The sequence below is a fragment of the Mus caroli genome, unplaced genomic scaffold (genome assembly GCF_978045245.1).
Source record: "Mus caroli unplaced genomic scaffold, Mus_caroli_1 scaffold_11, whole genome shotgun sequence".
Classification (NCBI taxonomy): domain Eukaryota; kingdom Metazoa; phylum Chordata; class Mammalia; order Rodentia; family Muridae; genus Mus; species Mus caroli.
In genome coordinates, this window is record NW_028227266.1 from 82,656,646 (window position 1) to 82,945,003 (window position 288,358).

At 40.9% G+C, this 288,358-nt stretch overlaps 1 protein-coding gene and 1 non-coding gene across 4 annotated transcripts; both read left to right on the forward strand.

The window, feature by feature from the left end:
- Positions 1-37,079: 37,079 nt before the first annotated feature.
- Positions 37,080-227,995, forward strand: Bckdhb (branched chain keto acid dehydrogenase E1 subunit beta). Of its 3 annotated transcripts, none has more exons than XM_085827787.1 (11): positions 37,080-37,303; positions 53,804-53,881; positions 54,907-54,975; positions 92,014-92,147; positions 92,383-92,538; positions 94,943-95,051; positions 106,525-106,622; positions 108,774-108,884; positions 166,380-166,466; positions 221,867-222,015; positions 227,756-227,995. In XM_085827787.1, the coding sequence occupies exons 1-10, from the start codon at positions 37,114-37,116 to the stop codon at positions 222,005-222,007; spliced, it is 1,173 nt and encodes a 390-aa protein (XP_085683913.1). In that variant the 5' UTR covers positions 37,080-37,113; the 3' UTR covers positions 222,008-222,015; positions 227,756-227,995. The 3 variants fall into 3 exon arrangements, with proteins under 3 accessions (XP_085683913.1, XP_085683912.1, XP_085683914.1); XM_085827786.1 differs by lacking the exon at positions 227,756-227,995 and adding an exon at positions 223,608-223,879; XM_085827788.1 differs by lacking the exons at positions 166,380-166,466; positions 227,756-227,995 and adding an exon at positions 223,608-223,879.
- A 51,199-nt stretch (positions 227,996-279,194) lies between these two features.
- LOC115032062 (U1 spliceosomal RNA) lies at positions 279,195-279,364 on the forward strand. Its single transcript, XR_003837706.2, has one exon. It is a non-coding gene; the product is annotated as a U1 spliceosomal RNA (small nuclear RNA).
- The last annotated feature ends 8,994 nt before the right edge of the window (positions 279,365-288,358 follow it).

The following is a 288,358-nucleotide window of genomic DNA, read 5'->3' on the forward strand; positions in this document are numbered from 1 at the left end:
ATTCAATGTGCTCTTCTGTCCTCCCCAGACACCTACACATTCATGGTACATATGCACACACACACACACACACACACACACACACACACACACACACACACACACATTAAAAAATTCAATGCAAAGCCGGACGTGGTGGCGCACGCCTTTAATCCCAGCACTCGGGAGGCAGAGGCAGAGGCAGAGGCAGAGGCAGATGGATTTCTGAGTTCAAGGCCAACGTGGTCTACAAAGTGAGTTCCAGGTCAGCCAGGGATACACAGAGAAACTCTGTCTTGAAACTGCCCCCCCCCCAAAAAAAATTCAATGCAGCCAAAATAGTATACATACTTCTAGACCTCCCCACCCTCACGCCAACCCAGGAATCACGAGAAGAGTGAAATGCACAAAGCAGGCAACAGAGAGAAAAATTCCTCAGCCTAGAAATTCAAGAATGTCCTGACAAAAAGACAAAGGGGCCTGTTTGAGGGACTCCCTTTGGCTCATCTGGGAAGGCTGAAAGAGCAAAATTAATGATAATGAGTGAGCAGGCATAGGTTTGTAATTGTACATAAATCATTGAAGGAGTAAATATTAGACGTGTTCACACAATACAATTTTATCTGAACATATTAGAGAGAATAATTAAAATAGAAAGGTCATTATTTGCAAGCACTAATCATTTCAAAACCAAGGATTGTCAGTGGATGTTAAAGTGAGTCATGGGTGCATTTTGAATTTATCTTCTGACAATTTCATCCGCGTATATAGTGAAGATTAGTCATTTTCAAGCTGATTACGCTCCCTTCACCCCCTTTCCTCTTCTGCTGAAACCGTTTCTCCCCAGAAAGTCCCCCTCCTATTTTCATGTCATTTTCCACACACACACACAACTGAGAATAATTAGGTTTGTTTGCATGAGCGTGGTTGGGAGGCTACTTACCAGGCATGAGCTCTTTTTCAGTGGCTACACCACCAAAGAAAAATGAAGCCTTTCCCAGCATTTATTAACTGCCACTAGTCCCTTGGGGAACACGGGAACCTCATGAACGCCTCTCCCATTCACTATGGAATCTTGACCAGCCCAGTCTTGTGCAGATGAAAGTACTTTCAGTCTTGAAGTATCTTCCTACTTCATTTTGATACTCAGTGGTTACAAAAAGAAAGACAGTAACTATAGTGAAGAAACCTGGCACACAAGATCCCCAAGGACACAGTTACCCTGAGCAGTGAGAAACAAATTGAAACAGTGTGCTTCCCCATGAGGACTAGGGAGCCAGCACAACTTATTTCCTAGGCTAGCCTTCCCACATATATGTAATTTGAATTTAATCATGGACATGCATCAAACCAGGATGGAGGGATATGTTACAAGGCAACAGCCCTGCACAGCTCCAAGGTCTTGGAAACCAGGGCAACTCAGAAGTTTCTAGATCTGTGCATCAGAGACATTGAACAGCTTGTCATAAACACAGATTTTTTTCACTCCTTCAGTTTCTGGACTCAGGCTCAAAACTCTGCACGTGACACATGACCCTAGATGTTAAACATCCCACTGTCTAGGTCCACATGTCAGAAACTGATGGTCCAGAATAGGCAAGCTGAGACCCATCAGTCAAATTCAACTGGCAGCTTGCTTTCCCAGCCCTTATATTTCTATTTCTTTGTATTATTTAAGCCTGTCCCCCTCCATAGGTGATGTGTTCAAGATCCCTTGTAGATTCCTGGAAACTTGCCTAGCACCCAATTTTATCCTTACATACCTGTGACAAATTTATAAAGCATGCACAGTAAGAGACCAATAATAGCTATTAATGAAGTAAATAATTATAAAGGTATACTATAAGTTACACAAGCCCTCCCCCTCCCCAATAGATTATTCTAGCATGCTTACCCTTCTTCCTGTGGTGATGGAAGATACCACTTAACACCGAGTGCTGTGCTCTGTGGCTTCTTTGGCCTTTCCCAAGTTGGTAGCATCACACTGCACTTGCTCTTCTGGACCTTTGTTAAGTAAAATTCAAGAGTTGAACGGGAGTACCGTAGGACTGTACCAGGTGGTGTGGTAGCCAGGCTGGCTCCCAGGTAACGAAAGGGAGAGAGTGTGCAGAGTTGATGCTCTGGACTGGAATGATTCACATGGAGTGAGGCACTGCAAGATGACCTCGTGCTACCTACAATGAGCCGTCATTTAAAACTAGTGAGTTATTTATTTCTGGGACCTTCCATTTGATATTATTGGACAACAGATGACCATGGTAACCAAACACACAAAGAGTGGACCAAAGGACAAAGTGGGTGTTCATGGAGAGTTTTACTGGAGTATAGTACCAGTTCTGTTTATGTACCTGTGGCTGCTTTTGGCTGAGTTGAATGGTTCCCTTAGAGATACTCATGACCCATGGAATGTAAATATTTACTACCCAGGCCTTGAAAAAAACAAGTTTGTCATATCTGACCTGGAATTTAGATTAGCTGTGCAGCACAACAAAGAAGTAGGATTGAGCCCACCATGAACTGGACTCCAGCTAACAAAGGTGGCCATCATGGAACAATTAGTAAAATGTGAATGTCTGTAGACTAAATAATATAAGTTTATCAATTTTTATCATCTGGTTTTGTCATTATATTGTGAAGATATACGATATACCCAGTTCAAGAACCTGGGTGTAGAGTGTATGAAAATTCTTCCTAGGGTTTGAGAAGCAACTCTGTGTGCATGTCTAGTGACTTTTAAATTGAAAAAAAAATGAATTAAGAGATAGAGAGAAAAAGCAAGTCTTGTCTTCAAAAACTTAACACTGTGCACATCTAAAGTTGTATTAGCAGAGATTACTGACAATGAACAGTTAGAGAGGTCGCCTCAGGAGGAACGGCTCTCTCAGTGTGAGGTAGGTTTTGTCAATACCCCAAATTACAGAATGATCTTCATTGCTTTAGATATCTTAATAGAATCTAGAATGAAAATCTGAGTTCAGAAGAAAACAATATCCATACTCAACTGGCCTTGCCAACACAACCCTTTGTCAGAAAATGTTTCTTTTCAGCCACTTTTATAGGCAACTCTGCAGTTAATTCACTCTGATAATATCCTGAATGATCATTAATCATTATTACTATATTTGTATCAGTACAATATTGCACATCAGATCTAGTGTCTTGCACATGCCAGGGACGTTCTCTACCACTGACCTTACATCAGCTGCCCCCTTGTTACTCTTTACTGTAAGACAGAGTCTGACCAAGTTTCCCAAGTTGGCTTTGAACTGGAGATGCTGCTGACTTAGCCTGTAAAGTACTTGGGATTTCAGGTCCATCCTGTTACTGATGCTGTTACTGCATTAGATTTTGCTGTGGTGAAGTGCCCAGATTGCCACCTGGTATCCTGTTCTACAGAATAAAGAAGCCATTCAGAGGCACATCAAGCTGTGCCTAACTCAAGGTTACTGAGGTGAGGGCAAGGCTTCCAACTTTAAGCACTCCTGTTCCCTTTCCTGTTCTTTCAACCAGTTTACCTGTAGACAGAAAAGGGAAATACTCGACTTCCTTTTTTCTCCTACCTTCTGTTGCTCTCGAGAATCAATTGGCATAGATTCTGGAAATGAAATCATCCTGCAATTTGTCCTTATTGTGGTGGTCAATTGTCTTTGCCAATTTAAAAGGATTTAAAATCACCTTGGGGAAAGAAATCTCTGGCAGTGGCTGTGAACGATGTTCTAGATTAGGTAGACTGAAGCAGGAAGACCCATCGGAAGTGGGGATGGCATCTTTCCATAGGCTGGGCTTTCAGACTAATCACCAGGAGAAAGTTGCTGAGTAAGTAGTATTTATGTGCCTCTCCCTCCAGAGTCTCCACACAGTGTGATCAGCTGCTTCATACTCCCCCCACCATGGTGTACTCTGTAACTTGAGTTACAAAGAACCTTTCTTTAGGTTGCTTTTGTCCCAACAATGAAACAAAGAAGTAATACAGAAAATGGGTACTGAGCAGGACCACTGCTCTGTTGACACTGGACACTGACCATGTGGTCCATATGCCTTTGGACCTGGCTTACAGGAGCAATGTGGAGGAATATGGAAGGTTAATCTTGAGGCAGAGGTTAAAGGGCTATTCTAGCTGGAGTTCAGAAGACAGGAATCCTCAGAGAAACGTGGGCACTGAAGGAGTGTCTCATGAGGTTTCAAAGAACGACGACCCTACCAGGAAGTAGATTAGAGGCTATTTGTGAGGCATTCTGAAGAACCAGGCTGCTTCCATCATAGGCTTAAACCCCATCCTAGAGGAAAGACAAACTAGGTTTGTGATTAAACCTCTGTTTCTCAAGGATCAAGCTATGTCCCACCTGTAACCTTAACTAAAAATTGTTCCATGAACTACTGCGGTTCCTGCACTGGAATCATGTCTCTGTTTCAAAAAGTTAATAACCATCCTGCAACCCTTTATTTTCAAAGGGTTGCTACGAGATACCTGTTGCTATGACCACCTTGCAACCATGGCTTTGTTTCAGGAGGTCATTATGACTAACTTGTTATACTTATATCCTCAAACCGTGCCTGTTTTACCTGCAGAATTCCCCATTGGGACCCCCCCCCCCACACACACATATTCCATCTCTGAGCTATAAAAGCCTTGTCTTTCTCACATCCAATCCTGGGCTCTCACACTCCACCTTAGTGGGAGGAAGTCTGTGTACATAAATAAAAAAGAAGCTTGCTTTCGTTACTTGCGTTAATTATTTTGTTCACAATAACTCGGGTGGGTGGTCTTTCTCCTCCCATCTTTGGAACTAATACTACCAGCAAACAATCTGCCCTCATTCTGCCTCTGTCCTCTGAGAATTGTAAGATTTAAGGCTGTTCATTGTCAAGCTGATGAAGGGTGGAGTTGAGATGCTTAAACTTGATTATAAATTCAACAGGATTTAGAATCACCAGGGAAACAAATCTCTGCTTATGTTTGTAGGGCACTTTCTAGATTAGGTTAATTAAGGTGAGAAGAAAGACCTACCTCAAATATAGGTGGACCATTCCCTGGGCTGAGGTCTCAGACTAAAAGGAAGGGGGGTGGGTTGTTGAGCAGCAGCCTTCATCATGCCCTGCTTCCCGCCTGTAGATGGACTGCCTCAGAGTCTAGCTGCTGGGATGCACTCTACCCTGAACTGTGAGCCAAGACAAAGCCTTCGCTCCTTAAGTTACATCTGTTAGGTATTTGGCTACAGCAACATAACGAGTTAACTACTACACATGTCAAGCAAATAATGTCACCAATTTCTAATCCCACACAATTGTAAATGGCCTTAAAAGATTTTCTTGGCGTATGTGTTGCCTGTGTGAATGAATACCATCTACATGTGGGTGACTAATGAAGCCAGGAAATGGCATTGGATCTCTTGAGGCTGAGATTAGTGGCACTTGTAACCTACCAGACATGGATGTTGGGGACTGAACCCAGGGCTTCTGGAAGAGCAGCAAGGGCTCTCAGCTGCTGTCTTTGCAGGCTCTTTCTAACTTGCAGCCCAGGCTGGCTTTGAACTCATCAAGTAGCCTATGCCGTAGCCATAGCTCCAACCTGTGATCTTCCTTCCTTCCTTCCTTCCTTCCTTCCTTCCTTCCTTCCTTCCTTCCTTCCTTCCTTCCTTCCTTCCTTCCTCCCTCCCTCCCTCCCTCCCTCCCTCCCTCCCTCCTTCCTTCCCTCCTTCCCTCCCCCTTCCCTTCCTTCTTTCCTGCCACCCTTCCCTCTTCAGTTTCCCGAATGCTGGAATTACAAGTGTGTGCTACCATGTCCTAGGACAAGGCTTAAACTTCAGTTTCTTGAGTTAAGACCAAAGGCCAGGTGTATGTTTCCTCCCATCTGTCAGCCAGTTTGCCATCTCGGCTCTAATACTTATATACTTAACTCTTGATGCAAGGACCGAATGCGCCTACCTACTGACCAGGCTTATTGGCAGCCTGGGGCTAGGTCTGTTATTGTCATATGTGTGTTTTGGTTATATGTTTTTGTTCTTGTAGAAAAGAGTGATAGGAAATAGCAAGGGATTTGAGCCTATATGACGTTAGAACTGTACTTGGGCCCAAACAAAACCCTGTCACATGACAAGCTGCAGGTAGTTCATCAAAAGGCTTGAGATCAGACTAACTTGGCATTCAGATTTTGAAGTATTTGTGTATACCTAATGAGTGTAGAGCAAAGCAGAGCCCTAAACCCTAGCATTGGGAACACAAAGTTAATTGATATTTTTTACACGTCCTAGACACAAAAAATCTATATATATATTTCATATGACTTTTTAAAAATGCCTTATGCATGAAATAAAATTTTGGTGTGTGGTATTTTTACTTGCAGAAATCATACTGGCAGTCAAAAAGTTTCAGACTTTGGACCACCTGTGATTCTGAAGATCAGATTTGGGAATCCTAGCTCTACTATAGAACTTTAAGTAGGTTACCGAGGCTCTCAGAACTCTGATTTTTAAGCCCTTTAAGTCATTAGAAAGTGATAAAAATGACAGGAAATTCAACAAATAGTGAGGAGCAGGAGGGCAGCTTGCAGTGGTCTGTTGTGAGTCCTGAGGCTTGATCACAACAGTCCTTAGCTGCATAGTCTAAATCAGTGGTTCTCAGCCTTCTTGATGCTGCGTGCGACCCTTTAATACAGCTCCTCATATTATGATGACCCCCCCAACTATAAAGTCATTCTGTTGCTACTTCAAAACTGTATTTTTGCTACTGTTATGAACCATAATGTGACTCCCAAAAGGGGCCTCAACCCACAGGATGAGAACCACAGGAAAAACCATTAAATCCAAACCTGAGTATTGTTTTAGCAAAATAAAATACAATAAAAATAAAATAAAATAAAAATCCAGGGCTAGAGAGATGGCTCAGCACCTAAGAACACTGACTGCTCTTCCAGAGGTCCTGAGTTCAATTCCCAGCAACCACATGGCGACTCACAACCATCTGGGATCCGATACCCTCTTCTGGTGTGTGTGACAGCTACAGTGTACTCATATAAAGAAAATAAATAAATCTTCTAAAAAAAAAATCCAAAAACGGGCAGAAAAAATACATTGATATTTACTAAAAATCTTATAATACATAATGACATCTATAAGATAATACAATATGTAGCAGTAAATTAAACTACCTTAACCATTTTATATATAATTATTTTATATATGTATATATGTATATGATATATACACACATGTATATGTAAGTGTATATGTATATGTATGTGTATGTGCATATGTATGTGTGTGTGTGTGTATGTGTATGTGTATATGTATATGATAGATACTGGTCCTCCAGTACCTTGCTTCTATCCACGTCTCTGTGAACAGGTGAGACAATAGCAATTGGCCATGTGACCTCAGCCTTCTTTCCGCAGGTCAGTCAGCCCAGGCTAGGCTGTGCTGTGGAAACAAACCTCATTTGCTCAATCAGGCCATCCTCTATGTCTTTCATCTCACTGATGTTGCAAAACCGACCTGTAGGCACATAGCTGTTAAGTTGCTACAACAGAGTTGGGACAAACCGGAAGGAGGCTTGGCCCGGAAATGAAGTGCATCCCTTTTATACTTTTGCCCATTCTCTGGAATTTGTTTAAAACAACAACAAAACAAAACAAAACACACCCTCCTAGGAGAGTGAGAAGGGCCACATTTCGTCAGTGGGCAATGCACAGCTGTAGCTCAGGTGAAACTGTGACAAATAGGTCTCTTACTTACACCTGAATGTGCTGTAACTTCTCTCTGGAAAATTCCAGAAGACTTCAAAGAGATGTGCTATATCTGATGGATCTCCTAGAGGAAGCAGCAGCTAGAAAAGCCCTGTTGGGAATGGAGATACCTTGCAGATAAAGTAACAAAGAGAGTGCTAAATGGGCTAGGGGGTCTGTTCTGCATAGGAAGCTGCGGAGAATGAGGTCTTCGGTGGTCATCCAGCCCCGGTTGCACACCAAGGGGTTCAGACAGCAGTTCAATTGTGTGAAACTATGTCCCACACAGTGGCAAAAGATGAGACACCCCCCCCCCCCAGCCTCCATTCATGGAGGTAAAGGAGGAGCCCTAGATGTCAGGTTTCCTGAGTCACAGTTCAGATTCTGTGCAGTGGTCCCTAAGAGAGCACACATGATCTTTCTGGAAATGCACAAAATAGATAATATGGTGCTTTACATCTTAAAGGATGTATATAGAACATTTTACACAATTTTTTTTCTACATGAAAGGGACAAACCTTTTAACGAGGGCAGTTCCTGAGAGGAACGGAGAATTTTATGATCAGAGACTAGCCCTTTGTTCTGGAGTCTGTTTGAAACACTTAGGCTAAAGGGACAAGGTTGCTGCCTCAGTCTTGGGGGCTTTGTTACCCTCCTTTGCTGTGCTGTGCTGTGCTGTGCTGTGCTGTGCTGTGCTGTGCTGTGCTGTGCTGTGCTGTGCTGTGCTGTGCGGGAGAGACGATAGTGCAGGCCTGCTTTGATTGGATGAGAACCCTCAGCTCTGTGTTGAGAGGGGCAAGGTTTCCATGCTCCTGTGGCTATACTTGACATCAGGAAAACCAGAACAAAACCCCACATGGCTCTGGGTAATATTTAATCTGTCTTGTCTGTCTCATAATCTATTTGATCTAACTCAGGAGAAGAGAGGGTGGTTATTAATTACTTCATCTAACTATATCATTGAAGGGGGAGAGACTATAAAAGCAGAGTCCTGGAAGTTTGGACCCTAAACCATTCAGGTCACCTCCTTTTAGTGATGAGAACATGAACCGAGCTCTCAACAGTTTGAAATGTCTCAGGTCACAGTTGCACCTGAGTTATGTAGGTGCAATTTCATGGATCTTTCTCCTACTTGATTATGGGTTAGATAGTGCTGGGAAAACATCAGCTGATAGAGCAGGAATAAGAAGCCAGCTGGCAAGGCTTCTCATAGATGCCTTTAATCTCTGCACTCCTGAGGATGAAGCATGAGGTCTGTGTGTTCAAAGCCAGCCTGGGTTATATAGTAACACCATGTCTTATTAAAACAAAACAAAACAAAACAAAACAAAACAAAACAAAACAAAACAAAACAAAACAAAGCAACAACAATGAAAAAGTGCCTGCAGTATGAGTAATTGGAAGTGGAAATTTAGGTCGAGACTATATCGAACCTAGGACATAGGAAAACAACCCTAACTGACCACAAACCTCCCTACTGTTGACTAGCTTTTTAACTGTTGGAAGGGGCCATGCAGGCTGACAGGGGAACAAAGACATCTACGGTTTTAACTAACATCAAACCCTGTATGGTATAATACGAACATGACAGTCAAGATGTGTTTACTGATGCAAGAGTACACGATTGTTTAGGATGTTATTCAACTGTTCTCTTGATTGGATTTGAGGCCTACACCACAGGAAAGAATTCATGCCTACTGCTACAAAAACATGGCCAAAGAATCCTCTGGGGAAATCACAGGTTCAAGGGAAGAGCTTTGGATGTCTATTAGATGGTCAAGTTGTCAAGTGTCAAGCTGCCTTGTAAATACCTATGGTTTTTTTCATCTGTAGATGAGTGTAACTCTCAACCTTGGCCAGAGAAGTTTTCTTAAATTAGTGGGTGGTGGGTGGTGCAGAGATTTAGCACTGTTCAAAGAGCTGGAAGTAAATTACTGTGAGTGTTCAGCCATAGATGGGATGGCTATATTGACTCTCCCACCTCAAGGCTCAGGGAACATCTCAGAAGAGGAGGTAGAGATAATGTAAGAGGCAGAGAATGGGGAGGGGGAGAGGAGGAGTGGTGGGTGTGTGGTGGGAGGGGTAGGGGGAGTGATGGGAAGGATAGTGGGGAAATGGGTAGGGAGGGGAGGGGAGAGGAATGGTGGGAGGGGATAGGAAGGGAGGTGGGGAGAGGGGATGGGTGGTGGGAGAGTGGTGGGAGGGGTGGGTGGGGCACAGTGGGAGGGGGTGGGGTGGGTGGAGGGGTGGTGGGAGTGTGTAGGAGAGGAGTGGTGTGAAATGCTGTTCTCTGGACTTTGGCCTTTGCACAAATGAACACACAGAAACCATGATTATCTGCACAAGACTGGCACAAGTTCAAGCTAGTGAAAAATTACAGAATGGAGCTAGGAAAGATTCCCGAGGCTCCACCCCTAATTCAAGATCTGTTGTTCTGATGGCTGGCCCAGGAGGGAAGCTCACTTTTCTTTGAGGGATGGTCTATAGTAGCTTGGTCATGTACCTGTAGACAATCCCTTAATAACTATAGACTCAGTGGATTGTTAAAGGCAGGGGTAAGAGAGACTTAAAGTGAGGGAGGGAGATACAGTGGGGGGGGAGCTAGACAGAGATTAAGAGAGGAATTGGGGGCCTCTACTTAAGATGCATACTTCTATGAGAGTAACAAGAAAATGTGGGTAAAGACACAGAGTACATATAGAAATATTGGTAAATATTATTTTCTTATTTAAAATAAAAAGTTTGGACCAATTGGAGTTTGGCATGTGGTGTGAGATAAGCTTAATTAGGAAAGTTAATTAGGAAGACCACCCATCACTCATCCCCCCCGATTTGAGAGGCCACCCATGTACCACTAAGAGCTGTTTCTAAAACTTCTTTCTATGTCCTGTCTGAGTATGCATTAGTCCACTCTACTCTGTTGTGGATAGAAAAGCAACATGGACAAAACGTCAGACATTGAATTTTTTTTTCAAACTACCTGGGTTTGAATCCAGTCAAGATGTGCTTACTGGTACATCTAGCAGTAAGGCTATGTCTTGCGGATATATGCCCCTAAGGAAGACACCACACACACACACACACACACACACACACAGAGTCCTGGATTTGATCATCAGCTTTAGTTTTCTCACCCATTACCTGGTGTTAATAACTACTTTGCTGGGAGCACAAAATAAAACAGCCGGTACAGTGTGGGCCTTGGCTTGTTTTTGCTTGATGGGGACAATGGTAGATACACCATATGGAGTTGATGCTGAGCTGGAAACTAATGGGGAAAAAAAAAACATTTGAAATTTGTACATTGACTTAGAAAATTTAAATGTCAACATTTCATAAATATATGTACTTTGCAATATATAATGTAATCGCCTCCTGGGGAGGATTACAAAGTGCTAATAATTTTTATTATCTGATGCCACCTGGCGTCTTTTGCAAGTTACTACAATTTATATTTGAGAAGGTTTGCTTTTTGTTTTGTTTTGGTTTTGAATTTGCTTTTGAGATAGGCTGTGCCACCGGAGCCTAGGATTCTCCTGCCTCAGCCTTCCGAATGCGAAAATTCCACACATGCGCCACCATGCCTGCCTTATTCTTCTGAAGTTTTAGTAAAAATTAAAGATATAACTAATATTTTGGAGGCTTTTTTTTTCCTGGGCCAGGCATATGTAAAATTTTGCTATATTTGTTTGTGTGTTAAACTAATTGAATAAATACTTACTGAGGAGCGTCTGTCTTCATAAGTACATGATCTTATCATCACAGCATGTGTCTCGATGGGTTTTTTTGTTATTGTTTGTTTATTTGTTTTGTTTTTTGTTTTGTTTTGTTTTGTTTTGTTTTTGAGACAGGGTTTCTCTGTATAGCTCTGATTGTCCTGGAACTCACTCTGTAGACCAGGCTGGCTTGAACTCAGAAATCTGCTTGCCTCTGCCTCCCAAGTGCTGGGATTTAAGGCGTGTGCCACCACCACCCGGCTCAATGAGTTTTAATGTTTAATGGAACTCACTCTGTAGACCAGGCTGGCCTTGAACTCAGAAATCCACCTGTCTCTGCCTCCCAAATGCTGGGATTAAAGGCGTGCGTCACCACGCCTGCGTGCGTCACTACACCCTGTGTAGCAATCTTGTCAATATTCTTTTAGTGTTTTCTCTGGGGCTAGTGAAATATTCCATTTTAATTTCTCTCCTGCCTTTGTATCTGTGCCTCTTTGGAAGGCTCTGGGGATAGCAATCTTCATGCTCACACACTACCACACACGACTTTCGTGTCCCATTGCTCCACAGAAACAAGGAGAGCCTTAAACACTATAAACTCCATTTAGACACTACCTGTTATAACTTGTCAGATCTATATTTAAAACCCCTACACCACAATGTTATAACACATTTTACCTAAAACAGCCATTTGTCTTTCACTATTAAGAAAGGAATATATGCCGGGCGTGGTGGTGCACGCCTTTAGTCCCAGCACTCGGGAGGCAGAGGCAGGCGGATTTCTGAGTTCAAGGCCAGCCTGGTCTACAAAGTGAGCTCCAGGACAGCCAGGACTACACAGAGAAACCCTGTCTCGAAAAACACAAAAAAAAAAAAAAAAAAAAAAAGAAAGGAATATATGACGATAGTGTCTACATTTATCACCAATTGGTTGCTTTTGATCCTTCTGTTTCCTTGTATTATTTATTAATTGTGTGTGTGTGTGTGTGTGTGTGTGTCTGTATGTCTGTATGTCTGTATGTCTGTCTGTCCCTGAGTGCATCAGGGAGGTATAGGACAACTTAGTGGAGTTAAGCCTTCTTTCTACCATGTGGGTAGACTGCAGAGATCAGACTCAGATTTTCATGCGTGCATACCAAGTACCTTTACTGCCAAGCCCTCTTGCCAGACCTGTTATCTTGTATTTGACATAATTTTCTTTCTTTCATTTATGGTTCTAGTAATTTGATATGTCCCTCTGTCTCTTGTTCCCTCCCTCCTCCCTCCCTACTTACCCCCTTCTCCCCACCTCTCTCTCTCTTTCTCTCGCTCCTCCCATCTCCCACGTCTAGTGAAAGTTTTCTTTCTAAAATATATTTTCAAGGACGTTCCCCTTTGGCTTTATTGACTCTTCTCTATCTTCTTTCACCAATTTCCACTGTAATCTTTACTCCTTCCTTCTGTCTGCTCGAACTTCATTTTCTCTTCTTTCCCTAGTTTTAAAGCAGAAATTTGGGAGGTTGCTTTGAGATTCTCTTTATTTCTAAGTGGACATTTTCAGTCATAAATCCCCTTCTTGATACTATTGCTGCGTCTGAACTCCCTAAGTTTAAATACACCGTGTAGTCACTTAGCTTCATCTGAAAATATTCTCTAGTTTCCATTTTGATTTCTTCTTTTCAGCCACTCATTATTTACGAGTGTGTTGCTGCATTTCACACACCCCTGAGTTTCCGAGAGTTTTCTGTTATTAATTTTTACTGTCATTCCATTGTGTTCAGAATGCATGCATTATATTTTTCATTATTTTGAATGTGGTAAGGCTTGGTTTTGGACTCGCCCACAATATATCATAGAGATCATTCCTTGTATATACGCTGTTGTTATTGAGAGGAGCGCTTTGTAGCTCTGTAAAGGAGCTAGGTGATGTGTAGCTGTCTTCAAGTCTTCAATTTCCATGCTGATCTTTTGCCTAACGGTTCTGTTATTGAGAGGAGAGTATTAGAATGTTTAATGTTGCTGCTAAATAATCCATATATACCTCATTTCTGGAAATATTTGCTCCATGCATCTCAGTTTTCTCTTGATAGGTACATGAATGTTTATGGTTATTATATTCTCAGATGGATTGACCCTTCTACCACTTAAAAAATAACCATATTTGTGTGTTGTAACATCTAGTTATGCAACTTACTGTTTCTGATAATGATACAGCCATCCTATCTTTCTTTTTTTCAATTTTTAATATTTTTTATTACATATTTTCCTCAATTACATTTCCAATGCTATCCCAAAAGTCCCCCATACCGCCCCCCACTTCCCTACCCACCCATTCCCATTCTTTTGGCCCTGGCATTCCCCTATATTGGGACATATAAAGTTTGCAAGTCCAATGGGCCTCTCTTTCCAGTGATGGCCAACTAGGCCATCTTTCGATACATATGCAGCTAGAGACAAGAGCTCCGGGGTACTGGTTAGTTCATCATGTTGTTCCAACTATAGGGTTGCAGATCCCTTTAGCTCCTTGGGTACTTTCTCTAGCTTCTCCATTGGGAGCCCTGTGATACAACCAATAGCTGACTGTGAGCATCCACTCCTGTGTTTGCTAGGCCCCTGCATAGTCTCACAAGAGACAGCTATATTTGGGTCCTTTCAGCAAAATCTTGCTAGTGTATGTAATGGTGTCAGAGTTTAGAAGCTGATTATGGGATGGATCCCTGGATACCGCAGTCTCTAGATAGTCCATCCTTTCATCACAGCTCAAAACTTTGTCTCTGTAACTCCTTCCATGGGTGTTTTGTTCCCAATTCTAAGAAGGGGCATATTGTCCACATTTTGGTCTTCATTCTTCTTGAGTTTCATGCGTTTAGCAAATTGTATCTTATATCTTGGGTATCCTAAGTTTTGGGCTAATATCCACTTATCAGTGAATACATATTGTGTGAGTTCCTTTGTGATTGTGTTACCTCACTCAAGATTATGCCCTCCAGGTCCATCCATTTGGCTAGGAATTTCATAAATTCATTCTTTTTAATAGCTAAATACTACTCCATTGTGTACCATAATGTACCACATTTTTTTTTTTTGTATCCATTCCTCTGTTGAGGGGCATCTGGGTTCTTTCCAGCTTCTGGCTATTATAAATAGGGCTGCTATGAACATAGTGGAGCATGTGTCCTTCTTACCGGTTGGGACATCTTCTGGATATATGCCCAGGAGAGGTATTGCTGGATCCTCTGGAAGTACTATGTCCAATTTTCTGAGGAACCGCCAGACTGATTTCCAGAGTGGTTGTACAAGCTTGCAATCCCACCAACAATGGAGGAGTGTTCCTCTTTCTCCACATCCTCGCCAGCATCTGCTGTCAGCTGAATTTTTGATCTTAGCCATTCTGACTGGTGTGAGGTGGAATCTCAGGGTTGTTTTGATTTGCATTTCCCTGATGATTAAGGATGTTGAACATTTTTTCAGGTGCTTCTCTGCCATTCGGTATTCCTCAGGTGAGAATTCTTTGTTCAGTTCTGAGCCCCATTTTTTAATGGGGTTATTTGACTTTCTGGAGTCCACCTTCTTGAGTTCTTTATATATATTGGATATTAGTCCCTTATCTGATTTAGGATAGGTAAAGATCCTTTCCCAATCTGTTGGTGGTTTTCTTGTCTTATTGATGGTGTCTTTTGCCTTGCAGAAGCTTTGCAGTTTCATGAGGTCCCACTTGTCAATTTTCGATCTTACAGCACAAGCCATTGCTGTTCTATTCAAGAATTTTTCCCCTGTGCCCATATCTTCAGGCTTTTCCCCACTTTCTCCTCTATAAGTTTCAGTGTCTCTGGTTTTATGTGAAGTTCCTTGATCCACTTAGACTTGACCTTAGTACAAGGAGATAGGAATGGATCGATTCGCATTCTTCTACATGTTAACAACCAGTTGTGCCAGCACCATTTGTTGAAAATGCTGTCTTTCTTCCACTGGATGTTTTTAGCTCCCTTGTCGAAGATCAAGTGACCGTAGGTGTGTGGGTTCATTTCTGGGTCTTCAATTCTATTCCATTGGTCTATTTGTCTGTCACTATATCAGTACCATGCAGTTTTTAATCACAATTGCTCTGTAGTAAAGCTTTAGGTCCGGCATGGTGATTCCACCAGAGGTTCTTTTATCCTTGAGAAGAGTTTTTGCTATCCTAGGTTTTTTGTTATTCCAGATGAATTTGCAGATTGCACTTTCTAATTCGTTGAAGAATTGAGTTGGAATTTTGATGGGGATTTCATTGAATCTGTAGATTGCTTTTGGCAAGATAGCCATTTTTACAATGTTGATCCTGCCAATCCATGAGCATGGGAGATCTTTCCATCTTCTGAGATCTTCTAGAATTTCTTTCTTCAGAGACTTGAAGTTTTTATTATACAGATCTTTCACTTCCTTAGTTAGAGTCACGCCAAGATATTTTATATTATTTGTGACTATTGAGAAGGGTGTTGTTTTCCTAATTTCTTTCTCAGCCTGTTTATTCTTTGTGTAGAGAAAGGCCATTGATTTGTTTGAGTTAATTTTATATCCAACTACTTCACCAAAGCTGTTTATCAGGTTTAGGAGTTCGCTGGTGGAATTTTTAGGGTCACTTATATATACTATCATATCATCTGCAAAGAGTGATATTTTGACTTCATCTTTTCCAATTTGTATCCCTTTGATCTCCTTTTGTTGTGAAATTGTTCTGGCTAGGACTTCAAGTACAATGTTGAATAGGTATGGAGAAAGTGGACAGCCTTGTCTAGAACCTGATTTTAGAGGGATTGCTTCAAGCTTCTCACCATTTACTTTGATGTTGGCTACTGGTTTGCTGTAGATTGCTTTTATCATGTTTAGGTATGGGCCTTGAATTCCTGATCTTTCCAAGACTTTTATCATGAATGGGTGTTGGATCTTGTCAAATGCTTTTTCCGCATCTAAGGAGATGACCATGTGGTTTTTGTCTTTGAGTTTGTTTATATACTGGATTACGTTGATGGATTTCCGTATATTGAACCATCCCTGCATCCCTGGGATGAAACCTACTTGGTCAGGATGGATGATTGTTTTGATGTGTTCTTGGATTCGGTTAGCAAGAACTTTATTGAGGATTTTTGCCTCAATATTCATAAGGGATATTGGTCTGAAGTTTTCTATCTTTGTTGGGTCTTTTTTTGGTTTAGGTATCAGAGTAATTGTGGCTTCATAGAATGAGTTGGGTAGAGTACCTTCTGTTTCTATTTTGTGGAATAGTTTGTGAAGAACTGGGATTAGATCTTCTTTGAAGGTCTGATAGAACTCTGCACTAAACCCATCTGGTCCTGGGCTTTTTTTGGTTGGGAGACTATTAATGACTGCTTCCATTTCTTTGGGGGATATAGGGCTGTTTAGATCATTAACCTGATCTTGATTCAACTTTGGTACCTGGTATCTGTCTAGGAACTTCTCCATTTCATCCAGGTTCTCCAGTTTTGTTGAGTATAGCCTTTGGTAGAAGGATCTGATGGTGTTTTGGATGTCTTCAGGATCTGTTGTTATGTCTCCTTTTTCATTTCTGATTTTGTTAATTAGAATGCTTTCCCTGTGCCCTCAAGTGAGTCTGGCTAAGGGTTTATCTATCTTGTTGATTTTCTCAAAGAACCAGCTCCTTGATTGGTTGATTCTTTGAATAGTTCTTGTTGTTTCCACTTCGTTGATTTCGCCCCTGAGTTTGATTATTTCCTGCCGTCTACTCCTCTTGGGTGAATTTGCTTCCTTTTGCTCTAGTGCTTTTAGGTGTGTTGTCAAGCTGCTAATGTGTGCTCTCTCTAGTTTCTTTTTGGAGGCACTCAGAGCTATGAGTTTTCCTCTTAGAAATGCTTTCATTGTGTCCCATAAGTTTGGGTATGTTGTGGCTTCATTTTCATTGAACTCTAAAAGTCCTTAATTTCTTTCTTTATTCCTTCCTTGACCAAAGTATCATTGAGAAGAGTGTTGTTCAGTTTCCACGTGAATGTTGGCTTTCTATTATTTATTTTGTTATTGAAGATCAGCCTTAGTCCATGGTGATCTGATAGGATGCATGGGACAATTTCAATATTTTTGTATCTGTTGAGGCCTGTTTTGTGACCAATTATGTGGTCAATTTTGGAGAAGGTACCATGAGGTGCTGAGAAGAAATTATATCCTTTTGTTTTAGGATAGAATGTTCTGTAGATATCTGCCAGATCCATTTGATTCATAACTGCTGTTAGTTTCACTGTGTCCCTGTTTAGTTTCTGTTTCCATGATCTGTCCATTGGTGAAAGTCGTTTGTTGAAGTCTCCCACTATTATTGTATGAGGTGCAATGTGTGCTTTGAGATTTACTAAATTTTCTTTAATGAATGTGGCTGCCTTTGTATTTGGAGCATAGATATTCAGGATTGATAGTTCCTCTTGGAGGATTTTACCTTTGATGAGTATGAAGTGCCCCTCCCTGTCTTTTTTAATGACTTTGGGTTGGAAGTCAATCTTATCAGATATTAGAATGGCTACTCCAGCTTGTTTCTTCATACCATTTGCTTGGAAAATTGTTTTCCAGCCTTTCATTCTGAGGTAGTGTCTATCTTTTTCTCTGAGATGAGTTTCCTGTAAGCAGCAAAATGTTGGGTCTTGTTTGTGTAGCCAGTTGGTCTATGTCTTTTTATCGGGGAGTTGAGTCCATTGATATTAAGAGATATTAAGGAAAAGTAATTGTTGTTTCCTGTTATTTTTGTTGTTAAATTTGGCATTCTGTTCTTGTGGCTGTCTTCTTTTAGGTTTGTTGAAGGATTACCTTCTTGTTGTTTCTAGGGCGTGGTTCCCGTCCTTGTATTGTTTTTTTTTTCTGTTATTATCCTTTGAAGGGCTGGATTCGTGGAGAGATAATGTGTGAATTTGGTTTTTTCGTGGAATATTTTGGTTTCTCCATCTATGTTAATTGAGAGTTTGGCTGGGTATAGTAGCCTGGGCTGGAATTTGTGTTCTTTTAGTGTCTGTATAACATCTGTCCAGGATCTTCTGGCTTTCATAGTCTCTGGTGAAAAATCTGGTGTAATTCTGATAGGCTTACCTTTATATGTTACTTGGCCTTTTTCTCTTACTGCTTTTAGTATTCTATCTTTATTTAGTGCATTTGTTGTTCTGATTATTATGTGTCGGGAGGTATTTCTTTTCTGGTCCAGTCTATTTGGAGTTCTGTAGGCTTCTTGTATGTTCATGGGCATCTCTTTCTTTAGATTTGGGAAGTTTTCTTCTATAATTTTGTTGAAGATGTTTGCTGGTCCTTTGAGTTGAAAATCTTCATTCTCATCCACTCCTATTATCCGTAGGTTTGGTCTTCTCATTGTGTCCTGTATTTCTTGGATGTTTTGAGTTAGGATCTTTTTGCATTTTACATTTTCCTTGATTGTTGTGCCGATGTTCTCTATGGAATTTTCTGCACCTGAGATTCTCTCTTCCATCTCTTGTATTCTGTTGCTGATGCTTGTATCTATGGTTCCAGATTTCTTTCCTAGGGTTTCTATCTCCAGTGTTGCCTCATTTTGGGTTTTCTTTATTGTGTCTACTTCCCTTTTTAGGTCTAGTATGGTTTTGTTCATTTCCATCATCTGTTTGGATGTGTTTTCCTGTTTTTCTTTAAGGACTTCTACCTGTTTGATTGTGTTATCCTGTTTTTCTTTAAGGACTTGTAACTCTTTAGCCATGTTCTCTTGTAATTCTTTAAGTGAGTTATTAAAGTCCTTCTTGATGTCCTCTACCATTATCATGAGATATGCTTTTAGATCCGGGTCTAGCTTTTCCGGTGTGTTGGGGTGCCCTGGACTGGGCAAAGTGGGAGTGCTGGGTTCTGATGATGGTGAGTGGTCTTGGTTTCTGTTAGTAAGATTATTACGTTTACCTTTCGCCATCTGGTAATCTCTGGGGTTAGTTGTTATCGTTGTCACTGTTTAAATCTTGGAGCAGACTCTGTGTTCCACTCACCAGAAGTCTCAAAATCCTGTGGCAGGTGTCATGGGTAGCTGGCGGGTGTCAGCCGACCCTGCGCTCTAGCTATCCCGGTGCTGGTCAGACCAGAAGAGGCTTGTGGCCCTACTCAGGCCGGTTTTCTGCTTCCCTAACTAATGCAGTCTCAGGCCCCGCGTGCAATTGGATTGGAGCAGAAGCTGTGTTCCACTCACCAGAAGTCTTAAGATCCTGTGGCCCATCCTATCTTTCTTAAGGTTATTATCTGCACAATACAGTTTCATCTTATTTAATGACTGGGATACATCTGAAGAATTTTATCACCAGAGGGTTCCTACATTGTGTGAACAGCATGTATGGAATAAAAACCTAGATGGTGTATGTCAGTAACTTGGTGTGGCCTCAGGGCAATGAAGATGTATGCAGCTGGCACTGCACTGAGTTCTGTTTTACAGGAGTATAGTCCACAATGATAAAGACTACAGTATTCTAAGTGTACAGGTGTGTATTATCACTATAAAGCATTTTGTGCTGTGTATAATTGTATGTGTAATAGTTTTATCTATAGCAGGCAACACAGTAGGTTTGTTTACATAACACCACCACAAACATTTGAATAAGGTGTTATGTTACAATGTTCCAGAGACCAAGACATCATTAAGCAATAGAAAATTCTCACCTCCATTATAATCCTATAGGACCACTGATGTTTCAATCCCTGAAACTTCATGTGTAGCACATGCCTGTATGTTTTTCTTTTTAACTTTATTTTATTGTTGTTTTATGTATACATTTTTTTTTTGTCTTTGCCTGTTTATGTGCACACGTGGGTGCTCTGAAAGAGCAGCCTGCACTCAAACTCAGAGCCATCTCTCCAGCCCCTCCTCCTGCTGCTTTTTCAGGAAGGTTTTGCTTGATAGCCCAGGCTAGCTACAAATTCTCCTCCTGTGGTTTTTGTTTTTCTACTTTCTTATCTTTGAATCTAAAGTTGGTCTGCTATAGATGCATAGCATTTAATGATTGTTTTGAAAATGAATCTAGCTTTACATTTCTACTTGAGTCATTTAATCTCTTCCTGCTCCTATTGAAACTATTATGGTTTGATCTTTCATTATGCTAATATAAATAACAACTTTGACTAATTTAAAATACTAAAGAAACTTCACATTTTCAGGATTGACCCTTCTAGGTTGTACATTCATATTTACATGTTGCTTGATTATATTCCTTAGAGTATCTTTACTTATGAGAAAATTTCTTATTTTTTCTTTCTATAACATGTTACATGATTTTAATATCTCAGTAATTCTATCATTATAAAATGAGTCAGCAAATGTTATTGTATGTTTAACATCTTAGTTTTTAGCAGTGTCTTGCTAGGACGTCTGGGCAAGCCTTGAACTCATCACATAGCCCACACCACCTTTCACCTCATGCCTCACCTGCTTTTCTACCTGGAGACCTGGGATCCCAGGTATGGACCACCGTTTGCTGGACTGTTTGAATTTTTGGAAATCTAATTGGTACCATTTCTTCCCTAAGTTTCTGTCAGGATTTACTCATGAAGCTACCTGAGCTTTGGGGGTTTAAAAAAAAAAACCCATTGTGACATTTGAAGGCATGGCTTTAGTTCATTCAGTAGATACATGGCTGTTCACTTCACCTTCTTTCTCGGATCAAATCTCCTTCCAGATGCTCTTTGTTTCTGTGAGCTTACTGCCATGTTTGTTTACCTTTTAGGCATATATGAATTTGTAGTTTGTATACCACAGTCAGTCTTAAGCTAGGACATGTATGCAAATCACGTGTGTTTAACTGCTCCTCTCTATGATATATGTGTGTGTGTATATATGTATATATATATATGTATATGTATATATATACATATACATATATATATATATACATATATATGTGTGTGTGTGTGTATACATATATATACACACCTATACAGTATAGGGCTGGAAGGACAGCTTGGCTGTTGATCATGAGTACTACTCCTGCACAGGACCCAAGGACCCAAGTTTGGTTCCCACTACATACATCAGGTGGTTCACAACTGCTTATTACTTCAGCTTCAGGTGATCTAATATCCTCTCTCAGCTTCTTGGCCATCTGTGCCCTCATCTGTACACCCTTACACACAGACACAGATATACACATAATTATAAACTTAAAATTTCCCCAGTGTAGGGGAATGTGAGTGGGTGGGTGGGTGGGTGGGTAACACTCTCATAGAAGTAGGGGGAGGGGGAATGGGATGAGGGTTTCCAGAGAAAACCAGGAAAGGGGATAACGTTTGAAATGTAAATAAAGAAAATATCCAATAAAAATTATATTTAAATAGAAGATATAGACCATTTGAATTTGTGAGGCCACCATCTCTAGATGGAAGGATATAAATATAGCGTGTTAGCGGCTAGGTTGCAGGTCCGTGTTCAAGTGTCAAAAGGAAGGACTTTCATGGTGAGTTGTACAGGTGCCTCTTGTGGGGTGACTACATGGCCACTCTGTCTTTAAGTTTCCATCCACCAGTTTCCTCTCAGGTGGGAAGCAGTTCCCTGACTTAGTGTTTTTGCTTTATAGACTTGCTAATAAGACATCTTATTTTCCCCCAGTGAAGGCACAGCAACCAGGTTTTCTCCCAGGAACTGAATCTTCAGTGGAATCACTCAAAGATCGATTAGGTACTAGTTCATGGCACGGGCTTTTCTATTGATTCTCTAACACCATCCCCTGCACTGTCCGCTGGGTCCCTGGAGGTGGTCGCTCTTCTTTATGATTCATTTCATTTCTTTAAGTTGTTCACCCCATATTTTCAGAAGTCATTAACTCAGTGAAAGATTATTTCAATAGCTATTAAAAGTTAAAAATTAATGTTAAACAGACTAATGTTAATAAATTGATGTTAAATAGTAAATTAATGTCTTAATAAATGTTAAAAGTCTGAGTCAGGAAGGTCAAGTCCATTCTTTTCTGTATGGAGAGTGCATTGCAGTGCATGTAAAGGCTTAAAAGGTTTATAGGTTTGTGTATGACATGTAGACCAGATAAAGGACAGAGGCTGGGGGAGCTTGTTAAAAGTACGCTTTGCTTCTCTACTCTGGGCCACGAAGTAACAATTCTCAGCAGGAGACCATCTAACATTTGAACAAAGTTCTCAAGGATTACCTTGCAAGTTTATCTTGGGAAAGCAGTCCAGGTTTTAGAAGCTGAAAACCATCTACTACAAAGCTTTATCCGGCCTAAGCTGAGATTAGAGGATGGGTTTCACTGATCCTCTTTTCTCATGGGCACAGTAAGAGCCTGCTCCATCATTCAGATGATGTATGAAGACCAAAGGTGTTTTCCTGTTGGCAGTTACATCAGTGTCAGGATTCTGAAATGTAAGTTTAAGGTAACGATTGTGAGTAACCAAAACATAGCTCTGGACCGTTTAATTCTACAGCAATGTGTGGTCATTCATATGTACCATGTAGAGGGAGCTCACTGTCATTAAGCATATCGCTGAGAACTGTCTTCAAAGATCAACATAGATTAGGCCAGTTGAACAACAGGTAAAGGGCTTGCACTGAGAAATGATGTTGGATGTAAACTAAACCCCAAACGAAGCACAATCCCACGACACATCCGAAGGGTGCTCGCTCATGGTCTATACCATCAAAGGAGATGCCTTAAAGCATCAGATCAGAACCATGCCAATGGATGCCTTTGAGATATTAATGATTCAACAGAGGAAGAAAAAATTGACCCCTACTTCTTATATATTTTCATCTAGGAGTAGCTGCTTTCCCTTATGTTCACATCCATTGGCAAACTAAATGTCACGGCCATGGCTGATATCAGGTGGATGAAGAAAGACAATCTACTGAAGTTCTTTAAAAATAGGAGAAATAGAGGCTGGTGATGCATGAGGTGGTAGAACACTTGTTGAGCATACACAAGGGCCTTGGTTCAATTACCAAAGGGGCAAAGAGCAAAAAAAAAAAAAAAAAAAAAAAAAAAAAAAAAAAAAAAAACTGGAGAGGATGGAACTCTTGTATTGTTAATGCTTATACCACATGGGGTATGGGTATTGTGTGGCATCTAATGTGAAGAAAAGGTTAGGAACCACCGTTCACTCTCGTGTTGGAGTGTCTTTACATACTATGGAAAAGTTGTCAGGGATCACTGTTACTTGGCCCCATGCTCTTCCCTCCTTTGCCACACTGGTCCCCCACAAGGTCTTCCTACACCTGTCACAAGAACTGTAGTTCTTGTCAATGAGGTCAATGGCAGGAGGTACAAAAAGGAAAAAGTAAGACATTGATTTTTAAAGGTGACCTTGCTGGATGTAATAATCTTGGTTGGCAGTTATTAAAAAAAAAGTCATTCAATTTCAATAATAACAATTGTATAAGTATTAATTTTAATTAAGATTTTATACATGTTGGGGCTGGAGAGATGGCTCAGCAGCTAAGAGCATTGATTGGTCTTCCAGAGGTCCTGAGTTCAATTCCCAGCAACCACATGGTGGCTCATAACTATCTGTAATGAAATACGATGCCCTCTTCTGATGCATCTGAAGATAGCAACAGTGTACTCACATACAATAAATAAACCTTTAAAAAGCAAAACAAACAAACAAACAAAACCCAAATAATGTCAGGAGGGAGTAGGCCTCCCAGGAGTGTAGACAGGCCTGTGAGTGCAGGTGGGACCACCACTGCTGCTCAGAGGAGCCCACTCAGAGCCCTCAGGACACAGGAACAGAGGACTGCCTGGGACAGGCATCCTCTGGTCTCCATCTACACCCAGAGCTGATCCTGTATCACAGAACTACATACACAAATACAGCCAGGAGAGAGCTGGTCTTCCAGGAGTGCCTACACACCTGTGAGCACAGGATGGATAAGTCACAGTCAGAGACAGCAAGATCAGCTAATACCAGAGATAGCCAGATGTCAAAAGGCAAGCGCAAAAGCATAAGCAACAGAAACCAAGACTACTTGTCATCATCAGAAGCCAGTTCTCCCACCACAGTGAACCCTGGTTACCCCAACACATCACAAAAGCAAGACTCTGATTTAAAATCACATCTCATGATGATGATAGAGGAATTTAAGAAAGACATAAATAGCTGGGTCTGGGAGCACTTGGAAGGCAGAGGCAGGTGGATTTCTGAGTTTGAGGCCAGCCTGGTCTACAGAGTGAGTTCCAGGACAGCCAGGGCTACACAGAGAAACCCTGTCTTGAAAAACAAAACAAAACAAAACAAAACAAAACAAAACAAAACAAAACAAAACAAAAGACATAAATTACTCCCTTAAAGTAATACAGGAGAACAGAGGTAGACAGGTAGAAGTCCTTAAAGAGGAAACACAAAAATCCCTTAAAGAATTACAGGAAAACACAACCAAACAGGTAAAGGAAAGGAACAAAACCATCCAGGATCTAAAAATGGAAATAGAAACAATAAAGAAATCACAAAGGGACACAACCCTGGAGTTAGAAAACCTAGGAAAGAGATCAGGAGTCATAGATGCAAGCATCACTAACAGAATATGTATCACTAACAGAATACAAGAGATAGAAGAGAGAATCTCAGGTGCAGAAGATACCATAGAAAACATTGACACAATAGTAAAAGAAAATGCAAAATGCAAACAGCTCCTAACCCAACACATCCAGGAAATCTAGGACACAATGAGAAGACCAAACCTAAGGATAATAGGTATAGAAGAGAGTGAAAAGTCCCAACTTAAAGGGCCAGTAAATATCTTCAACAAAATTATAGAAGAAAACCTTCCTAACCTAAAGAAAGAGATGCTAATGAACATACAAGAAGCCTACAGAACTCCAAATAGACTGGACCAGAAAAGAAATTCTTCCCATAACATAATAGTCAAAACACCAAATGCACTAAACAAAGAAAGAATATTAAAAGCAGTACGGGAAAAAGGTCAAGTAACATATAAAGGGGGACCTATCAGAATTACACCAGACTTCTCATCAGAGACTATGAAAGCTAGGAGATCCTGGGCAGATGTCACACAGACCCTAAGAGAACACAAATGCCAACCCAGATTACTATACCCAGTAAAACTCTCAATTACCATAGATGGAGGAGCCAAGATATTCCATGACAAAACCAAATGTACACAATATCTTTCCTCAAATGCAGCCCTACAAAGGATAATTGATGGAAAACGCCAACACAAGGAGGGAAAATACACCTTAGAAAAAGTAAGAAAGTAATCTTTCAACAAACCCAAGAGAAGATAGCCACACAAACATAAAAATAACATCAATAATAACAGGGAGCAATAATCAAAATTCCTTAATATCACTTAACATCAATGGACTCAATTCCCCAATAAAAAGATGTAGACTAACAGACTGGATATGTAAAAAGGACCCAGCATTTACCTGCATACAGGAAACACACCTCAGTGTCAAAGACAAACACTACCTCAGAGTAAAAGGCTGGAAAACATTTTTTCAAGCAAACGGTCCCAAGAAACAAGTGGAAGTAGCCATTCTAATATCAGATAAAATCAACTTTTAACAAAAAGTCATCAAAAAAGATAAGCACATTTCATACTCATCAAAGGAAAAAAATCTACCAAGAAGAACTCTCAATTCTGAACATCTATGCTCCAAATGCAAGGGCACACACATTCATACAAGAAACTTTACTAAAGCTAAAAGCACACATTGCACCCCACACAATAATTGTAGGGGACTTCAACATCCCACTTTCATCAATGGACAGATCATGGAAACACCAACTAAACAGAGACACAGTGAAACTAACAGAAGTTTTGGACCAAATGGATTTTAAAGATATCTATAGAACATTTCATCCTAAATCAAAGAGTGTACCTTCTTCTCAGCACCTCATGGTACCTTCTCCAAAGTTGCCCATATAATTGGTCACAAATCAGACCTCAACAGATATAAGAAGGTTGAAATATACCAGACATGTAAATAGCTTTGATCGAGAGAGTCTTAAAATTTGTCACAGGTAGACAACATGGAAAATGGTTTTGTTTTGGTTGGTTGGTTTTTTTTCTATCTTGCAATATGTTTTATGTAAGTAAATGTGAATTTAATGTCTTTACTGGTATAGGAAATTCAAGTGGATGTAATTATTCTTAATGATATAAGGCAAAATATCTATATATGAATGCAAGATGTCTGATAGCATTAAATTCTCAGAACCTGTTTCTACGTAATCAATGTAATGTTAATCCTCTGTCAGATCCAATGTAATTGAGAGAAACTGGATGCTTTTTTTCTGGAAATTTATTACGCATAGAATGTAACTTGAAATTATTTGTACAATATCATTCTTAATGGCTGCATCACATATTCTAGTCACTGTATCATTGCTAATTTAATGATGTAGAACATTAATTTAATGTATAGTTTGTGCTTAATAAAATAAACTTTCAATCTTCCCAATGCTGTGGCCCTTTAGTTCAGATCCTCAGGTTGTGATGACTTCAACTATAAAATTATTTTCATTGCTACTCTGTAACTGTTTTTTAAGAATTGTAATGTAATACCTGGCTTTTTCTGATAGTCTTAGCTAACCCCTTAGACAATGGCTTCAACCCATGGGTTGAGAATTACTGCTCTGAGACAATGATTGTAGATACGTAGGCAGAAACTATTTGGATACGAGCCACCACTCCTTCCACCCCGACCTTACCTCCAAACTATTCTTGACAGGATAAGCACCAACTGCAGAAAATGCCACTTTGAAGGATGCTGATTCTGCTCTATGGTTTCTGTCTGAGCAGGATGAGTCGGGTGCTTGGAAGGCTGACCACCATCCATTCTGAAGCCCTGTAGGATGTATGTATTTCTGCTATGTGTGGGAAGCTGAACTCATATATATGGGGTGGGATAGGTAGCTCAGATGCATGGGTTGCCTTAAAGTTATGTTGACAAAAACAAAGTACCTGGCACAAATAGGACTCTCAGTGTACATACTGAAGTGAAGGCTCAGCTTACTAAAATGATATGGACCAAAAAAAAAAAAAAAAAAAAAAAAAAAAAAAAAAGGCAAACAGCAGCTGCAAATCTTAGCAGGACTTACATAAATTCCCCTAACAGGCTTCCCTGATATTGATCATCTATCCTCTACTTTATTTATTTAACCTCTGGGGAGCCACTGTGTATCTCAGGCTGGCTTTAAACTTGTGTCCCTTTCAATTTGGCTTTGGCCTCTGAAACAGCTGCAGTTGTAGGTGCGGTGCATGCCGTAGTACCAGGATTAGCTTGGATGTTGTTTATTGGTGGATAACTTATTCCTTCTCAACATAGAACACTTAGTAAGACACAATTTACACTGTGTGAGAATTTGACTTTTCCTGTTTATTCTGTTAAAGTTGACAGTGCTGGATCTTGGTTGGCAGTTGTTCAGTTTCAGTGTCTGAAATATATCATCCCATGCTTTCATGACTTTTAGGAATGCTGATCAGAGCGCTGCTCTGCTGCCCGTGGAGTGAGTTGGTATCTTTCTCTGTTTAAGCTAACCTAGTTATTTTGTGGTTTCAGCATCTTGACTGTGATGTGTCATGGAGACATTCCTCTCTTGCCATGTCTCTCTGGGATAACAAATATTTCTTGTGTTTGCATGTCTGTTTCTTTCCCTAGAGTTTTGGGAATTTTCTGCTATAATTTCATTGAATACATTTTCTGTGTCTTTAGTGTTTATTTCTGCTCTGTTTTTTTTCTATCCTGTGGATTCTTAGGTTTGATTGTTTGGTCATACCCTAGAGTGTTTAGACTGTGTGGCCATACTGGTTTAATTTTTTTGCCTTGATGTTTGGATGCCGAGTTTCTTCAGACTCGCCTTTCATCCTTGGCTTCCTTCTGCTGCTTTCTCTAGTCTACTGGTGGTGCTTTCCATTCCTTTTATTAGTTGACCAAGTTTTTTATTTCCAACATTGCTGTCCTTCCATCCGACCCTCTTGCTGAATTTCTTAGCCCCGTTACTAATTTCTCTTCTTCCTTGATGTCTTTCTTTCACATCACCCCTCTGATAGTTTCACCCTTGAAATCAGTGATTCGTTTAGATGCAGATATTAAATTCTTAGGGCTCAATAATCTTAGCATCCTTGGATTCAAGAATGGAGAGGTCATGACCTCTTTGGACCTTATGCTGCCTTGCTGTTTTTCATTTTCTTGTATTGACATTGATGGTCTCTAAAGGTTTGATTTAGGATCTTCTTAGTAACTAGTCTCCTTGAGAGCCCAATTCCCAGTAACACCGAGAGGAGAAAACAATCTGCTGTGGCAGGAAAATACCTCAGTAAACTCAATGTAGAAGCATACTTAAAATTGACTCAAGCCAGTTAACACATGGCCAGTGATGCCCCGGACAGAAAATGGCAAAAGTAAGTGTGCTGTCATGATAAAAATTGCTTCAGATAAAAATAAAACTAGCTAGGGAGTCTACAGAGTGAGCTCTAGGACAGCCATGGGTACACAGAGAAACCTTTCCTCAAAACAAGAACAAACAAAAGGAAAAAAAAACCAACTAGGACAACAACAACAACAACAAAACAAAAAAAAAAGGAAAACAACCTCCCCCTGCAAACAAAACTAGTAAACCTAGTAAAATTTATTTAGCAAGTGAATGAAAAATGAGAAGGAAGCAGGGATAGGGGAAAAGAATGGAGAATGGAAGCAACCGGAAGTAAACTGAGAATTAGAGATGGGGTTGGTGTTGTGGAAAAGGAAAACGTGCAGCAGATGCAAAACCATCTGGATGCCAAATAAAGAAAGGATGGAGGAGCAGAGTTAGAGAAATACAAGAAGAATAACAAGTAAAATGATAAATGTCTTTAAGAATAAAGCATTATCAAAGGATAATGGGAGAAATGTAAAAGAAAAACAAAGGAATGTTGGAGAAGCTTCTTTCTGAGTCATTAAGATTAGAGCCTGCAAGGTTAGTCCAGGGTCAGGTGTCCCCAAGAGTGCTCTTCTTGCTAGAACCGTCTGTCCTTGTGTGCCAGAATTATATGCTGAGCACACTCATTCCTGCAGTCTGTGCACTGGTTGGTCTTTTATGCCTCCCGTCCATACTTACCTACTGAGGTGCCAGATGATCTCCCTGAGGGCGTTGTCTGATGAGTGCACTAGGAGTGGAGTGTGTAAACGCAGCACTGAACTCTGTAGGAGGACCACTCTCCATGTTTGCAGGCTGTGGAACATCTCCATAGAAGCCCCCGAATTGTCAGGCCAGTCAGCAGATAAGGTGAGCGGCTCCAGAAACTGATTTACTGCTGACCACAGGCTCAGGATTCTCAGGTTCCATGTTCTTTTTGTTTGTTTGTTTTGTTTTGTGTGTGTGTGTCTCACACATAGCCTAGGTTGGCCTCCACTTAAGGTGTTTCTGCCCTCAGAGCCTGCATTATTCCAACCAAGTTCCAGGTCTCCTTAACCCTCACACTCTGGCATGCCAGCAACTGTCCCCCTACCTTCCCACAGCTGCCTTGCATGGCTTTAATCCACTCTGGACATGTAGAAGGTTGTTTCCAGTCTCCCAGACTTATATTTGTTCCTCATTATCAGGGCAGCTTAGTCTTAAACAATAACAAAAATCTCAACATGGCACTTTGCTACCTCCAAGACTTGGAGGTAAGAGAGGAACTCCTCCCTTCTTGTTCTGTGGGTCCAAGAGCCCTGTACTAGCATCTACTTAGCTTCTTGTAAAGGGCTCATGTTGCTCCCATCACAGTGGGAGAATCACAGGACAAGTGCGAAGGAAAGAATTTGCCTGGTAAGAGATGAGGCAAAAGAAAACCAAGGACACTGACTCCTCATATAACATCCCCCCCCACCCCCCAGTAACTAATCCATTCCTCTGAGTAAGTGTTTTCTCTCTACAGTGACATCAATCTTATTATGATGGCTCTGACATGACCTGATTACCTCTCAAAGGCCTGGCTGTTAGTATTGCTGTGTTCATGTATTATATTTTCGTATGAGCTTTATTGGAGAGAAACTGAGCTTAATCTATACAGATGTCGCAGATCCTTGCTTTCTTTTTTTTTTTTGTATATTCTCAAGGTTTTACAACCATCACCATTATTTGATCTTAGAACATTTCTGTGGTGGTGTGAATAAGAATGTCTCCTATCAGCTCACATATTTGAATGCTTGGTGCTCAGTTGGTGGAACTGTTTGGGAAGGATTAGGAGGTGTGGCCCTGTTGGAGGAGGTGTGTCACTGGGGGGGTTAGCTTTGAGGTTTCAAAAGTTTATGCCTTTCTTAGTTAACGCTCTCTTTTCTTCTCCTGTCCCTCTCTGCTTTGTATTTGCAGATAAAGATGTGAACTTTTAGTTACTGTTCTAGCGCTATGTCTGCCAAGCTCCTGGCTATGATAGTTATGGGCTAATACTTTAAAACCACAAGCAGACCCCCAATAAATGCTTTCTTCTATAAGTTGCATAATTATGGTGTCTCTTCATAGCAATAAAAAAAGTTACCAAGGCAACTCCCATCACCACAAAGAAATTCCACGCTCATTTACAGCCCTTCCCTTCTCCCCACCCCTGTAAACCATTTGTCTGCATTATGTAATGTTTCATAATAAATGGAATGGTTTACAATTTTTATCTCTGGCTTATTTCTCTTGGCATGCTTTCAGGATTCATCCATGTAACCGTACTTCTTTTTATTGCCATGTTATTAATATTCTATTTCTGATTACACCACATTTCATTTACCCATGCTTGATTTGATGGACAGTCAGATGGCTTCCATTCTTTACCATTACAAATAGTCTTGTTATGAAAATCTTTGCAGATTGTGAATGTGCTTTTTATTTCTCTTGGTCACATAATATTTAGAGGTGGTGAAAGACTCTGAGAGGAGCCCCTCGCTCAGGCCTCAGGACAATAGCGGACACCCAAGAACTCACAATAGACCGAGCTTGTTGCAAACCACATGAGGCTTTATTCTGGGAAAGCTAGAGCTCTGGGGACGACTCATATCCCACGCAGGGGTAGAGGAGTTGACTTTGAGAGGAAAGAGGCCCCAGTTTTTATAGGCCCTCAGGGGAGAAAGGAGAAGGGGGGGGAGTAGGGGATTTCCAGATCTAAACAATGTCTATTCTCAAGAAATGGGTATGGGAGGGGTACAAAGAAAGAGTCTGGTGCAGGTGTAGCAACTCAGGATTGGCCGGGCTGTGGTTGCTGGGGAGATTTTTCTGACTCTTTCTCAGCAACCAATATCACAAACACCTGGCAATGGGCTTCATCAGTGGGCACACACGTGGGTCAAGGAACGGTCAAATCATTGGCAGACACACAGGTTCAAGGAGTGGCCAGAGCATTGTGCACCTCTATTTTTCTAAATCAGTGAAGCTAGTTCTGCTAACACTGACATCTATCTTGCCAATTTCAGGGCTTCTGTGTCCTTTTACATTCTTTCAGGATCTTTCAGTGGAACTGATGGATTGTATAATTATTTTAACATTTCTGGGTGGCTGATACACTGTTCCCTTACCAAACTCCACTAGGGTTCATTTTAAATTTAGATTTCTTAAGTGATATTAAATGGCATCCCATTTTGGTTATGTTTTGAACTTCCATAATGGTTAATGATATTGAATATTTTAAGTGTTTAATGACAACTGGAATGCCTTTTTAAAAACTCTATAAAAGAAAGCTTTTAATTGGGTCTGACTTACATTTTCAGAGGTTTGGTCTGCTTTCAGCATGGCAGGAACCATGACGGCGTGCAGGCAGACATGGTGCTGGACAAGGAGCTTGAGAGCTCTACATCTGGATCTACAGGCAGCAGGAAGAGAGAGACTGACCCTGGCTTGAGCATTTGAAACCTCTAAGCCCACCTCCAGTGACACAGTTTCCCTAACAAGGTCACATCCATCCCAACAAAAGCACACCTCATAGTAGTGCCAGTCCTTAAGGACCATGCGTTCAAATCTATGGGACTATGGGGAGCTTTTCTATTCAAACTACCACAGCACCTGAAAAACAACATGTGAGATTGTCCTCTGACCTCTACCCCTACATACAACATACATGCACCTCTGCACTCACACATACATGAACATAAACAGTACATTCAGCGTTGGGTGGAGAGCAGCTCAGTGGAAGATAGGTGTCCTAGGATACACCGGGTCCTGAAACTGTGTTCCATTATACAATAGAGATTTCGATATTTGATCACAAGATCCCTTATGCCCCTTTTGCCAGCACCCATTCTTTGCTTAGCCTGGTGGCACTATGTGGGGTCAGGGATCCATGGAGCAGGAGTAGGGTCAATTTGTGTCCAACCCTGGACATCTAGTCTCGAGAAAGAGTGGTAGGAGGGAGTGGGACTACTCCCCTGCCCCAGGCCTGTGTCCTCCACCTTTGCATACACCAGAGAAGTCCTGTAGCAGCAGGCAGGATAAACTTCCTCTTCTCCTACAAGGTCATGTCCAGCAGCATCTGGAATTTCTCCTCATGCAAATGAGGCATCTGCAGTGCCCTGACTCCAGCCAATGACAATACCCCCCCCACACACACACACCCTCTGCTCACCCTCCCAAAGGTTTTAATAGCCTTTGTTTCCTCCTCTCCCCCCAATTAGATGAGCTGTCTCATTAAAGCTGACTCTCCTTGTGCTCTCTTGCTGCCTGAGGTCTCCATCGCCTGGTTGTTTTGGTTTCCTGTCTCTGGATCTGCCAGTTGTGGTTGCAGGGATAACACTGTTAAGGGATGGGGAGGGGGTGTGAATGACAGCACTGATCTCTTTATTTCTGTGGTTTCATTTTAAGAAAGACAAAGGGAATGATACAAATGTAACCTGTTGTGACTGGCATCTTCCTCCCTCCCTCCCTCCCTCCCTCCCTCCCTCCCTCCCTCCCTCCCTCCCTCCCTCCCTCCCTCCCTTCCTTCCTTCCTTCCTTCCTTCCTTCCTTCCTTCCTTCCTACTTTTTCTACTCCATTTAAGTCCTTTAGGATCTATCCAAATGTGGCTCCCACCAATAGCTTATTTCTAGCTGGGTGTGGCAGTGCTCACTTGCTATTTTACCACTTTGGACTCTGAGACCAGCCTCATCTACATAGTGTGCACAGTGTCTAAAAGTCTAACACCCATGTATGTTACAGCTGGCGGGAGAGATGGCTCAGTGGTTACAAGTGCTTGCTGCTCTTTCAGAGTACAGGAGTTTAGGTTCCTGCCGTCTCCTCCTCTTGGGTGTATTTGCTTCCTTTTGTTCTAGAGCTTTTAGGTGTGTTGTCAAGCTGCTAGTGTATGCTCTCTCTAGTTTCTTTTTGGAGACACTCAGAGCTATGAGTTTTCCTCTTAGCACTGCTTTCATTGTGTCCCATAAGTTTGGGTATGTTGTACCTTCATTTTCATTAAATTCTAAATAGTTTTTAATTTCTTTCCTTATTTCTTCCTTGACCAAGTTGTCACTGAGTAGAGTGTTGTTCAGCTTCCAGGCGTATGTGGGCTTTTTGTTGTTTTTGTTGCTATTGAAGACCAGCCTTAATCAGCAGTGATCTGATAGGAGGCATGGGATTATTTCTTTCCATTTTCAGTGAGGTTTTACTTGTTTGTTTGTTTTGCTTTTTCTTTTTTCCCTGAGGCAGGGTTTTTCTGTGTGTCCTTGGTTGTCCTGGGAACTTGCTCTGTTGACCAGGTTGTCCTCAAACTCACTTAAGCAGAAATCTCTCAAAGGTAAGCCCAGTCACTTTTGGTTTTTCATTAATTCCAGATATAGCTAAGTTGACAAATAAAGTAGCCACCACAGCTTGTCTTATGTTTTTGTCTGTGCTTAACTTGCTTTTGCTGCTGAGATGTATTCTATTGCCCAAAGGAACCAGTTTACGTATATACTCACCAACTGATGTTCAGTTTGTTTGCTTCTGAGCTTGGCAAGCATGAACAAAGCTGAGATAATATTTTGTGCAAAGCCTGACATAGTGCCCATGTCTATAACCCCAGTACTTCGTAGGCAAAGGCTGGGAGAACTTGAGTTCAATGTTATCTTTGGCTACCTGCTGAATTCCAGGCCAGGCTGGGCAACAGGAGTTCCTGTCTACAAAAGAAAAATAAAGAGCCACAATGCTGGCTTGAGTTTCTAAGTTACTTGAGAAGATATCAAGAGGTGTGACTCATAGATTATGTTGTAAAAGCAATGTAATTTTGTAAGAAAGTACCAAACTGTCTTTCAATGTGACTTTGCTACTTTGCTTTTTTTATGAGCCATATCTCTGTCTTAGTTTGGTTTCCATTGCTGTAACAAAATACCATCACCAAAGGCATCTTGTGGAAGAAAGGCTTTATTTTAGTGTATAGCTTGTATCCCATCATCCAGGGAAGCCAGGATGAGGACTCAAGGCAGGAACTGAAGCAGAAGCCATAGAGGAATGCTACTTACTGGCTTGCTCCTCCTGGCTTTCTTAGCCTGCCTTCTTACACCGAGCAGGATCACTTGCCCAAGGGTAGCACAGCCCACAGTGTTTTGTGCCCAGTCACAGCAATCATTAATCAAGAAAATAATCCACAGAGTAGCGTATAATCTAATTTAACAGAAACATTTTCTCAGTTGAAGTTCTCTTCCCACATAACCCTGCTTGCTTGTGTCAAATTTACAAAAAAGTCTAACCAGGACAAGCAATTCTCTGCCCATTAAAGTTTTCTTTTTCTTACACTTTGTGTGTGTGTGTGTGTGTGTGTGTGTGTTTGTGTACATATCATGGCATCTTGTGGTGGTCATAGGGCAACTTTCAGGAGTCATTTCTTGTCTAACATGTCATCTTTAGGTATTAAACCCACATTATCAGGATTAGCAGCAAGCTCCTTTACCCTCTCAGCCATACCCTACTCCTTTCAACTCAGTTTTCATTGACTAACTTGTCTTTTTAAAGCATTGAGTTAAAGAATGCATATGCATAAAACAATAAATTCTGTTACAAACCCATTATTACCTGCCAAATGTCTCCAAGTTTCTCCCTTCTGAAGGCCACATTTGCATACTTCCTAGCCACCCGGGAGCAACATTTTACTGTTCTGTATGGCGCGCTAGCTTGAGGGTAGTGATATTCCTCTGGATCCATCTGCAAAGAAAGTGTTACCTTTTTACATATAATCACTGAATCAAAAGAGGGACGAGTTTCAGCAGAAGTAGACTGAAGTGAAGTTCTGTGAGAGAAAACGAACCAAGAATCATTCAGAAGAAAGAAGAGCAACTGTGATGTCCACTGGCTCCATCTTCACAGGCTCTCCGTGTCCCCAGGGATTAGTCAGAAACCCAAGTGGAAATGGCTCAAAGAGGAGAGCACATTTGCAGCATATTAAGGTGTCATGAGGAACCCAGCCATCAGAAATTCCAAATGTAGTCAGTTTCATCTTTTTTTTTTTTTTGGATTATCAAATTACCGAAAACTTCCAATTTTTACACTTCCCAGAGGCATTTAAAGATAGCCTGACTCCCTGAAAAGAATCTTCAGTTTCCCAAACGAAGTTCAATGCAACCGGGGATGGGGGCAGGCAGAGGCTCTCAGCATAGGAACAAGAAGTGCCCTGGAAGGCACTTCATTCTTTCACACCAATGAGCCTTTGCACCACCTCACCTGTTGTGGAAGACTATGGTTCTCTGTGCTCTGCTTTGGTGACCTCTGATCCTCTGGGTGTAGGTCAGCCTTACCTCTGGAAGCATTTTGATCTTCAAGAGCTTGTTTCTCTTCATGCTGTTCTAAGTCTCTTACCACATTTGAATGCCATTGTCTAAGCTGCCTCCTTTGTGTGCATTTTTGAATACGAAGAATTCCATTTCTACTCTTTTCCTGTGCTTCTTAGCTAAACCTAACATCTGTTAAGAGGTCACAAATACTACAGGAGGAATGTTTCTTCCTGGCTCCTTCCTCTCTGTTCTCTCTGTCTGTCATAATACTTCCTCTACTCTGGAATCCTTCCTCTACAGCTGGACACACTTTCTTGTCTCTGTTGTATTCTATTTTGATGGCTATCTTCCAACTCATGGCTAAGGAAGATACACACACACACACACTCATATATATGATATATATGCGATATATATGATATATATATTAAACACTTAAATATTTTAAGGTAAAATTTATAAAGTTGATTATTTTGACTTTAAATAAGTCATTCAACTTGTATATTTCTAAGTTACACAGAGTAAGACCATCAGGTGATTTTTGCTGCACCTCGACTTTAAATTCCTAGTGGATTTGAAGGCCGAAATCTCTACTTACTATTTTTTCGATATGATCTAAATCAGGATAAACAAAATCAAATTAAAAAATATAAATATATTTATTATTTCAAAATAAGAGTGAAGGCCTTTCCAGAATTCTAGGGTTTTTCGTAAACTTGAAACCAATGCCTATCCTTGCAATGACCATACTGCACTCACAGACTATGAAAAACACAGTCTAAAACGAAAACGCTACTGAAAATGGCACCGCAAAAATGACACTGGGTAAGAACACAGCCAGTCGCGCTGTGACACCGCAAGTCCTACAGCTGATTTTGGGGAGGGTTCACATACAGGGACCACATCTCAGGCTGCAGGGGCCTTGGTATGGCTTCCGTCTGGGCGGGCCGCCAGGTCACAGCGTCTGCATCCCCGCCCCCGAACTTCTGTCCCCGATTGGTCTCTTTCACAGACCCGCCCCTCGAGGCCACCCAATGAGGAAGCCTGCGTCCCAGCTCCGCCCTCCCTGCCGGCAGCGTGGGCTGCGGTGCCTGAGAACTGGGGATGGCGGCGGTGGCTGCGCGCGCGGGTGGGCTGCTGCGGCTCGGGGCTGCGGGAGCGGAGCGGCGGCGGTGCGGACTGCGCTGCGCTGCGCTGGTGCAAGGCTTCCTGCAACCCGGGGGCGAGGACGCGGCCCAGAAGCGGCGGGTGGCCCACTTCACTTTCCAGCCGGACCCAGAGTCCCTGCAGTATGGTGAGATTTGGGGATCTTGCTGCATCCCGGCTCTATCCTTGCCTTGCCCTAGACTCTAGACTCTACTCTAGAGCCTCCTTGGTTCGAGTCAGTTTGCGTTCCTGTTACTCGTCCTTGGTGACTCTTCCCTTCAGATGCAGTCCCTGGAAGATAGGTGAGAGGGCACTCTGCCTTCTGCTAGGGCCTGAGGGTGTAGAGGAGTTGTCCAAAGAGCGCTCCCCCGATCCCCCTCCCCTTTCCCTGAGTTCTATCCATGCTTTCCCCATATCAGGTCTTAGGTGTTAGCTTGTCCTAGACTGAGTCACTAACTTGAGGCAACTGTCTGTAAAACACTTGCCTTTTAATTTTCATTTGAAAGTGTAAACCTAGGGAGTAAATACTGGAATTTGATTTTCTCAAGGTCACGGAACAGGTTCTGCCTAAAGATGGGAAAGAATCCAGACTTCTATTTCAGCCTTATACAGAGCTCCTGCTGGGCCCCGCTGTCACCTGGCCAAGCAGTATTCCATAGCGATGGTGGGAAAGAGCGAACGGAAGGGCATGGGGCAGGCTCCTGTCCTGCCACCTTTGCCTCACTCTGACTGTTTCTCCTGCAAGTTTTATGCAGTCGCCCTCCATCCTAGGTCTAACTGCAGAGCACCAGGAGAAAGTAAGGAAAACCTACCCTGTTTTCTTGTCTAATAACTTCTCCCGTGCCGGGGCTGGAAGCCCGTCTTTACTTGTGAACAATAATGGAATATTTAACCCAAAGCTTGCTATTGGTGAAATTTATATTCCTCATCTCATTTAGTTCATAGGACAAGATTTAATTTCATGTGAGGTAGGTCATGTTTTCATGTTTGCTTTGCAGTTAGATAACGGATGCCTTGAAGCAGATTATTCAACAGTACAGAGGACATAAGTTCATGACACATAGCTCCAAGGGTTAGAATCTAGTAAGCAGGATTCCAGACTTGCCACTCCATGGAAGGCAGTAAGAAGCCTTTAGAAATAATTTCAATGACGGGGTTTCCCAGTTTTGTGAAATAGTAGGATTAGAAAGGTGAACAGCAGTTCGTTTTTCCCTCTCAGCCTTCAGTACAGTTTTCACAGCAAAGAAACTTTGGCCTGGTAATGGAGAAATAGAGCATAGGTCTTCTGAATTCTCCTTTCCACAATTGTGAAATTACTAAAATCCGAGTGATGTCATTGCTCTAGGTTGTTACTATAGAAACAGTACAAACATCTTACAGATAAAAGGCAGAGTTTAGAAAAAAGTGAAAACATGATTGCACCTCTCATGGTGAATACTGCTAAACCTTTTGAGGTGCGCTCTTCCAGATCTCTGTCTTTTCCACAATTGTAGTTTTAATACAAGTCCAATTTGCATCAGCTAGAAAAATAACTTACTGTAATGCTGTAGAGTTTTGATGATCTGTAGAATTCAGTAGTGAGAGTCAGGGTCCTGAGTTTGGTCTTGTTCCCATCCCCTGAGACTTTGAAGTCCTCACCTCGGCAAGCCTCACATCTCTGTAATTAAGGGATTAATGATAATAGCGATTTCAAAAGGAGAGGAGAGCTGAGGGCTGAATAAAATTCATATATATATATATATATATATATATATATATATATGAATGAATGACACAGTGTCTGCCATCTTTGAAGTAATAACGCAGTAAAGGGAAACTTTCAATAGACAATACCATGCATTTGTCATAGTTTCACAGTATTAGAAAAATCACACACATTTCATGCATGTGGCTCTCCTGCCCCCAATGATAGCGCCCTAGAGATTAGAGTTCTCACTCAAAGATATGAATGGTTTAATGGAGTTTTTAAATGCCCACTTTGAATCCCCAGTTTACCCCCAGTGTGTATAAGAGTGTTCAGTGCAGTAAGTGTGAGAGTGTGTAAGAATGTGTAAGAGAGCCGGGCGTGGTGGCGCACGCCTTTAAGCCCAGCACTCGGGAGGCAGAGGCAGGCGGATTTCTGAGTTCGAGACCAGCCTGGTCTACAGAGTGAGTTCCAGGACAGCCAGGGCTATACAGAGAAACCCTGTCTCGAAAAACCAAAAAAAAAAAAAAAAAAAAAAAAAGAATGTGTAAGAGGAACGTGTAAGAGTGTGCTAGGGGCTAATGATGCTGAAAAGCCCAGGCACACAGCCTTGGGATTTTGTTGTGCTAACCTCTGCACTTGTGTTTGCAGCTCTTTCACTCTTGCTGAGGAACGCTCTCCCATGTATTAGCTCACTGGTTCATGTTCTTTTGTGACTTGAATTTGCCCTTCCTTCCTTCCTTCCTTCCTTCCTTCCTTCCTTCCTTCCTTCCTTCCTTCCTTCCTTCCTCTCTCTCTCTCTCTCTCTCTTTCTTTCTTTCTTTCTTTCTCCTGTCCATGTCAACACTGTTCTATGTTGTTGAGCAATTGCTTTTTATTCAGCTGGTGTAGGCATGAAGTCTCTTAGCTTGACAACCATCATGTGAGTTAGATGGTGTTGTGTTCACTGTACAGATGTGGCAGTGGAGGCACAGAGAGACTTGTGGTCTTCCCAAGTGTGGTGAAGGGCAGAGTCAGCTTTCCAGTCCCATTGTGTCTGTCCGACTCTTAAAGTCTTTTTTTTTTTTTTTTTTTTTTTTTGGTTTTTCTTTTTTTTTGGTTTTTCGAGACAGGGTTTCTCTGTATAGCCCTGGCTGTCCTGGCACTCACTTTGTAGACCAGGCTGGCCTCGAACTCAGAAATCCGCCTGCCTCTGCCTCCCAAGTGCTGGGCTTAAAGGCGTGCGCCACCACGCCCGGCTTGACTCTTAAAGTCTTACAAATGGGTTTAGGTGTTAAAACTTTGCCTCTTACGGCCGTTACTGAAAGTTCGGACTCTCTGTGCTTCATGGGTGCTGCAAATGCTTTCCGTCCATCCATACTGTTTGATTTCACACAGAAAAGGTCCTGCTTCAGTTGGTGACTGGGGCCAACTTTTTTAAGGTGCACAGTGGCCTGGGACAAGGACTTATCTTTGCAAAGACCCTGGGAGCATTGTTTTTCAGGCAGGAAAAGACCCTTCGTAGGCTCTTTCTATGTTGTATTGACAGAAAACCTCTGCGATTGAGATGTTTCTAGTAGTGGGATAGGCAGGTCCCATGATGATCAGGGGTAGACGAAGGCCTTTTGTTGATGGGGCTCCCCTTTTTTTATGGGATAGGAATAGCATGAATAAGCGTGATGTTTCTTTGTGCACTGGGAAGTGAGTTTATTTGGAGTGAAAAAGGAAGACATATGAAAGATGGAGGCTTTAAAATTCAGGACAAAACTTGGGGAGAGAAAGTAGCACATACCTACGGTGCACCTCACAGTGTGATGAATGCACTGACTTTGGTTCAAATTCTGTTGGGCTCTGGGAGACCATCGTGTATTTCTAGGAAGCAGGTGATTTGCAATGTTTTTGTCAGTGGACGGTATCGCTAGATGTATAGCAAGGAGCTGAGAGAAGAGCTTTGAGTATTATCATTGCCCGGGTGAGTACCAGTGGGTAGTAGTAATACGGGAGATGTTGACCCTGTTTTACCTGTGGGTGCTGGGGAAGGGAGCTGACGATGATGTAATTGTTTGTAGCAAGAGAGACTAAAGGATGTTGTGGTATTTTTCATTTTACCCAGACAAAAGTCAATGTAAGGGAGGATGTATTTTGGCTTACAGCCCATTGTGTAGGGCAAGGTGTGGTGGTGGCAGCAGCTTGAGGAAGCTGGTCACAGTACATCTGCAGTCAGGAAGCAGGATGGGATGTAGACTGATGCTCAACCTTTTTTCCTTTTCATGCAGTCCAAACCCAGCAAATACATTCATATTGTTGGCACTAAGAGACGGTCTTCCCTCCTCCACTAACCTCCTCTTGGTGACCCTTCACAGGTGTGTTTTGAGGCTTGTTTCCTAAGTGATTCTAGATCTTGTCAGGTTGACAGTTGGTACTAGTAAGGGGAAGGAGCCAGGACCACTGATACAAGTAGGGAATTCTGGGGTAGATCTCCATTTTGGAAAATGGGAGGGCACCTGATGGAGATTTAAATTTTACCGTGATTTGAAGTATTTATTGGTGGATGTAGTACTGTGAGGCAGGCTGTCTGAATGTTAGTCTGCTATTGAGACAACTTGATGGCAAAGTTGGGAACCCTGGAGGCCAGATAATTCTTTGACCCTTTGGATTTGGCATAACTCCAAAACATGACCCTATGAGAAAGGGCTTTGAAGAGGTCATGTTATCATCCACACTTTAAGAATGAAGATATTGAGACACAAAGACATTAAATTATCAGTAAATGTTGCTTTTATCTCCTCAGATGATGGGATGAGATGAGAGCTTTACCCAAGCTGTGTGAATACACAGCCGGGGCTGAACCCAGAGCATATCTTTCTCTGTTCTAACTATCCCTAGGTCTAGGCCTGGAAGCTTCTAGCCTTCTTACAATCAAATCTTCCAAGATTACTAATTCAGTTCTGCATCTCTCTGTTTCTCACTAAAGTGCGTTGGCCACATACTAACTTTGGCAGTATATTCTAGTCTTCTGGCTCCTTTACATTCTCTGGCTCATTCTGTCTTGACCTGTGTCTAGTTAGTTTTCTTTGCAGTCTGTCTCTGTAAAACTGTCCTAGTAAAACTCACATGGGCACACACACCACCTCTACCACCTGTGTCTACCTGTTGTCTCTCCCTGTGTTGCTCTTAAGTCGTCTCATTCCTGTGCTGTTCCTGCGAGAATTGGGCATATCATAACTCCCACTCATTTTATAAAATCTTTCTCTGATTCGTCACCTTGTCTACCTCTCAATTAGATGTTCCTTTCAAACATGGCTGTTTCCTTTTACAAACTAACCGTGCCTTCGTTCTTAGGGGCTGTGATGGTTTGTATATGCTTGGCCCAGGGAGAGGCATTGTTAGGAGGTGTGGCCTTGTTGGAGTAGGTGTGTCACTGGAGTAGGTGTGTCACTGTGGGTGTGAGCTTTAATCCTAGCTGCTTGGAAGCTAGTATTCTGCTAGCACTCTTCAGGAGAACACTCAGCTCCTCCTGCACCATGCCTGCCTGGATGCTGCCATGTTCCCACCTTGATAATGGACTGAACCTCTGAACCTGTAAGCCAGCCCCAATTAAATGCTGTCCTTTTAAGACTTGCCTTGATTATGGTATCTGTTCACACAGCAGTAAAATACTAAGACCTGAAGTTGGTACCAGGGCCTGGGGTACTGCTGTGGTAAACCTGACCATGCTTTAGTTTGACAGAATGTGATTTGGATTTTGAAAGCAGTGCAGCTCTTTAAGTGAGGCTTAATGAACTACTCTAGTAGGGATATGGAAGACTTTGACCCTTTGGATTTGGTATAACCCCAAAACATGACCCTATGAGACAGGGCTTTGAGGAGGTCATGTTATCATTCACACTTTAAGAATGAAGATACTGAGACATAAAGACATTAAGGCATAATAAATAAGACATAATAGGCAGCTAGGATGAGGTTATTAAAGCCCACGCCCAAGCCCACAGAGACACACCTGCTCCAACAAGGCTGCACCTCCAAATAGTGCCACTCCCTGGGACAAGCATATGCAAACCATCACAGGGACTAAAGGTGTGTACTAAGGGCATGAGTGTATTCCAGTTGTATCATATTATAATCCAGAGCATGTCTGCATTCTAGCAGGACCACATAGACCTAAAGTCTTTGGATATGATCTTTTGCCAAAGCAGCCATGTTGCTGGATCAAAATTCCTCTACATCTCCCCCTTTCTGTTACAGCAAACAATTATCAGTCCCATAAACTTAACAGTCTGAATATTCTTATGAAGACCAGTTAATGCGACGATCCATCATAACTGCAGTTCTGATCATCTGTCCTTCAGCAAATGTTTATTTTGGCATCAAGGCTTTCCAGTCTGCCAGTCTAATGAACATCTGCCCCTTTTCAGCCAGTTTGTTGAGCTGTCCCCATAATGAGGGGGAGGGGATTGTTAGCTTTCTGTATCATTTGCATTGCTGTCTTTCTGCATCTCTTCCTTCCTTGAGTCCTGTCTTTCATGTAGAAGTTTCTTTTACTCAGGTGGAACCTTTGTCAATTTTGATGGAATCCATAGTCTCTCATCACATGTGGAAATATAGACAAGACTTCTTTCCCAATACAGCACATTTCCTGAATGCTGTTCTGATGTCAGAACATCTTTAAAGTATACAGGTTGTTCTGATTCAGCAGTTCTATAATCAGCAGATGTAGTTACTGCCTCAGTAGCATTCAAAAAAATTTAAAGTTAATAAAGCATTATTCAGTTTATTTCTGGGAGTTCTTACTCCCCCTTTCTGTTTATTAAGTATCTCCTTTATGGTATGATTAGATCTTTCTATAACTGCTTGACCTATTGGATTGTATGCTGTACCTGTAATATGTTTTATGCTATAATATGTAAAAAAATCATTTCATATTAATGGAGGTATATGTGAGGGCTTTTCAGTCTTAGTTTGTAAGGGTATCTGCATGAAATCCATGAACAATCACACAATCAGCCTTTTCACAGCTCAAAGCAGAAGCCCATTGAAATCCTGAATATGTATCAGTGGTGTAATGTACAAATTTTAGTTTCCCAAATTCTACAAAGTGAAACACATCTATCTACCAAATGTAATTTCTTTGGGTATACTTAGGGTTACTTCCAGCAGGTAGTGGAACTTGATTGTGCAAAGAACAGGTAGGAATTTTTCTTTCTTTCTTTCTTTTTTTTTTTTTTTTTAATAAAGAATTTCTTTGGCTTCTTACAAAGTAATACAAACATTTCTCTTTAAACCATTGTTGTTAACATGATGTTTTTCTATGAGATTCTGAGGCTTCTAGCACAATTTTTTTTTTTATTAACAATTGGTCAATCTCTTTATTTCTTTGTGCCAATGGACCAGGCAATCCATATGAGCTTGAATATGGGAGAAAGCTAATAGATAATTTCTGTTTCAAATTGTCTATTGCAGTTGTATGAATAATGATGTTAATTCTGAATTATTAGTTCAGCAGTTTCTGTATGTAACACAACTCTCTATGCATATTGTGAGGCAGTAATTATATTGATAGGTTCAGAAAAATCTAATAATGCCCTGAGAATTGTGTATAGCTCTGATTTTTAAACCAGAGTATATGGGCTTTGAATTACTTTACTTATTCCTGACTCACAGCCTGTTATTTTTGTTTTATTTCCATCAGTATAAAATGTAGGAGTTTCAGAAATTGGTGTCTCTTTTATATAAGGGGAAGAATACAATTAGTTCTTTATATGAACTGGAGTTGCTTGCTTTTTGGATATTTGTTGTTAATTTCTTCCAAATAATTGCTACAAACTCTTTGCCAATCTTCATTAACTACCCATAATGAGGTAATTTCAGCATTAGTATAATGTACTATTATTTATCGTGGGTCTGTTCCAGATACTTGGCAAAACCTTATTCTAACTTTTACAATTAGAACAGAAACCTTTTCAACATGTTTTTAGTTTTTTACTCTGTTTATGTGCTAAGAAGATCTATTCTAAAATATTGTCTCCTCTCTGCATAATGAGTGCATAATGAGCAGAAGGCAAGTATTCTCAATAATCCAGTCAATGTTGGGGTCTAGGCAGTCCACATGTGTGTCCTGTAATTTTTACTCTGCCTGAGTCAACTCTGCTTCTGGTGTTAATTGTCTAGGACTGTTAAAGTTTGAATCAGACTTGTAAAGTTTGAGACAAATTACTCAACTCTTGAGTAGTTAGCCCAATAGTAGGCTGTAACCAGTTAATATCTCCCAGTAGATTTTGCAAGTCATTAATTAGTTTGTAGCATCTGTATCTTTTGTGGTTGAATCTTTCGTTGACTTAATTTAAATCCTAGATAGTTGATTGAATCTCCTCTCTGTATTTTTTTTCAGGAGCAATCTGTAAAATCCAAATAGATAAAAATATTTTTTGCTTCATTAAACATTCCAGAGAGAACTTATTTGCATCAGAATTGGCCAATAGGATATCATTTATATAATGGTAAATCATGGATTGAGGAAATTGTTTATGAATTATTTCTAGTGTACAATGTTGACATAGAGTTGGATTATTCAACATTCCTCAAAGAAGAACTTTCCATTGGTTTGTTTTTACAGGTTGAGAATTTTTTTTTTTCTTTTTTTGAGACAGGGTTTCTCTGTATAGCCCTGGCTGTCCTGGCACTCACTCTGTAGACCAGGCTGGCCTTGGACTCAGAAATCCACCTGCCTCTGCCTCCCGAGTGCTGGGATTACAGGCGTGCACCACCACTGCCTGGGAGAGTTGTTTTAAGTTGGTAGTATAAAAACAAATTTTTCTCTATCTTGATCTTGTAAGGGAATGAAGCAGTCTTTAAAATGGATTATTACAGGTCATGGTTTTGGTAATAGAGAAGGTAAAGGGATTCCACTCTGGAATGGACTCATAAGTTTGGCCACTTTATTTCCAGCCCTTAGATCAGTCTACATATTCTAATTTCCAGATTTCTTTTAAATGACAAATACAGAAGATTCCAAGGACTTATAGGCTGTTTCATATGTGGAGCGTCCAGCAGCTCTTGTGCCTGCAGCTCAAGTGCCTGTAATTTTTTTTTTCCCATTCAAAGTCCATTGCTCTAACTGACTTATTCTTGTCAGTTAACCATTTATTTTAAAAAGTAGGACTATTAATTTTCAAGTACTTCCAGAATTTCTTGTCCTATCAAGTGAAGCTGCTCTGCCCTTGTGAGTGACTTGTGGTTATTGCCAGAACAGTGTTGCCTTCTGTAGCATGTATTAGATATTCAGTACCTAGTTTAGTTTTCTCTAGTTGCTCTGTGAATTGCTGACAGGAATTATTTAGCTCATGTTGTGTGTTGCCTGGGTTATGAGTAAACCTCCCTGGGAGTTTCCTATATTTAAAGGATTATCTTCTAGGGAGTTTCCCATTGTTGAGGAATTGTCTCACAAATATTTTACTGATTTGCATTAATTAGACCAATTAGATCCAATTAGACCCTTACCACACTTTCTACAAATCCTGAAAGACTGAGGACTTCTAGAGCAATCTCTAGGAGTGCCTTGTTCACAGTTCATTTTCAAATGACCTTATCCCACCTATAATCAGAAAATAATACATTTTGAAATTTAGGATTATTGGCCATTGCTTTTTCAAATACATCGACAATAGGGTCAATATCAGGAAGAGTTCAAATGCATTCATCCATGGGTACTTGTCAAGCTTTTAAAGGTCTAAGAACTTTTTTACAGTCTGCATTTGCATTTCAAAAGTTAAAGTTTCAGTTCATACCCATCTTGCATCTGGATCTGATATTGCCCTGTTTTATAGCAGACATTAATCTATGTAAGAAATCAGTAAAAGTCTCTCCAGGGCTTTGCCTAGTCTTTGTGAACGACATAGACTTTTCTCCTGTTCCTCCATCTTATCCCAGCCAATTAAAGCTACTAAAAGTACACTGTATAATAGCAGAATCATCAGATTGCATCGCCTTTGTAAATCAGCATATTGATATTCACCTAACAATTGATCTTTCATGATATTAACACCTTTAGAGCAATTATGACTTTCCATAATTGCAGCTTCTTTGTGCCACCATGTCAGCCATTGTAATTGAGAACTAGCTTCTAGTACAGCCATTGCTAAATCTTTCCAGACTAGTTGTTAATCTTGTGAATTTTCAGCATTTGTTCCTGGGTAACTGGGAAAGCTAGTGAGGGTGCTCGCCTTTCCTAAATTTCATTAGGAGATGGCAGTGTAGGTTCAGTGGGATATCTGTCTTTTTTTTTTTTTTTTTTTTTAAGAATTATTTATTTTATGTATAGGAGTACACTGTAGCTGCCTTCAGAAGAGAGTATCAGATCCCATTACAGATGGTTGTGAGCCACCATGTGGTTGCTGGGAATTGAACTCAGGACCTCTGGAAGATCAGTCAGTGCTCTTAACCACTGAGCCATCCCTCCAGCCCAGGTTGTCTGTCTTGATCCTCAATTTCATTAGGTACACAATAAGCACTTGCTGTTTTCCACTTCCCCTGACCTTTTTCTCTCTAGCCTCTGTTGTATCATAACTAAAATTTCTTACTGTACACCTATTTTTCTTGTTGTACATTTATTCTTGTAATCTTTTTAAAGGAGGAAATATGTAAAGATAGCAGTTGAAAATAGGGAAGGGTTTACTCAGGTGGACAGAGTTGCAGTAACTGCCTAGATGGCTTTTTTAAATAATGCTTATATCTCCTCATGTTCTATCCTTGCTCTCAAGGGATCTGAGATCTTCCCATTTTTTTTTAATGCAGGAGGAGTCTGTCTATATAATAAAATTGTCTTTTGGGGTTCCTTACTGTGATTCATTGTCTCAGAGATTTTTCCATATCTGGAGTCTCCCCCAAGTATCTTACAGTGTCCAGCCAAACTCAAAGAACTGATGCTTTCTTTGGAGATGATCTGGGGCAAATTTTTCTCTGTGGCTTTCTGTCAGATGTCCCCCGTCTTCTGCCATGTTTCTGTCAGATGTCCTCTGCTTTCTGCAATGTTGGTGGGTTTTCTCCTTCTCTGATCATGTTGGGTTTTTCTTCTAAGTATGTTGGGTGCTAGATGTTGCTTTATCTCCTCAGACGATGGGATAAGATGAGAGTTGTACTGAAGCTGTGTAAATACACAGCTAGGGCTGAACCCAGAGTGTTTCTTTGTCCTAACAATCCCTAGGTCCAGGCCTGGAAGCTCCTAGTCTCTGTCCAATCTAATCTTCCAAGCTGACTGATTCAGTCAGCTTCTCTAGGTTTCTTACTAAATTGTTTTACTTGGCCTTATACTAACTCTGGCTGTATGCTCCAATCTTTTGGCTCCTTCTCATTCTCTGGCTTATTCTGTCTTCACTTGTATCTAGCGTGTTCTCTCTGCAACCTGTTTCTGTAAAAATGACCTGGTAAAACTGCTACACACACATACACACACACACACACACACACACACTACCTCCAACACCTTGTCTTCTCTCCCTATGCTGCTCTTAAATACCCCCTCTTTCCTGTGCTGTTGTTGTGAGAGTTGGGTGTATCCTATATCTGACCCATTCTGTAAAATCTTTCTCTGATTTGTCACCTTGTCTGCCTTTCAATTAGATGTCGCTTTCAAACATGGCTACTTCCTTCTATAAACTAACCTGACCTTCCTTGTTGGGGATTAAAGGTGTGTACTCATGGTGTCTGTATTCTAGCCAGCTCATATTGTAATCCAGAGCATGACTGCATTCTAGCCACATCACATAGACCTAGAAGGTCTTTGGGTGTGGTTCCTTGCCAAAGCAGCCAGGTTGCTGGATTACAATTCCTCTATAAATTCTGTTTTCAGGTGTTTAAATGTAAGAGGTGAGGCCACATGTCCTTCAGAAGGTCACTGGCTCAGCCTGGCTGCCAGGTGTATTTCCACTGAGTTCTCTTTTAATGTTATTCCTGTTACGGGCAGGTGCTTTAATGCAAGCTCTCACACCTCTTGGCTCTGTTCAGCTTACATCAGGCCTTTGCTGAAGACACTGCTTCTTGTGTATCTCAGCGAGGACTGACCCTTTCCTCTAACATCACTTACCACCTTCAAGTTTCTTTTGACCATTCAGGAACTTCATTAATTATTTTCCTCTTCATCTCACTTTTGACTTTGTCATCCCAGAGGCAATATCACCTAACCACTAGATGCTGTGGGTTTGTGCTTCTTCCTTGCTTTCCCCAATCCTTTGCTTCTTCTTCCTCCCTTTCTCCCTCTTTTCCTCTCTCTTCCTCTTCCTTCCTCTCATTTAAAGAAAAGTTTTCAAACTAGTCCAGGCTGGCTAAGAAATCACTGCAAAGCTCCAGCTGGTCTCAGTCTCCTGGTGATCCTCTGGCCTCAGCCACCCGAGTGCTGCTCTTGTATGAATGAGCCAGTATCTGCCCGAATTTATTTCTCCCTTGACAACACAGCATTGTGACATTGTCCGAGCTCATTAAATCTTGGTATATTTTACTGCTTTCACCTGTAGTGTGGGAACCTAGTAAGATGATCCACGTAGTGCTTGGTACTCAACAGCTGGGGTGATAGAATAAGTCTCTGTAGGTAGGTGAAAGAGATGATATATACCAACATGGAGTGGAGACTGACTATCGGCTCCTTGATAGACATCACCTCAAGGTTTTCCACAGTGGTCCTGTATTCTGATATCATTGCTTTTGTTTATATAGAGGAGGAAACTGGATATCAGCAGCTTTCACTAAGTCACGCAGAGAATAAATAACTTAGCAGACTTCAGACGATGCCTGTTTTAGGCTTATGTGGGCACTCCCTGCATAACAGAGAGTTAGTTACACGTTATATCCTGGCCTCTCTTTGTTACAGGGTCCTGCAATTGTGTGCATGTGTGAGCTTGATAACTAATCCATTCCACACGGTCTTATTTCTTTCTGGATGGCAAACTGCTGGATGCTCTGGATACCGGCATGACCCTGTCCTCCTGGGATTTGAAGTCTGGACAGAAAATAGCAACCACGAGTATAATTAAGCCAGTGCCTACTGCAGTAAATGACCCTTGAGTGATGTTCCAGTGCTAAGAAAGGAGAAGACAGATCAGTCATGGCTCCTAAGATGTTTATTAGCCAAGGTTTTAGAAAGGTACCCAGAGGTGTGAGAGGGGGCTTCTGGCTGCAGGGGGTCATGTGTGTAGGTTCTGCTTTCGTAATGGAACTGAGAGACGTCTCAGTGGTGAACTTTTGGGCCAGTGATGCTAAATGGGACAGTTCAGGTGGGCAGGGATGGGACTCAATAGGGCCATGTGGATGTGCATGGCGTGGGGATTATTCCAGTGTGGTCTTTGTAGGGCTTTCATAATGTGGTTTGCTTTGTAGGACTCTGGCTTTTCTGGAAGTAACTCTGTTGACCAGGCTGACAGTGAACTCAGAGATCTGCCTGCTTCTGTCTCCCCAGTGCTGGAATTAAAAGGCTGGCTGTGGCAGGGGATTGCCTGTACTCGCACATCTGGAGGCTGGGACAGGAAGAATTTAGCTAGCTCTCTAGCTAGTCAGTCTAGCCAATAAACTCTCAGTTCAATGAGGGACAGTAAAAAATAAGGTGGATTTGGATGTGTTTGCACATGCTTTTATTTCCAGCACATGGAGGCTGAGTAAGGTGGATCTCTGTGAGTTAGAGGACAGCCGATTTATGTGGTGAATTCCAGACCAGCCAGGGCCACAAGGTGTCAATAAAACAAATTAAAACAAAGTAAAACAAAAACAAAAACAAACAAACAAACAAAACAATAAAGGAAGACATCAGATGTTGACCCCTGGCTTTCATAGATACCACACAGGCACAGTTGGATTTATAGAATCTTTTACTTTATTCTGTTCTTGTTCGTTTATGTTGCTGGTGATTGAAGCCAAGCAGGCACGCTGGGCAAGCCTTCTGTCATTGAGCTCTAACCAAGCCCTTTCATTTACATTTAGAGTACAGCCTGTGTGTGTATACATGTGTGCTTGCATGCTAGTGTGCCACCCCCACCCCCCACAGACTGTGTGTGTGTTTGTATGTCCAGTTTTGGGTTCTGTCAAATATTAAGTTGTGGGTAGATCTTTGGGATGCTTTAATGGGAACTAGAGAAGAATCAGAGTAGAGGGATAATCCAGAAAAGCAGTGTCTGGAGACTGAGGCAGGGCCGTCTTAAGTTCTAGGCCAGCTACGCACTGAGACTATAAAATAAAGCTGTACCTGTGAATGAAATGGCTTCTTCTACACCATCTGTGCTTCAGCTTTAAGAAGAGTTGGAAGTAGATGTTACTGTATCGGAATTGTCATTTAGAACTTGGGACAGTACTAAAGAATATGCCAACCCTAACCTTTGCAGCATTTGGCAAACATATCCACTAGTGAAAATGTAATTTGTGTGCTGACACGGAAACATAAATAACTTGTAAATTATTTCCCATAAGGCGAGGCCATTTTTTTATAGTGACAAGAATATATTCTAGGGGGGCTCCTTATATAGCCTAGGATGACCTTGAACTCACAATCCTCCTGCCTCAGGCCGTACGATTTTATTGGTTTTCTAGTAAAAATTTGCTGAGCAGCAGTGTGATATGAATCAAGAGAGCTGAGGGTGGAGCTCAGAGGTGGCGCACTTGGGCAACATGTGGGTTTGGTCCCTAGCTCTGGGAAGAGAAAAGGTCTTGTGGTGGCATTTGCTATTAAATGGTCAGCAAAATTAAAATAAAAACGAGATCAGCTCTTAAGGGGTCCCTATTCTCCCTAGGTTCTTAACTATGAAAATCCTAATAAGCAAAAATATTATTTCATTCCATGTATGCAGTCGGGGAGAGTGGATATGTTATTGCTATTAGGAAGAAGTTCATCCTAAACTGTTATGTTTTGTATCACCCAAAACTTTTAGCAGCATAGATAGGCCTTTTAGTTAATGTCAGCTGTCAACTTGACATAGCCTAGAGCGATTGCTTCCCTCAGATTGGCCTCAGGGCAGTTTGAGGGAATATTTTCTTGATAGCCAATTGTTGTGGAAGGCTGAGTTGGTGGTCCTGGCTTGTGTAAGGAAGCCAAGGAGCAAGCTAGCGAGCAGCATCTCTCTGTGCTGCCTGCCCCAGCTTCAGTCCCTGCCCCGACCTCCCTCAGTGGGGGACTCCATAGAACATGTGCGATTAAATAAACATTTTCTTCCCTAAGTTGCTTTTGGCCACTGTGTTTATGACAGCAACAGTAAAGCAAACTAGAACAGTCGGGTAGAGAAAGATTTAAGGAAAGTAACTATTGAATGAAACAGCCGTAGCCTGAAGAAAAACACTTTATGAAGCAATTCTGGACATTTGGTGCACTGTGGTCTTTGACATGGCTGATATAATGATGCTTTCTGGATGAGTTCTTCTTTTTTAAAAAAAATTAATTTATCTATTTTTATGCGCATTGATGGCTTTTCTGAACATGTGTCTGTGTGAGGGTGTAAGATGCCCTGGAATAGGCGTTCCAGGCAGTTGTGAGCCACCATGTGGGTGCTGGGCACCTGAGTCCTCTGGAAGAGCAGCCAGTGCTCTTAACCACTGAGCCATCTCTCCAGCCCCTGAATGAATTTTTATTGTCTCCAGAAACAAGAGATGAACAGGGCATTATTCTGGGTACAGAGGGAAGGCAGTGTATTCTGATGGGGCTACTCAGGCCTGAAGCTTGGGCATGCACAGCGTTGAAGCTATCAGAGAGACACCTGAGGTCAGGCAGAAGGATGCCAGTGGTCAGGCTGAGTGAACAGTGGAAGGCTTAAAGATGGCGGAGGTAAGAGCTCACTGGGGAGTCTGGTGGGCTAAGGAAGAGGAGGAAGGGCCAGGTTTGAAGGCCACAGCAAGAGCTGTTATGACCCATGCTGGCTATTAGACCTTGAGTGTGCCTCACATTAGGTGACTTTAACGAGCATGGAGGTTAGAGGAATAGTGGCCAGAGTGGGGCAGGAGTTGGAGGTAGATAAAGTGCTAAGGTAAGGACTGGACTGTTTATCAGAAGTTTCACGTGAAGCCTGTGTGTGCTCTGAATGCTGTAGGAGAGGAGATGGTCTGAAGCTCCTCGGCCAGCACTTAGTTTGTTTAAAGCTTCAAAGTCATGCATAGTCTTAATTTGCAACATTAGGAATTCTGTCCGAGAAAGCTTTTGATGACCTTGAGAGGGTCATGAACAAACCTGAATCTAACGATTGACATCTTGCTTTCCCTCTGCATTTAGGGATTAAAATATATTCTTTGAACATCATTTTTCAGTAATATTTGGTAAAGATGCTGCCTTTGGCAGAGTCTTCCAGTGTACCGTTGGTTTTTGAGACACTATTTTAAGTTCCTTCCCTGTATTGCTTCATATATTCCTTCCCAAAGACTTTATGGAGACAGGCACTGGCCTGCATACATTTTAAGCAGTAGGACAATAGGAAGGACTGAGTCTGATATGTTTACAGAAAATACTGTAGTATTGTCCCAGCACCAACAGTTGGTTCTGCACTCCAGAGTTTATCTTTAGCCTTCCTTACTGTTTCATGGGCTATGGCCATTTGCCGTTGTCATCAGATTAAACACAGGCCACTGACCATGCGCGTTCTTTATACCTTTGTTTCATAACACCTGGCTAGGGTGCTCTCTTCCAGCACTGTCTGGGTCCCTCTTGCTCCTTTTCTACCGAAAGTTGTAGCTTTTGTGTACAGACACTTCACCATTGGGTCATTTCTCTCCATTTGCTTACTTTTCTAGACATTGTTTAACAACTTAGGGTTTACCTCATCCACCCACCTCTGGATGCTTACTGCATGTGCCACTTTTAGAGATCTGGGATCTCTGCAGACCATTAGGTAAATTGCTGTGATAGATTCTGGACCTTTCTTCCTACCTTGCCCTTTTATTTTGTTCTTAAGACCATGTTATAACAACTGTTAAGAAACTGGTCATTTTTTCCGTATAAGTTTTGATACAATATGACTTTACTTTTCACAGGGCAAACTCAGAAGATGAACCTCTTCCAGTCAATAACAAGTGCCCTGGATAACTCATTAGCCAAAGACCCCACTGCAGGTAAACTTAGTGCATGTGTTTCCTTCCCCTCACCTGCTTCCCTACCCTTAGGCTGTCCCCATTCTGCTTTCAATGTCAAATTTATTCCTCTCTTCCTCTTCCTTCCCTTAAGATCTGTTTTAGTCCTCTCATGATAACCTCACTGGTCACACACACACACACACACACACACACACACACACACATGCATGCACGCACAAACGCATGCAAGCACAAGCACTCTTACACACGCCTAGGTTCAATATGAGAGAAAACAGGCAAAACAGGTGGTATTTATTTTATCTCTCTGAGTCTGGTTTATTTTAATCAAGGTAATGATTTCTGGTTCCCCCCATTTTCCTGCCAGTGTCATGATTTCGTTTTTCCTTGTGGTTGAAAAAAAAGTTTGCTAGTGTATGTGTTGCACATCTTTGAAAGAATTTTACAATTAATTTAATTTTTAAAATTTATCTTATTTTTAGTTATGTGTATGTTATCTATATGTGGGTATATACATGTGAGTGCAAGTGCCCATGGAGGCTAGAGATGCTAGAGGTGTCAGATTGACCTGGAGCTGGAGTCCAGGAAGTTGTTAGCCACCTAACAACTGTGGGTGCTGGCAATCCAACTTGATTCCTATGCACAAGGTCAGGGTTCACTCTTAACTGCTGAGCCTCTTGATCTTGCCGAGTTCTTAAAGTTTGGTTGATTTTGTATATACATACGTAATTACATGCGAGTGTTTGTATATACATGTGTGTGTATATGTATGTATACACATATATGTATTATACATACAAGGATTATATGTACATATTTACACATATGTATGATATATGCAAACAGATATTATATATGTGTATATATATATATATATACACACATATATATATGTATGTGTGTGTATGCATACCACTTTTGTATTACACAGATATGAGTATGTATGTATATGCATAATTTCAAATCTAAATATTTAAGTTTCTTATTTTTCATAACTCAAAATTTGGGGCATACTAAATATATCCTTTCAACAATCTTTTTTTCAGTAATATTTGGTGAAGATGTTGCCTTTGGTGGAGTCTTCCGATGCACCGTTGGTTTACGAGACAAATACGGTAAATTACTAGCTATGTAAACAGCATTCAGTAGAATACTTAAGGATCTTGAAAATATAAGACATGTCTGAAACGGTGCTGTATTATTGTTTGGTTGGGTTCCTTTTATTTTGGCAACACCCTGCGGAGTTCTATGGGCTGGGTTTCTCCAAATCTGACCTAGCTGGAATCTCCTAATGTAGTTCATACTACACGTATCACAAATTGCCAAACAGTTCACAACATGGATTGTTGCATCATTCATCTATCCAAGGACCCCTTCCTCTTGCCATCACTGTCGTCAAGCTCAGCCCTGTTGTCTCTAACTCAAGATTCTTCCCGTTTGTCTGTGTTGGTAAGAGTGGGTATTTTGTTGATGTTGGTGGTTCTGGTGGTCTGAATATGCTTGGCCCAGGGAGTGGCACTATTAGGAGGTGTGGCCTTGTTGGAGGGAATGTGCCACTATAGCGGTGGCTCTGAGACCCTCCTCCCAACTGCCTGGGAGACAGTCAGCCCTCTCCTGGCTGCAGTCGGATCAAGATGTAAAACGCGTAGCTTCTCCAGCACCCTGTTTGCCTGCACGCTGCCGTGCTTGATGATAATGGACTGAAACTGTGAACCTATTAAGGCAGCCCTCATTAAATGCTGCCCTTTATAAGAGTTGCCTTGGTCATGGTATCTCTTCACGATGATGGAGACTCTAACTAAGACACTGGTGGAGATTTAATTTGTATTGCAGCATTGGTGTACATGGTTGTGGAGATCTGGCCAGTCTGTAGGGAAGCTCAGGCAGGATTCCTACAGTTGAGTCTTGAAGCCAAATTTAGTTTCCTTTGGGAAACCTCACACTTCAAATCTGGGAAAGACCAGAAAAAGCCCATTCTGTCCTGTGAAGTGTTCTCTGCTTAGAGGACTTAAAAGTTCTTCATAGCTAAAGAGCATCTCTGCTGCAGTGTCTAGAGCTGTGTTTGAGTAAATGTAACTGCACTGTGGCCTGGCCAAGGTGACACTGAAGTCCACCAGCTGCGGCCCCTTCTCTGAGCCTTTGCTCACAGCCAATCTGTGTCTCTTGCATGGCACACATTTCCTTTCTACAGGCCGATTTCATTGTCTTTTCACTCGGAGGTAGAGCCGTCCGAGCTTGCCTTGATTCTAAGGATGCTCAGCCCTCTGACTCGCTAATGAATGCGTTTCTTCTTTTACTGTTAATGATGAGTCTTAGGTGCCCCGTGCTTTATTTCTTCATTCACTCTTGCCTAATCTCAAAGCAGGCACATTCAGGCTTAGAAGTTGATGTCAGTCATCTATCTGCCCGTGGCTTCTGCCCCGGAGTGCTCAGGTATGTTCTGAATGGGCAGTGAGGGTGGTTAAAAGCTTTAACAAAAGTATTGTGTTTCCCCATTGCACCATTCTTGAGGTCCGGGGTATTGAGTTCCATGTGGTGTACTGAGAACAGTCAGCATGTTCTTTTTTCTGCCACTGATAATGGGGTTCCAATCCTCTGCTTCCTCCTGGCTGTGTGTTCTGTGAGCCTTTGAGAGCGGAAGAAGTTGGTTAGAAGGCTGTCTTCTGTACTGCAGACTCTTAGCAACTTTTAAATCTTTAGAGAGAAAAAAGAGAAACTTTTATCCATTTGATTTCAGAGAGATGAGTGTACATTGTATACTGTTTCAGGACGTATAGAGGAGAGGGTAAACATCCTTCAGGTATTTCCAGAGACGATCACTGGGTACATCGGAATATTTTTACCTCTGGAGCATGTCTGAATAGGTTTGTATATATTAATATTCAAAAGGCAGAATTATGCTTTTTTTTTTTTGGTTTTTCGAGACAGGGTTTCTCTGTGTAGCCCTGGCTGTCCTGGAACTCACTTTGTAGACCAGGCTGGCCTCGAACTCAGAAATCCACCTGCCTCTGCCTCCCGACTGCTGGGATTAAAGGCGTGCGCCACCACGCCTGGCTGAATTATGCTTTTTTACAACGTGGTGTTTTCTCTGTGTGGTGCAGCTGCGTGCTTCTGAGGGCAGTCCCTCTTCAGCTGACGCAGTGTGATGTAGGGGAGAAGAGAGTTTTCCTGACTCTCCCCATAGGTCACATGTATGATTCTTTACCGAATCCATTCTGTGTGGGGCATTTCATCCATGTTTCCTCTTGTTGTCCTACGAGCAACTTGTGACTTTCTTCCTGTAATTTATACCTCTACTCTGAGCTTGAGAGTCATAGATTCGCTATTCTACCCCAAATCTTCACCTTAGAGTCCCACAGTATGCTGATTGTCAGCTTTCACTGAACTCTGCAGATCTGTCTGCGAGACCTGGGATTTGAGAACCTTAAAGGATGGGGCAGACCACAGTCTAATGCTGTAGACAATTTTAGTTCAGTTTCAGTGAACTTTGATACACGAATGTAACAAAGACAGCAATGATCTAAGGAAGGTTGTTTGAGGTCAGAAATTCATGATCAGAAAAACACGTAAATAAACACCAGTAAGCACACAAGACAGACAGATTTAAACACAGTTGCCTGGTGTACGCTAGAGATTCTATCTGGGAAAGCGTGAAAGTGAGGAGAAGGCCAGATCCAGAGTCAGGGTCTTTCATGTGGACATCTTTAGCTTTAGCATTGTGTCAGAGTCACTCATAGCGCCAGTGTGCAAAGGTGCTGTGGGTTGTGAGTTCAAATCTCAGTCTGTACCTGATGGGGACGGACAGTTAAGTTACTGCTCTGTGACTAAGTTCTGTTTTCAGAACTAAAAGGTAATGTGGATGTTGGAGAGCTCACAGAAATATTTCTGATTCATGGCATGAAAAAGAAGAAAAAAAAAAGAAAGAAAAAAGGAAAGGAACAAACATCCAAAAATCAAATAAATACTTTAAAAAATAATCTCTGCTCTTTTGAGTGTACTCCAGGAAATTTTCAGTTTCACATAGACATGTCTGCTTACCATTATTTTGTGGAGTTTAAGTAATTTATACAAACAAAAAAAAATTGTAAAAGTATAGTTGAAGATACTTTTTTTTTTTTTATATGATGAACTGACTCTGTTGGTTCTCAACAGCTCAACACAAGCTAGAGTCATCTGAGAAGCGGTAACCTTGACCGAGAAGATGCCCCCATCAGACTGGCCTGTGGACACACCTGTGGGGCAATTTTCTGGATTAATGATCTGTGTGGGAGGGCGAAGCCCACTGTGGGCAGTGCCATCCCTGGGCCTGTGGTCCTGGGTTGTGTAAGAAAGCAAGTGGAGCAAGTGTTGGGAGAGCAAGCCACTTAGTCAGCTTTCTCTCATGGTCTGTGGCTCAGTTCCTGCATCTCGGTTCTAGCCTTGAGTCCCTGCCCTGCCTTCCTTTCATGCAGACAAGAAGCCGTAAGGTGAACTCCCTTCCTTTCCCAGTTACTTTTGGTCACAGTGTTTTTTTTCCCCCAGCAATAGAAAGCAGACCGAGATATCCAAGCTTTCTATTCTGAGAAGCCTTGTGTGTATAGTGCAGGGAGGCTCATGACCAGTAGGTGGCAGTCTGTGCTTTTCAATGAGAGCTGAGCATTGTGCTGGTGTAGAACCATGGCTAAGTCTTTTGCATACATCAGGAGGTAAAGATTGAAGTTTTGCAGGTTTATTGATGTAGTATTGGAAAGCTGGACACTGCTTCGTATTACCGTGAAAGGGCTGCATGATTAGAGCCCACACTAAACAGAGAGCTACTGGCTTGTTTTGTACTCAGATGGCCAGGATGAATGGGAAATAAAAAGCTTCAAACCGTTTCTCTTTTCCTTCCCTGTCCTTTGATAGAACAAACTGACTGTCTTGGAAATTAAGAGCAATAGAATGATATGTCCCCAGCAATTCATTGTGTACCAAATGGCAGCTTTAAATGCGTTGGGCGCTGAGATCTGTCTCAGAGCAGCATCGGACGGAGCTGGCAGACTTCCAGGGAAGCAAAGATGGAGAGAATAGTTTATATTCTTTAGTTTGTGGGGAGAAGGTACTCTTCTGTTGAAGGTCACGTGCATATGCAACAGTCGTCTTTGACCCTGTGTGCGAGGTGTATGTCTTCTATGAAACTGCTGTATGCATTTATAATTTTTTCCTTTAAAAATATATTTAAGTTAGCACACAAAATAACAGGTTTCTTAATGGCAGCGTTTTCATCCGTACCTAGCTTTGGATGATTCTGTGCATCTTCCCCACATTTTCGGGCCTCCCCATTTCCCTTCCCTTGTTCCTGCTTGAACCCTCCCCTCACCAGAATCCTCACTTCCACTTTTATACCCCATGTCTTCTATTTCCCTCCCCACCCCTCCCAAGCCATCCCCCACCCCTATACCTCATGGCCCACTTTTCAGTTTTCTGGCCTCTACCCAAAGCCCCTTCACATAAACACAAATAACTCCTAAAGCTACAATCTGCACCGTGCCATTCTGCACTGCTATAAATATTGCTGGGCTGCGTTTCTTAGACTCTCATTGGCCCACTGACTGCAGGAAACTTAGGTGAGAAAGAGAACTTGAAGGAGCCGGCATCTGCCTTTTCTCAGGCGCTGGGGATTTTCCATTACTGCATCCATTCGTTCATACGTGTGGCTGCTGTAGCAGCTTGGAGAGCGAATATAACCGCTTAGCTCTTCTCTTCTCTAACACCAATGGAGTTTTATAACCAGATACCTTAGGATGCTGAAGTTGGGAGGGAGAAGAAGGATAATCCTGAGGCAAGAGAGAAGATGCATCTTACGACGTGCCCGTGTTTGGCAGTTGGCTTTTGGCGTCTGTCCTCACTGGTAGGGTGGAGACGGAAGGCCAGGAGACCCCATGGACTCTTCTCCACACTTTCAGGCGATCTTTTGTGCTTTCTTCTGGTCCCCCCCATGTATTGCTCTCTGAATACCTTAAGCACTGTTGAATATTATTTTAAGAAGTGTCTTTTCCAGATTAGTTTCAAACCTGAGGGGCATAGGCATAGCTTTTTGACAGGTCCCAAACTTTTCTCTGAATAATGATATTAATATCGTCAGCATAGCGAATGGCCTTCTGCTATACATTCCTCCTGCTGAAAGGCTCATCTGACTGATGGCCTTGCTCTTGGACTCAGTGACAAGCCTGCACTGAAGGACAGGGGTTGGTGAGATGAGGGTTTTGGTGCTAAAGAAAACCCTTATGAAACACCTTATAAAAACATGAATTCTTTGGAGAGATGGAATATATGATTTGTTTGTCCTATTGAACTGTGTGTGTGTGTTGTCAGTTTCTTATGTTTTTGTTCAATTGGTGGAATTACCCTCAGAAACGAGATGGAATACTGTTAATTTATACTTCATTTGTATTGACCTATTTATTTGCTTTGTTGATTTTTTTTAATCATTTTTTTTTGTTACAAATGACCACTTTGGAATCTATTAAAATTCAAGTTGACAGAAGTGGCTACCACTGTCTCTTGTGAGACAGTGCCAGGGCCTAGCAAACACAGAAGTGGATGATCATAGTCAGCTATTGGATGGATCACAGGGCCCCCAATGGAGGAGCTAGAGAAATTACCCAAGGAGCTAAAGGGATCTGCAATCCTATGGGTGGAACAATAATATGAACTAACCAGTACCCCGGAGCTCTTGTCTCTAGCTGCATATGTATCAAAAGATGGCTTAGTCCGCCATCACTGCAAAGAGAGGCCCATTGGACTTGCAAACTTTATATGCCCCAGTACAGGGGAACCCCAGGGCCTAAAAGGGGGAGTGGGTGGGTAGGGGATTGGGGGGTGGGTATGGGGGACTTTTGGGATAGCATTGAAAATGTAAACGAGGAAAATACCTAATAAAAAAATAAATTAAAAAAAAAAAAGAAGTGGCTACCATATTTTAATTTCTCAAAAATGAAGTGAGCATTCCCTTAAAGGTACTTCTGAACAATGAATGGTTGGTTCAACAAACAGCGTTTAAGAGGATGAGCTATTTAATGCTTTATAGGATATCAGAGTTGGAGAGAAAGGAAGGCTGTGTGTAGCCCAGAGATTCTTGGCTCAGTAGTACTGAGGCCGAGAAGCCTTGGTCTAGACAGATCATCTATCACAAAAAGCCACAGAAATGGAAGTTCTGAGAGGTTAGCCATCGGAGTGACCAGTTGCAAGTAGACCATACAGTTCCTTTTTATAAAGAAGTTAGAATTGTAAAGAGTTTTTAGCCCAGGGTGATGTCACACGCCTTTAATCCCAGAAGGCAGAGTCAAGGCAGGCAGATCATTATGAGTTTGAGGCCAGCCTGGTATACATCATAAGTTTGAGGCCAGCCAAGGCTATACAGTGGGACACCCCCCCCCCCCACACACACACAGGGGTAAGAGAGAAAAAAAATATAAAGAGTTCTAGAGCTAGAGAACTTATATGTATGTATGTCAGCTTAGTTGACAGAGTGCTTGCCTAACTGCAGGAAGCCCTGAATTCAGACACCATAACTTGACAAACCCATCCCAGCTGGGAGACAGAGGCAGGAGGATCAAGTGTTTAAAGCCACTTGATGAGTTTGAGGCCAGCCTGGTACATGAGCTCATAAGCGCCTGTCTCAAAACAAACCCACACAAAACTGAAAGAAAGGAAGAAAGAAGGAAGGAAGGAAGGAAGGAAGGAAGGGAAGAGTAAGAAAGAAAGAGGAACTCTAATTTAGCAAAGCTGGAAGGTTCCGAGTTATCTGTGGAGTGAGGAACAGCGGACAGAAGTCCATCTGAGATGAACGTTTGAGAATCCTGTGCTCTTTCTTTTCTCCCAGACAGGTTCTCCTAGTGCATGAAGTCATTCTGCTGGCAGCTGGTATTTTCGCCATTTCTTCCCCCTCCTTAATTGATTAAACACTAAATGTTAGAGCTGCAGACAGGTGTTCTTTTTGACATTTTAAGCATCACCACGCAGAATAGGATGCCCTTAAGCCAGTTTTTCTCAGCCTTCTTTGACGGTGGCACAGTTTTATTTTAAACTTTTCAGATGTGAGTGTGAACAGGCGCTGGGGAGCTAGACTGAGATCAGCATGACCAGTGCTGATCAGCATGACTGTCCATAGCACAACACTGGCTCTTGGGTCTTTTTTAAACTTGGCCATTTAGAAGTAGAGCAGCGAGGCTTTGTATTTTATGAAAAGCCATATGTTAATCGGTAAAAGGTCTTTTATATTTCCAAGTATGAAAGTATGCCTGTGATGAACTCATGTGTCCCTTGGGGGATGGATTTGCTATGGTAACCTCCCAGGCCTGGATCCCCGAGCCTCTGCATGTCTTTCTTCATGCCGATCGATGTTTTTTTAATAGATGGAAGTATTGTTTGTTACTTTGTAGTATAGTATGCTAGAAATATTTTTGATTATTTCACTTTTTAAAAAACTTTTTATGTGTTCCTAGTTGTTTGCCTCAAGTCTAGTCTTTGGTGTAAAGCCTTTCCAGTTTATTGTCCGAGTTAGCCATAGATCACTGGGGAACATGTGATGTGTTTCCTTTAATGGAGAATAAATATAAGGCTCTACACATTAGATAAAGCTGGGGATTGAGCTTAGTGTTCGACATTTACCTAGGAAGAGTGGGGCCCTAGGATGAATTATCAGCACCACAGACAAACAAGGCCAAATGAATAAAAACCAGCACAAACACATTTCTTTCTTTCTTTTTCTTTTTTGTTTTAAAACCAAGGCTTTACTCTGTAGTCCTGATTGGCCTGGAATACCCTATGTAGACCGGGCTGGCCTCACACTCATGGAGACCCTCCTGCCTCTGCCTCATGAGTGCTGGGATTAAAGATTTACCCCACCATACCTGGCAATATTTTAAGAGAGATTTGCCATAAAATAACACTCACCAAAAAGACAAATTCTATTCATCTTAAGAGTTTAGAATTCACCAGGTTGAATGCACATGGCTGCCTGCCATTCCTGGGTCTGGCTGATCTGTATGCGAAGGCTAGAAAGTGGTGGTCTTAGCTACCCTTTGGTAGTTTGCATTTTTTTCAGCTGTAGTAATTATATATCTACAGCCACATGAGCCCCTCTAGAAGGGATTCCCATTTAGAGATTTAGGGTTCCCATTTTGAGACACTTGTAGTTTGTGAATTTAACACATTGTAAAGAAACAGTGAGGTAAGAGAGATGGCCCACTGGGTAAGAGCACCTGCTGCTCTCTCAGAGGACCCAGGTTCGGTTGCCAGCACCGACATAGGATGGTTCACAACGGCTTGGAACTCAAGCTCAAGCTCCAGGGAATCTGATGTCCTCTTCTGGCCTGCGAGGATACGCATGCACATCTGGAAAACACACACTTACATTTTTTTTTAAAGTACATTTTTGGTTTTTTTTTTTTTTTTTAAAGTACATTTTTGGTTTATTTTTCACCCTTTTGATGTTCACGCCATGATCTTGGCTGTGCTTGGGAGAGTTCAACACTTAGTTTTCTGTGCCGCCTCTATTTAACTGTTCATGGTTGTTTGTGTATCTTGTCATCATCATCTTCCTCCTTTTCAAAGAAAAACCATGGGTGTTGAAGAATTAAAAACAGACGTGTGGTCGCTGCTGACTTGGAGAGTCAAAGATCAGCTTAGGTGTGGTCAGGCTAGTTACAAAATAGACTCCCCCTCCTCCAAATAGCATTGTGGGTCTCTCAGTTTAATTGCTCAGGTTTCTTTGGGGATTATCATTTTAATGATTTATTAGATTTCTGAAAATGAAAAACCATCAGGCAATAAAGGAGTGTGATTAACAGTAGCTCATTTAGATTTCTGGATTATGAGGGTGAAGAGGTGGATACGAAGACTTTTGTATGTGTGTGTGTGTGTGTGTGTGTGTGTGTGTGTGTGTGTAATGGTTCAGATTAGCCTCCAGCAACCATGAATGCCTGGATTCTCCCATCATCCTCTTTTGTTCAACCTGAAACAAATCACATCACCCGCTGAGTTCTTTCGAAGACTTTTTTTTTTTTTTTTTTTTGGTCTGTAGAAGCTGTATGCATGACAACTGTAGCCACTTCAGGGCGGCTTGACACAAAGCTAATATTGTCACTTGCCAAGTCACTTCAGGAATCTTAATGTACAGGCTATTATAGTATACAGGGAGGCACATTCCCTCCCTCTCATCCTGGCTTGGAATTTCATTGCTTAGTGCGTGTAATACAGCTCTAAGATCACATAGTAATAATTATTAAATTCACTAGGAAAAAGTCATTTTCTACTCAGACGAGGCGTAGCCAGTAAAAACAAGCCTTGCATGGAGGGGACAGACAGCATGAATGTCATTTTCCAGGTATTTGCTGAGTGAGACTCCTTTGTGAGAGCCACAGAAGTTTGGAGAACATTGGCTTTGTTTTCTGTTCCCATTTAAATAGATGGGGTTTCTCCCTTGCTTTGATTGGCAGGGTTGATGAAGATCAGTTAGGTAAAGGTTGGCAAATGTCATGAGCTGAGAAGTCACTTGGGAAGCTTGCTGGACCGAAAGTTTTCAGTTTCCTGGTGAGCAGCTACACCCAAAGGCAGCATTAGCCATGCAGTGCGTGACCTTCTCTGTGGCACCCTGCCACCCCTTCCCACAGGTCCTCTGGCCCCCAGCCAGAAGCAGTGGCGTCTGGCCAGCCATAAATTAGCCAAGGATTCTTATTCTGTAGTTCTGGCTCCTGGAAGCACAAGTGTCTTTAGTAATAAGGAATTTCTGTTCATTTTTCTGGGCAGGCTGCTCACTTAACCCATCTTTTTCTTCCCTGGTCTTTGTTAGTGGGGAGTCCAGTGGACACAAAGGAGAAACTTGTTTCTGAGCCAGAAGGGAAGACACCCCCGCACCCCTAGCACCAGACTCTAAATTAGACAAGGTCTCTTCTGTGGTGAATTTGAGCTTTTGTTTTAGAAAAAGTGGGGGTTCATCAAGTTTAGGAGGAAACTTTAAATCACTGTAGCAACATCTTAATTAATCTCTAATTAAATCAAGAAATGGAACCAATCTGTTGTGCTTATTTAAATTAAAATTAAACAATAGCGTGCTATGTCTGTTTCTCTCTTCCTCTTTTCTCTGTTTCTGTCTCCCTCCCTTTCTTCCTCCTCCTTTTTTCCTCCATCCTTTCATTGGGTCGCAGGTGGCCGCAATCTTGTGATCCTCCTGCCTCAGTCTCCTCAGTGCTGGGATTACAGGTGAGCACATTGTATTGGTACACTTTCCTTGTGTTAAATAAATATTCAGTGGAGTTTCTGCCTAAGGTATACTTTTAGTCATTGTGTCCATGTATACCAATGAATATCATAGACCTTTGCTTCCTTGGCTATGGAGTGTGTTTACAGGGTGTGACGACGTAAAAAAAGAAAGACTTGCTATTAATGTCTTAGCTGTGTTCTCCTTAATGGCTTCCTTCACCACACAGGATGCTGAAGGTAAATTCAGAGGGATCCGATCTGTTGGGAGGTTCTGACCTACACGTCCTGTCCTGATTGCTCCCAGAGACTCCTAAGCAAATGTAGAACTGAATAATTTCAATGCTTGGTTGTTCTTCCGTTCTCGCCGGTTATCTTGATTGGCTGTGTGGGTAGCAGATGTTTTTTTCTGAGCGTGTGGAGTCGAAGAAGAAGGCAGCTCACTACTCAGCGTTAGCTCCCCTTGTAGTTAAAGAGGTTAACAAAGTAAAATGTGTTCCCGGTTCTTCCAGCCTCAGGATGCTTACTCCCGAGGAAGAAACAGCTAAGCCAAGCTTCAGGGCTCACTCTTTGAATTGCCTTCAGAGGACAGTGCCACTACTCTGGTTATGGTGTCCCTCTCCCATTGTCCCTGGAAGGGTCCAGGGAAGCATGGATCATAGGATAGAATTATTGGTACTGGGGTCTGTTTCGTGTGTGACTTCCATAGGGGAAGTGGTTCAATGCAGCATGATTTGCCTGCTCAGCTTTATTTGCAGGTCTCCTTCTGGTATTAGTGATGTCTGTTTAGGTAGTTAATGTCTGCTGAATTTCGGAGGGATGAGGCGCAATAGTTAGGGTGTGATGTAATCTCTTCTTTCCAGACCACAGGGAGTCCACCTTTCTCTGTTGAGTCTGTCTTATGGAAGCCTTAGCAGTTGCTTGGTATCTTGCCTTGCCTGACTCTTCTTGCTTTTCACCAGACTACTGCCCATCATTTAGGAAGAAGGGAGATGAGGAGGTGTTTTTGATAGGGCAATGATGCAGGCATCTAAGGTTTGTTAAAATTAAATTCTCTGGAATGCTTGTTGTGACTTCTGTAACTCTCCTGTATCACCTTTTGAGTAGTCAGATCTCAGGGAAAACAACAGGCCTGCTATGGACATGCAAGTTCAACACACTCCCTCTGGCTTTCGTTTCTGGCAGGAGCAAGTTTCCTGAACTTCTGCTATATAGCTATTTTGGAACCCTTGCTGCCTGGCAACTCTTGCCTGTTTTGTTTATTCGGGTCTGTTTTACAGTATCTGAAGAACTGGAAGGTTGCCACTCAAAATATCTCTGGTTTCTTTCACGCATGTGATATGAGTGTTGGACTGTTGACCACAAGTTATGAGGAACTAACAAGGCAGAGATGTGCAGTAGACACCGTAGAGAAAGGCTGTTCTGGATTGGTCCCATTGGTACCATGACTAGTGGTCATGGGACGTAGACAGTTAAATGTGCAGAGTTTTCTGACAGGTAGGAAATATATGACTAAACTTGGTCGAGGCCAATGTACTTCAGTGGAGTTACCTTCCTGGTTTAAGGGTTAGTTTATCAGGATCAAGGGTTTGTTGGTGGTGCCATCCAAGGAATGTAGATGCCTTATGGTTGCTTGTGTTCATAAGTGGGGTAAATATCCAGAACAGGTGTACAGACAGCTCCAGTCCTGCTGAGTGCTGCTTCCTGGGTTTGCCCACATTCAGTATCACTGATGCCTCGCATCACCCCAGAGATGCTAAGTTCCTTGAAGGAGCAGGATATGGTATTACAGACAGTCTTAAGAGGTCCTTAGGGTAATTCACATATGTAGCCAAGACTGAGAACTGATACCCTAGAAGGTACCAAAATTTTAAGATGTTGTTTCTGCATTTAAGCAAATCACAGTGTACCGGATAAATCAACACTACATTAGATATGGAATAAAGCAGTTATGTCTAAAATAACAATATAAAACCACATAAGAAATACCAAGAAGCTTAGTTTCTCTTCTTTAGGACAGAATTTAAATGAAAGAAGGTGAGTTGAATTATGTGACGTTTAAACTATACACCAAGAGTTCGGATAGCAAGTGGCAGTGGAGACCTCTACAGAAAGACACTACAAATATAGGGATCTATTTTTTTTTTCTCTTTCTCTAAATGCCAATGAAATGTAAGGGTCTTCCATTGCAAAGGAGTTATTGTGGATGTGACTGGTGAGACTAGAGATATATATAGCCTTGGCAAAACTGTTAGAAGTTCCAAAGTAAGAGGCATGGGAAAATGGGATCTACGGTGGCTAGCCAAGAATTAGCTTAGTTCATTAGTTCATGTTGTAAACTTGCCCAAATGCTCAGGACATGGCCATACCAGAGACGTCTGAAAGTAGGGTATGGGGGAGGCAATGGAATAAGGTGAGTGGGTAGAAAGTCTTCTAAGGAAGCGCTCAGACCAGCAGCTTTCCTGCACCACCTAGCAGAGTCTTTTTCAGGTGCAGTGACCTTTATTGATGGTATTCAAGAGAGTAGGGAGGGCTCCCTAGGGGAGTCTGAGGTGGAAACTGTCTTATGGGGGTCTGAGGTGGGAACTGTGAGGGAGATGCTCAGTGTTGGGGGCCGAGTTGAGATAGGGACTCCTCAGCAACTGAGGGCCTCTCTTTTCTCTCAGTGTCCTTGCTGGGTGGGTGGTCCAGGGTTTCTTACTTCTTGGAGGCCATGTAGGCCATGAAGTCCACCACCCTGTTTCTGTAGCCATATTCATTGTCATACCAGGAAATGAGCTTTACAAAGTTGTCATTGAGAGCAATGTCAGCCCTAGCATCAAAGGTGGAAGAGTGAGAGTTGCTGTTGAAGTCACAGGAGACAACCTGGTCCTCAGTGTAGTCCAGGATGTCCTTCAGTGGGCCCTCGGATGCCTGCTTCACCACCTTTTTGATGTCATCATACTTGGCAGGTTTCTCCAGGCGGCATGTCAGATCCACAACAGATACATTGGGGTAGAAACACAGAAGGCCAGGCCAGTGGAATTCCCGTTCAGCTCTGGTATGACCTTGCCCACAGCCTTGGCAGCACCAGTGGATGCAGGGATGATGTTTAGGGCAGCCCCATCATGCCACAGCTTTCCAGAGGGGCCATCCACAGTCTTCTGAGTGGCAGAGATGGCATGGATCATGGTCATATGAGCCCTTCGAGGATGCCAAAGTTGTCATGGATGACCTTGGCCGGGGGGTGGGGAGGTGGGTGGGGCTAAGCAGTTGGTGGTGCAGGATGCATTGCTGACAATCTTGAGTGAGTTGTCATATTTCTCATGGTTCACACCCATCACAAACATGGGGGCATCGGCAGAATGGGTGGAGATGATGACCCTTTTGGCCTCACCCTTCAAGTGGGCCCCAGCCTTCTCCATGGTGGTGAGGACACCAGTAGACTCCACAACATACTCAGTACCAGGATCACCCTATTTGATGTTAGAGGGATCTCACTCCTAGAAGATGGTGATGGGCTTCCTGATGATGACAAGCTTCCCATTCTCAGCCTTGACTGTGCTGTTGACTTTGCCATGGGTGGAGTCATACTGGAACATGTAGACCATGCAGTTGAGGTCAATGAAGGGGTTGTTGATGGAAACAATCACCACTTTGTCAAGTGCAAAGCAGAAGGCAGCCCTGGTAACCAGGTACCCAATACGACCAAATCCATTTACACTGACCTTGACCATTTTGTCTACGGGATGAGGCTGGCACTGCACAAGAAGATGTGGCTGTCTGGAACAGGGAGGAGCAGATAGCCCACCTGGCAGAATCTTACACTTGGTTCACATGGAAAGGGTAACATGTACAGAGACAATGGGTTGACTATGGAAGATCTCCTGTGTGTTTGGTGGTAAGATGGGCAGCCAGAGTTCTGGCATGCAGAGGTCCAGGAGAATGGATATTGGTAGCAGCTAGGCATGATGCTTCCATGCTTGGGTTCTTGCTACCTTAATATGAGAATATGGACACTTTGGGACAAATAAGGACATGCTTAAACAATAGCCTTCCTCAGGGAAGAGCATACCAATTGGTTATCCAATACCAAAAGGTCAGCCCTGGAAACATGCATACAAGTTTAAGTTACTATCTGACTTTGGCTACAGCATGAGGGAGCTGAGAAGAGAGACATGGCAGCCAGGGGTGAGACAGGGGTGAGGTGACTGCTGGGCCAGAGATTTGAACTTGGAAGGTTTTCGAGGACACAGATTATGGGAACTTACTCCCCAGGATACCTAACTTGTAGATCTGAGGTCATATCTGAGAAAGTGCAGCTGTTATGACTCGTGTTTGAGAAGTGTGAGGATTAGTCATTGGCCTTGCTGGGGAGACAGCACAAAGAAGGACAAAGATAGAGTCAGTCAGGGTAAATTGATGGGCATTATGAGGGTTGGGAAGTTCAGGAAAATGGGGAAGGACGAGGCGAGGGAATAGTGAGGGGTGAAATAATGAATGGAGGGCAGGCGGAGGCATTTCCATTGAGCCCACTGATGACCGGCTGACTGAAATGAAGGCAATTTTTCATAGAAAAGCGGTCAGAAATAGGTTAGATGACTAAGCCTTCAAGACACTATGACTAAATCCTCTCATGTCATGGAAGATGAATGGAGGTTTCTTTAATCTTAGAACACTGGGTTAGAGTCTGTATTCTGGTTCGCTTTAGCTGCATGGGTGTCTGATTTGGAACTGATTGGGCCCATGATTAAACATCAGTCTTCCTCAGAGATGAGCCAGTCAGTTGGTCATCCAATAGCAGGTGGCTGGCCCTGAGAACATACATGCAAAGAACCTGCTGCAGACTGTGAGAGTTGTATATGTATTTAGGGGGAAAACACACATGCACACACATATACATGTGCCACATTTCACAAAGGAAGAGGCCATGACTTTAAAAGAGATCAAGGAAGGGCACATGGGAGGGTTTGAGGAGAAGAAAGGGAAGGGGTTTATGTGATCAAATTATATTATTATCTCAAAAAGAAAAAAACCTAAATGCCAGGCGTGGTGGCGCACGCCTTTAATCCCAGCACTTGGGAAGCAGAGGCAGGCGGATTTCTGAGTTCTAGGCCAGGCAGGTCTACAAAGTGAGTTCCAGGACAGCCAGAGCTATACAGAGAAACCCTGTCTCAAAAAACCAAAAACCAAAAACAACAACAACAACAACAAAAACAAAAACAAAACTAAAATCCCCCCAGATGTCTCTGATATTGAAAGAAATGTCTGTATTCTCTTCAAGTGACACTCCTTCAATTATTGCTAGCTGGTTGGGGACCAGCATGGAAGCCCTTCTGCTGTGTTTAATTCTAGATAGTGACCTCTAAGATCTACCTGACTTTCGGAGCCTGCATAGATCTTCAGAATGCCTTCAGACATGCAAAGTTCTGTGGTTTTACTTTGAGGCTTGTAGATAGCTGTGAGCTTCCATGTGGCTGCTGGAGGTGAACCTGGGTCCTCTGGAAGGGGATCCAGTGCTCTTAACCTTTGAGCCATCTCTCCAGCCCTTGTTGATGCTTTGCTGGTTCTTTAGTTACCTGCTCATTGGCGTATGAAACATAAAAGTGCTCTCTGCAAGCAATTAGGCTGTAGGAAGGGGCTGTAGGATTTGTTGGCTGTAATTGATTTTAGGGGAAAAAATATCTGGAGCTAGCTTAGGAAATGATGATGTGATAAGCTATAAAAATTAGAAAACACTTCAGATTTGGAGAAGAATAATTTATATTGTTCAAAACTATTTTTTCCCTCTTTGGCCAAACATCAGTTCTTTGGGGACATTTTTACACTGTGCTGCCTTGGGGCTATATTAAAGATCATAATTATGGAATAAGTTGTGTTTAGTTTTGCTCGTGTTTGCTTTGAGTTTGTTCCTAGCTGTGAAACTGACAGATCTTTTTTTTTTTTTTTTAATGGCTGATGATATTTGAAGAACATTGTTTGTTTTCAGTTTAAAATGGATTCTTCATTTTCTTGTGCTTTATTTTATTAATAGCTCTTCAGTTGGGATGTAGAATTGGTTTGCTGTCAGCCTTCTCCTGTTTACAAAGGGGGAAAAGCTCATTTATTTTTTATACTTCCGTGTCCTGTTCCCTTCGCTTCGGAGAAAAGGGCAGCATCCTATTTAGATAGGGAAGTTTAGGCTATTTTTAAAGCAAGGCAGGTTAATGGAAATTGACAGCTTGGTAATGTCCTTCTTGGTGAATGACGCACACGGGTTTCAGATGCTGCTGCCTGGCTGTTTTCCCTTACAGTCAAAAATCAGCTGGAGGAATTTGTGTGCTTGGAGCTTTGCTGTTGACGTAGGTACTGGGTACAGATACATTTTCGGAAACATCTCATTTCCATATAAATGAAGGGAGAGTAAAAAGAAAAATGGAGTTGGCTTGCCCTTAAATTCCAGCTGGTATCACAAGGATGATGCAATGATGCAAGTCTGTCTTTGGTGTTTATGGAAAGATGGGCTTTGGTTATAGTCAGCCACCGTGAAATAGCCACTGGTTCGTTCAGAAATGCCCTCTGCTTGTTTCCTGGAACCTGTTTATCAGAATCAGCTATATGCACATTTATTTGAAAAATCACATTTCCAGTGTGAATTTCCCTAATTTCCAATGTTAACCCACACCTCCACCCCCCTCATGCTAGGGATAGCGCCCAGGGCCTGTGTAATGGATGGGCGGTTAGAACATTACCGCTGAGCTACATCCCAAGGCCTTCTTAATACATTTTAGTTAAGCAAGTGCTCTGGGGATGTTTACATATCCCACCAATAAACGCATCCATTTGGTCTTAGTGAAAGGTATAAGAGCCAGGGTTTGAAGTGTATCTTGGAGGTAGAGTGTATGTTGTGTGTTTAGTAGGCATTAGGCCTGTCTCCACCGGCAACAAAAAGACAAAAGAGCTCTCTCATATTTCCTCCCCCTGTCTCTCTCCATTGGTTTGACTGAAACAAGTCATCTTGACTGAAATGAAATTTTGTATTTTTCTTTTCAAGTTTCTGAGGCTTAAATAGTTGTAAAAGTCTGAATTCTCTAAAGCCTAGGCCGTTAGGCTGTGGTTTTCTTCCTCCAAGTCATTCACAATGCTACGATTTTCATCTCCTTCAGTAACATCGATCAGTTCATGCCTAGAGGTAAAGTCCTAGCCTACAGTGCAGTATCAGAGCGAGCCCGAGCAGTTGATTGACTACTAGTTAATATCACACCCTCTGTGAGATCAAAGGATGTTTCAAAACCATTGCTGGAAAAGTCCTGAAGTTCAGGGTTTCCGTCATGCCAGCTTCACTTTCATGCTCTTCCCATGTGGACCGTCTTGGCATAATGTTTTTACTTAAGTGTATGGCAGGCAGAATGTTGCTCAGCCATTAGACATTGGGTTGTGCAGGTACCTTGAGGCAAAGGAGTGCCCCCAAGCCTAATGGGGCCTGCCTGTCTGCCAGGATTCCTGCTCTTTCTCCCATGCTCTGTGGGCTCTGCACCCCTCTTTCAGCTCTTAGCCTGTGTGGTGCCCAGTTTTTGTAGACACAGTAGCGACATCAGTTGCTGCTCTTTCAGATTGGTTAATCCTGAGTTGCCTTTGACTCCTAATGGTTGTCTTCCATCTTGCTTTTACACACATTCATCCATGGCTGAGCCTCTTGCATACAGCCTCACTCTGTCCAGTGCTTACTCCCGTGGTATCTGGATGAAGACGACAGCCTCTTTATTGCCCAACCGTTGTCTTATCAATGGAACAATGTTAGATTTCTACTGCTTGATTCAGCCTTTGGGAAATTAGCTTGAAAGGAAGGAAGGCTCATTTTGGCTTTGTTTTTGGTGCCTTGGACCTATGGTGGTATCGGGAGCATGTAGCCAAGGAGAAATAGTCACCTCACGGTGTCTGCCCAGTGCGTCTCAACCTTCCTAATGCTGTGACCCTTTAATACTGTTCCTCATGTTGTGCTGACCCCCACGTCTAAATTTACTTTTGTTGCTACTTTACAACTGTAATTATGTGATTTGCATTATCTAATAGAAATATCTGTGCTTTCCCCGAAACAGGCTTGTTTGACCTTCAAGGGGGTTGTGACCCACGGGTTGAGGAACCCAGGGCTAGAGTCTTAAGGTTTCCCCCACTTGCAGGGTATACTCGTAGTCACCTAACTTCCTTTCACAGGCCCCACCTCCTAAGGATTCTAGCCCCTCCAAATATGCACTAATGCTAGTGTCAAAGCCTCCCATAGTGGGCTTCTAGGCTAAGCAGGATTTGAGGCTCTAGGTTTAGGGGCTCTGAATTTCCTTCGAGTGCTTCTTAGTGATGGCTCCGGTGTCACAGACATTGGGTTGAACTTTATCCCAGCTGGGGACAGGCAGCAGGTAGTCAGTGCTGATTGGCCTTTTCCAGCTGATGGGCCTTCTAAGGCATTTCTCAAGCTTCCTCTCTGTGGGGAGCCGCCCTTGCAATCGCCATTACAAGATGGCGCTGATATCCGGTGTTCTGACTGGTAAACAAGTAGTCTGCGCATGTGCTGGGGTATTTTTCCATTCCTTGTGTCTTGCCTGTCCCGTGGCGTCAACTGGGCTGATAGTGAGCAACCAGTCAGGGTAAAATACATATCCAACTGCTCTTGTGGTCTATAAAAGGGACGGGTTTCCTGTGTTCTGGGTCTCCTCCTCCCCTGAAGCTGATCATCTATCTCTCGAGATGTATTAAAGCTTATTTGCTACAGAAGGATTCGAGTGTGTCCTGTGTGTGAGTTTTCGCTGGCGAGGCTCCTTATCTCAGGATACACCTCTCGCCATTGTCTAGATGATAGTGCTGCATTTGCATTTGCTGTAACTTGCTTTTTTCCCTTAGATCCTTAATAGGTTAATTCTTTTTATTCTAACTTATGGATGGGAAAATTGAAGCACGATGGCTGAGAAGTTGTTAAAGCCATATTTAAACCCTGGCATTCTGACTCTGAAGGTCCCTGTAACTGTATGGGCTTTTTCTGTGCCCATCAGGGTTCCTGAATAATGACATGGGCGCTTAATTTTATTTACAATGGTTTTGGTCTTAGCTTTGGCTTGTTCCTAACTGGCTCAAAACTCATTTATCCTGTTTATACTAATCTAAGTTCTACTACATGGCTGGTTACCTCTCCTCAGTTTCACATGTTCATGTCTGACTTCCTTCCTGCCTGACTCTTTCCCAGAGTTCCTCTCTCTTCCAGATGTCTCACCTTACCATCCTGCCTTTTGCTATAGGCCAAAGGCTCTTTATTTTTAACCAATCAGAAGAGAGACACATCTTCACACAGTGTATGAAACACCACTCAGCAGGTTCTACTTTGAACTGCTGTACTAAACTTGATTTCGAGCAGGGAATGTTGAATGTAACTCAACTTTGTCTGGGTACCAGCACATTATAATTGTGTTTATTTGCTAAACTCTACATGTGATAGGGTGGGTGGAGATTTCAGAGACTCTGAACTTACAGGAGGATTTACCTGAAGTTGTTTTTGTACCAGTCTGTCTTCTCCCCAACCCCTTTGTTTTCTGACTTTGAGAAAGGAAGCTACGGCCTTCCAAGTGTTGGACATGAACTGCAGTGTTAAGCTGTATCTCCAGCCCTACCATTTTGTGGTTTGAGTTAGGGTCCTAGGTTGGCCTTGAACTTCCTCAGTGGCTTAGGCAGGCTCTCTATCCCCTGCCTTAGCCCAAGGTCTTAGATGTGATCTACTATACCCAGCCCACCTTTGCCCCCCCTCCCCCGAAAGTAGGTTGTATAGAAAGATTCTGATACTTTATAACCTACAGCATCTTAATTCTGGCCAAAGAAGAGGTAGGTATGTGTCCTTGTCTGTAACACAGCTGCTAACATTTCTGCAGGGTTATTAGTACTACGTACAATCCTTGTGCAGTTTATTATTCAGTCAATATCAAATCAAGCCTTTTTGGAAAGGCTGTTTAAAACATGTTCTCATTAAGAGTTTTCTTGACCACTTTAAACATTGTTTGGTGTTTAAAGAATCTCCTTATTTTATTTTATTGTTGGTAACTAGGTCACATACTGAAAAAGTTTAAATGAACTGTCTATTTGTTTTAACTTTTTGGAGAAACATCTGAGAGAGTTTTAGGACATTGCTCACAGAGACCTATGACATTTGAAGTCAGTGTTTAGAACTATTTTGTATCTGTATCTGTGGCCAGATAATTATGATCTAATTTGATATGTTTTAAGCACTTATGAGTTGAGTAGCTTGCAATAGAAAATTTAGGGACAGCATATTTGTCGTTGAGGGGACCAGGCACTGGTCAGACCTCTGCCAGTAGACTTTGGACATGTGATGTAACAATGACTTTTGTTTGTACCTGAAGAACCTGGGGCTGGGAGGAAGGCCTTACTTAGAGCTAGGATTTTGTAACTTGTTCTTTTGCTCTGTTTGCACTCCCAGTTGTAACATTTATAGCTCATTACATTATTTCACTGCCTCTACCTGCCTTCTTTCTTGTGACTTAACACATTTGAATATTCTGGAATGCTTGTAAGTGTAGTCATGAATTTTTAATCTTTTTCCCCCTCCCTTTTTGTGATTAAATTAAAGAGACAAAACCTCAAACAAACCAGAGAGATTAACTATAGAATAAGCCCTGGATATACATTGTTGTCAAGTGTAATTTGTATAACATAGTGAAGCTGATTGAGTATGTGGCATATAAGCAAGCACTTTGTGGGCATCTAAGTATCCTCTCTTCAGATAAACAGTTCCTATCTCTACTATTTGCTTTTGAAGTTCCATATGTCCTAAGCACATTGTGGGCATTTAAGAATCCTCTCTTCAGATAAACAGTTCCTATCTCTAGTATTTGCTTTTGCAGTTCCATATGTCCTAAATACTGTTCTGTGAACTAGAGAAAGGTTGGATATGTTTGTAACTATATGCCTCAGTGACTCTGTGGTCTTTGTTGTTGTTGGAATGTTTTGTTTTTCCAGGCAGGTTCCTCTGTGCAGGCTTGGCTGTTACTGGAATTCATTTTGTAGACCAGGCTGACCTTGAACTCATCTGAGTTTCTCCTGCCTCTGCCTCCCGAATATTGAGAGTAATGGCAAGGTGAGTGCCACCAATACCTAGCAACTATGGCCTTTTTATTGTCACATTTCCCATTATATAAATTAAATATTTCATGTGTGTATTACTCCCTCAATTTCCCACTTAGGTACTCAGCTCAACTCCTGTCTGCCTTGCTACCATATCTATTTGTCTTAGTACTTGATGGGATATGGGCCATATATCTATATGAGTTCAACAGACATGGTTGTCTTTATTCTTCAGTACCTGGTGTGTATAAGTCTGTTCATTTACCCAATATCAGATAACTGCTAAGCTTAAGGCACCATACTCATTCATTGGAATTGATTTAGGCTTTTCTGGTTTACAGTGCTCTTGTGTGCACAACCAGAATTACAGACTCCTTTATCTCAAAGGGACATTTGTGTTTTGTACATGTCATTCAACAAATGTTTTCTGAGGATATATATTTGCTTCTATTTGACTTTGATTTTTTTCCCCCTTACTCATTACCATATACTGGCATGCTCGTCGGAGTGTTGTGGATAAGATGTAGAATCATAGGACGAGGTTCATAGTCATTTGCAATGATTGCTTCCTGGAAGTTTGTGTTTTAAAGACTTGTGACATTAGTATAAATACAAGTGAACTTCCTATGTTTTGAGCCTTGAACCTTGGCACATTCTAGGATGATAAAAAACATTATTGTTGACTGTTAAAAGCAGAGTCGGGTGGTGGGAGATGGCCAGGCATGATGTAGGACCCCTGGCGCCCACAGCCAGTTCTGTGAGATGTGCAGTCAGAGTGACATCTGAGTTGAATTCAACCGGGCTGAGGTGACCAGGCCTTTGTCATCTGATAAGATTCAGCAGTGCATGTGGGCTGCGGAGCATGGCCTCAGGCTGGGTGCATCACTGTTGCTCAAACAGAGGAGGGCCTGACAATTGATGCCTCCCACCCATCAGCATCCTTAGTAGCCAAATAAACACAGTGGGACAGCTCCATCTGGGAGTCCTAGTGAACATCCTGGTAGTGACTGGGGCACTACCTCCATGACTGGTTGCCTGTTCCTCTTCTTTTCTTCATTTCTAGGACCAGACAATGAGCAGCACGCCGAGAAAGACAACATCTCATTTTCCCTTATTAGTTTTCATGGCTGTTGCTATCACTGACATTTAATAATAAGGAGACTGAGAGTCTTTGTTACCTGGAGCTGTGTCTAGAGCCCCTTTTGAAGATAATTAACATCTATTTTTAAAAAAATAATACTTACAGTTGAAGAAGTATGGGTAATATTTCCTTTTTATTTTTTTCCTGACCCAGTTAAAGATGGTGGGTGCTGGGGCTATTTCAGGGGAGGTGTGGTTTTCCTTCATCTAAAGGGAAAGTAACTAATTATATCCGTGACAGTGTGGTATATAGGACTGCCTGCCATGTGAAGCTCCCTGAGCCTCAGGGGCTTGGAAAGATAAGGATTTCAACTGATCCCACATTGTAGCCATCCCTTCGATGAATGGGTTCCATATTTCAGAGAGTAGCCGTTTTGGTACTTGCTAAGCTACAGAGAGGACAGCTGTGTGAGACTTTTATGTTACCACATGCATACTGCCTAGGAGTACTGAACTCAAAAGAAATAACTTGGTTCTAGGTTTCAAAAGGCTGAGTTCAGTCATCCCAGAACCTAGGATGGGCTCACGAGGTGGCTCAGCAGTTAACACTTCTGCTATTCAGAAGACCAGGGTTTGGTTCCTAGCACCCACATTGGGCACTCAAAATTGACTGTAACTCCTGTTCCAGAGGGCCCTATGCCCTCTTCAGATCTCGGAGGGCACCTGCACTCATGTGTGCAGATACACACAGACACACACAAACACACATGCAAAAAAAGTGGTAAATCTTAAAAAGTAGGTCAAGCTAATAAAGTGTACTACCAAAGGTAAATGTGCTCTCGTTACCTAACTTATCTTTTTAAAACCAAACATCTATCAACTGGTTGCAGTGTGTGTTGGTCGGTAAGCATGTGCTGCTATTCTTTGTCATTTGCTGTTCCTATCCAGTCCTTGCTGAGGGCAACTGGCTACTTCATTCTCCATTGTCTCTCTGGGCCTTCACAGATGGTCTCCCCAGCATCCCAGTCATTCCATTCCTTCTTTGCTTTCTTTGCGGTTTTCTTGCCCATCACACTCAGACGCTCATTCTTCTTACAGTCAATAACAGTATATTCCCTCTAAAATCTCATTTTGAAGCATCCTCAGATCTTGATCTCAGCCTTGAACTTCTCCAGCCCCTTGATCCTAGGATTGCCACTCCGCCAATCTTTTGGTTGTTGTTGTTGTTTTTTAAATTATTATTCCTTTTAAAATAAGTAATACTTTCTTCATCCTTTCAGATCTTCATGCACTATATTTTGATCCTATTCTTTCCCCTCCCCTCATCCCCTCTCCATTCACTCAACTTTGTATTTTCATTCTTTTTTTTTTTTTTTAAATGTCCACTGAGCCTGATATCTGCTCCCCAAATACCCTTGAGTATGGAGCCAGGCTTTGATCATGGTTGCCCTCTTAGGGGCCACACCTTAAAGAAACAGACTCACCCTTCCACAGTAGCTGTCAGTGGCCAGCAGCTCCTTCCTCTGCTAGGAGTGGGACTTTATTGCCCTCCCCATGCTGAGACTTCATTGGTTCTTTTATATTAGATTGTAAAAATTTTATGCTACAGGCTGGAAAGATGGCTCAGTGGTTAAGAGGACTGACTGCTTTTCCAGAGATCAAAGATTCGATTTTCAATTCCCCCAAGGCAGATTATAATCATTGTGCCTCTAGTTCCAGATGATCTGATACCCTCTTCTGGCCTTTGAAAGCACCAGGCATGCACATAGTACACACACACACACACACACACACACACACACACACACACACACACAGAGAGAGAGAGAGAGAGAGAGAGAGAGAGAGAGAGAGAGAGAGAGAGAGGGAGAGAGAGAGGGAGAGAGAGAGAGAGAAAGAGAGAGAGAGAGGGGGAGAGAGAGGGAGAGAGAGAGAGAGAGAGAGAGAGAGAGGGAGAGAGAGAGGGAGAGAGAGAGGGAGAGAGAGAGGGAGAGAGAGAGGGAGAGAGAATATCCATACATATTAAATAAAAGTAAATATTTAAAAATTATGTTGTGTGCATGGGATTTCACAAGCATTTGTGTACATGATGTGAGCCTGGTGTTAGGGGAACCAGAAGAGGGGATGGGTTTACCTAGAATTAGTGTTATAGACAGTTGTGAGCCACCATGTGGGTGCTGGGAATTGAACTTGGGTAGTCTGGGATAGCTCTTACCAAGGCCCACATTACTGGTCTTAAAGCCTCAAAAATTTTTTTTTCCACAAAATGCTTTTTTATTCCTCTAATTGCTAGTTCTTATAAATAACTTTGGCAACATCAAAATAACTTTCATTTGGTAAATCAAGCAGCCAACTTCACAGAGTAACAAAATAGTAATCTTGACAAATATTTAATACACGTGTAAACAGAACAAAGTGACACTGCTTTCAAAATAGATAGAGCTGTTGGTATAAAACAGAAAGCTTCCAGAGACTCAGCTCGCTCTACGTCTTTGTGTTAAGAGGCACAAAAATGCACTTAAGCTAGCTCACTTCTAAGACAGAGCCAAAGCTCTTGTTAACGATTTCTTCCTCAAGGTCTGTGACTAGGAAATGTAGCTAGACTGCAGAGGCGGGGTAAGTCGGGGAGAGGTAAGTCGCCTTCCAAGAGAAGGAGTAAACAGGGCTTCAGAAGCAGGGGACATTTCTAGTCACTCTAAAAATCTTAGTAAGCTTCATAACCACGAGTGAGGTAGCAGCCATGCAGGCTTAGAGAAAGCGCTGTGACGGCAGCCCAGGCAGCCTCTGCACCAGGGGGAAGTGGGAATTTACTGAGGAATGGCAAGGTCGGTGGGGGGGGGGGGTGTCAAAACAGTGCAGCAGCAGGGGAGTCAGGTCAGGTCGGGCAGCACAGGGGACAGAAGCGGTAGGCAGGAGCCAGAGCCCTGGGGCCTCCCTTAGCCAACAACAAACAACAAACAACAGTCTGTCCTCCTCAGGAGCATGCTTTAGTGACACAGAAAACTACTGCCACAGGAAGGGCTGGAGACACTGGACACAGGTCTAAGACAGTTCTTAAGTTTACCATAGACAGTAATGTTTATATGAGTCTGCAGACTTATTTCATAAACGGGATTTTCCACCAGAACAAGTGGGACAAATATGCTTTCCACACCTAAAGGAACAGTACAGGGTAAAAAGTATGATGTGGCCAAAAAAAAAAAAAATCACTTAAAAGACCCATCAAAATAGTAAAAAGGCAGATCACAGTCAATCAATGGTCAAGCACGGAGCAAACAAAAGATACTCACAACCTCTGTCCCTCCCTCAGTCTTGAGAGGCCAAGGCCTGGGGATAACCTCTTCCCATTTTTTCATGGAATCTAGGGAAATTTCACTAAACTGAGGAAGGAAAAAATGGAACAGGGACATCTATCTAAGGAACTTACCCACACTGCCTCTTTTGTTTCCTGTGTAATTTGGAACTCACTGAAGAGCCCAGGCTGACTTTGAACTCTAGATCTTCCTGCCCCAGCCTCCCAAGAGCTCTTATTTTCCCTTCTTGTTTTTGTCTTCTCGGATGTTCTTTCTTCTCTTTAGTTCCATCTTGAATACTATACAATATTTGCTTGTTGGGATCCAGTTCTAGCTAAATCTCCCTTGCTGTCTAAATCCTAAGGTTCACTGAGCTGAATGTCACTGGTACAAAACAAGTCAAGACATCCAGCGCTCTCAGTTTGGGCTTAAGGGCTGATGGTGACCTTCAAGGACCACCCTTGCTGTCTGACTCTGAGTATGTAGCATACTATTCCATTCTTGCTTCTCCTCAGTACTGCCTTCCTCCTTTTCCCTCTGCTGACAATCTGTTTTGTGGGTGTGAGAACTCTTAGTGTAGTACACAAGAGGCCCTTAGTTTGATCCTTAATACCACAAAAAGAAAGCTGGGTCTATTTTAGGATTTTACTAAAAACATAAGTAGATGCCCCCAAGAACTTGGGCAGACCCTTTTTACTTGCTGCTTGCGTCCATCTGTCCGTCTGTCCATGTGTGGGCCTCAGTGCTGTGTGCTTGCTTCCTTTCCTTCTGGATCTTAAGGGATGCCAAGGTGCCATTGACTTTCCCTGTCACCGTGACATAGTCCTAGTTATTCTCTCTATGTATTTCATGAATTTTTCTTGGACCAGTTTCCCTTTCTCTTCTGATCATTTCTATTAGTCTGAAATTTTGTTCTTCCTTCCACCTTAATTTTTTTTGGGGCAGGTCTCATGTAGCTCTGGCTGGCCTGGAACTCCCTATGTAGACTAGGCTGGGTGGTGTAAGACAGCAGACTGAGCGAGCCATAAAAGAGTAAGTCTGCAAGTAGTGTCTCTGCTTCAGCTCCTGTCCTGAGTGCCCACAGGAAGGACTGGAATCTGTAAGAGGAAATAAGCCCTTTCCACCCCAAGGCTTTGATCTTGGTGATGCTTTTGGTTCTCTTGTTTCATCAGCAGTAATACAAACTACCAATGACCACTTCTGTTCATTTCTTTACTTACTTTGCTCCCTTAATTCACTCAGTAATTATGTCTCACCTTATGTCATTAATACGTAAGGTTACTTATGCCAAAACCTTCTAACTCATATTTCACAGTCCTATGATACTCTACCTAAATGTCCGAGGCATGGCACACGTTTTCAAAACAAAACTTTGGAGTCTCACCCCAGGAAGCTTTTATATAGCATTGTATCTGTTTTTCCTTTCTCAGACTCACTTATTGGCTGTGGTGTCTTTAAAGTTCTCAGATCCAAAGGGTCTGAGTATCCTTTGCATGTCTTTGACTCAGACTGCAGGATCCATTCATCAGTGAATCCTTTGACTCAGGTGTTAGAATTCATCCAGTCTTGCCCATCCTTTCCATCTCCTCTGCTGTTCCAAGTCTTCGTCTTTCACTTCAGTGTTATGGTGTCCTGCAGTCCCGGCTTTCGGTGACTTCCTTTGCTATTTACTTCATAGAATGCCAACCAGAAAGAGAGTGATGAAATGACACTCAGGGTGGCCTGGCTTTACTCTGCCATTTCCTGTTTATCCCACTCACCTGCCTCCTGACTCATCCTCAGGAAGTGTGTACAAGGGCATTCTGGGTGGTTAGTGCTGAGAACCAGAACTGTACTCACCATGGAGTTGGGCCTGGGACTTGCCTGTGGGGGATTATCTTGATTGTGTTCATGAGTTAATGTGGGCAAATGGTGTTAATTTTGGATAATACACTGCAGTCCTCGGAACCCTGGCCTCTGGAAGCTGAAAGTGAGCCAAGTGTTACCATGTAGTTCCCACTTAGTGCTTCTGAGCCCTGAGCACACTGTGACCTGTTCCTTCAGGTTCCTTCTGCTGTGACTTCCTGCTGTGATGGACTGTGAGCTATAATAAACCTTATCTCTCTTACTTTGCTTTTGTTAGAGTATTTGACTACAACAATAGAGAAATAGCCTACTTGATCCACACTGCTCCTCTATAGCCTCTTTCTTATGCTTTGGCTTATTTCTGCCACAATTTTACGTTCAGATTCCAGGGTCTCCTCTGTACCCTTTCTCAGATAAGCTGAAGCGATTTCTTCAAGGTCTTTCCACTCTCCGGCCTGTTTTAGTTCATCTTGCAGTGTTGTGACCAAAGCACCTGGCATGACCACGTGGGCAGAGAGATGCACTGTGGTTCATGGTTTCAGGGGGCTTGGACCCTGATTGCTTGGGCTTAGGGGAGTCAGCGCAAGATTGTGAAGTATGCCTCCTTTCTACTAGATGCTGGTAATGCAGTCGGGTTGACAATGAAGGTTAACTATGACTGTCCCTGTGCCCAGACATCTCTGTGGATGTATGATGTGTGGCTCACCGTTGGTTCTCTCTCTCTCTCTCTCTCCCCCTCCCTTCCTTTATTTCTTTTTTAAAGAATTATTTATTTTATGTATATGAGTACACTGTAGCTGTCTTTAGACACACCAGTAGAGGGCATCAGATTCCATTTCAGATGGTTGTGAGCCACCATGTGGTTGCTGGGAATTGAACTCAGGACCTCTGGAAGATCAGTCATACTCTTAATCGCTGAGCCATCTCTCCAGCACCCACAGTTTGTTTGTTTGTTTGTTTTTTCTTAAATGTTACCTCTCCATGGTGACTTTCCAGTTTGTGAACTCCCTGTTTGAAGCCGCATTAGTTCCAACTCCATGTCACCTACTCCCTTCACTGCTGTCCTGAACAGTCCTAGTGTTATAATCACAGTGCATATCTACTCAGTAGTTTCCATGGTCTAGAGTGTAAGCCTCACCCATGAGGCGGGGGTGGGGTGGGGGGGTAGGGGTGGGGTGGGGGGTGGGGGGGGTGATGAGTTTTTTGTTTACCTAGTACTAGTTAGGTTTGGTCACCTTGACATAATCATACATGTACCTGGGAAGGGGGAACTTCAATTGAGGAAATGCCGAGAAGGCCTGAAGGTAATTTTTTTTTTTGGTGGGGTGTGTATGTGTGTGTCCTTGAGGAATGACATAGGAGAATCTGGGCAAGTGCTGTTAAGTTGCCTAAAAAAGCAGGCCGAGCAAGCCAGAGAGAGGAACCCAGTAAACAGTGCTCCTCATTGGCCTTTGCTTCAGTTCCTGCCTTGAGCTCCCATCTTGACTTCCCTTCAAGATAGACTGTGTGATCTGGGCATGTAAACCAAATAAATCCTTTCCTCCCCAAGATGCTTTTGGTCATGGTGCTTTTAATTACAGCATGAAAACCAAGTTATGACAACCGTAATGTATAGAAAAGTGTTACTGCAATGTTCGGTGCTTTGTGATCCCTAGTGAAATAAACGTGTGAATGAATTGAATCTGTTTTGCATCGTGATTCTTGTGTTGCAGAGAAGAATAGAGCCTTAGGTAATTTAGTAGTTTATGAAGATAGGTATCCTGGTCTGTCTTGCTTCATAGCGCCATTGTTGTTTGCAGTATCTCATCTCTCAGGATATTACATATGTGAGCTTTACATTGGGTTAACTGCATTGGAGGCAAGAGGAAGTCATCAACATTGTGTATCTTATTAGTGCCTACATCACCAGTCCGGATTAGGCAGAAGACAGAAAGATTTTTAACCTTGTGATTGTGTGGGAGCTCTTTCTTCTGGAGCATTTAAAAATGTTCTTTGTTAAGCTGTTTCCTCTAAATAATGCTGTTCTTTGTTTACCAAGATGAAAAACACTTACCTGTATCCTAGGAACTTGAAGCTGCAAGGAGCAAATTAGTGACTGCTGCTTGTTTGGTTAAGTAGGCTTAGACTTGCTGGGTTTGGCCTCCACTCAGGCAGCTGGGATGTTGTGTTCATTTGCTACCACTCAAGCAATAGAATCTTTTTTTTTTTTTTTCTTTCAAAAATTATCCACGTACTTCCAGTGGAGTAGGGCATTGATAAGATGTCGAGGTTACATGCTCAGAAGACAGTCACAGATTAGGATGAGTGTGAGTCACACTTTTAAATTTCTGCAGCTGCTTTTAAGAGTTACAAAGTACAGGATGTGTTTAGTCTGCATCTCCAGCACCTGCCTTATTTGTGGCTCGTATTCAAAGGGAATGATTGAGCTGAAAGTGAATTCTGCATACCAAGATGAACTGATATCCTGGGTTATATGGAAACAGAGTTTGAATACCAACCAGGTCTGTCCCTGGATGTTTGGGTTCTAGATCAGATTTCTGAAATTAGATTTTTTGGTCGTAAAATGTTGTCAGTAGCTGAGAAGCAGTGAAATTTTAACTGAAATCTGAGTAGTGTGCTAATGAAGTGTACACTGTGGTTTGAAGGCAAAGCCTGCATGAGGGGTTTATCAAGCTCCTCCTGCCCCAACACTCCCATTTCTGGCCCTTCCATTTTTGTCCACAGCCTTGACAGAATTTTTCATTGTCTTGTTTGTTTGGTTTACAAATACTTTATTAGGAATTTTTGCACCTAAGTTTATTCATTGAGGATAATGGACTATAATTTTATCTTCTTTCTCTTTTTTCTTTTTTGGTACCTTTATCTGAGAGTGGCATCAAGGTAATACTGGTTTTATACAGAGTTTTCTAGCATTCCTTTCTTTTCTATTTTATGTAGTCATTTAAGAAGGACTGCTGTTAATTCTTCTTTAAAGATGTGGTAGAATTGTGCAGTGAATCCATTGGCCCTTGGACCAGTTTTAGTTGGGAAGATTGTATGGCTGCACATGTGTGTTTGTGGGTGTATGTGTGTGGAGGCCAGAGGACAACCTTGGGTGTCAGTTCTTAGGTGTTCTTCACCTTGCTTTTTGAGACAAGGTCTCTCAGTGGTCTGGAGCTTGCCAAGTAAGCCAGGTGAGCTATAAAGTGAGTCTTGGGGAGCTTCCTACTTCTGCCTCCTGATTCTTGGGATTATACAAATATGCTTGCCTTCCCTTCCCCAGCTTCTCCCAGCTCCTCCCTACCTCTCACCCACCCAACTTCTTGTTCTCTAAAAAACCAAAACCCTCCAAATCAAAACAAAAAAATAAATAGTGCAACAAGATGGGGAGGGGGCGGACAAACAAAAAAGCACACAAAATCATGAGTCCATTGTGTGTTGCTAACTAATCCTGGGCATGGGGCCTGCTTTGGAGTATGATTGATATCCAGTGACACTCTGTTGGAGAAAACAGATTTCTCTTTCCCAGCAAGCATCAGTAACAAATGGCTTCTTGGTTGAAGGTGGGACTCTGTACACTTTCTGCTCTCTGTGTTGGGAATTTTGTGTGGCTTGAACTTGTGTAGGCTTTGTGCATGCTGTCACAGTTTCTGTGAGTTTATATATGATCAATCATGTTTTATCTGGAAGACACTTTCTGAGGAGTCATCCCCTACCTCTGGCTTTTCTTTCCACCTTTTCTTCTGCATAGATCTGTGAGTATTGGGGCAGAGGTCAGGGGTTGATAAAGGTCCCTTTTATGACCAAGTGCTCTAAAGTCTTTGACTCACTGCACATTGTCCAGTTGTGGGTCTCTGTGTCAATTGCCATGCCCTGCAAAAAGAAACATTTTCTGGTGAGGGTTGAGTAATACAATGATAATTTCCCATCCTTTTACCCCAAGGTGATGTCTCTTCTTGGTGGTGAAGTGTGTTACTTGGATACAGCAGAAAGATGAAGCCTGTTTTCTAATTTAGTCTTTTAGTCAGTATCTTTTTATTGAGGAATTAAGACCATTAACAGAATTATTGAGCAGTGTTTATTAATTCCTTTTTTTGTGATTTTATTTTATTTTTAAAAATTCTTTTATTTATTTACATTTCAAATGTTATCTCCCTTCCTGGTTTCCCATCCACAGCCCCCCTATCCCCTCACCTCCCCTACTTCTATGAGGGTGCTCCCCTACCCACCCACACACTGATTGTTCTTCTAGAGGTCCTGAGTTCAATTCCCAGCAACCACATGGTGCTCACAAGCATCTGTAATGGGATCTAATGCCCTCTTCTGGTGTGTCTGAAGACAGAGTACTCACATACATAAAACGAATAAATCTTTAAAAAAGAACTAATAACTCCTTTAATATGTTGTGTATTTTCCTTTGTTTTGGTTAATATTAATTGTTCTGGATTATTTATTCTTTGTATCCTCTTGTGTGTTTTTCAAGTTTTTTCCTTCTAATGTTTTCTGTAGAGCCAGATTGGTGGACAGACATTGTTTAAATTTGTTTTTATTTCTTCAATTGCAATTGATAGTTTTGTGGGGTATAGTAGTTCTGGCTGGCATCTGTGTTTTTTCATGCTTGTGGAATATCTGGAGCCTCCAATAAAAAGTCAGGTTTTAGTGTGATGGGCTTGCCTTTATATGTAACTTGGTCTTTTTCTCTTGCAGCTTGTAATACCCCCCCCCCCTACACACACATTTATTTCTGGTTCTGTTTATTTGGTGTTGTGTATGTCTCTTGTACCCTGATAGGTATTTCTTTAGATTGGGAAAATGTCCTTTTGTGATTTTTGTTAACAATACTTTCTATTGCCTTTATCTGGGTTTCTTCTTCTTCCTGTGTACCAGCAGTCTTCAAACTGTGGGTCATGATCCCTTTGGAGGTTGAATGCTCTTTCACAGGGGCTGTCTAAGACCATTGAAAAACACAGATATTTACATTACAATTCCTAACAGTACAAAATTGCAGTTATGAAGTAGTAACAGAAATGATTTTATGGTTGTGGAGTCACCACAGCATGAGGGACTGTTAAAGGGTGGCTGTATTACAAAGACTGAGAACCATTCTCCTAGACTTATTTTTTGTAGGTTTAGTCTTTTCATAGTATTCCAGATTTCCTTGATGTTTTGTGCCTACTCCCCACCCCCCTTTTTTTAACCCTGCACCTATATTAATAGGTCAGTGGCCCAAGTTGGAAGCTGATCATCATCCTTATTCATGAGGGTATTAGGAGTTTTATTTAGTTTACCTTTGGCTGTATCTCCTTGCTATATCCACTCCAGTTGTGACAAGTGCCACAGGCCCCGAAAACCTGGGCGCTGTCCCGAGACGAAAAGTTCACGGAAACTTAGTCTCCTGGAATCGTGGCATCCTGTATAAAGAATGCTCCAATGTCCTTGCTTTAGTTGGTAAACAGATCTGTGTGCTTTCCGTTAATATTGCTTTATTACAAGTGCTCCTAAGGATTGATTTTTTGACATATAACTAAGTTAGATTCTAGGCAGTCCTTGATCCAACCTTGGTCATGGATAGCTAAGTCACTGCCCTACACAGGAATGTACCATTATCTAGGAAGAAGGAAGTTTGTGATCTAAGAACGAACCAGAGTAGATACTTAGAACTATAGATAGCTGAGTTATACCCATACACAAGTATTTACAATGGCCGATTTGACAAATTGCATTCAGATTCTACACAATCTCATGTGTTGCTTCTGTTTGTCATTTGCGGACTCCTTGTCCACCTTGCAACCAGAGACCCATTCCACGCAGATAAGAGACCCAAAAAGGGGATAGTCTGCGGCATCTCCTGAATTTTAATTTTTACTCGTTTCTTATTAAGGTTTCATTGATTGTCTCAACAGCTCTGTTTTATAAAGCAAAATAATGTATTACTCAGTCTTTCACCTTCTGTATGTTTATTTTAGCCCTCAAATCCTGCTTTGATAATGCCTTCTTTACTAGGTGGCCTTGACTATGTTGGATGGGTATCCAATTCTTTGGTTGTTATTGCCCCAGTCTGGTTCCTGGCCCAGTGTGGCAGCTGTGGGCTCTTGGTAGAGAACAGTTCCATGAGTTGGTATAGAGGTGGGTTAAAAGGAATGACTGTACCCTAGTTAAGTGTGGTGGCTGTGGGTTCCCTGAATCTCATAGCAAAAGTATACAGCTATGAGTCCCTAGTAGAGACCTTGATGGAGAGTCACAAATGACTGGAGATGGCCAGGAAGGAATGACCGAAAAGGATGGCAGTCAAAAGCTAGGGAAACCCTAATTCTGCAGCAAGAGTGTAAGTCTCGGGGGGATGGGGGTATTCTGGGAAGAGTGGAAGGAGGGCACATGTAGCATACCTGAGCCCCATCTTAGTGTGGCAGCTGTGGGGTTCCTGGTAGAGAACTATTTTGTAGATCAGAAGAAGTCATAAGGAAATGGAGGTAGGCTAGAAGAAATGGTTGAAAAGGGGTGGCATGCCCCATTTTCATAGGTCCATACCAAGAGGACAACTTGCAAAGGGATGGAGGTCCATGGTTGCATTTTATTAAAATGTAGGTTTTAGGGATTGGACTTAGGTTCACACATTAATTTCAGTCTCTCTGCTTGTCATAGATGTATTTTTTTTTTTAATGGTTTTTCGAGACAGGGTTTCTCTGTGTAGCTCTGGCTCTCCTGGAACTCACTTTGTAGACCAGGCTGGCCTCGAACTCAGAAATCTGCCTGCCTCTGCCTCCCGAGTGCTGGGATTAAAGGCGTGTGCCAAAAAATGCCCTCTTTTAGATTATTTTGGTAGGTTATATGCATTTAGACATTGATTCATTTCTTTTATATTTTTTCAATTTAAGGGGATATAATATATATTTTTTTGATTTGTTTTGTTTCAGACAGGGTCTCAATTTATAGCTCTAGCTGGCCTGAAACCTGCTGTGTAGATGTTATTGGCCTTGAGCTCACAAAGATCCATCTGCTTCTGCCTCCTGCATGCTGGTATTACAGGTTTCTGTGACCATGCCTAGCTAATGGACTATGTTAAGGTTTGTCATAATTTTCTGAATTTCCTTGGCATCTGTCATAATGTCTACCTTTTGGGGGGTTAGTTTGTTTAAGGATATGACAACTTTATTTACATTTTATAAGAACCAACTCTTGGTTCTCTGGTTCTTTCTTTTTCTTTTTCTCATTTTATTAATTTCTATTTTCCTGTCTATGGATTTTTTGGGGTTTGCCTTGTTTTTGGTTTCTCAGGTAGAACATTTAGTTATCTGAGATTTCTCTGATTTGATTTTTTTTTTTTTTTTTGGTAGACATTTATAGCTAGAAGCTTCTACCCTTGGAACTGATCTCATGATTTAAGTCTTCCCCATATGTTTTGATCGGTTGTGTTTTCCCTTTCATTAACTTCTTGGGAGTTTTAGATTTCCCTCTTACTTCCTTTGGTGACCTATTCATCATGCAATAGTGTTTCTTAAACTCCACGGAGTTCTCTAACTTAAGGGAGACTAGGATTCCATACTCTTGAGTTCTCTTTCTTGGGTATAGGAGAAATCTGTGCTCAGCTCCTTTCACTCCCAGGGGTTATGTTCTAATGAGTTCTTTGTAGAGGGCTGGACAGATCCAGGTGTCAGCGTGTGCATGCTGGTTTGTGCAACAATGGGACATTCTTTCTTGGTTTTCAGTTAATGGCCACATCCACCTCAGATTCTGCTCTTTGACACCTATTAATATAGTCTGTCTGTCTGGATTCTAGTGGTCTCCGAATCAGAGTACAGAGTCCCTTTGGGTAAGCCCCATAACTGTGATCATTTGCTGCATGTCTCTTCTTTCAAGGTTCAAGGGTTCAGTTTATGTCTGCTTTTAGCTTTCCAATGCCTCTACAAATAGATCACTTTTTGCCTGGAATTTTAAATAAATAAGAGGAGGGTTAGTTTGACAGAAGCAACTCTGCACTTAACTTCAGTAGTTCAGTAAGTTATTCAATTCAAACACTTTTTCTCAAATTTCCACTTATTTTCATTTTTTTTTTTTGAGCTATGGATTATAGAGATGCATTTAGTAAGTCATCTAACACACACTTTACTGCATCTCCCTAGCTCCTTTTTCTCCTCTCCTCCTTTCTTTTCTTTTCCTTTTCTTCTGTTGCTGGGATAGAATGATGTGATAGAAGCAGCCTAAGGCAGAAAGGCTTTGTCTTGGCTCACAGCTCAGTCTGTGAGAGTGGGGAAAACATGGCAGTAGGCAGGGAAGGAAGGCATGGTGCCAGGAGCTGGGGTGTGGGTGGGAGGAGGAAGTGGCTGGCCACATTGCAGCCAAACACAAGTAGAGAGGAACTAGGAAGTGGGGATGGGCTTTACAGCTGCACAGCCTTAAAGCTTGTCATCAGTAACCTATTCCCTGCAGAAAGGCTCCGCCTCCTAAAGGTTTCACGTACTTCCCAAACAGAGCTACTAGCTTGGGGGTGGCGGTGGGAATGGGAGTGGGTTTGGGTTATGGTGTTTAAACACATGAGCCTATATGGGATATTTACAATAACCAACAACAAAATAGTCAGCTAGCTTTCTTGGTCCCTCCCTTCTTCCCTCCCCTCCCTCCCTTGCCCTTCTTCCTATTTTACCATTTTTTTGAACATTGGAACTTGAGGCTAAGATGGTCACTGAACTACCACTGAGCTCTCCAGCCCCACATACAGATTTTCTTATTGTTACTGATTCCTAGTATAATCCCACCACGGCCAGAGAACACACTCAGTATGGTTCTTATAAATATTTCCTAATGAATTTGTCATTTGACATATTCATATATCTGTGCAAAGTGCATTCTGCTTACTCCCCCCTCACCTTTCTCTCGGCTGCCTCCCACCTGCCACCCCCACTTCTCCCAACAAGTCTCTTTCCCACATTCAAGTCTTCTCTTTTGAGATATGCTGCATTTGATTTTACTCTTTACAAAGTTGCTGAGATAGGTTGATAGCCCAGCATATGGTTGGCCCTGTCTTAAAGTTCCTGGTGGAGATGACATCCTGCTTATGTCAGTTAAGTCATATAATTTATTGTGTTATATCAATATTTCTAATGCCCCTTTCATTTCATGGGGTGGGTAGGGATTTTTTTTTTCCTGTATTGACCAGATGGTGTCTCAGAATCTCATGCTGACTTACGTACTTGCTTTTATGTTCCATTTACTTGAGGCAGTTTTTCCATCCTGCTTGGTGCTCACGGTTGCATGTCTGAAGTCTTTGTGATTCTGACCCTTTAACAGTATAAATTTTGCCATACTATCTTTGGCAGTGTCTTCCTCTCAATGTCCGCTGTTGATAATGTGATGTCAGCGTCTTCTGATTAGGGTTTGCACTGTGTAGTTTTCTCTTTACGCTTTTCCCTTGAGATACCTGGGATTTGCCTTTTAGACCGTCTCTGTGTGGCCGTGATCCTTTAGTTGGTATGCTTAGGTTTCTTAAGTTTCATACAGTATGTACTGAAGTCAGCCGTTTTGCTGTTTACTGTTGCTTCCTTTGACCCACTTTTCTTCATCACCCTCATTTTCAGATGCGTATTGAATTGCTTTAATTTGCGGCATTTCTTTTGTTTGCTATTTATGTTCCTATTAACTTTAATCATTTTTTTTTTAAAGGAAAAGACAGAGTGTTTAACACCCCGTTGTGTGAACAAGGAATAGTTGGATTTGGCATTGGAATCGCGGTCACTGGTGCTACAGCTATTGCGGAGATCCAGTTTGCAGACTATATTTTCCCTGCCTTTGATCAGGTAGGTTGCCTGCTCCTTTGCTGGGAAGGATATCTCTGAGGGTCAGTCTCCAGCTTTCCGAGGACACTGGCTGGCTCCTCCCACTCAGCTCCGCACTGCCTTCAGCAATTGTTGTCCACTTGTGCTCTGCAGTTTGCATTTTGTTGAGGGGATGCATTTGAAGATACAGCGTCATGCTTTTAAGTCATGCATTGGGCAGGAAGGAGTCACTGTAGCATGTCTCTTCTCTCTGCAGATTGTCAACGAAGCTGCCAAGTATCGCTACCGCTCAGGTGATCTTTTCAACTGTGGGAGCCTCACCATCCGGGCCCCGTGGGGTTGTGTGGGCCATGGGGCTCTCTACCATTCTCAGAGTCCTGAAGCCTTTTTTGCCCATTGCCCAGGGATCAAGGTATCCTTGTTTATTTCATTTATTTGATCATTATCGGTTGTTTCCCTCTCGTCCCCTTTGCTCATGCTGTAACTATTAGCCAACAGCGTTCTTACCTGAAGGAAGACAAGTGGGACTTTGGAATTGATACCAACTTAACTATATTTGAGATAGGGGAGGTTAGCATTTCTTTTTAAATTAACTTGCCAATGTCCAGTTTTCTAGAATGTTCCGCCTGAAGCAGCACTGGCATGATGCTGGCATCAGTTAATTGCATAGGTTCTAAAGAGTCTGGCAGTCTCCCAAAGTTCTAGTTTCTTCTTTCGAGTGGGATTTCTCATTTAGCTGATCTTGAGGTGCTTTTAATAAAACCTACTGTTTAGTTAATATTTACCTCAAAGTCGTGTTTGCTCTTAGCTCAGTCTTCAGGTTTTGAGCAGATGGAGAGAGGGTTGTCATCTAGATGTGAATTTTTTCTGTTCTAGGATAAAGTAGCTCTGCTCAGTCCACTTGGAAGGATCTCCTATTTGTAACTGGAGCTTGTAATAGCTTTTAAGTCTTTTTGATGTCACAAATATTTTGTCACCAAACACATTCCTTTCCAGGGAATCACAGAAACTCACAGATATTTTGCAGAGAGGCATATTTGTTTTTGACAGCACAAATCAGTTGTAAAAATGTTTACATTTTTTTCCTTATTTATTTATTTATTTTTTCTGCTGGATCATAAGAATAAGGTTTGTCTCAGTTGAATGGAGTCTGTATGCTTTTCTTACACAAGCCAGCAGTGGCAGTTTGGGACAAGAGCCACTTTGGGGCAACTCTTGTTTTTGAGTTTGAGCTGATGATCCTATTTAATGCTTATACCATATCCTAGGGTTTTAAACAACAGAGCGTTTAATCTTCTGCTGTGTTTTCTATTTGTTATTTTTAAATTTGAAATACACACACACTAAAAGGTTAGTAAAGATAATTATATGAAGACAGCAAGGTCTGGAGAGATGGCTTAGTGGTTAAGAGCAGTAATTATTCTTGAAGAGGATCAGAGTTCCATCACCAGCACCCACAGGGTGACTTACAACCGTCTGTGTAATTCAGGTTCTAGGGCATCTGATACCTTCTGGCCTCTGTAGGCACTGCACACTTGTGGTGTATACACATATATACAAACAAAATACTCATACACATAAAATAAAAATAAATAAATTTTATGGCGGCGCAGTGGTAGTGCACACCTTTAATCCCAGGGCTTGGGAGGCAGTGGCAGGCGGATCTCTTATGAGTTTAGACCAGCCTGACCTACAGAGACAGTTCCAAGTTCTAGGACAGCCAAGGCAACATAGAGAAACCCTATTTGGAAAAACAAAACCACCATCAACAAAACAAAAACAAACAGACAAAGAAAGACTAAAGGCTAGAAGCATAAAGGCATTGTATGATATGGTTAGTAGAGAGATTTATGCTATTTTATTAAAAAAAAAACATTCTTTTCATAAAAATAACACAATTCTTTCAAGGCACTAAGATTAAAAGTGTGAGGTCAGCCTGGTCTACCTAGTATGGCTTTCTCTGAACCAGATTAAGGGCTGGGGGGTGTCGCACAGTGTAGAACACTTACCTAGTGTGTGCAAGTTAAGGACTTGACTTCCAGATCTACAAACCAAACCAAACAAACCAAAAACCACAATAATGTGTTTGAAACCCAAAGGTGGTTTGCTTCAAGGAGTCTTCTTTGATCTTTGTAGGAGGTTCAGGCTTATTCTAATAATCCTTCCAAACTAGAGTTTGTTCTTATTTATTTTACAATCATGAGAATTTAGATGCAAGTTTGTGATTTGATGGTCAAGAGCGTGGTCTCTAGTTTGTATGGGAGAGAGTAAGAATCTCTGTTCTAGCAAGCTGTGCAACCTTGGGCAGTGTCTTTACCACTCTGTGTGCGCCAGTCTCTGTTTCTAAGTGGCGGAAAGAGTAGTAGCTGTTTCCTAAGGTCACTGTGAAGGAGAGACAAAGTGACCCACGCAGAGTGCTCTGCCAAGTTATGTCGAGCACTGCCTCCTCACTCCTAAAGGTCTTGGAGCCCTTCCCTGTGCACTGGAGATAGCCATGGAGTAGCCATGCTTTCCTCTTCCCTGTGTAATGGGATGCTATACTCTGCAGCCCACAGAGTCCAGTGAGTCACTTTTCCACTTAGGAAATGCAGGTTTGCCATTTGCCCATTAGAACGAAGGGGATTGTGGCGCTTTACATCGGTGAGTGGCAGCGGGGTGTCATTTTAGAAATGCTTATCTGAGGGGCAAAGCGTAAATGTTATAGTAAATACAAATACCCATTCCCCGGCTGAATTACTTACACTTGATTGGTTAAGTATCAACCTTAGGAGTGGACTTAGTGGGATAAATTTCATTAAAATTGTTTGTTTTTACAGGTGGTAATACCCAGAAGCCCTTTCCAGGCCAAGGGACTTCTGTTGTCATGCATAGAAGATAAAAATCCATGTATATTTTTTGAACCTAAAATACTTTACCGAGCAGCAGGTAAGGATTTCTTATATTTTATGTTTATGACTCTCCTTACATTCTCTTACAGAGTTAATTTAAAAAAAAAAAAAACCTTTCCGCCCCTAACCTTGATTTCCACTTTCCTTATAGATTGAGTTCTATGATACTTAATTTTGTCCTCAGAAGTAAACTTTAGAGAAAACCCATCTATTTAGATTTTGATTTCGGGTTGTAAAATGTTAACAAGCATAAAGGATCCAGCTTAGTTCTGTTTGCTCGGTGTGGGTTAGAGGAGAAAGAGAAGGTACTTGTTATGATTCATGACATTGAAGGTCTGATTTAAATAAGTTACCCCAAGCTCCTCTACGTCAGGGGACTCTGGGACAAGGCAGGTCCTGTTAACAATGTACTGTGAAATCAGGCTTCCCTGGGGGTCTTGTCTGCATTAGACCAAGATGCCTGGCTACCCTTCCTGTAGCTCACAATCACAAATCTATAAACACACATCTGTGACTGCTTATTTCTCAGCTGTCATGGAAAATTTAAATATCAAATGATTTATTCTATCTAAGATGTATCCCCTCACACTCCGAATTCAAGAGCATTACTTTGGCAAATCACTTTTGAACAGTTAAATTTGAAGCCACATGTTTTTGCTATGATGTAATTTATGTACAAGAAAACACACAGCTATTGTGTTTGGTTTGGGTTTTTTTTTGACAGCTGCATACATCCCCGTAGCCACTGTACCAAACAAGATGCAGGCCACTTGATCACTCCTGCAAGCCCTTTCCTCTTCTTTTCTTTCTGCCTGTCAATTCTCTCAGCTCGAAGCCTAGTTGCTTTCTGATTGCGATTAGCTTAGCTGTTCATGTTTATGATAGATTAGCGGGGCTTTGTGGGAATGGAATCTCTCATCTATTATGTTTGTCTTCTTTTCCAAACTGGTGTCACAGAGGTCAGTCCATGTTGTTGCCTGAGTCTAGTTTATCTGGATTGCCGTGTCACAGCCTATTGTGCGACTAGTCATTGTTCATTATTATTACAATTGTGGTAATTCTGCACAGTTGTGTATGGTATTAGGGCATTTTTCAGAGAATGAACATGTCTTTCAGTTGTATAGATAGTTTTGTTCATCACTGTTTTTACGGTTGTTGTTATTGTAAGAAAAATTGTTTCTCCTAAGGAAAGCAGGTTACTTTTTTTCTCTTCAGCAAGCTACTGACCTTTAAATATTATTAATATATCGAACATCTACTTCTGGCACCTGACTGCTAATGAGTTAATTGGGAAATGAATCTTGGTTATGAAGAAAAAAGGACTTGAAAATCTAAAGCATATACAATTCTGTTGCATAAGTATTATTTTGAGTTCATATCCATTGTATGGGCCCACTATTATTTATTGAAGGCTCATGCACTGGGCTTCTATTTTACTTTATCCACTTAATTTTTAAAACTGCCTTGTATTGTTAGCAGAGAGAGATTTCCCCAAATGTGAAGTATTGTTGTCTCCATAGCTCTTGAAATAAATTATTTTAAGGATTCTAAACATTTATTTCCTTAGGAACCTAAAATGTCAGTCATCAAAAATAATTTCCTGTTATCCCTTGAAATATATTACATGTGTGTGTGTTTGTTTGTATAATCAGAATATATACTTTCAATCTATATGTGTAGTGTCTACACTCTGTCATCTGACTCTGTGTCTCTGTGCATCACTTCGGAAGCATGTGTTTCCTGACAGTGGTTTACTTTGTCTGTCTCTGTTCTCTTATGCATTGTTCACAGAGATCTGTTTCTGTCTTAGCCATGTAGGAAAACTTTTGTTGTATCTAAAACAAGTGGATCCACAGTTAACAGGACATAATTTCATTACTGCAGAGAGTGCTTTGATAAAATGTTGAGAACAGAGGAGAATTAAAGGTTTTCAGTGAACTTGAAGTGCAGAGTTGCCTTTGAATTTGTTGATGTGTTTTCTGTGATCAATAAGCTGTGCTGTTCATGGCACTGGGCCCAGAAGAATTTTCCGATTTACTTTCCAGATTGAATTTGAACGTTGAGCACATGTGTCCTTACTTTCTCTTATTTTCTTAGTGACCAAGCTTATGCCATGTGACAGAGTGATGCTTTCTTACCTCTGTGTAAAGTTTAGGATCATGAATCACTGCACAGAGTACCAAGTTTGCCCATGATAACTCTGTAGCCATCTATCATTTATATACAGAATAAAAATAGCAAAAGTTCCCCTTCCATCCCCTTTATTTCCTACTCCCCCGTAGCTCAACTTCTGTGGATTTATATTTATTGCATAGGCAATGAGGTGGATGATATTTGTTGACATATAAAACATAAAAAAAAGATAAGCACTTTCCTGTAACTTGCTTTGTGAAACATTTTTTCTATAAATGTACAAAAAAAATCTATAAATATATGTCTGTATACTCAAGTAATAAGGAACAAGCTATAGGTTTTCTATAAGGAACTGTTCCTTAAAATATATTTCTATTAAATCTTTGGGAATTTCATATAATGTGTTTTGATTATACTCCTATTATTTGATTATACACCCATACTCCTGCCCACCCTCCCAACTTTGTGATCTCCCCTTAAATCCTCATCGGGCCCAATCGGTAATGCTTCTGTACTCCTGGGTGTGGGGCTCTGTACTGTAACATGGTGGACATACCTGGGACCACACCCTTAAGGAAAACTGAATCTTCTTCATTAGAAGCCATCAACCACAAATAGTTCTTCAGTTAAGGGTGGGTTCTCTTGACACCCCCCCCATCTTGCCACATATTTGGAGATATTTCTGTCAGTTAACATAGGTGAAGCTGATCTCTACTTCATAAAATATGTGCCATACCTACATTTTCCCCTTGCTTATAAACATTGAATTGCTTCTAAATTCTGGCTTTTTAAAACAGTATTGAAAAAAAAAACACATCTGTTTATATACATTTAAGTATATAGGAGAAGGAAATTACATCTGTATTAAAACTGTGTCTGTACAAAAATCAAGAAATGCATAATCTGTATACTCAAATACTAAAGATCAAGCCGTAAGTATTCTACAGATAGCTTTAAAAAAATTTCTGTTATCAGTGAATTGATACATTAATAAAAATTGTTGTGTGAATTAGAAGCTCACGAAATTGGTGTTCAGTCTTTTACTGCTTTCTCTGATCCCCATGTAGTTTTCGGCTGCACCCTGGTAGTACATCGAGCTTGAAGTTAAGAGCATCTTGCCATTTTTTTTCCCCAGGGGCCAGTAGTTGCTGTTGCCTGTTCATGTGCAACTATAAAAACTAGTGTTGGTCCCTATCTAATAAGTAACCAGAGTTGAGAAAGTTCGAGAAAGCTGGATGTGGTGGCATATACCTGTAATCCCAACATTTGAGAGACTGAGAAAAGAGGATGGCTGTGAGTTCAAGGCCAGCCAGGGATACAGGGATACATAGTAAGACTTTCATTAAAAAAACAAAAAAAAAAACAAAAACAGGAGCCAACAACAACAGCAGCAGCAACATAAAAACAACCTAATCAACGCGCCAAACAAAAGTTGTAGCAACATCACAAAACTACTCTTGACGGTGAGGTCTGAATGGTAGTGGTGATGTGGAAAGGCCCCGAAGTGTGTGATGTAGTCAGTGATTTACTAACCTTCCGAAGCAAGAGCCAAACCGGGCTCTACCCCATGGCTGAGTTAACCTGAGTCTCTAGTGGCAGCTGTTTAATTCCCTTCTGCTTCCATTTAGCAGTGATGTTCCACTGCATGCAGAAACTGGTGTTTTGTGGAGCAACATGGATAGCCATGACTGTAACTGTGCAAGTGACTGAGAGCTAACTGTGGTGTGAATGTGTTGAGAGTTTTAGGGATAGCCCAACCCAGTTTATTATGCCCAACTTTTGTCTTTTTGTATGTGCGTGTGCCTGCATCAGTTTGTGTGTACCATGTGCTTACAGAGGCCAGGTGAAGGTCTCCTGGAACTGGAGTTACAGGCAGTTATCAGCCACTGAGGTGTGTGGTGGAAGACAAACTCAAGAGCATTAAGAGTTCCTAATCACCGAGCCATCCTTTTAGTTCCTTTTTTTTTAAATAAAAACAGAATTACTTGATTTAAAAACCAGCAGTCTGAAAAGATGCATTAATTTATTGGTGCTTTTTTTTTTTTCTTATCTGCTTAACAAAACAGTGACCCATTTTAAATTGGGAGTAACAATCTTTTTTTTTTTTTTGCATGTCAATTCTTGTGTTAAGTGATTTTCCTCGTGACTGTAATTTAGTGTTCAATTATTTTCCTCATGTGACATTCATATTTTTTTTAGCTATAGAAAATGCATTTGAGGATACAGTTCACTTTTAAATACTTCATTATCTCTTTGAGAATTGTATTTTGATCATATTCATCCCCTCCCCCAACTTTTCCCAATTTCATATTTGATCAACTTTGTGCCTTTTTTTTTTTTTAAACTCATCAAGCCTCATTGGTGTTGCCTATACGCTGTTAGGTTATGACCATCAACTGGAGCATGTGAGACCTGCTGGAGCCACATCCTTAAAGATAACTCTCTTTTGTTCAGCATCTATAAATTACCAGTAGAGCATCAGATCAGCTATGGATGGGGCTTCATACCCATTTCTCTTCATACTGGGAGTTTGACTGATTTGAGCTTGCACAGTTACAACCATTGTGAGTTCATATTTCACAATGATTCTAGTGTGTCTGGAAAACATTGTTTTCCTTCAATCTCCACCTCTGGCTCTTAGTTTTTCAACTCCCTGAGACTTGGCAGTAAGGAAGTGTGATAGAGATGTCCAATTTAGGCCTGAGCATTCTGCCTTCAATTATTCTCTGCACCTTGTCTAGTTGTGAAACTCTATTTTAATCACCATTTGTAGGCTTATATTTTTTAAAACCTACTTTAATAAGGGTTCTTAAATGCTTCAACCTTTCTTATAGCCCACTGATCAAAGGTAGGGGAGGAGGATGGCTAGTAGGACAAAGAGGGCATAGACCTGTTTAGAAGTAGTTCTTTGGGGGAAATTCCAGTCTTCGTTGTCAGCAGTCCAGTCCACTAGCAAAACACCAAACACGAATAAGCAGCTGTGGCTTGATCCAGAAGAAACCACAAGACTCCAAGGATCGGCACAAGTCCCCTGAAACAGCAAGAAGCAGCCAGAACACCACCAGGAGTTCTTTGGTGCATTTCTCTCTACGAAGTCACAATCAGTGAAGATTAGTGAAGAAAGCAAAGTGAACCAATGTCAGAGCATCATCAGCAAAGACCAGCAAGGTGAAGCCCAGGGAAGACCAGCGAGGCAAACCGATGCCAGAGCATTGTCTACTGTCTGTTGGGTTATACTTAGACTCTTTCCAAACATCATGTGTCCTCCCAAGCATCTGTTTCAGCAAAATATCACATGCCATCCCACCAGGCAGCTTCCAGAAAAACACCACGTGTCTGTTCTCAGCAAAACATCCTCTCACGTTCTGCTTTATCAAAGCATCCTCCCATAAGACAGCTTCCAGAAAAACATCACATGATACTCCTGAGTCTTCAATGCAACCAGAACTTCACACTTCAGCCATTGATTGCAAAGAGAAGCTTCTTTGATGACATTTGAGAGATGCTATAACAAGATCTCATGAGGAGTTGGTTTAATTCTGTAATCACAGTAATCAGAGTAGGTCCTCCTCTAGGGTCTATGTCTTGTCTAGCCACTGATTCTTGGCTCTGATAACTGTGCACATATAGGTTCCATCTTGGGGAACAGGCCTGATTTCTAGTTAGAGAATGGTTGGTTGGTCCTATGCCATTTGTGCCACTGTTGCCCCTGTCAGCCTGTCTGGATAAGACTGAGTTTTACTTTCTTCCTCTAGTAGCATGCACAGCAACTTCTTTGTAAACACTAGCCAGTAAGGATTAAGCTTCCAGGTCAGTACCTGCTTGATTTCTCCGTGTTTTATGGCACAAATATGTGATAGATTCAGCAACAGGGTCTCGCCATCAGTTCAGGAGGGTGACTAAGAACCTGCAAAATGTGAGAGTCTATAGGACCTAACTGGCCAACAACTCTGATAGAGCTAACCCATTCCTGACATTGGGTTTTTATTAGTTAGCTTGTGGTGTCTAGTAGGGAGATAATCTCCTGGAAGAGTGTAACTACATTTAAATTGTTTTTATATATGAAATGTTTATATTTTAGGAAGCATCTTCAATAGTTTTTCACCTCGTTTTCAGAAAGTCTTTAGTGTCACTCATTTATCCCTTTTTCTTTGGTTTTCTCTTTCATACCTCATCCCATTTAACTCTTCCTATACCATTATTCACCCTTACCTGTTACATTGCTGTGTTCTTCCTCCACTTGAAAGCCTCCCTCCCAATGACCCCTTACTGACCCCTATGTGGTACATTTACACAATGGAATATTATTCAACCATTAAGAAAAATGGAAGTTGTAAGTAAATGGATGCAAACAACCATCCCATGCGAGGTAACCCAGATGCAGAACTATAAACCCCCAGTGTTTTCTCTCATTGTGAATGGTAGCTTTGAGTCTTCATGTGTGCATCTTATTTGGAATATCCAAAACAATTCCAGTGTTTTAAAGAGGAAAGAACAGTTGTCAGTACAATTGATTTGGTAGCACCGTTGCCAACTTGGAAATGTAACACACTGCTGATTGCATGGAAAAAATTCCTCTGAGTAACTGAGAAGATGAAAGAGGCTGGAGACGTGGTTAAAGTTCACTACACTCTGGGTTATGAAGTATCAGTCCCATGAAAGCTTTTCTTTGTCATGTCAAACAAGACTGCAAAATGTAATGAGGTTAATTGCAAGTCTTGCAAAGAGCAGATAGACGCGCTGTTATATCACTACTGCCTTTGCCATGTGTGCGTGCCAGCCATCTTGAGAAGTGGTCTAATTTGTCTCATGCAGAAAAGCTGGAGATGTAGAATGTCATTATTTAATTAAGTTATTATTAAAAGTGATTTCAGGAGCTCTCTCCTCTCTCTCTAACTCCCCCAACCTGTGTGTGTGTGTGTGTGTGTGTGTGTGTGTGAGAGAGAGAGAGAGAGAGAGAGAGAGAGAGAGAGAGAGAGAAACTCAGTGTTACAACCAGGAGAAAATGAGTTCTATCACCAGAACCAGAGAGAGAGAGAGAGAGAGAGAGAGAGAGAGAGAGAGAGAGAGAGAGAGAGAGAGAGAGAGACTCAGTGTTACAACCAGGAGAAAATGAGTTCTATCACCAGAACCCATGTAAAAATGTTGGGCATGATGATGATGTGTGCTTGTTATTCCAACCCTGGGGAGGGAAAGACAGAGGAATCCTGGTCCCACTGGCCACTCACTTGGTGAGTGCCAGACCAATTTGAGACTCTGACTCAAAGGAGGTATATTATGTTTTGGAAGATGGCACATGAGCGTTGTGTTCTGGCTTCCACATACATGTTCACACATGCACAAAAGTGATATCAGGTACATTTAAGTTGAAAAAGGTATAGACTTTTCCAGAGTAACATTGCCATTGAACTAGAAACAATAAGTAATAAGTTTAGTGACATTTCAGTGGTAAGAACACATGATCTTCTGAAATAATGATGTACATAAAGACACGTACAACCTTAAAATAATTATATATAAAAGTATCTGCATGAGAAGTCTTCTGGTCACATGCAGGATACTCTTGGATTTTTTACGTGTGGTATTTGTTCAGATGGCTTCTATTTAATAGTCAAGTCTCAAGGGAAACATTGTCTGGCATGCATAGATATGAGCTTTGCATCTTTCCATCTTTCTAGTTAAGTTTGTCCAGGATACAAAGAGATCATAGATATAGTATTGAGTGTGTCTCTGTTCCACCTACAGGTGCATTGCTTACTAATAGCTTCATTTGTGTTATTTGTACTAACATTTCAAAAATGGAATATTAATCCACAGTGCCTCTATGAGATATGTACAGTATGTATAATGGTCCTGTGAGTGAGAGTAATGCTTTGTAAAATGGAAATGTCCACTGCAGCCTTAATGATGGGGGTCAATGAAGTTTTGTAGATTGTAATGCTGTCTTTTTCCTCAGAACACAAAAGATGTCTGTTATGATTAAGGTAATGTGTCATGTTCCTGTGATATTTCCATAGTCACAGGTAGGATCCTGGGACACAAAAGCAATATAATAATTTGTCAGAGATATAATAATTTGTCTATCAAATTAGATGCAGATATAATGCTGGAGCCTGTCTTCTGCTTGGTCCTACGGGACTGACAGGTGAGGCAGGCTGTTTTCAGGATGCAATGAAGACATTTAGTATATTTAATCATCAGACATCATAGGCTAACATTCCAGAAATGCACAGTCAGTACTTTTTAATACAGGGAACATTTATTGTCTTGTCAGAGCATCAGGTATGATAAAGCTCTACCCATGTTTCACATTTGTGGGGAAACTCTCATTCTTGAAGTTCAATGTGTGGGGAAGGATCCTTATATGTCAATAATGGTCACTACATATCTCATAGGGGAATTTGCAGCATGAAGATCAGTGGTTAATTTCTTGCACACAAGTAATTAGAAGGTATTGGCAAGTTCTTTCAAGGGATAGGGGGATGATAACTGACAGGTTTCAGTATTTGCCTCATCTGAAATACCATAAGTCTGATTTCTTAGATGCCTTTGTATACTTGGCTGCACCCTTCCAAGATTTTTGCTTCCTCTCAGATTTTTTTTTTTTTGTGATAGCTTTTCTTTGTGTAGTCCTTGCTCTCTAGACCAGAATCCTTCTTTATTGTCTCTCATGCCAACTATCTCTGTCTCCAAGACTTCCCCCATTCGTGCTATACTTGGTGAGACCTCTTTGATTTCCATAAGTGGGCTGTTGCCTCCTCTTAGATCCCCAGAGTGGCTGGTGATATGTTGTTGATATTTTGGTTTTGGTTAATACTAATAGTATCTTTTATCTTTATAATTCCCAGAGAAGGTTTCATTTTTCAATAGTATGAGTGACTTCTTCAGTGGTTGTTGTGTTGTTGCTGTCCAGTGTCTTATCTGAGGCTTAGATATATTGGATACTTAGTCATTGTTAACTGACTAGATTATACATAGTGTATATATTATTATACATTTTGTTTCTTGCAAACATCTGCTTAAGATGGCTTATTAGAAGAAAATTGGGCAAAAAGTATGGGAAATGAAGTGGGCTATTTGGGAATAAAATGAACATATTCATGCTGTGAGTCTGTAAGTGGCCATGTGCTAGGCATGCAAATGTGTTCTCATGTGCAAGCAAGTGTGGAGGCAAGAGGTTTACAGTATCTGTTTATAAAATCTGTCCGGCCCAATAATGGTGTCCTCTGTTAGGCTATATACGTCTTGTTCTCTCAGTTGTACTGCCTCCCATTGCTGTGGATCTGGTGCTGAGGATTTCTCAGTGCACTGCTCGTTAGGATGTGAATGCAGTCAGCGTGAAGGAGAGGGAGATGGATTCAGTTGGTGTGCATGCTCTGAGCATATGTGATGCTCCGTGGCTCCTGATGCCAGAGTTCCAACTCCTGAGGGTTGCTCCTCTGCAGAAAGCACATAGCACATAGGAATGCATGCTTGCAAATTTGAAGTAACCTTCTCCTGGAATATGTTATCACTTAAACTGATATAACTGCAGAGTACCTGTGGATTTTTACTGGCACGTCTGGCTTGGCTCATTTGCAAAGGAGTATATTCAAGTTGAACTCTTACTTTCAAGTGCTTAAGTTTAAACTGATGCAAAGCAGAGACGAACTCTGAGGAGATCTGTGGCATTCAGCATGGCTCCAGGGACTGACCTGATTGGGATGGTGAGAGGTTTACACAGACACAACGCACAAGAAGACTGGGATCCGGTGGTTTGGGTTCTTGAATGGAGAAATTACAGCACCCTGAAACTCAGCCTGTTGAGTATACACAGTTGAACATGGAGGCAGGGTTTTTATGTGCAGCTGAATAAGGAGTCCGATTTAGTTTATTTTGGTAGGATTAGTCTACACATGGGAGTAATCTTCAAGCTGTAAACATGGGGGCAGGGGCTAGAAAATAGAAAGTGGACATTTTCAATATATACGGTCAGCATTCACACTTGGACTAGTGGAAGGCTTTGCTACCCCTCTGAGACTCACCTTGGGGAGGCTTGGCCCTCCCGTGTGCTGAGACATTGGTTCTTAATGTTTGCCCCAGACTTCACTTGCCCCCCTACAGAGGGTTTATGGCCCCCAGTTTGGTCTTAATTTGCTCTTTCCCTGAATCACAATTTTTTGTGTGATGTTAAAAAAAAGAAGAGAGAATTAAGCATTGTTTGCCATGTTGTTCCTTAATTGCTAAAATAATGAGGCCTTATTGTTCTGGGCAATTTATTTAAGACAACAAGGCAGTCATTGCTGGAAGTTTTTCAAAGAAGATGTGCCAAGATGCCAAGCCGTCACGCTAGTATGCCAGCCCCAGAGTCCTTCCAGGGATTTGCTCTTTACCAGCTGACAAGACAAGACAGGAAGGCAGGATTCTTGTATGCCCCTCACTGGCTCACAAGCACACTAGAAGGTGTGCTGGTTTCCTGTCCTTTCTGCTGGCCTGTGATCTTGTTGCTAGAGCATGAAGTCACGGCAGAGGGCCAGGGTGCCATCTTTGGCCAGGTGTCCTTGGTTTGGTCCTGACTATCATGATGGTTAACAGCCTAGTAGAATTTGGTCCCCTGGTCAAATGCGTCTCTGTGTCTGTCTATTTTCCCATCTGTTGGTCACTTATGGATAAATGTCTTTCATCAATGCAAAGTACAAAAATGAAACACAATAAACTTAACCCTACTATGTGTTTCCCTGCTTGAAAGAAAACTGGACTGAGAACATAAGAACTTACTTGAACAGTGACATAGGGTTTTGGCAAATTTGTTAATCATTTTTAAGCTCCCTTTAAAATTCACTTTTAAATTATTTTGTTTGAGCATGACATGGTATGTGAGTAGAAGTGGGATTCCAGTGGCTTTTCTTCCTCTCCTTCTTCATGTGGGTCCTTGGACTTGAACTCAGGTCCAAGTTTGTGCTGCAACACCTTTCACATGCTGAACCATTCCACGGGACCCAAATTTATAAACATTTTAACAATAACAGTTTTAAATCTGTGCAGTGCAGAGAATTCCATCCACCACAGTCCATCTCCCTCGGTTACCATCATGCCATTGAACGCTCAGTTCTTATGCTTTGCCGGTTCTGATGAGTTAAGTTGGGGGAAAACACGCACCATTAGATTGATCCAGTGTCTGACTGTGATCTTTCATGTTTCAGGATAGATGATCTATTTCAAATGTTGCATATATTTATCTGGGCTGTCATGGAGCTATATAATAAAATTTATATTTTTACATGAAGCTTTCAACAATGAGACCCTGTCACAGTGAGATTTCTGATATTCTTTAAGACACAAGTGTCACTTTGGGAACATGAATTAACCTCTGTTTTTCTCTCTCATTATGTATTTAGTGGAACAGGTCCCAGTAGAACCCTACAAGATCCCCTTGTCTCAGGCTGAAGTCATCCAGGAGGGCAGCGATGTGACTCTGGTTGCCTGGGGCACTCAGGTCTGTAATACTGACCACCCGCTGAGTCCACAGTGCGCTGAGAAACTCTTGTTTGTCATTCTGGTGTGTTCTTTATGTCTCAGATGGTCTCTTTGTGCTAATGACATCCATCCTCACCTCCAACTTTGCTAAGGTGTAGCTGACAGATAAGAATGATTTGGGATGGATAGCATGATGATTTCACATATGTATGTACTGTTAAATGATGACCCCAATCAAATTAATCAATAGTTTATTACTGCAGTGCACATGTGCATGTGTGTATGTGTGTATGTGTGTGTGTGCAGACTGAGGAGACTTTTCTTCTATATGATCTACTCTGAGCACATTTTAAGTGATCCAGCTTCTTTTTAAAGCAGGGTTTTGTTTATTTTTATTTTTGATTAATTTTCTGCTTTGACAATTTCACACACACATACACACACACACACACACACACAAATTGTGCTCTGATTACTTTCATCCCTTAACCCTCTCTCTTCTCTCTTTCATATTTATCAGGGCCCTTCCTTTGTGCTCCTCAGTCTTGTTCCTCGATTTATGACTTTTGTGACTCAGTTAGTTTCACCGCAGGGATATCTGTGTGAGCAGTGGATTGGAACTATCCATTGGAGCCTAGTTGGGGTTACAAGTCTGAAGGCAGTGATTCCTCCTCCCTGTAAATCTGTCAGTGGTAAATATTTCCACAGTTGTGATGTGGCATCCCTAAACTCTTCCTTGGTTCATGACTGGCCATTGATAGGCCCATTCTTCTGAAGACCAAGTACAGCCATCCATAGCTTGTTCTAAGTTCTTGGTTTCAATGTGAGTGCCTTGGCAAGAAGATGGTGTTTTTACAGCTCTTCTCCCTTCTCCCAGCTCATTGTGACCCCTCTTCTACATTGTCCCTGAGCCTCAGGTGGAATGTCTTACATAAGGCCGAGGACTCATCTATTACGTATTCTCTGCACCTTGTTCAGCCATGACTGCCTTTAAACAGTCTTAATGATGCTCAGATCGGGCCATGAACTTGCTAAGCAGCTGATGATGCAATTGAAATTCTGTTCCTACACCCTGTACCTCCCAAGTGCTGGGATTACAGGCTCTGGCCTCTGTGCCCAGTTTACAAGCCACATAATTTTATTAGCTTGGCCCCTATGCTCCTCTTTCCTTCCTTGGCATTTACTCATTTTGTGACTGGAGGTACCTATTTAGTCAAACTGAGATGTTAGATGGGTGTACACAGCTGTGTCCATTAAGAACACCTTTGTAGCTCATATTGCATGTCTGTGTTACATGTTGCCCTGAGATCTTTCTCATCCTGTCTTTTGCTCTGTCTCACGAGTGCTTTGCTTGCCACATGGACCACCTCTCCTATGATCCTGTGACAGAATTAGGTGTCTTAAGCTATCTTTCTCTTTCCTAGTGACAGTTTCATCGGATTTACCTCAGCTGTAACAGTGGGGCTTGGTGTCATAGGTCTCCCCTTTCTCTGTCATCTGTCTGTCCGTCTGTTTCCTGTCTGTCTATCTCTGATCTGGCTGTCAGCCATCGTGTATGATGCTAAGGATTGAATCCAGGTCATCTGAAAGAGCAGCAAGTTCGCTTAGCCACTGAGCCATCTCTCTAGTGCCTCTCCTAGTTGTTAAACTCAGCATTTATCTCTTACTTGGGTGTGGGTACTTGCCCCTTTGTCTATGAAACCTTTTGGTCTTTAGCTTTTAGGATTACTGACTTTCTTTCTTTCTTTCTTTCTTTCTTTCTTTCTTTCTTTCTTTCTTTCTTTCTTTCTTTCTTTCTTTCTGTTTCTTTAGCTGTTTCATGTTTAGAACTCTTGTTCTGCACCCCCCCATCTTTTCTTTAAATGGTGGTGGTATGTGGGTTCTCTCTCCCTATGCTTTGTAGTCATTCTGCTTTGCTTCTGCCCGTTTGCCTTCTGAACTTTTGGAATGAATATTTCTCCCTTTCTTCTGGCATTTATTGTCTACTATCTAGTTTCTAGACATTTGTCCCTGATTGTTTTTGTGACTTGGTGATCAATATTAATACATTCTCCCTGCAGATCATTTCTCTAACTGCAGACAGTATCCTTATGAACGATGCTGTCATTCAGCCAGTCTTTCAGCTCCAAACTGTTCTAGTCATTCTCTCTGTATTTTCCCTCATTTTCAGGTTCATGTCATCCGGGAGGTGGCTTCCATGGCCCAAGAAAAGCTTGGAGTATCTTGTGAAGTCATTGATCTGCGGACAATTGTGCCTTGGGATGTGGATACAGTTTGCAAGGTATAAGTCTTTAGCCAATACATCACTCTTTCCCTAAGGCCTTCTGTCAATCAACTTTCTTGGATATTTGAAATTGTGACTTGCATGAGCGTTTTCCACTGATTTCAAAGTTTTCAATCTGTGATGTGAATGGAAGAGGTGCTATAGCCTTGATGTTCAAACAACCAGATCCCTTTAGACTGTCTTTGTCCCCTCATGGTTGTCTCTGTTTAAAATATCCCAGTGTTGTCCTTGTAGGCAACTCACATTGACTTTTGTGGGAAACAGTGGTATAAAGAGAGAGTATCAGGGCCATTGACATCACCGGTGCAGCTAACTTCTCACTGGTTAGGTTCAGCTCTGTTTGATTTAGTGAGGTAAATGGTTTGGCTCCATTTTACAAAGTCCTTTTTCCTCTATAATCAACTATGTTATTATTTAGCAAATTACTCTAGTTATAGTAAATTGATCCTGTGGACCACAGACTGAATGTTATGTTGTGGGATTCTGGCTACTCTGAATTATAGTTTCTGTCCTGATATTTAGATTAGATTGTTGATGCCCCTACTACATAGTTGTCTTTGAAGAATAGGGCTGAGTTTATAACCGGTATCTTATGCACTGACTTCTGCATAGTTTATGGAGTGTCAGTTTTTACATCAGTGCCCAGGGAAAAGTCAGGTCTTCTGTTTTGTGATGATCTCATCTACTGACGTCTAGATAATAGTTACAGGTATTTCTCTCTCTCTTTTTCCTGTATTTGTTGCTATAGCAAATAGATCCTAAGATTTAGAGTATTTTATGGCTACTATTTTTAAATTTTAGGAATTTGAGAATTTCATGTTATGTTTTTTGATCCTGCTCACCCCCCAGCTCCTCCTAGATTCACTTCCTTTCTGTACCCACCCAACCTGTGTCCTCCCTTTGTAACTGCTTTTTAAATTTCTTGTTATTATAACATAATTACATCATTTCCCATTTCTCATTCTTCCCTCCAAATCCTCCTGTATAGTCCTTCTTTCTTTCAAATTTATGGCCTATTTTTTTATTAATTATTGTTGCATACATATACATATGTATATCCATATGTAGTCCTAAATATATTACAACCTCGCCAGTCTGTATAGTGGACTTGTATGTATGTATGTTTCAGGTGGTATGGTCTTCCCTGGGGAAGATTATTTCTACTGCTCTTGGCATTCCTTAGTTGCCTATACTTCTTTGTCTTGGGCTGAGGCCTCTTGCTGTCCTCACCAGTCCTCATTAGGATGTCTGTTGTCCTTGTGCGGCTCATACTTGTGCCATTTGGTCTGTCATGTTGGTGAGATTTTATAGGTGTAGCTTCAGACATTACTGAGAGACACAGTCTCACAACAAACTCCCCATTCTTCTGGCTTTCACACTCTTTCTGTACACACTTCTACAACGTCCCCTGAATCTTAGGTGTGGGAGTTCTTTTGTAGCTGCATTTACTGGGACTCCACAACTCTGCATTTTGATTGGTTGTGGCTTTCTGTTATGCTCTCCAGCTGTTGCAAAGAGAAACTTCCTTCATGGTGGGTAAGGACTCCCATTTATCCCTGTGTGTAAGAGCAGATATTTATAATATAGTTAGGGGTTATGCTGGCTTATTAAGTAGTGGTTGTAGGTTCTCCTCCAAGACCCATGACTTCACTAGTCCTGGGTAGTTCGCTAGGTTCCCAGTACCAGGCAGGCTTTTCCTCTTGTTGAGCGGGCCTTATGCCCGGCTAGAATTGCTGTTATTGACAAGGGCTTGTGCTGCACCCTTAGAGTTCTTTTTCTCAGCCTGTTGTGGTGGTGGTTCATAGGCCTCATAACTCTGTAGACTGTTGGTCCCTTTCCTCTGTTGGAAGATTGTCTCCTGGTGCCATGAATGCTAGTCTTCATGGGGGGTTACCATTTCCAGCTCTGCACCGTCTGGACCCTGTTTCTGAAGTTTATGGTCTCTTCAACTCTTCAATAGAGACTTATCTTCCACCTCTGTGGGGTCCACTAACGGCCTTAGAATACTCTGTAATGCTTTAGGAGTCTCTTGGAGAACCTGGCTAATGACTCAAAAGAGGGCTTTTCATGTCTGGATTGGGCTTTTCCATTAGAGGGTTTTGGATCTTGGCAGAAGTATTGTCAGCACAGATGAGAAGTTTCATTTAAACTACATGTATAGCTATACATAGACTTATCTGTATTATAGTTTATTTTATTTTTTTAAGCTTGTTAATAGTATGATGCCATATGATTTTTTTTCTGGCTCCACTTAACTTATAAAGAACTCACAATAAAGCCATGCGGGCCTAGACTTTTCTTTACATATGGTTAGTGGAAATGAACTCAATTCCTAACACAGATAATGACAATGAAGCTTTTCTAATTCCTTATTTATTAATTTTAAACAATTTTTGTTTTTTATACAAATTTTATCCAGAATTTATTCATAAAACTGTTAGGATTACTTAATCTATTTATACTTATTTAATTGCTTCTCTGTAAGTGTACATCTATCATCTACTGTCTGTTTTATATGGACCCCAGCTGGTTTTTGTACATACTTCATTCATTCTTTTTGGTTGACCAGCTATTTTTAATTTACAGTTCTTACTAGCTTGCTAGATCTGCAGTCTTTTATTGTTATTTAACTCACTACACTAGAGTTATAACACACACCCCTGGTTATTGTCACAAACATGCTATAGTTCACTTATAATCTCAAAGGTTGACAGTAGAGTTCTTGTCATAAATTAATACCTTTCCTTAATCACAAGGGTTTATTTGATATACTCCAGTACTGTGATTCCCTGGGCAACATTCAGATCTCTGAATCAGATCTCCAGAGAACATACACTCCTACACATACATATACCCACATACACCCACACACACCCACATGTATGTATGTGTGTGTATATATATATGTGTATATGTGTGTGTGTGTGTGTGTGTATGTGTGCGTGCATGCATATCTGTGCCCTTGCACACATACTTAACTCACATGCATGCACATATGTTCAGGCAAATACATGTATATTCTGTCTCACAATACATGCATATATTAATACATACATTTAAACATATTGTCACACACATAATACTACACTAATGTACTAATGTCACACATATAGTCGTACACATACACACAGATATAGTCACACACATACACACTCCTAAATACATATATATATATATACACTTAGATATATATGCTGTCACATATAAGCACATTCACTTATATAAACACAGCATAACTTAACTCACTCACATTAACACAATCATATATCTATATTCAGACATGCCTATATATGCATTCACACATACGTTTTCTTATACACACTCATACACACACACACACACACATTTACTCACATATACACTCACTCACATACCTTATAAACAATGTCCAGGGCTAAGGGAAAAACAAAAAGAAATCCTCAACTCTCTTGGAGTCACTTTCCTATGCAAGCTGCTGAGGTATGCATTGCATGTATCCTTAGTACTTCTAATGACATTTCCTGATTAAGAACTCCAAAGCATGCATATGTGTGTTAAGTCATAGTGAACAAAACTGAGGAATCCAATTTTGTCTTCTGACAAAGCACAGCTACTAAAAATATCACTACGTTTTGATATCTATAAAGTTCATGAAGGAGAGGAAAAGCTTAACTTGGATTAAGCAATACAAAACAAAACACAAAGCTTTTATTTTTAGTATGCTTATACTATGGTTATAGGGCCATCTTTTTTCAGATCATTTTTAGGATTCCCTAGTGATTGTCTCAAAGGTAAGAAGAACACTTGCTGTTCTTGCAGAACACCCAAGTTTGGTTTCTAGCACCCACGTGGTCTTTCAAAAACTGCCTGTAACTCCAATTACAGGGGATTGGATTCCCTCTTCTGGCCTCTATAGATACCAGGGACACATGCGGCACACATACGTACATACATGTATAACACACACAAAACAAAACAAATCATCTCTAATTTCCCAGGGGGAAAGGCTTAGTGTCAAAACATTTTCCCTTTTGGTATCATGAAAGGAAAGCAAGAATTGTACCAAGATAAACAATGAAGAGAGTCACAAAGGGACCCAAAGCTGTCCAGGAGTGCCAAGCTGGCTTCCACTGTCAAACTGGAGGGCCATCAACCAGAGAATCAGCATGATGAAAGTAGCCCAACATAAAACCAAGATAATGAGGCCAACAAGCCAGTGGCCTCATTCAGCAGAAAATGCTGTTCTTGTCTTTCATCTTCCTGAGGTGATTAGAGCTTTCAGGACAGTGGCTCGACAATCTAGGCTCACACACAAATGCAACTAGTACATTTAATAAAGGAAGGAAAAGCCAAATTGATAGAAATGTCAATATTTCTCCTTTCTTCCTCTGGCTGTCTCTTTGATCTCATGATACTAATTTGGTATGTTATTATATTTGTGTTTTGACCTAAGGTGCTACAAATCCTTTTTGAATGTAGATGACATAGACACAGTTAAATAAAATTCTAAAAATAATTTATCCAATTACTTACATATCAGAACACAGAACACTCCCCCCATCACATCAGGACTGAACCTCATATCTCCAAGCTGAAGTTCCATCCACACTGAAAATACAAGTAGGAAAGACAACATTGCAAGTGAGGGTAGCTGTGTTTTAGCTAGGCTTTGACCACCATACAAGGATCTAAGATACTGTTAAAAGTATTTGTAACCAAGTCAAGTGCTTTACTGATGTTGACCGGATCCACAAAAGCCCTTACTAGTCTCAGATCTGCTAAAGCACAACACAGTTTTCTTCTAAGAGTACCTTCCCACATCCTTTTTTGACAGTATATCTGCAGATTATTTTCATGTGACTTGCCTAAGAAGCAGACTGTAAAAGCTATCAGAATGACAGCTTTGGGAGAACCTTCTATTATTCTGCTAAGTGGACATAGTGCTAAGGTGATCCATAGTGACTTATTATTATACCCATAGATTAGTGCAGTTCTCAACCCTCATAGAGAAGTTTTTATTTATGGTAGAGAACAATTAATACAGACAGCCATCCTTAGCCAAGATTCAGAGAATAAGAAGGCCACACATCCAAGAATATTTGGGCAGCCCAGACTGGTCCTGATGGGTTTTAAAAATACCTTTCCGTGCTTTGATTTTAGGTTTTGCTCTTTAATTCTAATTTTCATGTTGACTTCACTGTGTATTTTTGTCTAGGAAAGCTTGAGAACCCAGTGATCATAATTTGTACCTGAGACAAGACTGGTCTATGGTATCGTCTCATAAATCAGAAGCCCGTGTTTAATCAAATTCAGACCTCGTTCTATCAGGCTGCGCTTTGGCTGCCTTTTTGCCTCTCATTTCCCAGAGTGCACTGCAGGTGTGCCACTGTCAATGGGATTTTTAGCTGGAGCACATCCTAGTTGTTGGTTCCCTCTCGTAGGCCTGCCCTTCCCATGCCCAAGCTGATTGACTTCCGTTCTTCATTAGTACCTCTCTGTGTCGAATCAGTGCTTTTCTCTTTGGAGAATGTCGTAGTACAAGATAGTGCCACAGCTTCTTTTGTTTCCCCTGCCCCCATGCCAAAGCAACATGTACTGGCTGGTTTTGTGTGTCAACTTGACACAAGCCAGAAACATCACAAAGAAAGGAGCCTCAGTTGAGGAAATGTGTCCATGCGATCCAGATGTTAGCCATTTTCTCAATTAGTCATCAATGAGGAAGGGCTCAGCACGTTGTGTGTGGTGCCATCTCTAAGCTGGTGGACCTGGGCTCTAGAAGAAGGCAGGCTGAGCAAGCCAGCAGAAGAAAGCCAATAGGCAGCATCCCTCCATGGCCTCTGCATCAGCTCCTGCCTCCAGGTTGCTTGCGTTCCTTCCCTAACGTTCTCCAGTGAGGGATTGTTATCTGGACGTGTAACCCAAGCAAACCCTTTCCTTCCAACTTGGTTTTTGGTCATTGTGTTTTGTTGCAGTAATAGAAACCCTGTCTAAGGCACAATGTTTTTATTTGTCTTATAATTTAAAAAAAAAGAACAAAAATCACAAAAGAATATAGATTTTACTTTTTCCATTCTGCCTCCTTTTTCTTAGCACCTTCCCTCACACTTTCCATTTTGTTAAGCATCGGTTATATGGCCGACTCTGGTTGTCCATACACGGGAGCAGTTGTTCTGTGGCTTCAGGTCAGGGGCACCTGTAGCTGTGTGTATTTGGAGCTGGGTGATCATAGGAGATAAGCAACGTGAAATAATTCATTTGTGGCACAGAGCATGGCTTAAATCAGTTGTCCCTGATTCAGTAATGTTCTTTACTTCATTTCTCGATAGCAATTTCTTCTCTTTCCATAAAATACTCTACCAGGACATTGCCTAAGGGCCAGACAGGTGGTAGCTGGTAGGGTAGGTTAGGAAAGGAAAGGTTTGGGAGCAGAGAGGTCTCACTCAGTAAGAAAAAGGGAGACTACAGGGAGCTCTGCACATATAAAAAAGAACCAAGATGCCTTGGTTCTCTCATTTATGCCTTGGTAGATGTGTGCATTTAGATAGAGGAAAACCTACCTTGTGAAGGCGCATCAACCTAACCCTAACTTTGCAACCTTTAAAAACATCATTTCACTGGGCTGGTTTAGATGACCTTTGATGCCATTTTAAAATGAAGGTTGCTGCCATGAGCTGAGTAGTAGTTAAATTTTGGGGCTTTGTACCTCATGGCTGCACCCTGTACTCATGGGAAACTGAGGGCTTTCCTCCCACGTGTTCCTGGTGAACAAGTGCTGCTCATTGGTTTATATGCATTTAAAAAAAATTGGCATTTTAATTCAGTGACTGAAAGCTACATATTTTGCTAGAGGCTATGTGTGTGCAACAGAGGTAATAAGGTAGAGAGAGAAAGGGGAGAGTGGGGGCAGAGAAAGAGCAAACGTTAGAGAGGTTATAGAGAGAAAAGAAGGGAAAGATGGTAGCAGTGAGAATGACCGTGGTCACAGAATCTCCATGAGGTAGATCGGAGTGGTTAGTAACTGACCATAGCCACTAGAGGCCTCTCTTAGGCAGGGTTTTAGGGTGAATATCATTAGGTTTCTATAATGGCATCTGGCTTTGTCATTGCAAATTACTTACATTTTACATTACAGTTCTGAGTAAATATTCTGTCAATAGGTGTATTCTATGTCTGTGTTATGCTGTAACCTAAGTGGTTTATTAATTTGTATATTAGTGTATTTGTATATTATATCTGTCGATGCTCAGTTAGATTGAAGTCACCTACTTAGGAATCTTGTTTCTAAACGCCCTTGAGTAAAAGCTGTAGTCAGAGTGTTACTGGGTGAAGTTATGTGTCCTCAACAACACAAAGATGTTTAGTTTTACAGTTATTGATTTAAAGTGTTCTGTTTAACTTTTGAGTGGTTTATTCTTCTCATCATCAACCTTAAGGAAAGGCATTCTAGACTGTTCAAAAATTGTTTTTTTTTTTTTTTTAATAGAAAAGCTATTATGGAAGTGGATATAGAAAAGGTAATTGAATAAATGATTTTAGACTTAACCTGTCTGGAAGAAATTTATGTTTTTCTTTAGGAGCAGGGAGACTGAGACTCCCGTTTATTTGGAGTTGGTTGTTACATAGTTTGACTTTACAGAGAGGTTGATCAGGGCTGCCTGTTCCTGTCTGACAGAGTAGTATTTTCAGGTCCAGAGCAGGAAAGCGATGGTAGACTGGGGCTTATTTGTCAGGTTTTCTTTCCTGTGTTGTTTGCTTGTTTTTGTCATGGTTCTGTCTAATTGGTTGGGGTGCCGATGGAAGCAGGGTTCACCTTGTCTGCTGTCTTGTAGTATGGCTGCCTCACTCAGTGCTCTCCCATGGCCCATGGCCAGCCAGGTATTCTTAGGTCCCTTGAAGCAGGGACTTGCTCATTTGCTAGATTGCACTAGTCATGAAGAGTGTCTAAAACTATTTTATTTGTTTGTTTATTTAGTGTGTGTATGTGTATGAGCGTGTGTTTGTGTGACTGCACACAAGAGGACAACTTGTGATGGGGACCAGGAGTTGAACTCAGGCCATTCGCCTTGACTGCAAGTGACTTTCTACAGAGCCATCTTACTGGCCTCCACGAAGAGTACAGTATAGTAGATGCTCTTTATATAGTTATTAACGATGTCATTGAATTTTAAAATAGCCGATGGTATTTGATCTTTCAATGCAAGAAAGTACGGGAACTTATACTTTCTGAGTCAAAGGGCTTCGAATGTCACTCCTGCCACTTGGTCTGCTGTTGGTCGGACTTTTGGTCTGGATTTAGAGGTGTTTAAGATAACAACTTTAGGCTTCAACCTAATTTTGTGTAATATACTCTGTATCATAGGATGTGGCAGCCCCATTCCTGGTGAGAGATAAATGGGAACGGTTAAAAGTTCGTACACCTGACACAAACCCTCTGGGTTACCCTTAGCAATTCTAAGTTGACACCAGGGTCAGTTTTACAGGGAGGAAATTGAGTTTGGAGCCGGTGGGATGGGAGGTGGGAAGGGATGGCTGATGGCTCAGGAAGGGACAGCTGCTTCTCTGGCAGCTGGATTCTGCCTCTAGCCCTCGCTTTTCTCACACAGCATACAGCTTCCCAAGCAAAGAGTGAGCAGATGTTTGACACAGTTTTGAGATGTGATGACATGAGTGATTTGTGATGATTTGTTCGCGTGCACCTGGAAAGTATAACAGCCATCGGCAATAGAAGTAGATCAGTGGAGGGGTGTGAAGCTTCTCCTTGGGGTCATTTCATAGTGGACTCCTCCCCCTGCCCCTGATTTAACCCTTTCTGTTGCAGTGCGTGGTGAGAGTTATCATTAACTGTCTTAGGAAGAGGGAAATTGAGTCTCAGGAAGACTAGGAACTTCTGAGTCACTCAACTAGGAAGTGTCTCTCTTGTAATCCCGTCCCCAGGCCTGATCCCCTTTAGAGTACGGATGCCTCATGTCTGGGTGCCTTTACAGTGAAAGTGTTTTATGCTTTGAGGGTTTTACTGATGCTGCTGAATTTCAGCTTAGACCATGCTTTATAAGATGGGTAGGCATTTCTCATATATATATATATATATATATATATATATATATATATATATACACACACACACACACACACACTTGCATTCTTCTAAAAGATGTGACAGAGATAGTGCATCTACTCAGTTAACTCAAGCTAACATCTTCCTTTTATTTGATTTATTTTATTTCTGTTTACATGGGCCTGGAGAGAGAAAAATTAGACAGCTCCATTTCTCTGGTTCTAGACTTCTTTAGTATATTTTGCAAGTGCTCATTTACCTATTTAAATTATGTGAGTTTGTCTCAAGAGTTTCATTTTGTTTACACTATTTGTTGTTGCCCTTCCGAGTTGCAGTGGAAAGAAAGTGACTCGCCACCTCATCTTCTGTGTTCTTGGAAAGAAAGCTACCATTTCATGCCATAGCGATGGGGGAGTTACCTCCCTATGTTCTTAGAAAGAAACCTGTCACTTCAGAGGGACAGATAGCAACAGAAGGGAAGTGGCCTGTGTTCTTAGGAAGAAATCTACCACTTGATGTGATAGTGATAACTGGTCACCTCCCTTTGTCCCTCATTTAGCATTTTAGGTGTATGCATTTTAGATGCAAGACATCTAGATTAAAAATAAAAAATATAATTATTATTTGTGTGTGTGTGTGTATGTGTGTGTGTGTATGTGTGTGTGCGTATGTGTGTGTGCACATATGGAATAGCACATTCCATGGTCAGGGGTAAGCGTTGTGGAGTTGGTTCTTGCCTGCATTTGTGTAGGTTCTAGCACTAACTCAGGTCTCCAGGCTTGCATAGATGCTGAGGTGGCATCTGGTGGGCCCAAGAAATCTACGTGTGTTGAGCTTTCATTCTTGTCTTTGAGGCCATTTAGCTCACTCTCTTCCGTTAAACCTGCACTTACACGCACTAAATAGCACTTAAGCTGCTACAAGGGGAGGTTTTTCTCACCTTTTCCTATTACAGTACGACCCCACTTTTCCAGTGTCTAACTGTGGTGATTTAGCTTAGGTAGTTATGAAACTTTTCTAAAAGGCTTTTTAAAAATTTACTTTTATTTTTTAATTTTTAAAAATTATTTCTCAAATTTCTTTTGGCATCAGGTGACCCTCATCAGGCATAAATAGTCAGCCTTTCCATGTACATGCATTCCTTTGCACATAGTCAGCCCTTCCAGGTACACACACTTCTGCACATAGTCAGCCCTTCCATGTGCATGCACTCCTCTGAACATAGTCAGCCCTTCTATGTACACATACTCCTCTGAACATAGTCATCCCTTCCAGGTACACACACTCCTGCACATAGTCAGCCCTTTCATGTACATGCACTCCTCTGAACATAGTCAGCCCTTTCAGGTACACACACTCCTCTGAACATAGTCAGCCCTTCCATGTACATGCACTACTCTGGACAGAGCCCTTCCATGTACATGCACTCCTGCACATAGTCAGCCCTCCACATTCATATACTCCTCTGCACATAGTCAGCCCTTCCATGTACATGCACTGCTCTGAACATAGTCAGCCCTTCTAGGTACATGCACTGCTCTGCACATTTGTTCCCAGTCATTTCTTCCTGAAACTTGGCTTCTCTCAGTTTATTCTTTAATTGCTTTTTAGCATTTTATGTATTTCTGATGATGTATTATGTTCTGATTGGATATTTTTTGCCAGCCTCACATAAGCTAGAGTTATCTGGAAAGAGAAACCTCAGTTGAGAAAGTATCTCCATTAGACTAGCTCATAGGGAAGCCCAGGTTGCCTTTGGTCATGATGTTTATCTATCCCAGTGTTAGAAACCCTACCTAGGACATCATGTCGGATCTTTATGACTTTGTTTACCTTGTTGGTATTCCTTGTTCCTTTTTTTTTCAGTGTGGCTGAGAAGTGAATAGAAAAATGAAAGCTATATATTGGTACAAAGTAGCTTGTACAGTGGGAGGTTATAATGCAAAACCCTGTTTCCCCTCCCTGTCCTGGCTCTCTGAACACAACCACCTTGTACCCTATCTCTCTTTGTTTTTCTCATGGCTATGTCTGATATGCTGGGCCCATCTTTCTAGTGTGACATAATAAAGGATTCCTGAAAACTCTTCTACCAATCTTCACTAGAAATAATGGAATCCTGTGTGTGTGTGTGTGCGCGCGTGTGTGTGACAGCAAAGAAACAACAAAACAAAGCAAAGCTAGGTTAGGCAGCCCAGTGTGACCTGTTGTTATACAGGGGTAAAATGCACTGGTGTTGGGGGAGCCGTGTAATAAACAGCTCTCAATCGGAGCTGAGTGGTTTCAAAATGGCCTGCTGGAGCCAAGCAGTGGGGTGGATGGCAGGCACTGCTGCTGGCGCGCTTGAGTCAGCACTCTGCCTGTGCTTGGCCTTTTACTTTGCCTCATAGTGGCGCAACATTAATGTGCTGGGTAAACCCCAGTGCCAGCATGGATTTGTTAGTTTCTGCCCCCTCTGGGCCTCTGGAAGTGTGTTTTAGAGGAGTACCAGGAAAATGGACTCCTCCTGCGGGTCCCTTCGTTCCTGTCTCATGCTGAATAAACTTTGATGGCCAGAGCATGGGTTGGTCTTTATCTTGATTGTGATGGAGAGTGAGACACATAGTTTCCCTTAGATTGTTACCTTTGAAGATGTATGATTAATAATCAGGGAACTTATAAAATTTGGAAAGAATGTAAAGTTTTTCAAAAGTACTTGAACATGCTTATAGAAACATACACTGACATATGAGAGTGTCTATCTGACCAGGTAGGTCTGTGCCATGTTTTGATTTGTCCAATGTGAAACTTGTATTTACCTCCATGGTCTATAGTTGCCTCTTTTGTTGTTGCTGCTGTGAGCAGATTTCTGATGGAGACAACTCATTCACGATTCTTTGGACCGTGGTTTGAAGGGATGCAGCCCATCATAAGGATGAAGGCGTGGCAATAGGTCGATCCATGGCAGGGAAATCCAGAGGCCGATTGCTTGCTCACAGTGGATCAGAGAGCAATGGGAGGGAGCACAGAGAGCAATGGGAGGGAGCACACAGAGAGCAATGGGAGGGAGCACACAGAGAGCAGTGGGAGGGAGCACACAGAGAGCAGTGGGAGGGAGCACAGAGAGCAGTGGGAGGGAGAACACAGAGAGCAATGGGAAGGAGCACAGAGAGCAATGGGAGGGAGCACACAGAGAGCAATGGGAGGGAGCACACAGAGAGCAATGGGAGGGAGCACAGAGAGCAATGGGAGGGAGCACAGAGAGCAATGGGAGGGAGCACAGAGAGCAATGGGAGGGAGCACACAGAGAGCAGTGGGAGGGAGCACACAGAGAGCAGTGGGAGGGAGCACAGAGAGCAGTGGGAGGGAGAACACAGAGAGCAATGGGAGGGAGCACACAGAGAGCAATGGGAGGGAGCACACAGAGAGCAGTGGGAGGGAGCACACAGAGAGCAGTGGGAGGGAGCACAGAGAGCAGTGGGAGGGAGAACACAGAGAGCAATGGGAAGGAGCACAGAGAGCAATGGGAGGGAGCACACAGAGAGCAATGGGAGGGAGCACACAGAGAGCAGTGGGAGGGAGCACAGAGAGCAGTGGGAGGGAGAACACAGAGAGCAATGGGAAGGAGCACAGAGAGCAATGGGAAGGAGCACACAGAGAGCAATGGGAGGGAGCACACAGAGAGCAGTGGGAGGGAGAACACAGAGAGCAATGGGAAGGAGCACAGAGAGCAATGGGAGGGAGCACACAGAGAGCAATGGGAGGAGCACACAGAGGGCAATGGAGAGACTATGGATTCAACTCACTTTCCCCTTACATTCAGTCTGGAGCCTGCTTATGGGATGATGTCTCAAGCCTCTGACCTTTGGAGCAGATCTTCAACTCACTTAATTCTGTCTAGAAAAACATTACCTCTGTAATGCCCTGTGTGTTTCTCAGTCCTGCCAAGCTGAAGTGACCCGCAGTGCCTGTTCAACGTGCTGCGGTCCCTGCTGACGTCACATGGTCTTTTCTGAGCATATTCTCCTGCTGATTAACTTTTGGTTTTAAATTATTTGTTTCAGGCCATATGTCTTGTATCACTAAATTTCAGTAGTGTCCCCTCCCCTGCCCCACCCCGCCCTGTACTCCTTGGGACAGAGTCTTAGTCTGGGGCCTGGGCTAGCCTGGGACTCAGGGCTGTCCTCCTGCCTTGGCTTCTCAAGTGCAAGGATTGCAGGTGTGAGCCACCGTGTTGACTCTCGGCATCTCTTGGTCTCTCATTATATCCGAAGATGACACTAATGCTCTGATGCCACGTCTGTCTTCACTTCTTCTTCCTGTTTTCTGCCCACTGTTTGTTTTTGCATTGTGAGACTGGTAACTGCATCTCCTATACTTTATGTATGGATAGGTTATAGAAGCTGGAGAACCAGTAGCTGCCCTGATATCAGTAGATACCATGATAATGTAAATAGTCTTCACCATTGAGATGGGCCCTGTGATGCTTTGAATGAAAATGACCCTCATAGGAGATGTGGCCTTATTGGAGGAAGTGTGTCACTGAGGGTGGCTTTGAGATTTCAAGTGCTTAAGCCAACCCCAGTGTCATTCTCTCTTCCTGCTGCATGCCAATCCAGATGTAGAACTCTGAGCTACCTCTCCAGCACCGTGTCTGCATGGGAGCTGCCATAAACCTCTGACGTGTAAGCTAGCCCCAATGAAATGCTTCCCTCTATACTAGTTGCTGAGGTCATGGTGTCTCTTCACACACAGCATTAGAAACTCTCACTAAGAGGGTTTCTAATTGTCCAAGCAGTCACATGATTAGTGTTGGCCAGATAATTCGAAATGTCCATTTGACATTGACATTCAATTGACATTTCATATGTGGGCCATTGCATCCTTTTAGCTCCCTTTGGGTTTTAGGGGAGCGTTTGTTACTTTCCCTATTTTACCTTTAAAAAGTCTACCAAGCCTTCAGTGGTCTTTTAGTTCATCCCTCTTGGAGGTCCACTCTGATTCTTGACTTTCCAGAGCCCCTGGTTTGCGTCTCTAGCCCTGATTTCCTGCTCTAGAAGAGCTGTGAGAGTCTCCAGCTTGTCTCCTCTGACTACCCCTGGCCTCCTCCTCCCTCACGTTGCTGGGCCTTCTAGAGAACTGATCTCTTTAAGCACAGTGCATGGGTGTCTGGATGCTCCTGGACACACTGTGTACCATGAGCACTAGATCTGGCTAAGCTGTTAGCAACCTTCCCTCAGTACTTCGAAGATAGTTTTGCTCAATACTTGTATCATATTGGAAGAGAGAACTTTTGTACAGGATTTCTCAATGTGTTTGTTTTTCTGAAAATTCTATACCCCTTCCCCTCACAATTTAATGCTGAGTGTTGCAGGTCTGAGTGTTATAATGAAAGTCTCTTTCACACTCATCTTTTTTTTTGTTTGTTTGTTTATTTTCCTTTGGGACCCTCTTACTTAATTAAACATGAGTAAATCCTTTTGTATAGTTTCTTAAAGAAAAACCACTCCATTTGGCTGCATGAAAAAAAACCTATGTTGGACTTTTCTGTGTCTCTTATCTTTTCTGACCAAGCTTTTTCTATTCTGTTTAAATCAACATTTTGTTTGTTTCCCTCAATTTTTTTCAATTCCTTCTTTGAATATTTTAAGTTTCTGCTTTGGTATGTGTTTGTGTTGTGGTTCTGCATCCTCTGCCTCCCCCTTCTCAGGGTATCTAGACGCCGATGTATGATGGCTGGAAGGATGAAGTGGAGTCTGGAACGGGTAGGGTTTTGCAGGACCCCGGGATGGCTGGGAATGAGGGCTGGAGGGGTGACGGGGAGAGGAAGGCCTTCTTTGAGGGTCTTCAATGAAACAGCTCTCTCAGACAGTCTTAGCTTGTTTGCGTATGTTTATTAGGGATGGGCTCATATACATACACTTTATTGGGGTAAATGGGGGTATATATGGACTTTGGAGAGTAGGAAGGCATTTTCAGGGTAAATGAAAATTATTTAAAGTTCTGTGAACGCCTCATTTGTATGGAGAGTCAGTCATTCCAGGAATCCCAGGTACTTGCTAGGTTGGTTCTTTCAGGGGGAAGAGGAAGTTTGTAGGTCTGCCAAGGACTACTCAACCTTCCCCAGGTAGAAGGTGTGGAAAGTTGAGGTGAGACAAGGTCAGAGAGGGCAAATTCCTGCTGGTAAAGGGAGTCCTCCATTTTGTGTGCAGCTCAGAGGTGCTATCTGGTCACAGTAGACAGTGACCTTAATTAATTAGCAGGGTTTCCCCGGATTCAGCGATCAAATCCTTCTGTTCTCTTCCTAGGGTATTGAATGATTATGCATTTTTAACTTTTCATAAAGGCATGTTTTAAAAATTGCACGTTCTCAGTCCTTTCTGTTTTTTGTTTTGGTTGGCATCGGTTATCCTGGGTAGCTAACTGATGTGGTTTCCATGGTCTTTGCCCTGGGGAAATGCTCTGGTTTGTGCTTGGGGTGATCCTATGCTTAGGGGTGGTAGATGAAAAGCCCTTCTTCACTCAGCAGCGTCTGCTTGGTATGCAGATGGAGGGGTCTTCATTTTTGCAGGATATTGTTATCTTTGTCAACAATTTGAATCGCTATCAGAAATTGGCTTTTTTGGATCGTCTCTGGAGTCAGCAGACCTTTAGTAGGGAAAAGTGGAGCAATTGATAGAACTGTTCTCTTAAATCTTGTTATTTTTCACTCTGAGACTTTCTCTTTCTTTGGTTGTGGGGAAGGTTTCTTGGTGTGTGGTCCCAGCTGGTCTTGTACTGTCCTCCCATCTTAGGCTCTCAAGGTTTAGAATTCAGGCCCACACCACCACACTTGGTTTCTAGTCTTTTTAAAATTAAATATACCTTCAACTGACCCATAAAACATACCATTTGTGCAGATTAATGAGATAATAGTCTCAGTTTTTGCACCTACCTTCTGCATCTGCTGATGAGGCCCCCCCCCCCCCCCCCCCGCGACTTTAGCTTCTTCTACCCCAGTTCCTCTCCTGTCTGGGGAACTTAATTTCCTCTGCTCTTGTTTACAGTTTCATTGTTGCCCTGCCCTTCTTGTGTCTGTGGATCACTCCCCCTCACAAAGTTGTGTTCCTATTTTACTGTCAGGGTCTCACCTGCTATTTGCCCTCATTTCCTGTCAAGGCATGCACCCTGTCACCCTGAGCTGGAAGGGAGGCTTGTATGTTTTATCAGTTAACAAGAAGTTACATGATTTGAGTATTTTGGTCTATGTCATGTTTTCTCACCGGCACCTTATTCATCCTAGTATTCTTTTTTTTTTTTTTTTTTTAATCAGACATTCCATCTTGGTATTGTATTCTTCAAGTAAGTCAGATTTTGTACCTTTTTAATATATAAGCTTATATTAATTAAAGTTCAAGCTTGAATTAATTGAATTCTTACAGAAAATGAAAAGTATTAACTTTTTATGTAAGCCTATTGAAAAAAACACACCAGAAATACCTAGTGCAGTATTTGTTTTAAAGCAAAAAATTTGCTTTAATACTAACTTAAAGTAAGCACTCTATTGTATTCTTTTATAGGTAGCCACAATTTGGAGTTAATGATGTCTTTCTTAAGCAGTGAATCCTTCGCAGGGACTTTTCAAGTTTAGGTGGCAGTGGTTGTAGAATGCCAGTAGGCATCGAGCTTAGTATTATGTCAGAAGTATTCTGTAGAAGATGATAATTGCTTGATTTGCTTTGGTGTTTTAAAAGGCTCCTTAAGAATTGCATTGCAAATCTTTTAAAAATAGATTTCTTTAAAATTAAATTTTATTTACTGATTTCTAACTTGGGCTTACTTTCTCCCTCGATTACCTTGGCCCTTCCACCCCTATTACCATGTAAGCCTATCCACTCCCTTCCATCTCCTATCACACATCCTACGAGCCTCCTTCCCCCGAAGCCTCATTTCTGCTTCTCATGGCCCCTTTCTTACCCTCTAGAGGCAGACTATTTATGTAGAACTCCAGACTATAGAATTTGGAAATACTCAATACAAGTTTCAGGGAAATATTTTCTTTTTTTCTTCTTCAGTGTAAATCAGTTTTATCCATAAAGAGACGTTAAACCAGTTGGAACTGCCAGAAAGAAAAAAGAAAAAAAAAAAAAGAAAAAAAAACACCAAACAAAAAAATGAAATAAAACCAATTGTCTTTCCTAGTTGTAAGTCCTCTTTATTAACAGGAGAAAGTTGCTGGTAGTCTTCAAAGATTAGGAATAGTGAACCAATAAGTGTTTTCTCTTTCTAAAATTATGTGAAGTAAGGAATAACTATGTATTAGCTTTTAAAAACAGAAATACTATATTTCAGTAGTATATAGAAAAATAAAAAATACAGATAATATACGAAACTCTATTTACATTTATTTTACATAGTTTCTCTTTTAATAGTTTTTATTCTTAGTGATATTTTTTTATGTTTTTTATTGGGTATTTATTTCATTTACATTTCCAATGCTATCCCAAAAGTTCCCCAAACACTCCCCCACCCACTCCCCCACCCACCCACTCCCACTCCCACTTCTTGGCCCTGTGGTTCCCCTGTACTGAGGCATATAAGTTTGCACGACCTATGGGCCTCTCTTTCCACTGATGGCCGACTAGGCCATCTTCTGATTCATATGCAACTAGAGACACGAGCTCCGGGGTGGGGGTACTGGTTAGTTCATATTGTTGTTCCACCTATAGGATGGCAGATCCCTTTAGCTCCTTGGGTACTTTCTCTAGCTCCTCCATTGGGGGCCCTGTGATCCATCCAATAGCTGACTGTGAGCATCCACTTCTGTGTTTGCCAGGCCCCAGCATAGTCTCACAAGAGACAGGTATATCTGGGTCCTTTCAGCAAAATCTTGCTAGTGTATGCAATGGTGTCAGTGTTTGGAAGCTGATTATGGGATGGATCCCCGGATATGGGAGTCTCTAGATGGTCCATCCTTTCGTCTCAGCTCCAAACTTTGTCTCTGTAACTCCTTCCATGGGTGTTTTGTTCCCAATTCTAAGAAGGGGCAAAGTGTCCACACTTTGGTCTTCGTTCTTCTTGAGTTTCATGTGTTTAGCAAATTGTATCTTATATCTTGGGTATCCTAAGTTTCTGGGCTAATATCCACTTATCAGTGAGTACATATTGTGTGAGTTCCTTTGTGATTGGGTTACCTCACTCAGAATGATGCCCTCCAGGTCCATCCATTTGCCTAGGAATTTCATAAATTCATTGTTTTTAATAGCTGAGTAATACTTCATTGTGTAAATGTACCACATTTTCTGTATCCATTCCTCTGTTGAGGGGCATCTGGGTTCTTTCCAGCTTCTGGCTATTATAAATAAGGCTGCTATGAACATAGTATGTGTCCTTCTTATCGGTTGGAACATCTTCTGGATATATGCCCAGGAGAGGTATTGCGGGATCCTCCTGTAGTACTATGTCCAATTTTCTGAGGAACCGCCAGAGTGATTGTACAAGCTTGCAATCCCACCAACAATGGAGGAGTGTTCCTCTTTCTCTGCATCCTCGATAGCATCTGCTGTCACCTGAATTTTTGATCTTTTAGCCATTCTGACTGGTGTGAAGTGGGATCTCAGGGTTGTTTTGATTTGCATTTCCCTGATGATTAAGGATGTTGAACATTTTTTTCAGGTGCTTCTCAGCCATTCGGTATTCCTCAGGTGAGAATTCTTTGTTCAGCTCTGAGCCCCATTTTTTAACGGGGTTATTTGATTTACTGGAGTCCACCTTCTTGAGTTCTTTGTATTTATTGGATATTAGTCCCCTATCTGATTTAGGATAGGTAAAGATCCTTTCCCAATCTGTTGGTGGCCTCTTTGTCTTATTGACGGTGTCTTTTGCCTTGCAGAAGCTTTGCAATTTTATGAGGTCCCATTTGTCGATTCTCAATCTTACAGCACAGGCCATTGCTGTTCTATTCAGGAATTTTTCCCCTGTGCCCATATCTTTGAGGCTTTTCCCCACTTTCTCCTCTATAAGTTTCAGTGTCTCTGGTTTTATGTGGAGTTCCTTGATCCACTTAGATTTGACCTTAGTACAAGGAGGTAGTGCTTACTTAGGCCTGTCTTTTGGTTTACTTTTTTTTTTTTTTTTTGTTTTGGTTTTTTGAGATAGGGTTTCTCTGTGTAGCCCTGGCTTTCCTGGAACTCACTTTGTAGACCAAGCTGGCCTTGAACTAAGAAATCCGCCTTCCTCTGCCTCCCAAGTGCTGGGATTAAAGGCGTGCGCCACCACCATCTGGCTACTTGTATGTTTTTTTTTGTTTGTTTTTTTTTTTTTTCGAGACAGGGTTTCTCTGTATAGTCCTGGCTGTCCTGGAACTCACTTTGTAGACCAGGCTGGCCTCGAACTCAGAAATCCGCCTGCCCCTGCCTCCCAAGTGCTGGGATTAAAGGTGTGGGCCACCACCACCCGGCTACTTGTATGTTTTATTATTGCCTAAGCACAATCAGTAACAAGTTATTTTTTCCAGTTTTGTAGGTAGATCCCACCCACTAGCCATGGGACCCAGAACCTTTTCAGTGACATCACTGTCATCTGTTTATTTAATTTTCCTCTTTTTCCATCAGCCTACCTCCCTAGTTGAAAGCAGTGCCACCCCTGGGACCAATGGCTTCTTCTCCTCACTTGAGCTGGTGTGGTGTGGTCTTTCTAGCCTTGCTGTCTGTCCTCTTGCTCCTTTGGAGATGGTCCTGTTATCCAGGGGTAAGCCACTGAAGGATCTCATGTCCTCCAGTCTTTACATGTTAGAATTCTCACACACAGTGATTATAGGCACTGCATAGTTGAGTCTTAAGGGTGGACTTGTCGTGGTGGATTAGCACCTTTATTAAAGGGCCCCAGGGAGCTTCCTGGTTTTCTACCATGTAAAGCTAGGAAATGATAGTGTGGAACCAGAAAAGGGGGCTCCCCACTCCTTGATTGTACAGCAGTTCTCCAAGCCATCAGCAATACATTGTTACTTGTGCTTTTAAATTATTATTATTATTATTATTTTATAGGCATGATCTTATTGTGTAGTCTTGGCTGTCCTGGAACTCACAGAGATCTGCTTACTTGTCTCATGATGGCTGTAGTCAGGAAGGTATGCCACCATGCCTAACTGAGCTGACCAATTACTTGCATTCTTCCCGTCCTTCTAGTCAGTTCAGTGTTTGGGGTGAACTTCAGGACAGAATGTAAAACCTATGATGTGTTTGCTCTGCTGCTGTCTGTCTGCCGCCTCTTGCCATTGGCTGACTTTTCTCTTTGCACAGGGTAGAGTTCAGCTCTGTCAGGTTTTTTACCCCGTCCCGCCCCCCTGCTCCCCCCAGGGCAGCATTCTTTCTTATAAAAGTGTCTAGTCACAGCTGTGGTCAGATCCAAGGCTGCAGACAACCAGCTTGTTTTATGCAGGTGTCCTCTCTCTATTTGCAGTGTGTCTTTAGCCCTCTCCTTGCTAGCTGTTATCGTTCACCAATCTGACAAGTGCTATTTTTTTTCAGTGTTGTAGGTAGAGCATAACCACATTAAAACAGAGGTTCACATTCTTTCCGGATGGAGCTGAGATCAGGCGAGTCTTGGAAACCACAGCTGACAGGCTTTCTCCTCTGGGGACCTTCTCCTGAGTGGCTTCTCATTGCCTTCCAACCTGCATTCAGCCTGTCAGCCCATGTTATTCCTAGACTCCTTGCTTCCAGCGCTCTGGGAGCAGGTATCATTGTATGTTGTGGTTTCTAATCTCCTTGTCCATTTTTCTCCTACTCTGTGCATCGTCTCTCTGTGACCCTTTGAGACAGGCTTGCTGTCTGTAGTTCTGGCTGGTCTGGAGCCAACTACAGACTAGGATGACCTTGACCCTAGGTGATTCTGCCTCTGCCACCTGAGAACTGGGATTATAAGGAGTGTACTACCACACCCAGCTCAGAACTTGATTTCTTCTCTCTCGATACTTAAACTTTCTATTTATCCAGAGATGAGGTTTCTTGGATTCTCAGTTTTCTAGCATTTAGCAAAGAATTATGATGAAGGTAGAACATAAACTTTCTAGGCACTTTGAAGGAGTCCTGGTTAAAGCCCTTGCGTAAGAGCACACACTCCTTCTGTAGGGGAAGAAAGCCTCCCTCGGTCTCGCTCCACCAGCTTTTGCTCTATGTAGGATTCTAGCCGACTTCTGTACTTGGTGCCCACATTAGATTGAAAGCTATACATAAGAAGATGAAGGGGCATTCTGCTGACCACACGAGGGGACCCAGAGCTGATGTATTGATAGCTGCTGCTGATAGGAGATGGAGTGAGACCCTATGGGGAAAACATGTATGAGAAAGATGTCAGCATTTTTAATTGTTTTCAAACTATAGCCCTTTATCTTCATTTAATGCAGAAGAAAAGCAGACACCTACTGTGCTCCCATGGCTATACCTGATGTAAATGCATGCTAGCCACGCAGAGGTTCATTTCCCTCCTGTGAGGTGTGCGTGTGGTATGGGTAGGGTGACGGGTCAAGTATGTTGGATAATTCAGCTCCTTTCCCCTACAGTGTTACATAAAACAGATTTTTCTGGGTTCCTGCAAGGTACTAGTTGTTTTGCTTCTAATCATTAATTTCCCTTTGGTTGCAATAGTCTTAATGATGCCATTAACCGATTGCTGTTTGGATATTTCTTATTAGTGTCTAATTTCTTGCATCAGATATAGAAAGTAATAAAATTACTCTTTCCCTTGGCTCTTCGTCCCCTACGATTTGATGTTTGAGAATATCATACCTGCATATGATATCTTCATCAAATCTACCTGCATTCCTTCTTTACTTCCTCCCTTTTCAGCTAACTCCCTTCCCTCCCAACTAAATGCGCTGTGATTTTAAAGCCACTCCGTGACATGGATAGGTGCATGAGCCTCGGGCTATCTCAGAAGCATGATGAGGGATATAACCTTGAATCAAATTGTCTTTCCCCAGTAGCCATCATTAGTTCCTTGGCACTATATATTCATATTTTTTTCCTTTTTATTCTTTTAGTCTCAGAGCTGCTGAAGAGTTTTAGCTGGACCAGACCTCTGTGTATTGCTAGTTCCCATACAATTTTATATTAATCTCACTTAACATGTTCCAAACTTTTCTTTAGTGCTGAGGAGAGATGAGAGGGAGGGTTAGTCCTTCACTTTGTGCTGATTGAGATGTTGAGGGAGGTGTGACAGACAGACTGGCTGTCTCAGTCTCCGTCCTTACCAGTCCCTGTGCCTGGCCACAGAATGGCGCTTCTTGGTGTGAATGACTGGAGACACACTTCTGTGTCTTCGTTAACTTCTTCCAAGGGGAGCTTGGCTTGTAGAACCAAAGGGCGGAGGGCGATTGACTAATCTGCTAAATAGCCTTTTATCTTCCCGTCTAGTTTCTCATTAGTATTTGTGAGCCGGAGGCTGGCTGGTTGGGAACGCGGGTTTGTGTTTTTAATTAGTCTCTCTAGGGATGAAGAGAGGCTTATTTTGAAGAATGGAATTTTAAGGAAGCCTGACAACCCTACTTTTCATGTGACTGAAAAATGTTGGCAGCTGAGAAAGGTTTCACAACTGCGATGTCAAGCCAGCCTTTCCCATGGCTTTTTGCTCATTGTTGGGGCTGAGAGGCATGGGCGACCTGCGCTTCTGCTTCCAGACCCCAGCAGCCTGGAGCCTCTGTAGAGCGCCTGGCACTCGCCTGGCCTCTCATGCTTCCTCCTCTTTAGTACAGAGGGCTCTCCTGGGGCTTACTCGCCTATCACAGAGCTGGCTCAATTTCTTCCTTTGTCTGTGCATTTTAATCAGGCTGCAGGCGTGGGGTTCTATGACGCCTTATTATCTGTATAAGAAGTGCTTGTTTTGCATACTGTACACCACCATAAAAATCTAAGACTACCTCATTACCGCGGAGTCAGGGAGCTAGGTTGGTTTGCTCAGTATTGTATTGGAAAATAAGGAAATGTAGCTCCAGAGCCCTGAAGTATGATGTCCCCACAAATGGCTTTTGAGCTGCGCCATCTTGCCTGTTCCTATAAAAGAGGCAGCCAGTTCCTTTGTCATGCAGTTCCTCCTGCTAGAGGGATTTTGTGTGTGTGTGTGTGTGTTTATTTTGTTTTGTTGTTGTTGTTGTTTTTGAGTTGAAACGTGTTTTCTCACCTGTTTCTTCACTTCCTTCTTAGAAGGCTTTGTTTCTGCACAGCTTCCATGCAAATGTGTGCACAGCTTCCAGACCCCGTAGTTATTGTCTTCTCTGTGTCCTTTGCATAGCCACCAACCCCATTATCTGCATTTTTACTTTCCCTTTCTGTGGCTTCAGTTACTCATAGTCTGAAATTATTAAGTGGAAAATTCCAGAAATAATACGTTTAAATTGTGCACCATTCTGAATAGCGTGAAGAAATTGCACACTGTCTGTTTTCTGTCCCTCCTGGGACATGAATCACACTCTCCTAAGCTTATTCTTTCTATAGGTGCTATTCCCACCTTTTGGTCACTTTGTAGCCAGCCTGATGGTTAGTTGTACTCACGAGGACATATATTGCAGTGCTTAACTTAATAACCCAGAAGCAAAGGAGGGTGATAGTGTTGCGGATGAGATGCCCTTGCTTAGGACGTGGAGGGCTAGATTAACTCAGTACTGTGCAATCATTTGTTGTGAGGCATGTTGGAAAATGACGGAGTGTGTAGAATTCACATTGAGAGTCTTTCTGGGGCTCTGATATCGCCTGTCCCTTGAAGGTGGGCTATCTCCTCTGAGTGAGGGAGGCCTTTGCTGTCCCCATTCCTTTCAGTTGGTAGGTAAGTGTGCTGGTTTCCAGGTTCTTCATGATGTTCTCGAAACACCCTCTCAATACCTAGTGGCTTTTTTCAGTTAAAGTGGCTTTTAAAGTGATAGGTGACCTGACTCACTGAAGGCCTCTCAGGACAATTTGTCTGGTAACCTGAGGTCTAGTATGACCTGGAAGGAGATTGTATGCTGTTATTTTGGAATACCCCGCAAAGGCAGTGAGGTCCCTTGCCATTGGTTACATTAAGCCCTCGAACAGAAATTTATGGATATTATTGACATAGAGCAGTAAAAACTGTGTTGGGAACGTAGTAATCTTGCAAAAACATCTCAAATAATATTAGTTTTAAAATATATTTTTAGTGTGGTTTGTATGATTTTTTTTGGGGGGGAGGTGTATGGCATTGTGTTGTGTGCCTTGGTGTGCAGGCAGCAGCTGGAGGACTTTATAGAGTTGTTTTTCTCTTTTCATATGGGGCCCAGGATCAAATTTGGGTGGCAAGGCTTGTTCAATAAGCGCTTTTCCCCCTGAGCCATCTCGCAGGCCTATTTTTGGTTTTATTTTAGCTGTGTATGTAGTACCAATTGTAAAATATGGGGTAAATGGCGGCGTCCCTCTCTATGATACACTTGAGGAAATCTCCTTCTAGAAAGGAATTTGGGTACTTTAGTTTTCTGATCAATCAGTAAACAAACATATTTTGCATCTGTGGATAACTATCTTTTATCAAAAATTTTATTTCACAAAAATTTTATCTGCCCCCCGCCCTCCAAACTGGCAAATGGCAACTTTTATTTTATTTCTTTTACATTGATCTGCATTATTCACTTCTACTATGGTCAGCATTTGGAGCAGCGCGCCTGTATGGCTACAGATTTTGAAGGGATTTTTACTCGGTGTTGCGTTTGTGTCTCAACTGTGACCTCCTCTTACTCCTCGTTACTGGGTAATCAGCCAAGCTTTGTTAGATGTTCTCAGATATGTACCCATAGCACTCTTGGAAAAAGACCATTATTAGTCATGCTAAATCCTAAAATGTAGCTTGTGGAATGTATCTTTACTGTCCGTCACTTTAGTGCCATGTAGAGGACAGCCTTCATTAACTTATGGCAATAAGAATTTTTGTGTTGTCTGTTTTAGGATGTGTAATTCTTCAGAAAGTGTGTCTCATAACAGTTTATGTAGTACATCGAGTATTTTTTTTTTTTTTTTGTCTTCCCCTATGAGGCACTTTTTGAAGTGTATGACTCTATTGAGATGTTTAGTCCAATAATATATTGCATAGAAAGATAATTTGATGAGAAGTTTCTTGTGTTATGAGGCAAGGATGTTCAACAAAGAGAATCACTCACGTAAATTGTGGTCTGTAATAGCTCCGCCCTTGGGGAAGGGAGCCTCATCGGAACTTCCATGGCTATTAATCTTGATAGAGTGCACTCACGGTGTCCTGGGAAGCCTCTGCTCTTCTTATCGAGGGAGGGCTTCATAAGCGGGGTCAATCTGCATTCCTTCTGGCCCCATTAATCAGAATAAAGATGGAGGATTGGCTGCACAGTGGATTGGGTCTTTTGACAAGTAAGTGTGGGGTATGAGTCATGACTGCTCCCCATTTCTTCATTTTTTACCACTTGTCTCCCCAAAGTTCCCCACCAGAAATTCACAGCGAGACCTTGAGTTTGCTTGGATCGCTGACCGTGTTTGGAGAAGGGGTGAGAAAGATTTCCAGCTGGAGTTGCCATTTTTTCCCTCCGCCTGCAACAGACTCCTGCCAAACCTGAGCATAACCTGATATGTGCCTTCTCTCTGTTGCTACCCACTAAGGACTCTCCCCTGGCTTTTGTAGGCCCCCAGAACGCAAGGCAGGCTCTTGGCTTTGGTTAGCACATGGAGCTTTAGGGCATGGAGAGGAACCGAATCGATGGCCCAGCCATTTCCTCTGGTTGCTGGATGACCTTGAGCTAGTGAGTCAGCGTCTTCCCTGTTTTCCTTTCCACTTCCTAACTGAGACTTTCTCTTCTCTCTGTAATATTAGCAAGTGAAAATTCATGACCGTTAGGAAAGGGTAAAAGAGGGTCGTGAGCCAGTTAACAGCTCTTTGTATACTTCAGTTAATACAGGGGTCTTTCTCTTGTCAATGGGATGCGTTTCATTCCTCCGGTGGATGCTTTCATCATGCCTTGGCTGACTGAAGCCCGTGGATACCATGCTTTTTCTTGTACAACATATCCGTGAAAAAGCAAATTTATAAATTAGGAATCATGAGAAATGAAAAACAGTAACTAATAAATAGAATAATTGCAACAGTATGTTATGCTGAAAGCTAGAGGTGCCTGGTTTCTTTTGAAGTAGCGGAGTGATGTACTCTCCCTGGTCTTGATGGGACGGGATAGGATGAAGTGGGAAGAACGGCTGAGCTGTTGTGAAGTGGCATTAGGGGACCGCTGACCTTCTGACTTGTCCGTTAACCATGGATAAATGAAACTGTAGCAAACAGAGACTTGGAGAAGGGGGCTGGATAGCTGTATAGATAGAACGACTTTTTGGATTACTAAAGTAAATTAAAGAAAATGCGCCAAATGCATTCAATATGTATTCCAGATGGTCTATGTTAAATAAAAGATGTAAGTCGTGTTGGATTTGTATAAATCATTTCAGTCTCTTTTGGGGGAAAGCAGTTATTATGTTGTCCATGTAAGTTGTATTGTAGTCTTCGAGAGCTTCAGAGGACACCAAACGATTGTTTAGTCGCTTGAACCCTTAAACTCCCTTTGGGAGATCTAGTTCATTCATGTGGACTCTCCAGAATGATCTAATTAGCCACACTTTTAAGTTGCATCACAATTATTTCATCTCCTTTTTACTTATCTTTGCTTTTTTTTTTTTTTTTTTCCAAAGAAAGTGGCAGATAAATTATGGTTATCCCAGGAAAGAGTTTGGGTTCCGGTTTATGTAAATCCAGCTTCATTTTTGTATTTCAGAAGTCTTCAATGTGTCTCAGCTCCGGTTAGCTTGACATTCCTATACTCCTTGAGCCCCATGGAAGTATAGAGTTTACTCACCTGTGCTGTGATCTGAAGTTTTATTGGTTGTTCTCAGTTGTGTGACCGTAAAACACCTTACAAGGAGCCTTTTGTTTGTGGATCTGTAAGTGTTAATGCTCGTGGTAATGGCAGAGCTGGAACCTAATGGGAGGAATTGTGGGAATTGCTTGGCAGCTATTGGTAGTGGAACTGAAGCCTTTCTAGGAGGGAGTCCTGCAGGCAACTCTCTGAAGCTCCCTTTTATTCTTGTGCAAAAGAAACCCACTGAGGGAGTCAGAAGCATCCCTGTGTTGTGGGATGAGAGAACGGAGGCTTTTCCAACCACCATATGTGGTGACTAGATTCTTTGGAATGACATTGGGGTACTCTCGGAGCAAACAGCAAAAGCCTTCCAAATAACATATAATAAATAAAGTATGCAAGACATTTCCCCAGCCAGATGTAATGTTCAATAGTGGAGAAATAAATTTACAGTGCCCTCCCACAGGAAACTTTGGAAATGCAAGCTGGACCCAGAAGGCAGTCATGCTGTTAGAACTGCAGGCTCCTTTGCCCGCTTCCAGGTGAGGATACACCTCATTGAGATTCTGTTTGTGTGATCTGTGGGGTTTCTTAGGAAATGCATGGATGAAACCTCAGAACTTCAGTGAACTCGGTTTGAACTAGTGCTGGATTTTCGTTTCCAGTATTCAAAAGGCAGCGTGTGTGAGTAGGTGTGGTTCATTTCCCTGAATGTTAGTAACTGATGTGATTTTTTTTTTCTTTCTGTAACCGATCTAATTTTGGTATATTAGATTATCATTTACATGGTGTAGAGAGAAATCCATTTCTGGCAGGATTCTCGAAGGTGGCAGTCTAACCATTTCCCCGAGGGCCTTCTCAGGCACCAAAAACAAGTTCAGAATTTCCAGGAAGAGAGCTTTTGGGGCAGGCATAGGTCAGTGGGAAGACTTTTTATTCAGTCTTGTTGCATACAGCGCTATAAGGTTGGCTTTCTGTTTACCCGGGGCTCGAGCTGTGGAGGTTTTTATGTGTTTCAGCTAGCTGTGGGCAAACGCCCATTGCTCTTCAACAGATGAGCTGGGTGCCCAGGTGTGTGTGTGTGTGTGTGTGTGTGTACACGCACACGTATAGAAACCTGAGGGTATCTCCTGCCTAGTCTGTGGCCACCTTGAGCACTCTAAAAGTTTCAGAATGTTGTTTCTCTTTCTCCTACATGGAAGAAAACAAAACCAAATCAACTAAACACATAAACAACAATAGCAACAGCAGCAACAACCAACTAATATTGGAGACATAGAGTGTGAGGGCCGTACATCTATCTCCAAGTTCCTAGAGGGAGCTGGCCTGGAAGTCTGCCTCCAGGGAATCTTGGTACCTGCCCAGGGGTTCTACAGCAAGAATGGGTGTCAAAGTTTGTAGATAACATCCTTTTATAATGGGATCCCTTGAAGGCATTCTTGTTAAAACTGTGGTTTTATTATGTTTATTCTTGTGATAGATATTCATTGAGAGCCCTTCTCTAACAGGTGCTTCAGAAATAGAGGGCAGAGTAGGGAAGAGAGTGGAGAATATTTTCCATTCCTGGTTCTTAGGTTCTATTTGGGGAGACAATAAATAAGTATACTAATGTTTGTAGTCAGGTAATACTGTGAAGTCAAAGGAATAACTTGAAGGGCGAGTGAAGTGCTGAAACACTGCCCTCAGACGGGGTTTTTGGAGTGAGCTTTTGACTTAAGTAAACAAGGAAGCTGTGTAAATAAATATGAGCAGCATGAGTTGCAAGTGCACAGGACCGGAAGCAGGGCTGTGCCATGTGCACAGGACCGGAAGCAGGACCGTGCCTAGCCTGTCTGAGGAATGCACGAAGTTGGTTTTGTTATACTAGAGTGAACAAGAGCTGTTGAACTTTGGGGTGATGTGAGAAATCAGTTGTCAGGTGAGGACCAAAGGATGTGTGTCAGCTTTCACCGCTTTCTTTCTTTCTTTCTTTCTTTCTTTCTTTCTTTCTTTCTTTCTTTCTTTCTTTCTTTCTTTCTTTCTTTCTTTCTTTCTTCCTTCCTTCCTTCCTTCCTTCCTTCCTTCCTTCCTTCCTTTCTTTCTTTCTTTCTTTCTTTCTTTCTTTCTTTCTTTCTTTCTCTATTTATTTATTCATTATTTATTTATTTATTATTTATTTTAGTGGTATAGGAATAAAGTGATAATGAGTTGGTACAAAAGTGGGAAGAAAAGCAAGATTATTTGTGTATTAAAGGATGAGACTATGTTCTTGTGTAACCAGGAGTCTTTCACCACTGAAAGACTCATAGCTTCATATCACTGAGCTATCGAGGTAATAGGGACTTGTACACTACCTACTGAGGTAGCTGACATGGGAGAATTCTTTGATTTCAGGAGTTGGAGATAAGTCTGCTCAACATAGCAAAACCTCTTAAAAACACATACATAAAAAAAAAAAAAAGCAAGTTTTCAGTATCATGAGTATGTACAAAATCAATAGCCTTTTCTTTTTTTCGGGACAGGGTTTCTCTGTATAGCCCTGGCTGTCCTGGAACTCACTTTGTAGACCAGGCTGGCCTCGAACTCAGAAATCCACCTGCCTCTGCCTCCCGAGTGCTGGGATTAAAGGCATGCGCCACCACGCCCGGCTTCAATAGCCTTTTCTATACTAGTGGCAAATAGCTAGAAGTGGGAAATGCCAGAAAAAGGTCCAATTCATAATGGAAAGGAATAAGAATAAATTTTACAAGAATAGTCATAGATATATGAAGAAATAAATAAAGTCCCATGGAAGGCCATCAAATTTGGTTCAGATATACGGTGTTCTGGATGTAGAGCAAAATCACATAAACACCGTTCCATACAACCCCATATTGAATCCTCAAGGAGCTTTTAATTTTTTTTAACTGCCTAAACTTTGAAACTTTACATCAAAGAAGAAATCCTCAAAAGTAGCCAAAGTAGAAAGATTTCCAAGTGGATGAAATTAAAATTTAGTGTAATGTCTTATAAATAGTCTGTGGTTAGAAACAGATTTGCAGATTGGGGATTATCAAGGTTTTGCTCTAAGGGCTTGATACAGACATTGCAGCCGTGTAGACATACGGTCTTTGTCTGGCTACTCCACTCTGCCCTTCTCTCTCAACAGCAATGATAATTTGTGAATAGAAGATCCGCAACTGTTTCTGATGGTTGCTGATTTAGTGTTAAGACTGAGAAGGAGCCCATGCTGCATATGTCAAAGGTGGTATTTTAAATCATTTGGGTAGATAATTTATTTAATAAATGATGCTGGAAAAACATACATTAATCTGAAGACAAAACACACTCAATTTTCCCTCACTCCATGTGACAGCACTCCCAGTTCACATAAACACCATCACAACAAAGTAATACAAGACTTAAGAAACAATTTTTCTAACATAGAGCCCTAGGGATTTTTTAAAACAAGGCTGAGATCATAACAGCTATAAAGAAAAACAGAGGTATTTGACTATGTAAAAAGTGAAATTTTTCTTATGGTAATTTACTGTAAAGAAAGAAATAAAATGTTAGGCAGGAAAAAAATATTTACTGGACATATGGCAGGGGAAAAAAAAAGGATAGATTCCACAGCATTTGAAGTCTTTTCTTCTTCTGAGTCAGTAAAAGCAGAGCAGAGAATAGAGTTACTTACTGACAAAGAAAACAAGAGGGCGATTTGTACAGATTCTGCATAGCATTACTGGAAGCTGCATCCTTCAGGGGAGGTGGGATATTGGTACCCATCTCATGGGACATTTAGGGTGGGGCTGATTAGATAATTCAAATCAAGAATAAGGAAGTGCTCAGCTCTTAATATCTAGTCAATAAAATGGTACGTTTTTTTTTAGCCTGTGGAACATAAAAGTGTTAGTGTAAAAAGATTGCCATGGAATGCCGTTTTGTGAATAATTGGAAATAAACGGAATGATCTGTCAGTGGAGAGATGGTGTATTCTAGGGAATTTCATGCAGTTATTAAAATATTATGAGCTTAAGTTATTATGTGTATGTATGCTGCTAGGCATAGAATTCAAGGTCTCATACCAGCAAATGACACACCAGTGACCCACATCTTGAGACTCAATGAGTGAGTTATATCCAGAGGTTTAAAACGTGGCCATTGATAGTTTAGTAGAATAAAACAAACTTTAGGAAAGTGATGGTATTATTTTCAGTTTTACAAATGTCAGTCCTTAGAAATGTTTGTACTTACTGCTAAAATACTTCATCCTCCCACTCAGAATCACTGTCTTAATAAAACAATACAAAGACTTGCTCACTTCCTTTTTCCCCCCATACACCTTTGGTATATACATGTATCAAATCTACATCCGCCCTCCCCATCTCCCTCTTCCTCTCTCACCCCCTCTCTTTGTGTCTGTGTGTCTTCCTGCCTGCCCGCTTGCCTGTGCCTGCATAATTTATATCCATCTTCCCTTTGAACTTGGTCTCATCATGGCATATGACTTTATTACCCTGGTTAAGGTATGGAATGCTGTGTGGGAACTCCAGAGAGAACTGCTGCAGACACCCTGGCTGTTACTCATTTCCCTGCTTTCTCTTGCACCTTTGCTCTGGCCTCATCACTTCCTTGTGCCATCATATCTAACACACTACATCTCCCCCCCCCCCTCCTTTTTATCTCTGCTTCTAATTAGGAAAGCAGTAATGGTAACCATCCAATGAATGCATAAAGATAAATTGGGTCCTTCCACCAGTCATGGCGATGTCATAGTTCTACCGAGCCACCAACCAGGAGAAAAACAGGCATTTCTTATAGCTAGTAAATACATTGTGGTTCTGTACTAGCCCTACCTACATACTGACCCTGGATGTTTGGTTAGCAGTAACTTTCCAGAGATCTATTGTTACATCAAGGAATTTAAGTTTGGTTTCAACAGTAGAACTTTCAGTTTCTGTCACAGAAATCCAGTTTTCTATATTGGTAGTATAGTTATATAGCTTTGTATATGTATATGTCTTAGCACTTTTTTTGCTGTTGCAAAAATACCTGGGATCACAACTTAAAGGGAGAATATTTATTTTGCGCGTGGTTTCAGAGTTCACTATGTCTGTGGTGGTTGGGTATCTCTTAGTGGGAGTGTGTGGGATATTCAACTAAGGGTAATTATTATTAGAGTATAGAGGGCAGATCTATGAGACTAGATAGGATCATAAGAAAATGACTGTAGACAGAGATAAGTCCAGAAGGGCCACCCAGAGACATTGTGATCTCAGATCTGCAGAGGACGCTGTGTATTAGAACACACAGGGCAGTGTGAACTGCTGGGAGCATAATGCAGGGAGCACCAGAGGAGAGGGGTTATCTGAGCTGTGTGATGCACAGTGGGTTCCCAGGAAGAGTGAGGAGGACTGATCAACTGATTAACAACACCAGAGTCACTGGCAAATTTAAATGGAAATTTAGAGGTCCAAACCCAGGGTGGGCAAGAAAAAAACGAGAGGAGAGAAATCATTGAAACCGCTAATGGAAAATTACCGAAGAGTTTTGTAGCAGAGAGAAGTCAGGGAGGGTGTTGTAGGGTCTGGAAATAGGGACCAGAGAACGGTGGTGTTTGTTTCCTATAGAATATGTAAGACACATCGCAACAGGAACTGAGTGGAGTGAGAGGACAATTGTGATTAATTTGCACATCTTCAGTCCTCCTAATTCATCCTGCTAGTATAGCATTAAATGAATATTCCAAAATGTATGCTTTCCCTATTAACATATATTTAAGATGCTTTTCATATTTATACATTTTGCACAGTGCTCCTGGGACTTTTTCCTGCGTGCTTCCTTATGCACACATGCAGTAACTGTCTGGGAAATGCCTGGGAAAGCAGCTTCTGGGTTGAGTTCTCCTCTGTGGCCGTGCCTGTGCGTTTACCTCATGTGTGAGATGACGTGATATTCCTGTATGGTTCAGATCTGCTCTCCTGTAATTGTTAATGAGTTTGTACATCTTTGTGAAACATACAGATCCTTCTGCTGCTGCTTCTGGAAATTTCTTCCCTTCTTCCAAATGGAGGAAAATAAACAAATTCTTCTAATGATTGTTGTATAATATATCGTCTGGATAACAATATGTGAGTTATGTGTAGTGATAGTATTACATTCTGAGCTTAAGACTGCATTTTTATTCTTTTAGTGACATCTTTAGATACATAATAATTTTAAATTTTGCTATCACCAGATTGACTCATTTTTTCCAATTAAGTATTGTGTTTTCTTTATCCTTGAAGTTTTGCTTATCACAAGATTATAGGGATAGCCTTTTGTATTTTGGGGACTGTTTTAAGGTTTTACTATTCAAGCCAAATCTTTAATTACTTCTATTCTTTTTATTTTCTGTATGAGTTGGAAGGTTAATTTGATAAGCTTTTTCTGTCTCTCTTACATACACATACACATGGGGTATGGAGGAGAGGAGAGGAGAGGAGAGGAGAGGAGAGGAGAGGAGAGGAGAGGAGAGGAGAGGAGAGGAGAGGAGAGGAGAGGAGAGGAGAGGAGAGTGCAGGAACCCAGCTATTGGTATTTACTAGATTATCCAGGAAATCTTGGCAATGTTAATTCTTCATTTCTATGAATGCCGTATCTCTTCAGTTTGTCAAACCTTGTATTCTTCTTTTCTGTATAAAATTTTACTACAAACCTTTTGCTCATGGTTGGCTAGATTTACTCCCAGATACCTTAGAGATTTAATTGCTCTGATGAACGTAATTTTTTCCCCTCTGTTATTCTTTCTTTTCCTATTGCTGGTCCAGAGGAACATTATTTATCATTAAATCCTGAGCTATCTGAAGCTGGATGGATTAGTAATGGAAAGGGCAGTTTGCCCTAGCAATAGTCCTAAATGGAGAGACCACGGTGAAGTCGGCTGAGCGCTCAGGTCAAACCAAACCCAGGCTGTTTCACACTGGCTGCGGCGGCTCCTCCAACTTGGTGGCTGAGTTACCAGAGGAAAACTTAGAAAGAAGGCAACAAGTGGGTGGAAATCTTGTTCCCTGCATTAGAGAAAAGGGTGAAGTAGGTGACTGAAGTTCACTGGGGGAATTAGTTTTCTAGTTAATTGGTTTTAAGAACTGCAATTCTTGGAGTTAGCTCAGGAAAAGTCTGCAAAGCGCGCGGCTTGATATAATGGATGGAATTGGAGGAGGCACGCACGGTAGGACAGCCAGGTCTTAGCTCTTTACCAGCCTGGCTGCCAGGCAGCTCTCAGCTCTTCATCAAACCGGCTTTTATGATTGCTCACTGTTGTTCCATTGCCTATATGCTATTGACCAGCATCATGATTGATTTCCCTGTCATGAGTTCTGGTCCAGCCATGGTGCTGCACAACCTACCTCCAATAGGCAGTTCCCCTTATATCTAAGTTTTAAACTGTAAGTATAGTTGACCCAGTCCTCCTCTGCATCCTTGTCACAGCTCTGAGGTTGCTGACTGCCCCCAGAGTGGTCCTGTCCTCTTTCTTTTATTTTTGATTTTTGGCTAGGGGCTCTCTGTTGACTCAGTGCTTTCTAGTGTACCAATCCCAGTTTGCTCAGAACCGTTATTGTCTTCAAGCAATTACTAATACATCTTCTCTCTGAAAAATGTTTTAGTTTGGATAGTACATTATCTGGTTACATTACTGAGAGATGGCAGGGTCTCTGCACCATGCCTGTGTATGCCACAAGCAAGAAGTACCCCACTACACCCAGGGGATTGATTGCAATGATAATGTTGAACCTGCACTGATAGTCTGTTGGTAATCCGATCTCAGGGGTATGATTTATGGGTTGATTTCTAGGGATCAGTTAGTCATGGGGTTATGGCTGTTCCCTAGGCTGAATGTTCAAATAGGGTCTGTCTGGCAAGAGGGAAAGGTTGGAGTGATGCTTAAATCTTCACTGACAAGGCACACCTGTGTGCATGTCTATGAGGACGATTATCTGAGGGTGAAGTATCTACCCTGAAGGTAGGAGGCCCCACCGCACAAGGGGCAGATGAAATTGAAAACTAGTTTACTAGCCCCCCCCCCCTCCCCCCCCCCCCCGCGCGCGCGCTTGCTTCCTGATCTGCCCTTACATGATCTTCAGTGCTTGGCCATACTCTCAGCTGTGATAGAGTGGACTCTGAAACCAGTCAGTCAAACCAAACATTCTATCTCCTAAACAAACAGTCTATGTCAGTGGCTTTCATTAGACAAAAGGTTCTACCCCTGAGTAGTGGGTGAAGCTAAAACTCGTTATCGGAGCATTGGGGTTTGAGAGCCACCTCTCAGCTACAGACTACCTGGCTAAACTACCGGAATCAAGTTTCTAAAAGTTTGGACAACTGGATAAAATTGGGTGCAAATGGATAAAGCATTAGGTCTGGTGCACTGAGACCCAGCTAGAGGTGCAAGAACAGGAAGGGGACACGCTCACTCCCAGGGACTGGGGATAACACTGAGCATGCTCACTCCCAGGGGATAGTACTGAGCATGCTCACTCCAGGGGGTGGAGGTGGGGGGATAGCACTGAGCATGCTTATTCCCAGGGAGGGGGTGGTGGTGGTACTGCGCATGCTCACTTCCAGGTAAAGCTTCGCAGGCTTTAGTTAGTCACCACATAAAGGCTGAAATATCAGTGGATATAAACCCAAAGGGGGTCTGTCTCAGTCAGGGGAGCAGGTCAGAGGCAGGGAGGGAGCCTTTGCTTCCATACAGTCTTCATTCTTTGAGGAGGCAAGCGCAAACGACAGCTTGAGCTAGATTGACCTAACTGCAATAGGCTCAGGGTGGCTAGAACGGGTTAGTCGAATGTTTGGGTAGAACAGGCTTGAACTAAGTGTTGTTTGACAATAGTGTAGAAATAATGAACAAGGTTTTCAAGTACCTGTATATTTTAAGAGGATCATTTAAATGTGCTTTGCTTTAAGAATTATGTTTATGTTTGCTTCTTTCAAGAAATAATTTATATGAAGAGAAATGAGCAGCTCCTTTTGGGGGAGGGACATCTTTGACAACAAAGAAGCTGTAAGCCCAATTATGAGCAAAGTATCTAAGAAAATACCCTATTATCTCAGGATGCCTGCTTTATAAACCCGAGTCTATAAAAGTTTGATAGCAGAAGCTACTGGCTTGTTATAGTTGGGAAACTCTGACTGGGAGGCATATGTTCTATATTAATGTGTGGGAAAGGCTGAGGGGTCTGATGACAGATGGAAGTGGAGCGCTGGAGGGGACTGGAGATGGATGCCACAGGCAGGGCTGTGTGTGTGTGTGTGTGTGTGTGTGTGTGCACGCGCATGCTTGTATGTGTACGTGTGTGTGTGCTTGTGTGTGTTTGTGTGTGTACACGCGCGCACGCGTGTGTTCTGAATCACAAAACAGCATGGCTAGAAGTATGTGTAGTAGAAATAATAACTAGGCAATGAAGGGTTTCAAAAACATTCATTATAAAATTAAATTTCTTTTTGATGTAATATCCCATGGAGATTCTCCGACGGGTTGCTCATAAATCAAATCTTGAAGGGCTCCAATGTAACAATAAGAAAGAAAATAGCCCTGTTAAAATTACTGTTAAAGGACTTAGGCATAAGGTTGTTGGTTTTTTTTGGTTGTTTCATGATTATGTAAACAGGGAACAGAATTGTCTTTGTTCCTCGGGTGAATGGTTAACAGGCTTTTGTATGCTCTGTACGATGTATGCACTCATGTATTGTAATTGTAGCAGATAAAGTCTTTTAACAGCTTATGGAAAGAATTAGGTTCTTCTCTATCAAAAGCTAGCCTACGGAATCTGACAAAGGTCATTATATTGCAATGATTTTTGGCCTGAGAAAATAATGATATCTTGGAATAAGTGAAGAAATGTGACAGCAGAAGAAAGATTCCTCTAACACAATAGACAAATTACTTAGACAAAAGATACAGTGTTGTTTTAATTGGATTCCCATGGCATACTGGTTGAAAATGTGCTGACCAAACACTGTATCTGTGAGAAAGGAATTTTGGATTTCTGGATCATGCATTTTATGGTGTGGACTCCGTTTGATTCGGAAAACTTCTATCGGTCGTCTTATTCCTAGCTCTTGTATTCTGCCGTTTTTAATGTATATTGAGTATTTAGGACATTGTTTGCCAGGTGTGCACAGGAAATCCCCTAGGTTAGAACGGGTTGAAAGCTACTCATGATTCCAGTGGAGCAAACAATAATTTTATCATTTTCTGATGATTCCAAGAAAATATTTACTCAGAGAAGAATGGGGGAATAGGAAGGTTGAACACATGACCAACTCAGTTTTCTGGAATAACCCTGCTCCAGCTGTGTTGTACAAGCCTCCATTATTTGTAGATAACCACCCATAGTGTTACCACCTTACATCTATCCACCCCCTTTCTGTGTATGCCTCATAGGCCACAGGCTCAGGAAGTTTAACCATTTGTTTCTTAGTCTTTTCTACCAGCCAACCCAGCTCATCTCTTGGAACCAGGGAAATGGCTCTTGTCTACTATGTTATTGTCCTACTTTATGATTAGTGGCCATTTAAATGCTCAACTCTGTGTGTTCTGAGCCACCAGCCTTTGGGCTGTTGAAGCAAAACCATTCCCCTCTTCCTTTGCAATAGAGTGTTGGGTTCAAGACCATCGCTCCTGTTGAGCCTGTGTTTTAGGTCCTATTTGAAAAGTGAGAACTGAATAGTGGCATTGAATTTAGCAGGTCTGTGCCTCCTTCTGAAGTTGCTTGGGCTTCGGTGGATAATGATTAGGCTACCAAGAACACAAAGTCAACACCTATCAGTTTGCAGATTGCAGCTTGTTCAGTCCTATGTCCCGCACTTGTATCGCCCTGGAACACTGTGGTGATGAGCCAAGCTGGCTTCTACACATATTTATGAATAGAATTAGCAGTCTTTCAAAGATGTATTGCAGGTAAGCAAATGATGGTAATGATGCAGGTAAGAAATGATTCAAAGAATAAACTCTTTTAGGGTCTGCTTCCTCTGAGTCATCTGAATGTCTTTACATTGATTTAAATCCTGGGCTCTTATCTTTAAGACAGGCACAGAAACTCATGATAATACAGTGTCTTGTTTGTTCTTTTGGAAAATCAAAGGCACAGTGTCATCAGCCAGGCGCATTCTATTATCAGAGACACAGGATGACATGAAGTGGCTTTTTTACTGGTCCACATTCAGTCCTGAAATACCAGCTTCTTGGGTTATCACCACATGCCCAGTTGGCTGATGGTTGTGTTGGTGGGAGTCCTGTTGGGTGAGGAGAGGAGAAACACGTTTTGTCAGGGCCTTTCCAAGCTCTCTGCTATTTAATATTTCTCAGGATTAGCTGGCACTTAATTGCTATGGAAACCCTCTTATCTCTTATGAGTGAGTGCAGCAGGTGTCATTACCCAGAGTTGGGAAGACCTGCTTCCCAGAGGCTTTGTAGGTAAGTGATACCTAAAATGTTACTGCGTCCTGCAGCTCTACTGCAGTGTGCCTGCACACACTGTGACCTGCAGCTCTATTGCAATGATGCCTGCACACACTGTGACCTGCAGCTCTTTTTTTTTTTTTTTTTTTTTTTTTTTTTTGGTGTTTCGAGACAGGGTTTCTCTGTGTAGCCCTGGCTGTCCTGGAACTCACTCTGTAGACTAGGCTGGCCTCGAACTCAGAAATCCTCCTGCCTCTGCCTCCCAATGCTGGGATTAAAGGTGTGTGCCACCACTGCCCAGCGACCTGCAGCTCTATTGAAACTCTTAGTTCTCAGTTCATACAAACTCTCCTGAGTTTCTCCTCACAAGCTTCCTTTGTTTTCTATTCCATACTTCGTGATACGCTTGTTTATAAAGCCAGATTTTCCTTTTTTTTTTTTTAATGAAAATCTCTCTTTAGCTCAGCATCCCAGCGTCTGATGTCATGCGTTATCTGAGTGCCATGTTCACCCTTGAGTCCATGGCTTGGGTTGCATTGGTTCTATTTGAGTCTGAGGCTGTTTGTGTTTTACATGTGGGATATCTTTCCATATGTGCTGATGTTTTATTTATGTATTTATGTATTTATTTTAAATTTACTTTCCCTGGGTTTCATGGCTTTTATTTCCTTTAGTCCTTTTGGGGCTTATAATTTGTTTTTCTGTATAAGTTGGCCTGAAAAAAATTCGTTTTTCTCAAGATTTAATATTTCACTCGTGTCAATTATGAGCAAAATGTGGTGTTGCTGGGATTTGTCTGGTCTGAGTGGAGATGCCAAGGTTGGGCATAGCCAGGACAGGTGCAGGAATGAAAGAGAAGGAAGAGGGCTTCTCTACTGAGTAATCCCCGACTCGACCAGGCTATCCTGTAAAAGACTGTCCTGTTTGGAGGCAGGCGTTTGTGTTTAAAAGCGCTCTGATGAGTTTGAGTCATTCTTGTGTTTGATGTATCAGTGAGCTGTGTAGAAATTATACTTTTTAAAATTAATGAGGACCATGACACTATTTGCATGTCTAACCAGCTAGCACTTTTCTACGGGGCATGCCCTGTATATTGAAGGATGTTTAGCGGTTACTCCAGGTAACAGGACGTTCTGTTCTCTGATGTCACTGGCACCGTTGTGTGTAACCTTCTCTTTTCTGTTTGCCTCACCCCCTTCCCCTAAGTTGTGGCAACTCCAAAGGCCTCAGAATATTTCTAAGTGTCCCACAGGCTAGACAATATCACTAGAACATGTTCTTTTCTGACTTTCAGAAGGATTTGTGTTAGCATTTCTATTACAGAGAAATGCAGTTATGTCTGTGATTATCCTAATCTGTATTTAGGGAGCAGCTTACTCATCGTGAAGGATGAAGTGAGTGAGCTGATGCTGCTTCATTTTGGCTACCTACTATGGCACAATAGCCCTGGCAGAGGGCAGGGAGTGTTTCTTGCTTTTCTTCATGTATATATTATATGTGAATAGAACAGGGAGGCCGGGAGGTGGTGTGTTCCAAATAGCTAAATAGCATGTGGTTAAGGCTCAGCCAGTTCAAAGGGATTGCTGTCAGTTCTTTACATGTCAAATCTACTACGGGAGCCCATCCAGAAGTTACCTGATAGGACTCTTGGGGTATAAGTAGGAGGGCATGTTTCAAGTGACACTCACATGAACCCTGCAGTAGGAATGGGGATGTACAAAGTTTGAACCCTAAGAGCTAGTGCTGTATGTTTTTAAACTTACTTTCTTGGTTCCAGTTCACGAAGAAACGGAATATAAGAAGGTAGCCTAACTAGCCCCCTGCTGTGAAAGCTAGATTAACTTCGTCCTCTAAAACCTCCTTAAATTCTCAGGGATTATTTATAAGTCCTGGTACCTGGTGTGCTCATTGTTCTGAAGTGCCGCTGACATCACTTTGTCAGATGCTCTGGGAGACAGAGGCTCAGTTCTATCAGTTCTGATCCATGACCCACACCTGCTCGGTGCTGTGGTACTCCATGGTGCCAAGTGGGCTCTCGGAAAGTCAGGACCTTGTTTCAGCGTGACTATCGCTCCTATCACTGTTCTTTCTCCTCACCATCCTCCTCCGCTGGTATTCTCAACACTCCATTCGGAAAGAGCCGGAGCCAAGGAGTGGAGGCCGTGGTTTGTACCACTTCTCATGGATGGATCTTTAAATCCAGCAGTTATCCCCAGAGCTCATAAAGTGGTGATACTGACATTTTATATGCCCAATAACATTGTGGCTGTAGTCGCAGCTCCAGTTTCCGTCTGAGTCACTTGGAGGAAAGGAATGAGGTAAATTGGATCCTTTGCTGTTTGTATTCAGTCCCCACAGAGATGGCAGTGCTTATGTGCTCAAAAATGGATCGTGGTACTCTTGATTGTTAGACCTGAGAGGGAGAAAGGAGAAAGGAAAGAACAATGGAGGTTTCTATTTTTATTTATTTATTTTAATCCTAAAGACAGGAAAGATGAGGACTGGAGACCCGGGTAGATGAAGACTTCTGTCAACTTTCACTGTTGTGCTTTGATTGGAATGACTAAGGTCTCTTTGGAACCAGAGTTCCCAGTTTTTTCACTCAGTGCAGAACTAAGTTTGGGTTGATGTAGGCTTAACATAGAGGCAGTGGACTGAACATAGCATGCCTAGTGTGAATTAATTCCACAAGAATCTATGTGTGCAAGAGCTTGAACATGCTTAGCTAGGCTTGCTGACTCTGTGAATATATTTTGGTGGTTCCTTACCCACTCTGGTCCTGATGCCCAGGCTATAAAACCCATTCAGTAATAAAAAAATATTTAATACAATGACCACAGAAAATAGTTCTTAACAGTTTAAATGCTGAGTCTATATTACTGTTTTCTTAATTGTTCTAGTATTATGTAAGAATTATTCTTCTGGCTGTTCGGGGGGGGGGGATGTTTAGAATTCCTTTCTAGTTTTCATTACTAAATAGTGTTCTTACTTAAGTCATTTAACTTTGTAGACCCTGGAATTTCAATATTAAAAACTTTTGAAATGGAAGATCTTTTATTTTAGTTATTTAAAATCTTGTGATTAAAGTATCCATCATTACTGACTAAATGGGGGTTTGCTTTATGTTGGCTCACACTTTCAGGGGGCTCAGGCTCTCTGGCATCAGGAATGTGAGCAGAGGGCCCTCTGATCATCACAGAACACAAAGGAGAGTAACTGGAACCGGGGGTCTGTGTGTGAGCTTCAGAGGCCCCTCCCTGCAGTGACCTAGTGCCAGCTAGGTACCTTCCCTGACAGTTCCTATGGACTTCCAAAACAGTGCCACTGGCGGAGAAAGAAACTTTCAAAATGTAGCCTCTGGGGATATTTCATATTTCAGCTGTAACATCTTCTATTTCCAAAGCTACAGGCATTACATTTTGTCTCGCTATTTGGAAACCTTTGTGTCTTTCCATGAAAAATGAATACTTGAAGAGAAGCTTGAATCCTGGCTCACCTGCTGAGCAGCCAAGGGAGTACAAACCTTTTCACAGGTCTCCCGATTTCTCAGATGAATACTTGTAAATGGAAGGACTAAGTTCATTGATGTCTTCCAATTCAGTTCTGTCTTAGAGATTCCTGATCAAGGTTAGAAAAGAGTATAAGCTTATGTAAGAGTGTGTAGCAGGGATGTGTGAGAAAATTAAAAGTCTGTTAAGGTATGATTTTTAACCAGTGTACTCTTTTTTTTTTTTTTTTTTGCCAAATAGTCTTTTCACAAAAGGAATACAAATGCTGTGTTCTTTCTATGCTTAGATTTATCTTCTCTTCCCATATATGTTCATTGTGTCAAGCAAGAATATTAATATATAATTGAGAGAGAACAACTCTTCCTCCAGGTCTGGATTTTCAGCTATCATTTGTATTCTCTGTCCTCATGAGGAACTGATCTTATCCTTTGAAAGATCATCCAGTTCTTGTTTGTATTTCTGTTGGTGTGTGAGTAAAACAATTATTGTACATATATTTATGTACTCTCGCGCAAGCGTGCCTGTGCGTGTGCGTGTGCGTGTGCGTGTGCGTGTGTGTGTGTAGGGTGGGGTGCATGCTACAGTGAGCATGTGTAGGTCAGGGGAGGACCTGCAGTTTGTTCTCCCTTTCCATCATATGAGCCCTAAGGATTGAACTCAGGTCGTCAGGCTTGGTGGCAAGTGATTTTTACCTATAAAGCCATCATTATGGCTGTATATATAAGAGAACGTTGTCATTATACTTCGTCCATTTGTGTGTGTGTGTGTGTGTATGTGTGTGTGTGTGTCTGTGCGTGTCAGGGAGCACATTTTAAAAAAAGATTTATTTGAATATTTTTAATTGTGTATACCTGAGCGTGAGTAGACTCCAGGTGCTCACAGAGGCCAGGAGAGGTCATTGGATACCCTGACGCTGGAGTTCCAGGCCTGGGTTACAGACTTGGGTTCTGGGAAGTGGACTTGCATCTGCTGTAAGACCGGGCTTGCTCAGCCTCAGCACGTTTTTAAAAGGCAGTTGTCATAGAACATTATTAGACTTCAAATGTAGCAAATGAAAAGTACTTTTAACAAGCTATTTACAATACTTTGATTAAGTTATTATCTTGTTAGACTACTGTTGTTGTAAAAGGCAGTGGGGACTTTATCTTTCAAATACTTAAAACCTGGAAACAGAGAATACAAATTAACATGGCTCAGAAAATTCAGTTTTATGCTAATATTAAAGCTAGCATCATAGAATGTTCACTGCAGGCACCAAGTTAGGAGCCACGTGCAAGACCTCAGATTTAAACACCTGCTAGAGCTAGGAGGTGACTACTCCCTTCTCTGTTGATAAAATACTGAAGCTTGGAAAAGTTAAGCTCACCTGACCACTCAGTTGAGTCCAGAAGTTAGGCTTGAACCCAGGCCGCCCAATTCCATGCTGAAGCTGCAATTTTAATAACCACAATTTCTATATTATAGCCTGGCAGTTATTGTTTCTTGGAAACTTAAGCCCAGTTACTGCTGAGGTCACTTAGATTGCCGATTAAGCCTGTTCTATAACCTGAACAAGACTAAGGGAGGTTTTGAACAGTACCTTAATTCTCCACTCTGTTATTATTATTAATTATTATTACTACTATTACTACTATTATTATTATTATTGTATCTGTTTAAACACATTTTTCTGAACTCAAGTCTTTGGAGTAATTAGAAAGCTGGAAATGTAAAATCGTGTTTAAAAACATCAGATGAAATAAAGCAGAGGTAAGCCGTATTCTTGCATCAAATGAGGGCAATGGATGCAGTATCGAAGGTGGTTACTTATTTTTAACAGATTATTTGTAAGTACCTTTTTTTTTTTTTGGTTTTCTATTGAACTTACTCGTGTGTTCATATGTGTTCACGAGAGGAACACTTATGGGAGTCAGTTCTCTCCTTCCTCCGTGTGGGTCCTGGGGATCGAACTCAGGCAATTAGGCTTGGTGGCAGGCACCTTTACCCTCTAATCATCTCTCTGGTCAATATTTTAAATGATCTGTATATAATTTATTAATGTAGAAATGTTATGAATTATTCACTGGATATAAAATTTGGAGTAAGAAATAAATACTATTTTAAAAATTTAATAAGATTCTAAATCATACTAGAGTCAGTTAAGCAGGCTGATGAGTGACATCCCACATAGCCTATTACATTTGCTTCTGCCCTTGCCTCCTCTTCACTCCTTCCTTTCACCAGCATCATCATTGTCATCCAACCATTACCCTCACCATCCTTTCCCTTAGGACTTCAGCGTGAGAAATCTAATTGCAAACAACAGAAGCGGCTGAGTTAAGCATAGAACCAGTCTCTTTGGAAGAATATTTGTGGGTTTTAGTTGGAGTACATGTGGGCCTTGAAGAGCATCCCAGAGCGCATATGGGTTAGATTTTTATATTCATATATGCCACTATTATATTTTACGGGCATGTATTTGGGCACTATCTCTTTTAATGCCCTTAAGGGTGCTGTCAAACAAGTTTCCATTGACTTTGTGCCTTACTGGATTTTGCTAAGACTGCATTGTAGTGCCACTAACTACAGTATGGAAAAGAAATAAGGCCTGTAATTTTCTGTGAAGACCATAGCATACTAAACGATACAATTTTTCTAGCACACTCTTAAAGGTAGGCTTAGTGAATCTTCCATGGAAGGTGTTTTGTTTCTGTGTTTCCATTGGTACTGGCTTTCAGTTTTTCTGTTAATACTCAACCAACCAGACAAAACTATTTTGGGATTAAGTCCTAAGTATTCTTATTCTAAATAATAAAGGACAAAATTTGAGTCACCACCACCTAGTTAGCACTAGCAGTCCCTGTATCATAACAGCATTACACAGCACGCAGTAGAGAGGCACTCTGAAGGTGCAGGCCGTATTGCACGCAGCAGGATCAGAAAAACAGAAGACATTTTGTATGTGTCTCATGCAGGGTTCAGGCTTGGGTCTGTGTGCTCAGGAAAACAACATGGTCCAGTTCCCAAGTTGGATAGGGTGTATGATTTCCTGTGGACTAGATCTTGGGCTCCTGACGAAACAGTGTGACCAGTGTGCTGTTGAAGGTTTTGTCATCACGGAGCACGCACATGGTCAGTACTGAAGCTGTTTATGGGCAGCTGATAGGACAGCGAGTCAGTGGCAAGGCTTTGAGTATGGATGTCTGGTGGCATGAGTCCCATAAGCAAGAGGCATTTACCCAGTGTGCCCTGCTGCTGTTATTTCATTCTTAAGGCTGCAAATTCTCTCATATGCTTGTCTTTGAGAAATTATTCATTTCCCCATGGATCATAACTGACAGCAAATAATAAGTTTAAGCCAATAAAATTCAATGTTAATAAAAATGTCTCATGCTATTGAATTTCTCCTTTAAATCTCTTTGTCTCTCTGTCTCTGTCTCTCTCTGTGTCTCTGTCTCTGTCTCCCTCATACACACACACACACACACACACACACACACACAGTTGTAAATGTACTGATTTAAATCCACAGAGTCATACTATGGAATGAATAGTCTCAGGATCCTTGGCTCAGCACCTGTCCCCATGCTGATGAAGTCTCGTCATTCTTCACTGTGGGCTTCAGTCCTATGTTCTAAATGAGACACTGTATCTGGCTTCTTCACAGATGTTCGGAAAGGCTATAGTTGTTAATAATATTTACTCTTTTTTTTTTTTTTTTTTTTTTTTTGGTTTTTTTTTCGAGACAGGGTTTCTCTGTGTAGCCCTGGCTGTCCTGGCACTCACTTTGTAGACCAGGCTGGCCTCGAACTCAGAAATCCGCCTGCCTCTGCCTCCCAAGTGCTGGGATTAAAGGCGTGCGCCACCACGCCCGGCTTAATATTTACTCTTAATAAATGTAGGTGTCTGAGTACAGTTTTAAAAATAGCAACATAGTTTTAAGCAGAGGCTTCTGATTAAATAATTGTTGGGTAACAGGAATGAAGTCTTTCTGATTTGTGGTGGATGGTTTTGCTCTACATCAGTGGCTTTCAACCTTTCTAATGCTGCAATCCTTTAATACAGTTCCTCATGTTGTGGTGACTCCCCAACCATGAATTTATTTCATTGCTCTTTCATAACTGTAATCTTGCTACTGAATCATAATGTAAACACTTGTGGTTTTCAATAGTCTTAGGCGACCCCTGTGAAACAGTTCGTCCCCAAAAGGGATTGTGGCACACAGGTAAGAACCTCTGCTCTGTAGTCTCTAGTTCCCCGATATGACTTTTTAGTTTCTCTAACTCTTTACAAATGTGAATGCATAGAGTTTTGGGAATATATTTTCCAGCTGGAGTTATAATTTTTTAGAATTATGTCTGTGAGACAATTTTTAAAAAGGAAAAATAGCTGCTATTTACCCCTTTGACTAGGGAGTTGTGTGTCTGCTGTTTTCTCAGAGCCTGAGAACACTTGCTCTTCTAGGCTAATACTGAAATGGTTCATTGCTCTGGGTTCAAATATCTTAGTTTCTTTTGTCTTATTCTCCATTCTCACCCTCTGCAAAATTATGTAAAGGTATCTACACACATAAAAATATGCATACAACACCATGTGTTGTGTCAAGCGTCCTGTGTAGAACAATACATACAAACACAAATACATGCACTCTCTTTTGTACTATATCTTATAATTCAGTGAATTAATTCATTATGTATAGGAATAATACCTACTTTAAGAATTGCAATACTGTTACATACACATACTCTATTATTCTAAGCTTTTCATTTAAACCTTTGGCTCTGTCTTAACTCATATTAACTTTTTAATAAAATATGTACTGAGCCCTCATCCTTCATGTTAACTTGTTTCCTCCCCTCGTGGGCTCCCTCCCCTCTCGTGTGTGAGACAGAACATAACTGGGTGACAGATGAGTAGCAGTTTATGCCCGAAAGTCCAGAAGTGCCAAAGCATACTGTTTTACTAGCTCCTGGTCACCTCTGGTAGGCAGTTATCTAGGAGTAAAAGCCCAGGAATCTGAGCTGGTGCTTCAAATGCTGAGGAATTTGAAGGGACTTCATTGTTTGCTCAGGGTGACTCACTGAAGACCATCAAAAATTGGACTCTGACTTCAAGTAGAGCACATGGCAGTGTATTAAGATGTTTCCTTCTTTGTGAAAATGCACCTGGAGGAGGATTAAAAACTTTCTTTAAAAAAAAAGCCAAGTAGGCATCTATCTATTCATCATCAGCTTGCAGGCATCTATTCATCATCTCCTGCATGTGGCTCTGTAGAATAAAGTCACAAAGGATGGATCCAGAGCTTCTGAACTAGAGCTAAGGGCCTGGGGCCCAGCCGCAGGATGGTTAGGTGGTGTTGGACCTTACCAGAGCCAGGGCAGCAGGGGCTCTCTTCCTGATTTGGTGGCTGTTTCTTAAGCAGTGATAGTCTCTTGGTGAGGCAAGCAGACAGGCGAGTGTGGATATTTACTCCTTGAGGTGTTGTTTGACAAGAGTTAGTATAAACAAGAGAGTTCAGCAGCACTCAGACATTTTTGTCCCTGATGCTCAGGGACTCATGGATCAGTTTTTACCTGTATCTTCTTAACTCTTTATATTCTTTTTTTTTTTTTTTTTTTTTTTTTCCATTTTTTGAGACAGGGTTTCTCTGTGTAACCCTGGCTCTCCTGGAACTCACTCTGTAGACCAGGCTGGCCTCGAACTCAGAAATCTGCCTGCCTCTGCCTCCGGAGTGCTGTGATTAAAGGCGTGCACCACCACAGCCTGGCCTAACTCTTTATATTCTGACTCTTCCCAAAGTCCTTGTTTATTTTTCCTCCCAGTTGTGATGACTCTTAGTTTGTGTACATATATTCTTTCAATACAATACCACTGTTGTAAGAGGTTCTGGGGTAGAGGAGTGTCATGATGTCAGGATGACTAGGAATGGAGAATGCCAGGTACCACCAAGACATGCTCTGGGCAACCTTTTCATTTTAATCCCTGAGCCTAGGGAGTATGTCTGTTCTGTGCACTATATGGAAGCCCAGTAGTTAAGACAGTGGAAACAGTCCACTTCTTCAAAATCTAAAACTAAAGGAGAGACATGAATAGAATTTTTGTTTTCTTCTTTATAGATATCTTAGTTTTTCCTTGGCTTATGGTTGTACCTGAATATATCCTAACTTCATTTCTGCTGTTGGTATAAAATACCTTGAGGAGAACAACTTAGGGAGAAAAAATATCTTCTAGTTCCTAATTCTAGGTTACAGATCATCCTTATGGCAAGTTACATCAGCACGAACTTGAAGCAGCAAGTTACATCCATAGCCAAGATGATACTTGTGTTCAACTTATTTTCTCTTTTTTATATAGTCAAGGACCCAAACCCAGGGAATAACGATACCTACCTTTTAGTCTGAATCGTTTTACATCAGCTAATGTAAGCAAGGCAATCATTATCAGACATCCATCCACTGGACAACACTTGCCTAATCTAGCCTTCATTAAGACTCTCTTGTCAGGAGTCAAGATGGTATCAAGTTGACATTTAAAGGGAACCATCTTACTGTGGAAATGGAGTTTCTACATTTATCTTACACTTTAGTGTTATAAATGTAATTTAAGTTTATAAAGTAGTTTTGAGAATTTTGTCTCTAAAAGGAATTTAGACTTTCTTAAGGTGTGTGACAAAATTTTTCCTGGGAAGATACAACACACACGTGTACTCACTTTAGATAGGGAACCCACAGCAGACCTAAGTACGGATACTACCAAAGTACAGCTTGGAGACCCATAAGTTTTATTAGGATCACTTACTGGAATATAGGTGAAAAATTACTCACAGAAACAGTAATGACTTAAAGTCAGCTAAAGTCACAAAGTCCACTTTAGCATGGGTGACAGTTTCCAAAAGCTGAGAACCTGGAGCATACTGCCCCACCTGCAGGCAGCTCAGCAGGCTGAAGAGTGTCCATTCTGGGTGCCTCATTTCATCTAAACCTCTTCCAGGCAGATTGACTGTTTTCTGTTTCTTGGAGGCAGCTCAGCATATTCTTCTGAGAGGGTCTTTCAGCTTTTATTTCTTATTCTGGAAGGGATGGTCCTGAGAATCTTTCAATTTCAGGGACTTCCTGAAGCTTATTTTGACTTGTTTACCTCTTTTCTTTTCTTTTTTTTTTCTTTTCTTTTCTTTCTTTCTTTTTATTAGATATTTTCTTTATTTACATTTCAAATGTTATCCCCTTTCCTAGTTTCCCCTTCGAAAATCCCCTGTCCCCTCCCCCCTTCCCCTGTCCCCCAACCCACCCGCTCCCATTCCTGGTCCTGGCATTCCCCTATACTGGGGCATAGAGCCTTCACAGGACCAAGGGCCTTTCCTACCATTGATAACCGACTAAGCCATCATCTGCTACATATGCACCTAGAGCCACAAATTCTACCATGTGTTTTCTTTGGTGGTATAGTTCCAAAGAGTTCTGGGGATACTGGTTAGTTCATATTGATGATCCTTCTATGGGACTTCAGTCCCCTTCAGCTCCCTGGGTATTTCTCTGGCTCCTTCATTGGGGACCTTGTGCTCCGTCCAATGGATGACTGTGAGCATCCACTTCTGTATTTGCCAGGCACTGGCAGAGGCTCGCAGGAGACAGCTATATCAGGCTCCTGTCAGCAGTTTAGCCTCTTTCTTAAGGTTGCGGAATACAATGATTCAGTTTCAGAGGAAACTGTTACACAACACAGGTGAAAATGTATCTCATCTTCTTATAATTGTATCACATCTGCTTATAATTGTATCACTTGCCCCTAGCTTCCCCCCAAACCTTACTGTGTACATATACCCTCTTGCTTGCTTTCAAATTTGTGGCTGTTTTTCTTTAATTGTTGTTCTGTATAGGTGTGGTGTGGTTGGCATGCGTGCATGGCGTGTGTTTGTGTGTATGTGTGCATGTGTTCGTGTTTGTATTTCTAAATATAGAAATACAACCTGTTCAGCTCATGTGTGCCTGTGTGTTTTCAGTGCTGACCATTTAATATTGGATAACAACCTGGCATTTTTCCCTGGGGAAGACTATTTCTCTACAGTATCCCCTAATTACCAACAGTTATTTTCCTAGGGTTGTGGCCTCCTGAGCTTTCTCCTTTCCATGTTAGCTCATCTATGGTTGCATCCTGGTTCTAGTCACCTTTAGGCAGCCGTGTTAGCGAGACTTCAGAGTGTAGCTCCTGACATTCCCAGGAGACACAGTCTCACAGAAACCTCCCTCTTGCTCTTAGAATCTTACAGCCTATGCCCCTCTTCCGAAGTGTTCCCTGGGCCTTGGGTGCAGGAGTTTGGTTTAGATGTATCAGTTGGGACTGGGATCCACATGTCAGCATTTTGATTGGTTGTGGGTTTTTGTAATGGTCTCCATCTGTTGCAAAGAGAAATTTTCTTGATGAGAGCTACAGTTATCTGTGGGTAGAAGGAGAAATATTTAGAGTGTAGTTAGGGATTATTAGGGGCTGTTCTAGGTTCTTCTCCAAGAGCCACAGTTTCACTAGCCCTAGCTAGTTGGCTAGGTGTTCAGTAACAGGCATGGTTTCCCTCTTTCTTCTAACTTCTTTTGGAGTGTGAGGAAGAAGGACGGTCATTTTTCTTCAAACATTTCTCCTAGTTCATGCCCATAAAAACATTATGATTAGAGAATGCAAAATCAATCAGGAAAGTATTAGCACTGCAGGAAGTAAAATTTCTTGAAAAAATTTAAACTTATAATTTGATTAAAAATATGAATCATCTTTATAACTATCATCACCTCTTGCTAATACACTCAATCATCTTGATAACTATTATAATGTGGAACTAATAGTCCTGTAACATTGAGTCTTGGGGTTATAATTCTTGGCCTTGAAATGTTCACACCTCTGCGTTTTTAACTTTCTTTACCAAGTAGTAGACATGAGTCCTGTGGGTACTTCTTACTCTCTGAGAAAGGGATTTTTTTCCTGAGTCCACTTGCCATTTTACTCTTATGATCTTGGTTTTAATAAAACTATGAATGTTTGTATTTTTACTTCTATACCAGCTTTCTTATATATGCTTAGATTGTAATTTTTTCTGAAACATTGAAGTTTTCCTAGAACACTGTTTGCATCCAAGAAATACCCAAAAGATTTTTAGCCTTGACCACGGATTATGAACAACACAAGATTTCGTTTTATAATGTAGTAAAAATCCGTTTATTCTAACAGAGTTGGACCAAGTTTTAGGAAATGAAACCATTTATCCATGGTGATGCAGAAGTGTAGCTCTGTTTATACTTTTGATCACTCTGAGGAGAAGTATTACCTTGGTAGGCAACCAGCTGGCATCAGGGAGAATTGTACCCTTGATACATGCTTCCAACCACCATGTAAAATGTAACTGGCTGACACCTTGGTTTGGGTTCGGGTCACTTTCTTAGTTGTCGTGTTAACCAGGGAACAGGATGGATGACATCAGTCTCTACCAGTTATCACTCTCAATGATGGCCAGATGTAGTATTTTTCCTGCTTGTCAACACTTGAGAACAGTTTGCCAAATGTTGTTTTAAGAAGAGAAAAATACAGTTTTTCCCCCCAGTTATTTTAGAAAAGGAGTAAGTAGTGTCAGATTTTAAAGTTCCTGATAAATTTCTGGACTTCATTTTAACAGCAGCATTCTTTCTTTCTCTTTTATCTCCTATTTCTTAAGACAGTTTTTAAATGCTTTGTTTGGAGGGTATGTTTTCTCCTATTAAACTGTGGCAATTAAAGTTATAACTCTTTGGGACCTGAGTTAACTCTCTTTTTTCCCCCCAATACTAGCCAATGGCTCAAGATGTTATTTTTTGATATGAACTAGTGACCTTTGGAATTTATACAACATTTAAAGTTTATTGAGAAGTTATATAGATACTTAAAGTGGTGAAGAAAATGATTTTCTGGTTTATATTATTGTCCCAAGCTTTCTTGATTGGCACTCAGTATGTAGTTGGTGGCATGGTGAGAAACAGACCTTAATGTTTTTAGGGGGGTGTAGCATTGTGTGCCACCTGGATCATGTTCATTGAAACTTGCACTGATACCCTGGCTTTGGGTTTTATAAAAGGTCCTGGTATTGTCAGCTTCCTCAAACTCTACTAGAATCTGGTAAGAAACTGAGAAAATAGTACCATGGCCTTTAAAGCAAGAGGAAATCTAGCTTGTTGTGGGGACCAGCTGGGAGTGGTTGGAGAGATGGGTCTTTGAAGCAGGTAGAATGTCTGGTAGTTTAGGGAAAGGATGATGGCTCATGGCATTACTTACTTAATTAATTAATTAATTTTACATTTCAAGTGTTATCCCCCTTCCCTGTTTCCCCTGCAACCCCCCGCCCTGCACTTCTATTCGGGTGCCCCACCCCTTCTACCTTACCACCCTAGCATTCCCCTACGATGGGGCATCAAGCCTTCACAGGACCAAAGGGCTCCCCTCCCACTGATGCCAGATAAGACAATCCTCTGCAACATATGCAGCTGGAGCCATTTTCTTAACCCAGCCAGTAGCTCACAAGCTTTGGACTTGCAGGGCAGTATAAAAGCAAACTGCAGAGGTAAAGGCTGGCCGGCACCAGAAGGCTTATCCAAAGTATTGTGAAGTCGCTTCTAGACTCATGGACACTTGTAATTTTGTCAGGATTTCCACAATGATTTTCCAAATAATGGAGGAAAGTGTGAACCATGGAGGAGATCTGGAAGTTTCGTAGCAGTGTGTGGAAGCTGTGGTGCCATGGCGGCTTCCCCTTCTGGGTGTATTCAGTTGTCTGTCATTGGTTTCTGCTTGTTCTTTTGCCTCCTTTCCCACATGGGTGACAAAGCCGCAGGGATTCAGTTTTTCTCAGTTTACGCTATTTTCCTACAATATTAAATATTTGTAACTCTGCCAGCACTCTCTTTGCCAAAATGGACTTTTCAGAACTCTCTCAGGAGTGCTCGACGGCTCTTTTTAGTGTTGGTATTTCTCCAGTGGAACACTGGCCAGTGGTACAGTCATGTGCGGCAGGCATGCTGATAAATACTGGTTTCCAGACATCCAGTGGTACATTTGTCAGACTGTGACTAATTGTGTTTTTTGTTTTGTTTTGCTTTGTTTACATTTGTTTTTCTAGTTAGCATGAGAGATGTGTTTGCCTACTACACATAAAAATGTTTGAAAAATACCTACCTAATTCATTCCTATTTGATGTTTCAAGTTCATTGACACTGTGTCCTTCCTTGACCAATTCTAGACTGCAATTACGGAGTGGCATGTGCTCCATAAGTGAAACGTGTTGTGACTCTGTCAGTCATTGTGATTACTGATAAAGGCAGGCTTTGATGTTTCATTACCTATCTTTATCTCTATATTTTGAATGGAAATTGCTAAATTGCCTATGTAGAATATTATGCTCTTATCATGTCTTGCCAGCACTTGAATGTGTTGCTCAACCTGGTGCTAGTAAGATTAAATTGTCTGTAGGGAGAAGTTTTTGCTGTAGGTTTTGAGTAAGAAATACACACACACACACACACACACACACACACACACACACACTTACTTATACAGCATTCTGAATGCTGCTGTTGTACTTTCAAACATATGCAAGCTTAATGGTCCGCCTGCCTGTATCATTTTCTCCTGGAATGACAGCTTAATAGTTTTCCTGGTTGGATTGTGTTAAAATCCTTAAAGGCTACATTCACTAAAACATATGTCTAGCATTTGGACAGCCAACCTCTGCGTGACCATTTTTGCAGAGTACAACTTAGCTCTGTGGAGACTGGCATCTTGTTGCTAAAGTGACATTAGCCTGCATGTATGAGGCATCACAGGGGACCCATATATAGGTATGAATTTTATGTTTTACTTTAACAGCTAAAAACTGCTTTAAATTAACAGATAAAAGCTATGTTAAAATTCCATTAATTTCAAGTTTTACTTCAAACCATTGCAGGATAGACTGAGGTGTATTTTTATGTTACCCTAAAATGGATTTTGTAATGTGAGATGCATTTGTAGAATTGTGCAAAGGTGACATGTGAAATACCTTTAAACATGTTTTCATAGTGTTTGGTCTGGCTGGCCTGGAGCATTACCCATAGTCAGAACTTTGTACTAGCTATCTTGTCTAGATAAGCTTAGCTCTCTCATCATTGCTAAAGATGCTCCGGCTGAGCACAGCTGTGGGGGAAAGTCACGGATCCCAAATCTGGGTTCCATTAAAACAGGGCATCATGTTTGCCTGTGGTCCTCCACATCTCCATTTTGCTTGCCCCTCCTGTGACAGGATGCTGCTGGTGTCTGATAGACAGCCTTTAAATGGCAAATAGCCTTTGGGAGGCATCCTTTAAGGTTGAAAGGTAGGGAAGAGACTCTCCTGTTTTTGGAATATGGAGAAAAATAGAGATGTTTTTCACAGTCCTAATCTTTAATTGGCTTAGCCCTTGCTGGTGCCCCATGTGCGACAGACCTTAATCCAGGAGCAGATGGTAGTAGTAAAAAGTCGAAGAAGCAAGAACTGGAGAATCCTGCCTCTGTGGTCCTTCCTGGCTTTGATTGGTTTAGCTTTTATATTGAAAATTTGTTTAAAGACTTCATGTTTTTCCATTGGAGAAGTACATATTTCAGATGAGAACGTGACAATTTAAAACTTTAAGCTTCCCTTTCTTTAGAGGAGAAGTATTAGCATTTATCTCTGTCATTTTGTTACTTAAAAAGCTAATGGCAACCACCTTTAAAAACACCGTACTAGGCTAAGAGATTTCAAGAAAGCGCTTTGTAAAGTTCTTTGTAAAGAAATTTCCAGGCAGTTGTATGCTTTAAGTTTTGCCTAGGTGTATGATCACTGGAAACTAAACTTGATTTTGCTATATAGTTAATTGAGCCACAAGTGATAGGATTCTGTTTTATTATTTGGAGTGACCTCAATATTAATAATGTGAAAATAATAAAATGGAATAGAAAAAAAAGATTTTTAGGAGTCTTAGCAAATTAAAAATGTGAATATGAATAATGAAGGGCATATGCCACACTGAGTTTGTGTTCTGCCTCATGAAATTATTGAACTATATTTAGACAATCACAGTATATGTTCATCCTTAGAATGGCTGAAAATAGCAGTGTTTCTTCTTTATTTTATTCATGTAAATGCTTTCCAGGGATCAGAGGTATTTGTAAGTTTCAGAAATGAAACTTGAACAGTTTCCAAATTAAATGAAATAGTGGGCACAAAATCCTTGGCTCAGAGCAGAGGCCATGGCGGTGTCTAAGACACTTGATTCTAATAATTGCTCCTGTGTGCCTCTTTCTCCCATGCTCTCCTTTACTTGTGTGAATGCGGTGGCCTTCTCCATACATCCAAAGTGAGGTTAGGTTTTGTTTCATCTGCTCTGCCCTCTAGTTCTTAGGGTCTCAGAAGTTTCTGAAATTGTGTCTACAGTTTTGACAGCAGTGTGCTTTATCTGAGGGTGACAGCAGGTTTTACTGTTAGGCGCAGACAGAGAGATTGGCCTTGACTCTCTTCATGTCAAGAGTGGATTTGTCATTCTGTCTGGGGCCTGTTGTCTCAAAGTCTCAGCCAGGCACTTTCTATGGTTCTGCATGAGCAGACCTCCAAGAAGGTGACAGGTGGAGGCTGGTTTGAAGTGGTTTTAACGTGATTTTTTGCCTTTGCAGTCTAGGATCCAAAGATTCCTCTGTGTTTTGAAGGGAATTGTAAGATAGTATTAAATACAATTCTGTTTCTTGAGGAGATTATGACCATACTGTATTTTCAATTTAGAATCAATTCATGAGCATATTTGATTATTTAGATTTACCAAGAATACTTTTTGTAGCCTTCATGATGTAAGAGAAGGTTTAGAATCCCGTCCAGTTCCTCTTTAGCTACGGCTTCCGAGGAGAAACCAGTTCTGACCATGTAGGAGGAATGTTTCTAATAACATACATGTTTAAAAGGGTCTTTATGCCTCAGCACTTTGCACAAAATGAGCTATTGTTGTTCAAATTGCTTATGTTTAGAATTGACTTGTTTGGGAATCTTTCCGGATCGCCATTCTGTTCTGTGGCTCCACAGTGTTCTGTGGTGTGGCGGTGCATTTCTGTAGCCATGTCTGCCTGAAGCGTGCTCAGAAGGTCTTGATGCTGTATACTTGGCTATCATGCTGCTAGAGCTGTCAGAGTTGGAATACAGTTTTCCCCTAGAGTTTCCACTCTGTAGCTTGCTGGAAGCATAGACTGTTTGCCCTGAATGCTTATTGGATTTCGAGGTTCATTCTAAACCTTGTCATTTGGTCTTGGATCAGCCCTAACCTGGATTATGAAGGACTAGTCCATCATATGGAGTTTTAGAATAAGAGCAACTTGTTGAGAGCAGTCTCTCATTTCCACCTGTTATTCATGAACTAACACCATCTAGCTTGGGTGGGTGTTAGCTGCTTCGTTGGTTACATCATATGACGGAGCTCAAGAGATCTGACCAGCAAAAAATGGATTGTTTAGGCTAATTAACCGAGGCAGGAAAACTTACTATAAGATATTTTGAAAACATATATTATATATATTTCTTGATTATAGAATATTTGTATTCCATCCTTTCTACCTGGGCACATTGAAGTTTAATTGTGATTTTTTTTTTTAAAGTGTCAAGTGACTTCAGCCATAGCAAGCTAGAATGCCTGTTCCTCAGGCTGTCAGATCTGTGGAAGCAGTTGGGATCCTTACAGCATTCCTGCCCTCTCATGTTCTCCAGTCACTACTTAGTAAATACGGTGACTGACTTTTGTTGTGAGTCCTGCCCATACCTTGGGCCTTAGCATCTGCTGGCTGAAGCTGCTGTCATCGTTTCTGGCTTCTAGGCTAGAATTGCCCAGACTGAGTAAACTCTTCCCTGTTAGACATGCATCTTCTCTTGCTCGAAGATTTCATTTTAAATTGATAAAGCAGTACATTTTTAAAAGAGGGGTGCTAACCTCGATAGCAGTTTCAAAAAGAATTTACCTCTTCTCCGCTAATACGGTTTAATATATTTTAAGCAATAACTTGTTGATTTTGGTATCTGCTGGCACCCTGCTGTGATATCATAGCCATGACTTTTGATTTGTTTCTGTAAATAGCCTATCATGCCCGTCGTGAGCAACTGTTTGAGCCACTATATGTCACTGTGACACTTTTCATCTTAGTACACATTAGTGAAAACGGTTGTAACCCTTCATTTTCAGAGTGACTTGTTGCTGGCAAATTTCTCAAGGACGTACTGGCTTTTCCTTCACCATGATGTTTTTGTACTGTTTCTATGTTTTCCTATCCCACGACCAGTCAGATTTCTCAAGGCTGTTGTTGTATATACTCTCATGTCATGTACCCCCATCCAAAAAAGCATTTGGATCTTAAAAGTAAAAAGATGGAAAAATCAGACCAAGATATGGACAGACGAAACAGTAACTCACTTATAACAAAAAATGTCCTGTAAAATAGGCATGCGTTTTAAATTATATACTATATGGAGTTATAAATCTCATTTTTCTTTCATGCTAAGATTATAAGCTATGTGGAAGTTTCTTGACAGTACAAAAATGTACCCAATTGAAAGACATTTGTTATAACTTACTAAACATAAAATCAGTTTTCTGATTTTTATTTATGGAATTTAAGCAGTTTGTTTTTATTAGTGAATTAAAATGCTATCATATGCGTAAAATATGTATTCTTTTCAACATCAGGTTCCCCTCTTCTCTTTCAGTCTGTGATCAAAACGGGGCGACTGTTGATCAGCCACGAGGCTCCCTTAACAGGCGGCTTTGCCTCTGAGATCAGCTCCACGGTCCAGGTAGAGTAATGCAACGCCGAGTTTTACATCTGTGAGGGTCGTGCATGTCTGTTCCAGAGGAGCGATTGCTTATCGCAGAATAACAAAGTCTGAACTGTTGGGAAATGAACATTCCCCACTGAGACTGTACTAGCCTTCAGTTAATGTTTAAAAGAAGAAAATTCAAATGAATCAATATGGAAAAATCCTTTATGGAAGAAGGAAAACTGGAGATGAATTTAATAAAATAAGTTGTGTTCGCTGCGTTAAAAGGAAAAGGAAATTCTGTTACATAGCAACCTAAACATCCCCTTGCAGTAAAACCTAATTTTGTTATGAAATAGGTTCATTATGAAATTCATCTTAGACATGTGTAGTACTCACCTTTCAATTTGTCAAAAGTATCTCATTTTTAAAAATATCAGTTTAATTAGCTATAAAAGGGCGGGATGTTATTGGAAGTACTTGAGAAGTGAATGAAACACTTCCATTTTTAAAATGTTCAGTTAGGATACTGTATAAAGATGGAGAAACTCCGCATACTTCTTTCTTAGGTGAAGATTTTATAAAACTGTTTATTCATGTGTGTATTAGACATATGTACAATGTGAAGGCATTATATTTTTCCTATTATTTTAAAATTAAAAAGTAAGTCATCAGGATATAAACTATCAGAATATCAATACAGTTTATAAATGCTTTTCTTCTCTTTTCTGATATTATGGTTCTTTAATTATTAAGGTGCATCTTTGTAGAGAAGGCAAAAGTATGGGCTTAATAGTTTCATAAAAGTTACAGTGAAGGAATATTGCTGTAAATTAAGTTTTAAACTTTTAACCAGCAAATGAATTTTTTTAATAAAATAGTTTATGTGCTAGTTAGTAAAATTACATAGTTTTAAAATAATACTATGGAAACAGATTTAAACAAAATATTTAAAAACCATTCTAAGTAATAATTATATTCAATGAAAATTAAGCCGTTCTGTCATCTACAGGTACTGACATAGTTGAGAAAAGTGAATATTTAAATTTTGTCAGTGTTTTGCATTCTTTTTTCTTACTATCATTTATGTGTCTTGAATACTTGGCTTGCATTGTGGGACACGCTCATTATTGAGTAGCATAATGTACCAACTCTTTTTAAAACGAGGCTGCAGGAATAATCACTGTAATCCTAAAATGTTATTTCAAGCCAGAGGCAGAACTGGCAAAGGAAACTGGATTTTCTGACTCCTGATAACTCGGGATTGTAATGACGCCTACAGGAGGGGAAAGATTGCTGCCGACAGGAGCTTTGACAGCCCTGCCTGTTTAGGCCACTGCTTGGGTAATAAGCCCATTGCCTATACCAAATATAATTTGCATAATTATACAAGGACCACTAGTAGAAGGTTGTTGAGCTTGGGATTGTAAACACTTTTGTAAACATTTCTTCCTCCGAGCTTGCTTTTAGAATGTGGTCTCTGATGGTACACTGCTGTAGAGTATAATGCAGTTTTCAGACTGGAATGAGCTTCGAAAGATGATCTAGTCTGGTGTCTCTTGATTTTGAATAGTATGCGGACTCATGTTTATGGAAAAATGACTCTGCAGCCACAGGAATACATTAGCAAATCCTCATTTCAGAAACACTGGGTTAAGAGTTTAAACACTGCCCTTGCAGCCTGCCAGCGCCAGAAATCACAAGAGTGTGTCACAGTTAGGTCCTGAAGCTGTGAGCTGATTTTTGGTGGTAAGAGTTGACAGGGAGATTACCCACTGTGTAATCATACTTATACCATAACTCGGATGCTTGTGCCACGCCTTGACACTCACAGCTTGACTGTGGCTCCTTAGGTGTTCGCAAGCACCTGAAACATATAGCCTCTTTTTACCAGATGCGTATTTGCTACTAAACTGCTGTGACTGATAGATTTATAAAGACGAGAGAGAAATCTTGAACTAGTCCAGGAATTTTGAGTCAGTGCTCAAAGAGTACATACACAATCATTTCTGAGAGTCCAGCAGCCCCAAGAGGAATATAGAAATTTTGAATTCATTATAGAATTGCCTGTTTCTATAAAGAAACCATTCAGTGAGTGAACTACAAGGTGAATTAGGTAATGCTGTAAAATTTGTAGGGGATTTGCATCTAATTAGAACTTTGTTTCATCTTAATTCGTTTTATTTGTCTAGACACGGAATGCAGAAAAATGAATTTAAATAGGTCTTACGAGAGAGTGTATTTGCCTCTTGCTGCTTTTACTTATTGATGAAGGAAGTTAGAGATATGGGCTTTGTCCTTCGTGGTTTTAGCAGTTGTTTTTCACGTGTGCAGCTACAGGAGGTGGGCGCTCACAGCCTCCTCCTGTCAGTGAAACCTGGATCAGGTTACTGGTGCCACGGGCTGCTTGAAGTGGAGTCACTGAAGTGACTTACGGCTGCTTTCACCACTTGGAGTGATTCATACTTCTACATTTCTTTTTGATGTTTGGACCTTGTAAGGTTAGCAGAGATGAAACCAGGTTATGGTATTGAAAGTCAGCCTTCCGAGCTGCAGAGAAAGGAAGTGTCCGAGGGAAAACTTTTCATTCTCTTTGGGAGAAAGAAGCTTGAAACTGTAAATGAGGGAGGACCCTGAATTTGATCACTTCTTGCTAAAATATCTGCTTCTCGTTGTTTCAGAGAATCTTAAATTTTCTATGAAAAATGTTGCACCCCACATGTTATTATGTGGCGCATTCGTAGCAGGTTTTTAGAAATCCATGGTTAATTTTTTAAAGTGCTTAGGAAAATAATTATTAAATAGTAAAACTACTGTTTTTAAATAAAAAAAAATCTGAAAACTCTTGAAAACCTAAAACTGTTTTATTTATATTTCAACCTATTATCCATAGTCAAGATTTAAAAAAGGAGAGAATTTATCACCCTACCAAATAGCTTTTCAAGTTTTATAATTGGTATCACTGGATAGAAGCATCAACTTTGCTAAAAAAGTTAAATCTCTGACGGAAGGATTACTATAGAAAGGTTATTTTTACTTATAGAAATAAAATATAGACGAATGAATAAAAAATATAGTCATAATTTATTTGTTTAACTTTAATTTACTGCAGATGTCCCTTCTCATCAGACAAGATGTTTTACAGTCCATATCTCCAATTCCTTCAGAGCTGTGGCTTTTTCCTCACAAAGCCCCATATATTATTATTAACATTGTTATAAATAGTCTTACTGTGAAATAATGCTAAATTCACCAGAGAAATGACTACCTTATGTTCAGTATATAGAAATCATTCAGATTTATTAATAGTGCCTTCTAAGATTTCTGTGTTTTAAAGAATGCTGATAAGAATGAAAGGAAAACATTTAATTGAGAACATTGGACTTAATTTAGAAGTTAAGAGGGAGGCAGAACAAGCTGAGGCCTGATACCCTCGGGAAGGATGCTCTGGTCCTTCTTCCAACGCGCCGCTGTCTCTCCCCATCTAACTTTACGTTCCCATCTGTTCCTACTTTGGGATGCGCGAACTCTTTTGCCCTCCCCCCTCATTTGACACATGATGAATCCTGAAGTCCTGAGGACTTGAAGGGTTAAAAACAAAAAAAAGCAAAGACGGTAGATTTCGTGGTTTCCAGAAAATGAGTTTTATGTTGTGGTGTTTGTGCTCTTCAGCTTTGCAGAAAATGAGTTTTATGTTGTGGGGTTTGTGCTCCTCAGCTTTGCAGCCACAGATTTTATGTCCACTGCTCAAGAAGCACTAGCTTCCTCCATTTTAACTTCTCCCAAATTAATTTGTGCTGTAGATTTGAGGATCTGGTCTCCAACTCAGTAATTACATATTTAAATGTTAAGACCGGCCAGTGTAGTCATTTCACAGCTTTAGCAACATAGCATGATTCCTGTGGACATTTTAGAAACCAGCCTTCATTATTAGCTTCTGGCACAGTCCCATAATGATAAGTCTCTGACTCTGATCTCTGATATAATGGTGTGATAATAAAAAAAAGTTTTTTGTTTTTTGTTTTTTTTTTAAATCCCCCTTCTGGATTCAATACTCAATAAGAACGCCAAAAGTTTTAGGGATTGTGGTTGACTTAAAGGTTTCTTTTTCTTTTTTCTTTTTTTTTTCCTTCGTCTTCTTTCTTTTTTTCAACACATGGAAGCAATAACTCTGCATTAGAGAGGCCAATTGGAGAGGAGGGTAACTTTCCATACCATTGTTCTATCCTTGCTGTGCGGTCCTGTAGCTGAGAATAGGAACCGAGAGGTCGCACCCACATACACAGAGTTCGTAAGGCGATCGATCGGGTTCTGGTCTTTGGAGAGGGTTTGGATAGAGCCTGCGTGAATCCCTGGGCAGAAGGAAAGTTTCACAGTGTTCAACAGAAGGAAGACTGCTTTTCTTACTGCTTCCCGTTAGAGAGGCTGATCTGGAGATTTGTTTCTTTATAAACCTGCTGCTACCAAATTTATAAATATTGTATTTAAGCATGTCATGTTATGAAAAGAAGACAGATCCTAAATGATATTGAGTTTTTACCTGTAATACCTATTTCTCTCTCTCTCTCTCTCTCTCCCTCCCTTCCCTCTCCTTGTCTCTCCCCCTCTCTCTCCCTTCCCCTGTCTTTCATCTTTCATCTCTTCTCTCTCTCTCTCTCTCTCTCTCTCTCTATATATATATATATATATATATACATATATATATATATATATATGTGTGTATATTATACTTTGTATAAGATATACTTTGTTATCTTAATTTAAAAAGTGTTTATTAGCAACATATCATTTGCTAGCAACAGATGAAGCAAACAGTCAGGGGAAATGTGCCTTTTTTGCTAAAGCGTGGGAAGCAGAGCCTCTTGAGAGCTGGTCAGCATGCAGTGCCTGTGACCTGGGCTTTGTAAAGAGCAGTTTTTCCCTGAAGCCTGTTTAGTACTTTCGGTGAGCCGCGTCTGTGGCCACAGACAGTGGTTGCATCCCAATGGTCCCGGCTTGTGCTGCGGATGGCTGTGCTCCTGAGCATCTGGGGTGAAGCCCCCTGTTCTTCCTCTGTGTCTTCGCTGGACTCAATTTCCACCACCTGCCTTCCCTCCCCTCACTCTGTTTTATTCAGTGGGTAATTGTTAGTTTTTTTACTCAGTACTTTAGGCAGTGTCTTAATGCAGGCATTTGATATGAGACATAGAGTCCTTGCTTTAAACATTTTGAGTTTATTAAAAGGAATAGATGATAAACTGTGATTTAGTGTGGAATATAATACAACACAGTCAAACAGAGCACTGTGGGACTGTAAAATCTTTGATAATGTGCGATATGTGGGATTGTAAAATCTTTGATAAGTGCGATATGTGGTAGGTCATGTAGTGGAGGGTGAACATGATCCTAGAATGAAAGTGAATTCAGTCTGTGTATAAAGGGGTATAATTCTAGGGATGAGCATGGTTTTGATATGGCTAGAGTGCCGCAGGAAAGGCTGTAGTTTGAGGTCAAGATCGACAAGTAGGGATCAGAACCCAACAGTCTGGAACACAATCTTCCAGAACTTATCTTCGTGTGGAAGAAACCCCTATAGCTGAACTGGCTTCCATCACTATAAATTCCAAGTTTCCAATAAATATGCATAAAAGAGACTTTCTAGGACTCTTGACAAATAGTTGTAAGTAAGTGATCCTTGCTGTTACCATGTCAAGCAGTGCCATGTAATTAAAGGATTTTAAGCAGAGGACTAACAGATGGATGTTCTAGTTAGAATGGGTAGGCTGAGAGATCTATTAAAACACTCTCTCCATAATCTAATTGAGAGATTTGAAGGTCTTCAACAACTAAGAGGTAGGGTTGGCAGGCAATGTAGCTTTTAGAGAGTAGGAGAATGAATCTGAAAGAAAGTCTTGATTCATGAGAAAGGTGTGAGGCAAGGACTGAAGTCATTGCTGGAGAGTCTGGGAATCAAAAGAAGATGCACACTAGGCTTATTAAGAGGGGTGTGGCTTCACTGAGTTAAGGATATCATTGGGAAAAGTGGTCAGTATTGTGAGTAAAGTCTTGAAAACACAAATACAGATTACTGTCTCAATGAGGAGAGAGATGCAGCACATCGCTTCCCCTTGTCTATGGTTTCTATCATTCTGCTTACATTTATGTAATTGTTTCTTAAATATATAATAATATAATATAGTATAAATAATATAATAATGTACTCAAAGCTTAGTGGTAGTCATGCTGGGGATTTTATTACAGGATATAGCCGTAATTATTTCACCTTATGATTAAAACGTATTGTAAATCTCATTGCAGACAGTCTTCGAGTCAAGCTTTGTCGAAGTTATTCACATAGAGGGAAGATAGCATACATATAATGACTAGGTGCTGTTTGGGATTTTAGGCATCCTCTGGAAGACTTAGCGCATTCTGCGTGGATGGGGGTGTTTACTGTGGTTGGAAATGGGCTTAATCATTATGATGAGGCTATCTGCTTAGCAGAGAATGCCGTTGACTTGGTTTGAATGCTCCCTGGCAGCCTCCCTAACTCCTCTGCCTTCTCCCCTTCCCGGCCAGCTCATGGAGTCAAACTTTTAATATCTCTCAGATCTGTCCTCCTCTTGTATTGCCCCAATAAATTCAAAATGAGCTCAGAAACTGCAAAGCCTAAAAGAAAAATATGGAAAAATAACAGCCGGCAAGGTGAGCATCCTCTAAGGAAATACAAATAACTTCCCGTGTTTCTCCTGTTCAGTGTGGTGTCAGCCGTAGTTCTATCCTAGGGGCCCTTTATTATATTGGGGCATACTCCTTTTATTCCCTGTAGCTTTTCCTGTGCTCACGAGAGGGCCCCCTTGCTCCCTTCTGGAAGCCAGGTCCCAGAGCCATGTAGGTCATTAAGCAAAAACTCAGTCAGTGATTTAAATGAGTTGTTTGTGTCCCACTGTCACTCTTGATTTATCTGAAGGTGAGTACTGTTCTTGCTGTCCTTGCTGTTAGAAGGACTGATAGGTGAACTGCTTATTTTTACATCACCACTCCACTGAACAGAAATCCATCCTGGTTTGTGTTTGTAACCTGGAAAGTGGACAGTGCCATTCTGTGTTGCGTGCTTCACCGTTCTGCACTGTGACCTGGTGACAGAGGTTTTTTTTTTTTGCTTTTTGTTTTAAAATAAACTAGGGGTACTTTTCTTTTTTTATTGAGTCTGTGAAAGAGGTTTGTATTCCCATGTTGACCAGTCAAGTTTCAGAGGCTAGTAAAATTAGTTCTCTGAAAGAAGCCATTTCTTTGTTTCATTACACACATATGATGGCTTTTGCGATTTAGTCTCTTTAAATAGTTCCTTTAATACCCACTTAGCGCTATAATCCTTAAAAATCGAGTTGTATCCTTAAAGAAAATGACAAATGATTTAAAATGTTTCTGTGTGGGTTAGCTTCTTTGCTGTTATGAACAAAACAATGAATAGAAGTAATGCTGAATAGAAATAATGGAGAGCTTTACTCTGGCCCATGGTTCCAGAGCAGCGGTCCTCGGCCTTCCTAGTGCTGCTGACCCTCAGTACATATAGTTCCTCACTTTGTGAAGATCCCCAACCATAAAATCATTTTGGTGCGACTTCCTAACTTTAATGTTGCTACTGTTATGAATCATAATGTAAATGTCTGATATGTGACCACAAGGGGGTTGCAACCCACAAGTTGAGTAGCATTGGTTTAGAGCATTTGGTTTATAGTTTGCTTGGTCCCAGGTCATTGGGCAGGACAGCATGGTGGCAGGAAGGAATGAGGGAGAGAACGTCCAGGTGATGCAGGCAGAACACTGAACGGGGAGAAGCTGCCCCTCTGTTGTTTTTCTCATTTACTTCGCCCAGACCCCTGTCAAGTAGACAGTGCTGCTCACCATCAACCTTCTAGCCACCAGGAACCTGTATATGCTCTCCCAGACATGTCTGGGTATTTTCTCACGACCGTTTAGGTGATTCTAAACCAAACCAAATTGGCACTCAGCAGTCACAGGCATGATTTTACTACCTTATTTGATATGGAATAATATCTTACATTTTTCTATTAATATATATTATATAAGCATTATAATATAATTATAGTGTATGTAATATGTACATATATATTATGTATTAAATGTATATATAATATGTCCATATTACATATATATTATGTATTAAATAAAGGTATCACTTAAAATATTTTCAAATAAACTAAAGAGTTGGCTTTGCACTAAAGATTACTTGTTGTTCTCACAGAAGACTTGGGGTTGGTTCCAAGCACTCGCATAATACCTCATAACCATCCAAAACTCTAACTCCAGAATGCCCTCTTCTGACCTCTGTCAGCACCAGGCATGCATGTGGTGCCAATATGTGTGTGTAGACAAAACACTCATATACATAAAACAAAATAAAAATATTTCCAACTACAGTACATTCATGTCAAATGTTATAAATGATAGACATCAGAAGATGTGTTTATGTGTCCTGGCCAATTCTGGTGACCACCTTGCGCAACTTGTTAGGCTAAATGAAGCAGCATGGTAAATTCTCCAAGATATGCTAGGCATGGGTTGTCAGCCTGACATGCATTCTTCTTGTTTAGGTTGACTGTGCTTTCTGAAGAAACAGCTAATTTTCTCAGTTTGTCATGCCTCTTAAGTAGGCAGCAATATTTGTAATTTTGGAAGATCATTTTAGTTTGTTTTTTTTTTAACATAATTCAACGTATAGCTCAGATTAGTCCATGAATGTTTGCAAGGGCTATCATCTCCTTTCATGAGTGAGTTCATGGTTATAAGAAATATGGTTATGGTTAGAGATTAATTACTGCTAATGAATTCCCTGCTAAACTGCAAACAGTTAAATCAGTGCTTATTGCAAAAAGCCCAAACAAACAAAAAAACCAAACAGCAGTTGAAAATAAAGACTATAAATAGAAACCAAATGGTTTATTATTTGATTTCAGTATTAATTTGATTTTCAGTATTAATGCAGATATTCCAAATGATATTTCAATTTGCAGAGATGTCCCGAAAAATTGCATTTGATTGAGAAATGTTGAATGTTTTTATTATTCTTTTTCAAAATAGGAAGACTTGACAGTTTTTGGAGAGTCTTTACAACTTAAGTCCTTTGGGGGAATCAGGTACCAATATTAGCTATTTAAAGTAGTTTTGTGTACCAGATGGCACAAGATACGTATTTATTTTCATCAAAATTACTAGCTAAAAGTTGTAATGACATGGCTCAGTAGGCCGAGGCACGTGCCATGCAAACCTGGTGACCTGACTGTGACCTGAAAATCTGCCTAGAGGATGAGAGAACTGACATCATAGAGAACTGACGTCACAGAGCTTGTCTCTCCCTCCACCAACTAGAACAATTTCTGAAGTCTGCAGGTATCTTTATGTTTAAAGATCGCTCTGTGTGATTCACACATTCAAACTTACATCTGAAGCTCCCATAGCTGTGATTACGCCACTCTTTGTAACACGCCATGGCTACTCCTGTGTTTTGATAGGATTAGATTGCTCTCAGCCCTGCATTTATTTCCTGAATCAATTTTAGATCCCCAGCTGATGGTTTTGATAGTACAAAATACGTACTTTGAAACAGGCCCGTAGTGTCTTGGTCTTTCCTGAGCTGGCTTCAACTTTCCTATGGTCCTTAAATCATTTTCCCCCTTTGTTCTCATACTCTTTACTTTTGCCATGAATACCTCTAGTCAGCAGTCAGAGAAACTCAAATGCAGCTTTGTCTTTCATCTCATCTCATCTCATCTCTTAACAATCTTCTGCCTCAGTGCTTGACCTCCAAATTTATACTCCATGTTTTTCTACGCATGTACTTTTCTGGGCATAGATTCCTAACTTAAGTATATATAGCAGACCATCTTGAATGTATTTTGTGACTAATATTCTAATATCATATAATCCTATATATTTTTTATTAGAACCACCTTTCATGCCGTAGGTCCAAAAGCAGATCAAGTACTGCACATATGTTGATAAAATATTATGGAATCTCAAATATGATGAATATTTAATTTTGTGGGAAGCTAATAACTTAATAAATTAAATGCAGTATTTATTTCAGTAAGACATGAATCGTTCAATAAAATAGGACCTAGGTTGACCAGTGTTTAAACTGAGTCTCAGGAGCCACAGCCACACAGGTGTTGGCTGCAATCTGCCATAGAAAGATGCCACACGGCCATCTCTTTGGCTGTTCAGAGAACCCCATATTTCCTCTTGATTTTCCTTTCTCCTTTCCTGCCTTCTTGCCTCTGCAGACCCCTCTTTTCCTTCTGCCTTTCTTGACAGCTTCGCCATGCCACCCTTAGCAAACATGCAGATCTTTGTAGAAAATACATAGTTCCTCTTTCACCACAGGTGGACTAGGCATTATTAAGGAGTAGTTTCTTAATGAGAACGTCCTGTACCCCAGTAGGTGAGAAATAGAAGTCCCTGTGGTACTGGATCCAAGTTAAGGAATGAGGTTGGGTTCAGGCAATCCCTGCTCTGTGTAGTTGATCAAAGGTGGTACTTACATAAAACAATATAGAAACACCATTTGAAAAGCATTTTAGAGTTACTCTTCTGTCAGTAAGAGCACTGTATGTTTGTGTCAAGGTAGAGTGATTCTTCCTACATCGCCTTTCACCATAAAGAACATAAAGAACCAGGTCTTTGCTGATTTTTTTTTTCTTTCAAAAAAGACATTCTCTAGAAGGGTGGGCATAGATCACTGCTTGTCTGTGCTGTTAGTTTTCCATGAGGATATCATAGCTATTAGTAGATTAGCTATTGATAGAGAATGATTTTCTAAAGCTAAACACATAATTGAGAGACATTATACCCAAACTATGAAATGAAGGGAAAAAATATCCAGTATAGGGGGTCCAAAATACCACTTTAAAATAAGTTTTCATAAGAACAAGCTAAATAAAAACATGCCCATTGGTACAGTACCCTTCTAGAAAAACCCTCAATTTGAAATGCTGGTTGCACTCTTTGAAGAAATTACGAAGTACTTACAAGTTCATTTGGTATGACTTTTCTTACCACTTACGTCGTTACTGAAGATTGGGAAGAAATGTTATCTATTCATTCCCCAAAAAGCATTATCTTAGTAATTTAACCCACCTTCTTCATGGTGTTATTTCATTGAAAACTCTTTTCTGAACATGAGGGCTTGGCTCACTGATAGACCAGGACACACTCTTGGCTTTCCGTATTTTCTGTGAGGATGCCAGTCTGTTATGCTCATGTGTGCTTAGGGACAAACAGACAGGCATATCTGGTGAAGGACAGTTTGTCTTTGGAAGTCTACTGCTTAGGACTGTGGCATCAGCAGACTCTCTACCATCCATAACATTTTACATTTTTGTAGATTACAGCTCTTCATTATTAGTGGAAGTTTCCATTAGCATGTTTTTTTGTTTGTTTTTTTTTTTTTTGTCACAGAAGTGAAATACAATCATCTCTAATCTACTTCATGTATTAGCTAGTTTTCTGTCACTATGACAAAGGAGGAAGACCTTCTGTTTTCAGAGGGTTCAGTCCATAATAGGGGAGAGGCAGTTACAGGACAGAGCAGTTAACATCATGGTTAACCAGAATATAGAGAAAAAGGAGAATGCAGGGAGAAGCAGATTTAACATCCCCACCCACCCCCACAGGGACACACCTCCAGCAGCCTTCATTTTTTTACAAGCCCCCACCACCTTTCTTCACTACCATTCTTTATGGTTTTTGTCTTTGTTTTGGGTTCTTGGGCATTAAGTTACCCAAATTCACCATCATATTATCGTCTATTAAGGGCTGCATCCATTTGGTGTGTGCGTGTTCATGCGTGTGCATGTGCATGTGTGCATGCCTGGGTGCATGTGTGGTAGAACCCTCATGGTCTAATTGCATCTAGAGATACCATCACAGATATACTTTGAGTTGTGCTTTCCTAATAATCAAACACTTCTTAATTACTAGGGAGTAGATTATGAATATTAACTATCAAACCGGTCTTTTAATCCCAGCACTCAGGAGGCAGAGGAAGGCGGATCTCTGAGTTTGAGGCCAGCCTGATCTATGGAGTGAGGTCCAGGTCAGTTAGAACGACACAGAGAAACCTTGATTCAAAAAACTCAAGAGGAGGAGGAAGAGGAGAGGAGGAAAAGAAGTAGGAGAGAAAAAGGAAGAAGAAGAGGAGGAGGAAGAAGAGAAGGAGGAAGAACAGGATTAACTATCACATTTATCTTTTTGAGATTTGTAAGCCAACCCTTCATGTATGGGTTTGTCATTTTTGTGTTGGTTTTCACGATCGTTTGGTTATTGGTAGCCAGACTCGGCTGCTTTGGATCCTAAAGTTCCTTTACTTGATGGAGAAACACTCAGATGCACAGTGACAGTGGAGTTCCTGCTTCTGTGTCAGGGAGATGAGCTGAAGGCAGCAGAGACTCTGTGCCTTTGTTTCCTCCATTGTCCAGGTACTGAAAGTGCTGTTTATACTTCAGGAAGCTCCTGGATTTTTATGTATCTGCCTGGCTAGCTGTGGGAACACAGAGGACCTGGTCAGTCATGGAGTAATACTAGTTGTTGGGACACAGAGGACCTGGTCGGTCATGGAGTAATCCTAGCTGTGGGGACACAGAGGACCTGGTATGTTGTGGGGTAATCCTAGTTGTGGGGACACAGAGGACCTGGTCGGTCATGGAGTAATTCTAGCTGTGGGGACACAGAGGACCTGGTTGGTCATGGAGTAATCCTAGCTGTGGGGACACAGAGGACCTGGTCGGTCATGGAGTAATCCTAGCTGTGGGGACACAGAGGACCTGGTCGGTCATGGAGTAATCCTAGCTGTGGGGACACAGAGGACCTGGTTGGTCATGGAGTAATCCTAGCTGTGGGGACACAGAGGACCTGGTCGGTCATGGAGTAATCCTAGCTGTGGGGACACAGAGGACCTGGTCGGTCATGGAGTAATTCTAGCTGTGGGGACACAGAGGACCTGGTCGGTCATGGAGTAATCCTAGCTGTGGGGACACAGAGGACCTGGTCGGTCATGGGGTAATGCTAGCTGTGGGAACACAGAGGACCTGGTCGGTCATGGGGTAATAGTGATCATTTACTTCATGTTCCAAATCGGAACAGACAACACAAAGCAGGAGTCACCTGTGCGAGGGGTTGTGTCCTCATCCCCTTAGATTACTTCACGGAAGACGCCACCTTGCACACTGTGCTGTTGCATTTTCAGCAGAAGGTCCAGGGTAATGAAGCAAGAGCTAAGTCAATCACATTTGGTCTCTTAATGCCCTAGAACCCGAGACACGTGACCAATAACATAAAGGCTAGCTTTGTTCTCAGTGGTCGCTTCTTTTAAATGTGATGTAGAAAACAATTGGCAGCAAATTCGTATTCTGGAAATGAGCCTTTGTTCTTCCACACCCATATGCTTAGCAGCACACTCTTTGGGAGTCACTAAATAACTTGTTTGTTGTAATGGAAGCTAAGTGATCCTTAACAGCTTAGAACGTCAATATTTCCTATGTGTTTAAATTTAAAAGTATTTTCCTTTCAGATTATGTGTGTAGCAGCTAGTATTTATGCACAGAATGAGGATAAATATATATTCATGTGATTTAATATGCCTTTAACTTTTTAATAACATTACAAATCACTGCTTGCGAAAAAGAAAAATAAGCCTATTAGCAGCTATGTTCTCTTTTTATGAGGCTGGGTTTTTAAAAATAATTGCTGAAAGGGCAGACCACATTGTTCTCTCATGGCAAGTGAAAGCTGTGCACAGGATCACTCACTATTTCAGTGTGTTTATTCTTTCGGCAAACCTCCTTTCAATTGCATTAATCATGCTGCCGAGACCTGAAGTCATTCTATAGACACTTGTTTAGTAGCACATAGCCTCAGAGGGGAAAAAAAACAATGGGAAAAGTTAAGATCATATGAAAAAGAGTGGCTTATGAATAAATGAATATGATCAAAAATATTATTTATATGTGTATATATGAACACACACACACACACATATATATACATACCTATATTACATATAGGAGTATTATTCCTACAAGAAAGTATTATCTCATGTATTTGCATACAGCCTAAGTTCCCCTTCCTGAAATGACTTTCAGTTTATAAAACACTATTGTAGCTCTGTGCTTGCCTAAGGCAGAGTCTTCCAAGAGTATGATTAATGCAGACTGCACTTTATCGCAAGGTTTTAAGCCAACTTTTATTATAATACAAGCTGTTATAGTTTTTTTTCCCCACTTAAATACTTCTGAAACTGCCCAGACGTTTTGGAGATTACTCTGGAACTTACAGATGAGTCCCGTGGACTGGCATTTGTTTCTATATTAAGTAGCTGAACTCACAATGGTGTTGGGAAGTCTAAAGGCAGGGGAGGGTAATGGCCAAGTTAGTGGCCAGTTGTCTTGTCTTGGTGTCAGATCCTGCCTTTGTCTGTAGAAAGAGACCCCACTTGTTAGAATTCTTATCAACAAATGCAGTTATTCTTTATCTTTGAAAGAATGTAAATTCTCTCCTGCTGTGTGTGTGTGTGTATGTGTGTGTGTGTGTGTGTGTGTGTGTGGTCGCGTGCACAGTATTCTTCCACTGAGCTATGCTTAAAGATAGTTACAGAGCAGATTAAAAATATGATCCAGAGAAGATAAAGATGTCCTAGGCATGTGGCTTATGTTCTTAAAGTGTTCTGTTGCTGTTTTCTTTTTCAGGATATCATATTTTGAATAACACTTTATAATATGAATATGGTTTGTACCGAATTAAATGCTTATCAAAGTTAACTATAGAAGATCAGTTCACCCTTAGCCTGCAGACAAATGATGGCTGGCTTTTTTTCAGAAACACTGGAGGCAGAAGTCAGTGACAGCTTTAAAACACAAGGAGAAAAATTAACACCCTACCCTCAAATCTACATTTGTTGAACTCTTTGAAAGTACCAGAAAAAAATAATAAAATTTCACACATAGTGTTTATCCTTTGAGAATTTGTTTTCAACATGGAATTTTGGTGGGATCCAGTCTATACTTTACATGAAAATAATTGTAACTTTAATTTTTTTCTATTAAGATTTATTTAATGTATAAATAAGTAAATCCTGTCACTGACACACCAGAAGATGGCATCAGATCCAATTACAGATGGTTGTGAGCCACCATGTTGTTGCTGGGAATTGAACTCATGACATTTGGAAGAACAGACAGTGCTTTTAACCACGGAGCCATTTCTCCAGCCCCGACTTTAATTTTTTCAAAACCTATTTTTAATGCTTTAACTTCCCTTTTAGATCACTACCCACCAGAGGTAGTGGGAAAAAAAGGATACCAGGGGTTGGGAGGAAGTGGACCTGCCTAGAAAGGTTCTTTGGCAGCAACTCCTACTGTGTTGTCTGGAAATCAGCAGTTCATGGATACACCAGCAGTCCAGTTCAGTTGCCAGGATAGCAAACACAAATTAGCAGTGGTGGCACTACCTAGCAGAGACAGGCAGGTCTCAGCTTTGGCAGGAGTCAGCAGGAGGGGCCAGGAAGAAGGCCAGGAGAAGATCTCTGCTCTGCCTCTCTCAGGGAAGTGAAGATCAGCCAACAGTCTTTGCACAGCTAGCTCTCTAAGTAGGTCTAGTTCAGCCTCCCTCAGTGTCTTTCAAGTTCTCTTTATACTCCTCCCAAACATCACATGCCCTCCACAGGACTCAGCACAGGTTTTGCCTCAGCATGTGCATCTGTCCCAGCTGACATCACTCTGCCAATCAGCCCAAGTCAGTGAAAGCTGCAAGAAACTGCAGCACACCACCAGAAGTTTCTTGGTGCATTTCTCTCCATGGAGTCCTGACAGATGCAGCCCAATTAGGTGATGTAAGGCTGACCAATACATGCGTGTTGTTAGGAAAGAGTCATTTATCCTGTGTCCTTTCACGTGCTTGCTTTAGCAGGTCATCCTTTCACTTGTGTCTGCTTCAGTCAAACGTTCCTTCACAAGTCTGCCTTAGTCTTTCACCTCTGTCCACTTCAGCTAAATGTTCCTTCACGTGTTTGCCCCAGTAAAGCACCATCCAACTGACTTTCCAAAGAACCCTTAAGTTTCCACTTCATATCCCCCTGTTTATGAATTGTCTTTTCTCTAACACTAACAATCTACACACAATAGAAATAATTATAAAAAACATCACATTTTCTTTTTTTATTAGATATTTTCTTCATTTACACTTCAAATGCTATTCTGAAAGCCCCCTATACCCTCCCCTGCCCTGCTCCCCAACCCACCCACTCCCACTTCCTGGCCTTGGTGTTCCCCTAAATGGCTTATGAACAATATAGTCAAACAACAGTCTAACAAAACAACCTTAAATTTCTATCCACATGCAATGAACAAGAAGCCTTGAATATCTATCAATATACAATAATTCAAAGGAAAGAATTTTCTATCAATATATAGTAATTAAAGAAAAACTTAAATTTCTATTAATATACGATAATTAAACAAAAACCTTACATTTCTGTTAATATAGAATACAATAATTAAACAAAACAACCTACTATCCTAGATGATAACACATCAAGCAATCAAAATTATCCACCCCAACTTAAGGGATTGGGACGATGGTCTTCTTTTATATATTTCCTGATGAAGAATTCCTGTTTTGGGCCCCAAGGAAAAGTTAGTGCTAGCTAGCTGTAGCATTTCTTGCCCAGTCTCTTGGTTTATCCAGTCTCTGTATTGTGTGTTATTGGGACCCTATGGTGGGGGAAATGGTAAGTCTGAGACCAGCCGGCTGTAGCACCCGTGTGAAGTGCCCTCCTTGGCAACTCACATTGTTACTTCTCCTTTACACATCTAGTCTGAAATGGGACTGTTTTTCATGTTCAGTGTCCTCCCATTTTCTTCATTTTACCGTGAAGTCCATGTAAGTTATGAAATCTGAAAGCATGTTATCGGAGTCTTTAGAGTAAAAGCCTGGTCTCATAACTTTAGCACTCAGGAGAACCAAGAGTTTTAGGTTAGCCTGGTCTACAGAGAGACCTGGTCTCAGAAAAGAAAAGAAAAGAAAAGAAAAGAAAAGAAAAGAAAAGGAAAGGAAAGAAAAAATGTAAAATAACATGCATTTTTGTCCTTTTTACAGATTAATTCATCTTATGCTATTAAACTATTTTTTTGTTACTAATACTACATAGTGAACTGGGTATGATAGCACATACCTTTAACCCCTTGCAAGATTGAGGTTGGTGGATTAGTATTAAGGGTAGCCTGTGCCACACAGACAAGTCCTTGTCTCAAAACAAAAAGACAGAAGAGAAGTAGGTTAGAGTGTATTTGGTGCTTCAGCGGTACATTTCAGAACTGTGTTGGAAGGTCATGATGAAAATCATCAGGAAAGTATTTTGCGTGGATTGAAGTATATATATTTTATTGAAGTATATACATTTTACATTCATGTTATGATTATGATAATATATTATATTATTAATTATTAAAGCAAATCATGGATGTTTTATAATTTTTGTAAATGATAACTTCAGAATGTTAAAGTTCATCACATACTTTTTAGTTTTGTAAAAGAGTTCTGTAATCATGATATTAGCATGGTCACCTCGAAACATGTTGGCAAACTGGGCATTTGAAGTTTCTGGCAAAAGCTATGTTGTCAAAGAGAAGATAAAAATGTTTTCTAGGAAAAGGAAAACATGGAGTGTTCGTAAGTCCGTGTCTGTAAGTGTCAGTTCCTCTGAAACAGCCCAGGCTCCCTGGCTGGCCAGACTTGAAGCCTGCAGCCAGCTCTTTCCCTAATTGTGTTTTTATGTTTGTTTAACATCAAACTCTAATGTGGGTTTGTTTGGTTACACTGTTAAAAGAAAAGTATTGCATGAAGTTTTGTTGAAACAAAATCATGGAATAAGACAAAGTATGAGCTATGCTGGGAACAAACACGTAGTATGGAGAGGTGTGGCATTTAACGGACACTTAGAGTCTATAGGTTAGCAGCTACACTTAGTCTTGATTCACGGGGGTTAGTGCTAGTGTAAGTGACACAGTGTGTGTACACATGCCAGTGTGCACAGGGAAAGATGCATGTCAGACATCAAGAAAGCGGATACAGTCAGATGAGAAGCATTTCTCCTGATATCCCTGGACTCTGATTCTGTTCCTTCTCGTGGCTGTAGCCACTGGAGTTCCATAATCTACACCATAATTCACTAGTATAGAGACAGTACCAATTGTAATAATATACCACAAAGAATAATGTACTACTAGTACTGTCATTAGTAATAACGTATCTAGGAGGCCGGAGACCGTGTTTTCAAACCTGGTTAAATGCGCTTACCCATCAAACTGAACATGCCTCTGAAATAGACAATAAGCAAATGGCTTCCCTGAGAAAGTGCGGTCATTTAGTCTAGTTTTTGCTCACCTTAAAGTTTCATTGACATGATTTCAACTACCATTTCTTTTAATGCCCTTATCTATACGCAGCCCAATATCCATTGCCAGTTGGTTTGTGTTCAGGACCTGTTCATAAGATAGCACCATGCAAAAGCGATTTCCTTGCCATGCAGAAGGTTAGGTCCTTAGGGCTTCTCTGTTTTTATTATTGCTATTTATCGTGGGACAAGATCCACTTAGGTGCTTGTCCCAGAAAGCACTGCCCAGGGACACCCTGCCCTGAGAAGAGGGCCTGAGAATGCTTAACGACTTGATCTAGCAAAAGTTCATGTTTTTAAAACCCTAAGGCAAAGAGTACAGTTCTGATTTTTCTTAAAAAACTTTGTTGCAGCCAGGCAAGGTGGCGCATGCCTTTAATCCCAGCACTCAGGAGGCAGAGGCAGGTGGATTTCTGAGTTCGAAGCCAGCCTGGTCTACAGAGTGAGTTCCAGGACAGCCAGAGCTATCCAGAGAAACCCTGTCTCTAGAAAACAAAACAAAACAAAACAAAACAAACAAAAAACAACTTTGTTGCTTTATTTCTCTCTTAAACGACAAGTTACTGATTTGCCAGGGTTCTGTTTAAGGAAGATGGAGACCAAATGAGTTTAACTGCACAGAAGGACACATAGCCAGCACTATCACTCATTAGACTCTAGGCTCTTTACCTAGATTATTTTATTATCAGTACTGTTAAAGCTGCAGCCCCAAACGATACTATGAAATAGGAACTACTGTCACCTCCACAGGTAAAATGATTAAGTACAGAAAGGGTTTACAACTTGACCAAAATTCACACTGCAAGTATGTAGCTGAATTTAACTATGGCCATGTAATTCTAGATAGCCAAATTGCTCTGAAATCCATCTTTTCTAAGAAGAAAAGATATGCTAGTTTCCTTCAAAGTTGAAAGATCTTGCTATTAAATATTTGTCAGCATGTGTATTGTGTTCAGAACACTGGAATTAGTCGTGTGATGGCTCTTCAGTCACTTAAGTTTATCTAAGTGTTACTGACAGGAAGGACAATATTTTACATAACCTTTAGCTGAATAATCTTTGTGTTTGTTTTGTTTAAGCAGCAAAGTAACTTTCCAAGGATTACAAAATGATCAACTAATATAAAGGGTGTTTTATAATCTTGATCCATTTTAATAAGTACAAGTATGAAGGAGGTTTACTGTCATTTAGTCCGATTTATTATCAATAGCAGCAAACACCTATACTGTGGCAGTAGAAGTTTGAGAGCCCGCCTTCTTAGCTTGTGCTGTCTGACCTCTGACCTGAGGCAGTGTATCGTGGTGAGTTCTGGATGCGGGGGGTTTGATCTGGAATTCACCATACAGCTGGTATTTCCTAGTGCTCAGATACACCCTGGCTGAGTAACCAGAGGTATAGCACAGGGGACCGGAACACTATTTTATTTCTTTCAAAGCTTTTATTTATGTTCTGGAGGAAATGAATAAATCATTCAAAGTAAACATTAAATATAAAATAGGAGTATATAACACAAGATAATGCCATGTTCTCTCTTTTAATTTTTTTTCTCACTATCGAGACATAGAGGCAGAAACTTGGCAGAGACAGATCTTTATTGTGATAATGTTTTAGAAGGGCTGTGTCTGTGTTTGTTTCTCAGTTGGGTGGTTGCTGTAGCAGAACTGGGAGTGCAAGTGGTCTTCTGTACCAACCTCTCCTTTGTCCATGATGGCCTCCCACTTGGGTGTAGAAGGTCTTTGGTTTCACTAAAGGTAGTTTTATTTGCATTAATTGTGAGTAGTGTCAATTGGTAGCTGAAGCTACTGTTTGGAATCTCCAGCCAACAGCAGTGGGAAACTCCTCAGGTATGATTCTGTATTCTCATGTTTTCATTCTCTTCCCCGCTCCCTGACCTTGGTTGTTTTGTGTGACCTTTATTATTATTGATTTTATCAGCCACTCTGGCATCAATGAGAGCAGAGTGTAGATGTAACTGTTCTTAGATGATGCTACGTGCCTTGGCTGGTATCTCAGGGGGACAGCTTCTCCTCCCTTCCTCCTAAACCGTCATGAAGGAAGTGGGAAGAACTTCTCAGATGTCAAAGGGAAAATTGTACATGGCCTCGTGACAGCTCAAGAAAATTGGATACAGTCTAACGCCACATGTGAACGCCTCTGAGACTCCATCCCATAACTCTTTCCTTTTCACTGCTCCTAATCAAAGAAAGAAATGTCTCTTCTCCTTCTACCACTGCCCACATATCCTTATGTACATGCTTCTAGAATTCTGTTTTTACAAGCCTTTAACATGTAATTATCTGAGAGGTCATTTGCATTGTTCTGGGCTTAAGAGTTACCTTGAAGTCGGTACCTTTGCTGAGCTCTGACAGCACCATATGGCCATAGCTTGGGTTGATCCGGGTTGTAAAGATAAACAGATGCCATTTTACTTAAAGATAGCTGGTGTCTGAGGTCAGCTGCATTTTAGGAAGTTTTAAGCAAGTTTAAGCTTTGTGTTGTAAATTCCTTATGGTGTTCTAAGGAAAAACAGCAAGTAGGGAATTTCTTCTAGGATTATAAATGACTTTTTAAGGTAAATGAACATATCTCTAGCATATAATGTTGAATGCAGAGGATGTCCCCAAGGCGTATGAGAAAAGGCTCTGTGCACAGTCTTGAGTCAAACTTCCCAGGGATTCTTTCTCTGTCCAACATCTCTTTCAGAAAGTGCTTTTGGGGGAAGAGATATGCTGTTGAATGAGGGGAGAAGGAAGAAGATACACACATGTGTGTGTGTGTGTGTGTGTGAGTATGACTCAGAGATAATGTTGATGTGTACAGCGAGACATGCATTTAGTATCTATGCTAAAAACTGACTATGGCTTTAGTCAGTTTGATCAATGTCACCCTAAAGTTACAATTGTGATTTAATGGGAAAAAAGAAGCAGAATTAAAGATTGTTTTAAATGAGCAAAAGGAGTGTTAGAGAGAACCAAGAGTTAGAAATAGTCAACATTTTGCTGAAAATAAGAAAGTCTATGGGAGAGTAATTCAAAAGTAATTACTGTCATAACGATATAGATATATCTCAGAATATGAGGAAACCTACATGCTAAGAGAATGTCAGCATCTTCATAAATTCTCTCAGGCATTCTTATGAAAGGTGCTTGCTCTGTGTAGACTTGCTATATGTATCTTGTTATCCTCGCTAGAATTAGGGCAAGGTAAATCTTGCCACTTTCTTACCATTGCTTTATTTATGATTTGGATTTTTGGACTTGATTTAGTTAACATGCAATGTATGTATTCTCTTTTAATGTACTTTAAACTGAGGATTTTAATTTCATATATGCCAATTGCGAAGGTCTGACTTTTTTTTTTAAGCAAAGTAAGAAATATCAAAATTGACTCAGTGAAAAAACAAAAACAAAAATCCCAAATCTTCATCTAGCATCCATGATCTTGGGCTGGTAGCTTGTCTTCCCTTGAAGGTAGAGATAGACCCAACTGAACTGTTATTGTTAGGTTCCACTGACTGCCAAAGCTGGTTTGTAAACTGTCCTAAAAGAGAACTGAGAATTTGAGCCATTTCATTTTACCAAGTTTAAATTGAATTATGAAGTTAGCATAACAGACCCTGACAATGCCAATTTAAGAACACTCAAGGCTAGACAAACCTTCTCCACAAACAGAAGTGAATATGTAACAAACTGAATCTTGGGCTGTTCAAGGTCAAGCTGAACTGATCTAGGAGTGACAGGTGGGTTTACATTAAGTAACATATGATTAGAAGCTGTTAGAGTAGCTGGTTGCGAGGAGAGAGAATCACAATATGAATGCATGGTGTTTTGCTCTGTAATCTTAAGCAGTTAACAGTGTCAGAGCGAAACCGCTCCTAGCAGATTAGCAACTTGGTTGGTACCTGTTACCTACCAAAGACCGATTACAAAAACATATGTAATGGCAAAATGTTGAAAGGATTGGCTTTTAAAATTAGGACTCGTTTAATGCTATTTGTTGCCAGGTTAGATGCCCTCCCTCTCCAGCACATGAACACAAGGAAGAATTGAAAACCTACAAGGATAGGAGAAATGAAAAAATAAAAAGTGTTATTTATTGACACAGAAATTTAACCAGAGACTTTAATGATGCTGTTATAAGTGCCAAATAGAACCTTGAAAATTTTCTATTTGCCAAAACATAAGTCTTATTTATAGTAGCAACGATAGGAAATGGGGATAATGCTTAAAAAATTCATTTGAGACGTTTAGGGAAAAACACTAAAAAATAATTTTTATTGTTTTTTTTTAAATAATTTTTAAATGATTCATAAGGAAGTTCATAGGTTGGGGACTCCTCAGTATAATATGCTATTTATTGTCTGTTTTATCTCTAGAATCATTCCCACTGCAAACAAATCTTTGCCTGTTTTTCTTACAAATAATTTCTTATCATTCTCTCTTTTTTTGCTTTCATTTTTCACATGTATTTATGTGTGTGCCACATGAACAATGGCCAAACACCAGCTTGCAGTTCTGTCCTTTCACCATGTGGGTTTCTGGGGTCTCGAACTCAGGTCATCTAGCTTGGTGGCAAGTCCCTTTAATCTCTGAGCCACTTGCCATCCCTTTCTTGAGTTTCCAGTGGATTCCAAGTGTTTTAGAAGTAAGGGCCCTAAATAGTCAAGCGACACCAAAGAAATTTTCTGTTGCACAACGAAGAAGGAACAGCCTGCAGCAAGAGTATGGGAGGACTCTGTGTTCCTCATCTGACTTGGCACACATTACAACCATGACCATATCTGTTCAGCTCCGTACCTACAGAACCAGGACAACTAGCCAAGTTATTCGATTTTGCTGATACTTTTAACATCTTCCTCTTGCCATCTTGGAGCACTGTCATCAGGGATTGTGAGAAGAGAACTATAGTGAGTACAGATAAACTTCGCTTCTAGGTGTTAGAACAGTAGCTCTAGAGTTGGCTTGTTAGATTCAGGTGCCCATTCTGTCCTGGAGCTGCTGCTGACCGTAGGCTATTTAATCTCTGCTCCCATTTCCTCATCAGAAAATCAGGAAAACCTTAGTGACCCTTGCATGAAGATATTAAGATTAAATGAATCAACCTGCTTAAAGCTTACAGAACATCGCCTGCCATTCATTGCACAGTAAATATTAGGTATAATGATGTTGTTATTATTGTTATTCCTTTGCATTGTCTTATTGCTCAAAAATAATTTTCTTCTTGTGTTATTTTCTTATAATACTTTGCATTAGCTTTAATTGTACCTTAAGTGTTAAAAAAATAGCAGATTTATTTAACCAGTAAAAACTGAAGACCAGGAATAGAGCCATGAGCTTGTCTTAGCAGAGAAATGACAGTTTGGTCTAGAGATACTTTAAACACAACTACCGAAGAATGATTCGCCGGTACAAAGTTTGTCAACTGTACAGTCGAAATAGATGGTAGTGCCTGAAGGCTCCATTGAGAATATAGAATTCTCTTTACAATTTGAGAGACGAATAAAAATGGAGACAAAAAACAGTGGTTGTCTAGATAGACCAGCCTTTCATAGAAAATGCAATTATTTAATAAATGCTGTGACCATGTATGTATAGGTTGATGGAATACTACCATTTAATGGCAAATGATCTCGAAATTTTAAGAAAAGGATAAAGTAGGCAGAGCCTGAGGTTCAGCTTTGACTTTGCCATGAGTCACATGCTATGGATTGGAGTAAGCCATCCCTGCTCCCATGCCTTTATCCTGACCCTGGCTCCTTCCTGCGGCGTGGCTTCATGCCGAACTCTTTGGGATACTGGGTATGAGGCTTACTGAGAATTGATGAGCAACTGATACAAGTTAACCACAGCATGTTCCTGGGAGGTGAAGGCCGCTTTCCAGAGCGTTCATGCAGCCAGGCTCCAGCCCAGCCCAGCCCAGTGCCGAAACCACTTTTCTGGGCTTGCTGCAGAGCCCTGATCTTCCCAGCCTCTCCTGCCAGTTAAATTACATAACTCTAGTGCAGTCGGAGATGTGCTCTCAATCTGAGAAGTAGTTTTCACATCCAGCTTTTCTCTCTCAGAAATGTAATGGCACTGGGGGAATCAGTTTTATTCCGTTGTTCTAGGGTTAGAAGTTATTATTTCACACGGTGTCTTCTTTTGAGGTATTTTATATTTCATCTTGGTGTCTTTCTCTCTAAAACAGAGATGGTCATACCTAACAGACCATGCGATAATATTTGCAGAATCCTCAGCACACTGTCAAATAATAGTGATGAACTGAGCTTATATCTCCTTTATTCCTACCCCAAAGCTGCACTCACCCAGTCTCTCAGCCAGCACTTTTGCTTTTAGGGCTAGAGATTCTCTGTTACCTATTTTTCATATATATCCCCTTGAAAGAGCTTACGTTTTCTGTTTAGTAAATTAAAACCTAATGATCTTCAGGTGCGTTCTTTGTTGGCTTAAAAATGATCTTGTAGAACATAGCAAGAACATCATTGAAAGGCAACAGAATTATAGAATCCATCTAACCGTTATTGAGAATATAGGATGCATAGTATTTACTTAAGGCATATTTGTTTTTTTATGAAGTATGCTGTACATGGCCAAGTTGATATGTTAAATATTGTTTTCTCATTCCTTTTAGCAGAATGTGAAGCACACATTTCATATTGGAGGAAAATTTTTATTTGTATGGAAATCACTTAAACAAAAAAGTTAATAAATTAAAAAAAAATTATCCATGGAGCTATGTCTAGATGTGTTTTGAATTCTTGACCTAATGAGTTAAAATTAAAAAAAAAACCTAAATATAAAAATCCTTCCTTAAGTAAATTTACAAACCATTTTACAATTTGATCAATCTAGTTACAGTTTTTCAAATCCAAAATACTTCAAAGGACTCAAGCTGAAAGATGGACATTGTCCTCAATGAACTATTTTTAATAATAATTTTTTTAAAAGCACATACACATGTTATTTATGAGCTAGATGCACAGAGCACTGTGGGGTTAATTTTTCCTCCTCCTCTCAATGCCTGCATGTTTGTTTGTGTGTAACACTTCAGTTTTGTAATCTTGATTGTGCTGTATGTGTTTTGTTTTCTGCGTATTATGAGCATAATTACATGTGCTAATTTTGTCCAAAATTGTTTAGCGGGTATAATATTCCATTATTTGGAAGTAGCTTTGACACTGCTCCTGACTAGTTAACTATTTCAGGACTGTAAGCCTCAGCAGAGATGAGATGAATTGTCACTAAATGTTCACCGTCAGGGCACCTAAGTGTGCTTTCCTCTCATATCACATAAAAGTGACACCAGTCATTACGTCACACTTCTTCGTCTTGTACATAGATTTTTAAATATTATTCCTCAGATTAAATGGGGAAAACCTCTGTGGGTAGAGTTTCTTACTCAATGATTTTTTTTATTGTTATACATGCATATATGCATACATGCATAATTTAACTCAAATGAAGTAGCATATTTTATATCAGCCATTATTATATAACACCCGTATTTCTTTATGATAAAACTCTTGTCTATTATTAACCACACAGACGATTGAGAATCAATTTGAATATTGGAGCTATTCAGAGGATATTTTGTCTCATGCTGTCATGCCTCATCTTTGATTTTATTAAAATATTGTCTCTAAATACTGTATAATATTTAATTTGGGTAATTTTAGTTGAAGTACAAATAGTGGTATCCTGTTTATAGTTCTTTACTGGGACAATGTAAAGAATAAATTGTTTAAATAAATATAGAGCACCTACGATATAGAAAGCATAGAGTGAATGAAACATTATTTTCCTTCCTGATAACAATGTAAGTGAAAGCATGAAGTGGTCCGTAAAGAAAAATCACACTGGAGCATTTTAAAAAGTGAAAGTACCCGTGTGGGCCATCTCTGCCGTCAAGCGTGTTATCAGACTCCGGTAGTTTCTAAGATTTCCTTCATGCACCGTGAGTTCCAGATTCTGGAAGAGTGGAGGTAGCTGGCGGCTTTCCATAGGTAGTGTAATTTCAAGTTTAGCGTAATTTAGCTTGACAGTTAAATCATGAAACAGATGTTAAAACATTTGCAAAGCCCAGTGAGTTCCTTTTTAATTGGCAGCCTGATCACCTTCAGTATTGAAGCTATACTTATATTCTTATCTCAGATTTTCCTTAAACTGTAATGATTTAGTGTGTATGTGAGAATCAACCGCTGTTCCATGTCACATGACAGCGCAGCCTGCAGCACTTCAGTGCGGTCTGCTGGTTTCCTGCGTTTGCATTTTGCTACCGACTTACCTCCCCTTTACCTGGTTTTTAACCCCAGTTCTTCCCAAGATTAAAGAATACGCTCTTTTCTATCAGAAGGTTGCTTCCTCATAGCCGGGAAGCTTGTACCAAGTGAGTACTTGATGGAGCAATACATGTGTTAATACCACTTATTAATAACGCTCTAGTTAATGGAAAATCATGAATGCAAGTTGCGTCCCATTGGCTTCTTGGAAGGCACATGACCTTCCGCCTTGACTTTTGCTTTCTTTGTCAGTTTGGGAGCGAGAAAGCCCATCATTTTTTGTTTCCTTCTCTCAGTTGCTAGCTGCTTTCTCCTTGCTGTCTGCATATGGGCTCAGGAGTTGGCTAAGGGTTTTGAGGATGACCTTGTGTAGTGCACAGATTCTGTGGACCTCAGGTAGCAGCTGAGAGGAGGTGTCATCAAGGAGCACTCAGCTGTGTCACTCCTGTCCTTAGATGCTCCGAGTTGGCTCTCAATAGTCTTCTCAGGACAGAATCTTGGGGTGTGGTTTACAACTAGAATGTTGTTTCTCCAGAGACAAAAGGGCTGGTCCTATCAGCCTCGTCCATTACTGTTTTCTTTGGATTTGCTCATTGGGGTCAGATGTGGTCTTCTTTCCTGACTTTTCTGATGACTTTCACTTAGGGCGTCTGTAGTTTCTCTCCTTCACCCTTAAGGGGTAGCCTTGCTCTAGGATACAGATGTCCGTACAAGTTTCCTATTGCTGCCTGAATACAAATTTAGTAGCCTAATAAAACACAAATTTAGTAGCTCAATCCAATACAAATTTATTTTCTTATAAGTCTGCAAGACTCTGGAGTCTAATATATGACTGTAGGCTAAAGGCACAGTATTGATACAACAGTGTTCCCTTTGCCTGTGGTCATGACTCCTTGTCTATCTTAAAAACCAGTAAGGTTGTGTTCTTGAACCTTCTGCTATAGTCAGTTCTCCTGCTTCCTGCTCATAGCTGGATAAATTGTTTTCAGTTTTAAAGTCTTAAGATTGTATTGAACTTACCTGCATGATCTAAGCTGCTATTCCCATGTCACAAACCCTAATGTTAGTTAAACCTTCACAATCACTCTTTGTCTTGTAAGGCAATGTGCTCATAGGGAAAGACACACATGGCTGTTGTCAGGCAAATCCTCTGCCCGAAGTTTTCTTTCCTCACATTATTTTTCCTCAGGCCATGTGAGTCTAGAGACTTGAAGAAGATAAGCCATTCTTCCTCATGATGGTGTGCCCAGGATAGAATTACTTTCAAGGCATAAACTCCGGTACAATGATGTCTAGAGTTGGGTTTCCCAGCTAACGGCAGAATGGATTTCCAGGCCTCTAGGTTCTTCCCTCTGTGGTCCTCCATAAACCAGTGAGTTTTTTCCCCTCAATCCTCAGTTCCTTAAATCCCCATGTGTATTGTATGTGCTCCGTGGCTGTGAAACCCCAGTGATCAGTGTGGAGTTCTTAAAACCAGAAGAAATTGTTATTCATTTATGTCTAAATTGTTTTCAGTTTCTCATTTATGTCTACAAGATATACAATCAGTAGTTTAAAAGATGGGGCTTGTGCCCTCAGGTTTGTAGCCATCTAACCAGGAGACAGACATGAAATTAATCATTACTATCTACCAGATGGATGTGCATGAATAAGTATGTATTTGAACAAGTATGCACATATTTGGTGTATGTTTTAGTGGAAGCATAGGTCTTAAAAAGCTTAAGGGTCTTTGCACGGACTCAGGACATTAACCAGCTGAAAAACAATAGCCTTTCTAGGTATGTAAGCTTTCAACTTTCAGAGAATCTTCGTGGAATATACTTTCCCTGGTGAGGTTTTTGATATTTAAAAGAATATGACATAACTTGTAGGTTTCTTCCCAGTTCTTAGTTTTGGAAGGAACTGATAGCACAATCAGAATTCCAGTTGATTCTCACTGCGTGTGTGGCCTTATGCAGTATTCTTTACTACAATTCCCAGTTTACCCATTGATAGTTTTTTCCTTGGTGAATTTGATATGAGCTTTGAAGAGTCAGAGAGCCCCATACAGAGGGCATTCAGGTATTAGACTGTTTCATCGCTATTAAATATCACTTGCTTTCTCCAGTTGTTCACCATGTTTCCACTGTGATTATATAAAGCAGATTTCTTGGTCCAAGGCAGCTTTTGCCTCTTATGCCTGCAGAGCTGACTCTGGATGCTCAGGGAACTGTGCAGCAAACCAGAAGTAAGTGTGTGAGGGAAATCAGGTGGCTACAACTTTGAGGTGTGAGAGAGCATAAGAATTCAGTTTCCTATCAAGATAAATTTTAGAGTTTATGTCACATAGAATTCGTGTTGTCATTTTCCATATGTATTATTTGTAAATCTGATGAGATAGTTTAGAGAACGATCATTAAAGAAAACTTATACTCTAATTAAAATGGTGGAAAGTAATTCTTTTAAAAATACTTTGGAGCATAATAAACCATCTGCTCTTTTCAAGGCTGACTTCTCAGCCACATGTTTTATCTGCTTCCAAATCTTCAATGAGCTAGGAAGCATTTTTGTATAAGCATCACTATGTGCAAATAATATTAAACTTTAAATGCAGCAGATAAGAGCATTTACACATTAGTCTCAAATGAATAAAGGACATTTTATCAGATTCAATACTTTTCATAGAACAAGAATAAATTGAACTTTGAGGAAATCATTAAGAATAAGAATACACCCCACTTTCTACCAAGTTTGATAGGATATTTGCTATTTAGATTTTTGTTTTGTTGATGACAGGGAATGATGGGGCATGTGTTCTTATTGTCTTCCTGCTTTATAATGTTAATGAATATCTTTTTATATGCATACATGTGAAACAGTGGTCATGTAAATAGGCCTGCAAAATTAGCTTCTACAAAGGATATTAGTTTTGACTGAGATTAGGTTTTCAATATTACTAAAGTTGAATGTTTTCTTATGAGTCAGGTACCCCTGACTCAGCACACCTAAACTGCCAAATGAAAAATAATCCAATTAAAACTGCTAAGAGAGGCCATGCTATTGCCACCTAGACAAGCTCATGGTAGACTCTATCAAAGGCTGACAGGTAGACTTCATGTACAGCCCATGTTGTCCTTTTGATGAGCTGCCTAAGGGTAAGAAAGCACCTGACTTGGGAAGAGCGCTGTGAAGGGTCAGTGATGTCCACCATGGATACACATAACTTGAATTCTCCCCACAAGTGTCTATAATCTCTCACTGTGTATGCAGCCACACCTCTTGGGAGGGAGGGCAGTCTGAGCTGGACACCTGTGGAATGGGTAATTTAACCACTTGGACATTAACATGGGCAGGTGCCAACATGTCACAACGATAATGTTGGATTCCTTTGTGAGCTAGCCAACCCTCAGTAGCTTTTTAAAACTTAAACAGACATATAGTCTTTCATTAATATGCTTCCATTTGTTTATTTTTTTGTAACTCCATAGAACTTTAAGAGTAGATCTTTATTTTGACATTGTCTCTGTAATGTATTCCCCTGTCCTGGTTTTATTTCTTTGGCTTTGATGAACACCTTGACCAAAAGAAGCAAGCTAGGAAAGGAAAGGATTGGTTTGTCCCAGTGCATCATTCCTGAGAAATCAAGGCGAGGATTCAAGCAGCAAGTCGCTTGGTACCCACAGTCGGAAACAAAGAACAAAAATGCCACCGTTTTCATTTCTTCTCTCACCGAGCTTCCTCCTCTCAGACACTGTCCAGGACTCCCTGCCTAAAAAATGGTGGTGTCTAGAATGGTGTGGATCTTCCTTCAACAGTTAAGAGTCAAGACTTGGCTCGTAGTCCAGCCTGAATCTAGATGATTTCTTGTTATGACTTTTCTCCCGACAATTTCTAGTTATGTCGTAGTGACAATTAAAATTAGCCAGCACATCCATCCATGACAAATTGATGCACAAACACACATCACCTGGAGCCATAATTTTCACTCCTCTTCATATCATAATATAAATTACAGTCCAATTCCAAAAGCTTCCAAAGTCTTAAATTCTAATATTTCAAAAGCTCAAAGTCTCTTTTAAAAGACAAAGTTTCCTGTAAAATTAAAAACTAAAAACAAGCAATGCACTTAAATGTTTTTATTTCAAATAGAGCCAGGGGAAAATCACTCTAAAGCAGAACCCGAATCCAGTGTTGTAAATCTGAGAGCTGTAGCCCTATGTGGCTCACTCACAGACAGTGTCATCTTTTGGCTTCCAGAGGGCTTGAGCAACCCCACCTTCCCAGCTCACCCCACTGACAATGTTCTTTGGTGGACATCTCATGGTCATGGCTTCTCCAACATCTTGGGGTCTCCATTGTTGCTGCAGACCTTCTGGGTCCCTGTGTCTGCGTGGAACGGGGTCTCTCGACGTGGGTGGGCAAAGCGTGGATGAGTGACAAACAGACACACACAGGAGAGTTCCTATGGAATCTGAGTGTAATTTTGCAACTCGAGCACCAGAGTTTTTATGCAGAGGACAATAAGGAAGTTGGGTGACATATTCTCAAGGTACAATTGAGGTAACTGGAATCTTACATAAAACAGAGGAATGCAAACACAAAAGGTCTAACGGGAACCACCTGGGATAGAATTCATTGATAACAGCTGGGATCAACAAGGGCTCTACCTAAGATTAGAAGCTCCACTAATCTTAGAAGCCAGGGTCAAGGGCTTCGCGTCCTTGCCATAGTTCCTATTTTAGTCTCTTGTATAGTCCACTTCCCCCTTAGGCCATTGTAAGTACGTGTGTATGGGTGTAACTCTGCTATAGTATCTATTCTGGTTTCTCCTTTGGTCTGAAACTTCCTTCTTCCTTAGTGATGGTAAATTCCTGTGTAAGGGAGTGACTTACCTTTTACAATCTTGCTGAATTCTAAACCCATGATCTTGCTCAAGGACATTTCTAGGACTGTTGGAATACTGGTGGAAGGCTTAAGCCATGTCAGAATTCAATTTTAAAAAGCACTTATAATAGGAAAATACTGAAAGAGAGCACGTGGATCCATACACTAGACTAATGTGGGAATGGAACGCGGGAATGAAAAATTACTGTATGGGTAGGGAACGCTAGACTCCAGGAGGAGAGCTTCCTTGAAACTCTTTTGCCTCATGAGTGACTTTTAAGCCTCTCGGCTTGTCCAGTTGACTCGACCAGAGAGCGTAGCACATTGTAACTGAGGCTTCACTTTCACCAGTGGCTTCTCAGTGCCTTTTCTTAGGGACTATGTAGTGTGTGGCCTTAGTTGCTTGCTATGTCCCTTTCATGCCTTCAAAGCCAGTAATAGTAGACTATTACATTACCAAGTTTTGCTGTAGGTTTGAGGTATAGCCTGGCCTCCTTGGACCACAACTGCATCAGTTTCTGTGTGCCAACTTTGAGAAAACACTTTCCTATTGCCTCGATGAAGCACAGTGAGGCTTTGCCTCAGTGGTGCTGAACCAGTCATAGCTTGTTCGTCAGCCCTAGCCTGGTGAGCATCCTGTTTCCTCAATGAAGCAGGGAAAGATAGTTTCACCTCAGCACACCCATTATAGGAAATGTCTAATGACCTCCCCAGATACAAATAATAACCTAAGCCATGAAATGCCTGTTTGCTGATTTTCTGTTGTTCTCTAACCCGTGTTACATCTCAGGACCCATGAACCCTTACACCTGATGTTCCATTAGGGAAAACAGCAGACAAGTCAGGTGTGCTGTCTCACTTTATGTGTACTGTAGCTCTTGGGTTAATGCCACCTGCTAGCTAAGGGTAGCTGGTATTCCCCTGGAGCTTGCTCCTATGTGGTGGGCAGAAGAGGCTCCAGATAAAGGAGAAGAGAAGGGTGATGTGCCATGTGCTGTACCCGCCTTTGAAGTGTGTACCCATGAGCAGAGGTGCTCCGCTCTGGATCTTCATGACATTCATTGTATATATGTACATGAGTCAGAAGCCAAGAGGACTGCCCCAGTTCTGAAAACTGCCATGATTTCTCCTCCCTCCCTCCCTCTCTCCCTCCCTCCCTCCCTCTCTCCCTCCCTTCCTCTCTCTTCTCTTTCTCTCTTTTTCTTTCTTTCTCTCCTTCCTTTCCTTTCCTTTCTTTTCTTTTCTCTTTCTTTTCTTCTTTCTTTCTTTCTTTCTTTCTTTCTTTCTTTCTTTCTTTCTTTCTTTCTCTCAAACAATAAATTACCATTCATGGACACTTGCCTGTGATGCCTTCTGAACTGAAGGGTGTTCATTGAGAAACTGGTACCTGCTCTGCCATCTTCAGCTGTGCACAGTTGTAATACACAGTTACAGGGACTTCTGTGAGGTTGCTTGTTGTGTTGTGTAAACAAAAGGCAGTTTTCTGGGCATATGTTTTTGCCTGGTGAGGACTTAATAATTGCAGAAAAGCTTGTGTCAAGAAGAATACATAGTTCTAATTTCTCTCTCCTCACTGTCCCACATCTGTGGAGAAAGCAAGTGACTGGCTCTAAACATGACCTGCTAGGCTATACCTGCTTTTTTCTTTATGTCCTGGATATCCTTTAATCGAACAAAATTAAAGTTCTTGGGTAATCCATTTAATGATTTATTTTGTTTTTTACAAAAATAGAAGTTTGCCAATAACTTGCATGGGTTAATTTCCTTTGAAATTTTAGCTCTGATGTACTGGCTATAGATTATGAAATGACTTGAAGTAGTTATGATCTTAGGTTCTGGAATTGGGCAGAAATGTTTTTATTGGTGTCTGCGCATGTGTGTTCACATGTGAATGCTTGTGGGAAACCAATGACTTTCTCTAGTGTCATTCCTTAGATACTAGCAGTCTATTTTGAGGGAGGGGGGACACAGGACCTCTGTGGCCTGCCACTACATCAGGCACGTTGTCCTGCCCCTTTTGGTTACATGTGAATGGCGTGACTTACATTGGTCTCCTGCCCCTCTTAGCTTCAGCGTTCTCTTCTTAAGATGGCGAAAGTGAAGGAAGGCCCCACTCCACAGCTCAGACACAGTAATAAAGTCTGCACTCCTACTGCACTTGTATGAGCTCAGTGGGTATTTGAGGGGATGTCACTTGTATGAGCTCAGTGGGTATTTGAGGGGATGTCACTTGTATGAGCTCAGTGGGTATTTGAGGGGATGATGTCACTTGCTTATTTGGGGTGATATTCCTAGTGCTGCTTTAGTTTCCCAAACCCACTTTCTTGGTTCATTTTGTCCAAGCAGCACCTTTCGGATCACTGTGTTGCTTAAGGACACAATACACGTTGGCTTTACCGCTTTAGAATTACCACTCTTCTAAAGCTGCGTGGAAAAGTGATAAAGTGGTTAATCCCTAGTGTTCACCACATGTAGGCTACCTCCCAGTACACATGAGTCTTGAAAGCCTGTGTGTGTGTTTGTGTATGTGTGTGTGCATGTGAGCCTCTGAAAATCCTTTACGGAACATTTCTTTATCAATGAGTAGGTTTATACTGTACAGCGTGGATGCCGTCCAGATTGTTCTGTAGTGGAGTGATGTTTGTGTCTTTTGCTTTGGGCAGGTTCTCTCAACTCTTCCCCTTCAGTGTTCCCCTGGCATCTGCCTTCTTATCCAATATTTCTTTTTCCTTAACATTCTCATGTCAGTCATAATCACCTTCTTATTTCTAGGACTGCTTTCTGCATACTGATTTATGTCTCATCTTCTTCCAGCCGTATGACATGGAACTTCATGAGAAAACAAGCCCCCATTGCCCCTCCCATTTCTGTTTGAGGTGCACACCCAGCTGAAAAGCTGACTACAGAGGTTCAGAGGTCATTTACGACCCACCGTGAAATTTTCGAACATCCTTTAAAATCCTATGCACCCCAGAGTATTTATTATATCAGTGCTTGCGTGAGGGGCCCCAGGATCTGTTTCCAAAGCTCCTAGGGCAGCTATAATGTGCAGCCAAGTATGAGAGCTGCTTTAGAGCAGGGCTGCAGAACCCCGGGTAGAATTGTGGGAGTGAGGCGGGCAGGCTGGGAAACGCAGACTACCTTTCTGACAGGGTTGAGTAGTGAGTCAGCGAGGGAGATGGCACCCATTGCTTGTGAAATGGTAATAGGAAACATAATGTATTTGTGCCAATAAGGATACACTAATGAGTGTATGTGTGTGTGTACATGTACACTCACACACAAACACACACACAGGCTTGCATGCACGCACACACACACACACAGAGATTCACATGCATGCACATACACACACACACTCACATGAATGCACACACATACGGGCTTACATGCGCATGCACACATACATACACACACAAATACAGAGGCTCACATGCACACACACATACAAACACACACACACACAGGCTTGCATGCATGCACACACATAGGTTCACATGAACGCACACACACACAAGCTCCTATATACACACACATACACAAACACACACACACAGGCTCACATGAATGCACACACAGGCTCACATGTACACACACATACACATATACACACACACAAATGCACACATGTCTGTGAGCCTGAGTACAGGTTTGCAAACATGTTTGAAGTGTGCAGAGGATCCTGGGTAACTTTGGTACTTTTTCTTTGCCTATTCTTCAGTTTTCACTTTTCCCTGCATTCCCACCCCAGTTTTTGTCCCCACCTTCTCCTGCCAATGATATATTATTCTTTCCCTTTCTAATTCAGTTAGATTTAAAAGAAAATAGCATCTACAATGGCCTTTAGAGTTTATTATCCCTCTCCATAATCTGTCCTCTACCCTGCAGTCCCATTTTACACTTGGATTGCACTATTCTAATCAACCCCCTTTCCCTTTATCATATTTATTTCCTCTTCCTTGGAAGACTCTCTACCCTCCTCCCTCCCACCCCCCACCACACACACACCCTGGTCCCTTGCTAGCTACCTAATGTCTATGGATATTCTTAGTGAAACACACATATCTAAAGCTTAAAAGCTAACAGCTACACAAAGAAAATATGCAAAGTCTGTCTTTCTGGGTCTGGGTTACCTCACTCAGGACGATTGTTTCTCACTCCACCCATTTATCTGAAAATTTCATAGTTTTATTTTTCTTAACAGCTGAATAATATTCCATTGTATAAACATACCACATTTTTATTCCTTATGTATGATTTGATGGATATCTAAGCTATGTCCAGTTTCTGGCTGTTATTAATAGAATAGTGATGAACGTGTGTGGGCAAGAATCTCTGCAGTAAGATGTAGAGTCATCTGGGTATATGCCCAAGAGTGCTATAGCTGCGTCCTGTGGTGGCGGCTTGACTTTGCAGTTATCTCAGGACCACCACACTCATTTCCGTCATGGCCTGTACCAGTTTGCACCTTCACCATCGATGAGTATGTGTTCCCCTTTCCGACTTCCTCCACAGCATGCACTATTATTTCTTTTATTGATCTTGGCCATTCTGCCTGGAATAAGAAGAAATCTCACAGTAGTCTTTCTATTTCCATTTCCCTGATGGAAATTTCCATTTCCCTGATGGCTCAGATTGACCTTTTCTCTGTCATTTGTATTTCATTGTTTTGAGAACTCTCAGGTTAGGTCTAGATCTCAGTTTTAAATTGTATTTTTTTATTCTCAGTTGGATTTGGGGGGAGGGGCAGTTCTTTGCGTATTCTCATTCTCAGCGCTAATCCTCTGTTGATGTATGATTGGTGAAGATGCTTTCCCATTCTGTCGGCTGCTGCTTGGCTGGAATGATGTTGTCCCCTTCTTACAGAAGAAGCCTGGCCACATGGCTTTATCAGTTCTGAGCCAGAGTTCTAGATTCATCCTGATTTGACCATGAAGGACCCGAGCCAGTGCTGAAGGGTGAAAATGCTGATGCTAAGTCACCTCAGGCCCATCCTTGGGTTGGGGGAAGTTTCAGCTTCCTTCAGAATCCCCGGGGGGGGGGGGGGGAGGTGCGGTGATTATGGTTTCTCTGTGGCCAACCAGCACTGCCCATTACATTACAGTAATGCACATTCAATATAAAGAGTTATTGGTACTTTTTAACAAGGGGAAGATTTGAAGAACATACAGGGAAAAAAAACCTGTGTTTGTTAGTATTAATCAGAGGCATTTCGAATGTTTTTTTAATCTAACATGCATACCAAATTTGACTTTACTGTATCAGAGATAGCACTGGGTGCTATGTCTTAAGAATCCATCTAGTGAACGTCATTGCTTTACAAGGTCCCAATTGCTGCAGCACCTGGCACCTTTGCTGCCAGACATATCTATTTTCTATGGCCAATTTATAGGAGAATTGAAGTTCCTATATTGAAAAACTTTAAAAAATATTATGTCTTGTTATTGTTTTTTATGTATGTGGGTGTTTTGCCCGAATGTATGTCTGTGCACCATTTGCATGCGTAGTGCCCATGTAGGCCAGAAGAGCACATCAGATTCCCTAGAACTGGAGTTAAAGACAGTTGTGAGCCACTCAGTTGGTATTGGGAATTGAACCTGGGGCATCTGGAGAACAGTCAAATGTTTTTAACCACAGAACCATCTCTACAGCCCTAAATAGAGTCTATAAGCTCTTTATCTCAATTGAGAAAGTCTATGAAGAATTTGAAAGGACTGTCAAAGCTGCCTGAAAAGTGGCATTAAGAGTTGAAATAAACAAGGCAGCTTGCGAGCTGTGTGACACAAAGCTCACGTCTTCCAGTTTGTGGTTGTGTCACATACAGTGGATTGACATGTAGAGTTCAACAGAAAGCCACTGTCTTTGTTTCTGCCCCATTTGGGATTAAATATTTAAGTAGAAACAGTATAAGCCTGGTTCTACTATGAGAGAAACATTAGACAAGTCCCACTGGGTGGCAACAGAATGAATAATCAGTGTGCCTCAGAACTGTCAATAGCATCAAAACGAGGAAACTAAGATGTGAGGACAGCCCCAGGCGTCCTAAAGAAGGGGAGGTGGAACACAGTGGCTGGTTAGACGGACCAAGGAGTGGAAGAAAGTGCTACAAGAGGATGTAAAACCTGGATGAAGGTTGGGCTTTAGTCAATGGTGAGGTGTAGACGTGGGCCCATTCATTGCAACAGATGCATCACGTTGGTTGACGCTGACATTAAAGCTGTGTTTTGTTTTGTTTCTTTCCACTGTGTGGACTATTAGAATTATAGTGTATACTTAAAACTATCCTAAGACAAAGGTTATTTAAGTGAATGAGATTCTACCAGAAGGCTACTAGAGCGGAGTCTTAATGTGTTAGCAAAGCAAGAACTCAAGCAGCTCTAGGGTTTTCCTTTGGGTAGTGAGAAAAGAACATCCTTTAGATTTGGCATTTAAAAAAAAAAAAAACTTAATTGTGGGTTTAGGACCCAGTTCATTTGTCTGTCCACCTGCTTCACCATGGGGTAAAGAAATAGACATATATTTTCAGTATCTACATTATACCAAGAAATCAATATCTACATTATACCAAGAAGCATTTGTAACATCAACTTTCTACCAAACATGTACTGTACACCGTTAAAATGAATACACCCAAGTTTTAGAAGCCTGTGGGGTAGGTTTACTGTTGTTACAAAAGAGGAAAACCAGAGATGGGGAAGGCTTCGTGTACCGTGTGGTCTTCTAGATGTCATTGACTGGACCTCCTGAAACCCAGCCCCCCCCCCGCCCCCTTCCCATTCTTTCTCCTTCAACAAAGGATTTTAAAAAAAAAAAAACTATGCATACATTTTAAAAGTCTGTAAAAGGTTTTGAAATAATTATAGGCATTTAGAAAGTTACACAAACATGGTAGGTATGGTCCCGAGTACTCCTACCACAATCTCGCTCAGTTGTATTATTTTACATAATTGTAGAACCTTATCAAAATTGGGGAACTGTCATTTGACATGGGTATAAAAGTATGAAATGTCATTTGACAGAATATAAAAGTGTAAACCATCATTTGACAGGCTATAAAAGTATGAGCTAGACCAGAGGCCTTACTCAGTTTTCACCCATTTGCTGAACATAGGTTTCTGTGTGTGCGCTTGTACACATGTAACATCATGCACTTTTATCCCAGATTTGAGTAGCTTTTGCTGTCACAAGATCCTATTTCAGCACAGGAAACCACTTTACTCTATACATACATATTTGGACCAGGCTCCCCAACCTGTTAGCATCTTCATTGAGTCTTTTCTCAATGTCTTCAGTTTTGTCTGTTTATGCTTGTGTGTATAGATGGAATCCTACGGCCCATTATTGAGGCTGTTCCTGCAGAGCTTACCCTCTGTGGACTCACCAGGGTTTGTCAATAGATTTCCTTACTGCCGATTAGCTTGTAATGCTGTGACTGCACTGTAGTCTTACTGTGGTTCACCCCATTGAAGGACATTTGCTGTTAGGAAAAGGCTGGCACGAACATTGGTGTACATATTATTTGTGTAAATAAAACTTTTCATTTCTCTGGGATAATTGCCCAAGAGTTGGACTGCAGAGTCATGGGAAGTGGATATTTAGTTGTGTAAGATAGTGCCGAAATGTATGTTTGCAAATGTTTCCATTCATATTCTCCCCTCCTCCATCTCTCTCTCTCTCTCTCTCTCTCTCTCTCTCTCTCTCTCTCTCTCTCTCTCTCTCTCTCTCTCACACACACACACACACACACACACACACACAAAACCAGATATACATCCACACATACTAATGTCTCACTGTGTAGAGAGCATCTTTTCATGTGACTGTTGGTCATCTGTATTTTCTCTGCTCCTAACATTTTTTTTCCACTTTCCAATTGTTTTTATGTATTTTTTTTCTTGTTTTTCAGCTAGGTTCCGAGAGTTTTGTAATGTAAGAACTTTGTTAGATTTGTGGCTTATAAATGTTTGCTTCTATGTGTTCTGTGCCTGCTTTTTACTAAATATATAACATCTTACACCTTCCCAGAGATTCTCACCTACCCACAAAAGGGGGGATTCTGCTTTAGCCCCCAGACCTTATATTTTCCTTCCTTTAACTATGGAAGTTTTTGTTAAACTTTATGGCCTTTTCTCGTAAAGAGAGACTGCTTTCTCCACTGTCTCTGTACTTTCTATACAGTTTCCCCAGGGTGTGCCTTTCCCTTCCCATTTAGTTATGGCACTAAGATTATTTTCCCAGTACACTCCTTTTTATTTGCATTGTGATCTGGGTGCAATAGAGACTTTACTCTCTAGTCATTCGTATTTCCTGCCCTCCTCCTTCCCCCACCCCTTCCTCCACCACTTTTATGTTGAAACCTTGAAAATCTGAATATAAGGTTTTGCCAGAAATTCAGGGCTGGAGTGCTTTCTGTCTCGCTCCCGCAGACTTTCCTTACCCGTATGGATGGGCTAAAGACTCTTACATCTCTGTTGTTCGCCCAGCCTGAGCCATGTGACGCTAAGTGAGAATTCAGACTTCTCTAGCAAGGCATTATTTATTGCTGCATGCCTGCCGGCTGCCAGACCTTAGGCACTGGTGTGTCTTCTGCTGATGAGACCCAGCACTAATTCGTATGAGGTGATGTTAGGGCATCTACAATTTCCTTCCCCGCAGTGTGAATACCTTTTCCATCCTGTTCGCCTTAGTGAGCCTACACTAGAGAGGACTGAGTGGGCGAGGGAAAACCATACCATTACTTACGTAGTTGTTTCTTGTTTCCCAATACAGTGATAGCCGTGCAGTCAAAGATGCTGTGATGCAGTTGTCAGTCTTCTGCACAAAGAAGCATATTTTCGCAACATGAATGGAAAGCTATTTGTAAATGACTTAAATGGCCTCAGAGATCAGTGCATAGCCAGAGACCAAATAATATAATTTCCAAACACCAGACTTTTCATAAATCAGAATTTGTAAATGCTGAAGAAAACAAGCATGCCCTAATGAACTTTGTGTAATTGGTCACATAGAAAATGTTCTGCGTCAGGCTTGCCTTCATTTTGTGATTACTTCATAATTTCCTTGAATTTTTTAGGTAGCAAGTAAGCTGAGGAGCTCAGTTCACAATTTGCTACATTGTAGCCAGCCTTGGCAGCTGGAAGGCTGAGGGGATCCATGAGAGAGCATGGATTTCCTCTGGCCACTCAGTAAAGCACTCGAATGTCAGTGTGTATGCATGGTAGAACCTTACTTCTTCCACAAGAACAGCAGGCGGCATTAAACATATGATCTCTGTGTGCGTTGCTAGGTTACTTGGTTTTTGAGTCCTTTTTCTTTACAATAGATAATCATTAAAAACTCAGCACCGAGGGAGAGAACATTGAGAAAGGAAAGCAGTAGTATGAACAAATGGGAGAGTAACATTGTCGTTAGGACACTGGCTACGGCAGTAAATATATATATCTTCCTGGCAGAGAAAGGATAGTCGAATGCTAGCCAAGAAACAATTCCACTTAGCTGCAGACCATAAGGTAGTATTTTTAATTGTAAGCTCCTCACTTTTGTTTTCTCGATTTTCTCAAGTAGACATTTTGGGGTTTCATTCTTATATTTCTAACCAAATGGAGCAATTGCCCCCAAATTACAAATGCATGCGATCTGTTCATTTCCACTGTGCCCCCTCACTTCCTCTTGTCATCGCTGTTGCCGTTTGAATTATCAGCAGGCCCATGATTCATCTCTGATGATACCTTTAGATTCCTCACGCAGGAGCCCTGAGAACAGCGTACAGCTCCATAGCCACTCGAATGGATTGTGTAAGATATAGATGTGTAAAATATGAAAACCACTTGTAGCTGTCTTCTGGTTGTGGCTGATCTGGTGGCCATCTGGTTGTCCCCCTTTTCCTTCTGCACCCCTCCTTTGGAATTTCCTTCCTTTTCCATGCTCCTTAGATGTTCCTGTACATACAGGGAGTGACACAGTGGGGTCTTACAGTGCAGGCTTGTTGTATATGAGTAATAATAATTGAAAAAAAAGATGTATTTTTTTTTAAAGTCAGTATCAAGTTACTGGACAGTGTCTTGGAGAAGGGCATTTATGCTGAATTTGGAAGGTGCACCATGTGACCATAGCAGGATAGAGGAAAGCAAGAAACAAAATTACATCAAAAGGGCTTTTAAGAAAGCAACGATTTGGTCCCTTTCTCTTCCCCTTCCCTTTCATTTCCCCTTGCTCCGTTCCCCCATATCTTCCCCCTCCTTTCCTCTTTCCCTTCCTTTCCCTATTCGAATTCCCTTCCTCTTCCTCTTCCTCTTCCTCTTTCTCTTCCCTTCCCTTCCTTTTCTCTTTCCTTACTTTCTTTGGAAGGTATGTGTTTGTACATCTGTTCTTGGCTTGGGGAAACTAGGAAAGTTACTCAGGAGGCAAGATTGCTGTTGCAACAGTGCAGCATCTATTCCATGAAGGAGAGGGTGTTTAGGCATTACTAAGGAGTGAAAATATCCCAGGCCTACTTTCTAAATTGTGTGTGTGTGTGTGTGTGTGTGTGTGTGTGTGTGTGTGTGTGTTTGTGGTAACTAAACCCTTTAATGTCTCAAGGTGAAGCAATTCTGGTTAATCTGAGTGTCACTAATACAAAGGCTTGTGAGATGGAGTAGGACATTCTGCACTGTTAGTTTTGCACACCTCAACTGAGCCAGCACCTAGACAACAACTCATAGCCAAGTCAGTAAAGACAAAACCAAACAAAAACCAAACACAACCTAAACACAGATATTTAACTCAAAATTCTGTATTACACCTCAGATCAAGAATGAGATGGCTCGAAACGACAACATATAGTTCAAATAACTATCGAAATATGTTCCCCTTTTGAGAAACTCCAAGAGCTGTCGGGAACATATGATGTCTCCTCTGACCAGCTTTAGTCCTGATACGCCCTTTGCTCTCTACTGGCCATTTTTCTCAGCCCAGGCCTACATGCTTAGCTACTCCTTATGTAACATCTGGAATAACTGAAGTCACAACTTTTGCCTTGTTTAGACACTGTAGCACCATGGCTAATCTCAGTATTTTTGCATTTATTAACAAAGCTATATTCTATGGTGGTGATTCAACCAGTGAACATGTTGTTTGCTTTGCACAAAACCAGGTAGATGTTGTCCCTAAAACTAGGTCATATTGTTACCACTACAGAAGGACAAGCATGTTTCTAGAGCACTGGTTCTTGTGTATCTTGGGGAAGGGTGGTTGCCATGGTGATCTCACAATCTCTGGAGGGAATTCTATCCTGTCCTTAAACAACCCAAAACCCACTGAGCTGGAGCGCCCCTCTGCAAAGGGTTTCCTTCCGCAGAAATTACTCCCATTACTGAAATAAAGTTTAATTTCTGCAGTGCTGGTTTGTCATAGCTTTGGTTAGTATTCTTAAGAACTGCAATTAAAAGCAATTAGTTTGTGTTGATGACTTTCTGTGACTTTCAAGAATGAGGTTAGCGAATGTACTCTCAAATGCACAGAATTCTCTGTGCTCTTACTCACATGAGCTGTTGAACTTAAGCAAAGCAGTCTAGCAAGATGCATTTCAGCATTTGAGATTTGGGGTTTTTCAGACCTTCAGTATGTGTTTCTCAAGATCAGGAAACCCTCCTGTCTGTACAAGGCCACTAGTGAAGCAAAGGACGGGCACTAATGTACAGAGAATTCTGTAGCAGTGCTATATGTGCACAGTCGGTAGTTCTGAACCAGCAATTGCTTGGCGGGCAGATTGATGTGCGAATACCGCATTTACCGCACCGGGACTACACATTTGCTCTGCAGCTGTGTTTAACGGTTATCAGTTTGGCGTACAGCATGATTATTTTGGAGGGAGAACACACACTTCAGACCCCTTTTGGCAGTGCCGAAGTAACTGAAGTACCTGCTGCTGAGATGAATCATATGAACTTAATTAGATTTGCTACGTAATTAGCCTTGGAGGAAACCTAGGGAAAATCCTTGTGGGTTGGTGATTCGTTATGTCAAAAGTAAGCTTGCTCCTTTTGGAGGCTGGGAATTGAAAATGATGAGATTTGAATGCATTGGAAACTCTGATTCATATACGCACACGTGTGCACATATATGCATTTAGGCATGTGTACACATGTCTATGTATGTGCAGACACAGAGAGAGACACAGACAGAAGCAGACATATGTGCTTTTAAAAGTGAAACTTTTCCAGGAGTGACTGGAATGTCTGCCCCAGACAGCTAGGATTTGTTTGCTCCGTGCAGCTCTGTCTGTACATGGCAAGGACCACTTGCTGAGACTTACATACGTGTTCAGCTCGCTTCCCACTACGAAGGGGAGCCCACAGCTCCTTAAGAAGGATCCAGTGTCAGCTGCGGGGGCTTTTCGCATCAGCATGGACTGGGGTTGGTGTCTATGCTCTGAAACAGGGACCCTGTGCTAGACTTAAGTTTACACTGAATTTGAGATTGTAATTTCTGTCTTGCTCTATTGCCTGTTGTTTTGATTGTTAAAAAAAAAAAGATGACTTAATTTAATTCTCAAAAACCATTAATTTAAATACTTTAGAGATATTATTCTCTAGTGGTAGAGTCCTAAAAAAAAAAAAAAGTCAGTTAAGTGTGGAGAACAACTATAAAATATTTACTGTGAGGAGATTAAATTTTATTCCCCAATTTAAAGCAAAACCAGGCTAAGACTTGCAAACTATTTAAAGTATTTTGCCAGCCTTTCAAAAAGTTGTAATATTTTAACCAAAAAACTTAGATAAATTCTTCGGGACTATCTCATAAATAAAAAAAAATAAATGAAAGGGGGCCAATTTCCTTTTCTTCTGAAGTGCGTTGTGATTTGAAACTCACTATAGAAACCATCCAACTTACGTCGATGGCTGCGAGCTGGAGACAAGTGCGATCTCACAGTCACGTACTTCCCACCAAAGCAAGCTGCTCAGAGTTAACTAGAAACAAATCCCTCCCGTGCACACCATACTCATCTCTTCAGAAAGCATCTTAAAAAAAAAAATCGTCGAGTCTGCACACCCACTTGCTGTGATTCTGATTAAAGAAGGCTGCCCAGTCCCCACTGTCCGAGCCTTCTTCCTCAGTACAGACTCCACTCTTTCTGCTGCTTGTGAGAGTTAAAAAAGGACAAAATTTCAGTTCGTCTTGAAAGAAACAAATGGCTCCTGTTCCCAGCTGCATCGATAGCACTAACTACAGAATCGCCTTGGTCCAGGCAAAGAGTCTTTGAGGACGAGAGACTCTAGTCTTTCATGATGCACCTGCGTCGAGTGAACCCCCCAGGTTTAGGTGGACAGCAATGTGTGTGTACCTGTGTGAGGTTGGCTCTCCCAGACTCACTGTCTCACTTGTCACCACCACAGAGATGTTAAAAGGATCAAGGCAGATTATATAGATAGTTAATGCTAATGCATTATCAAAAAGGAGTATCTGTTTAGTTTCTGTCTAGGCTAGGTTAGTACTTAGCAGCTTCTCTGTGTATACATGCTCCTTCCTGGAACTCATAGGCAAATGGGCAGCTTCATTCCCCACCCCCCCACCCCCGTCTTTCTCCATGTTGTTTTTCTGGCTATTCCTTGCATGTGTTGAGTATATGGGAAATTGAGGCCATATACGCCATTTACGCCATGACATAATGACCAGTATGTGGACCCCTGTGGCCTCTGGCTGGGGGTGGGGGTGGGGATGGTTCAGTACTTTCTGCTTTAGCCACAGATTCTTCATTGGAGGTACAGATTTAATATATGGAAATCAGTCCCTAGCAAGTAGGATTTAAAAGAATAAAATGGTGGTAAATCAATGTTCTGATCCATCTAAACAAACACGTGAATATTACCTTTTCTATCACTACTGTTTGTTGGCTCACCTCAGGCTCCTTGGTAAGGGTGCCTTTCGTCAGACCTTTCTACACTTAACTATATAAGTATTAAGAGCCAGATGTCAGCCGCCAGCCACCACTCTGATAAGTCTGTGGTTTTTATCCTCTTTGTTGGATGTTTATCTGCACTGAGCAGGCTGTACAGCTGTGCTAAGGCTGCGTGCAGAGCCGAAATGGTCTTATCAGCACCTATTTTCTCAATTACAGAAAAAGCCATGGATTTGAGCCATCCCCTGACTCCTGAAACACTAACAGGAAAATGTTTGCAAATTCGTAGACATTCCACGTGAAATGCGTTTTTGTAAGAAGTAACCAATTTTAAGGGCAGAAACATCACTAGAGAGAAAAATGTACTTTGGATTCTGCGTTTTATTTGAGTTAGATATGAGCAGACACTGCAACAACTAGATTTGTTTTCACAAACAGGCTACACATAGCCCGATACAGAAGTCCTGTGCATCTGATAAGGGTTTTTACCTGCCCCTTGCAGCCTCTGTCACACGTCCCTAACACAGACTTCATCTATTCAGTGACTAAACTTTATGAGTAGCAGCAGACAACAGCATCACATTTCTGACCAGATATCTGCCAAATGATTGATGCCAACCTGTAACATTTATTTCTGCCGGGCTTTATGGTTAACATTGACGTCATCTATCTAGTGGCCAGAGTCAAACTATTGCAGAACAACTCGGCCTAACGTAGTCACTAAAATCAAGCTTGAAAGGTTATGTTGCTATGGCACCCAGAATTAACTTGTTAGAAAAGTGTTTCATTTCATAAAACATTGACATTGTCTGTTGACATCATCCATATATTGTAAAGTGGTCATTCTTCCCTTTGCCTTGTGTGTGTGTGTGTGTTTAGCAAACTGTTTTAACATCTTTTAAACATAAACAACAACACATAAATTTAATATCAACACATAGATTTAACATGTTTAAAGAGAAGGAAAATATTTTTTTATAAACCATGATAGTTTTTCAATACTGATTTTTGAAATAACAAATATTTTAGCCACCTTTTTAAAAATCCAGTTTCTTGGTTTTGTTTTTGTTTTTTATTAGAAAGACGGGGGCAGTTCTAGAGGACTCCATCTGTTCTTTTTAGTTTCAGTTTATGGTTTTGTTTGATACTTAAGAACAGGTTACAAAAGTCGAAGAGTGCCGACCGCTCACTAACTCACTAGGTCAAAGCTGAAACAGTGCATCTCCCTGAGAGGAGACAAAGGTCGCCTTAGCTAGGATGATGCCTGACATCTGACATTTGAACATCTGGTGGTAGTAGACTGCGACCCCAAGAATTTTATGGAAAAACGTGCAGAAACACGGCTTTTTGCAGTCACCTGAAGTTTCTTTTCAGGAGGATTTTAATTTGTCAGTGACAAGCACACAGGAAATCCTACCTTATCGAGAACAGAGCTGTTTGCTCCCAAGGGGACCCCCGAGCTGTTGCCGGCTTATGTTTATCATTATGTGTCCACATCTTAAGGAAATTTCTCCTTCCCGTGCCGCCGCTGCTGCCTCGGTCCGTGCTCTTTTCTATAGGAAGAATTTGAACTGTAAAATTTGAGAAGCTTTGGCGTCTGTGGAAATTTGAGATCCTTGCCTTCCCCCACTTTCCTGCATATAACATATTTAAACAAAAGCATTGCGTCCCAGTGTGTTCTACATGTCAAATTGCACATACTTTATCTCTAAGGAGTCTCAACCTTGGACTGCAAAATTATGAAGCCCAAAAGCCCCTTCAGAGTCCAGTTGTCATCAGTAAATGTGCTGCAGGGAGATTTAACAAGGAAATTAATTTTAAGTCATTTTTATTACTCTACCATTTATTGAAAATGGTGGGCATCGTAGTTCATAGTTCACGAATACGGGGACAAGTCTGAAGTAGGACAAAATCTTTGCTGGTTTTACCTGGGAAACCAAAGAGGTATTGATGTAATGCTAGGTTTTATGTTTCTGATGCCTAATTTAGAATTCATGAAAATTAAAATCAACTAATATTTTAAAATTTATGGGTCCTTAGATCATCACAGTATAGTGCCATGTTTTTAAAAATATACTTTTAGATATGTTATAAATGAACAAATGGGTTATCCTTATTTTCTTTTCATCAGCTGTTATTATAAAATAGCAAAATTTAGAAAACTAGCTTAGGAAAACAGGAATCTAATCTCTAACTTATAACAATTTTGGGTGAGTATGAGGCATTGATTTAATACTAAATTTTGGTTTTAAAATTTGTGCTACTTCGGTTTCTACAGGCAATATGTCAAGAGTTGTTGAGATTTTCATATTAAGATGTTAATATTGTGGCATGTTGTGACTCTGAACCATGAAATTTTCTTTCTTTCTTTTCTTTCTTTCTTTCTTTCTTTCTTTCTTTCTTTCTTTCTTTCTTTCTTTCTTTCTTTCTTTCTTCCTTCCTTCCTTCCTTCCTTCCTTCCTTCCTTCCTTCCTTTCTTTCTTTCTTTCTATGTGGTTTTTTTTTTTTTTTTTTTTTTTTTGCCTATTTAATATCATCTCCAACTGGGTGTTAGGTAGCTTGGCTGTATCCAGGGAAACCCAGAGATACCGGAAATGGTGTTTGTTTCCAACTTCAGAAAATAACTCTATTTTAAAAATAGAGTTGGAATTTAAGTAAATATGTATATATACTCAGAGTTTGAATTAAAAAAAAAAAACTCCACTAATTGGGGATTCAGTTCATTCTTTAAGTAGCTCAAAGAAATGTTAAAAATTTTCGTATCAACTTGCCAGGGATTTGCATCAGGGATAAAACGTGGAGTCTCAACAGCAGGCACTGAAGATGTGTCTGAGAAGTTGTATAATAGAGACTTTACATTTGAATTTAGTTAAGACTGTGATTTTACACTTTGAGATTTACTGAGAAAGTTTGGCCTAAGAGTAATAATTTTCAGCTTTTTTTTTTTTTTTTTATAAATCTGGGTAAAATTATATCATTCCTACACGGCCCTGCTTCGTTATTTTGGTGTTAGTTGTCTGCCCCCCATGTACCTGGTATTGAGACAATGAAGTAGACATGTAGGTTTGGAGGGTATCCTGTTGACTTAGGGGCTTGGGTGGGAACTCTGACTACTGAAGGATGATTTACATATCTAATCCCATGGAAAACTGGCACATAATAATATACATGCAGTCCAAGCTCTGTTTTAAAAGCGTGCTACATAGTGTTTAAAGCATTAGCTTAAGTGAACATAACTGCATACATTGGTGAAGTTGTATTTATTTAGTTCAGTAATTTGCAGTTGCTGGCACATGACCCTCTGCAGGTCTCCATGACTCATGTGCTGAGAAAGTGTGATTCAAGATATCCGAGTCACTCTTTCTCATTTGCAGAAACTCATGTTTTGACTGTGGGCAAGTTTTCATGGCAGATTTAAAACAAATATTCTGTGATAATATTTGGAAGCAGGGTGATGTCTAACCTTACATAAGTGGGATTAATATAAAGTTCATGGACTTTCAAGCTATCTGCTCCATGTCATTTTGGAAAACTAGTTTAGTCTTTCTTGTATTTTTAGTATTTAACTCTTGTGCTTCCAGTTATGACCTCTGAACAACTATCTCTATATGGAAGGAAATCTGTTGTTTTGCTTATCAGTAAATTAATGACAACTACATTATATTAGGATATAAGTATAAATGCTAGGACACTAACAAATCGCATCACACTGTTTCAGAATATATTCTCCTTGAAATAGATGGTAACTCATGGATCTGTCTGCCTTATTCACTGCTCCTGACTCTACTCCCGTCTTCGTATACGATACCATCTGCAGTCCAAATCATTACAGTGGCATAGGTACCATGGAAGGGCTGTCAGTACTGGACTGTTTTGTTAGCAAAGCCAATTAGAATGAAATCTGTCTTTCACCTTGGAATTAGGTTGTGGATTTTTCTCCTGGTTAGAACACAAAAGCCTGATTTATTAGATATTATAATGGACACGTGTCTATTTGACTTACAAGGTCTTCCTATTTTTTCTGTTTTCCTCAAATACCATTGAGTACCCAGAAAGATTAGTTAATAATTAATTGTTTAGCATTTTTTTTCTAGTCAGCACCAGCATGCCAGGAATAAAAAAGCATAGGAAAGACTTATGGCTTTCTACTCAAACTTTGAACTTGACCTCACAGCTTTTCAGCTCGTGGTAGTGTGGAGTCTTGCACAGTGGACTGCATCCAAATTTCTGTCACTAGAAGAACTGACTACACATTATTCTCAAATTCCTCTTAGAAAGAAACATGAGCCGGGGATGTCCTTGAAGTAAAGAATAAAATTAAAAACAAACAAACAAACAAACAAACCCCAAATGGTTGTTTTAAAGGCATACCGAATGGTATTGTATGGTCTTCTTGAACAGTTTTCCAAGCATACCACCCTGGTGGCATCCTCTAACCTGGGGGACTCTGCTCAAGATCTTCTGTGTGTTGAAACGTCACTTTTCCATGGGCTCACCATGTGGGAAAGACATTCTTTTGATATGCTAGATATTTTAACCATTTCTTGAGGTCTTGATTTACCTGTCTCTCTATATTTTTGTTTGTCAGTAGCTCCAGGGCCTAGCCCAGGACCTGTGTTCCCCACCAGGGGGCAACACCGGACTCTGACTTGCCTTATGGACTGAGTGCAGCCTGCTCAGTGGTCCTGCATTGCCTCCTCCATCCTCCTTCATGGAGCGGCTAATGTATGTGGGGTGATTTCCTATGTGTTTTAAGGCTTTGTAAGGAGCTGCTGGGCTGCGTGCTATTATGGATGCCGTAACTCAGGTTTGACAGTTTGCATAGCTAAATCTTTCTTTAATGAGTTGGCCTGCTGTTTCAAATACCGGCTTTGCTGTAGATAAGTGACTCCTTTAACTTTTAAACTCTCCAGAGGAAAACAAAGACCCTGTGATTTTTTTAAACTTTCTGATGTGTCAGGCATGAGAACCAGTAACTTATCATATGTTGCTATGTGTCTAAAGAGGTAACTAGACAAACGCTACAGCACGGTAGAAAACGACATAATTGAAATCACGATTTCAATTTTGTTGTTGTATATGGAGACTCGGAGAGATTAAATTGTACTAGGGTAAAGATTCTCTTCAGATACAATTCCAGATTCCATGCTGTGCCAATTATATTATGCAACCTTACATAAAAAAAACAACATAAAGATTTAGTGGGGGCTACTGGAGCCACAGTGTTCTGGAATGGTGCGCTAATCTTTTTGGTGATAGAGACATACTCTCACACTGAGGCAGGGGGATTATTGCTGTTGAACTTAATTTTTTAATAGGGTAAAATGATGATATGCATTTCTAAGGTCTTGAGGGATTCCATGAAAGCTCTAACATGCAATTATACATATATATTAGTGTCAGTATATTTTACTCTCTTGACTATTTCCTATTTCTGTGACAAAATATCTGAATCTTGTTAATTTATAGAGAATAGATAAAGTGGCACTTGTTTCTGGAGGCTACATTCGATCTCTTTTTCTAAAGCCACTGCTGCTCTCACAGGGGCCGTGATGGGCATCTTCATGGCAGGGGTCGTGATGGGCATCTTCATGGCCTCATCTAGTCCTAGTCTGCTTCCCAAGCCTCCGTGTCCACGAACCTCTGACCTAGGAACTAAGAAAGTTCTCAATATGTGTCCTCTAAGGGACACATGCAATTGAAGTTACATCTAGTGATACAGAGACTTAAATGCAGGATAGCTAAAGTCTCAGTAATGTTTCATTTATCTTTAACTGTCAGGGGTCCGATTCCATGCATTTATAATTATTTTTCTTTTCACTGCATAAAGAAAAAAATGTCTGTCTCTTCTAATCACACGGCCTTTGCTTTCCAAAAGCATAACAAGGAAATTAAAGTGAATTTTATATTATAAAAATCAGGCAGATGAAGCTGTATTTTGCCTGCATCCGTGGTTTTAGTGATTTGGAATTATTATATTCTGCTTGCCTCCCTTGCTGGCCGTGGTGCACAGAGCAGTCAGATGGCTACTACTGAACAACTGGAACTGTGCTTGCACAGATCTCATAGCATAGCTCGGAGGCTCCTGGTCCCGGGACATCTATCTCTGCCCTTGTGTGTTACCTTCATGCACAGTCTGCTTTCATCTTCCTTCACGTGTTACATGGCCTCTTCACTTCTTAGGATGTGGAAGAGGTTTCCAGGCCTGCTCCTAACCCCCTGCACTGCTCAGTGCTCTTTTATAAAACTGTGATAACCCAGGCTGCCTTCCATGTCATCTTTTATATAAACATTCCTAATTCACTTTTTCTCTTAATTACTATTGCTGTTCTCAATATTAATACATAATGGAGCTGCAGGGTAGTTCAGAGGGTGAAGGCACTTGCCATACAAACCAGATGGCTTTTTGAGTTCAACTCCCAGAACCCATGATGGGTAGAGAAGGCTCACTCCCAAAAGTTGTTCTCAGAACTCTAGGTGCACTCTGAGAACGCCCCTCCTCCCCCGCCTTTCTCTTCCCCACTCCCTACCATACCATACACTTCTAATAAAAATTTAAAAGCAATAAGTCTGAGTTTGAGCAAGAGACTGAGTCCACAGGGACACTTGGGTCTTCCTTGCCCGTGCACATCAGTTTTTGACCTCAGACAATTGTCACAGTCTGTCTCTGAAATAAAAATGAGATAAAACACATAATTCATTGAGCACAGAATCTGGCACTATGTGAGTATTATTAACGTATTTTAGGGGGGGGACCTCACAGTTGCAAAAGCACTTTCAGAAGCAAATGCATGTGCATTTTGGAGTTTCACAAGGGCTTTCTGGAGGGACTGTGACTTACCATGTGCAGTCAGTCTGCGGCTGTCCCCGGTAAGGACATCAGGGTTCATGTTCATCCTTTTCTCTGGACCCAAGGGTCTGCAGGAAAGCCTCTCTTGACTCCCGTGCGGGTTGTTTGTGGAACCCAGTGATGCTGTGGTCATGCTGAATCACATTGGAGCTGGGTGCAGCCAGTCTGCGCACCCAACTCTCTGTGGAGAAGGACACTGGCTAGACTCTTCACTAGACACTACATAAAACCTTCTATACAGCTCTGTAGACTAGACTATTATTTAATTCCTCGTTCTATGCACTTGCTATTTCTGAACTAAGTGTCAGCAAATGTAATTTTTAAATATGTATGTGCTTAAGCTGGGTATGTGTCTCATACTTGTAATCTCAGCACTTGGGGGGTTGGGGAGGTGGGAGCTGAAGTAGTAGAACTGCCAAGAGTTCAAAATTAGTCTGGTCTATATAGTGAGTGCAAGGCTGCCCAGTGAGACCCTGTCTCAAACAAAACAAAACAAAATCCAAAATAAGTAAAATAAAGCAAAACATATGATTGTACTTAAGCAGCCAAAAGAACAGACAAATATACTTAGTTTAGATTGTCCTGACAGTTCAGCACACATAGTGTTATCTGTCATGCAGTTATAATGGAGAAAGATGTTTTGAAGGATTAATTTCATGTATTAGTTGGTACCTCTGAAAATGAGATTCAGGCACTTCTTTTCCAAAGTCTGTATGTGAGTGTGAGCATGCATATGTCCATCTGTCTATCTGCTGATATGTGTATATGGCTTCCTGATGGTTGAACAAGACTGTGCTACTATTCAGGTGGAGTTCAAAAGACTGTAGTGGTGTGGATAATTCGCATATAAACCGTTTCTTTGAGCACAGCCTGCTTGGTTGATCCAGATGTCTGATTTCCAATTGCTTTACAATATGTTTCACTTGATGTCCGTGGAAGAAATAATGAATGGTTCTTGGTTAATGTCTTTAGTTTAGCAAAAAGTTAGAATTTCAAATCAGATCACCTCTCTGGTGTGTGTGTGCTAATTACATTGAAAGCTCCATCCACGGTCTTCTGTCCACTGCCCTTGAACTCTCACCCTGATTTGTAGAAGACATTTTTGTGCACATAATCTTTTAATTCTATTCTATTTAATTTTCAGTCTTGGCTTCTGAGGGGAGAAAAGGCTACACACAAAACCATCCATTTCGGTAACCTAAAATGAGGGCTTTTACTCAGACAAAACTTGATTCTTTAATCTTTTTTTTTTCCATTGTTACTTGATGACAGAATCAGTGTTGTCTCATAAAGCTTGAAATAAATCTTAAAAAGTATATACTGAAACCCTTGCCCTTTTTGCTGTTCCTAACCTCAGAGGGTGATGCCATTTCTAGTTCAAGTGTGTCTGGGTGGTAGATGTCTTTTTCTCTGCTGGTACAGACATGTAGATGGCCTCTGGGAAAAAGCAAAGCTCACATCCTTGAGTGAGGAGCAGAGCTGTTTGACAGTGATCAAGTCGGCTGTTGTCTACAATAAAGAGACGGAGGATAATGAGGTGGATTGGCTTTCCAAGTCAGTGGTTACAAGGGTAAAATCAAAGTCACTTAGTGAAATGGTTTGTCTTCATTTTCTGTACATTGCTGTGTCCACAGCTAATTTGCTTACAAAGAAAGTGGTATTCAAGGAAGATGGGAAGACAGCCGGAGTCCTCTAACATACAACTGAGTTTATCCCAGATTGACAATTTAAATCTTTCTGAAATTTCCTGTTGCTTTGAAGACAGTGGAAGACCCTCCACCCTGTCTGTCATCCAGTTTGGTTGTTAGAGGGGGAACTTGTACATGACTCTGTACACTTGTATCGTGAAGTTCTGTGGTTGTCCGTAGAGATTTCTGTTGCTGGGAAGTGTAACACTGGTTTGGTTTGATTCTGTAAGTCATTGTGATTAATGGGGCCAAGGAGAGGCCCATCCATGTCCATTTGGCTTTCTGAAGTTTACTTATCTGACCAGCATGGCTTTTCTGTTCCTATTACATTTGTACTGTTGAAAATAGTTTGCCCTATGGAGACAGACTGAATAATGTATCATGATCTCTTAATATAAAATAATCATTCAGTGATAATTTCGAAAGACTGGGGCATATAAGAATATTTATACTTCACCTAATCCTTGGGAAGCAAGACAGTATGGAAGTAGTTGAATTTCAATCCAAGGGTTTTGTTTCCGATAGTAGCCAATAGTAAAAAATTAATGCTATTTTCTTCAGAGTCATTTTGTTATATCTTCAATCAGTTTATCTTTAACATTTTATTCATAATTTGAAAATCTTATGTAACAGTTTTCCCTAAAAAATATGTTGTGCACTGTTTTACCAAAGTTTTGATTTTATGTTTTTGAACTAGCTGCTTCCTCTTATGGAGCTTATGGTCTACCCGGGAGACAAAGAGTCTGGCTCTTCTGCCTTGGGCCGTGCTCAGCTCATAAACATGGCGCTCAGGGCAGAAGCTCTGTCTGGTATCTGTCTGTGCCATTGAGAAATGACAGTGAGAAGAGGTAACCTCATCTCAGATATTAACCTGAGAGGGCAGCATAGACCAGACAGGCAGTGGACTAGGGATATGGTAGCCACGAGCCTGCAGCATCTTCAGAAGCCTGGTTATGAGTGTCATGACCACAGTCCAATTCCTGACACAGGGCTGAAACACAATGGATTCCCAGGCGTGAATTTAGGAGAGCAGTGCATTCGTCTTATAAATTTAGATAAAGATGCAGGAAACAAGAGAGTGCACACATCGTCACTAATGTCCAGCTGGAGGGTTAAGTGCCGTGAGCATTTGCTGTGCTGTCTTGCTTGGCATTTCTACTTACAGAAGTGTGGTTGATATGATCCTTCATTTGATGCCGGTAAGAGACAGAGGTGGCCATAGAGGCACCAGCATATATTCTAAAGGCTTTCAGGGAAAGTTGGGATCATACCAACATGCCACTCATACCTGCTTTTAAATAACAGTACACCCAGACACTTTGATATCCGTAGATGTAATTGTGGCTTAAATATTTGAGTTATTTTATGTGGAAATGTTTTATTTCTGTGAATGAAAACATGTTAAAGTCACCCATCTTGATCCTTCCCTGTAGGAAGAATGTTTCTTGAACCTAGAGGCTCCAATATCTCGAGTATGTGGCTATGATACCCCATTTCCTCACATCTTTGAGCCCTTTTATATCCCAGACAAGTGGAAGTGCTACGATGCCCTTCGCAAGATGATCAACTATTGACGACAGAGGTAGGTATTACCCAGGTGTTGATACCCACAGGTGCCCTCTGCACTCAGGATCAACAGTGCCACCATCCAGTGCCTTATGTTCTGGGAAACAGTAACTTTCAGAGCAAAGTGTTTCCTTCATAAAACTATTCAAACTTCTACCAGCATATTTATATTCGGTAAAAATGTGTCCACGATATTAAGATTTATAGATTCAGTGTGCTAGCATTAAACAATCAAATACATTTTCTCCCACCCCTGTCCCCACCCCTGTCCCCGCTTCGTTTCCATGCATTGTCCTGGCTGTTTTAAATTGCTTGGGTAGAAGCATAATTTCCGTTGCTCGAAAGGGGTTTCTCACACATCATTGACTCAGGGACTGGTTGTTTATAATACAGTAAATGACATTCAGAAGTTCATCTTCATGTTATCCAGAAAAAGCCAATTTTTTGAGGAGAAAGCTTACTTAGTATAGAGAAATGTTTACTTAAAAAAAAACCAATATTGCTGCTATTTTCAGAATCTTTTATGACAGGTGAATTTTTTAATGGTGTGTGTGTGTGTGTGTGTGTGTGTGTGTGTGTGTGTGTGTGTGTGTGGTTTTGTTTTGTTTTGAAACAAGCTCAGGCAGGTCTTAAGCCGACTCTTGTCCTGCTTCTGCCTCCCAAGTGCTGGAGTCACCAGCGTGTGCCACCACACCCAGCTTGTGAATGTTTTATAAATATTGGATGAGAAATTCTATTTATTCATGGTGTTTCCTAAGTTGGGCTTATCAAACCTGTCAGCAGTGCTGTTCTAGGAATTAAAAAAAAAAAAAGAAAGCATAATATTAAGATATTCTTGGCTTTATTTGGTTTTCAAGGGTTTTAATATAGAAGTTGCCAGTACTGACACCCTGCTTTTAAAGCGTTCCAAAACGATGAGATGAGGTTGGAAGCTTCATATTTTAATATCTGGGTTGTCCAAAAAAATAATAATAATGCATTGTGAGGAACCAAGATTTCATCAGATGATAAGAGAGAATAAACTCAGCGTGGTGGCAACAGCCCCTACCTGCTCCAATCCAGAAAGATGGAATTCTTAAATTCTGTAAGTGGGCTATGGAGCTAGCTTGTAAAAGATCAGAGAAAGCATTTATGCAAACCATGCCCCCTTATGTTACTATGTCCCCACTGTTTGACAGCTGTGTTTTGAGAATATTGTTACAGGTATCAATTAGGGTTGTTGACCACATTCCCTGCAGGTACAGAGACTTCTGATGCCTCTTTAAATGCCTGTGAAAATAGTAGGTTTCTCTAGTCAGCAGCCCTTAGGGCAGATTGGCCATCTTCCTCTGGGGAGTTTCTCCATGGACTGGGTGCTGGAGAGTCAAGGAAATGTGGCCATATTCCTTGCTGCTAATGTTAAAATGCTTTTTAAAAATGTTGTTTTTATGTCTCTAAATTTAGGTTGTGCATTTGGTTTTAAATGTAAGCAAAGTGTGTAAACTCATGCCAACAATATGAAAAAAGAATAATATAGTTTTTCTGTGGTGAAAATTAAATATGTTATTAATGATAGTAAACCTGCACGGAACTAAGAATGCTTCTAATTGTTCCTGATTTCTTTTACAGAAAACCAGGAAGATCATGACTAGATATGGAAATATTTTTCTGAAACCTTTTTATATTTCCTTATACTTCTTTCTTCTTACATATAGTTTTATGCAACGAACTGTCATGGATATTGGCTGATCAGCTGCAAATTACTTATCATGTTAATATAAATGGATTGAGTGCACAGGAGGAATGCTTTAAGGAGCGCGTGGGTGGTGACCTTAAGACTATTTCATGACTATAAATATCGGGTGGTGTTGTATTCAATAAAGCCAAATTACATCGCCTCAGACTGTGTGTGTGTCCTCTTCTTTAGTTAGGAAAGAGGGTTTTCATTGCAGAATAATGGGTTGTTAACTTGCTAACTGAATTTGAGTTAAAGTAAAATATTTATTCTAGAAATGCTGACTTTTCCATTTTGTTGTATTTGGTTTAATTCTTTATGGTCAAGATGGTTTTGTGTTGGCATAACTTTTGGAATTTTTTCTCCATCTCTCCCTCTTGGTTCAACAAGGTTGCTGGTGGACCCAGCTCCTCCAGACTAGTGGGACTGAATCAGCCTCAGAGAGATGGATGACATGATCCTGTTAATTATAAAATTGCTAAGCTCTCGTTGCAGGGGTTTTTTGTTGTTGTTGTTTTTAAATATGCAAAAAATGAATTTTTATTTGTATTCTTGTGTAGATAAGACAAAAATATTAGCCAGCAGCAATTGATTCTGCCAGGTGGAGCCTTTCCTAGGTCTCTGAGCAGGGGACATTCTGCCTTCTCTGCCCCTCATCGAAGTTCTAGAAGATTTGAAAACAGCCTAAGGAGTTCCCCACAGACCCATCAGCCTGGCCTGCTCATGGAAATTGAGCAGTTAGACTCTCCTCCCCTTGCATGGTCCCAAAGAACGTTCTCTTTCAGATGCTGGCAGACAGGTCCATGAAAGGACTGGATTCTCCTGTTTCCCATTGCCTGTAAACACTTAGAAAACTAGACATTTCCTTATAATTACCAATATGTATTTTTCTTTAGAACTGTAATTGTAAAGGCTGCACCCTAGTTATTTTTGCCAACAATTGGGGAGGGCTGCAGAAGGTAACTGGCGAATCATCACTGACTTGGAGGCAGAGGAAAGGCACTTTGCCGCAAGTTCTGGTGCAGCGGGCTGGCCGTTTGTTAGGGGCGAAGCGGAGCCCTGTCCTTGGGTTAAAAATAGAAAGTCCTGTGCAGATAGGATGGGAAAAGTTGCAGGTTGTCAGCCACAGTTTGGAAAAGAGTGAGTCCAGTTGGCTTGTTGAACAGGACATTCTCGGTTTGAGATGCCAGAACTCTGTCTGGACCTTGCCTTTGCTCCTTATTCCCCCAGCAGGCTCAGTAGTAGGGTTTGTCTACTCACCTGGTACAGCAGAACAGGCTAGGTGCCACAGTCGGCCACATCTTGCCTATGTTCAGCCTATGAGAACATGATGTCTCTAGTTGAGATTATTCCTTCAGTTGGTGTTACTCAGGATTATGTGAACCTCTCTGTTAGTTATTCAGCTACTGTGTCTTTACTAATTTTTCTATCCATTGCTATTTTGAGAACTTTCCCTTAGCTACTCAGACTTAATTTCTTTAACTTTCTCTTAGAAAGTCTGGGGACAATCTGCACACTAAGTATGGATTCAGAGAACATCATCTCGGTTCTCATTGGCCCTGCAGGCCCTAGCAGTAAATACACCCTTCTTAAGACAAACATTTAATAGTTAATAATCTTAAGCTCAAAACAGAAACATCTATATAACTGTGTGTGTATGTATATAACAAATGTTCTATGTCATACAAATTAGGGAAATAGTGTCAAGATGGCACTTGGGGTGTTAAACACATAATAATCTAATCTACCACTACTACAGACTAATCTCATAAGCCTGTCTCCCCATAAAACCATGAATATATATGATAATTTAACTTCCCATAGTTCCAATTGCTCTAGTCTCTTTAAAAACATGTCCTATTGCTGAAGACACCATGCGTTTCAGACACTGGTCCAGAAGCCTCTCTGCTGGAGCTGACATGAAAGTCTCTTTCCTGAGGACTAGCTCTCATGGGACTAGAAGGTACCATGCAAGCAAACAACTGTCCTACCCAACAATGGTGCCTAGGATCCACAACAACCATCATGAAACAGTACCCTAAGGGTGGAATAGTGGCACACACACCTTGGCAGTAACCAACAGCTCTCTCTCTAACTGGACTTAAAGCCTGCTCAATCAGAGGGAAATCATGCCTGGTAGTGGAAACCTAGGCAACTACTCAGGGATGGTGACATCATGGGTCTTGGGGGAGAACCTACACTGCCACTTTATTAAACCTATAAACCTATATGCGTTCTAACTACATTCTAAGTATTCTAAATATTTATCCAGTTACCCAGTGATAAGAATAGTCCTTACCCCTCATCAAAGAAACTTCTGTTTGCAACAGATGAAGGCTATTATAAAATAAAACTATAAGTAATCAAAATGTTGAGTCGTGGAGTGGAACCCAGTCCCAACTTCACACACACACACAAACTTAACAGTTAAGGAAAAGAAAGGTCATGAATTTGAAAGAGAACAATGATGGGTGTGTAGGAGGGTTTAGAGGGAGGAAACGGGGAAAATTATGTAGTTATATTCTGAAAAACTAAAGATACATAATATAAATGCTTTACAAAACTGATAGGCAACTTACCTGAACAGACCAGTGTACATAAAGCTGGGGACCCAGGGGGAAACCTTATACAACTGTTCTACTGAAGGAGCATTGCAGTAAAGTGACTCCTAGTGACATTCTACTACATCCTGCTAGATCACTGCTTTGCCCAACATCATCAGAGAGGCTTCCTCCTGCAGCAGCAGCAGACAGGTAGAAAAATGGAGCTTCACAACAGACATTATGCAGAGGTAGAGACCTGGAAACCCTCCACATTAACCTGGATGTCTCCATCAAATCGCTTTCCTTGGGGCTTGGGAAACACCCCAAGGTGGCTGAAAGGATGTAAGAACTGGAGGGATGGAGGACACCAGGGAAACAAGACCTTCTAAACACAGCAGAATCAATTCACATATGAACTCACAGAGACTGAGGCAGCATGCACAGGGCCTGCAGGGAGCTGCACCAGATGGAGTCCTAGGGCAGAGGCCCCATCCCTATCACAGAAGCTACCTCCAACTGATAACCAGTTGCAAATGAAACCATTAGTATTCTACAGGGAGTCCCAGTTGGGAAACAAACTACTCTTCAGAAGAGGGCTAGGTCCAATGCCCAGCAGTAGGTGGCCAACAGGGAACTAACCACACCTTTGGAAGTTCTTTTTGTGTGTCAGGGCTTTTTGTTTTCATTTTTAAACCTTATAGGTTCTTTGTATATTACAGCTCCTAATTTTGTGCTTTTATGGGATTCCTATGTGTACAAATATGGGGTTTGTTTTGTTTTGTTTTTTTAACTCCATTCCTTCTCTTTGTTTTGTCCTATTCCAATAGGTTTTGTTTTGTTTTGTATTATTATCACTTATGTGCCCTGTACAAAGGGAGTGAGCAGATCTGGATGGGCGAGTGGTATGGAGGGACTGGAAGGAATAACAAGAGGGAACATTAGAACTAAAATATATTGTATGAAAAAAAATCCATTTTTAATAAAATAAAAACAGCCACTCATAAAATTGAAATCAGTATGTGTAGTTTCTACATCACTACATACTTTATATTTTATTAATTTTGCATAAATTTATAGTGGGGGCTAATTTAAATTATGTGGACTGGTGGGTGTTGGGTGCCAGTTTCCTTGACAATGAAACCCTCTATGTTGATGAGAAGCCTGTTAAGACATAGGATGTACAAAGGAGGTGAAACATTCTGTCCTTCAGAGAAGGTCCTTGACACATTGAATATTCCATGTGGAGGTAAAGCATTCTCTCTCTATAGCCCTGGCTGTCCTGGAACTCACTATGTAGACCAGGCTGGCCTCAGACTCAAGAAATCCACCTGCCTCTGCCTCCCAAGTGCTGGAATTAAAGGCCTGTGCCACCACTGCCTGGCAAGCATTCTCTCCTGCAGGGAAGCCTGTGATGCTCAGAACATAACTCAAAGGCCTCAGAAGTCCCTGGAACTGACCAGAGAGATTCACTAGGCTTCTCTCTCTTCTCTCTCCCCAAGGATACATGGACAGTAAGAACTACTAGGAAATATTCTCAGACTATCCAAGCTACCAAGAAGAAACTCAAGCCTCAAAGGTACTCAAGCCAACTGAATTCCTTGGAAAAGTACTCTGTAACTTGTAGAGATGTCTGCAGGTTAGCTATCATGAGCTGTCACTCATTCTGAGATAACTGGTAATGTTTCTGTGTTCTTTCTGCTCCTGTAAGCCACCCCAATAAAGCTTATTGTTTCACTAAACTGGACCTTTACAGTATCCTTACTTTGGTCCGTTGGTTCCCTATCTGGGGTGAGTAGATATTTCTTTATGCATCAGGAATAGTGTTGAACAACAGCCAGGCACTTGGTTATAGGTTAAAATGCAAAGTTAACAGAACAACAAATCTTGATAAGAAAACACAATCAGGCCGGGTGTGGTGGCACACGCCTTTAGTCCTAGCACTTGGGAGGCAGAGGCAGGCAGATTTCTGACTTCCAGGCCAGCCTGGTCTACAGAGTGAGTTCCAGGACAGCCAGGGTTACACAGAGAAACCCTGTGTCAGAAAAAAAAAAAAAAAAAGAAAGAAGAAGAAGGAGGAGGAGGAGGAGGAGGAGGAGGAGGAGGAGGAGGAGGAGGAGAAGAAGAAGAAGAAGAAGAAGAAGAAGAAGAAGAAGAGGAGGAGGAGGAGGAGGAGGAGGAGGAGGAGAAGAAGGAGAAGGAGAAGAAGAAGAAGAAGAAGAAGAAGAAGAAGAAGAAGAAGAAGAAGAAGAAGAAGAAGAAGAAGAAGAAGAAGAAAGAAGAAGACGACGAAGACAAGAGAATTAAGATTAAAAACAACAACAAAAAAAGCACAATGGGAAGAAGAGGATGGGGAGAGGGATAAAGAAAGGAAGAGGATCAGACAGTGGCTGGAATAGGATAGACCCCTGGTTAATCAAGGAAAACATAGGTGGGGTTCAGAAACAAAACCCATTTAAAAGCCGTTCATGAAAGTTGATGGAGAAAGGTTACAACTTTGACATAAAATGCTGTGGAGATGGTTCAGCTGGTAACGTGCTTGCCAGCAAGCATGAAAACCTGAGTTTGATCCCTGTACCTTTGTAAAAATCTGGGCATGCTGGTGTGCTCCTATAAATTCTACCCTTGAGGAGGCAGACAGCAGGCTACCTGAGACTGCCTGGCCAGCCAATCTAATTGAATCTCAGAGAGCCCCGGGTTCAGTGAGAGACTATTTCAAAACATAAGGTGAGGTGTGAGGTGGAGTGTGGGACTGCCCCATGATGACCTCTGGCACTCATGTGCATGCACACAAAGGAACATGCACACACATGCACACATTTAAGCAAGGAAAACATGAAATGCTAGTAAGGCAACCAATTCATACTCATCAGAATTGTAGAGAAAGACAAATCTATTGTATTTACACAAGGAACATACCACAGTGAAGGCATGCTAGGTAAATCCTTTATATTCCAAAAGAGTAACATTAAAAAAAAAACAAAACAAAACAAACAAGCAAACAAAAAAACTAGGAAACACATAAATACTGAAGGTCTGGACGAAAGAAAGAAGAAAATGTTATACACCAATTTCAGTTTGTTAGATAAGCAAAGGGGTGGATCAGTAAGTCTGTATATTGAAGCATGTGTGTCTTCACATAGAATTTACAGCCTTTAGAGTGGGCATGGCAGCTAAAGTGTTCCCTCACCTCCCAAGGCACAAAGGAAAATAACAGTATGCTTCCCAAAGGAGAAACGTAGGAAAAAGCACCACATTTGCTCACCACATCCCAAATTCATAGCAAATATTCCAGCTCCTTGGAGATCGTAAAGCACCCGGCTTAGTAACTGTGAAACCAAACCGGGACTGTAAAGCAGTTACCCAATCTTCAGAGTGTAAGCTCACAGATGGGGGGGGGGGGTCAGCTGAGCTTTTGTAGCCATAAGTTCATAGACTTGAAGTTTTTCAAATGGAAAACTGGAATTATAAGGCTGCAGAAATCAAGAACAAAGAGAAGGAAAAGTGAAAGTGGAAAACTGCAGGGAGGACTTCAAAGTTAATGTTTGCTCTCTCTCTCTCTCTCTCTCTCTCTCTCTCTCTCTCTCTCTCTCTCTCTCTCTGGTTTTATCTTATCCTAATTTTAGTGGTGTAATCATGATTTGTACATCTAGTGACCCCATAATGGCTATGAATAATTATACTACCAGACAGAATACTTTTGCAAAAGCAGACAGGTGTACCTCCTAGTACATACATACAGTGTACACACACACAGTGTTTTATGGATTGTTGGATTTACCCTGTTCCTCCACACCCAGGGGTTTTATGGATTCCAGAGGGCTGGTGATTCCATAGAGCCTAGACTAGCCCACAATCATGCCAGGTTCTCTCTGTGTCACTGGCTGAATAGGAGTGGAAATGTAAGCCTGTACCCAAGTAGCACTTCTCTCCCTGTGCTTAATGTGTGTGTTCAAGGTGATGCTTTGACATCACGCCATTTTCCACCCTACTTGCTATTAATTCCACCAGAGTAACGAAGTGCTTAGTCCCTCATTTGAAATATAGAGACCCTAAGTGTTCCAAATTTCAAAATTTTTGGAGATTGAAATATTTGCATAAATCAGTATCTTCGGGCAGGGAAAACGAGTTGAAACACGCTGTTCGTTTACATTCCACGTGCACTTCATGCACAGAGACTGAACATGGTTTACACAGTATTTTTAGTGATGTGAATGAAGTCCACTGACGTCTCAAAAAGTAAAGGCACTGGGACTCCAGTCACACAGAATGACAACCTGTGCCCATATGGCCTCATCATCTTTGCTGACTCTGAATGTAGAAGTACAGTGAGCCATAACTTATTGAAACAGAAATGATAGACATACAATGCAATGCGTTGCTAATACAGTGAACAGCGCGTGCTGAGGCTACCTCATCAGTGCAGCTTGAGCTTTCATCCGCTGCCGCCACCACATCCTTCAGTCACCACTGTGATGCTACATTGGAAATCCCCACGAGGTGGGCACCGTTTCCCTCTGTTTCTGGTCCATTTTTGTCAGCATGATTTAGAATTGTGTTTGTTAGAGAGCTCCGAGACAACACTGTGTGTCAAAATGCAGGTGTGTGTGTGGACAAGAGAGAATATAGTGCTCCTTCAAAACTGTTCCAGTAAGAGGCTTACGGTGGCTCGAATAAGATGTTCCCCATAGACTTCAGCATTTACACACTTGGTCCCTAACTGATGTTGTTTGCAGAGGTTTAGGAGATGTGGGCTTGTTGGAGAAAGCATGGTGCTGGGATTTGAGAGTTTAAAGACTCATGCCTTTTCCAGTTTGCACTCTCTGCTTCCTCATGGTTCAAGATGGGAGCCCACAGCTTCCTGCTCCTGACCCTATGCCTCCACTCCACCATCATAGACTCATTCCTCTGGAACCATAAGCCAAATAAACTCGTTCTTCTTTAAGTTGCTTGGGGCAAAACGTGTACTGTAGTGAACTAGACAGGCAGGGCAAGGTGGCAACTGTCACGTTCAGGCTAGCTCTACTTCTGCCCCTTCAGCTCTTCCCTTCTTACTTTCTCTGAGGTGTCACGCCCTGGTCTTTGTAATAAGTCATCCATACCTCCATTCAAGTTGGGCTTTTGTAGCTTGCAGCTGAATGCATCAGAATTCTACCATCCCAGTCGTCCCACATACATTAAAGCTGAGGAAGGAAGCCCACGTGTTTTTAATAATGTATATTTGGGGCAAATCCTCCACTGTTGGGGTTAGTTTTGTCTTGTGCTTGATTTCTCTTCATATGTGGGACACACCAATTAGCTGCAGATACTGTGTTCACAGTAAGAGTCTTAGCCATAAAGTAAGTGCAAACTTTGAACTTGAATGCTGCATTCTGCCATATCCCCTTGGAAAGCGACAGCCTTACAGCTGCTGTCCTCTGCAGACCCTTTTGATTAGTGACTTGTTCCTTAATGTCCTTTACTGCAGTCATGAGACCTTAGCACTGCTGATAACCTTAACCAGAGACCTAAGAAGTGTTATTTTACTAAGGATTTTAATGTTACCAATATGAATTTTTTAAAAATATAGTTTGGATATACTCAGATTTATCTTCCTTCTTCTGAACTAAATTTTTATTCTCACCACAATTTCTTTATTTTTAAGTAAAGACTTCAAAAAGTTAGAGAACAATGAAGTGTCTGTGCTCGCAGCACCTACTATAAAAATTAAAATGCACAATTTGTCTCCCCAGCCGTCCTAAACCCAGAGAGAAGACACCATCGATAGTTAATAAGTAGTACTTAAAAAACAAAATCTGTCTCAACAGCTAGCTATCCTCACAAAGGCTCTCCCCAGTGGGATCTGTCCCCAAAGCTGGCTACCTCCTGAAGGGTTTTTCCATAGTTGTTTGGGGGAATTTCATCCGAGCACATGTGTAGAGTTCATACTTGCCTCTGGCTCTGACTCCCTATGGATATGGTCACTGTCTGCAGCGACGGAGGACAGACACCTCGTGTCACCCCATCACAAGGACTACTGTAGTTGACACTTGCTGCCTTGAAGCAGCCCTCTGTGCTGCTTACAGAGATGAGCTTGACTGACACCAGTTCTCGCTCATTGGGTTTTGTGGGACTCTCCAGAACAGAAGAATCCCATGGAGACCAGTGGCTTCCAAATAGTGAGCTATTGTTTCTCCAAAATCTCACTGGTATTTGCTCATAGAGTTATTTATCATGACTATGTGAGTAACTTGTCAGTTATTGTGTTGTATGGTATGGTATGGTATGGTATGGTATGGTATGGTATGGTAACACATACCCCACCTCTGAAACATAGGGACTGTTACCAGACTGAGCATTCATCCCAGCTTCCTTTTCTCTTAGAGGTGACTTCTCCATGGGACTCCTTTGTATTAGAGGCCAGCTTGTTCTTAGAGCAAACTAAGACCCAACTTACCATACTCCTCTAAGGACAGAACTCATGCCTATCCGGTTATTTCATGTTATTTTATGCACAGTAAAAGTTCATATAGATTATGAAAAAAGTGCCTAGGAGAAAATGGAGCAGTAGTGGTCTGTGATTCATGGTGCAGTCACATGGTTAGATACAATGCAAAATTTGCAAGTAATGATTATGGAAATTATGTGGGAACGTGGAAAGCATGGTCATTGCGTATCTTTAAGTGGAAAAATCAGGATTCAAAATTATATGTATATTACGATTATAACTACTCTTTCTTGTGATTACAATGATTATTATTTATGATTTTCCTTATAGAAGAATCATCAGATCACAGCTGTGCTAGGGTACATACCATGAGCAATGCCATAGTAAGAGATAATTCGTTTGTGAGCAAATATGTGACCCATATAATAAAGTACCCACGAATGTATACTTTACCCAATAATGCCAAACATTACTGTTGCATAGCTTTCTATTCATCAAAGAAGCCATCAGTGAACATCAGCACTAGGGCATCTTCCCCATCTGATTACTCCAGACCAGGACTTAAGACACAGCAGTTTTCTTACTCTCAAACTCTTTCTTTCATGGGCACATATACACCCACAAGAACTCTGCTAGTTAAACTCAGAAGGAAGAACTCAAGAAAAGAATTCACCTTCTACAGATACTAAACTAAGGGCTGTGTAAGTTTAAGCCATTCTATTCAGATGCAAACGTTCATTATTTGGGGTCACTGCATAAAGGGGACGTCACATTCACAGTTTCTAATTGAGTGGCACTTAATAGGCACTTAATGGCACTGATTTCCTCAGTGTCTTCCCAGGAAGCCCATTCTCTTAGATAGTTCATGTCAGGTAGCCCAGACTCTAGGCCTTGGCCAGCAGTTCGGCCAACAGCATATACTTTTGGTCTCTGGATTCTTGGCGCGTTGATCCTCCCACCACACCCTTCACTTGTCTGAGTCTTTTATTTTGTTCTCAACAAATATTTTGCAGCTGGCCTTGCCCTCTAAGATAGCTTCAGTAGTCTGAAGGACTCCCTCTGGGGCTGATGCAGAAGAAGATATCCTTGCCTCCCTCTGCAGGGTAGTGGACAGCTAAGCCCTGCACAGCTATAGAGCCTGGCATGGTTTGGGATTATTTGTCAGAACTTGGCTTCCCTGCCCCTGTGGTTCTACTCTCTCCTCTGGTGACAGCCAGCATCTGGCCTCCCACAGACCTGGTTTGATTCACCTTTCTTTCATTCTTTTTCTTCTTTTTTCTTTTTCTTTGAGACAGGGTTTCTCTGTATAGTCCTGGCTGTCCTGGAACTCACTCAGAAAACCGCCTGCCTCTGCCTCCCTAGTGCTGGGATTAAAGGCATGTGCCACCACTGCCCGGCCTCACCTTTCTTCCCTTTAGTGAGGCAGTCAGCTCCACAGAAGGTTTGGCAGAGCCATCCCCACTACCACCACTTCCAGTCCCCCCTCACCTCACGGGCTCCAGTCTCTCTCTGTTTCCCCCACTTCCCTTTCTCTCACAGACTGGGACTTCCTCCCCTAAACATGTCTCATTTCCTAACTTCTGGCACATAGCATTGTCTGCTACCTCATTGTGTCATTGAGGTTTATACTTAAAAGCAACCTTCTCCATTGTCATCTTCATGTCTCCTCAGGAAGGGGAGGAAATAAATTTGGCTTCATAGTCATGTTAAAAGACTACACTAATTACTTAAAAAAAAAAAAGTCTTATCAGTGAAAATTTTACCTCAGAGCAAAAGAGTGCTTGCTGCCCAAAGGTCAGGTCTCAACTGTCCTCGTTCTTAGCCAGACTGATTAATTGCCCAAACTTTCCATGTCCCTGGTTTTTAACTTTAAAGAGAGAAAGGACAGGAGGAGGCAGTAGATGGCAGGGCTCTGAGAGGGGGATTCATCCCTGATTATGTATCGAATAAGCTATCTTTAAGCCCTCAGCCTTCAATTCTGAATTACAGAAATTAAGCTTAGGTTCACCTGTATAGTGTAATTGTTTTTACGAGCTAATAATTATAACTCTCTTTGAATTACGTGAAATTGAAATCGGACTACACCACCTGGGACGTCTGTTAGAGAGCCTGTGCCTCTTGTAACAAGCTTCTCACGCGATGTTGACATCATCGTTTGCGTCATCCGTTCCCAGCCGGAAGGAATCTTGATCCAGTCATCGCCCGTGGGTGGAGTGTGCAATATGGGAACTTCCTGTGAAGGTGATTATGATTCAGGCGACATAAAACAAGTTGTTAAATCAAGCTTAGAGCTGAGGGTCAGCCGTGACTAAAGCTAAAGTCCCGATGATCACACCTTGCTGCTTAGTCATCGCAGTTTTGTTCAAAGAAATCCACTCATGTTGGTTTAAGGAAGGTAGAATTTGTTCTAAAGGATCCATTTATATGAGGAATTTTAAGCCCTGTAATGAAAAAGTTCCCACGAAGCCTTTCTGCTCTCTTGGTCTCTGGCCTGCCTTCCAGCCCTTGGGCCCTCCATGTCTCCACCTTCATTCCTGTTCCTCTGCGGATTGCTTCTCAAGGAACTCACCACCTTGCACTCTGCTCACCGAAGAAAGGCTTTGCTTCACACCACAAACAAACGCAGTATTTGTCCATCTCATTTCAAGTATCCCAGAGTGAGAATAACAGGCCCAGCTTAGGTCAGGCTCCCTGCCCCCACCCATGACTGGAACCAGAAATACATGGAGCTATATTGCATATGGAAGACTGGGGAATGATAACATCTCCACACAGTATGCTTGCCAAGGCACTTTCTCTGACAGAGGTAATTGCTGTTGTTTCTTCTTAAGAACGTGTTTCATCTAGACTTAACAATGAAGGTTGAGGGGAAGTGTAGCTGATGTGTTCTCCCTTAGAACACTCCATGCAGAAGAAAAATAACTCGGTCTGGCAATAGGCGTCCCTTTCAGTTCCTTTGGTATTGCTTTTTTCTGTGCTTCAGTAAAATTTCTTCAATGACCATCAAGATAAGGGCAGCTAACCAAGCCATTGCAAGACAAGTCTAGAAAATGGAGCCTCTGTTACACTAAGCCTTGGAAGGTAGAAGCATGCTGAGTTGACAAGCTTGTATCTGTGATTCTGTCCTTTGGCACACACATCATACGTAGATGCCAATGAGAATAAAAGAAGGAGCCTGACTTGTACAAAACATCAAGCCCCTGGCTTTTCAGGGGGCTACAGTGACTCCCCCCCAAACCAAACCCACTCAGTGTGAAGAGGGGCCTTGGATGGTACACAGTTAAAGCAGTCATTTATTATTTTATTGTAAATTTATTTAGTTATTTAGTTGCTGTAAAATTATTTAGTTAAGTTCATTTTTAGTTATCATATGTCAGATGGGCCTTTTCTGGATTGCTTGAATGTGACTCTGGATCGTGGAGAAGTTATAGGTGATTGCAAAGCCAGTCTTGGACTCCAGTAGCCTCCTTAGACAGGGCACTGGGAAGGAGTAATGCTCTATGCCAACTCAATCTTCTCTTCATGTTTCTTTAGTTATTTATTATTTTAATTCCCAGAAAAGAGAATCTAAATCACATTTGACTGAGAGTGATCCTAAGGCCCCAGTTGCTGGTTCAATCAATGTCCCATCGGCAGCAGACTAAAGCTCACTTCATGGAGAACATGTTGATCTTTTCACTGAAAGGGGCCATGGGAGCTGATATGGGATGATGTTCACTGAGCTGTGAGGTTAATGTCACCGACGTTTCTATCCTGCAGTCATGTAGTCAAAGACAGCAGCTGTCCTGATAAGAATAATACTGAGTCAATATTGATCCTTTCCTGGAATGACCCAGCCATCAGGGCTGCCTAGAGAAGTTTCAGGGGCTTCCAGTGCCTCATATGGAGGGACACTATCTCCTAGGATGTCCCCCAGAAGTGAAAGTTTTGAGTAGATATTGGAACCCAAATCTGACATTTACCCTACAGGAAAAAACAGGAAGTCCTCCATAGGCTGGGAAACGTGTAGTGTTAGATGCAAGAAAATGATATCAGGTGGCCTGAAGTTTTAAACATGTTTCTCCCAAAGGTCAAGGGTGACTCTACAACTTTGAAAGAAGTGCTAAGCATTGCAAACTGTCACGTAACTTGTAAAGTCAAGGAATCCGGTTCCATCCCGTCAACTTCCTCACTAGCAATGAAAGCAGCATTAACCAAAAGATGTGCCTTTAGATGTAAGTTTAAATAAAGCACCTCTACAGAAGATGAAAATTCTATGTAATTTCACATAATTGAATAGAGCTATTTTGTCACGCTACAATTTTCTGCTCTGCTCCTTATGTCTACAATTTGGATGTTCGTCATGGACTTGGATGGCTTATTTCCGTGCAGGCTTACTCACATTTGTGGGGTGCAGATGGTAATTACTCTCCTACCCAAAACCAAACAAGATGCCCCCAGTTCTCAGTCTGAGGACACCAGAAAATTTTTTTTTTTTTTTTTTTAGCAAAGAAAACAGGGAATGTTCTTTGAATCCGAGCACAAACAATGACGGCTTTTCAAAGGTCACTGCTTTTTCTGTCTGATCCGCTGCCCTTCCTTCACTGTCCTTCTTTTGGTAAGAATTTGATTGAGCATCTTGACACCCTTCTGAAAGTTATTATTTCTTACTATAAGCAACATTATTTTCAAGAGTGTTTCATTAGCAAACATTCATTTCCTTGTCTCTTCAAATACTGTATTATAAGGAATGTCATGTGTTATGTTTTTTTTCCTCTTCTCATCTTTGTGTTCTTTCATACAGATAAAAGTTTGAAGTGTCTAGGCCTTCTGTGTAGACAGTATTCATGTACTAAGTAAGATCCGTGAAGTCAGAAGTTGGAGCCTACTTGATGAGCCTTGTCATATAAGCATTGCACTGGACCAAGAGGATTATAGAAATCTAGACAAGGTCAAGTTTATGCTTCCCAAGACTCAGTCCAGTGAGCTGGAAGCAAAATGGCATCTTAAGGTTTCCCTTTTAAAATGGCCTTGACTCTCTTAAGTCTGAAGCATTCCACACTTAAAATATGAAGTGGTTAGCAGTATAAATTCTATGTTAATATGGGAAATGGTGTAGGTGGCATATGACTGGCACACTTGTACAACCCCATGCTTGCAGGAGATTTGTGGTTTGGCACTGAGCATCACATGCTCCCAAGGACAATCTCGCTGATCTGCTTCTTCTTCTTCTTCTTCTTCTTCTTCTTCTTCTTCTTCTTCTTCTTCTTCTTCTTCTTCTTTCTTCTTTCTTCTTTCTTCTTTCTTCTTTCTTCTTTCTTCTTTCTTCTTTCTTCTTTCTTCTTTCTTCTTTCTTCTTTCTTCTTTCTTCTTTCTTCTTTCTTCTTTCTTCTTTCTTCTTTCTTCTTTCTTCTTTCTTCTTTCTTCTTTCTTCTTTCTTCCTTCTTCTTTCTTCTTTCTTCTTTCTTTTTTCTTCTTCTTCTTCTTTCTTCTTCTTCTTCTTCTTCTTCTTCTTCTTCTTCTTCTTCTTCTTCTTCTTCTTCTTCTTCCTTCTTCTTCTTCTTCTTCTTCTTCTTCTTCTTCTTCTTCTTCTTCTTCTTCTTCTTCTTCTTCGAAGAGCCTGACTGGCCTAGAATTCAATATTTGGACCAAGTGGACCTCAAGCTCACAGAGATGCACCTGCCTCTGCCTTCCAAGTGTTCGGATTAAAGCCATGTGGTACCATGCCTGGGTACTGATGTTCTTTATTCCATGGATAAGGAGACACAGGTGGTGAGCTAGACATCGGCAACAGTTCATTCATACTTGGACTTGCCCACCACACTCTTCTTTAGAAAATTTGGAATGACTATTGAAAATTCAAAATGGTGTTTTACAACCAACCATCCTCCCCACCCGCCAACGTGATCTCTCTCTCCCTCCCTCCCTCCCTCCCTCCCTCCCTCCCTCCCTCCCTCCCTCCATGCCTCCCTCCATGCCTCCCTCCCTCCCTCCCTCCCTCCCTCCCTCCCTCCCTCCCTCCCTCCTTCCCCTGTCTCCCTTCCTCTCTCTTGTGGTTATTTTATACATCATGTGCAATAGGATTTGAACAGTGTTCGTTAAGTTGCACACTTATAGATTGACTATAAAGAAATATGTAATTATCCTAAATTTGAAATGAATAAGATCAACTATGGAAAGAAAAATGTCTAGCCAGCATCCTGAAGACAAATGACAAACAGCAAGGGTCTGGAACAAACTACTGTTATCCAAGAGGTCTGTAGAGTTGGCCAGATCATTGAATATGGCTTTGCTGTTGACTTGGGAAAGGGAATTGAGACATGTGGACAGGTCAGAGATCCGATTCTTCCTTAAGTCAAATTATTAAGCTAGAGGTGTTGATGACAGGACAGCATTCCTGATCTCTGATTGTTTTGTTTTTGTTTTTGTTTTCAAGACAGGGTCTCGCATAATCCAGGCTGGCTCCAAACTTCCTATGTAGCCAAAGATGTCCTTCACTTCTGATCCTTCTATCTCTACATCCTAAGTGTGCCTGCTCAATTTACAGGTGTGAACAACCATGCCTGACACTGATTTTTCCAGTAATTTCAAGCCAAGTATTATTGTGTGTGTCAAATGAGTTTATCACTCTCTTTCAGATGTAAATTATAATCTTTCTCTCACTATTTTTTCTTCAAATCTTTTGGCTTGAACCACGTACACCACAGTGAACAAACAGATTCATTTGTCAAGAGTGTCCAACTCTGTGGCTGTCAGCTGAGATGAAATCCCTACTTGTTCACACTGAAGAAGCAGGCTCCTGATCATGAGAGCCAGTCCTGGCAATCCATAGAAACAAATTTGCTCCTGCTCTGGCTTTCCCTGTGTGATCAGTAAACCTGTTGAAAGGCAAAGCTTCATCCAGGAATCAGTTCTGAGTAGGAGGCTATAATATGACACTCTGGGAAACATTTGAAAATCTAATGAGCTCCATATAAATGGTATTAGCTTTTAGGTATAATCACTCAAAGATGTCTCATGGTATGTGCAGTTTGTGTTTTCATTAGAGAAGGGTGTGTTTTGGTTTTCTGCAAGCCAGTTTTACTCTCTACACTAATGCCTTACTTAGCCTTGAACCTTGAATCGTAAAGGCAGGAATTTCCCTTTTCTCCAGCCCTGAGCTTTCTACACATTAGCTGCTAATGAAGCAACTGTTGTAGAGCTGAGTCCCATGGGGCCAGTTGGCCTCAAGTTAAGAGAAAAAATTTTCAGAGACACAGATGGAATTCCCATCTCTAGGCAGCTACAGGCATATGTCTGTCACAGGATACAATTTGATCTTGAGAAAAGACGGAGGGTGTTTAGTGTATTGCAGCCTACAACTGTACTTGGACAAAAGAAGACCAAAGAAGACCAAAGTGCCAAGAATGAACTGCTGTGCTGTGTGTTGACATATTGGCCAGTGTTTTTCCTTAATGACAAAGAAAATTCTAAACAATAAAAATTTGATAAAAGGAGAAAATTTAAAAGGTCATGCTCAAGTGTACTATCTAACTTAAAAGTGATATTTTGTTCTGCGTTGGATGCATTGCACAAGATTTTAAGTATTGGTCTTGGTTTTCATGGGTCTTTTTTTTTTTGTGGTAATGAAACTTAAACCCAGGGCTATGTGTATGTTAGGCATGTGCTCTACCACTGAACCCCGGCCTTTTGAAATCTGGCTTCCCACTAGTGACTTTTATATTGGCTTCTTAAAAATAGGTAGGTCCCACCACTCCACCTCCGCATCTGTCTCAAACCCATAGCCTCTGGACAGACAGCAAGAAGGGCAGACTTGGGAAGTGAGCAATGTCCCTTGGAGTCATGGTCCTCTGCCAGCTGGGAGAGCAAACATGGAAATTCCTGTCCTCATACCTTGGGAACAGAACTGTTTTTACACAATATGTGCTAACAACCCTCCCCAGACTGGTTCCATGACTGGGAGCCCAGAGTAAATTCAAAATGCAAGTACTTTTGCTCAAAATGCATTAAAAATTACCACTAAAAATAATGAACATATAAAGCCCTTTTCTTCTTTCTTTCTCCATTTGTCTTGGCAACCTTTTATTGGCTATTTAATGTTGTCCTCCTAAGAAAGAAAATGATTAAAAATCACAAAATATTAGCATAGGTTTTGTATTATATTGTTTGTTATATTACAATGTCAACTTTAAGTTCAAATTCTAAAGTATTCCATTCAGAAATCTATTACTGTCTGCCACAAGACTCCATACCCAAATAGTGCCAGGAGGGAGCAGGCCTCCCAGGAGTGCAAACAAGTGTCTGAGTGCAGGTAGGATCACCACTGCTGCTCAGAAGAATCCACCGAGGACCCTCAGGACACAGGAACAGAGGAGCAGCTTGGGACAGGAGCCTTCTGGTCTCCATCTGTGCCCAGAGCTGATCCTGTGCCACAGAGCTACATACACAAATACTGCCAGGAGAGAGCTGGTCTCCGAGGAGTATCTACACACCTTCGAGCACCAGTAAGACCACAACTTCTCTTCAAATTCTTGGACCAAGAGGGACCCTCAAAGAGCCATCAGGACACAGGAAGCAAGGATCAGCTGGGGACAGCATCCTTCTGATCTCTGTCTGCAGCCCAGAGCTGACCCTGTACCACAGCTCTCCATACCCAAATTCAACCCAGAAAGAACTGGTCTCCCAGAAGTACTGGCACACAGGCTTGCAGGAGGGACAAGCCATTGTCAGAGACAGCAAGACCAGCTAATACCAGAGATAACCAGATGGCAAAAGGCAAGTGCAAGAACATAAGCAACAGAAACCAAGACTATTTGGCATCATCAGAATCCAGTTCTCTCATCACATCGAACCCTGGTTATCCCAGCACACCAGAAAAGCAAGACTCTGATGTAAAAATCACATCTTATGATGATGATAGAAGAATTTAAGAAGGACATAAATAACTCCCAAAGAACTACAAGAGACACAGGTAAACAGGTAGAAGCCTTTAAAGAGAAAACACAAAAACCCCTCAAAGAATTACAGGAAAACACAACCAAACAAATGTAGGAACTGAACAAAACCATATAGAAGGTAACCACACAAACATAAAAATAACATAAATAATAACAGGGAGCAACAATCATTATTCCTTAATATCTCTTAATATCAATGGACTCAATTTCCCAATAAAAAGACATAGACTAACAGACTGGATTTGTAAACAGGACCCAGCATTTTGCTGCATACAGGAAATGCACCTCAGTGTCAAAGACAGACACTACCTCAGAGTAAAGGGCTAGAAAACAAGTTTCCAAGCAAATGGTCCCAAGAAACAAACAGAAGTAGCCATTCTAATATCAGATAAGATCGACTTTCTACCAAAAGTCATCAAAAAAGATAAGGAGGAACACTTCATACTCATCAAAGGAAAAATCTACGAAGAACTCTCAATTCTGAACATCTATGCTCCAAATGCAAGGGCACCCACATTCATACAAGAAACTTTACTAAAGATAAAAGCACACATTGCACCTCAAACAATAATCGTGGGGGACTTCAACATCCCACTTTCAACAATAGACAGATCAGGGAAACACAAACTAAACAGAGACACAGTGAGACTCACAGAAGTTTTGAACCAAATGGATTTAAAAGGTATCTATAGAACATTTTGTCCTAAATCAAAAGAGTACAGCTTCTTCTCAGCACCTCATGGTACCTTCTCCAAAATTGACCATATAATTGGTCACAAATCGGACCTCAACAGAAATAAGAAGATTGAACTCTTGATCCTCCTGTCTCTGCCTCCTTCTGCAAATCCTACCAGCGTGTACCACCACAACTGAAAAGAAAATGGATATAATCCCATGCCTCCTATCAGATCACTAAGACTAAGGCTGGTCTTCAATAGCAACTGCAACAGAAAGCCCACATACACATGGAAGCTAAACCACTCTCTACTCAATGATAACTTGGTCAAGGAAAAAACAAAGAAAGAAATCAAAGACTTTTTAGAATTTAATGAAAATGAAGATAAACATACCCAAACTTATGTGACACAATGAAAGTAGTGCTAGCATAAAAACTCATAGCTCTGAGTGCCTCCAAAAAGAGACTGGAGAGAGCATACACTAGCAGTTTAACAGCACACCTGAAAGCTCTAGAACAAAAAGAATCAAATACATCCAAGAGGAGTAGATAGCAGGAAATAATCAAACTCAGGGCTGAAATCAACCAAGTAGAAACAAAAAGAACTATACAAAAAATTAAAACCAGAAACTGGTTCTTTGAGAAAGTCAACAAGATAAATAAACCCTTAGCCAGACTAACCAGAGGGCACAGAGACAGTACCCAAATTAACAAAATAGGAAATGAAAAGGGAGACATAACAACAGAAACTGAGGAAATCCAAAACATCATCAGATCCTACTACAAAAGCGTATACTCAATGAAACTGGAAAATCTGGATGAAATGGACAATTTTCTAGATAGATACCAGGTACCAAAGTTAAATCAGGATCAGATAAATTATCTAAACAGTCCCATATCCCCTAAAGAAATAGAGGTAGTCATTAATAGTCTCCGACAAAAAAACAGAAACAAAAACAAAAACAAAACCCAGGACCAGATGAGTTTAGTGCAGAGTTCTATCAGACCTTCAAAGAAGACATAATACCAACACTCCTCAAACTGTCCCACAAAATAGAAACAGAAGGGACCCTACCCAACTCCTTCTATGAAGCCACAATTACTCTGATACCTACACTACACAAAGATCCAACAAAGAGAGAACTTCAGACCAACTTCCCTTATTAATATCTATGCAAAAATACTCAATAAAATTCTCACAAAACAAATCCAAGAACACATCAAAACTGTCATCCATCATGATCAAGTAGGCTACATCCCAGGGATTCAGGGATGGTTCAATATATGGAAACCCACTATAACTCACTATATAAAGAAGCTCAAAGGAAAAAAAAAAACATATGATGCTGAGAAAGCACTTGACAAAATTCAACAACACTTCATGGTAAAAGTATTGAGTAGATCAGGAATTCAAGGCCCATACCTAAACATAGTAAAAGCAATATACAGCAAACCAGTAGCCAACATCAAATCAAATGGAGAAAAACTTGAAGCAACCCCACTAAAATCAGGGACTAGACAAGGCTGCCCACTCTCTCCCTACCTATTCAATATACTAGTTGAAGTCCTAGCCAGAGCAATTAGACAACAAAAGGAGGTCAAAGGGATACAAATTGGAAAGGAAGAAGTTACAATATCACTATTTGCAGATAGTATGATAGTATACTTAATTTACCCCAAAACTTCTCCAGAAAACTCCTAAATCCGATTAACAACTTCAGCAAAGCAGCTGGATATAAAATTTACTCAAACAAATCAGTAGCCTTCCTCTACTCAAAGGATAAACAGGTTGAGAAAGAAATTAGGGAAACAATACCCTTTACATTAGTTACAAATAATATAAAATACCTAGGTTTGACACTAACTAAGCAAGTTAAAGATCTGTATGACAATAACTTCAAGTCTCTGAAGAAAGAAATCAAAGAAGATCTCAGAAGATGGAAAGATATCCCATGATTATGGATTGGCAGGATTAATATAGTAAAAATGGCCATCTTGCTGAAAGCAATCTACAGATTCAATGCAATTGCCATCAAAATTCCAAATCAATTCTTCATAGAGTTAGAAAAAGCAATTTGCAAATTCATCTGGAATAACCAAAAAGCCAGAATAGCAAAAACTATTCTCAACAATAAAAGAGCCTCTGGTGGAATCACAATGCCTGACATTAAGCTGTACTACAGAGCAATTGTGATAAAAACTGCATGGTACTGACTGGTACAGTAACAGACAAGTAGATCAATGGAATAGAATTGAAGACCCAGAAATGAACCCGCATACATATGGCCACTTGATCTTTGACAAAGGAGCCAAAACCATCCAGTGGAAAAAACCCAGCATTTTCAACAAATGGTTCTGGGTCAACTGGTAGTCAGCATGTAGACAAATGCAAGTCGATCCATTCTTATCTCCTTGTACAGAGCTCAAGTCCAAGTGGATCAAGGACCTCTACATAAAACCAGATACACTGAAACTAATAGCAAAGAAAAATGGAGAAGAGCCTCAAATACATGGGCACAGGGGAAATTTTTCTGAACAGAACACCATTAGGTTATTCTCTAAGATCAAGAATTGACAAACGGGACCTCATAAAATTGCAAAGCTTCTGTAAGACAAAGGACACTGTCAATAGGACAAAACAGCAACCAACAGATTGGGAAAAAATCTTTACCAATTCTATATCCAATAGAGGGCTAATATCCAATATATATGAAGAATTCAAGTTAGTTTCTAGAGAACCAAATTATCCATTTAAAATATGGGGTAGAGAAGCAAAGAATTCTCAACTGAGGAATACAGAATGCCTGAAGACCCAGCAATACATTCCTGGGCATATATCCAAAAGATTCTCCAACATATAACAAGGCACATGCTCCACTATGTGCATAGCAGCCTTATTTATAATAGCCAGAAGCTGGAAAGGACCCAGATGTCCTTCAACAGAGGAATGGATACAGAAAATGTGGTACATTTACATAATGGAGCACTACTCAGCTATTAAAAACAATGAATTTATGAAATTCTTAGGCAAATGGATGGAACTAGAAAATATCATCCTAAGTGAGATAAGCAAATTACCAAAGAACACACATGGTATGCACTCAATAATAATTGAATATTAGCCTACAAGCTGGGAATATCCAAAATACAATTCAAAGACTATATGAAGCTCAAGAAGAAGGAAGACCAAAGTGTGAATTCTTTGGTCCAATACTGGGGGGGGGGGGGCAGTTACAGAGACTCAGTATGGAACAGAGACTGAAGGAAAGGCCATCAAGAAACTGCCCTACCTGGGGATCTATCCCATATACAGTCACCAAACCCAGACAGTATGGTGGATGCCAAGAAGTGCCTGCTGACAAAAGCCTGATATAGCTATCTCCTGAGGGTCTCTACCAGTGCCTGACAAATACAGAGGTGGATGCTCTCCACCAACCATTGGACTGAGCACAGGCTCCCCAATGGAGGAACTAGAGAAAGGACCCAAGGAGCTGAAGGGGTTTGCAGCCCCATAAAAGGAACAACAATATGAGCCAACCAGTACCCCCAGAGCTCCCAGGAACTAAACCACCAACCAGAGAGTACACATGGAGGGACCCATGGCTCTAGCAGAGGATGGCCTTGTTGGTTATTGATGGGAGGAGACGCCCTTGGTCCTGTGAGGGCTCTATGCTCCAATGTAGAGGAATGCCAGGGCCAGGAAACAGGAGGGTCAGGGCAAGGTGATAGGGGGTTTTCAGAGGGTTAACCAGGAAAAGTGTAACATTTGAAATGTAAATAAAGAAAATATCTAATAAAAATAATACACATGCGCATGCGCGCGCGTGCACACACACACACACACACACACACAAAGGAAATCTATTACTGTGTACCTCGCACAATCTGTGGATTCTCTCCCTCCCAAAATGCTGGGGCCACTGCAAACATTTGTTCTGTTGTGTGGCTCTTCTGTATATATCACACATGGGTTAGTTGATGTGTACTCATACAGCCAACACTGTGGCTGAGTTACTGAGAGCATGGAAGACATAGGAGGAGAAGAAACTGAGGTTGTTCAGCTCTCTCCCTTCACTGTCTACCTCCACGTGTTTCGTTGCCACAAAGAAGCAACTTGATTTAGGAAAAAAGTCTGGCTTTCTTGTCATTCTTCTCTTAGAGATGATTTTGTACTAGACTGCATGTGCAGATTGAGCATTAGCACGGCCCCTCATGGCTTTCAGCCTGTTTCTTTCTCTTGCCTTACACAGTCCAAAATGGAACACATTCATATTGTATTGTATCCTTGCCATCTCCCCACAAAGCGAATTCACTAGAAGGTTAAGTGTGAGACGTATTACATGCCACACCCAAATCGGGAAGCAAGAATAGCCGATGTGCACTTATGCAGTTCCTTTTCACACATGCGTGCCCCATCATACCATGCAACTTTACTTACAAGACACAAACTCAGAGATAAAGTTACTAAGACTTTCTAGACATAGAGCCATCACTATAGCTAGCTTCCTGTCACTATAACAAAATGTACAAGATGCTTAACTGATCATAAAGAAGGTTATTTGGGATCATAAATCTGAAGGTTTCAGTTCATCATCAAACGGCTTCGCGTTTGTCCTGTCGCAAGACAGCAGATCTTGGATGGAATGGTGGGCAAGGAAAAACTGCTTACCTCATCAACGAGGCAGCAAAATCCAACACGAGTAAGGTCTGGAGAAGCACAATGTCTTCTGAAGACATGCCTCCAAGGACTTAGGGACCTACAAGGGAGGTCTTACCTCTCAGAGGTTTTACTCTGTCCTCATAGTGCCACTTTGTATACCAAGCCTTTAACGTATGAAAACCAAAGCTCTCTCACATAGTGTTCCTCTTACCCTGGCCCAGAGGTTCATGTCCATATTATATTGCAAAGTGTGTTCATTGTATCTCCAAGAGTTGCCCAACTACTAAGTGCCCTGGCAGCTCTCAACAGTCCAGCTGCCATCTGTTTGAGGTTCAAGGGTGAGTGGGGAGCTCTGTTGAGACTCTTGTAAAGATAGAATAGAAACTTGCACCTGTAAAAGAATCAGTGACAGCACAGTGCAAACAGGAAGAATATTATTTTCTAAGAACAATACTGAAATGGAGCAAAATAGATTGCTTTCTGAGGCTGCAGGTCCAGCATCTGGACACACTGTGGCAGATGCTGGCTCCCATAGGTTTCAGAAGCCCTGCCTTACATCCCTGGAGCTACAGCACATGTCTTGTGGTTGTTTTGCTTGTTGTCTTTTTCTTTCATGAGTGTCATGTGTTTCTGGCACCTTTTCCTTCCCAGGGACTTTACTACAGCTTTGACAGTTTTTAGAAATTCTGACAGGACAGCATGTTTCCTGACATCTATGTGTTTCTCCAGAATCTCTGTAGATGCTTCCAAGATCCACAAATCTTGCACTTTTCATGACTGAAAATCATCATGACTTGGACAGTGCCATGAAATACCACCAGGTGCGGCTGTGGCTGGGCCTTTTCAAATGGTGGCTTAGTAGCCTCTAAGTGGCTTGCCTATTCAACATGGGCAATATAGACCTTAGAGCTGTGATTCTCAACTTGTGGGGTAGGATGATCATTTCATGGTTGTCTCGTGTCAGGCATCCTGCATATCAGATTTTACATGACAATTCATAACAGTCGCAAAATCATGAAGTAGCAATGAAGAGATTTTATGGCTGAGATCACCACATGAGAAGAACTGTATTAATGTGCCCCAGCATTAGGAAGGAAGAGAACCACTGCCTTAGAGAAATGCTCTTGGACATGTAGGTACCCTGAGGCTTTTTTAAAAAAATCAAACTGTGTAAATTTTCTGGCACAGGTTTGCATTTCTGTTCTCAGAAGCCTATGGTGGACCTTAGGGCTGGGAAGATTTTCAAGATGGCGTCCAGGCATCTTTCCTAACGTTTTCTATCTGAAGCAGTTGGCTTTTTAAAATTGGTACTAACAACTGTGCCCTCCATGGCTGTAAGTTTGTAAGACCTGGAGATTCTGTAAAACTTCCTACTCTGTCCATTGCCCGCAATGGTCACAAGTAAACTTGTCCAAAGCATCCAGTAATATCCGTACAACAGTAGGATGTTTTACTGCCTGGAAATTTTTGTTCTCAGATAAGTTAGCCATGACCAAATGGACAAGATGCTGCCAAATGTTGCTATGGTACAACCAGAGGGAGCTCCTAGTTTCATTCTTAGTAGACTTCTCATTTCATCTGAAACTTCATGAGTACAGACTTTATCGCCCACAAATAGGATTTTAATTCCAAATAGGATTTTAATAGAATTCTGATCTCCTGTGCCCCAAACAGCATCACCCATCAATCGCAAATGATTATATTTTAGGCTTTTCCTAGTCTTGATTTATATAACCTCCTAATGACCGATTTCAGAGACTCGTCCATCCCACCATGAATCACATTTACAGCAATGATCCCACTATGTGCTACCCCCCTTTCTATATCGGTAAGCTCCCTATTACTATAACAAAAAAACTTACGATTATAAACTTGCAAAAAGAAAGAGCTTATTTCAGATCATGATTCTGTAGGCTCAAATCTGTGTGGTCAAGCCATCTTACTGCTTTTGGCCCCCTCAAATAACAACATATGGAAGAAGTGCATGGTGGGAGCAGGGGACTTGACAGCCAGAAGTCAAAAAGAAAAAGAATTGGGGAAGGGGTCTCATAATCGTATTTAACTATATAAGAACATGGTCCTATTGCCCTAAGGTCCTCTTATAGGCCCCACCTTTCACTGCCAAATGCCATTGCTGTAGAAGCCTAGTCTTTGGCACATATACTGTTGGAGTACATCCAATGTCTAGCAGAGCCCTGATGAGCACAGGCTCCTGAGAGGTAGCAGTCCACACACTCCTGCAGCTGGCTCTGGAAATACTCTGGCTGCTGGTCACCCCATCTCCCTAACAACTGCCTAGGTTTCATTCACTTTATAGAGTAAATTAACACCTATATTGTTCCCTGGGTTCCCCGCGCTTGGGAGATCTTATTGCATGTAGAGCAAATTTTAATACAAAACAGCACAATAATTGCTTAGTGTATACATGTTTATTGACTACATTGAAAATCTACCTGTATTTATACATTTATAGGATTAACCCATAATTGATCTAAAATTGATCTTGGTTGTAGACTTTCTATATTCTATTCAATTGATAATACCTTTTTTTGTTTTTCGAGACAGGATTTCTCTGTATAGCCCTGGCTGTCCTGGAACTCACTTTGTAGACCAGGCTGGCCTCAAACTCAGAAATCCACCTGCCTCTACCTCCCGAGTGCTGGGATTAAAGGCATGCGCCACCATACCCAGCTGATAATACCTTTTTTTAAAAAAATATTTTTAATATTATTTGTAAGAAAGCGAGAGAAAAGAGAGAGAGAGAGAGACAGACAGACAGACAGACAGACTGACACAGTAGGTTTAGATACATGAGTATAGGTGTCTATAGAGGGCAGTGGGCATCAGACATCCAGGAGCTGGAAATCCAGTTGTGAGGTGCATGTGCATGCTGGAACTGAACTCATGAAGATCAACAAGTGCTCCCTCTGACCCATCTCTCTAGCCACTGACCAACATTTTGAGATTATTTTTTACAATAATGTTTAAGACACTGGACAGAGGCAGGGAATTCTCTACCCTACATTGACCAAAAGTTCTTAAAAGGATAAACACTGGTAATAGTAGCTAGTGGATTCGATTGTCCCCAGATATGTAACTGACTCTCCCTCCTCCTTCCCCGCTTCCCTCCTCCCCACTACATATATATATATATACTTTTCCAAAACCTTAACCAAGGGCCTTACTCTCACTCCATGTCAAGGCCACGTCGGATACTGCCTTGTTTGCATCTTGCAGGGATTGTAATTTGACAAGACTTTAATTATGGTGTCTTGATATTTCCATTGCTTACCACTTCCGGCTAAAGCATAAAGCACGACAGCAGGATTCGTGTTTTTCTGGCACTTTCAATTTAAACTAGGAGCTAGGGAAGCCCAAAGGTAATGTATTAAAAACAAACTGCTAAAAATAAAGCCAGAGTTTATAAAGAAAGATGGGGGCTTAGATTATTTCGCACTTCAGGGTGCTGATTGGATGGCATTCAAATGAGATTTGAGTTGGTTATTATCTGGGGATGACCTTGCAAAGGTTCTCAAACCTTTGTTTTAGGCGTAGTATTGTGGAAACACCAACATTGCTTTCTTGGCTGGCTAGGCCCATCCAGTCACCAACTGCCTGCAACACCAAAGGAGATTTTTTTTTTCCTTATTTCAGATCACCCAGGCACTGAAAACAGTAGACTGCTTGTAATATAAATCCAAAGGCATACCAAAATAGCATGGCATGTCTGAGTGGCCCAGAAAGTGTTACATCCAAGAAACAGGAAGCCAGCTTAGAATCCATGATGACATTCTCTATCCAACTGTTCCTTGGTAAAAGCAAAATTACTCTTGTAGATACAACTTGATTCTAGAGCAGTGGTTCTCAGCCTTCCTAATGCTGCGACCCTCTAATCTAGTTCCTCATGCTGTGGTGATCCCTATCATAAAATTATTTCATTGCTACATCATAACTGTAAGTTTGCTACTGCTATGAATCGTAATGTAAATATCTAATATGCAGGATATCTAATTTGTGACCCTTGTGAAAGGGTCATTCAATCTGGAAAGAGGTCATGACCCATAAGTTGAGAACCCCTGTTCTAAACATTAAATTTTTTTCAAATTTTTTATTAGATATTTTCTTCATTTACATTTCAAATGCTATCGCAAAAGTCCCCTATACACTCCCCCTGCCCTGCTCTCCTACCCACCCACTCCCACTTCTTGGCCCTGGCATTCTCCTGTACTGGGGCATATAAAGTTTGCAAGACCAATGGGGATGCAAAGAACATTAGGTATTCTTAATAACTGAGCCATCTTGCCAATCTCAGGATTTCACTTTGTGTGCGTGTGTGTCTGAATAGTATTCTATTACATATATGTACATTTATTTGGCTGCAGGTTGATGGACACTTTAGCTACCTATTCCTTGATAATTATGGATGTTGGTTAAATACACACGGGAATACAGATGTATTCACACACTGACTTTGTTTCCCTTATATTATACCCAGTAGTTGGATAGTTGAATCACATGATAGTTCTATTTTACATATTATGAGGAGGAGCCTGAATACTATTTGCATAATGACTTCACTAATTAATATTCCCAATCTCTTTAATACTTGCTATCACTTCTTATGTCTTTTTTTGGGCAAAAACCATTCTTCCTGGTTGGAAATGGTTTCTTACTGGGGTTTTGACCTGCTGTTTCCTATTGTTGAGTGATATTGAACATCTTACATATACATGTGCGGGCTGTTTGCATGCCTTCTGTTGAGAAAGTTTAGCTCCATCACCTATTTTTAGAAGAGGCCATTACTTATTTATGTATTTATTTATGACTTTTTTGGCGTTCTGGCTTTGAACTGTATAGCATGTATGTAGTTGGTGAACATTTTCTCCCATTCTGCTGGTCATCCTTTTGCTTTGATTCTTGGCTCCTCTTTGGTGTAACTTATTCCTCTGTTCCTTTTCACCTTCACTTCCCGTCCTTGCCAGTTATTAATGTTCTGAAGCATCTGCCATACGCCTTCTTCCAGAAGCTTTGTAGGTTCAAGATTTACATTTAGGTGACTGATCTGTTTAACATCGAGGATTGCATTTGAGGAGAGTTAGGGCCATGTCTCACTCTTCTGAATCAAGACGTCCACTTTTTGCTGCACCGCTTACTCAGAAGTCTGGTCCTTCCTTATGTTGTGGTCTTTGAGTATTTGTTGAAAAATTAGTTGACTGTATAGAAATGGCAGCTTATTTCTAGGTCCTTTCCATGTTCCACCTCTCCTCTGTCTTCCTTTGTATGCCAGTACCATGCTGTTTCAATTACTGGAGCATGCACATTATTGAAAGTCCAGATGTAAGACACATTGAGTGATATCAGGAGAGTTCATGCTTTTGGGGTTGGATTCGAAGTTCTTCTAGAAGCTGTTACATAAATAGCAATTACATAAATGCTTCAAGGATTCTCCACATGCCTATGGTGCAGATGCTGTTGTGCATAGTGAAGTGTGTCAGCTCCCCCATCATTTCCAAATGTTTCATAGCTTAAGCTTTTATGCCTGCAGATTCACTACATTTAAGCTTTTGCGTGTGTGTGTGTGTGTGTGTGTGTGTGTGTGTGTGTGCATATGTGTGAAATGAGGTGTAGATCTATGGCTTTCTTTTGACCAGTTTGTACATTCATATGTACACTTCAAAAATCAAAAGGTAGAGAATTCTGATAGTTTTCCTCCTATGGCTTACATCACATGCCATAAAAGGGCAGAGTAACCGCATGGGGAACATAGCTCATTTCCTCATTCTAAGTGCACCACCTCACAGATAGCCTTTCCAACTGATGTGAGTATAGTGCAGTTTTTATTTTTCGACATCCTAGATTGCAAACTAGTATTCTGTATTTAGTTGTATAAGAAGGTATTTTTTAAACACTTAGAAAATATTATATCTACCAATACTTGAACAAATACTTTTATACCTCAATTTTTTCATTCAAGAATTCTTTAACATCTGGAAGTCAGGTTTTCATTCATTCCTGTATTTTGTTTTCTTTTGAGGGTAACAAAAGCTGTTGCAGTGGGTGAATAGTACCATACAGGATATGCCCACAGAACAGTCTCAGAAACAGCCATATCTTAAATGGGAAAGCATGTGAATGTGAGATTTAGTTAAGAATACATAGAGGAAGAATTAATTCAGATTTCCTAGGTGTGTTCTTAGAACAGCAGGAGAAGATTTCATGTACATTGAAGGCAAGAGTGAGCTATTTGCAGTTTGGAGGATATAGTCACTAACCTACCCAGGGTGGCAGGCAGCCACCATCAATGAACAAGAGGCAAAGAAATGGATTCCTTCCCTAGGGTACAGTTTAGTGGAGACCTTAACTTGGGATACATCCTGAGAGACAAGATGCCAATGGTTCTAAGCAACCAAGATTGTGCTTGTTTGTTACAGCTGCTTTCAGGTCTCGGCAAGAAGAATAACCGTTTCTCTGCCATTAGAGTCTGAACTGTCTTTCTAAAGTTGCAAAAGCTTAGAGTTAACGTATTCATGCCCAGTATTCTCTTGACATTCTTATTCTCTCTCTTCACTTTAAAAAAAAAGGGAAACACATCCTTTCCCCCTGCTATCAGATCTTTTATTAAAATTTTCTCAAGGTGTGCCCTCCCTGTTGATTGCTTTCTGTCATCCAATGAGCTATGTTAGCACACACACACACACACACACACACACACACACACACACACACACACACATACACACTCACATACATATCTACACACACACATACACACACTCACACACACATGGACACAGAGGCACACATATACACATACACACACACACACATACAAACATATACACATACACATTCACACACACACACTTCTCTTACACCTCATTTTTCCAAGGTTACCTCTTTTTTTGGGGGGGATTATAATCCCCTACCCCAAATTACTATTAAAACCAGTGCAGAAAAAAAGATCTTCCCTGTTTTTTTGTAGGGGTTTTATGGTTTCTGGGGTTACATTTAAAACTTAATTCATTTTAACTTGAATGAACATGGTATAAATGTCTACATTTTTTTCTGATTAGCACATAGTTACCCAGGTATGCCAATGACATTTTGTCAATTGTTTTTGTACAAGTTAGCTAACCTTATATGCATTGTCTTATTTCAAGGCTCCCTTTCCTTTTTTTTAAAAAAAAATTTTATTAGATATTTTTTCATTTACATTTCAAATGCTATCCCAAAAGTCCCCTATACCCTCTCCCTGGCCTGCTCCCCTACCCACCCACTCCCACTTCTTGGCCCTGGCATTCCCCTGTACTGGGGCATATAAAGTTTGCAAGACCAAGGGGCCTCTCTTCCCAATGAGGGCAGACTAGGCCATCTTCTGCTACATATGCAGCTAGAGACACAAGCTCTGGTGGTACTGGTTAGTTCATATTATTGTTCCACCTATGGGGTTTCAGACCCCTTCAGCTCTTGGGTACTTTCTCTAGCTCCTACATTGGGGGTTCCATCTAATAATCAGCCACCAAACCCAGACACTATTGCATACACCAGCAAGATTTGGCTGAAAGGACCCAGATATAGCTGTCTCTTGTGAGACTAGGCCGGGGCCTAGCAAACACAGAAGTGGATGCTCACAGTCAGCTAGTGGATGGATCACGGGGCTCCCAATGGAGGAGCTAGAGAAAGCACCCAAGGAGCTAAAGGGATCTGCAACCCTATAGTTGGAACAACATTATGAACTAACCAGTACCCCGGAGCTCTTGACTCTAGCTGCATATGTATCAAAAGATGGCCTAGTCGGCCATCCCTGGAAAGAGAGGCCCATTGGACGCGCAAACTTTATATGCCCCAGTACAGGGGAACGCCAGGACCAAAAAAATGGGAATGGGTGGGTAGGGAAGTGGGGGGAAGGGTATGGGGGACTTTTGGGATAGCATTGGAAATGTAATCGAGGAAAATACGTAATAAAAAATATTAAAAATAAAATAAAAAATTAAAAAAAGAAGGGGTGTTGAATTTTGTCAAATGTTTTCTCCACATGGAATGAGATGACGATGTGTTTTTTTTTCTGAATTTGTTTATATTGGATTATGTTGTGGATTTCCATATCAATATGTATCAATATCAATATATACTATCACTGCATTCCTAGGATAAAGCCTACTTGATTATGATGGATGAGTGTTTTGATTTGTTCTTAGATTCAGTTTTTGAGAATTTTATTGAGTATTTTTGTGTCAATATTCATTATATTAGTCAGGGTTCTCTAGAGTCACAGAACATATGGGTAATCTCTATATAGTAAAAGAGTTTGTTGACTTACAGTCTGCAGTCCAACTCACAACAATGGTCAGCAGCAGCTCTGAATGGAAGTCTAAGGATCTAGCAGTGGCTCAGTCCCACAAGGCAAGCAGGTGAAGGAGAGAGAGAATGTAAATCTTCCTTCTTCCAATGTCCTTATGCAGGTCTCCAGCAGAAGATGTGGCCCAGATTAAAGGTGTGTGCCACCATGCCTTTAATCCCAGATGATCTTAAACTCAGAGGTCTCCCTGTCTTAATCTTGTGGAATTCATAGCCACTATGGCTCAAGATCTCCATGCCAAGCTCCAGGTCAGAAACTTGTATCTTCCAGCCTCCAGATTAGGATCACTGGTGAGTCTCCAATTCTGGATTGTAGTTAATTGCAGACATAGTCAAGTTGACAATCAGGAATGGCCACTACATTCATAAAGGAAATTGTTCTGATGTTCTCTATCTTTGTTGGATCTTTGTGTGGTTTAGATATCAGAGTAATTGTGACTTCATAGAACAAATTGTCTGTTTCTATTTTGTGGAATAGTTTGAATAGAATTGGTATTAGGTCTTCTTTAAGGTCTGATAGAACTCTGCACTAAATCCATCTGGTCCTGGGCTTTTTTAGTTGGGAGACTTTTAATGACTGCTGCTATTTCTTTAGGTATTATGGGACTGTTTGGTTTTTTTTTAAAAAAAAAAACTCATCCTTATTTAATTTTGGTACCTGGTATCTATCTAAAAATTGTCCACTTCATCCAAATTTTCCAGTTTTGTTGAATATAGACTTTTGTAGTAGGACCTGATGATTTTTTGAATTTCCTCAGTTTCTGTTGTTATGTCTCCCTTTTCATTTCTGATTGTATTAATTTGGATACTGTCTCTGTGCCCTCTAGTTAGTTTGATTAAGGGTTTATCTATCTTGTTGATTTTCTCAAAGAATCAGCTTCTGGTTTTGTTGATTCTTGTATTGTGTTCTTTGTTTCTACTTGGTTGCTTTTAACCCTGAGTTTGATTATTTCCTGCTGTCTAATCCTCTTGTATATATTTGCTTCTTTTTGTTCTAGAACTTTCAGGTGTGCTGTTGTACTGGCTATTTTTGTGTCAACTTGACACAGCTGGAGTTATCACAGAGAAAGGAGCTTCAGTTGAGGAAATGCCTCCATGAGATCCAACTGTAAGGCATTTCCTTAATTAGTGATCAAGGGGGAAAGGCCCCTTGTGGGTGGGACCATCCCTGGACTGGTAGTCTTGGGTTCTATAAGAGAGTAGGCTGAGCAAGCCAGAGGAGGAAAGCCAGTAAAGAACATCCCTCCATGGCCTCTGCATCAGCTCCTGCTCCCTGACCTGTTTGAGTTCCAGTCCTGACTTCCTTTGGTGATGAACAGCAGCATGGAAGTGTAAGCTGAATAAACCCTTTCCTCCCCAACTTGCTTCTTGGTCATGATGTTTGTGCAGGAATAGAAACCCTGACTAAGACAAATTGGTACCAGCAGAGTGGGGTATTCCTGTGACAACCTGACCATGTTTTGGGAGGACTGTGGAAGGACTTTGGAACTTTGGGCTTGAAGATCCATTCGTTGTTAAGAGCTCTGTCAGATGTTGTGTAGGAGCTTGGAAGATAATGTTGAGAACAGTGCAGAAGATGGAGGTCTGGTTTGTGAAATTTCAGAGGGAAAATTAAAGACTCTTTTCAGGGCCGTTGCTGTTTTGTGAAGATTTTGTAGTTCTGGTTAGCTGGGGCTGAAGAATCAGCTGTGATTAACAAGATACCAGAACTACTAAAGCAAAAACTTTGCATTACTGGGACTATTGATGCTGGTTAGCTGGAGCTAAGAAATTAGCGGTGATTAAGAAGAGACCAGCATCGTTGAGGTGACATCTTCTGGGAAGTGTTTTCTGAAAGCACAAAGAAGCTGTGTTCCAGAGATAGGCAAGGTTGTACTCCTTCTGCAGCGGGACTTGGTAATGTGTAAGGGTCACCCAGGTGGTACTGGTTTTGAAGGCATGAAGGGGGTCATGCAGAGCAGCTGAGGCTAAGCACTGTGAGAGGCCATGGAAGGCCATTGGTGAAGGTGCAGCCTCAGTTGTAATTGAAGGCCCAGGACTGAAGGGGTCATGCAGTGTTTTGGAGATGCCAGTACCATGAGATGACCACCAAGAGCAGCAGCAGCAGTGGAGTACAGGCATCTGGAGCCCAGAGGACGACGTGTGTGCTACAAAGGGCATGGCTGGAGAAGTGACCCAAGCCCTTGGAGGAGCCCAGAAGATCGTGAGTTGGATGCCAGACGTTGGACAGTTGGAGATTGATTTTTGCTTTGATTGTGACTGTGCCCTGATATTTTCCCTCTTGAAGGAAGAAACTGTTTTAGTGGAGCCCACAGTTAAGAGACTTTTAATTGTAAAAAGACTTTGGATTTTAAAAGAGATGGATATTTTAAAGAGATTGAAATTTTAAGAATATGTAAAGACTGTGGGACTTTTAAAATTATTTAGATCTTGGGGATGAATAAGAATGTAAAGGTTGAGGCTTACTAGTGATGTGTTTGTGTGTCAAGTTGACAAGGGGTCAATTGTACTGGCTATTTTTGTGTCAACTTGACACAGCTGGAGTTATCACAGAGAAAGGAGCTTCAGTTGAGGAAATGCCTCCATGAGATCCAACTGTAAGGCATTTCCTTAATTAGTGATCAAGGGGGAAAGGCCCCTTGTGGGTGGGACCATCCCTGGACTGGTAGTCTTGGGTTCTATAAGAGAGTAGGCTGAGCAAGCCAGAGGAGGAAAGCCAGTAAAGAACATCCCTCCATGGCCTCTGCATCAGCTCCTGCTCCCTGACCTGTTTGAGTTCCAGTCCTGACTTCCTTTGGTGATGAACAGCAGCATGGAAGTGTAAGCTGAATAAACCCTTTCCTCCCCAACTTGCTTCTTGGTCATGATGTTTGTGCAGGAATAGAAACCCTGACTAAGACAGCTGTCAAGCTGCTAGTGTAAGCTTTCTCCAGTTTCTTTTTGTAGGCACTCAAAGCTATGAGTTTTCCTCCTAGCAGTGCTTTCCTTGTGTCCTATAAGTTTGGGTATGTTGTGCCTTCATTTTCATTAAATTCTAAAAAGTTTTTAATTTCTTTCTTTACTTCTTCCTTGACCAAGTTATCATTGAGTAGAGAGTTGTTCAGCTTCCATGTGTATGTGAGCTTTCTGTTGTTTTTGTTTTTATTGAAGACTAGCCTTAGTTTGTGGTGATCTGATAGGATCCATGGGATTAATTGAATTTTCTTGTATCTGTTGAGGCCTGTTTTGTGACTGATTATATGGTCAGTTTTGGAGAAGATACCATGAGGTGCTGAGAAGAAGGTATATCCTTTTGATTTAGGATAAAATGTTCTGTAGGTATGTTAAATCCATTTGTTTCATAACTTCTGTTAGTTTCACTGTGTTTCTGTTTATTTTCTGTTTCCAAGATCTGTCCATTAATGAGAGTGGGGTGTTGAAGTCTCCCACTATTATTGTATGGGGTGCGATGCATGCTTTTAGCTTTAGTAAAGTTTCTTTTATGAATGTGGGTGCCCTTGCATTTGGAGCATAGATGTTCAGAATTGAGAGTTCATCTTGGAACTGCTTCTCTTCTACTTTGATAGAAATTGCAGTGAAATTTATACCCAATATTTAATTTTAGAATGCTATTATAAGTGGGACTGTTTTCTTAATTTATTTTAAACTATGTACATTTGATTAACTTTGTGTGTGTGTGTGTGTGTGTGCGTGTGCACTTTCCCCATTACTTATGATGTAAGTCGTGGACTTACACACACCTATAAACATTACAGGAGTGTATATCTCTTCTGTCAGTCAGTCCTTAATTTTTTGAGATTTGTTGCTCTGTAGGGATGAGGGATTTGGTTGTATTCCTTGTATGTATTATTCAAGATGACTGCTTGTTAATTTAGTCCTCCAATATGTTACTATTATCTGCTATGTTTATTGATTTCTGTTACTTAGTAGTGCTGGAAATTTGGATTCAGGGCCTTTTACATGACAGGCAAGTACTCAGTTAGGGAGCTATGACTCAGCCTACATAATTAATTGATCTATGTGTATATTGAGCCCACCTTTTACCCATGGGATAAATCACATTTACGTATGGTATATGATCTTATAAATATATTGTTGAGTTTGGCTTTCTCTTGTTTTCTTGGGAATACTCACATTGCATTCATTAATGGTATTGGCCTTTAATTTTCATGTCTTATAAAGTCATCATCTGGTTTTGGTATCACAGTAATGCTAGCTTGGTATTAGGAGGTTAGAGGTGGCTGCTCCTTTAAATTATTTTTTGAAGAATGTGGGGAGGATTGGTTCTTCAAACACTGTTAGAATTCAGCAGTGTGGTCAACAGGTCATAGGCATTTCTCTGGTGGGAGATTTTCTTTCATGCAGATTCAATCACTTATTTGTTGGTGGTCTATTCACTTTTCTATATCTTCAGTTGTATCATGCATGAGCCTAAGAAGTCATTTATTTCAGCTAATTAATTTTATTTAGATAAAGTTGTTCACAATAGTCTCATGATACCTCTGTTTCTGTGGAATTAGTCGTGATACCTTTAACTACTTCATTTACAAATATATCCCTTTTTTCTTTTAGTTTAGATTAAGTTTTTCCAGTTTTACTTGTCTTTGGGGGAAAAAAAGCTAAACTCATTTTGTTCATTTCTATTGTTTTTCTCCTCTATATTATGTACTTCTATCTTTATAATTATTCTTTTCTTTTCTCTGCTGACTTTCTCCAGTTTCTCCCAGTTTCTTGAGTTATAAAGATGTAGTATTTGAGACATTTCTTTTTATTTTATTTTATTAGATATCTTCTTTATATACATTTCAAATTTCAAATGCTATTCCAAAAGTTCCCTATACCCCCCCACGCCCCCCACCGCCCTGCTCCCCTACCCACCCATTCCTGCTTCTTGGCCCTGGCGTTCCTCTGTACTGAGGCAGATAAAGTTTGCTAGACCAATGGGCCTCTCTTTCCACTGATGGCCCACTAGGCCATCTTCTGCTACATATGCAGCTAGAGACATGAGCTCTGGGGGAACTGGTTAGTTCATATTGTTGTTCCACATATAAGGTTGTAGACCCCTTCAGCTCCTTGGGTGCTTTCTCTAGCTTCTCCATTGGGGGCCGTGTTCCATCTTATAGATGACTCTGAGCATCCACTTCTATATTTGCCAGGCACTGGCATAGCCTCATAGAGACAGCTATACCAGGGTCTCTTCATCAAAATCTTTCTGGCATATGCAATATGTCTGGGTTTGGTGGCTGACTAAGGGATAGATCCCCAGGTGGGGTAGTCTCTGGATGGTCCATCCTTTCATCTTAGCTCCAGAGTCATCTGGAGGACATAGCGAACTTTTGGGATAGCATTTGAAATTTGAAATGTATATAAAGAAAATATCTAATAAAAATAAATTAAGAAAAAAATCAAACTTTTCAAATATTTTAATCCAGAATTGCTCCTGTCTAAAGGAAATACAGGGACAAAGAGTGGAGCAGAGACTGAAAGAAAGACCACCCAGAGTCTGCCCCACCTGGGAATCCATCCCATCTGCAGATACACCAAACCCAGACAACTATTGCTGATGCCAAGAAGTGCCTGCCACTGGAGCCTGATATAGCTGTTTCCTGAGAGGTTCTGCCAGATCCTTACCAATACAGATGTGGATGCTCATAGCCAACCATCATATGACCACAATGGAGAGTTAAGGGAAGGACTGAAGGAGCTGAAGGAGTTTCCAACCCCATTGAAAGAACAACAGTATCAACTAGCCAGACCCGTCAGAGCACCCAAGGACTAAACCACCAACCAAAGAATATACATGGAGGGACCCAGGGCTCTAACTGCATATGTAGCAGAGGATGGCCTTGTTGGGCATCAAAGGGAGGGGAGACCCTTGGTCCTGTAAAGGCTTGATACCCCATCATAGGGAAATACTAGGGTGGTGAGGTGGGAGTGTTTGGGTGGGTGGGGGAACACCTTCATAAAAGCAGGGGGAAGGGGGAATGAAATAGGGGTTTTGTGTCAAAATACTCACAACATTCTTCAGAAAAATATTAGAAAAAATTCTAAAATTCTTATGGAACCAGAACAAAAAGGATAGTCAGAACAATTCTCAGATAAAAGAATATTGGAGAGATGCTATTCCTGACTTCAAGATATGTTACAGAGCTATAGTAATAAAGGTCTATTAAAGTGGCATAAAAGTAGACATATAGACTAATGGAATACCAGAAGAGCCAAATGTGCATACTCATTACTCCAGCCATGTGATTTTTGATAAAAAGACAAAACTATACATTGAGGAAAAGACATTTTATTAAATAACTTGTGCTGGGGAAACTGGATGTTCACAGACATAAGAATGAAATTGAAACCACATCTATCACCCTGAACAAAAATTAGATCTAAATGGAACAAAGACTTCAGTTTGAAACTTGGAACACTAAAACTGCTAGAAGAAACATAGGCAGTATACTATATTATATAAGGTATAGGAATGGACTTTCTGACCAGGATTCCATTAGGAAAGGATTTAAGGTCAACACCTGACCAATGAGACCTGATGAAACCAGAAGTCTAAGGAAACAATCAATTGAGGAAAGAAGAAGCACACAGAGTGGGAGACAATCTTTGCTAGCTATATATCTGACAGAGGATTAATATCCAGAATATTCAATGAACCCAAAAATCAGGGTCAAAGAAACAAATGACCCAATAAAAAACTGGCCAGGCATCTAAACAGAGAATTCTCAATAGAAGAAATAAAAATGCTTAATACCGTAAAAGCAAATTAAGAAAATGCAAATTTAAACAAGACTGTGATTTCATCTCATTCCAATCAGAATGGATAAAATAAGCAAGTGAAAACAAGTGCTTTTGATATTTGTGGGAAAGAGGAACCCTCCTTCTTTACTGTTGGTGTGGATGCAGACTGGTGCAGCCACTCTGGAAATAAGTATAGAGAACCTATAAAAAAAATCTAAAAATATACTACCATATGACCCAGCTATACCACTCCTTGGCATATAGATGCCCAATAACCTTGACATTCTACTCCACAGATACTTGATCAGCAAGGTTCCTAGCTACCCCATTCCCAATATCAAAATTGAAACAGTATGACTGTCCCTTCCACTGAGGAGTGGAAAAGGAATACAGCTCAGCTGTAAAGAAAATGAATTCATGAAATTTGCAGGTAAATGGAAGGACCTAGAAAAGATTATATTGAATGAGAAAACTCAGACCCAGAATGACAAACACTGCATATTCTCTACATTTCTTGTTTTTAGCTTTAAATCCTCAGATGTGAGTATGTAACATGGTGTGACCATAGAACCCAAGCAATTATAAAGAGACCGTAGATGTGTGTGTGTGTGTGTGTGTGTGTGTGTGTGAGTGTGTAGGGGGGCTACATGGGAGTGTAGTACTAGGTAGGATACAAGTGATATGAAGTGGGAAATGAAGTTAACATGAGGAGGGGGACCCAGTTGGATGGTAGTACAGAGGCCAATACAGAAGGAAAAAATTAAGGGCCAAGAGTCAAATAATACCAATGCTGTTTGGTAAAACCGCAAAGGCTCATATTATTTTATATTTACCTAAATTATATATAATACATATAAATGTATGCACACACATTATACACACATAGAAGTTAATTATTATATATGTATATATGTGTATTAACATATATGCTTTTATATTAATGTTAAGCCATTTGGGCTAACAATGTTCCACCCAAGAACCATAAACTAACAAAAATCCAGTACCAGGCTGTGATGATTTGTATATCCTTGGACCAGGGAGTGGCACCATCTGAAGGTATGGCCTTCTTGAAATAGGTGTGACCTGGTTGGATTGGGTGTGTCACTGTGGGTGTGGGCATAAGATCCTCACCCTAGTTGCCTGGAAGTCAGTCTTCCACTAGCCGCCTTTGGATGAAGACATAGAACTCTCAGCTCCTCTTGTGCCATGCCTGCCTGGATACTGCCATGCTCCCACCTTGATGATAATGGACTGAACCTCTGAACCTGTAAGCCAGCCCCAATTAAATGTTGTTTTTTATAAGACTTGCCTTGGTCATGGTATCTGTTCACAGCAGTAAAACCCTAATTAAGACACAGGCCCATGAAACATCCTTTCAGATGGTTGATCAGGGTAGACCAAGTGACTCCTAAAAACACTATGGTTTATAGATAGGTTGGTAGCCTCTCTCATGTCAAAGGTAGGCTTCTGTGGCTGAAGACAACATGCTTAGACACAGGATTTGAGCTTTACCTGGCCTGAAAGTGTCTTTCTTGTGCTCTAGATTCTATGATTCCAGTATATATAGTGAAGCTGCCCATGGAAGGAAGCAATTAGATGGTTCGACTGAGCTGCAACACCTACGAGCCAGGACAATGACCAACATGGAAAGGTATGTATAAAGATGCAATAAGTGGCATTCACATGTCAGTAGTAACCAACAGCTGTCTAATTGAACTTAAGGACCATTTAACAGAAAGCAAATGATGTCTGATACTGGAAACCTCGCTAGTTCCCCAGGGTTAGTGAACCTTAGGGGAAAAAAATCTATCATCACCACTTTACTAGATCAGGATAATCCTAAATCTTAGGGTCCCATCCCTAGACAAAGAATTTCAGACAACTCTTGATTGCTAAGAGAAGGAAAAATTGCCTCTTCCAGGAATGAATCATAGGATTCATTGTTCAGTGTAGTGTGGTTATCCATGAAATCATACATAGAAACAACAAAAATGTATTTGTGTATACACGAATGTATGTACGTATGTAACAGTAATAAATACAAAGAGGCTATCAGCTTGAAAGTGGGAGGGCATGAGAGGGGGTGGATCTAGGAAAGAGAGGAGAGAAAGCAATATAACTCTCTTTCAATTAAAAACCTATTTAAAAATAGACTTGTAAAATAATATGTTTTCTTGAGCTTTAACCCACTTATATTTAAAGTAGTTACTGACAGAGATGTACTGCCATTTTTTAGTTCCTGTCTTTATGGATTCTCTTTCTTTATTTCTTTATCTTTTGTTTTTCTTTTCCCTCCCTCCCTCCCTCCCTCCCTCCCTCCCTCCCTCCCTCCCTCCCTCCCTCCCTTCCTTATTTTTTTCTGTAGTGGTATGCTTTGATTTCTGTTCTCTTTAGTTTTTAGTGTCGATGGCCTCCATGAGTTTTACATAAACTATTTCATAGCTACAAAAGCTCATCTTTAGTCAATTTAATTTTGCTTGCAGATTGAAAAAGAACTCTAGAATTTTACCTTATCGCCTCGCTCATAGTATGCTTTCGCTTTTATCATTTACATCTTATGGTTTTTACTCCTTAACGAACTTTCATTTTCTGTGTGTGTCAAATGTATAATTAAAGTTGATTTCTACACTACCAATTCAGTGTTAATGAACTTTGAATTTGATGGTAGCAGGTACCTTGTCAGTGACGTTTATGTGTTAAAATGTTAGGCAAAAGGTTTCTCTGAAACACCTAACCCCATAAGGTGTTTTGTCTTAGTATTTTTCTATTATATTGTGTAACTTGGTGAAGTCAACTAGATCCCAAAGTCATCCCTGTGTCTTCTCGTTGTTTCAAGGCAGGCTAGTCCCCAGTGGATAACTGTTCCATATTGCTTGCTATTTGGATCGTGTGGGTGTTCTATTCTGTCCTGGGTTTTCTTCTTAGTCATACTAACTCCCTTCTTGTTCATGTGAACTTATAGTAATAGCTACTGATTCCCGGTTCCTCTGCTTTTCCCTATCAAATGCCTTTCCTAGGAATTCTGAGCCCTCAGAGATGTGCTGTGCCCAGGAATCGACTTTTGCTTTGTGCCTAGTTGTCTCTCAGGAGGGTGCAGCATCTGGAGTTAGGCAAAATACACTCAGAGTTAGAAACAATTTTGCTATAGGAGAGACAGATATTTTAGTTTTCTGGTCAGTATTAATTCTGGTATTCTTTCTGCTCATTGTCAGCAATTCTGTTGCATGAAGCAAAGTTAGCATTTGCTATAACTACAGAACTATGTACTGCCTTTAGTTAGTGCTAATTCTTCTGAAATTTTGGATGTTGTCCAGTCTTTAGTATTTTATTGAGAATTTTCATTTTTCTCCTGTAGCCGTTAGTGAGAGGCTGAGCTAAGATGGTTGGGAATTGCCATCTGGATTTCCTTAGAGCCCAAATTCATGTCCCATTAGAAAATATTCTTGTGGTTAGCTTTAAACGTCAACCAGACACTGTGGTAAATTGGATAGAGGAGAGCTAGGAGAAATTGGTCAATGGATAACCATGTTCCATTAGGCTGAATGAGGGCTGATGTATAGCACAATAGGGTGAATTTAATTAATAATAATGCATTGAGAATCTTGTAGAAGAGAGGATTGTGAATGTAACCACTATAAGAAAAAACAACAGATTTGAGGGTGTCAGATGATTTGATCATTGCCTAATGGACACATGAATCAGGACAAGACATTATTTTTCATAAGCTTACAATGGTTTCAATCATAAAATGTTAATTTAATAAAGACTTTTCTTAGCCTATAATTCTCTAATGTGTTTCCTAATGCCAAGACCAGACATACATATTTGTATTATCAACTTGTTGCTTATTCCTGGGACCATCTTCTACTACTAAAGGTTGGTAATTAGTTTTTGACATTTACATTCAATATTATAAACATTCACATTAAAGATTTTTTTATGCTTCATGTGTTAATGGATATTTTAAGCATTATTTTTATCCACAAGATTCTTGGTCTTGAGAACTCTGATTTATTCCCTTTTATGTAAAATATGCTGTCACATAGAAATTTTGGAGGTCTCTTTTTATTCAAAGCACCATGGCATTAGCATATGACTAGCATACCAAAATATGTACATTTTTATTGTATGTAATATGGTAAGTTTATCTATAACTACTTATTTCTGAAAGTGTTACTGTAATGTTCATCACATCTAAAAATTCCTCTTACTCTTTATGATGATGATGGTGGTGATGATGATGGTGGTAATTGATGATGGTAACCAAGGCTAATTAACTATGATAACAACCTTTTAGTACACTCTGCTATCTTGGCAAAGCATTAAGCTATATAATACAAGGAGAAATTTTATTTTGCATAGAGAAATAACTCACTTGCTTGATGCCCTGAAATAAGTTGGGCTTATTTGTCATAGATTAGTACTGTAATTAACATTCATGTCCTAATTGATCCTTATGCTTTGGGGCCTCTAATTATAGAACCCATGGCTTTGGCATCCCTTTGAGATGGTCAGTTTTCTCTAATTGTATTTGTGTACCATCTTAGTCTCTTCTATGACAATCCATTCTCCTTGTGTTGTATGAAATTCTATGGTAAATTTGTCTCTGCTTATCTTGTAAGAATACACACACACACACACACAAACACACACACACACACACACACACACACTATCAGAGAGGTTACTGACACACAGCCTTTGTGATTTCTTTTAATTGACTCTATTATTTTGTGCTCAAAATCTTTATATAGGCATAGTGTAGCAAGGCTAGTGCTAGCATTACTTGGGCCTTTGGTAACATAAACAAACATACAAAATGCTGTGAACCCATGTTGTTCTTGCATGTTCCCTTATTCTCCTGTTAGCTACAATGCTTCAGAACCACTCACCCACTTTCTTCAGACATGCCCCTTCTTCATGCCCTGTTTCATTCTTTATGATGTAATTCCTCATGTTCAAGTGCATATTGGTACTGTTCTGTGGCCAGGATTTAGCTCATCTAACAAATAGTAAAATAGGACAGAAATAACAGTTGCTTGTTAGCATGAATTTAGGCCACTGGTGAGCAGATCAGAGGAAGCTCTGGGGAAGTGAAGTCCTGAGGAAATGTGCACTGTTGACATGGGCATGTCCGTGTAGAGAACATCAGAGCCTCAGACCTATGGAGAAAATGGCAAAGCTGTCTCTCCAGGGTAAGACTCAAAGGGAAATGTCAAAGCCTTCCCTCTGGTCCATGTTCGGATGTTGACGCTGTGATCAGAATCTTTCACCTATGGGTGTTTATGGCCCTGACAGAAACTGGTCCTACCATGCCTAGCTAAATCTGTCTCCTTGATCTATATGCACACCATAAGCCCTGCCTACTTGTTTAGCTATATATAGTAACCTCACATCATGGTTCAGTTGTGTGCAATAACTCTGCCTCCTCCCTGTTCAACTCTATACAATAAACACATTGAGGTTCTGGAGTGTTGGGGTTCCTCCAAGCAAAAAGCCCAAATCACCTGCTTCCACATTTTCTGTCTCTGTGTCTTTTCTTATTTTTCTCACTACCCCAGGCAGGTTCAATTCTTTGGAAGTTATGAAAGAACATTGCACATTGGTTTTCTGAAAGTATAGATAATTGATACTATCTAATTTGTGAATAACTATTAAGTAGTTCTAACTTTGATTGTAGTAGGACTTCACATTTTTAAAACTTGTAGGTAATTTTACTATATATAGCAAATGACGTCTTTTTGGAAGTCTGTCAACAGTAAGAAAATTAAAAAATTAAAATTTCTTACAACTCATTATCACTGATGAATGCATAAACCAAAAAAGTGTGCTGTACAAAAAAAAAAAAACAACGTTATTCATCTTTAAAAAATAATTAGAACCATGGCACATGGTGCAATATGGGTGAAAATTTACATGATGCTAAAAGGCATAAGCATGTTCCCCCCCTCAAAAGGAACAAAGATTGCCTTATTCTGCCTACGTGGCGTATCTATAGGAGTCAAAATCATAGAGAAAAAGAAGTGTTGTATTCTATGAATATTTTACTACAATTTAAAAATAATGAATTTTATTCATAGTCTACTAGCTGAAATTTTATTCATTAGACTAGAGTTATAGACAAGACAGAGGTGCAAGGTTTTGAAAGAGCTTTGTATTATGCCAATAAGAAACATAACAAGCTACTGGGAATATTTCTCGTGTTGAACAGAATGCCACATTTAAAGATTGGATGTCACCTTTTCTTTCTTGCTAACATGAAGGGTTTGTTCTGGAGGGGGTACCATGGCTTCTATCACTGTCCTATTTGAAACAGAGAGTTGTTAGTTGAAAATAGTATGGCCAACATTGTTTGCAGTAAGTTCAATAAATGTCTGTAGACCTTGAAAGCTATTAGGTTATTTAGCGAAGGATATTTTGGCTCTGTGGTTAAAGAGAACTTCATAACCATGGAGTTAAGTTCTGAGTCCTTCAAATGGCTCTGTGGTATCTGGAGTAGACAGCAAGTCAACAGAAGCTCATGGCTATCTTCCTTTGTTTGAAACTGTTGAGTATGGATGTACCCCTGTGGTGTTTATTACTAATTAGATTATATGTGTGCAAAGAAAAAGAATAGCCAAAATTACAGATGACTGTCTGAAAAAGACTTTTCCCAGACAGGAGAAGTGGGACAATTCTGATCCAGAGCATAATGAAGGACAGATTGGAAGGAACCAAACAACGATGAGTTTACCAACTCACCCCACACGAAACATTCTCCAAAATACATGGGACATAATGAGTAAGCCCCGTGTAAGGGGATCAAGTAGGTTGTATGTATCCCACAGATTTGGAAAAAGAGACAGCTAGCATTCCTTAGGCCACACTGGAATTCAAGACCAAAATGCTCAGCTTACTCAATGGTTAAGTATAAACTGTGCAACCACCAAGCTGCGTGAGTTTCCTCTGGTTATGACTTGGTACAGATGCAGCTGCCTCACATCACCAAGAAAATCATAACAACTCAGTCCTGTCGACCGAAGAAATATAGATTCAAGGAATTTGCTCCTGACAGCATTTTTCAGAGTGAACCACTCTGTGGTCAGTGGAGGCTTCCAGCTGGAGTGTCTGAAAATAAAAACATTTCACAAGCATACACGGAGGATCTTAAAATAGTGCGTGTGGGGACAGGCTCTTTTGTTCCCAAGGAGGAGCCAGCAGCGTTGGGTGCTCAGTCATTTAGCAGCTGACAAAAATGAAATTTAAGAAAACTGACCATCTCCCTATGAGCATTCATGAAGGATGCATCCACCTCAGGTGTTTAGGGTGCAGTCTATGCTTCCTCTTTTTTTTTTTTTTTAAATACGCCAATGATGCAGTGTCTTTTAAGTGGAAAAATGGCCCATCCAAATGGCCCTGTTTTCAAAGTGAGGCACTTTAGTTACACACATGAAAACTGAGAGTAAATGTTGCTTTCAGAGGGAAGGAAGGCAAAACCAATCTTCTGTTTAATTTCAGACTTTACAGGCAGAGACATTACCTACATGTTCCCAACGGACTCAGCCTTCTCCTGCCAAGCCATATTTAGCACAGTGGTATCCCACAGAGAGCTCCTGTTTGCAGAGCCTTCTCCTTTTCAGTTGGATCAGGGGGATACAGGCTTCTTTGTTTGTGCTGGCTTTTCCTTTAAGCTGGAAGAAAGAAAAAAAAATGTTATCCTATCTTAGAAATAAGGACAAACAGGGAGAGCAGTATTTACCAGTACTTCTTTGTAACTAGCGATAATGTTGCCTTAAGCTGACTTGATAATGCATCAGTAGAATGCAGTCATTTTGCTGTATGAGCTGGATGTGGTCAGCTAATTTATTTTCTATGTGTTTCTGCTTCTTCTTTAACACTTATATAAAAATATACAATGGTAAAGAGAAAGCATCTTCAATAAATGGTGCTGGTCTAACTGGCAATTTGTATGTAGAAAAATGAAAATAGATTCCTATTTGTCACCTTGCACAAAGCTCAAGTACAAGTAGATCAAGGACCTCAGCATAAAACCAGGTACACTGAATCTAACAGAAGAGAAAGTTGGAAAGAGCCTTGAACTCATTGGCATAAAGAAGGGGAAATTTCCTAAACAGAAGTCCAGTGACTCAGGTTCTAAGATCAAGATAAATGGGGCCTCATGAAACTGGAAAGCTTCTGTAAGGCAAAGGACATAGCCAATAGGACAAATTGGCAACCTATAGATTGAAAACTTCTTTTGAATATGAGTATAATGCTATGAATTTACCTCTCATAAGTTTGTTAGCTGCATCTCACAAAGATTACTATGCTGTGTTTTAATTTTAATTGAATTAAATGTTTTAAAATTCCCTTTGTGGTTTCTCTTTTGGTCCTTTAGTTATTTAGAGGTATGCTTTATAAATTTCCAAATATTTGAGGACTTTAAAAAATTAGTCTTGTTATTAATGTTAAACTTTGTTATCTTGAGATCAAGAAACATATTTTATATGAATTGAGTCTTTTAAACATTTATTGGTAACTTGTGACCCAGTTATAAGAATATAATTACAAAAGTATCCTTTTGTCCTCTTTCCTTATTACAACCCCCATATTGATTATTGATTTTGTATTAAAAATGTCTTTTAAAGAGCTTCATCAGTGAGAAAAATATTATCAATTTACCAATTTATCTTTTCTCATGTATTGCCATTGTTTTCAGCATCTAGTTATTTCCTGAAGATTTCATTTCTGTCCTCATTTTCTTCTTGCCAGAGCTTTTAAAGCCTTTCCTTGGGGGAATAGATATTATATATAATAAATTATCATATTAATTATATTAATATATTTATATTATAATTACTATATTATACAACATATTATATGTCATTATATATCATCTTGTTATATTATAAAATTACATATAATATAATATAATATTATATTAATTAATATAGACATATTAATATATAAATATATAGTACAATTTCCTGTGTTAACATGCCTACTGATATTTTCATTTTTCAGGTCATCTTTAATCATCCATTTCTAAGACATAGCAGATCCCCTGGCATTTGGGCTCTTACAGTCTATAGATGGAGGAGCTGTGCTACAGATATATTCACTGGGACAGAGCTTCCCAGGAACCATTGATCCCTGCCTTGTGCCCAGTCATGGTTTTCTGTGATCTACTCCATCCACTATAAAAAGAAGGTTCTTTGATGGGGTGTGAGAGCCACACTTACCTGTGGGAATAACAATAAGGAATAAGGAATTATGCTGGTCTGGAATGGTGGTGGTTCTTGATTCTCTCCTAGGATCCATGACCTCACTAGCCCTGAATGGTTTCTATGTTTGTATACTAGGCATGTTTGCCCTCTGTTAAGTAGGCCTAGAAGTCCACTTAGAGGTGTTGGTTCCCACCATGTGAGTGCTGCTGGGATCATGGACTCTTCTCAGCCCCACTTCTTGCTGGACTGCTTGGACATTCTACTACTTTTCTGGGATTATTGCCCTGGGCTTGGGTGTTTTTTTTTTTTTTAAATGTACTCCCAGATATGTTTACCTAAAACACAGAGGTATGTTTATATAGATATTTAGAGATTTCTTTCTGTACGCCTTTTTGTATTTATTTATGTTGGACTTGACATCTTCCTGCCTCTGTTTCCATGTGTGCTCAGTTTTATACAAATTTTCTTTTTCAGAATTTTTGGCTATCTTGGCTTTTCTTTTCTGTACTCTGACACTAGCTGAGGAAGACTGCAAGTCTTTTCTCAGCACTATAGGATGGAAACTATTTCTAGGCCATTGGCTGGAGATACTTTTATTGTAAAGCCATTGCATTATTTGTAGATCTATGAAGGCCAACAACAGGAGAAGCTAGCTGTGCATAATCAGATCCTACTAACAGTGATCTGTTATTTCTCAACCCTTTTTTTTTTGAGTTTTAGGCATTTATTGGAATTTTGAACATGACAATATACTTTAGTGAGTATCCCAAAGCTATCTGTAAGAGGGAGAGGCTTGCCATCATTTTGTTTTTTTTTAAATTGGGTATTTATTTCATTTACATTTCCAGTGCTATCCCAAAAGTCCCCCACCCACTCCCCTACCCACCCACTCCCACTTCTTGGCCCTGGCGTTCCCCTGTACTGAGGCATATAAAGTTTGCACGACCAATGGGCTACTCTTTCCACTGATGGCTGACTAGGCCATCTTCTGATTCATATGCAGCTAGAGACACGAGCTCCGGGGGGGGGGGTATTGGTTAGTTCATATTGTTGTTCCACCTATAGGATTGCAGATCCCTTCAGCTCCTTGGGTACTTTCTCTAGCTCCTCCATTGGGGGCCCTGTGATCCATCCAATAGCTGACTGTGAGCATCCACTTCTGTGTTTGCCAGGCTCTGGCATAGTCTCACAAGAGACAGCCATATCTGGGTCCTTTCAACAAAATTTTGCTAGTGTATGCAATGGTGTCAGCATTTGGAAGCTGATTATGGGATGGATTCCTGGATATGGCAGTCTCTAGATGGTCCATCCTTTCGTCTCAGCTCCAAACTTTGTCTCAACTTTTATTTTATGCTTTAGTTCATATTTAGGAGCTAGGAAACCACTAGGAAAGCATTGATCTACACACATAGGTAATATGGGCCCAAATCAAAACTCCATCTAAATAAATATTGTTCACTCTATGAATTTATTCTTTCATTTTTAAAACATTCATTGAATATCTGTTTTATGCTGAGCACTGTGTGCTATTTTTCAGTCTCGGTTTGTCATTTGTAAAATAGGCACCGGTCATGTTACTTCTTCATATCTTGGGAAAGATGACTGTGGTTTCTTCTACTTTTCTAATGATATTAAAATGTGACCTAAAAGACTCTCTCATTACAAGGACTCCATTCCATTGCTCATCAAACCCAGTCTCCCTGGTGACTGACTGAGGTGTTTGTACTGTGTTAAGAGTGGAGTGCTGTGTCCTAAGCTTGTGGATGTACTCTGGTTAGAAGGGTGAGGGCAGGGGGTAAGGGGTATGAAGTGTGAGTTGTATGTTGTTCCGAGGTGGTCTTCCAAATGACAAATTTCTTTTAGGCTTTATTCTTTCTCTCTTTTAAACTAAGGGCAGGGGGGGGGGCTGTTTAAATCCAAAGTGATGGGTGGATAATTCAAAAAATGATTTTATTAATTTGACCACTAATGTGTCTCTGGGTATCAATGAGTGGAGGACTTTTGTAAGGGATGGGTTTCCTTTCAGTGTTGTATATACATACAGATTTGGAGCTATTCAGAGAGTTGGCAGCCCAAAAGATACATACATAATACAGCAGTAAATCAATATATTCAGAGCACTACGTGGAGTCATGGATGAGCCTGCATAAACACTGCCATGTGAATATCTAAATAAAACATTTAAAATTGAATCGTCATTGATCTTCTGGATTTCCAGAAACTCACTTCCTTTCTCTCAAGACACACAGCACCCATGCATGAATATTAATCCTGTCCCATTTAAACTACTTCATTATTGGATGTGTTTGTTTTAATCATCATTTACTCATTAAAGACAAGAGCTGGATGACCTTTAGTTTCAGCTCCATAAATATTTCCAAGGAAACAGAGCTTACGTGTTCAGGAAAGGGTGTGCCAGATGAACAGGTGTCTCTGCACAATTGTGAGCTGCCTTCCAAATCCTCCGGGATTAGGGTGGGTATTGAGTCCCATATGGATATGGGATTATGCATTTGCATCCCACTTCTCAGCACCAACTACCTATTAGAATCCACAAAGTGGTATTCTGTTGTGAACTACCAAGAGTTTGAATATTTGGTTGATATGACAAGAAGAGTAAGCCAGGCCATATGACAGACATTTGGCCTGGGAGTAGTTTCCTTCTTATACCATTCTTCTCATAAGTAACTAATGAGTCCTTGGTGATAGGTACGTGATAATCAGCTGATAACTTAAGTGAAAGGAAGTTCCAGAGACAAATCTCAGCAAGGAAAGTGTAACAAGCTTACAGCAACAGTAAACACTGCCTGCAGGTAACAACCCTAAGTATGTGCTCTTTTTGTAGGCATGGAAGAGCAGTGTTTCTTAACGAGTGGGTCTCAACCCCCTTGGGGGGGGTGTCAAATGACCCTTTTGTAGATCACATATCAGATATCCTGCATATCAGATATCTATATTATGATTCATAACAGTAGCAAAATTACAGTTATGAAGTAGCAATGAAATAATGGGGGGTCACCACAGCATGAGATGATAGGGTCAAAGCATTAGGAAGGTTGAGAAGCACTACTGCAAGAATCAAATCAGTGCAGACCCAAAGGGGATCTGGGAGAGAGGGGCAACCATCTCCAGGAAAATAAGCAAAATTGCTGTAAACCATCAAACTCTGAGAAGCACACGCTAATGAAGCTGTCCATTCATTCTCATTTTGGGGGGTTCTTTTTATATGACATTCAGTTATTATTTATGACTGTGCTTAGAGAAGGCAGCTGGAAGAGTTAAACTACCTACACTGTGTTTCATGTTGAGTATTTAGTCATCGTATCACCTTTTACACAGTCCTTGGCTCATACATACATTCCACAGACTGCTGTGTTTATAAAAGCAGAATGAAGTAGGCTGCAGGCTTAGGTCCTGACCTCACCGTTATTGGAATTTAATACTGGGCACTGTGCTCATCTCACAGTCTGGTCCCAGCCTCAGGAGAGAGGGACAGCACATCTGAAGCTATGGTAACTCTCCAGCAGTGAATCCCCCTCGCATTTATATTTTACATTTCTGTCATTACTGTGTTTCTAGAGGGCCTGTTTCACATGACCATTTTATTACTTCCCTGGACTTGCCAAAGCTCCATTTCCCAGTGCCAGAAAAGGCATTAAACTATTCGGCTGGTCTTATCATCTTCCAGAAAACAATAAAGGCCCTTTTGTACGCCTTTAGTTAAATGCGTTCATTGTGCCAACAAGACAGGAGTTAGGCAAGTCTTATAGTCCAGGCTGACATCCAACTAGAGAGGATTACGGCTTTCTCTATTCTCCATCCCAGGTTTTGGAATTGACTTCCCTCCTTTGCAGAGCACATATTTGGTTAATTTTATTTATAGATGCCAGACTCCTCTTAAGCTTATGTGTTCTTGATTTCAAACTCTTAAGCAATCACAAATTTGTTTTTGTTTAGCCTTTTTGAAAGGATGACCTAAAGTTGAAAAAAACAGAAGATGAAACCCATACAAATTGGAGAAAGAGGTCTAATCATTAGGCTGTCACGATAACTTTGTTCTAAGTCATTGCCATATTCATAGGCCATGTATATACTTTAGGAGAATTGACTGTATCATCAGGGGTGTGTACAATAGTAGTAAGTACAATTGAGAAGCTTTGTTGGGAGAACACTATATAATTTATGTAAAGACCTTTTAAAATTTAATTTTTTAACTGTGTGTGAGCGTGTGTATATAGATATCTGATATGTAACCCCAAGGTGGTCGTGGACTACAGGTTGAGAACCACTGCTCTTAACTTTGTGTCACATTTCTAGCTCACTAAAATCTTTTTAAAAAGAAATTTTATCTTCTTGATTTGACTTTAAGAAATGGCATCTTTGTAAGAAAAAGCAATGGCATCTTCTTAGTTTTATCTGATAGTCTGAATCGTACCGCGACATGTGGAGATTTAGTTAGTGAGACTGGTAGTTTCACTCAAATCTATCCTTCCTTTCCTCCTAGAAACAGAGTTGTAGTTGTACATAGATCTGTGAACTAGACCCTACCTTCCAGCCTCCCTTGCAGCTAACTGACTAAGTCCTTATTCATAGAATGGTTACAGAAATGAAATATCTGGGTCTGGATATTAAACTCAGGTAAAAGTCCTCAGGCCTCTTTCCAGATATACCTTTATCCGTGTTTCAGAATATAAGAGAACATTGCTGAAGGTCTCTGAATCTCTGAATTACTACATGTCACAGATCTGCCTCATCCATTCAGACTATGCAGTTACACATAGTTCTTTTATGTGAGAAAAGATCAAATTCAAAGGTTCATCGAACTGGCCAGGAGTGGCGGTGCTCACCTTAAATTCAAGTCTTTGGGTGACTGAAGCAGGAGGATTGTGAGTTTGAGGCCATCTGGGCTGATTAGCAAAAATTTGTCTTAAAACAGACAAACAAAGAGAAGATAAATGAACCCAGTGGAATTTTTGATTTTCTTTGTTAGAGGAACTTGTCCATCAATATAATGAACACAAGTATTATCCCGATAAGCCTTTGATGTATAGTGGTTATAGTTTAATTTTGTAGTTTTAAATTTACAACAGGAAGTAGAATTTGAAATATGACTTCTCTAATTGTAGATAAAAAAAAAAAAAACACCAAAGCATATTAACATGCCTGTTTTCTTCTCGTGTATTCTTCACTGGTGATGAAACTGAGGAATCTTGGAGTCTTTTATATTAGGATGGAAAGTAACTGTTAAGGTCTCCTTAAAAGTTATTGGTTGCTGTCAATTGAATGCAAAAATATATGACTTTTATCTCCCACTTTAACATCAGTCATATATATATATATTTATATATATATATACATGCATATATATAAACATATATACACCTATATGGAAAATACATGAATTGTAAATACTTTCATTGATATGGAATATTATTTTTTAAAAGGTGAGCATTGATCAACATAAGGATGGCTTCATAAATTACAGAAGCAGACATGCTGTGACATCCTCATTGAGGATAAGGTGGTGGGATGTTCAGACATAGGACAACAACTGGGATGGAATAAGAAAAAAAAGTTACAGAACAATGTGTAATTGTTCTGTATGATGCTCATTTAAAAGAACAATGCATGTGCATCCCCCTGTGATACTCCTAACCATGTGATCAGAGGGAGAGAGAGCAAGATAAGACTGCAATTTCATCTCTGAATTCCTTTACTTGCTGCAGCATCCAACATATAATGGAAACCAGATGCTGACCCAGATATAATGAGTTTCACCCCTCTATCATCCATTGTGCAGTGAGCAGTGAGTGCATCCACATGAGTGTAAGTATGTCCATCTGTGAGCTATGCAGGACAAGTATAAGAGACCACTTCTGGAAAGCCAAGAACCACTTACAGCAGAGAACAAGCATGGAACAGGACAATCATTTTTCAATTCTGTGAAGTTCCCTCCTTTCTTATTCCTTAAATATGTCCCATGACTGCGACTCAAACAACATTTCATTGAGAATCAAAAAGTCATTAGAATGTTTTATATAAGTCTATCCACCATGGGCGTTTTCAGGATTTGAAGGAAGCTGTGGAATTTATCACTTTGAAATCCACCTGCTCTAGAAGGAAAGCAATGGGTCAGAAAGAAATCTAAATCCAAATGTAAGATATGACTTATCACAGAACACCTCAAAAATGTGTGGGGATTTTTGTACAGCCTTTTTACCAGTAAACTTGGGAATTATAAAGAAGCCTGTGGGCTTCAGCCTCTGGGATGAAAGTGATGTCTATGACTTTGATATTGTTCTAGAACAGACCACAAACCCGGTTTGTACCTGAGAATGACACCCTTGAAAACCAAAGCTCCGTCTTAGTTACTTTTCTGTTGCCATGCTAATATACCACGATCATAGCAACAGAATTATCAGAACACTTTGGAATTACAAAGAAAACTCTGCAGCTCAATTATAGCTCCCTCAATCCTTGCATTATCTCATAGGCTGATGTAGATATTTAGTGAACTATTCATCAGTGAGCTGCAACTGGGATTTTCTAGAGGAGCATTTGTTTAATGATTTTACATTTGTATATGGTAAGGAATATAGCTAGGATCCCTTTTAACTCTCTTCTGTCTTGACTGTAAGCATTCACCTAAGACATCCATCCTTAGTCCCTTAAATTAAAAGATGAAGACGAAAAGACAATACATTGGGCTAAATGTGTTTGCCATTGCAGGACTGGAGTTTGGTTCCAGGAACCCAAGTAAAAGCTTGGTGGGTATGTGATCACAACACATACCAGGCAGTGAGGATCCTCCTGCCCACTTGCTCCATCAGCCTAGGCAAGACACTAAACTGTGCACTTAGGGAGAGAGCCTACCTCAGTATATTAAGACAGAAAGCAACCAAGGAAGACACTCCATGTCAACCTAAGGTCTCCACGTACGTACATATGTATCTCTCAGAACATATGCATATACATACTCAAACCCCACAAACATACATGCTAAAGAAATGTGAAAAACAAATCTATGAAGACTATAGAGTGAAAACTGAAAGGAACTTTTTACTCATATGATCATTGAGTGATTAACAATAAAACCTGCTGTGTTGGGGGTGGTAGTGGTTAACTTGGCACAAACCTAGATATATTCAGGAAGCAAGGAAACTTAATTGAGAAAATGCCTCTAGATGATTGGCCTGAAGACAAGTCTGTAGGGCATTTTCTTGATTAATGATGGATGGAGGAGGGCCCAGCTCACTGTGAGAAATGCTACCCCAGGCAAGTGGTTCTGGATGAGTAAGAGAGCAGGCTGAACAAGTCATAAGAAACGAACCAGTAAGCAGCGCTCTTCCACAGCTTCTGCTTCAGTCCCCACTTCCAGGTTCCTGTTTTAAGTTCATCATCCAAGGAAGCTCAGGGTGTGAATAATATACATTCAACTAGGGATGTGAGGTTGTTGCAAACACCTGAACAAAGAGGTAGGATTTATATTATACAGCTGAATTGAGGAGGAGATTTAGCTAATATCAGTCTCTGTAGAGGAATAGTTTTTAGGCCATAAATATATCAAGGGAAAGAGGTAGAAACCTATGGTTGTTTTTTTTTTTTTTTTTTTTTTGCACACAATATTAGTATCTGTACGTCGGCCAGAGAAAGGTTTTGTCATCCGTCTGCATCTCACCCCAAGGGGAGGGCTTTGCTACTTTACCGAGTCTGAAGTTAGGATCCTTGGCATGGAGGGCTTATGTCAACTACACACATTCACTCAGAACCTCATGTGCTCAGGGCTTCCTGTGTTCCCATACTATACATTAGCTCCACCATCATGGACTCTAACCCTCTGAAACCATAGCCCAATTAAATGCTTCCTTTTGTAAGGGTTTTTGTTGTTGTTGTTCATGGTGTTTTAGCACAGCAGTAGAAAAGCAACTAAGATATTTACCTGGCAGGGTACGTGCCATGATCACGAATGTGGTTTTCTCAGGTGATGATCATTCTTTGCATGCCAGATATGTCGAACCCTGTGATTTCTTTAAATTCAGGGAACTCTACTGCATAATTTGTGATAGTGTGTGTGTGTGTGGTGAATGAGTTTGAGCTCTCCTCTAGCCCTGTCCCCACAAAAAAGGAAAGAAAGCAAAAAGAAATAAGAAAGAGAAAAAGGAAACCAACTAAAAGAGTTGTATTGTATCATAAGAAACACATGGAGCCATTTAGACAGACCAACTTATGCTTCAGGATCAAAGCCACTTAAAGTCTCCATGGTTAGCACACAGGTGTGTCTCCTCTCCTGAGGTGATACGGGTGTGGTTAAGCTGAGGAAGAGGGAGGCTCTGCTTCTCATCTCTGTCCAGTGCTTCTAGCCAGGGAAACACCGGATTTACTGTGGTGGGATGTAGCAAAGGAGACAGGAAAGCATGTGTCTACTCTGAACATCCCTGCCTAGATTGTGAAGGATGATTCTCATGTTTGATGGGCAAAGGTATTCATAAGGGCAACCCAAGGCGTGAGATAAAAACAAATGAGAGACGATCTGACAAAAATTCTATGACATTGCATGTCTTGAAAAAATTAGAGACATTTTGTGAACAGTGTTTCTAAAGCCAACACCCTGTGGCTTCCTGAAGTCAGAGAACAGCCCAGTTGGACAGTCTGCTTGGTGCTGGGCAAGCAGCAAGGCTCTGGGGTCAAGGGACATCAGTTTGATCAGGTCCACACTGCCTGTCTTGCTTCCCACAAAGCAAGGCTCTGCTTGGAATTTTTTCTTTTCTTTACTTGGTGACCCGTGATTCAACTTCTAGACGACCTTGAGTTCATATGGCCTGGATTCCTAAAAGAGTCTGCTTCACTCAGGCTACCAGAGCTACCTTCCCTTCACTCAGGCTACCTGATCTGCCTTCCCTTCCACTGTCTGGAAGGTAGTTTTGGGTAAAGAAATGAGTGCACAGGATGTCATAGAAGCAGCTTGGTGAGCAAAAGAAAGGAAAGACTGGTCCTGCAAGCACAGAGGAGAATTCAAGAAGCAGGGCCCTGGGAAGTCAGAGGCACAGAGACAGTGAAGACTGGATGTGTACTCTCTGAAGAGCAAACCTCCCTCCCACAAAGGATATTCCTGGGTCATTGTTCTCTCTAATTGCAATTAGTCATACTTTGTTTATTTCCTTTTTTTCCCCTCCCCTCCTTGGTGGCCTAACAGAAGTGTGGGCCACACACCACTGAAGCATGGTAACTCATTGATCTAGAAGGCACCATTACTCATATGTGTGATCAAATTTACTCTTGACTGTGCTTTGTGTGTAATGAAGCTGTTGGAATCTTAGGCTTGAAGCATTTTTTTTTTTCCTGGTAAATGGGCTGAAGCTCAGCAGGTCTGGTAAATAACAGAAGTCAGACTACAGGCCTCATGACCTCTAATCTTCCACAGAGACCTGGATGGAGCTGAGAATTGTTTGCAAGTCTGGATGCAATAACTAACGTTCCAGATGGGATCTCAGGAGATGAAGGCCCGGAGGACCCTTGGAATATGTGTATAGATTTGTCTATAAGACCACACAGAATCAGTAGCTCCACCCTGCAGTTTCAGGCCAGGTCCTCCAATGTTGACTCAGACCATCCCATGCTTTTCAGGGATGGTTGCAATCCATCTGCAGTTTCTCCTTTAACTTGTCCTGTTTTATCTGTGCCCTAGGTGTGTCCTTTTTCCTGCTCTCCCTTATGATCTATGATCTGAGCTTTCCTGCCTTCCTCATACCTGCCTTTCAATTTTCACAAGTCATTTTGATTTTAGTTGTTCTGTAGGATTGGCCTGGGAGCCTCACAGTGTCATCTTCTCAGATGAGTCCTATTGGGAAGAACCTTGCCATCAATCAGTCTGCCTGTCTGTCTGTCTGTCCATCCATTCATTTATCATCATCACCACCACCACCATCATCATCATCATTATTATCTATCTATCTATCTATCTACCTATCTACCTATCAATCTTCTATCATCTAATTTTTCACCCTTCTGTTCTTCTTTGCATTTATTTCATTCACATACAATTATGTTGCTTTTAACTTTATGAACATACCTCGTGTTCCCATCCTGTCATGCCTTTCTGAGTACTGTTGTATATGTGGGAGGTGGGAGGGGAAGTATATAGATGCAAAATATTTCTATAGATTTCAATTGTGAGCTAAGGTTATCCCATCTGCTGAAACAGATACAATTGTTTCACATCCTTTGGGGATTTTGTGGTCACCCCCAAGAGTTCTAAAGTCTGGAAGTCTTACAACTTTATTATAATTATTCACTTCCATTGTCTTTTTTTCCCTTTATTTGGTTCTCACATGTATTATCTCCTAAAGATCGCCTCGCTTTCTTTTTTTTTTTTAAATTTATTTATTATACATAAGTACACTGTAGCTGTCTTTAGACACACCAGAAGAGGGCATAAGATCTCATTATAGATGGTTGTGAGCCACCATGTGGTTGCTGGGATTTGAACTCAGGACCTCCAGAAGAGCAGGCAATGCTCTTAACTGCTGAGCCATCTCTGCAGCATGACGGCCTCACTTTCAATCAGTGTGACTGAGAAGGTGTTTATTTACTTCAATTTCTCTCATAATATTGTTAATTATTGAAGTCATCTGTAGTAGCAGATGAAAGTCATGCCTTACCAACATCCAGACTCATCTTGTGAACACTGCTTATTCATTTCATGAGAATAATACAAAATATATTGGATTCATAGATATTTTCATGCATTCATATCAATATTTTTATTACATTTATGTTGTATTACCCTCCCTTATACTCTCATCTCTTTGTCTCTAATAATCACATTCTTTTATATTCTTTAAAAACAAATCTAGATTCTGCTTATGAAAGAGACATGCGGTAACTTTTCTGTATTTGGTTTATTTTGTTTAACATGATGACCTCTAATTCTATGTTTTCTTGCAAAAACCAACAAAACAAAGCATAATTTCAATCTTCTTTAGAGTTTCCTGCATTTCCTTTATTCATTCCTCTCTTGATGGGCAGCTGGGCTAACCCCATAATTTAACTATTCTGAATAGTGATGAAATAAACATGGGAACCCAGGCAGTTCTGCTGTGTGCTAGCTTTTATTCCTTTGGATGTACACCCAGGAGTGGTAAAGCTGGATTGAATGCTGGTGTCTCAGTTTCTTTGATGACACTTTGTACTGATTTCCAGAGTGGCTACACTAACCTGCTTTGCTACCAACTGTGCATAAAGATCCTACATTCTCACTGGTATTTGTTGTTCTTTTCTTGATAATAGCTATTCTTACTGGGCAAAGATGGAACCTCAATGTGCTTTTGATTTCCGTTTCTCTGTTGACTAAAGATGTTGGGCACCTTTTCATATGTTGTTGGTCATTTGTTCTTGTAAAACGTATTTAAGTCTTTTTGTACTATGTAATATAAAAAAGAGGTTGATCATATTTTTCATTATCGTAGTTTCAATACCTTTAAATCAGGGACTTTATCACTAGCTCACTTTTCTCCATGAGACTTCCACTGATGCGAGTTCTGAGTGGACCCTTTCCTTTTATGCATTTCTTGTAAGGTATTGAATTCAACACTCAGGTATTGAATTCCCTGGAGCTGGAGTTACAGGTGGCTGTGATCTGCTTGATATGGGTTCTGAGAACCAAACTTGAGTCCTCTCAGTAATCATTCTTACCTATTGGATTGTCTCTGCAACCCTTATGAAGATTCTTAACTCATTCTTGATAAATTCTAGGAGGTTTTTATGCTTTAAAAGTATGAAGCCTGAAGTGTATATTCATTCATTTCTTGTCTGTGTTTAGAACAAAATGATTCTTCCTTGTGAAAACTACATACATCTTCAGTCATGGTCCACCTGCTTTCTTGTGGGGACAGGATGAGTTTGTTAACTGTGGTGACAGACATACACTTTGCCATTTTGAGTCTATGTTTGCCATAAAAAATGACTTTGTTGTTCCGGGAGGAAGACTCAATTAGGCTTATTTATCACATGTTGATTTATGGACCTAACTATTCATACAGAAAACCTATTTCCCACACTCCACCTTGAATTTAATAGTCACTAAAGAAGAAGTATGTAGATGGATCTTGTGGCATGTTAAGCCACATGAGAAATTGAGCCACTATGCAATCCAAGCTGAGATGTTATTTGAATGAGAATGTGGAAGAACATGTTCTTGGTGTGGACTTGGAACATCTGAGTGGGGCCTTTAATGGTCATCCACCAATGTGGAACTGCAGACTTTTACAATTTGGAGGCTACACCTAGAACCTTAGAACCATGAGAATATAGTCCATTGATACCAGCTATACCACTCATCAGTATAGTTGGGTGCAGGATTTACTTCCTATGCAAATCCTAACCCTGCTCTGAGCTGGGGCTCTGGCACACTGTGCAGGCAAAACTGGCACCCTCTCGCCTATGTCTGTGGAGTGACTCACTGAGTATTCAGAGCACACTTCCCCTTCTCTGTCTGCCAGCTATAGCTACTGGCTCACTCTCTTTGGAATGACTTGGCTAATGCAGTCACTTAAACCAATGTTTAATTGTGTAGCGTTCTGCAGAGGACTATAAAATGCTAGTTATCATTGGCTGAAGGCTGGGACTTGTCACAGTTGCCAGGACAACTAAACATTGCTACCTGCCCTGTCTCCTTCTCCTGTTTGTGGCCCATTTCTGAATCTACAGACTCCGAAGACATACAAGTGCCAGTGCATAGGGAATCAAAGGCCAATGCCTTCCCTTTCATCTTTGTCTTAAGGTGAAAGACAAAGGTCTTGTCCACCTTGAAATGTGGGCATTTCCTTTCCATCTCTGCTGTTCCTTAGCCTTTACAATTTCTGAGTAGTTTAGAAGGCAGTGTATTTAGCTTGAATATGGGCATTGATTTTAGGTAAGTTGATTTCCTTTCCTGGTGAGAAACAATCTTTTTAAAGAGCAAAGATACAATCTTCACCTTCTGTCTTGTTTTCCCCCAAAGCAAGCGTAGGTTCAGTTATTGGCACCTGGCAGGGCTTGCTGAAAGAATGAATGGAGCATGCTCCCATGGAAAAGCCAACTGTGTTGAAGGAAGCACTGATTTGCCAGTCATGTTAATTTGTTCCACACACTTTCACAACATCAAAGGAAGCGTCTCTTATTCTTGGATGAGATGGATGCATAATAAGTCCGTCTGTGGTAACCTAATTTCACATCATGGGCTGTGCAAATAGCCAGAATGAAGTTTTGAAGAAAGAGCACTCATGGGCACCTGGCCTTGAACAGAAGCTCGGTATCTTATGTGAATTTGTGTATGTTTGTGCATATCTTAATTTGACAGTTACTATTTAGTGGACAGAAAAGGATCAATATCCTTGTACAGATAGCAGTGTAACATTGTGCCTAGTAGTGTGGCTACATTATTTAGTCCCTTTAAACCTTGGACATTTCATACATCAATCATTTATAATAGAAAGTCCACTTAGGAGTTTTGCTACAAATAAACAGGGTCATATGTAGTAATTAATAAATAGCATCTACCATTATTGATAGTGTTTGATTAAATGTTGACACTGAAAGTGGGAAAATGATTCATACCCACGTGTTCATTTGTTCCAGTGTCCAGAATTCCTAAGTATTTCACTAGGTGAACAAAGCAGAAAAACCACTAAACTTCCATGAAAAACAAAACTAAGCTAAAAATGTGTGTCTTAGTGTTGTAGTAGTATGAAGAGATACCATGACCACAGAAAGTTACAAAAGAAAGCATTTAACTGGGGCTTGCTGACAGGTTCAGAGGTTTAGTCCATTGTCATCGTGATGGGGATCATGGTGGTATACAGGCAGGCATAGGGCTGGAGAAGAGCAGAGAGTCCTAGTTTTGATCCACAGATAGTAGGAAGAGAGAGAGACAGAGAGACACACACTGGGCCTGACTTAGACTTCTGAAGCTTCAGAGCCTATTCCCAGTGATGGACTACCACCAACAAGGCCACATCTCTTAATCCTATTTATGTCATTGCCTGATGATTAAATATTTAAATATATGAGCCTATGGGGGACCATTTCTATTCAAACAGCCGCAATTTGTGTCACTAATCATTGAGGAAATGCAAGTAAAAAATTATACTCTGTTGTGATCTCAAACTTCTCAGGATAAATATAATCAAAAAGAGGGAAAAATGGGGTGTCAAGGGTTTGAGTAAAGGGGAATGACAGATGGTTCAACTGTTATGGAAGACAGCACAATAGTTCTTCAAGAAAGTAAAAGCCAGATTTTTGCACGATCAAGACAGTCTTCAACTGAAAGGCTTTCCAAGAGATATAAGCACTCATGTTCTTTTCAGAACTATTTCACTGTAGCCATGGTATGAATACACAGAGAACGTCTAACGTCTACCAGTTACCAATGGGGGAAAAAGTGTGAGACAGATAAGCTACCATATTATTCAGACTTAAAAAGAGATTCTTAAATCTGCAGCAGAAAAGATGGACCCTGAAAAGACTGTGCCAGTCATGGAGACACTAATCCTTCATCTTTTCACCTGGGTGCATCTAACAGTCTAGTTCATAGACTCAGCCTGAAATTGTGTCTGCAACAGGCTAGGGAGAAGAATGCTTTCCTATTCAATGGGTAGTGCAGCTCCAGTGGGGCAAGGCAAGCCTTGAGATCCTGTGCAGCAGTTGTTTGCCAGAAATGCTGTGTGCTTGAGAACAAGGTAAGAGGGCAGACATCAAATGGATACTCTTATTGCAATGATAACTTTAAGCACTGTAAACTAAACAAATTCAACCGTACATGCATAATTTATGGGCTGTTTGGATCACTGATGATGCTTTTGTGGAAAGCTTGGCAACATGAGGGTTTTGTGGAGACGGAATTATGGCGTTGCATTTATTTCCAAATGTGTGACTAGCATCCTCACTGTTTTTGCAAGGTCGAATTGCAGGCTTATGTAACTGCAAGGAATTCCTTGATGAGTTGAATGACTCCAATTAGTTGTGACAACTTGGATCTGTAAGACATTTCCTATGCCATCCCAAATAGAGAAAGATCATCTACTGTCAGTAGGACTTGAATGTAAGATGAAAAAAAATTGGCAGAAGACACATTTTCCTGTGTGTTCTCATGGTTTTTGAGGGTTGTTTCATCCTGAATTAGGAGGAGATAACGGCTTACATTAATAGCTTCTGTGTGTGAAAACTTAAGAACTACACTTCTTTCTTGTCTGTTATATACAGTAAGTGCCAAGATACAAAAAGAAAAAAAAAGCTTTGAACTTTCTGGAAAAACCATGTTCTATTTTACTGATGTAGTTATCACAAATATTGAATTTGCCTCTGTATCAAAGAGCACATATTTTAGCTAATCATAAAATTGTACGTGCATCTTTCAAAAGCAAACATGGCAAAGAGGTTTTTTTAAAATTAAAATGTATACATAAATGCTAATAAAATTATTAATGTAGAAGATCTTGCCTTAATCATAGTTCCCAGGGAACACAGCTTGAACTTCACTGTGAGGACACATAACAAGAGAGGTTTCTGGAATACCTCACCCTGAACAGTAGATGAATTTATTATATCTCTGATTGGAAAACACCCAAGGATTGGCTTACTCTTTGACAGAGGAGGAAAATGAAAATATCTCAAGCTCCTTTTTCAAAAAAGTACAGTTTTCAGGTTTATCTTCAAAACATTACTGTCAAAGATACTTGAAGCTGTATGACCTGACAATTTGTCTCCGTTGTGAATAACAAGTTACCCAGTGAGTTCACTGCTAATGTGGAAAACTGACAAGCTGGGAGCCCAGAGTCTGCTGAGATGATTCTTTTGGAATGGGACTTGTCATCTTGGCTGGAGAGAACGCCGAATCAAATGGAAACTTCTTAGACCTTATCTCCCTTGACCGCCCTGCATCATTTGACATCATGGACTGAACTCTCCTCGGTGAAACTCTTGGCTTCTGAGATTTTTTTTTTTTCTCTCTTGGGTAAATTTTTTACTCTGACTTTTGAGAACTCTGATTTCCTGATGGATCACTTAATTGTTAGTCTCTGCATTTTGTCATGAGCTTGTTACAGTGCACACATAGACCTTGGTAATTTTACCCAATTATGACATCAACTACCATAAATGAGGTGAAGAATCAATGACATCTCTATTTCTCAAGGTCAAAAAAGCTATATTCACAACCTTTTATTAGATTTAAATTTTGTAAATTTTCTTCTCATACACCAAATTAATATGCAAAATGAACTAGTTATTTTCTGCTTTGCCTCTCCTCATCTTCTTATACCAATGAAAGGCACACCTAACTGCTTAATGTAAAACCTTAGGTCCCCTTCATGGTTCACTTGTGTCCGTTGTTCTTTACAAATAATTTTTAAGCCTTCACATTCTAGTCATTTGTCCTGTTTATACATCTCTGCCCATGCTCATTTTCACTCTCATAGTTCAGGTACCTATTTGTATTAGTGACTTTTGAATCACTGGGGAAAAAAAAATCTGATGGCAGACTTAAAGGAGGGAGGACTTATTTGGAGTAAGTGTTGTGGAGTGTAAGTTTTCAGTCGATGTTCACTTGGCTTCAGGTACTTGGTCTGTATAGTGTTAGCAGAAACTTGTTGTGGGAGAGAGTTCTTCACTTCCTAATTGACCAGGGAGCAAAGTGGGAGAGGAAGCAGACAGGGATAATGCAACTCTGTACTAGATACTTCTCTCTTTGCTGTGACAAAATACTAGACAAGAGCAGCATAACGATGGCGGGGTTTTATTTTGGCTTATGGCTTGAGGCAGGCAAGCATGGCATGCCAATGAAAAATAACTAACCATCACAGACTCTGAAAGACCAGCCTCAGCCACCTGCTTCCTCTAGTTATGCTCCACTACCCAAAGCTCACCACATCCTAAAGTAAAACATCCTAAAACCCGTATCACAGATTAAAGCCGTAACATCATATCATGTCTCATATTTTTCTTTGTTTCTTGTTTTTTATTTATTTGTTGGTTTAATCATTGTGCCAAACTTCTAGGAGGTTTTTTTTTTTCTGGCTCCTTTCATGTTCTAAAGTTTTATGAAATACACAGCCAATCATTC

Coding starts and splice junctions, on each gene's coding strand:
- Bckdhb (XM_085827787.1), top strand. CDS start 37,114: ATGGCGGCGGTGGCTGCGCGCGCGGGTGGGCTGCTGCGGCTCGGGGCT. Junction 108,885..166,379: donor ATGTGGATACAGTTTGCAAG/GTATAAGTCTTT, acceptor CTTCTCTTTCAG/TCTGTGATCAAAACGGGGCG. Junction 166,467..221,866: donor AGATCAGCTCCACGGTCCAG/GTAGAGTAATGC, acceptor CCTTCCCTGTAG/GAAGAATGTTTCTTGAACCT.